Genomic DNA, 285,434 nt, shown 5'->3' on the forward strand with positions numbered 1-285,434 from the left:
AGCATTTCTCTCACAAGTCAAGTGTTGATTGATGATGCAAATCATGATTCAATATGAGGAAAAGTTACAGTATTTGGAACTTTTGGGTTTAGGGGAAAAAAGACGACTAAGGGCACAGTCCTATGCATGTTTAGACAGAAATCCTACAACTCCTAGCATGCCCCAGCCAGCACTCAGAGAAAATATTCCAGTATGTTCCTGGACTCTTCTTGCATTTCTGATATGCCTTGGTGCTCCGCTTCTTGTCTTCTCTGTTTCTGAAGTGAAGTCAGGTGCAGAATGTCCGGCTCGTTCATAACTAAACTTTTTGCTGCAGAGGGTCCAACTTAGTCACAGGGAAACTCTGGTGAATCTGTATGGTGTTCGGGTTTTTTGTATGTGTGGGCTGAAGAGGAGTGAAAATGGAATTTGATCTATATCTGGGTTTTATTGCTGGCTTGGATTTAGGGATGCAATCGGCAAATGTTCTTGAGGTATGGTGGAGTATTAGAAGCATATTACTGTTGCCTACTTGAGAGCTGTCCTTGAGCTGTGATAATACCTCTTGCTGGAGAGTAATATCAGCTGGCTCTTAGAACACTCAGAATGGCTGCCTCAAAAAAAAAAAAAGGTTGATGCTGAGGGTCGTACTTTTAACGAGCAACAGACAACTGATGTATTTATTTTTTGGTGGATGTAAAAACCAAACCAATTTGCCTCATCTGTGGAGAATCAGTTGCTGTCATGGAGAAAGCTAACGTGGAAGTCACTACAATATAAAACACAAGAAATAAGAAGAAATTGAAAATCAGGTGCATGCACAGATGGGAGAATCAGCATGGCTTGAGCTTATAAAAGTTCTTCATCTTGAAGTTCCGTCCACCTTGTTCCCATTCCTGATCGTGAGCTTTCTGTTCGAATAGGAAAGTGTGCATTTGGCTGCACATTTTTTTAAAGTGCTCACTCAAATGTGACCTTTCATCCCATTGACCAAAATGTGAAAATGCATATTTCTTTTCACATGCAATTTTTTAAAGTGCATCTTTCTACATTTTGCAATGCAAAATGTGAATGCAATCACAAGTGTGGGAATATGCGTGGTTTGCCCAAAAAATGTAATTGCATTCAGGGCTGTGAACAGGGCAAGTTCTAATCTTTAACAAACAACCGAAATATCAGTACATCCCTAGGTGCATGCTGAAAAAATGGCAACACTGAAAAAGAATGTGGATGACCAGGAACACATTTTCATAAAGAAAGAAGATGTCCAGAATGGTGCAAGCCAGTTACGTGGTTGATTAGTGATCTTTTTGGAGGGAGACTGTGGCCTCATTCAGAAGGTGAGCTTGTGAAGGAGGGCCTGGTTCCAACTGCCTCTAAATTGCCACCAGGGAAAAATATATTTGAAAATGTCAGCTTATCTGGGAGGACAATGTGTGAGAGACTTCAAGAGACAGTAGAGGATATTAAACTCTCTGAGAGTCTCTGCTGCTGAATTTGTCTTCATTTTTTGGCTATTGATGAGACAACCAACATAATTAAAACTGCCTAGCTGGCTATTTTCTAGTGTGGAATTTCACCACATTTTCAGATTAGGTGCTTTCTTCAGCAGCAATGCATGACGCTACCAAAAGAGATTTTTCTTTTAGAAGATATTGCTGGCAGTACTTGATATGCAGTAACTTTTGAAAAAACTGGACTTCTTACTACTGATGGTGCGCTAGCCATACTTGGTGTGCAGAAGGGACTTGTTGCCCTAGTTAGGAAAAAAAATGTGGCCCCAGGGTCACATCACAGTCTGGGAAATGTCATCGCCTGAGAGCACTGCAGAAAAGTCACAGGGAAAGCTGGAGTGCACCACAGTTTTTCACACTGCAGGATCATAGTAGTAATATTGTGATTATCATGATTATTATTATTGTAGTACTGTTTCTATTGTGCGCCAGTGGGAATGAAGAAGAAAATAGTTTTTATTCCTCACATGCTGCTTAAAAGTAACAGAGGGGAGAGGGGCAGAGGGTGTTGTAAATTTGGTCTTGTTTAACCTCAGAACCGGCACCAAATGAGTCCGAAGCTCCCCAGTGGGTAACCAAGCTAATCCCAATAGACAAACATCACTACGGACAAAATTGTAAACTGAAATCTATTTAAGGCTTTATTTCAGAAAAATACAAAATATAAAGAAAGTAGCATGGTGGTTTTATGAGCGTAAGAAACTTTATAATTACAGGGAAAGAGAATGCAACAAAAATAGAAGATTAATGAAAAGAATTGCAATTGCCAAAGTTGGTATTATGAACTTGGCTAATAAGATAACGGCTTGAGCTTCTACCATTGTTATGACTCCTCCTTCCAGCTTTCTCCTTGCAGTTCAAAGCTAAACGAAAACAGCCTAAACTAAGTGTTAACCCTCCCGTTACTTCCTCCTGCTTCTTACTTGAATATAAAAGCTACACTAAAGCATTACTAAGTTCCTCTAGGCATGTGAAGAATAGGGGTAGGAGCTAGAGTGAAAAGAAAACCCAAGACCTGGGAATAATTTCATTTGCCACCTCTGAAGATGGGTTTCCAAATCCCCTCCTCAGAAATAACCTCCAAGTCTCAAGCGTAGAAATCACTCTAAGTCCCAAACTCAGAAATAATTCTAAGTTCTACTTTCAGGAAAATAGTCTTAAGTTCCAAAGTCTAAGAGGCTAAAGAGGTCCATAGTTACCCAAATCCTTGGGTCTGGTGGCGAAGCAGCAGCAGCAGGAACAAGAGCGGCCAGGAGCTCCCATTCCCTGGGCTTTTATACCCCTGCCCTGGTCAAAGGTGGGGCCCAAGGAGCAATGAGACGATCATCTTCCAGTCAAAATGGGGTGCATGTGGGGTGCATTTATCTTGTGGGAGATAAATGAGACACCTTGTTATAGTCTACAATACATCCCCACACTCTCCCTTACCAGTGTGCCATGTTCAGTTTGCAATTGTTCGGTAAATATTTAAGGCACCATACAGCTTTTTGCAGGTCCCTGGCACTCCATCCTCCCCATTTGGATTTGGGCCTGAAAGACCAAGGAAAAGTATGGGTGCATTGAGAGTAAGTTTTAAGCAAGTGCAATTTGGGATATTGCACAGTTCTGTCCTGAAAGCAAGCAAGTGGTCAATATTACCTTGCCTTCTATACAATTTAAATTCTGGTAATTATTTCTAATATGTAAATTAGCATATGCAAATTTGTTCCTTTTTTTTTGAGCAATGGGCCTGAACCCCTGGTTCAGGCCCATCAATTGCATCTTTTGGAATGCAGTCCTATGGGGATAGTCGGCTGCCTCTGAACTCGGAGGCGGCTGACTATCCAATGCAGGGCAGGCAGAGCACGGAGGGGATCATCTCCTCTGTGCTATGGCCGACCTGCATTTGCAGTTAGACAGCTAATTTGTCTAACCAGGGAGGTTCGGAGCTGGGGGGGAGAGGCCAGATGACGCATAGGAAGTGTCGTAATGGTGCTTCCATGGCCCCCTCCCCTCCCCTCCCCTCCCCTGGGAATGCCCCCTTTTTGGCCGCCCTATGCTGCTGTTCTGAGCATAGAGCTGGGGACAAACCACACTCCATACAAGGTGGCGGGGGCGGGGAGCTGGATTTCTGGGAACTGAGCTCGGGGCGCTGGCTGTGAGCTTGGTTCCCAGAAACCTATGGCTGTCTAGCCGCTGTCTCGCAGCCATAGGATTGCACCCACTCGTGAAAAGATATCAAAAGGCACTTAACATAGAAACAGGAGCTCTCTTATGAATAAGGTGTGTCCCCCCCCCCCCCGGCACTTTTAATTATCAGTATGAGAAAACTGGTAAGCTGCCTAGATTGTTTTTGTTCTGCCTTAACATGGGCTTTGCCTTAACATAGAATGTGTTTGAATCTACTCATGTATAAACTTTGTACTGTGTATTATGCTGATATTTTAATGGTAAAAGAAAGAAAGAAAAGCCTGGCCTAAGTGTGTTATCTAGTAAATATAAAAGTCTGTATGTCTGTATCTAGAATTTGAATTTGTTTCTATTCTGTGATGGCATTTTGTTCTCAAGGAATTTGAATATGTTCAGTTAAACAAGTGATCTAGGATTAGAAGAGGACACCCTCTTCTGTTGGGAATGGCTATTCGAAACTTTGTTCTCTCTTCTTTCTTGGTAAGGGTTTCTCCCTTCTCCTTAGTTTGTATGTAGGTTTTCATCAAAAATTAGTAAATCCATTCCTGATTTGGGGTGATTTATCACCACACAGGCTCTCAGTTTGGTATCCAAATGCACCATCTTATAGACATGTGCTTGTCTCACAGGATATGCTTCCTGCGTTATATTTTCTTCAAGATTCATTGCTCTTACTTGAAGCCAGCAAGCAAGAGTTTTTGAGCATTTGGGTATACTTAGTCCTCAGAGTTTGTTCCCAGGTTTCATTCTTATCAGCATATTCTATATCACTTTCAGATATCTCATGAGGGTCATATGCTGGGTATGTTTCATTGTATGACTGTAATGTCTCACACATGCCAATTGGGACATCAGGCATTTCCCCCCTAAAATTTGCCTTTGTTCAGTCTAGAAGAAAATATTTGCAGACAGTCATATGTCTGTGTTCATTTATAATATTTCTTTGCAAGTTAACTTTTTTCTTTTAAAATCATACATTTTACTTTATATAGCATTATTCACAAGTGCATCAATATGTATGTTTCATATTTTTTTTACTTATTTCTTTTACTGTGCACCAGGGTCCTTTGATTCTTTTTATATAAACATGTTCTGAGTGTTTCAGTCTTAGATTTCAAACTTTATTCTTTTAAGAGGTTGCTTTTGTCTTTTCCGTCTGTATTATAATTAATAATAATAATAATAATTGTTATAATAAATAACAATAAATATTTATTATAACAATAAATAATATTGTTATGTATTCTAGGGGGTACTGTGGGTTAGTTATTGTTAAGCCTGTTCCCTGCATACTATCACCCTGCATGGAGCATTAGAGTATTCTGCTCCATGCTTATGATTATGCACTTGTCTACAAACTAGGGAAGGCAATAGCTAATGCTGACCGATTGAGTCGGGTACCACTTTAAATTCCAGGTTTTGTTGTACCTCCTCCACTGGAAGCCTTGATGCTAGAAGCCCTTCCTGACCCACTTCTTCAGGCTGATCAAATCGCTAGGCTGACTGCTTGAGATCCTGTATTGGCTCATGTTTTAAACTGGGTATGGAGAGGATGGCCAGGTAAGGAACTGCCAGAGGAATTTAAGCCATTCAAATGCTGTCAGCATGAGATGTCTGCCCATAAGGGACATCTGCTATGGGGAAACCATGTTGTTATTCCAGATAAGGGTCATTAAACCATCTTGAACACGCTGCGTGCAGCTCATCCAGGGATCATTTGCATGAAAGCCTTGGCCAGGAGCTATGTCGGGTGGCCTGGTATTGACTCAGATATTGACAAAACTGTAAATGAGTGCAGCACTTGTCAAGCCGCTAGGCACAATCCATGAAGGGCACCTATCTTTCCATGGGAAGTGACCAAGAAGCCTTGGTCAAGAATTCACATGGATTTTGTAGGGCCATTTCAAGGAAAAAAAATATTGGTTGTGGTAAGATTCTTACTTGAAGCGGCTTGAAGTAGCTTTAGTACCATCACAAACGGCCGCTGCAACAATCACAACATGGTGCTGCTTAATTGCAACCCATGGGTTGCCTGATGCTTTAAAAAAAAAGGTGTCCCCAACCAGTCGTGTCCGACTCTAGGGTGTGGTGCTCATCTCCATTTCTAAGCCGAAGAGCCAGCGCTGTCCGAAGACGCTTCCGTGGTCATGTGGCCAGCATGACTGAACACCGAGGTGCACGGAACGCTGCTACCTTTCCCACTGAGGCGGTACCTATTTATCTACTTGCAATTTCTTGCTTTCGAACTGCTAGGTTGGCAGAAGCTGGGACTGAAGACGGGGGCTCACTCCGTCACGCAGCACTCAGGTCTCGAACTGCTGTCCTGCCGACCTTCCGGTCTGATTCAGCGTCTTAACCACTAAGCCACCGCGGCCCCTAGTACCTGATGCTATAGTCTCAGACAATGGGACTGCTTTTACATCTGCTGAATTTAAAACATTTGCAGACAAGAACCGTATCCGGCCTATCACCATTGTACCTCATCATCCCCGATCAAATGGCCAAGCTGAACGGATGGTGCAGACAACAAAAGATGCCCTGAAGCGCATTGCGGGAGGAGACTGGCCAACGTGCCTTGCCAGGTTTCTCATTGCCCAACATGTTTCTCCTTGTGCAACAACAGAAGTCAGCCCTGCAGAGTTACTTACTTACTTATTGCATTTATATCCTGCCTTTTTTCCTCTTGCAAAGAACCCAACGTGGCTTTCATTATCCTCACAACAACAACCCTGTGAGGTGGGTTGGGCTGAGAGTCTGTGACTGGCCCAAAATCATCCAGTGAGGTTCTGTGGCCAAGTGGGGACTAGAACCTGGATCTCCCAGCTCCCAGTCCAGCACTCTAGCCACTACACCACACTGGCTCTCCACACTTATGGGGCAGCGTCTAGAAACTTGCCTTGACCGTCTCCACCCAGATTTAGCTGAAGACTTACAAAGTAAATGAGAGCAAGCTCTGGATGCTGCCTTCTCAGCTCCTACTCTCTGTTCATTTGCCTCCCAAGATCTGGTGTTTGCTAGGAACTATGGTGCTGGACCGAGGTGGGTTCCTTCCTCTCATTGATGTCACTGGACCTGTGTCATACAAGGTCCAGTGTGTAGATTGGTCAGTGTGGCATTCAAACCAGTTTTTGCACTCACCCTCAACAAGAGGCTCTTTATGGAAGAAAGCGAAGAGGATATAAGGTGGTATCGTCTGCGTATCTGAGGTTGTTGATAATTCCCCTGGCAATCTTAATTCCGACCTGTGATTCATCCAACCCGGGTTTCTCATGATGTACTCTGCATATAAGTTAAATAAGCAGGGCGACAATATACAGCCTTGTCGTACTCCTTTTCCAATTTTGAACCACTCGGTTGTTCCATGTCTGGTTCTTACCGTTGCTTCTTGACCACTGTACAGGTTTCTCAGGAGACAGGTAAGGTGGTCTGGTACTCCCATCTCTTTAAGAATTTGCCACAGTTTGTTGTGATCCACACAAAGGCTTTAGCATAGTCAATGAAGCAGAAATAGACGTTTTTCTGGAATTCTCTTGCTTTCTCCATGATCCAGCGAATGTTGGTGATTTGATCTCTAGTTCCTCTGCCTCTTCGAAACCCAGCTTGTACTTCCGGTAGTTCTCGGTTCACATACTGCTGAAGCCTAGCTTGTAGGATTTTGAGCAAAACCTTGCTGGCATGTGAAATGAGCGCAATTGTACGATAGTTTGAACACTCTTTGGCATTGCCCTTCTTTGGAACTGGAATGTAAACTGACCTTTTCCAGTCTTGTGGCCACTGTTGTGTGTTCCAAATGCGTTGGCATATTGAGTGCAGCACTTTAACTGCATCATCTTTTAGGATTTTAAATAGCTCAGCTGGAATACTGTCATCTCCGTTAGCTTTGTTGTTACTAATGCTTCCTAAGGCCCACTTGACTTCACTTTCTAGGATGTCCAGCTCAAGTTCAGTGACCTTTTTTGGTCCTTCAAGTTCAGTGACCTCAAGGTCCCTGCCTTCTTTGTCCTTTATCATGCCTGTCTTTGCACAAAACTTTCCCTTGATGTCTCCAATTTTCTTGAAAAGATCTCTACTCTTTCCCATTCTATCGTTTTCCTTGATTTCTTTGCATTGTTCATTTAAGAAGGCCTTCTTGTCTCTCCTTGCTATTCTCTGGAACTCTGCATTCAGTTGGATATATCCTCCCCTTTCTCCCTTGCTTTTTGCTTCCCTTCTTTCCTCAGCTACTTGTAAAGCCTCATCAGACAGCCACTTGGCTTTCTTGCATTTCTTTTTCTTTGGGATGGATTGAGTTGCTGCCTCCTGAACAATGTTACGGACCTCCGTCCATAGTTCCTCAGGCACTCTGTCTATCAGGTCTAATCCCTGAAATCTATTCCTCACCTCCACTGTATATTGATAAGGGATATGATTTAGCTCATACCTGAATGGTTTAGTGGTTTCCCTATGTTCTTCAATTTAAGCTGAAATTTTGCAATAAGAAGCTCATGATCTGAGCCACAGTCAGCTCCAGGTCTTGTTTTTACTGACTGTACAGAGCTTCTCCATCTTTGGCTGCAAAGTACATAATCAATCTGATTTCGATATTGACCATCAGATGATGTCCATATGTAAAGTCGCCTCTTGTGCTGTTGGAAAAGAGTGTTTGCTATGATCAGCGTGTTCTCTTGGCAAAACTCTATTAGCCTTTGTCCTGCTTCATTTTGTACACCAAGGCCATGCTTGCCTGTTATTCTGGTTATTTCTTGACTTCCTACTTTAGCATTCCAATCCCCTATAATGAAAAGGACATCTTTTTTTGGTGTTAGTTCTAGAAGGTGTTGTAGGTCTTCACAGAACCAATCAACCTCAGCTTCTTCGGCCTCAGTGGTTGGGGCGTAGACTTGAATTACTGTGATGTTGAATGGTTTGCCTTGGATTCGTACTGAGATCATTCTATCGTTTTTGAGATTGTACCCCAGTACTGCTTTTCCCACCCTTTTATTGACTATGAGTTCTACTCCATTTCTTCTAAGGGATTCTTGCCTACAGTAGTAGATATGATGGTCACCTGAAGTAAATTCACCCATGCTTGTCCATTTTAGTTCGCTGATTCCCAAGATGTCGATGTTCAATCTTGCCATCTCATGTTTGACCACCTCCAGCTTACCTTGATTCATTGATCTTACATTCCAGGTTCCTCAACAATATTGTTCTTTACAGCATCGGATTTTCTTTTAATCACCAGACACATCCACAGCTGAGTGTCCTTTCGGCTTTGGCCCAGCCGCTTCACTCTTTCTGGCACTACTTGGAAATACCCTCTGCTCTTCCCCAGTAGTATATTGGACACCTTCCGACTTGAGGGGCTCATCTTCCGGCGTCATCTCTTTTAGCCTTGTGATATGTTCCATGGGGTTTTCTTGGCAAGAATACTGGAGTGGGTTGCCATTTCCTTCTCCAGTGGACCACATTTTGTCAGAACTCTCTGCCGTGTCCTGTCCGTCTTGGGTGGCCCTGCACGGCATAGCTTATGGCTTCACTGAATTATGCAAGCCCCTTCGCCACAACAAGGCGGTGATCCATGAAGGGGTCTCCATCTACATCTATATATTTCCTGTGACTGGTGAGAACTCTGACAGAAACCGTCTGTTTTGGCAGACTGGGCCAGCGTATCAGGAGTGCATTGCTTTAAATGTAAACATTAAAATGTTTCTTAAGTGCTGGCCAAAGGACAACCTCAATACCAGGATACTGGACTTTTATGTCTCCAATTTTTGTCCATTTTTTAAATATGCACAATAGGCTTTTTTCTATTGTTCAAAATTCTGAGACATCAGTCTAACACATTTTGTAAGTTACAGTCACAACAGATTGTTTTTGCTTCTTAGCATTTTTGTGTGTGCAAAATACCATTAAAAAGCACAAACCTTTAATATCTGGGCTGTGTAACTCTTTAGCAGCAATTGGTATTGTCTGCTTGTTTGAAGGACAACGCCATAGCTAAGAGCACTCACTACTTATTGCTTGATTAGTGCAATAAAAATTAGTGTAAAAGAAAACATTAAAATATTTTCAAAGCAGCAATATGTTTAATAAAATTGAAATATGTGTAGGCTCAGTTGGTGTGAATCCTAAAACTGACCGAATATCAGCTATATTGAGAACCATGGTAGCTAGTGCTCAGCAGAACTGGAGCAACTAGTTAAATCAACATGAGCTTAAATTGTAGACTCTTCATATTAAATCCATTCTGTTCTCCTTTTTAACAAGTTGGCTGCATTACTTACAGTTGCAGCATCAGTTGCTAAGATTTATAGCTACCCACTGCATTCCTCTCTGTTTTTATGCTAGAATGTTTGCAGGCAGAGTAGTCTTTTTGACATATGCTGCATGCTATTGTAGAATTGGTGGGTGCAAAATCAAAAGAAAGTACATCCTTCTACAAATATGACTAGGAAAATCAATCTCTATAGATTAATAATCCAGGTATTTATTATATTACAAAACACGAGGTTATCCTTTTCCCTTTTAATATTAGATAAGTGTTTATCAGCTCAAGTTTTTCTTGAGAGGGTTAAGATTCGAGAGGGTGCTCTCTTAGTTCTCACAATGGATCAAAGATTCCCCCATTATCCATGTTGGGTGTCACTTGCTATGGTCTGGAGTTTGTTTGAGCTATCTGTCTATAGTTCAGTACATTGGGAGCATTTAGCTGCCTGTATACTCCCTATAGCAGATGAAAACACTTCTAAACAAAGTGTACACCTAAGATTGTTTCATGGGTTGCAATCTAAGTTTTGTACTAACAAGGATTAGTAAAGGAAAATCTATTTGATCCATTTATTATTATTATTAGAAATATACTTGTAACATCACATTAAAATCTAACTGGCATATAATATCAAAACATTTCTGCTGTAAAACAGCATTGCTAAAGATGCTTAGATCTTAATATCTTTAAAAGGAGATAAATTTTCTTAAAAGTTTCTTAAATATTTTCTAAAATTCAGAACAAAGCGCCATGCAGTCTCTCCAGAGAGGAAGCAAGTATCCATATCTCATGCCTTTGCTCACTTACACTCACAGACCCAGCTTTAGGGGGTGCTTGTAGTTAAACAGTGTTAAATAGTCTTCTCTGATGATATGTATAAAAGCACTAATAAAATAAGTTGATTTGATCTTCTTTTAAACTGGTTCTAGACTGTTTTTATTGCCTCTGATACTAAATGCTGTGTTGCCACATCATAGGGAGCTTTAAAGGTATATGAATGTTCTCCACTCCGAATCTGGAAACTCAACTTCTAGGTCCTCAAAGATTTCTTGTGTATAAGAATTCATTGGTTAGAGCTGCCTCCTGCAAGCTGGGCCTTTCAGATGTTTGGGACTTCAACTCCCATCAGCCCTAGCTAGCATGGCCAATGGTCAGGAATTCTGAGAGTTGTGATCCCAAACATCTGGAGGGCACGAGAAGACTTTTAAAAATGGAAGTATATAGTGACTTTAAATCCTGCTCCAGAATGACCTGGGAGATTAGTGCTGGTCAAACCATGATCCAGCATATATGGTGGGAGACCGCAGGCTCCTTCCCCCGTGGTAGGCATGTTCAAACACACACCTGCAATCTGCTTATGTGCATACAAGCATGCATGCACAGGCACATTGCAGATATGTGTTTGAATATGCATGCAGCAGGGGCGGGCAACCAAAATTGGGTGGGGGCCGGATGACCCCCCCCTCCAGCCCTCTGCAGGCCAAATGATGTTGAAGGGGTAAGGTGCCCAGATATCATTTGGTTCTTGGTGGGCATACCGAGTGGATGTTCTACCTGATGCATCCAACTGGAACTGGCTTTGTTGCATATGGGTCTTCTCCCATTGGAGGAGCCCCATGCACAGCGAAGCTGCTCAGACTGGCTTCCCTCATCCTTCACCTTCCCTGTGCAGGGAAGTAGACTGAGGAAGAAGGGCCATTTTCTGGCTGAGCCTTGCTTTTCATTGCATATACACTTTTTTTTAATGGTTCTTTTATGATTTTGAGGTGCTGAATCTGAAGAGCGCCACTCTGTAAACCTTGGGGAAGTTTTGCAATTTCAATTCTAAATTTCTCAATGAACCTTGCTGTTTTTTTCTTTTATACTTCATTTTATTCAACTGCACGAGACTCCTGTAATTTGGATTATAACCATCTCAAAATTATTTAAGAATTTTGAGGACATTGATCAGTAGTGGATCCAAAGAAACTGTTGTGGGGGGCACTTTTCCAGGAGTGTTAAGCACGTTGCCTGCCTTCAAATAAAAATGCAGAATTCCAGTAAAATACAGCATTTATTAATGCATTTACACTTTCAGATGGTGTTTTTAAGCATTAGAAGGTATTTTTATTACTAAATTTAAGAATTAAATTACTATAGTTATTTCCGTTATTAATTTTAAGTATCAGCACAAATCATCGCTGTCGTCCAGATCATCATGGATAATTCCATTGCTGCATTCACCTTGGCAAGTGCAGAATGTTGTTAATTGGACTTTACTGCACCCATATGCACGGCTACAACCTTTGGTGCATGAACATCAGATAAGATTCAGCACCATGTCAGGTGCTACAGGGGTACCTCATGGCAGCTTGCAAGGTGTGTACTCCTTTGTTGTGGCTGACAAAATCTCCCATCCAAAATCCAGAGGGTCCATGGGAGGTGAGCCAATTAAATGGGCAGACTGCGACAGTGCTGTTTGGAGGTGCGCTTGCTCATAGAGTTGCTGCAGTGCATTGGGTGATGGAGGCAACTTAGAAAGTGTTGGCATGTTTGTTACTGTTTTGCTGGCCATATGCTTCTTCCACAAATGAGCATACAAGCCTTCTGTCGAGGTCTTCCCTCGGCTGTAAAGCGCAACAACGAAAGCGTCACACTATTCCATTACAACTGTTTCTTCTGAAGTGAGGTCACCAACAGCTTTAAGCCTCCCTTTAAACTTTTGGAGAACGTTCAGCATGTGGCCTTTACCAATTCCAGCTAGAGATGAGGTTGTGTCATAACCAGTGAGAGTGTGGGCAGCTAGCATATATATATATATATATATATATATATATATATATATATATATATATATATATATATGTGTGTGTGTGTGTGTGTGTGTGTGTGTGTGTGTGTGTGTATGTATGTTTGTTTCATTTATATCCTGCCTTTTTTCCTCCATAAGGAACCCAAGGCGGCATACATAATCCTCCTCCATTTTATCCTCACAACAACAACCCTGTGAGGTGGGTTGGGCTGAGAGTCTGTGACTGGCCCAAAGTCACCCAGTGAGCTTCCATGGCCAAGTGGGGACTAGAACCCGGATCTCCCGGCTCCCAGTCCAACACTCTCGCCACTACACCACACTGGTATATGTGGTATGCCAGCAGCAGCAAGACATCAGTGTCCTCACACACCTTACTTGTATTGGACAATCTGGGACATTTGCTGCCTCCCGCATGGCTACGTACGCAATATTTAGGTCAGCTTCCTCATGTGCTGTTGATGGGCCCCATAACCCAACATTAACTTCCACTGAGAATGGCTCTGGACCAGTTAAAAGCAGTCTGTGGGTTTTGATGACATCAACATTAATTAGCCCATCAACAATCAATGTCATCAATTGTGTTCTTGTCTTTGTAGAGTTCAGTACCACTTCTCTTGGTCTTGCCTGGAATTTGCTCCCTGTTGTTTCTTTTGTGTAGGAGTTTTGATGCTTTTCTCATAGTAACTGTCAAACACCACATGCATGATGGGAGTTTGTTTCGGTTCTCGTTCTGCCATCGCTTTGTATGCACTCACGTACATTTGCACAGTCGCTGGCTGCGCTGGCCGTGACACACACCAGAGCATGGCACAGCCCTCAAGAATAATTGCGTGGGGTAGAGGATGGATTGTCTGAGCACTTCTCGTGATGGCAACTTTTGAGTAGACCCTTAGGTGTCTGGCACATATCACCATCTTCCCTGAAGAGAGCAATAGGCACTGGGGCAAGTTCATGACTAAGTGCATCATCCAGGTTGATGTCTCAAGATCAAAGTGAGCAGTCCCACTGAGCGAACACAAATCAGAGTATGGTCCACAGCTACTTCATGACTACCTGCTGCACCTGGCTTCACAGATTTGGTGACTGTCATCATTGTCTTTATTTATTTATTTTATTTATTATTAAATTTATTAATCGCCCATCTGACTGGTCACCCAGCCACTCTGGGCGATGTACAACCCACCATAAACAATTTAAAACAATAAAATTTTACCATAATTTTTTTTTAAAAAAACACCCTAACCCACCCCAAATGCCTGCCTGAACAACCACGTTTTTAATGCACGACGGAAGCTCATTAAAGAGGGGGCATGACGGAGTTCCCTAGGGAGGGAGTTCCACAGAGTGGGGGCCACCACAGAGAAGGCCCTCTCCGTCGTCCCCACCTGTCTAGCTGTCTTAATGTTTTGGCAATAGTTCCATGAAAACCAGAGGGAGAATTGCTCACAAATTCACTGTACTCATTACTCGCAACAGCTACTGCATCATGCACATTTAATGAGCAATCTTTCTGAATTTGGCCACTGACTATGTTTATTAAACCGCTCACTGGGTGACTGCTGTCATCAAGTGGATCAATACATGTTGTTAAGTAATCCCGGGTCTTTATGCGATCTGCACAGTCAGCCTTGATACATGGATCAGCCTCTTCCTTGCGATCAGTCACAACATTCTCAATGTTCCCTTCCTTATCTTCCAGATCTTTTAAAATCTGACCAAAAATGTGTTGTGACCAAGCCCAAACAGCCGAAGGCTTTGGTTTCAGAGTGAATCCAATTATGGTGCCAGGGCCAGATTGCATGTACATTGTCTCGATTGGTCCACAGCCCATTCCAAATACCTTTCTTGTGCCTCACTATGTGTTCATCCACCATGAACTTTATAAATAGCTCTTGATCATGTTTTTGTATGGTTTTCAAGTAGTAGGACCCATACCGTGCATAGATGGCATGCCCTGCAGCGAAGAAATATGGGAGTATTGACTCTACTGCATATAAATGCAGTAACCAATCACTTTCTCTCTCAGTGTGGATGAAATTCATCATCAAAAAAACAGGCTTCAGCAAACAGTCAACCCATAGCATAGAAGTCTGACTACTTTCAGACTTCTTATTAATTGGTTCCACCATATTCATGGATTCATCATCTGGGATGTCACTAATAACTCCCCGCAATATTTCTTTTGCTACCATCCTAAGGGTTCTCACAAGGAAACTTATGTCCTGAAAGCATCTTTGGTACCCCAGCAAATGCACTTTAGAATGTCTTCTAAACTATCACTCATTAATGTACCAACACAACAGACAAAGGACATAAGCACATGCACACCTCTACCCAAGTTAAATTGACAGCAACTTTATAAAATTGTTGATCAGTTGTGAAGATGGTCCTGTTCTGATCTGCTGTTTTAGTTATTCACATTGCCTCAGTTATAGCTGCCTTCATACTGTCTGGCTCAGATGTTATCATACTGAGTAATGGTACAAATGCAGTTTGTGTTTTTCTTCTGGACACGCTCCTCTCTCACGACAACTGTTCATGATCCAGCCACCAAATTCTAGATCTCCATCAAGAACTTGTTTGAGGAAATTATAATCAAGAGCTTCTGCTCTCTTATATTTTGATTCGGTAACCACTTTGGCAGCCAGGTCCTTAAACTGAGGAAAGTCTTCTCCCTTCAGCATGTCTGCTACTTCCCCTGGCATAGCAATAGTCTTTGGTCCTTTAAAACAATGCAGTGCAATATCTGCTGGCTCAACAGTTGGCATACCTTCCTTCTTGAGACACTGTATTTTCACATGCAGTACTGTCCTTTTACAACTCATGAGGGTGGCATCCTTTTGTGTCACTGTCATGGCAAGCCCATGCATTGACATGAGGCCATTCTGGTTGGAAATGTTGGTGTCAAAGTTGTCAGCTGTAACTTGAATGAGGCTGTTGTCTGCTGGTCCAACCATTCCATTTTCCCAATGAATACTTGCAGTAGTGACAGCTGTAGAAGTTCAGAAGTGTCGTAGCCCAGAGCATGTACACATTACCCCAAAATTGTGAAAAATGTTAATGTTTTATGTGGGTTCAGCACAACGGAAAGTGCAACTTGCAATGTCATTGCTTTGTTTTTCACCATGCTGGTTACTATTGAACCTAGCATTGCTGCAAGCATTGTTGAATCACGCTTCGGAGATATTTTCTGGAGTAGATTGTTAGTCCTACTCTGTACATTTTATAAGAACAATCATCAAAATTATTTAAGGATAGTGTAAAAAACCTCAGATGATGTGAAATGTAATATTGTGAAATTTCCCTAAGGTTTAGAGAGTGGCACTGTTGGCACTTCAAAGTCATATAAGAGCAGTAAAAAAAACCCTTGTATACGATGAAAAGCAAGTTTCAGCCTGCTCTCCCCTGGACCAAAGGTGAAAGATTAAAAAATACCCCACTTGTCCAGCACTTGAAGGAGCTCCTGCAAGCCCCAGATGAGGGTGCAGCTGCCGCTCCCTCAATCCCCTTTTTTATCTCTGATCTGTGTTGGGCAGGGCTGGCATATGCTATCAATGGCTACATTCACACACAAACTGTTTGAAAGCCACCCTTCCTTGTATTCTCCCTGGGTATATAACCTAGTTCTCCATTTCCTATTATCTGCCTTGTTCTAATTCTCATTAGCTGGAGGACATACCATTGATCATGACTGAATTTGACTAGGTAATTGTCCTTCCGAGCCAAGAATGCTGGCGACATCCAGATTTAATTTTTGTTGCTGCCTGATTCAGGTGAGGCTATGCATGATCTAAACCAGTTCCTGGATTCAGTCATGGGCTCAATAAAGTCCAATAAGCTGAAACTGAATCCTGACAAGATGCAGGCACTGGGGATAGATGGGGTCCTCTTTGCTATCCCCCATTGTTCTAGAGCAGTGTTTCTCAACTCATTTCAGTCCACGGGCCACGAGGCCAATCAAAAATTTTTAATGGACCAACTCCTTTTATCTATTTATTTTGGTTGAGGCATGATTAAAAAGAGCGGACACATTTTGGTTTGAAATTTATGTATTTCTTAGATGTTTGGATTCTCTTCTCACTCACAAGCTTTTCAATGTTTGGAGTGGTACTTGACAATGCACAACAAATATCTCTTTCCACTGCGAACGAATTCCTCTCTTTGGACTTAACGTGCAACAAACACGAAAATCCCATCTCATACATATAAGTTGATGCAAATGGCAAAAGAAATCTGACTGCATGTGCTGACAGGTTTGGGTAACTCCCAGTCATGCTGGCCCCAAATTTCTCTGTGGTAGACTGCTTGTACATGTCTTGGGTCACAAAAACATTTTTCAGATCCAAGAATTCCTCCTGCAGATCCTCTGAAGCACTATTAACATCTGAATTGAATGGATTCCTGATGAAAGATAATCCATCCTTTGTCCTGTCCACCTCCAGAAAGTATTGCTGGAATTCATTTCGTAGCTTCCATAAATGATCGAGAATTTGTGTCTGAATAGCTTCCTTTTTCTGGAGCATGGCATCCACAGATGGAAATTGAACCAAATTATTGTCTTCTACTCTTACCATCCAGAGTTCCAACTTGTCAAGAAAAGCCTTGATGATGCTTTGGTAAGAGAACAGAATTGCACCTTTCCCTTGCAGCTGAAGATTCAGTTTGTTCAAGATTCCAAAAATATCAACAAGATATACAAATTCTAAATCTGACTGTGTCAGCACATTTCCAAATTCCTCTTTCCCTTGTTTCTGGAGAAACAAATCCAACTCCTCTCTCGACTGAAAAACTCTACTGACTAAATTCCCTCCTGACAACTGCTGTACAGAAGTCTAGAATGGCAACACATTGAAGTCAGAACCCATGTCCTGGCAAAATCTTTTGAACAGAGCTGATGATTTGATGTAACTCACCACTTTTGCCAACCCTTTGAAAACAGCATCAAGTTGATCAGGCAATGTTTTTGATGCTAAAGCTTCCCTATGAATGAAGCAATGAACTCCGCTTACCATTGGAGCGTGCTGTTTCACCAATGCTTGGAAGCATGCTCTTGAGCCCAGCATGGCAGGTGCACCATCAGTGATTTGCCCAATCCGGACCATGCATTTCAAAGGAATGGTTAAATTGCTAACATTTTCCATCACATCCTGAGCCTTTGTGGTGGTATCAAGAGTCTTATAAAAAAGAAACTCATCTTTGAAGTCTCCCTCAACCAGTCTGTTGATTCATCCAACTGTACTTACATTTTACAACATAAATTATAAAGAAACTAAAACACATTTAGCACAGAACGAATGACACGATAACCACTCAGCATGACAGCGGGAGCTACCCTCAAAAAGCACACATATCTAGACAGATCATTCCCACCTTCCCACCAAAAACAAGTTTTTAGTTGCTGCCCAGCCATTAAGTGGCACTTCTGTTGTGCAAAAGTGTATGAATGTAAATAATGGGAGAAGAGCACATTGTTTTATTGTGCTGTTTTCCTCCTGTAAAGATGGTTAAGGGCACAATCCTATGTATGTTTAGACAGAGAAAAGGCCTACAACTTCCAGCATTCCCCGGCCAGCAGAGCTGGGGGGAATGCTGGGAGTTGTAGGCCTTTTCTCTGTCTAAACATGCATAGGATTGCGCCCTAAGTTATGTAAACACACCGACTCTAAAACATTTTTATTTGAACTGTATAGCTGTAGATACCCACAAACTTTCTCTGACAATGGTGTATTGCCAAAGTGATTTGGTTCTTGATTTTACCCAACATAAGGCAGATCAAGGTAGGCAGCTGTCCTTAGGCTTTATTGGCCAACATAAATATCACAAAATAGACCCACTGGGTTTCATCCACTGCATATATGAACACCAGCAATTTATTTTATTTATATTTATTTGTGTATTGCATTTATATCCTGCCTTTTTTCCTCCAAGGAACTCAAGGCAGCGTACATGATCCTCCTCCTTCCTCCATTTTATCCTCACAACAACAACCCTGTGAGGTAGGTTGGGCTGAGAGTCTGTGACTGGCCCAAGGTCACCCAGTGAGCTTCCATGGCCAAGTGGGGACTAGAACCCAGATCTCCCAACTCCCAGTCCAGCACTCTAGCCACTACACCACACTGGAATTGGTCCCAAATTATGGTGTGTGTCCCCGGGCAAAGGCATGATACCTTCTTTCTCTTGGTGGACTGGGTCTCTTTCCAGCTTGTAGTCACAGCACCTTCAGTGGTCTGGAATCCCAGAGACAAGAAGGAGGGAGGCAGCAGTGAAGTCCACAGCTTTTGGTAGTGGACTCTCACACCAAGCATCCACTGGCACCCTCCCTCCCTGTTTCTCCAGCTGTCTTTTGTAGTCCAGCAGCAGGGCCTTGCAGAAGTCTGTCCTGTAGGCTTAATCCATCCCACCTGTGCTGATTGCCTACACTTGTGGGAAATGCAGCATCACCACCCAGTCCTAGCAGTCTCTGCTTAAAGGGATATTCGCATGGCTGTTCATAGCAAGCAGGCCTATAGCTTGGCAGCTTCTAGGAGCTGCTGTGTCCAAGCTTTTTCTTTGGGAGTAAAGGCATGAAGGGAAGCTGTGACAGGTCACACCTAATTCCTCAAGGCACAATTCATATTCTGGTAGGTTCCCAATACAAATGGTATCTATATTTATACAGTTATATATTCGTGTGTACCACCAAAAAAGTCACCATGGACAACCAGTGGTCCCTGGACCACCAGTTGAGAACCACTGTTCTAGAGTAATGGCATACTTGGCCATTCCATAAACAAAACTCCTTTAATATTGCGATTTCATCTTGGTTCCAGAGCATGATCAAACTGTTCTGAACGGTGTTGCATTCCAACATAAAGAACAGTTTTGTGGCTTAGGGGATACTCCTTAATCTAGCTTCATCACTAGAGGCCCAGGTGGCTTCAGTGGCATGGACTACCTTTTTCCTGCTTCAGCTAGTTGATGAGTTGCAGTAATTCCTGAATGGAGGTAGTCTGGCCACGGTGATCCAGGCTCTGGTAACCTCCTAGTTGTAACGCATGATGTGCAGGGCTGTCCTTGGAGATGGCACAAAGCTTCAATTAGTGCAGAATTCAGCTGCTAGAGTTCTAACTGGTACATCCAGGTTTGTTTACATCATGCCATGTTAAAAAGAATTCAGGGCTGGCCCTATCATGAGCCACGATGAGCCATGTGGCTCAGGCGGTGGATCAGGAGGGGGGGAGGTGGACTGCACCCCTCATCCGCTACCTCTTGCTCCTCTGTTGCCATCACTGTTGCCATGGCATCCTCCTCCAAGATACTGCTGCTGCTGCCACTTTTGCGTCTGTGGCAGAACAACTGTCAGTGCTCCTTTGGGGTCTCTGGAGCACTCATGCCTCACTCTGAGAAATGGGGTCCTTCCTCAAAGTGAGGCATTGTGGGTGAGGTGGCCCCAGAGAGCACCTGCTTTGCCACAGCAACAGCAAATCACATTTAAAGATTGAACCATTAAAGCTTCAACTTTGAAGTTCAAAGTTTAAATGTTAATGATTTTATACCAGGGTTGGGGAATCATTTTCAGCCCAAGGGCCCAATTGTCCCTGAGCTGGGACTTCGGGGGCCACACGCCATAAGTGGGCAGGGCCACTGTTAGCATCTGCCCAGATGTGTTGCCAGACACAGACACGTTAACACAGGCAGACACACAGGTAGACACACACCCGTCACACAGACGCCCCATACAAACATACAACTTCCTCAGCTGATCCCTGCGATGGCAAAGGGCACCATCATCCCCATTATGGTTCATGCACTGGGTGGGAAGGTTTAAAAATGAACAGGATGAAAATTGGGGCCCCTTCCAATCCTCATGCTGCTCAGCTAAGGGACTGGAGAGGGCCCAATTCGGCTCGCAACTGAGCTGTCTGCTCAAGGAGCGCTCCTTGAGCTGATGGCAGAGTCAGGAACTGGCGTTGCTGCCCCCTCATCTTTCCCGACTGGGAAAGGCAAGGGCGGGAATGAAGCCCTGCAGTTTCCCACCCTGCAATAAAGGGAAAGATGTACCAGGCCTGTCTGACTTGCCCAAGCGCAATTCTGGATGGGGTCACAAAGAAGAAAACATTTGGGAGACAATATTAGTGCATGGGATGACTACTGGGAAAGGCTGTGCTCAGGCCTCCCTTGCACAATGAGATACGTCCTCAATGTGTTGATTGGTGGAGCAATTGTGGCAAACTCTTAATCTCACAGACTGAACTTGCAAGGTCCCCAAGGGGCACCCGGGGAAAGAGAACTATGACTCCTGGCAGAAGTGGGAGGGGATTGTGTAAGGGCTCCACGCCTTGTGTCCTCGTGAGGAGGATAAAAGCAGGAGGCAGGCATGAAGTGCTCACATCTGACAAGCTTTGTCGAGATGAAGACGCTTCTGTTCTTGGGGCTCTCCTGCCTGGTAGTACTGATAGTGCCCAGCATCTAGGGCAAGAGGTTTGAGAGATGCGAGCTGGCCAAGGTCCTGAAGAGGCATGGCTTTGAAGGGTTTGTGAGACGCAAAGGAGCTGACTGTGAGTATCTACCTGGTCTTTATCGACAGCAAGATTGATCCAACACCCTTAACTTGTCACTCCCATGGCTTCCTGCCACTCTTGCTGGGGGACTGAGACTTCTATACTCTGTGATGGATCTGGTGGCAAGGGGGAGGGAGACTTTCCCTACCAGCAGACCCTCTTTTTATTAGGTTCCCTGAGCCGCGATGGGGTGGGTGGGACAAAGACACAGAATTAAGATAGGCTGCCACCACAGGCTGATCCTAGTCTGAACACTCTAGGGCAGGGAAAGGCAATGTGGTTGGTGCCCCTGGACACCTTTCCTGGTGCCCACCAAAGTGCCCAACACTTCCCACTTTAAGAACAAAAAACAGGATTTGCAATGGAATAGGTTTCTGGTGGTGCTCAAAACTGTGGGTCCAAAGGAGTTCTTAATGTGCTGGAGCCCCAACTCTGCCCTGTACTCAGTATTGGGGCAGGTTGCTTACACGTAGTCATACTTCCTATGGCAGCCATTTTGTGGTGGTGCCCAGGAAAGTTTCTCAAATTGTCAAATGTGTTCATGACCCAAAAGGTTGCCTACTCCTGCCTAGGGTCTCTTTCTGCCCCCTTCCCTCCAATTCTCATCTCAGCCATGCCAAAGCCCCTTTGTCACCCACGTCTGCTGCCCCTTTGTCACCCAATCTGATGATTTTCTGCTTTTTTGTTAGGGCTTTGGTGAAATCCTGGGCAAGGAGAGAAGCCAAAGGGAAAGAGCGAGAATCCAGAGAGAGGGAGGGGCAAGAAAAATCAGAATCCAGGGAGGAGGGAATGGCCAGTCACAAACCCCCAACATTTTGTAATTGGCCATCTGCTCTCCATGGGCCCCAAAGTTTGCTTACCCCTGTTCTAGACTGTACAACTGTTGGGGGAGGGAGTTGAAAGCCCTATCGACAAGGATTCCTCCATTAAGACCAGCTCTAGAAGTAAATAAAAAGAGGGGCTCTTTGGTTTTAACTCTGCCAAATCCCAGTGGATTCAAACTTTAACCAAATGGTGTGAAATATCCAAAGAACCCAAGGGGTGGTGGGGGTAGTAGCTTAACAACCATTCCATCTTAGCATATGGGGAAGAAGTTAGTGAGAAATTCTAGAGAAATGTTGTTTTATACTGATAAAGGCAAATGTCAATGTGGAAGAAAAAGAGAAGACAACAATTACACAGACTTGTAAATAAAAATCAGTAAAGTCAACCTAACAACCTAAATAGAACTATTTTACATGCTTGAGTAGAATCTTGGGTTTCAGGGCATCTGCAGAGTTTACTGCAGGAAAGAAGATCTGAATGAGTGTGAGCACATCTGATGTCTCCTGATTGGATGCTTCCAGGAAGTCCGAAGTAGTGGAGTGATGCTTCAACTACTTATGGGAATCTGAAGTCCATAAAGTGTGGCTTCTTAGAGGAGACAGATTGTGGTTTGGCCCAATGGTGAAAAAAGTGGTCTAGGTAGCCAGTCAGAAATTTATGTAGAGGCTGCTTCCACCTCCTTATTTTGAACTTACAGTATAAAAGAAGTAGCTAGTTCCAATCAGCTGAATTATTGTAAGTTAGTAATGTGTATTAGTTGGTGGAGGGCGAGGCAGTCCGATCAGATAACGCCTATACTGTGCCAGCTGCACTGGTTGCTGCTGTGTTCCCGAGCCCAATTTAAAGTGCTGGTTTTGACCTTAGAAGCCTTAAAGTGTTTGGGATCAAATTACTTGAAGGACCTCCTTCACCCATATCATGCTGCCACAACTTTTAAGATCAGCAAGCGAGGCCCTTCTTGTTTGCCCGCCTGTGAGAGCAATTAGGTGGGTGACAAGAGAGAGGACCTTTTCTGCAGTGGCTCCACACCTCTGGAATAAGTTGCCATCTGAGGTCCACCAAGCCCCATCATTGCAGGGTTTTAGGAAGGCCGTGAATCCCTACTACGGCCTTCCCCTGATTTTGTTTATTGGACTGGGTTGTTTCTACAGTTGTAAAGTGGTAGGTTTTGTTTTTATGCTGGTGTTTTGTTTGCTGTTGTTACTATTATTACCATAATGGTTTTATTGTTGTACCCTGCCTTGGGAGGGCTCCCACCCCAAAAGGCAGCCAAGAAATCATAAACAAACAAATAAATAAATATTGTGGGTTTTATTTTTGTGAACTGCCCAGAGAGCTTCAGCTATTGGGTGGTATAAAATGAGATAAATGAATAGATAAATAAGACATATTTTAAATAAATAAATAAAGTTGGAAATAAAATTTAAAATATTGTCTGTCTATTGACGTCTTTTCCACAGGAGGGGGCATCCTTAGTTTGTTCAGAATATAGGGGTTTGTCACACTGTCCTTGGTAAGATATCCTAGCCGCAATAACTTTCTGCAGGGGTCTGCCTGGCAAAACATGAGAGTAATTACAACACCAAGGCTATAAATGACAATGGAAGTAGCTGCGACTACAGGATCTTCCAGATCAGCAGCAAAAACTGGTGTAGCAATGGCAAGACCCCTGGTTCCAAAAATGCATGCAAGATTTTCTGCAGCAGTAACTGTGCGTGTGTGTGTGTGCAGTGAGGATATGTATTGGCAGCAGTTATAATAGCCAATGACACACAAAGGTTCAGAGGAACCCCTTCCCCTGCACCTCTGGCTTCCATTTTGGCCCATGCCATCTTCCCAATGTGCACCTATGTCTTTTCTTCATGGCTCATCCCATTCCTTTTCTTCTTTCTTGAGAATTCCTGGACGATAACATTGAAGATGACATGCCCGGTGCCAGAAAGACTGCAGAGGGAGCAAAGGGCCTGACACCCTGGTAAGTGGAATCATTGATGTGCAGTGGGATGGAGAGTGGAATAGGAGGGAGGGGGTAGGTAATTGGGGGGGGGGACTAGGGAGGGGGGCCAGGGAGAGAACCTAAACATGATTCAGGGTGAGGATGCAGCTGGAGTTTCATAGAAAGTTCCAGAACAGTCTATTATGTCTTTGGAAATAGGACAAGGGGTGATGGGTGGATGTAAGTTGCAGACTTCTAGATTTCCGCATGAAAGCTGAGGCATGTACATGGATAATGGGTTTGATCCAGAGGCAAACAAGCAGAGCTCTGCTTGGGCAAAGGGGCTTTTCTGCCCCCCCCACACAGTTCCCTGCACTTCCCCAGAAGCTGCTCCAGAGAGTCAGGGGACTCTCTGGAGTGGTGCGTGATGGGGCTTGGAGGGCTGCAGCACAGTGGGGAAATCAGAAAAAATTGACGGGGCAAGTGCCTTTCTGTTCATGCAAAATATCTCTGAATCCAAGCCATTGTTTTGCATGGGCCAAAAAACACAGGTGGCCATTAGGAAAAGCATCCAAGCAGGGACAGGAAAGTGATACCTTTATTCGAACCAGCCAAAATATATTAGGCTGGATCCATGATACAGCTTTTGAATTACACAGACATTTGTCTCAAAAATAATCTTTTTTAAACAGGGGAAAGATGTTTGTGGCAGAGGGTATGATGGAGTCTTGCAGTGGTTCCAGATGAGGCTTTTACTGCACCATCACCCTGCCTCATTCATAGAATGTTATGGGGGCGGCAGATGTCATTGTCTTCCACTTGTACCACTCCCGTGTTTCCTTACCGCTTCTTCCGTCTTTTTTCTTACCATGGAAAATCCATAAAGGAAGACAGAACAGCTGCACAATGCTTTCTGATGATTGGCACTTAGGACCCCTTCATCAGGAAATGCTCCCAGTTGTACAGCCTTAAGGGGGTAGTGTTGGAAGCAAGCTGTTAGCAGACCTATCAGACTCGAAGACAACTTTGAATGTAATTTCAAAAGGACAGCAGCCCTAGCTTTGTTGTTCCCGTGTGCCCTGATGCAACTGGAAACCCTTTTGCATACCTGGACACAGCCTAATGTAATTAGTCTGCTGTCTGTTGCCTCCACCATGGAAAGGCTGTACCAACTGCAGCTTGGGCACCCTTCATGCTTTCTCCTAGGATTGTCTTTTTTCACCTTTTGGTGTTTTATTTTGTTTAACAACCGCCCTTTAGGGAAACTGAGAAGTTGAGTTTTGGGCAACTCAAAAAGGCACAGACCTATGATGCAAAGCCTACCTGAATTTCCCGGCAGACTGGACAACTGGTTGACAAGCTGTTTTTATATATATATATATATATATATATATACACACACACATACACACACACACACACACACACACACACACGGGGTGGGGCTGTGGTTTGGTGTTAGTGCTTTTGGCTTGTTGCAGTGGCGCTTAACAGGAGGAGCTTGTTCCAGATGTAGCAATGAAGTTGTGTTTGAAAGGCCTGCTTGATCCTTGCCACTGTTCCTTCTACCTCAGTACAAAACAAAGGGTAGGGTTGGGTAGTGAGCTGGAGGGAAGGTGATGGAATGGACAGTACTCTCCTTTGCCTCAGCCAAGATTTAAAAAGGGCTGTATCTAAGGGGAATGATATGCAAGGGCAGCTACCCCTCAAGTAATGCTTTAGTTCCTTCTGCAGCAAATAAGAATTTTAATGGTTTCCCCTGCACCCGTTTCTTTCTCTGCAGGGTTGGCTGGAAGAGACACTGCCAAGGAAATGTTGATCCATACATCAAGGGTTGTTTCTAGTCCAGCAACCCTGAACGTAACTGGGTCTGAAGATGATCTATGTGGGGAGAGATGGTGGTTGAGAAAGGATGGATAGGTTGATGATGGGTGAATGATTAGCTTAGCCTCACGTCTCCAAGGACATCCCAGAGTTTCTGAAACTACCGAGAATCGGAGATAATCTAGTCCAATATATGTCTCAAAATAGGTTTCATGGTGGAATGTTGCTAACTGTTGGGGACCAATAAAAGGAATATACAGCACACCATTTTTGTTATGTTTTCTTACACTCATTTGATCTCTTCATTTTCTGCTCCTGAGCAGAGGGATTATAGAATGGGTCTCAACAGAAGGGAAATTGTGAGTGAATGAAGGAATCAAAGGTGGGGATAATAAGAAGTCTATGTATGAACAAGGATTTTTTAAAAAATCATCGGAATTTTGCATCAAGGTAACTCAAATTCTGCACCAAGGAAAATGAGATTCTGGGAGCTTTGTAAATTACACAAATTAAGCAGAGGGTTTTTAAAAAATGTGTAATTTTATTTTTTAATTTTTACTAGCTGACAATTTATTACTAGCTATTTCATTTATTAATTTTTACTAGCTAACAATTTATTTTGCTTATCATGGGAAGGAACAGGAACAATGGAGAGTGCTGAAGCCCCCTCCCAAACTCAAAAAATCTTATTCAAAACCCCTCTGGCTTCCGAGATGTCTGTATTGCCCATATACATTTAAACATTTTTTTGTTTCCATAGGGGCAAGAAACACGTTCTTTTAAAAATAAAGGCCTAGAAAGCAGAATTCTGCACCTGATACATAGCAAGCAACACCTAGTCAGATTACTGTCTATTCTAACTGGCGGTGTCTTTCTAGGGCCTCAGGCAAGGCAGGTGCCTTTCCCATCACCTTCTTCCTAATCTTTTTTAATGGGAGACGACAGGGATTGAACCAGGGCCTTGCTACATGCAAAGCAGGTGCGCTGTCACTGAGCTATGGTCCCTGTCCACTACCAGTTTCTGTGGCTTTTCTACACTTGCACAGCCCTGCAGTATACATCCAGCCCACTCCAGTCCAGTGAGAGGGAAAGGAGTCCAGTGCCTAATAATGTATTGCTGCATTTCCATTTTGCCTAGATGAATGGAAAGGCTTATATAGTTGAACTGCATGCTATGTCTCCCCATGTTGAAGCTGACTGAGTTTGCAGAATGTGGTAACAGTCACAATGCAGGCTGCAGACCATATGGATCTGTTCTTTTCCTTCTTGCTCCTACAAAAAATCTCCCAAAAACCTTTCTAGAAAAAATGCAAACAAATATTTGTCGTAACATCTATCAGGAGCCTGAGAAAATAACTCAATCTGTGCAGGCATGTGTGGAAGTATCATCACACTGAATCCAAGGAAAGGAAGCTAAATTGAGAATTTGGTCAGAAAAAGAAATGCTAAAGCAATGAACGTATTTACATAGCTCTGCAATCTACTTTGGTTAAACCAATACATAGGAATACATTCCTGCTAGTCCTTGATGTGCAGATCCTGGATGCGGTCAAGATTTAAAAGCCTGAGGGATGGTTTGGGTGTAGGCGCATGTGAGAATGGATGTTAATGTCTGGATGATAAGGGGGGGCGAGAAAGGAAGTGGCGGTTAGAGTGGGTGGGAGGAAGCGAAGCTGGTTCAGGTGGTTCACTTGCTCTTACTGCTCCCTTAGTCCTGCAGTTTCAAAAACCAAACTACTTTGGCTACCATCCATGTCAGCGTTAAGTGCACTTAAGGCCATCCAAACCAAGAGTCATGTATAGAGATCCACCAGGGGCTTGATAAGCCTTCTGTGTCTACTCTCTACCTGCCTGGCTGAATTTGCCTTGGTGGGCTGCAGCTTGTGGAGTAGACTAGTCCACTGAGCCAGGGCGCTGGTGGCAGTGCAGTACGGGAGACCTGACCCCCTGAGCCATTGCCAAGCCCTAGGTCTATCTGCTACTAATCAAGAGTGCCACATCCTCCTCCTCCTTTTGCCAGTTGTAGCTATAGGTTGTCAACAGGGAAGGAAGAATCAGTCACTTGTGCTTTCTCCCACCTTCAAACGTTTTTCTGATCTCAAGTTCCTTCTGTCCTGTCCATGAAGAGATTTGTGATTTTTGGAAAGTTCTTATCAAAAAATGAACTGAACAAAATGCTCGCCCACCTCCACGTGGCCAAATTCAGCAGGTACAGTTATTCCCAGCATGGACAAGACCATGTTGTACCTGGCTGTCATGTAGCTGTTAACAACGAGGAGCCTGTCAGAAAGAAGAGGTGGCAACCTTAATCCAGCATCACAAACATAGTCGAGTACACAGGGATTCAAAGCCAGACTTTTAAGAGCTACACACCCTCTGCCCGGATGGATGAATCTGCTAGCTTCACGTCCTCCCACCTTCCGTTTTTTAAAGCCTCAAGTTCTTTCCGTCCAGTTTATGAAGAAATTTGTGGATTTGTGATTAAAAGAACAAACTGAATGGAATTCTCACCCATCCCTAGTTGCCAATCCATGCATTACTTCATCATCTTGTACTGTCAGAAATGCAATTGATCAGCCAGTGAATGTGCTTGTAGTGGATTGATGCCATGTGGAATGTGACTCTTTTATTGGCTCAGGTGTTGTGCACAGATGGTGGTAGATGGCCTAGTAGGTGAGGAGACCGTCCTTCTGGAGCAGGCTACACCTGCCTCCCCCGGCCACTCTCCCGGAATCCTTCACACGGGGCAGCTGGTGTCAGTTGGGGCGGGGGGAGGGGAGAGGAATAGTCCATCTGGAGTAGGCCTGATGTTGTCTTTGCCTGCCTCACTCTCTTCTTCCTTCCCGCAGGGCAGTTGGTGTCAGTTGGCCCTTTGGGGGAGGAAGGGATAGAGATACCATGAGATGTTGTAATACAGTAGGGGATGAGCAACTGGGTCACCCTGGGCCAAATGCAGCCTCAGGATGTGCTCCACCTTGTTACGAAGAGGCTTATCCTCACTGCCAGTTTGAGCATCTCCCTAGCACCTTGAACTCTAAAAACTCAAATTTTGTCGGGGATACCAAGCAGAGGTTTAGATACACAAGGCGGAAACGCAGCAAGCACATACCAGCCGTCTGCCATTCGCACAGCGTATGAGAATGGTTCCCATCCTATGGTTAGCAGGCTTGGGACCTCTGGAATGTGGTCCCTATTGCAATTAAGTTACTTGAGCACACTTCACATCCACCTACTGATTGACCTAGCTAGAGCCCTACTGAGGGAAAGCACCGTGTAAGAAGCACTGGAAAACCCATCCTAGGTACCTTGCCACCCATTAACCCACATGGCAGATATGCACACAACCCCTTCTTGCACTCTGCATCTTTTTGCAGTACATATCCATGGCAGGGGAGCTAACCCTTCCTGACATCTGCATCCCTTTGCCCCTCTCTTGATTCCTAAACCTAAGGATTTAATAACAAATTCTTTACAGAAAAAGCAGTAGTACAGCTAGGTAAAGCATCCATCGCCCTCCTGTCTCCTTATTTGGTAGCAGTTTCCCTCTTCCACCTCTGGAGCCTTCCCATATTGCCCTGCACACTGCTCCTTCTTTCTTGTCTCTCCTTCCTCCTTTGTATATTTTACCAAATAATTGCTCGTCCACTCTGAATACTGCCTTTGTACATCATTGTCTGTTTCGTAATAAACTGCTGATGCAATTATTCAATTGTTGACCCAAAGCCTGGTTTCTTGCCTTGTTACCAATTTATTTCTTTAAAGCATTTTTACCCCCACCCTTCAGCCAAAGAAACTCCCACACAAAACAAGTCCATTCCTACCTGCAGGTGTATAATCTAAAAGCTATAACCCAAAAGGGGGGGGGGGAACCACTATGGTGAGGGAACAGCAAAAAAGCAAACTCAGGCACCAATTCTTAAAATTAAAGTAGTAGTTCTCAGAATACCAGCTGGAAATACTTCAGCAAGAGGAGCCCAATGGAATTGGTCTTTCAGCAGGGCTGGTGGAATGGCCCTGCTTCCCATTTCCATCTGCTGCAGCTTGAGGGAATGGTGACTACCAGGTGACAGTATACATAGTAATTCCCCCTAGAAAATGCTTTTAAATTTCCCATGGCATATAATGCCCATTATCCTTTGTTAAAGATTCAAACACCTGTCAATCAGGTATGTGCATTTATCATGCACGTGTAGATGAAGACGCATGGTAACAATCTCCTCCCAGATGCCCATTTATAGGCAAAACATTCTAGAGATGTGTCTTTTCTAGCAACATTTTCCAGCAGGGCAAAATTAGTTTCAGCTCTGAGGCACTAGCTTAAGGGTGGGCAACTTGTGGCCCTCCTGATTTTTGGCCTACAACTCCCATCAGCCCTGGCCAGCATAGGTAATGGTGACTGATAACGGGAGTTATAGGCCAAAATATCTGCAGGGCCACAAGTTGCCCATCCCCCGTTTCTTCTATGAAGTGGCCCTCCAGGAGCTGACCAGAGCAATAGACAAAAAGACCTCTTCTCAATGGGACAACTTATTTTTAGTGCAATTGCTGTGAATGGGGTAAGACAGAAAGGTGGTGAAATGACAGGCTATTGGAATGATTTTGTGCAACTATTTCAGAGGGGTCATGCTGTGCAGAAAGCTGAGAATTGCATGTGAATCGTTTGTAGTGAGGAAAATGCCACTGTGAAGCATGATAAAACATAACATGGCAAGGTCCTCAAGCTGTATAAACCTACCTACTTTTGCAGAATTGCAGTAGCAAGTTATTGCCGTAAGGGGGAGGCAGAGTCTGTACAACCTCAGCGGACTCTCCTCTGTACAGGGGGAGTCCTGCCTGCCTGAATTGCTCTCTGCTCCTTGCATGCTATAGCCAAGGCATTGATCAGCTCCAACTGGGGGTTGACAGTAGAGATGGGCAATACCAAATGGATGTAGTGGCATAAGCTTATTATGGGCCACAGCCCAATTTGTCAGATGCATCAAGTATCCTGTATACCAGCAGTGGCACACGAGGGAAGTATGAGCAGAGTTGGGGAATCTCAAGGTTCTCAGAAGTACCTCCCCCCACAAAAAAAGTTAGAAAAAAATCCCTGAAGGGTGGGGGGACCCCCCAAAACAGCCCAAATTACAACTGAGAGTACTGGCTGGCTGTTGGGCAGGGGAGGGAAAGGAAACTGAGGGAGGGGGAATGGAGCACCCTGAAATAAGAGCATGGCTGGTTGGGACTCTTAAAAGAAGCACCCCACATTGTCGCAGGTTCCACTTGTATATTCTGAATATGGAAAAAGAGCAAGAGACAAGTTTTAATTTTTTTTTAAGAAGTGGGGCAAAGGCCAACAATGTTGTTTTGGGTGAAATTTACAATAAAAATTAATTTTAAAAAAGGCCAACAATGCACAAGACCCATTTTATTCATGTAGTCACAATGGTGCGGAGTTTAAAATGCAAAACTTCACATGTTTAAAGTATTACTTTTGAAAATCAGGGTTGGCAAAGAGTTTTGTTTCTAACATATAGGGAATTTTGAAGTAAAACATGGAATGGTTGGGGGCGTGGAGTTATGTGCTTCACAACTGAATACACATGCCTGTCTAAAGAACATTCAGCCCAGGGTCTAAAATTACCTAGCTGCACTGATACAGTCACATGTTCCTGGCCTACGTGTGTACAGTTTGTACACATGTAGAGACTGTACAGACTGAGGAGTGAACACTTGTAGGTTTGGGATGGGGCTTGATACTGTGCCCTTCCCCAACATGCAGTAATTTTATGTAAGTTCAACGTGAAAACAGTAATACCATCACAGCCCCGTTCCTGGCTCAGCTGGACTGTTCCCTCCCATCCCACAATGGCCATCTGAGACCAAGTGTGAGAGAGAATCAAGAGAAGCGGGGAAGGAGGGATGCAAGCAAATATATTATAAGCCATCTGCACCTCAGTCAAGCTCAGAATGGCACTTTCTACCGTTCCCTTCACCCATGATCAGAGAAAATGGTCAGGTTCACACAATCACAGAGGGAAAATAAGCGATGGTGGCTTATCCCCCCCCCCCCATTGCATGCCTCCTAATTATCCTTACTGGGCACAGGTTGTTGTGACATCTGAACCTCATGAGGGTGGGTGGCTGGGGTCATTTACAACCCACCCAGAAATTCTAGTCAAGAAGTACTCTCCTGACGGAGAGGTTTTTAAAAAAAACATTTTAAGGTTTTTAATGGAACAGTTGTATTTTATGAACATTGTGAAGCACTTTGAAGACTCTGGCTGAAAATTGAGATCCAAATTAATAACTATGCAGAGCACAAATGTAATTAGATCTGGAATTCTTCTGTCTTCTGCAAAGTAAACTGACACTACTATTGCTATCTCATGCACTGTTTGACCTTTTGGCCTCATCTTTATTCATTCTCTTCTCGTGTTTTGTTTGACTTTTTTTTTTTAGAAAATATTTTATTTTAAACTATTTATATCTCTCTTCTAATGTTTAAAAGCAGCACTCAGGGCGGCTTGAAATCACATTTTAAAATCACAGGAACAGTAGTCTCTAAAAACAAATTAAACAAAAGAAGAGATACTGCAGCAAATGAAAACAGGGAAATCAGCCGTTCAAAGCCTAACCAAGCAAATTAAAAGCCTGTCTAAAAAGGAAGGTCTTAGCTCAGCAGTGGGAAACAGACAAAGAGGGGGCTAAACAGACCTCCTGAGGAAGGGCAGGACCTGGTTTGGGAAATTTTGTTGCCTGAGGCAAGTTGCAAATGCCCCCTGCCCCCTGCCCCCCTTAAAAGTACATAGTTCTTGGCAAGTTATTTTGACACTTGAGGCAAAAAAAATCCCACAACTGCTTCTCCACTTCCCTAGCAGTAAAAAAATACAATAATAACTTCATTAACTAACAATTTGCTGCCACTTTGTGCCACCTCAAATCAGCTGCCTGCCTGAGGCAGCCACCTCATTGTGCCTAATGACAGGGAAAGCAGTTCCACAATTTAGGTGTGGCCACTCTTTCACACCTTCCACCCAATCTTGCCTCAGCAGCAGTTAGGATACAAAGAAGAGCCTCCCCAACAGTTCTCTTAATGTTAAGAGGTTTAGGAGGGCAGGGGAGGGAGGTAAATTTGCGAATGATATAATTTGGCCCTTAAACTCACTTGAAGTGCAATCCCATTCACATTTACCTGGGAGTAAATTCAATTGAACTCAATGGGCTTTACTTAGGAGTAGACATAGATAGGATTACAGTTAGGCTGCAACCATTGAACTTCTTGGAATTACTTCTGAGTAACATGGTTAGGATTGGGCTGCCTATTGCATTGTGTTGTTGCCTGCACACATGTACACTTACACATTACAAGCTTCTACCGATTTGAAAACTGTGTCCTTCTCCCACAAAGAAGCCAAGGAATTGTGGCTTGGTGAGGTAATCTTTTTTTTATTAAAGGTCCGAGCCGTTTCGTAGAAAGTGTTTGTGTGTTCCCAATTGTTTGAGAGCTATGGCAGTTGAACACTGGTCTGAAATTATCATAAATTTGGAGCCTGCATTCATTCTTCTGTGGTGCTAGCATCAGACTCTGTACCACTGCTACCACTTCTAGATTGGAAAGGAACGTATCTTCACAAGCACACCTAAAGTCTCCAGTGCTCTCCCCTCAGGGCTGGTCCGCACTGTATTCCCTGAGGCAAAGGACAAGATGCCACACGCCTCCCGTTCCATGCTCAGAAATTGACTGGACTGGCAGTTGAGTCCTTCTTCAGTACTGGCAATGAGATAGCATCCTCCACCACACCTAAGGGCAGCAAGCTATTTTAGGGGGCACAGAGCAGGCCACGTGGCCCAAAACTCTGTCCTCCAACCCCTTGTTGCCGCCTTCCAGCATCTGCCGCCTGAGGCGACAACCTCACTTTGCCTCATGGTAGAGCCGACACTATCTCCCCTCCGCAGGAAAGTAATCCTGGGAGATCTGCTGCCATACTGGGAGAAAAAACAGAGAGAAACCAGTTGCATTAGCAGTGACTATTATCTTCTTTGCCTGAAAGTGAGCCGACCCCCCTCCCCAACATTTCACAGGTAATAGGGACACTTATTCTCATACCATTCCCATTCTCATACCAAAGATTGTATCACTCCTCACCCCAATTCCAATCCTGAACGTTCTAGTCTGCCTGCTCTAAACAGTCTTCATTTACTCCACAATAGTGTCTCCTACACTGTTTTAAAAGCTAAGAGAGCAGGGACCCTGAAAGACAGGGGAGGGTCAAAGGGGTCTAGAGTCCTCACAGATTGGCTGAGGGGGGTTGATCCGCAAGGGATGCTCAAGCAAAAAACACCCCCCCGCCTTCTTGATGTCCAGACTAGTTGATAAAGAAGAAGGAGCAGTTGAAGGGCCAGTTCCAGGTCTGTGGGGGCCCTGGGCAAAGTGCCCTCTGATGGGCCCCCTCTTCCATCACTGGGCCCTGGCAGTTAGCCATGCTGGATGGCTGGATCATCTAGCTGCCATTTTAATATCCCACTTAGGAGGGCTATGCATCCTCTTTTGCAGAGGACAGTCGTCTACTTGAAGGTGTCCTGTTTGAAGGGCTGTTCAGTCTAGTTTTGGGTTAAAGATAATGAACCACAAGAACTGTTAAGCCATAAAGTTACCACCTGGACAGCAGGTAGAACAGACAGGTCACCCGGTCACAGTCTTCCACATTATGGTGAAATGTACTGTACTTCTATTTACAGTAATTTCTAAATTTGCATCTATACATATAATTCAGAATGTGCAAATTTTATGCAAAGTGCTGCCCACTTTTTTGGCAGCTCATAAGGGACCACCCTACCCACAATGCCCCAGAGCAACACCTTGGGGCTATTGTGAAAAATCTAAATGGTGGCTGGATCAAGCTACCCTGTGCTGCTCAAAATGGCCACAGCCTTTTTTTTTTTTAAAGGTGGGCCAGGACAGGCATCACTGGCAGGCCCTGCTGGGAGACCAACAGCTCCCCAAGGATGCTGGGTGCTGATGCCAGTTCTGGAAAGGTACAGCTCATTTTCCAGGACCTGGCAACTGATTGCTATGTCTTGCTTGTTACGCCTTGGGAGCAGAGCTTTGCTGTGGAGGGAGGAGTTGGGCACCTTAGCTAAGAACTAATGTATGGAGAAAAAGGGAGAGTGAAGAGGCTGAGCCCTGAACAGTGAGCTTCTAGTTCTTCTGCCATCCAAACAGCATCTTATCAGTGCAGTTGGGATCCCTTCTGAATTTAATTCTTAATTTAATATTGACTGCCTTGAACCTACCTTAAATACATCCGGGGTCCCTGTAAGAAGCCGATTGTTCTTTTGCCTAAAGATGTAGTAGGGAAAATCCATTGCCCCACCTACCATTTTTTAACAGTTCAAAATGAGCCTCACTACTGTGTGAAATGGCAGGTCGTGCACTACGTGGCATCTTAGTGTTCGTGCTTGTGCACTGGGAACAAGATTCATCCCACCCTCTTCTCAGAGATAAAACTTCTAGAGAGATTGGGAAGAAATTTGAAACTTTAGGAATAACAACACTAATGAGTCATGCTATCTAATTTTAAAAGGGCATTGTCAAAAGGCAAAAACAGGGGCACTTATTTACCAGAAAATAGGGGCTATATCCAGTAAACAGTAATAGTTGGAGCTTATGTCACAAAAGAGGGCCTTACTGTCCCTTATCAGTGCCAATGGAAATGTGTGGCATGACACTACACACAAACACAAATTTCAAGAAAAGCTACACACACACAGCACTTCCCTCTGCTACTCAATATTTTCTTCTCATACAAAAAACAAGACTATTGACAGTCACTTCTTATCAGGAGGTGGGGCTGGAACCTCAGACACACTCCTTGTGCCCCCCTGTGCTTTAACTGGCCTTAAGTGCAGCTTTGCATCTGATATACAAAAATAAAACACAAATTGTATCAGCTGGGAGGGGGCCGATAATGGGATCAGAGCAGGCCTGGAGAGGGAACGTAACCTTTCCCTGCTTCCATCCTGAGGAAAACCCCTTCTCCAAAGGTGCTATTTGCCTTGGAAGGAAATATCCCATTGGATTTCCAACCCAAAACAAGTACCAGTTTTAGAAGAAAGCTTTTCCCCTTTGCTAGGAAGAGGGTGGTGCTATCAAGCAATACCTGCTCACTTGGCTGCATTCCTGCTTCTGCTGCGAGTATGGTGGTAGCAAAAAAAACTGGCAAGAAATTTAGCAGCAAACCACAATGGAAGTTCAGCCTATTTTCAAGCTAAGTTTGTCCCTTTAATCCTGTTACTGGTTGCTGCTGAAATTTGGCATGTTGCTGTGCCACCAAATGTCAGTGGGGGACACAGTAGAGGTGGCGGCAGGGGGGTTGTGCTGCTGTCCACCCGTTACAGAGGGCGTTGGGGGTTGCATGTAGATGCCACAGCAAGTGCTACCTTAGATGAAAAGGGGAATGCTCTCTCTAGATATAAATACTGCAGCGGGCAGACACTAAATGATGATTTTTTAAGTGTTGTCAGATTAAACATTTTCACTAAAAAGGCATTCCTGACTAATCAATAGCTGCTATCAACATAACCAAAGACCAAGGCCACCTCATTCTGCCTAAAAAGGCTTAGCTTTCTTTTGTTAGATGGCAAGAGCTGTGTAACACATACTTGTGTTACTGAATTAGTACTCTTAACCCACCCCAACTTAAATTATATGCCTTGACCCTGCTATTTAAGCTTGAGAATGACCACATTAACATACGCACAAGACAGAAGTTCCAGAGAGGTACCCAAAGAGAAAGTCTGTTCCCAAATCCAGCCTTGAGGTAAACTCACTTCCAGGATCCAGAGGTGCCCCTTCCACCTGCCAAATAAAGCCATGTTACAATTCTGGCTCAGTATTCACGGTATGCTCATATTTCGCCAACTGAGCCTTCCAGGTGAATCCCAATGTCTCAAGAGTTAATTCATATTGAATATTATGTTACATGCATCCAGGTTCTTTTGAAGGACAGGATATTTTAATCCTCTGCCCCATAAGACAGGATCAGATATAAAGGTTGGCAGCACCTCGATCTTAGAAATAGTGGAAGCAAGAACAGGAAACCACCGCCTTGCTAAGCCTGTAACAGCCACCTAAGTAACCTGGAAACACAAAGGTTGCACACTCATTTAATGCTCATGTGCCACTCAATACAGCCATTTACAAGATGTTCTGGACTCTTGAAAATTAGCTGCTCTCACCCTGGTTAAAATGGTAAACATCTAGCATTTTCCATCTAAATCATCAGCTAAGCAAGTCGATTTTTAAATGTTTCATTTTGACACTGTAGTTACCATTCCCATCCCAAGACCTGCAAGGTATCACACATACAGTAGTCCTGATTCCCTTGACAATATTTTTGAAATGGTTTTATTGTGTTCTCATATCTACAAACAATACTTCATTAGACATATACACCACACAACACCCTACCGATTCTTTGGGCTTAATTCATGGACTTGCCATCTTGTCCCATCCAAATTCTGAGGAAAGCAGCTTGCTTTTTAAGCATCCAAAATGCTCACTCAGCTATTGCAATGAGTTCAATTGTAAACCCTCCTAACTCCTACTCTACTGCTACGTTACTTTGTTGATTTAAGTGTTTTCTTGCATATTTTTGTTTTTAGATTTTAAATTGCATTGTACACCATCCTGGGATACATGTTCACAAAGGGTGATAAATGTCTTAAAAACACCCAGGGGCTCTTTGCACATAATAACCCATTGGTTTAAAAATGGGTTACCTGGGGTGCCTGGGCATGCTGCCTGCAGTGCACCTTCCTCTTCCACTTTACTCCAGAATCCACGATTGGCTTAGCAACCCACAATCTGTTTCTGTTTTGTCCAAACGCAGACTACTGGTTTAGGGGCTAAACCCAGCAGTCAACCCACCAACAAACCATGGGTTAAACGCTGGGTTGTTTAACCCCTACAGCTCAGCAGTCTGGGTTTGCACAGCACGCTCAGCAGGAGCCCATCGTGGGTTGCTGAGTAAAAGCAGATTACAGGTAAACCAGGTCACTGTCGAACCAAGCCTCAAAGCACTACTCAATCCAGGGAACTTGGTTTATGGCAGCCACAGAAGTCGTCTAAAGCAGCAGAGGACTGACACATGCAGGAGGCACTGCCTCAGGCACCATCGGTTCAGCAAGTGCTCAGCCGGTAGCAGAGAACTCTTTTGAGTGGGTGAGAACAGGACACTTGAAGTCACAGCAAAACACCCTAAGAAAGGATTGGCTCTGCTCTGAAGCCCACTTGCCCCTTTATAAATTACACAAGAGTTCTCCAAGATCTATCACAAAACAAGTCTTACAGTAATGTGACAAGAAAAGGTTGGTCACAATCTTGAGCCTTCAGAGGGCTGTGTGCTCCCTTCCCCTCCAACTGTGTGAAAAACAGCTGAATGCTTAACGGCCAGTCTCAATCACGCCTATTGACCAAGTTTGCGTATGTTCTCTCATGTTTAATTGTGCAATGTTTACTACATTGCGCAAGTTATTCTAGCTTTGCAAAGCACTGAAATCCTACCCTAACTACTGGAACCTGGGCTGAGATTTCAGCAGGAATTATCATACATTCAAGCATATTTTGTCAACCATAAAGGTAAAAACTTGTTCCTGTCTTTTAAAAATGAAATCTGGTATTTTCAGGAAGCTATGTTGTGCATCTAATACTATTTGAGCTGTTTCTGCACTCTTGTGGCATGCAGTGCCCCACCTGTGTATGATTGTCATACCACACTTTGGGGAACTTGAGCTTGTTTGAAGCTTGTCAGGGGTTTTCTCAGTGAGAAGATAAGCAATGGCGGCATCTTCTCCTGAAGACAACTTGCCCACTGCTACTGATCTTCCTTTGCAATGTCAATGTGTATCCATAGGGAATTCTTGGCTACATTCAGGGGTGCACAGAGCTCCCACAGGGTGAAAGAGGCCCAAAAGGCCATGCTGGTGTCCTGTGTGTGCAACCTGGAATACCTCTGCAATACACAAGAGGTTTTATGATAGACAAGTCAAAATGGAAATGATTTTCTCTAGGTACAAAGCTTGAAAAGCCACTGCATTAGCCATATGAAAGCATCCAAATATGAATGCTTGTGTTTTAGCCTACCTAACCATGCGCTGCAATCCCTCCATGCCTCCTCTTCAAGGATATTTCTGTTGATCAAATACCCATGCAGCTGCTTAAAATGTGTGCCAGATATTGTGGCCTTATATTGGCAGCAGATAGTTGAAGCGTTAAAATGTCACGAACAGAATTCATTTTCAGAAGGGCATTTAATAGGCTTCGTGAAGCCAAAGAACTGAATACAGGAATTCCTTAACCACTTTTAGTACAATATCGAGTTACATGTGAGTCTTCCAGTTTAAAAAAAAATATAAACAAACGGTTTTTCAAGAACAACTTGCAAGCTCCGCAAGCTTCAGTTCTAGGTACATCATACAGTATAAATTCTGATTTCTGAAGATCAAACACACGAGTCTCCCTTTATAATCAAGGGGGTTTGCCTTCCACCATACCCCTTCCTTGCTACACCATGGGACTTTTACAAAACTACAAGGTATTAATGCATTTATAAAAACAAGGAGGATCTTCACACCTTGCTCAGACTCTGGGGAATTATAGGTGAATTATAGGTCAGAGCCCCCATCTTGGCTTGTTAAAAGAAATCCGGGGGGGGGGGGGAGCAATAAAAGTATGTATTCAAAATGCTTAGACACACCTGTAAAAAAAAAAGGCAAATTAAAATGTTTCCTCCAGAAAGCTCTAACAGGCCATTCTGTAGCAGAAGCTGTTGGGCTGCTTGTGATAAGACTACAAAAAAGGGAAGATACAGGTAGAGAACTAAACAAGATTCAGCGAAGCTCCAAAAATCTTTATAAATACGGCCATTGGAAGGACGATCTTGATTCAGGAAGGATTTATGCTCGGTGCAAGCTGAGGACAAGAAGCAGGTATAAACCGTAAAGCACACTGAAGAACACTGGTACATTCAACTAAATTAGTCTCCCTCCTCCCAGCCCAGGACAGAGAGTTTGTAGCCTTTGGAGATGATGCTGTCAACTAACCTCAGTGGGCAGGCAAAGATGGGAAAAAAAGCTGAGCTTCCTGTATTTCCATTCTTCTAAGACATTAGCTACCAGTGAGTGGATATCTGTACATACTTACTTTGTTTTAAAGGCAAGACCCTATTAGGAATGCAGCGGTTAAATTTCTACAAACTTACGGTTCGGAGAAAGTTCCCGTGCGTAAAGGCTGTGGTCATGATTTTTATAGGCTGGCCCAACAGTGACCCTTAAAAAAAAAGTTTGTGGATGGGTTTAACTGTCCCATTTTGCATTGCTCCAGCAGCAGGCCTATTCTCCACATTTATGCTAGACCGCTGATGAGGCCAGGAATTCTGCTGGCATAGTTAGGCTAGGTGGTTAGAGGACCAAGTGCTATGCTTCAATAGCTACCACATTTCAGGATCAGATGGTGCTTAAACCCAATGGGGCCTTTTAAAGGCACATACTTACCTAGTTATCGTAGTTGTCTCTGTAGGAGCTCCCAGAGTAACGGTCTCCATAGCCTCCCTGATTCCTGGAGGAAAAAGGCACAGAAGATTGATTTAGGCCACTGTTGGGCAAATCAACATTCTATGCATTATGCCAAAATGAGAAATAGAGCCTATATATGCAGGACAGAATTGCTTGTTTAGCCTCTATAATCTTTATTTGCTGCCAACTTAGACTAGCTATGCCAGTTTTGGACATGTCATTCATTCCATCACTGCATCTAATTAATATCTGAAGCTATAGGAAGGCAAAACTGCAACTACTTTACTGCTTCTGGGAGGCCTTCATTAAAGTTATGCAGGCTATACAGATCCTCACATCAGTTTATATTAGCTGGAGCAAAGCAACACAATGCACTAAGCTCAGTGGATTCTAAGGCAACTTAGTACATCTTTTTAACAGCCCCAAGTATGTAATTTTGCTCTTCTTTATACAAGTTACATGCACTTATCAGTCACTCTACTGTAATGAAGCCAACATACGTGTAACTGAAATAAACTCACAATCTTCCCATTTCCATCTTCCCATCCCCATCCTCTTGATTCCCTGTGCCTCTTTTGGATTGTAAGAACTTTGGGATAGGGACCCGTCAAACCCGTTCTTTGTAACGTTCCATGTAAACAGTGCTATATAATAATTATTCTATTGCAACAGGCAAAATAACACATTCATACCACATAGTACCGCACCCATTCCACTATGCATCATAAAATGTTGTAATCACAGTATCCACCTAAAAAGTGCCTCCTAAATTTTTGCATTCCTTAAGGGCAGAGAGAAGCCAGCTGGAAAGCAGAATTCTAAGTATCAATCCCTCCCCTTCCCACAAAAAAAGGCTACACCAAGCACGATGCACAAAGGATCCTGTAATTTGACCTTGGGATGAGCAGTAACTAGCCTAGGCAGGTCTATAGCCCTATGCTGTATTTAGCAGTCAGACTACATATGTGCGCCAAAGATTGCCTTACTATCCACAAGCGACAGTATGACGTTAACACTAGGAGAGCATTTTTTAAAAAACACTCAATATTCTCTCTACCCCACTGTAACATCCACAACTTCCATCTGCTGGGCTTACCTGCTGCCATAATAGTCTCTAGATCCACCATAGCCACCGCTTCTGTTGTCATAACGTCCACCTCCATATCCTCCACCTCCTGCGGCAAAGACATAAGGGCTTATTAAGCCTGATTGCTCCCAAGCAGCTAAGCAGTTAACCCTGAAGGGCACATGCCATGGTCAAGCTCACCCCTAGAGAATCCACGTCCACGCCCTCTGCCTCCAGAAGAGCCACGAGAAGATTTTCCAGCTTGGTCAACTCTGATCTGACGCCCATCCACAGACTTGGGGGGAAGAACAAGAGAAACTCAGAGCTTAACCAAGATGATGGTAATGATTATACCCTTCCACCTACTAGCACCGGAAAAGCAACAAGAGTCCCCCTAGCATACCTCCAAAGGTTTGATTATGTACGTGTTGAGCTCTCTGGATCCTTTGCAACTACAGAAGCAGGACAAACCCCTCCTCTGCCATATGCTACGTAATACCCAGGGAACAAATACAACCAGGAAATCTAACTTTTGGCTTTTCTGCAAGGTCCTACACTTTCTCCTTGAGCCAATCCCCCCCCCCCCCCCAAATCAAGGCTATACTAATAAATCTACTGGGTCGGGCAAACAGGTTGAGCCCTCTCTCAAAACATTTAGGCTGCAATCCTATAGTTATCTATATAGTTTTCTTTCTTGCCTTTTCAGAGTTCAGAAGCACATCAGGCAGCCACTCTACAGAGGATCACTTTAGCAATCCAAGAGCTGTAAATTAGGACAAAGGATTCAGGCAGCTTAGTGCTTACTGTGAACTACAGGAGGTACAACAGCACCCATAAAGGGTGTGGAGATACAAGATTTTGGTGTGGAAGATCAGAGCTAGCAACCTTCCAAACTCTAACAGTTGCGAAGGAGATGGATGGAACCAAGCATAAAATAAATGGTAAGCATCTCTGTGGGCATCACCTAAACTGCTTACCTCTCCATTCATGGCTCTCATGGCATCCTTGGCATCCTCAGGACGGCAATAAGTAATAAAGCCAAACCCCCTGGACCGCTGAGTCTCCCTGTCTTTCACCACAACCACTGGAGATAAAAAGGGTGCCAACCTTAGATCACAAATGTTCATGTCTCCATTTGTTACATACAAGTGATAAGTCACTGGTCCCTTTCTCTAGCCCCCAACTTAAGATTGTCAGCCAGACAGCTCGGAGGGCTACTACAACCACTCAGTCTTGGAAACAAGATGCAGGAATGAGTGTTCCATTTAAGGAATACAGAGGCTCCATTCAGAAATCATGCCAAACTATAGTTAAGAAAGCTTGCATCAACGGGGGGGGGGGGGGGGGGGCACCGACGACCCAATGATGACTGATTTCTAGATGCTCTCAGAAGGAAGAGAAGTGGGCTAAGAGGAAGAAACTGTGATAGAGAGCAAGCAGAATAGGACTGGGCAACTATCCTGAGCCTTTAGACTACTGTTTGGGGGAGGATTAGGACAATGGTTGGATGTATTTGGTGGGGTTAGGTAGGGAACAGATGGACTACTTTTAGAATGAGCTATGGGACTGATTGGTATGCTTTGCATTTTCAGCTAATTGGATGCATATTTAAACAAACTAAGATGGTATGTCACTTAACTGTATTACCAACTATAGTTGCTAATACACCAAGATAAAATGCATATTTCTCACACCTCGGAGAAAGCAACATGATGACAAAGGCCTTCTTTGTGGTGGCCCCCACTCTGTGGAACTCCCTCCCTAGGGAACTCCGCCATGCCCCCTCTTTAATGAGCTTCCACCACGAATTAAAAACATAGTTTTTCAGGCAGATATTTGGGGTGGGTTAGGGTATTTGTAGAAATATGTTGTTTTAATGTGAAAAGGTATTGTTTTAAACTGTTGTATTATAGTACATCGCCCAGAGTGGCCAGGTGATCAGCCAGATGGGCAATTAAGAAATTTAATAAATAAATAAACACATTGTACATAGCAAAATATACTATGTTGCCAGGCAGTACTTCAGAAGGGGGGGTGTAGGGTGGAATGTACATCAAATACTCCCTCACGTTAACAAAAAAAACCCCTGTGTATTCCAAACTAGCATGTCTCAGAGAAAGCTAAACTAGAATGTTCTCCCTCATGTGCTCATTTTGCATGTGCAGGAAGATTTTTCAAACATGAATGAGTATGCAAACCTCAGCTGCAAGCAACTACGGTCCCCCATTGCACAATAATGCAAGAAAGGTTTCTAAGATCTTATTCCAGACTCCTTTCTGCCTCAAACAGGGAGCGGATGCAAGACTGATGCCTTGGCCTAGGACTGAGAAGACTTGTGGCATATCTGGTTATAGCACGGTTCTGTCTATCTTAAAACATGTGATTGTGTGCAGTCACAAATCCATAAACCCAACCAGAAGTTGTAATATTAGCAAGCCTGACATCTTTCCTCACCTTCTGCAATGTCTCCATAGGGGGAGAACAACTGCTCCAGATTCTGCTCATTGGTGTCAAAACTGAGTCCTCCAATGAAGAGCTTTCCCTCATCCGATGCCATTATTCAAGTGATCTGTAGATAAATGGCCATTCGTTAGGTTTGGCAAGTACAGGGTTGGGAATAAAGAAGGACCACAGGCTACATTAGAGATTTACAAGTAGGAAAACATTAACAACCCTAATAGCCCATTCTCATTTCCTAGCAAAGTAAGGGGTTAAGAGATCACCATTATTCCTTGCCTTTCACTAGAACATGCAACAGCTCTTTTATGCCTGTTTCTTTCCTTCTGCCCTACTGGGTTAAACCACTGAATAATCTGGTGCAAAACCAGGTTTGATTTGGGGCTAAATCTTTCCCTTCCAGTTCTTCTTCAGCAGTGCCTGGCCCTTTAAGAAGAAAGGATTACCCACATGTTCTGTTGGCTTCCAGTACCCAGGCAGAGGTCCACTTTTGTGCCTGGAGCTTCCTCTTTTGTTTTACTATCAGTGTATTTCACACCTAATTGAGACCCATAATTATTTGCGCTAGTTTATGTTCCCCTGCCTGCCCTAAGGCTGACAAATGTGGAATTTGGAAGATTAGCTGTTTGGTTTTTGTATTTGCAGCTATGTATTACTTCAGAAGCAACAGACTGAAAAATACTTTTATGATGTAGTTTATTGCCAAGTTCCTTGTTTCTATTCATGTTTACTTGGAAGAAAATCTCAAGAGTTCAATGGTGCATATTCCAACAGAGCATGAGAGGAATGTAGCCATCTATGCATGTATACACAGAGGTATTGTTTTCAGTGGGTTAAACATGGACAGAACTGTAGCCTAACTGTAATACTATGCGCACTTATCCAAGAGTAAGGACCACTGAATACAATACATTACAAAGTAGGAATGCTACCTCCCCCCCCTTTCCTTAATACTTTAAATCTAGAGAAGCTGCTTTTATACTATTACTTTTCAAGGCATAAGATTACTTTAACAATATTTTTAAAATCTGCATGTGCAAAGTGTTGCAAGCTCGTAACTTCAGTGGATTTTCAAGGCTGTGTACATTGTTCAGCCTTCAGGGACAGAAAATCCTCAACATATCTAGCCAAACTTCTAAGTTGTGGTCAGTGCCTTTTATGGTATGGAGCGGTCTCCTTATGATGTAGTTACCTTTTACTGGAGATTCAAAACACACAAGTATGAGCCTGGGTGATACTTTTCTTCACCGGTCTAGAAATAACTAAGTAATATTGACCGAGAGGGTCACCATATATGCATGAGCCAGTAGCTATAATCAAGCAGGAGTGAATTAACCACAACTGTGTAGTTAACTTCATTGGTCAAGGATACTAAATCACAGTGCAAAGATAGAGAATTCCTGCCTCCCAGATCAAGAGTGACTACTTGAAGGTCTTCCTCACTTGCATCTGATCAAGTACTGGACAGACCTTGGGATGTGGTTCTGTGGCAGGAAGATCCTGAGAAGCATTGCCTCCCCCATTTTGTCAAAAGCCTGTTTCAGAAAACTGGGGTGGGGGTTCTATCCAAGGAACCACATCCACGTATGTCATACTTCTCTGATCTGAAAAGTGGATGGGTGAAGCTGCCTTTCACACCACCTGCAACCATGGTGCAATAATCTGAACCGGAGTTTAAGATGCCATTGTTATACATCACATTTTGTGTATGAGCTCCAATTATCTCTTCAGGTTTATAGCCTGTTTTACTCAGATGGATTCATTTCAAGTAAGGTATCTATAATCCCACAATTGCAAAGTACACATTATTCCATTTTACAGGGGGAACTAAAACTGAAATCCCACATGTATTTACTTAAACTAGGTATCACTTATATTAGCGAGACATACTTTCAAATAAAACATATATATAAGACTGGGCTGCATGTCCAATGAATTCAATCTAAGACACAACCTTTAGATCACGCTTCCCCAACCTGGTACCCTCCAGACATATTGAGACTACATGGCTAGAAAATACTAGAATTTGTAGTTCAACACATATAGAGATTACCAGGCTGGGGAAGGCTGCTTTCGACTATAAAGTTTGGAGGGTATAAGATACTTTGGTCAGTAGTTTTGGTAACATGGACAAGAACCTCGGCTTTTATCTGTCAGATGAACAAGGCGCGATATTACAATCTGGGCCGTGTATGAACATTTAAAATACCTGGGCCCTTAATTCATCATCATAATGAAATAAACTGTATCCTATGTTACCAAAGTAAGGACCGAGCGGGAGAAAGTATTGCTACAGCCTCTGACAGGCTAATGAAAACAGACAGGAATAGGGAGCTCCCCCCCCCCCGAATTCTCCCCCCCCACGTAAAATGGCCGCGAGCACGTGGTCTGAACAGAATGCGGGAAGGCGAGCGCAGCGCGCCTCACGTTCTTCGGAGGGGAACACAAACGGACATGCGCAAAAACAGCCCCGCTGCCGTCCCGCGCTCCGCCAACAGTCCTTGCGCACGCGCACTAAGTAGAGGGTTCCTCCTCTCCCGCCCCCGCATTATTCCGCTATTACAGCGTACTACGGCTAGAGCGCTCTTCTAACTTTCCTCCTCCTTTAGGGCAGTGTCCCCCTCCCCGGCCCGGTTCTATCCAGCGAGCACGCACCACCCGTTACGGAGGAGACAGCGAGAACGGGGTTTTAAAACTAGCGCATGCGCGCAGGGGCCGGCTCGTTCTTTATGGGCCACCGCAAACGCCATTTTGTGTAGCGTCTCTCCCTTCCTTCTCTCCCTTCCTCCTCCAGCATTCCCGGGTAAAAAGAACGCTTCCCCCCCGATTCTTCTCCCCTACAGTCGACCCAGGATTCCTCCCCGACACTACTACAACGGCCTGGGCGCCCTGGGAGCAAAAGCACTCACCAAAACCGGTCTTGGAGCGAGAGATGCGCGGAGAGCCGTTAGCCACTGAGGCAGGAGGGTATCGCGATGGCGGCAAGAGAGAGACAAGCGAGGAGAATGAAAGCGAGGCTGCGCTTAAGCCACGCCCACCACGCGGCTCCGGAGCGGGGATTGGCTGGAGGGGCAAAGGGCGGGGCGAGCCACAATAGCGGCCACGCCCATCCCTCGTCAGAGGCGAGCTGGGCCGGGAGCCGGGCGCGCCTCGCCTCAGTCCCCATTCATCTTCCCCGTCCCCGTTTCTCCCTCCCCTGCCGCGCAGCGCGCGCCCCTCCTCGGTTCCGTTCAAAGATAACCGACAAAAGCTGCAGCCCTGTCGACGCCGACTTGCGAGTATTTCCTGCTGATCCCAGTGGGACTTCCTTCCGCGCAAGCATGCATGGAAGCAGGCCTGCGCCGACGCAGATGGGAAGCCGGGGAGCGGTAGAATGGGAGGCCGGCCGTGGAATCCGGGCCATCTCCTATGCGGCCTGGCCATTCTCCCTCTCCCCGGCTTGCATAGAAGAGGCCCCGGGGTCCGCGGCTGGCTCCAGGATCCCTTCGACCCGTGCACTGTGAGGGAAAGGCCTTCAGAGCGCTTCTTTTTTTTAAAGGCACACCCCTCTGCCATCCTATATTCGAGAAGCTAACTGTCCCAAGAGAATCGAGGAAAACAGCTGAGCCGAGTCAGAATCCTGCTCAGTAGTTCTGAAGACCAGGAGCGGCCTTAACTTTTAAGACAACTTGCAGCCTCCGTCTTATGAATTGAGACTACTTTTCACAGGTGTTATGAAGCTAAATGATAATTTGCTAATCATGCTTAACTTCAGAAAGGTTGGCCTTTGCACTGCTTGCACGTGTAGGAGTCCCTATTAAAGTAGTTGGTACACTTAAGTTCTAACAGGCTCATCTGTGAGGAATCCATAGGTGGGTGCGCACACACACTGGGCAGCTGATGTAAACAATGAGCAAGTTTTCAAGTTACTCAAAACTCATTAGGGGAGACCCCCCCTCAGAAGCTTGCATACTTCTTGAAAGGCTCAACACGCATCCAGGAAGTAGCAGTGAAAACGATCGCTTAACACAAGGTTCTTGAAAAAAACATGCATGACTTTTATGCGTATTTAAACTAACCCATACTATTTTATCAGTACCTGCACTGCATGGATTAGTGTGTTAGCAGGTATGAAATCAGAAGTAATGGCAGGACCTTCTTCCACCATGGTTTGGATACACCCTTGCAAACAACTATAACAGAACACTCCATGTGCAAATAAGATCTACTGCATAGAGATCTTTCATATACTAGATCTTCTGCATATGCATTTACTATATTATCCTTTGCCCTGTGTGGCAATAAAACATTGCATTCCATCAGTCAGAGGAAGTTGACACAGTACACCTATAGCAATTTAAGGCATTTTGAGTGTTTTTCCATCAAATTCAGTCACCTTGCCAAGTTCCCACAAGGCAGGTAACAGAATGCTGGAGATCAAAGCCACACTTAAAGGTGAAATACAGGAAGTGTGATGTACTAAAATGTGTCAAGTAGAAGTGTGAGTTGAAACCTGAACTCTCACCAGTTTTAAGTATTACACAGCAAAACTTTTTCCACAAAAGCTCCTTCTAATAAATGTTAACAGGTGAAATCTTTTGGGGAGCCTCTGTTCAAGAGACAATAGTGCCTCTCACATGTAGGATATGAAACATTACATGCTGGATTCAGATATTCAACCTTCCTCCCCACAAGACATGGATCAGAAGCTATCTGTACCCCTCTAGCAGGCCCAAGGTTTAGCTACTTCCAAAGCAAAGTTATGGAAAGGGGGTAGGTAAAGATCACAGAACAATGCTGGGGGTTTACTAATAATGCAAGGCAGTTCTTTGTACACAAGCCTCTGGCTTTCAGATAACTCTTCCCTCCCATTTGATTCACATCTTCACTGCAGGGACACAGGTGAAGTCTGCAAACAAGCTCAGAGGATGGCAGGCTGGAGATCCCCAATTTCAGGTTCTAGGTGTGACAGCAACAGGGACTATTGCAGTGCTTAATGCAAAAGGGTAGCTTACTTCAGTTGATGTCCCCCTTCATTGTTGCTTACAGCAATAGGAAGATCTTTTTCAGGAGTGATTAGATTTTAATGTGACCCTCCAAATTCACAAGTAGAAAATCAGACATGTAACCACTTATAAAACGTAACTCATGCAAGGGATGCTTAAAGCCCCCAAAGCATTTAGATTTTACCATTAAATATTCTGTACCTCTTGTACTGAAGATGTAGAATGGCAGGAAATACAACACTAAGCCAGCGACTGTTCCATCACAGTTTTATTAGAAGCTATACTATGTTGACAGCTTAAGTCCAAAATGGCATGGGGCATGCAGAATATCTTCTTTCAATACCTGCATTACTCTTAGAGCTTTAGAGCATTGTTATGACTTTATACACATTCGCCTATTGCAGGATTCTTCCCATTACAAACTTAACATGTTTTAACCCCAGCATGGTACATACATATCCCAGCTATGACCCACCATTCTCATACAATTTCAAAAGGTGCTGGTCCACATGAATGGATATCTGCAATTATCAACATTCAGCAAGCTGCTGGGACACTCTTCCCAATTTTCACTTGGATCATTGGTCCAAACTATGATCACTGTGTTAGCTAAATGCCCTTCTGATAAGTAGTTATATTCCAACAGCACTGCATGCAGAACCCAATGGCAGTCCGTAATTGTTCTGTTACATTGCCACGGTGTTACATCAGTCCTGACAGAAGTCAATTCCAGTAGCGCCACCAACCTGATATGGAATGTAAGAAATTGAGTTAGCATACTGAACTAAGACACTGGTTAAGTGCAAAGCAAGTTAACTATTAACACAGCTTGTGCTGAAGGCTTTTGTGCAGAAGTCTTGCCCAAAATGCAAAGCCCCCCTTCAGGTACATCTACACAATTTTCTTTAAACAAACCTGTCAGGCTGAGCTGGTGTCTCCACAAGAGGCATCTTCCTCTTGCCCACTTGTCACGTATTTCAGCAGTTATAGGAAGACCTGAAAAAAGGAACTGCTGGTCAGTTGTTATACAGGCTGCCCCCAGATACCTTAAGACAGGATTTGAGCACAGCAGTGCTAGTTTCTAGTTGCAGGAATCTTAGCTTATTTTTCTACAGCATTTCCCATTGAGCGATTTTTAAAAAAACATTTGCTTCTGTGACATGCCCCAAAATTATTACATCTGTTAGTGCACCAGAAGCATCATATGGAAGATGGGCCACCACTTACCCTACACCACTTGAAAGTGGTGTAGGGTTTCTCCAACCAAGAAACTGTAGGGAAGGAGTTACACTCTGCACATGACCACTGAAATTGAATACCAATTTACTAGCATCAGGCTCTTGTCCTGTCCCTCACAATGGAGGTTTATCTTCCATCTAGTCTTGCATGAGGACCATCTGCTTAAACTGTAGTGGGTATGATACTAAGGGTGACTGAAGACTTGATATTATGCTGAGGGAGAAACCCTGCTTACTTCATAGCATGGATTCAGGATCCCAACTGAAGCAGTCACGGCCTATTCTAGTACTTCATTGCAGGATCAACTGGCCAGTGCTTACTCTTTCAGGACAGAGTAGCCATCATCATCTCTCACCTGCCAAAAAGAAGTCAGTGTCACTTAACACAAGTTCATTCAAATTCTCATTATATTCAGATTATACTGGCCTAACAGGATACTCCAAGCCTAGGTGATGTTGTTCACCTAGCCCTCAGGAGACTCCCCAAGTTAATGATCAGATTTTTTCTCCCATAATTAGATCCTTGTCCAAAACCACATACTAAGAAATGGAAAAGTTGCTTTATGAAGTGGGAACAAAAGCCTCCCACACACCCAAACCATGCTGCACTGGGAAAGACCTTTCCAAGTAACAGTGCGAGGTCCACACAAGGTACGATTACAAGATATTGGACAAAACTGACAGCAGAGACAGCTGGATGAATCTGAGTATTGTTTAGCTGACTGCCTTCCCCTTTTGAAAGTAGGATCTCAAGTCGCAGGAGCCAGGCAGGCCCTCCCCCCAGGATAAAAACATAGTAGCAGATTCAGTCCAAGTTCTCCTGGGGTCCAAGGAGACCCCAGACTTGTCCAGTAAGTTTGTCAAAAGCAAGAACCAGTGGTTTGCTGTAGCCACAAGAATGGAGCTCTGTGGGAGAGAAGATGCAGACATGAGCAAAAGAGTTACCTCGAAATACAGGACTATTTCCACAAATGAACTAGCCAAGAGCAGCTTTCGTCTCACATGGATCGCACTGAAGGAGGCACAACACACTTCGGGGTCTCCAAGGACACTGGCTTCCACACGCTAGCAGAGAATTCTCACAGTGTAAGAACAGGACAGAGCTAACTACAGGTAGGCCCATCTAGGCACCATCATCACTTCAGCCCTAACCCTGAACAAAGCCTCAGGCCCCCCAATTTGAAGAGCTTCCTTCTCCACCAACTCATCTAGCAAAATCAATTTTTTCCAAACCAAGTAGGACACATCCTACTTTTAAGAGTATTTGTACAAGTGAGGCAGGTTCCTTCCCATGTCTTCCTCCCTAGCAACAGCAATACTAAAGTGTGTTACAATTGTAGCAAGAGGTACCAGGCCTTTATTCATTACTTATTTGAACGTTTAGGAGTTGAGACATTACAAAGTCTAGTGTTAGCATACAGCACAAGGTGCATTCCTACCACACAAATTTGTGCTTAGCATCCTGTATCTTGTTCCATCTATGGCAGTATCAACTCCCAAACAGAAATGATTTGCCTTTAAGAATCAAGGCTCAGTTACAGAACTACTTCCCTGGCAAGCTACAAAACCCAAGGTTTTTAGGTACCACTGCGTTAAGGAACTCACTTACATTTGTAATGACTCCAGAGCTATTTCACCACCACCAGTCCCTGGGCTGTGAAACTGTTTCAGCCCCTACCCACTTATGAGTAAACATTTGTTTCCTCAGGATAGCACTGCAATGTTGATACTGACACCTCCAAACATTCTAGGGAATGAGAAGCATTGGCTGATGCAAATTTGAGTTATATTTAGAATCCAAGAGTTGTTTGATACAAAGTTACATAGATACTTGCAAGATGCTTCTACAGATTATGGCATCAGGTCATGCTAGAATATCCCTTAACCAACCAGTTTGAACAGGAGCAGACCAGGTTTTCAATTGATCTGCCCTGTGTTGCCCAGTTTTCCTGTTTTCATCTCACATCAACTTTTTGAAGTACTGGTGTATATCAAACTCATTACCTGGGCAATTTACCCCAAGGTGAGGCCCCAAATGCTTTTTGCTTACTTGCCACTAAGCTATCCAAGTTGTGCGGTGCAATGTGATGTCAAACGTCAAGAGCAGAGAATTGTTTCAGATGGGATTTTAATGGGCTTCGTAAAGCCAAAAACTCAGTACAGGAACTTCCTTATCCACTTCAAATACAATGTCAATTGAATTATGCATGTTTCTTCCAGTAAAAAAAGGACAATATAAACAAACATTTTCAAGAACCTCTCAAAGCATTTAATTCGAGTTCTGGGTTTACTTTACAGTAAAATAGCTTTTACTAATGACCAACGTGAATCATTTAACTCTTTAGTAATACCAAGGTGGTTTGCCTTTGTCACCCTCCCTTGCTATGCTAAGAGTTGAACTTTTAAGTGCATTGCACTTTTCCGAAAAAGTTTGCTCAGCTTCCAGCAGTTTTAAATTGTAGGGCCCTACGTATCAAGTTAAAAGAAACCTTGGATTGAGAAAGCAAGACAAATAAAACTGGATTTCAAAAATGCTTAAAAACCACTCTTGAAAAAAACCAACTCTTGAGCAAAGTCTAAACAGGCCATCTTGCAGAGGAAGCTTTCAGGCTGCATGTGACAAAAGCTATATAGGGGAAGATACAAGTAGGTAACTAAACAAGATTCAGCGAAGCTCCAAAAATCTTTATAAATACGGCCATTGGAAGGACGATCTTGATTCAGGAAGGATTTTTACTCGGTGTGAGCTGAGGACAAGAAGCAGGTACAATCATAAAGGCACAAGCACATGGACATGTTGCAGCATTTCACCACTCCTAGACTTTTTAGATTAGTGTTGCTAGGAATCTCAGGCCCTCCCCCAGTTAGCACTCTTGACAACTTTGCAATTTGAAGTTAAAAAGAGCTCTTTAAGGTCCAACATGCATTTAAGTTACTTATCAGTAATGTGAATGGAGGCCTGCAATGTTTTGATTTGAGTCAGTGGCAGATATGCGGAAAGAACATCTTTGATACTAACAACTCAGTAGGGAGCTGTAGTTTCTGCCGCTACCCAGTGTAAGTCGGAACACTGAAAGTGTAAGGGCATATTGACAAGGCAGCATTTTTAATCCCTTCCCAAGACCCACTTACCTCAGTTGTCATAGTTGTCTCTGTAAGAGCCTCCTGAGGAGTAGCGGTCATTATAGCCTCCCTGACTTCTGAAAACAAAGCACTTGTGTTTTACATCTGCTCAATGAAACTGAACTGTAAAGCAGAGCACTCCACCACAATTACCTGCTGTAGTCCCGAGAACCACTGTAGCCCCCACTTCGGTTGTCGTAGCGTCCACCGTAGCTTCTGTCTCCGCCACCTGTAGTGGAAAAAGTTGTTTCAGTGACAGCTAAACCACCAGCAACCCAACCTTCCCTCCAATGCATGAAAATATTGTCACCATCTCCTTATACTCACCTCGGGAATAGCCACGGCCTCGCCCCCTGCCTCCAAAGTAGCCTCCTCTGGATCCACGGGAAGATTTCCCTGCATGGTCAACTCTGATCTGGCGCCCGTCTACAGACTGATGATGAATAAGTGCTTTAATTATGATGGTCACCTGATTAAACCTTCACAATCTAATTTTTTGGCCTTTACAATTACACAAATTCTGTGCAATCTTCAATATAGAATAGAAAATCAAGACAACTAGTTTCAACTGCTTGAAATTTGAACTTCTGCTACAGAGCCCCTCTGAATTCCTTAATTTTAGGCTATTTCTTCTGTTCCCCAACCCTACATGGACAAGGATGGTGAACTGTCTTCAATCTGAAATCCCCTATCCTGAACTCCTTTTGAAATGTACATGCAATGAGAAGCTAGTCTTATTAGAGCTTGTACATTCCGTATCACACTGAGACACTTTGAAAGTCCCCTTCCTGGTGAAGAGATCAATATTCTTTAAAAACTGGGAATTCTTTTGAGAAACTCAATTAGAGAAAGGAGCCAGGTATTTACAGGTGGGTGGGTGGGTGGGGGAGAGAGAGGGTGAGTAATCCTGAAAAAGCAAGTGGTAGACAACCTGCAAGAGCAACTTGTCTAAAATGTGAAGGGGTTGGTGGAAATGCAGCCTAATTAAAACTGCCTTCCCAACATGGTGTGGTTTTGGACTACAACTTCCAGCATTCCTGACCATTGGCCATGCCAGCAGAAACTAATGGGAGTTGAAGTCCAAAAGATCTGAAGGGCACCAAGGTTGGAGAAGGCTGCAATAACAGCTCCTTGAGAGTACACAGCTAAGGGCTCAGGTCAGCAAGAAGCCTCTGAAAGGAAAAGGGGGAAAAATTATTTATTATGCTTTATGTTTTTATTGTGATGCGATGTAAACGTGCCATACGATATATAAAAAAGGGGCAGAAGTGCCACAGGGATGCAGGTAACCACTCTAACAAGTTAGGACACAGCCGTGAGACTAATATGAACCATGAGCAACTCCAGGAGAGGCAGTTCAGATGGGACCATGGAATGAAGCCCCATACCAGTTTTGTCTTTTACAAACATGGCTGTCTCTCTTCAGCAATACATTGGGTAGGTTGATGGCACTTTATCACTCAACTCTTAAAGAGGCCAAGGACAAGCCTAGTGAGCACATGTTCATTTAGATGACACATGTACACTCTGCAATACCCCTCTCCCATTGTCTATTGGGTTACACATTGCAAGTAAGAAAAAATAGCTTGCTTATGTAATTCTTGTTTAGAGAAAATTTTAAGATCAAAAATCGATACTGCAGTAATTATTTTCATGCCCAGGACCATGTTATCCCTTTGTCTCATGTGTTTAAAGCAGCCACAACACAGCAGGCACGGAGCAATTTCTAAATTTCTCACCTCTCCATTCATGGCTCTCATGGCATCTGACGCATGTTCTGGATTGGCAAAGGTGATAAAGCCAAAGCCTCTTGATCTCTGGGTCTCTTTGTCTTTGATCACAACAACTAGGAACACAAGAGAAAGCAGGAAACGTTATCCAGCTCCTTACACTGAGCTGAAAATCAACTCCCTCCCCTCATCTAACCAAAGATACTTGCCTTCAGAAATGGGACCAAAAGAGCTGAAATGCTGCTCCAGGCCTTGTTCATCAGTATCAAAATTTAGTCCCCCAACAAACAGCTTTCCTTCTTCAGAAGACATGATGGTGTTAGGAGTCTGAAGCACAGAAATACAGAAATAGTACAGATCAGTAACAGGAGATATAGTGTTGAATTATTCCCTTATGAGAGCATGAGGAAAAGCCCCCGTTGTTGTGCTAAAGGAGAATTAGCAAGTGCAGTTGAAGACAACCTAGCACATCAAATTCTTGATACATTTTAAAGGCTATATATCCTTATATATCCTTCCCCACTACTTTCAGTACTGTTGGTCAGACCGTTTCTACGGGGAGTAATCATCTTTCATGGGACGCCACAACGCCTACTTTAACACAACCTGGATGGAGGTTTATGCCGCCTCTTCGAAACTCACAGCGGCAGCCCCCTCAGAATTCGAGTCCGCTCCGAACGAGGGATGTTAGCTTATTCCTCCAAGACGCCACGGAAGACTGTCCCAGACCCCCATTCTTCCGCCCCAAAAGGCGCTGCTCAAGCTATCGCCTCGCTTCCTGCAGCTACCTACAAGCTTTGGTTCACGTCGCCTTAGAGGAGGCGGCCTTAGGACACGCCCCCGCCCCGCTTCCTACCTTACTAGCCAGAAAGCCGAAACTACCAGCTCCCCGGGGCAAGGCAGCGCAAGGCCGCGGCGTGGGGAGAGAGGAAGGAAAGAGCGCTTCTTCCTCCCCGCCTCAAGGCCGGCCTCCATTTCCCCGCCTCAAGCGCCATCTTGTTAACCCCCAGCTCAGACAAGAGGGGCATCAGGAGAGCCAAAGATGGCGGCGGCTGCATGGCCTCGCGCCCTGCGCGCGGAATTCTTCGCGCGCACCCGATGGAGCCGCTTCACCCCTTCTTCTTCCTCCTCCTCCTCCTCCCGCTCCCACTCCACACACTACAGAACCCCTCCACACATGCGCGCACTTCCTTTCGCAGCTCGAGGAACAGCGCGGATCCTCGCCGCATGCGCACACCACTCGCACCCTGAAGGCCGCCCCAAGAACGCGCGTGCGCTTTCAAGCCGCGTTGGAGCGCTCGCGCCCCCTTCCCTCTTTCCTTACGCCGTCACTATCAAAGAACGGCTGCCGCCATCACTTTCGCACGAGACTTAGCAGCAAGATTCAAAGAACCCTTCACCGCCGCAACAACAAAAGCCAAAGCCCGCTATTTCTAGCTTACCAAGAGATGTTTTCCGGGCTGGAGCAGCTGAAAATGCGGCCGAGGCACCGCCCGCTCGACGCTTATATGGAGGCCCGCCCACCACATGTGATCACGTGACGTCCGCCGTGCCTTTCTATGGGCATAGGTGACTACGCATGCGCCCCTGAATAGACGCGGCTCTGAGACGCTAGAGCGTTCACTGGGACATCCGGGTATTTAGTCAGCTTTCTCCCTCCAAAAAGATGTGTAGCATCCGGGTCCTTCCTGCGCTCATACAGGCTTCCGCCTTATCATCACCAATTTCTCACAAAGAGAAATATATATTTTAATTATGTTCCGCACAGCCCTCACTTCCGGTTCCGATTGGATTTCTCTGTATGCGGTCCAGGAGAGGTGGAAATGCATATGGAGGAGGAAAAACGAGAATGTAAATAAAACAGAGTCTCCCTCCCTTTGAAATAATCACAATTTAGCTCTCTGGGGGGGGGGGGCATCTTCCTTGGCAGTTGGAAGAAGGGGGGAAGAAGGTGGGGGATGGCGCTCAGGGGAAAAAGGATACTTGGGCTGATCTGGGTATGGGAAGGAAGACAAAACAGGGAACTTAAAAGCAGGCATTTGGCAGACGTTCTTAATTTGTTTTGTTTTAATTGAGAGTTACAAAGAAGTTTGGAAATTCAATGATCCTCTCCCTTTCCCCTTCCAAGCAATGCATTTGGCCCGCTAGTCAAACCGCCCGTTCTGCCAGAAAGACGCGAAAGGAGAGCTTGTAATTAATTGTTGGGCAATCAGAAGGAAACAAAAAGAGAAGTGCGTATCCGGCCAGAAAAGGGAAAGGATCCTGTTGAACAGATAAAAGATCTGCCTTTCCAGAAAAGAAAGGTGTCCGCCCTATTTAACTTTTTAATTATTTATTTATTGGCACGATTGTTTCAAAGCACTGCAACGCAAGGGAGCCTCTGCCAGCAGCGTGATCCTATCTATACGTGTCAACTCAAATGGAAACCCCATCGAGATCACACACAATAGGGAGTAAGCCTCATTGGACACAGGGGGAATTCCTTCCGAGTAAATGTGCATAGGCTTGAGCTATTACTTGACTTCTTCTGTCAATTTCCTATGTATTTGTCTCCTCCGTGAAAGATTCTACCAGCCGCAAAGGGAAACAGAACCGCCGCTATGCAACCATTAAAACGGGTCTTTTTGTATTCCGAATTTAAAACGACAACCGGGACCTATTCAATTCCTACCCGCGTTACGTGACCATCTTGAGATTTACAGCAGAGAGCCGCTTTTAGGAGGGTGCTGCTGCGCAGGAGTTTCGCCACACGCACCCACCTCCCCTTGCGATGCCATACTGCCTGATTCCACGCACGTTTGCTTGGGGCCAGATCGGACATTACTTTAAATCTGTGTCTAGCAGCCCGCCTTTTTTCTTTACTCTAGAGTAGCTATAGAGGTGCCGATCCGGGTTAGGATCTTAGCGTGGCAGGTGGGTGAGGGGTTATGATCCCTATCGGGCCCCCAGCACTTACTGTAGAGTAAAAAAGGCGTGCTTGCTGGACACGGATTTAAAGTAATCTTTCTTTTGGCCCTTAGAAGCAAGTCCTACTGGAAAAAACGGGGTTTGCTCAGTCAGTTCAGGACTGCAACCCTGTGAGCTGTTCCACTGAGGTTTTCTCTTACCCCCGAGTAAATGTACATAAAGGAATAAACCCCATTGAACACAGCGGAAATCCCTTCCGAGTGAACATGCATGAGATTGCAGGGTAAAACTGTTTTAAGTTTTTAAGATGCCACAATACTTTTTGTGTGTTTGCTGTAGTGGACTTAAATGGGTAGCCCTCCCATCAGCCATAGCCAGAGATGAGGGATGATGGGAGTTGTAGGCCAAAACATCTGGAGGGCCTCAAGTTGCCTACCCCTGGCAGCCTTGGAAAGGGCTTTATCTTCCCACAGAGTGGGGATGGCAGAGGTGCACAGCTCATAAAAATATAACACAGATGTGACAATAGGGGTGCTTTTGTGTAGTCAACATCCCGTAATCTCGCACCAAGGACCACTGTTTGAGCCCCCACCCCTTCTGCATACTGTTACCCATCACTGAAGGTTCTTCTCCATCTGTTATATGCTGTATTTACACTGGAAAAAAATGGCACCAGTTTAAAAAATGTTTGCTGTTTTGGGGTACAGCAGAAACAGAATTGCCTTACTACATGTTATCAACAGTCCACAATTATTTTCAGGCCACTAAGTATATGAAATGGCAGGCTGTGCACCACACAATTTGTTCATGTGCAGATTTTTAGAAGCAGGCCCACTTGAGATCAGGAGCATGCGTTTCAACAGTTTCTATTTACAAGGGGCAGTCCTTATTTTTCTCATACCTGTTCCTGGAAAATACACTGTCCATATTTTGCCTTTGGGGGATGGCTTTGCAAAATTGTATTAATATGCACGCACACATGCACACACTTCAAATTTTATCTCCCCCCAACTCCAAAATATCTAGAAGTTAATAGTGCAAATCTGACGTATGTCTAGTCAGAAGTAAACCCCACTGAGTTCAATGGGACTTAATCCCAGGTAACTGTGCATAGGATTGCAGTCGAATAGTACTTTCCTATATATGTCTACCCAGATGTAAGTCCCCTTAAGTTAAATGGAGCTTACTCCCAGTTACGTGGGTGTGGGATTGCAGTCTAAATCTCTAAGTAGGTAGGTGGATGTATCTGGACATGCATTCATTTAAGGTGCATGCATGCAAATGCATATATATATATAGACATAAAATCCCAGTGCACTGCTTTCCTTCCATCTTTTCCCTCCTCAGATAATTGATGTTGATGCTGAATGTGTTTCAGTTGCAGTAGAGCTGTAATATGAACCAGATCTATTGTGACATTAAGCATTCCTCAAAACACTACTGTTGTTCGTTTTTTTAAAAATGAAACCCCCCAAACTGACATAGCCTGCTTTGTTGTTTCAGAAGTCTGGTTAATGGGCAGGATCACCCTGAGGCAGTGACTAAGTTTGGACAACATGCCATGGTTGTAGGTTATTTAACCCATGACAAGCCATAGCACCTGCAGGCGTCAGGTTGCATATACAGCCCCCACTCGGGGGTTGTCATATTGTGCGAACACGGCGAGCATGGGTTATGCCTTGTGTAACCCTAAAACTATGGGGGGGTTACATATTCAAAGTGGTGGCCACACGTGCCCCACATGCACCGCAGCCACACTGTGGGTGGGCTGTCGTGTTGTGCAAACAACCACAGTGATTCACGGTGTTACACTTGAGGTGTGCCGCTAATACATAAGAGTGTCCCTAGTTTCATTTGTGAAATGTTGGAGGGTATACAAACCCACCCACCCTACTCAGATCTTTAACTTCAATACTTGCAGGGGTGAAGTGGAAGAGAAGCTGAAGCTGAAAAATGATCCAGCCTTCCCCAACCTTGTGCCTTCCAGATGTGCTAGATTACATCTCTCATCTTCCCCAGCCAGTATGGCACATGGTTTTTGGACTGCATCCTGGGAAATACAGGTATGCAAGATTTCCCCTTGTTTCTTTTTAAAATTAAAGATTGCATTCATTTCATTATTCATTTGTACAAATCACATTTGTTACATTTATGTTTGTTTCGCTATTCACACTTGTCTTTGTATCTTTTGTGTTTGGGGGGGGGGTGTTCTCCACCCTCCCATTTTTGTTGCTATTGCCTGTGCAGTGGTGGCAGCAGAGCTGATTTTGGCATTTCTTCCTGGCAGTCACCATCCCCACTCCAATATCCCAGCCATTGCAAAAGAAAACAGGTATCTGCCACCCACAAAATGGTGACCCCTGCAGGCAGCTGACACTCTTTTTTTGTTTTGTCAGAATGCCCTGGAAAGATGCAACATCTGGGGTATTCTAGGAAAAGAAATGGCAGCTACCAAGAACGCCTGTTGAATTCAGCACCTGCCACCATCAGTGCTGCTAGAGATACGTAATCCCCAGCCCTGAAAGATACGAATGGGAGTTTAAAAACACACACACATCCATTTGTACCTCTGTGCATTCATCTCAGAACAACCGAAAACTGAAGTGATTGGATGCTATTTGGTTCAGTTTGTCATTCTGCCTGAAACAAATGCACAGCCCTACCAGGAGTCCTTGAGGTTCATTAGTCAGGGGTTCCTCAACACGACCAGCAATGGTGGGCAAGCTTTCCTGAAAGACAGCTTGCCCACCATTCCTGATATGTGGGCAAGCTGTCTTTCAGGAAAGTTTGGCCATCATTGTCAGTTGCTGTGCAGACACTGAGGAGTTTGGGGGTTGTTCTAGGTTGCATTCTAGGTTATTCATGTGGGGGGAATAAGGCTTAACAGGCCTGACCAGCATTTTGTGTGAGCTGAATGCACAGTCTAGAATCCTCTGAGAGAAGCAGAGGAGTTCTGTGGCAAATGTGCAGGCATTCCTCAGCAGATAAGTTGACATGGAGTTGCCAGAGGTAGCTATGTGTTGCCTTGTGAGTGGTAGTGGTTTCATCTGCCCTATATGCCAGTGGTCCTCAACCTTTTTGGGCCAGTGAGCACATCTGGAATTTTGAGAGAGTCACATGAGCACTCTCACAAAATGGCTGCCATGGGGAGGGCACCATTCATAAAATGGCTGCTGTGGTTGGTGCAGCCAGTCACGCGCATTTCCCAGAAAGCAAAGTGGCAAGACTAAAAGAAAAGTAACTTTCCCAAGTTCCTAAGTACAAGGCAGAGGTGGGGTCTGAGCTCCAAAACACAAATACACTCTTTTCAAGCCAAATAAAGATGTCAGAGGAGGGTATCGTTTCATTTTGCAGCCTGCCAGCCTCCCAGTTAATTTTTTAATTTAAAAAAATTATAAGAAAAAATAAAAGTCAGGAGGGGCAGGGAGCCTGGTAGATGCCCAGAGAGATCTCTGTGGGGACATCGGTGGCCAGGGGCACTACGTTGGAGATCCTAGCTGTACACCCTTACTCCAAAGTTCATCACTGGTAGAGTCAAGCCCATGAAGCATAACTGTTCATTGAAAACCCGGCTGATAGAATAAACAAGACAATGAGATACATCTTTGGGTAGCTTTATGACCATCTCCCCTGTGCTGTGTTGCTGGATCCTACTCATTCCCTGCAGGCAAAGAGCTGTTAGTTCCAGTGAGTGCTAGGGTCGAGATTCAGAGAGATCATGGCAGGTGGTGGAGCAGCTGTGGGGGAACCAATGGTACGCAATGGGCTGTACCAGTCTTCATGCGTACGGGAGGTTTGAGGGTGGTGGGAAACGGGGCAAGGGAACTGGGCAGAGGTCCCAGAGGGAGGCGGGGGTGGCAGAGTGTAGGTGGAAGGGAAGCGGGGCAGGTGATGTGACCCAAGGGTGGGGGGATATTGGTATTGTCGGGGTGGAGTTGCAGGCATGGGACAGGCAGAGAAGACGCTGGGGCTGCCTGGTTTCAGCAGGGTCCGTTCCTGCTTTCGTTGCTTTGCCCGCCTGTTCTGGAACCAAACCTGTCAAGGATAGAGAAAATGCATATTGTGAATGATATGCCTAGGGCAAGGTATTTTAACAGGTTTGGTTACATAACAGAACAGAATTGTCCCTGACAAAAATATAAGTTGGCCATCCCAGCCTTACGGGATTACCAAGAATATGCCCATGAGCAGGAAGGAGCTGAGATGGACATCAGCAGAAGGCCAGAAATTCGGTGATAAGTTTGTAGGGAGTATTGGGTTGGACAAATTATACTTTGTTTAGAAAAATATACAACAGGAATCATGGACACAACCAACAAAAGGCAGTGTTGGTATTGCTCATTTATGAATATGGACTTGAGCACGCTCCGGGAGAGAGCGCAGGACAGGAAGGCCTGGCATGCTGTGGTCCATGGGGTCACGAAGAGTCGGACACGACTGAACGACTGAACAACAATGTTGCAGGTAGATAGAACTGAATTGTGGGAAATGTGAGGGGCCAAGCAGGGTTTCTTAGAAACTGCCCGCATTTTGCACACTCAGCTGGTTCTTTGGCAAATAGTTTTGTAAAAATCAGGGGGGGAAATGTCATTGGCTGCCAACACTCCAAATAGGCTTTTCATTTTATCCTCTTTGGAGGTGTCTCAGTTTCTCATAGAGGACCAAGATATCGCTTTACCAGTAACTCATGAGCATTTAAGTGTAAATAGATGCCAGCCGTCAAATCCGTAGGCCCATTAATGCGGTTAATAAGATACTGGTTTATTGCTAGGAAATTAATTCAGTTGGAATTCAGAACATCAGAGGAAAGAATGTGGTTCCCAACTTGGCTAAAAAGAAAACTTTTTTTGTCCTATGATGATATAAAGCAGAGTGTTGAATCGCGGGCCTTTGGGCCAATCCAGCCTGCCTGGAGGGCCAATCCCAATCCAGATGGCCTCAGCCCCTTCCCCTGGCCCCACCCCTTTTCCCTCAATGACCAATCGTTTGGTGATTTCCTGACTTTTGTGCAGTTTTCCCCCATTAGAAAAGGTTGAAATGAGGCTCTCCTAAGTCTTAGTTACTAGCAGGAAGAGCTCTAAGCTACAATAGGCTGGTATTCTTGGCCCCGCCCCTTTTGCCTTTGGCCCTGCCCACCACTGGAATGGGGCCCCTTGGAGCTTCTCCAAAATGGCCTTGTGCAGGCCATTTTTAATTAGTCCCATGTTCTCTGGGCTCTATGGATCAGGTACCTGAATGCGAGCCTCATTGAGTTTGGTAGCCCTGGCCAGCTCCTCCCGGCAGTAAATGTCAGGGTAGTGATTTTTTGCAAATGCTTCCTCCAGCTGGTCCAGCTGGTCCTGGCTGAAGGTAGTCCGGTGCCGTCGACGGGTGGGGGTGGCAGCTGTGTGCAGGCTGGAAGGGGCAGAGGGAGAGAGCAATGAGCCCCCTGCCAGTCCCGGTAGATTGGGAAACTTCTTGTAGAGGGGAACTTCAATATCTGAAAGGAAACAAGGGGATCCACTGATACCTCTGTGTTCTGACACCAAAGTTACCTATATCCACATTTTGAGATTTCCGTAATCTCGGACCTAACCATTCCATCCCACCCTAGCTTTACTCATCCTTTTTCTCCCTGGTTGTATCTTGAAGGGTCTCTGGTAATGTCGGAACACCGTTATGTGATGTCAAGAATGTGCTCTGTGCATGTACTCTGTGCTTTAAAAAAAAAAAAATCTGTATCAAGAAAAGTTAAATCCTGCAACCTATATAAATTATATAAACTAAGGTAGCTTGCATATATTTGCTAATTTCTTACATTTTATGCTGGTTTTTTTCTGGTCAGGCATGCACGATACTGGATTCTTGCTCTTTGACTACTGGAAAGCCTGTTTAGCCCCTTCTGCCTGCCTTCTGAGTTTTTACCAGCTATGGCCTACATACTTTCCATACTATCTGCACAGCCTTAAGGACCAGAAACTTGATTTAAAAAGCAAAAAATGGGGGCGGGGGGGGAGAAAGCTGTTTCTTAGGATGCTGAATGCTGTGCCTGATATACGATTTTATGATTCTGTGCTGGTACAATGTAACTGCAGAATGTGCATAGTCTTGGAAACACAACCTTTTTGGCCCCAAAGGCTGCATGTGATGTTGGCTCAGGGGTCAGGCCTGCATCCCCATTTGCGTACACACTTCAGTGGTCCTGATGCAGACTGCTCCTTCCTCACTGCTAGCAGCAGTAGCAGGGAAAGAGTGATCTGTATGAGGTTCTGTGGGGAAGGGAGTGGAGACCCTCCCCAGCATTGTTCTTTCCTCACTGCTGCTACTGGTGAGGAAAGAATTATCTGCAATTTGTTTTCCTTTGAGGCCACAAAAGGACTAGCATACAGTAGCTGTGTGTGGGCAAGCTGGCTGGCAAAACATTATTTGGGGCTATTAACTTTAGTGGGCCTGTTTGCAAAGTTGGGTGAAATGCCACGTGGAGTGGCCATTTGCATTTGTTTGTTTCTTTATTCCTTATAAAATCTGACAGCCTGCAAACTAATCCAACGGGTCTGCTGCTTCCCACACTGTTTTCACAGCACTGGAAGCCTCTCATGGACCACTTCCATCAGGTCCGTCTCCAGATTTAAGGATGGGGGATGTCCCTGGGCAAGGTGCTCACAATGGTCTCCCCAGCAGAATCCCACCTACTTACCGGTTAACAGGGAGGGGCTTCGGTGGGCTCGCTCAGCTCACATGTACTGGCCAGCACTGCCCTGGTAATGACACCAGCCTATCCTCCAGACTCCAGTGTGTGTATGTTGGGGGGCAGTATCCTTAACAGAGTGACACCAGCCGGGAGTTCCACTTGGTGCTACTGCCTGGCCACCCTGGCTGCCCAGCAGGGATCTGAAAGGTGGCCCAGCTGCAACTGCACCGAGGGGAGCTCTAGGACTGCTCGGTGTGCGTGTGGTAGCTGGCGCCATGCTGTTTATGACACTAGCCCCTCCCCAACGTGCATATGGGGGCCACTACACGTATGCTGAGCTCTGGTCAGAACAGCCACCACCCAGCCAAACGACGTCAGCTGCGATGGCGGCCTCAGCAGCCCGGCAGAAGTGGTGAGCCCTTCCAGGCTCCTGGCATTTATCCCACCATGCTGGGTGCTGCTGTCAGGCCTGACTCCCATTTTTGGGCCACAGGAAGGGCTAAAACACAGCAACCTGAGGAGCCAAGAGCAGAGCTGTTCTCTTGGCTCCTCAGCAGGCCCCACATCAACACGTGGCATTCCAGGGCAGTTGCTGGGGTCCCAATGTCCCAGCAGGGCCCACCAGCACTGACACCTGCCCTGGGCCTTCAGCAGAGGGCAGTGAGCCTCCATTTTGATTCCCCCAATGCTCTGGAGTGGCAGTGTGTTTGGCAGTCTGAGGTATTGTGGGAAATTAAAATGACAGCTCCCAGCCACCCTCGGAGTGCCATTGCTGCCACTGCCAGGTAAACTTGGGAGAGGCCATTGACGTAAGAAGGGGCCTACCCAGAAGGCACTTTTCTCAGAGCCCTCTCAAACCTGGAGCCAGCTGTGGTCCTCAGTATATTCCGGGACATCCCTGTGCAGAATTGCAGCCCCAGCCCGTGGGACAAGAGGGTCCGTGTGGTAGACTATATCCCACCCTCCCATGATCTAGGCATAGCCTCTTCTCCTTGTTTTGTTAGGGTGCAATCCTATGCATGTTTTGACAGAAAAAAGCCCTACAACTCCCAGCATTCCCCCTGTCTGGGGAATGCTGGGAGTTGTAGGAATTTTTTCTGTCAAAACATGCATAGGATTGCACCCTTAAGGTCTTGCTACATATGGCACACAAATACATGTAACATTACCCTAATGGCTGTTTTTAAAAACAAAAAAGAAAAGAAAAGCAGCCATGGGAGAAGGCAACTGTGAGCAGAGGCGTGGTATGGGTGGGCAGGGAGGAATGGGACACTTAATCCTTTCCCCATTGCCTGTTTTTCTGCTTCGAATTGGTGTGGTGTAGTGGTTAGAGTGTTGGACACGGGAGACCTGGGTTCTAGTCCCCACTTGAACGTGAAGTTCACTGAGTGACTTTGGGCCAGTCAGTCACTGATTCTCAGCCTAACCTACCTCAGGGGTTGTTGTGAGGATAAAATGGAGAGGAGGAGAACAGTGTAAGCCATCTTGGGTTCCTTACAAAAGGAAAAAAGGTGGGATATAAATGTAATAATAATAAATAAAATAAAGGGAAGATAAATAAATTGCGCCAAAGTCATTGCCCCCTCTACACTCAAGGGTTCCAAATGCTTCTTTGGGAGCTAAATGTGGACTAGGGAACCCTGCAAAGGGGAGGGGGAAGTAGCAGTGCATGTATATGGAGCAGAGATGCAGCAGGTGGAGGAAAGAGAATAGCAGCACCCTTGCCCCCTACCGCTACTCGCTGTCAAATCATCCCTCCTAAAGCTACTTTTCCTTTAGAAAAAGAAGAAAAAAAGATGAAGGCCAGAAGGAGTTCCATTACATGTGTTTGCATGCCACCTGTAGTTTGGACCTTAGAGAGCAGGTGAAAGGAGTTGTAATTTGGAAAACCATTGAAAGAAGGAACACATTTGATGGGTCCTCTTCCCTGCCTTCACATACACTGTCTGGGCCTCCGGCAGAATGAATTTGTGCCCAAGAGAAGCAAAATAGCTTGAGCCAACCCTAGTTTTCTGATCCTAGCGGTTGCCTGCCAACATACTTCTTGGAACCTTCGCGGGCAGCCTTCCCCAACCTGGCACCCTCCAGATGTTTTGGACAACAGCTGCCATCATCCCTGACCATTGGCCATGGTGGCTGGGGTTGGTGGGAGTTGTAGTCCAAAACATCTGAAGAGCAGCAGCCTGCCTACCTCACTGGTTTGCAAAATCTGTGCCGTCACTGTCCCTTCGTCGGAAAGGTGCTGCCTCTTCTGTGAAGATTTTCAATATTTTTGCTTTTGAAAAAGCAGCTGTTGGTAGCATCAGGTATTGTGAACCTTTTCTGCCCTACCGATAGTGAAGCATCATGATGGTAACAGTATTCCCCACCACAACTGCCAATTCCCTCCGACAATCCCTAGGATTAACCATGGGGAACATGATGCGCCGGCCCCCGCTGTCTGGGAGAACCTGAGATCGTGAGAGCGAGGGGAGCACAATGGACTCACCTGAAACACTAATTAATTTGGGACCCCACTGTGGAGGAACTCGAGCCCCCAGGACTGGAGCCAAACAGCTTTCTCATTAATGTGTGTGCATCCTGTGTTTGGGGAGAACCTGCCCCAGGCGATTACGGGTCCCCCTGGCCTGTTTCAATCTCTCACTTCTCAGCAGTGTCCTTTGGCTCCTTAGGCGCCCTCAGGTGGAAAATGATTTCCCCCTTCCCTGCTTTTGTCAAGACTGTGGCAAAGTTTCCCTTCTTAAAGGAGCTCCCGACCAAAATCACACTGAACAAGGTCAGAGCTAAGCACGGAGCCCAGGCGTCCTGACTCCTGGATTCGGCAGCCCTGCTGCTCTCTCAGAGCTGGGGGAAGCAAGGCCCTTACAGCAAACCAAGGAGATGCAGACCTGGCCCCGGAGAGGTTGCCACTTGCTCCCCCCCCACTCACAGGGCTGTCTGAGTCCGACCTCTTGACAAACCTAAGTGGCACCATCTGCTGCTGGTTTCTTGGAATTGCAGCTGCAGGACTGCCAGAGAGTCAGCACTGGGCTTGCTGGGCATCCGCATCTCACAGAGAGATAAACAGCCCTGGAATCTATCTATCTATTTATCTGTCTGTCTGTCTGTCTATTAGCTATGCCCCCCAAACTTACTTTTTGCGCCTAGGGGAAAAATGTGCAAAATGGTGTTCCCAACCATAACAGGCCACCCACTGCCTGCCTGCCTGCCTGCCTGCCTGCCTGCCTGCCTGTCTGTCTATCTGGCTTCTCCCCAAAGCTCAAGGTGGTTAAACAACAATTGGAAGAAGAAGATGACGACAACAGTGTGTCCAATTTAATAGAGCAACAAAATATAGAAACCAAAAACACTTGCATACCTGTTTTAACCTTGGTTGTTAAAAACCAGCTCTCAAAAGAAAATCTTCCAAGTGCTTCCTGAAAGCTTTAAAACAGCCCCAACCTGGTGCCGTCCAGATGTGTTGGACTACAACCCTCATCACTCCCAACCCAACACCCTCCAGATACATTGTACTACAACTCCCACCATTTCCAATATGGCACCCTCCAAATGTGTTGGACAACAACTCCCATCATTCCACCCTGGCCCCCTCAGATGTATTGGACAATAACTCCCATCATCCCCAAGTTGTAGTCCAACATGTCTGCAGGGTGCCAGTCTGGGGAAGGCTGACTTAACAGACTGCTAACTGCTAGCCTCCATGTCCCTCTCAGAGCTGGGCGAATGGATCACGGATGGGTCGGCTCCAGCATTCTCAGCCCAGGAAGCCCTGGTGTGCTGGCATGTTCTTTCCTGGTCTAGATGCCCGCCCAGTGACTCTGGTGTCTGTAGATAAAAGCTCTCCAACTTACCAGCTGTGGAGCTGACTGTCTCTGGATAGGTGTCAGTGAACCCCGATTCCTTCCTCTTGCCTGCTCGTCCGCTCTCCATCTCTCTGGATCCCTGCTGCGCTGCCCCCCAAACTTTTAAGCCAGTTCTGACGTCAACGAGTTTTCTCTTGGGTGTGTATGTGTGTGTGTGTGCGCGCGCGTGCGTGTGGGCGCGGCTTTACCAGTCACCTCCCACCTCCTGGCCTAGAGCACAGAGCTCCCATGTTGGAGATCTCCGGCAGGAGGGAGAGAGGGAGGTGGAGAGGTTCAAGTCAGGGGAAGGGGGCTAGGCAAGACCAAGGACTATGTTCAGCCTGGCACGTGAATGAGTGTGGCAAAACTACGTCGAAATATTTCTGTCCTTTACACAGGTTATCGACATGTGCAGATGCTCCATGTATACGTGGTGAAGTTGCTGCATCACATACATGCATGCGAAGGTGGCTCTGGTGTGCAGGTGTTTTAGTTTGCCACCATCCCCTCTTGGGTGTGTGTTCCTGCGAGTGTGTGCTTCTTACGGTTTTGTCCTTTTCTGGGATCGGTATGTGAGCATTGAGTTCCTGAGGCATGCCAATTGCTTTGAGAGTTTGCCTGATAGTGCTCCGGAGGCCCTCTGTGGGTGGCAGCCCTGGGCCTTGTCTCCCAGGATAAGGTTCCAGCAATCATGGCTCTCTATTGTCAAGGCAAATCCCTCAAAGAGCAGGAACCAACCGGCCTAGAGAGAGGCCCTTGTCAAACTCTTGACCTGTTGCCACTTCCCCTTGGGGTTGACTCGCAACCTCTGCAGCTCGCCCGAAGTGTCTCAACACTCGGATCCACAGCAGATGTGTCCCCACCCCCTCCCGCCCCTGTGCTGACCTAACAGGGGCCCACTGCTTGTCATCCTGCAGAGTTTTCCCTCTTGACTTTGTCCTACAAATGATGACGATTAAGAGCAAATCCAGAAGTAGAAAGAGGCAAGCAGGCAGCAAACAGGTCTGGCAAGTGGTGGTGGGATTTTGCAGCTAGCCCGTTATTCCAGCTCGCCACTACCTTGCTGGTGGTGGAAAGAACGTAAGCATTTTGTCACCTGGTATGGTCTTAGGCTAGGTCTGTGCTGTGCAATGCCATGTTGGCTGTCCATCGATGCCCTTTTTAAAAACAGGAAATGATGCAACGGAGAACAAAAGTGCTGGCGTTCTGGTGGCTGCTCCGTGCCATGCTAGCGTCATGCATGGCCTGGAGGAATGAAGGAGAAATTTGTTTTGGTCCCAATTTTATAGAAATGTACCCAGTTTGAACCTTCCAACCCTCTACCCGAACTGGAGCATGCTTGCACACTGAAATCTGCACTTTTTGGAATTTTGTGATGCAGTTTGCAACTCAAAAACTGTGTACGAATATACGTATGTATATTAAGGGAAAGTGCATATATTAGGGTAATGCGCACATAAAAGCCCATTGCATAGGGGGAAGGTTGCATGCACGAAGTGCACCGACTAGGTGCACTAGGAAAAGTACGTACAAAAGTATGTATATAGGGGATCATGCACACGAAAATGCACACACATTTTTGTGCTGGCTTTTGGGGGGCCAATAGAGAAACTGCTGAAACAAGAAACTGACCAAACCTGAAATGGACAGATTCATCCATTGTTACTAGCCCGACCATGGCATAGGTGGCTGCAGGAGAGGTGTGCAGTGCATGTAGCCCAGACAATAAAAGAGTTCTAACCTTCACTGGCTCTCGCTCAGGGGTGCGGGATCTCTTTCAGCCTCAAGGCTGAACTTAGGTTTGGAGAAGCTCTCATGGGTCACATTCCAGTGGTGGGTGGGGTCAAAGGCAAAACAGGCAAGGCCAAAAGTACCCCCAAAGAGCATACCTTAGCTTAAAGCTCTTACTGCCAGTAGCTAAGCTTTAGGAGGGGCCTTTCAACCCTTTAGAATGGGGAAAGAAATTGGTCAGGGGAAGGGGAAGGGGAAGGTCAGGGGAAGGGGCGGGACCACCCATGAAACTTCAGAGAGCTGGAAGGGGACCCTAGGAAGGCCAGATTTGGCCCCTGGGCTGGAGGTTCTGCATGTCTGCTTTAACCCTTCTAGATATGATTTCTCCCTTGTAGCGATCCAGGAATCCTGTTGCAAAGGAAAGAATGGAGACAGGGACATTTTCCTCCTGCTTTTATAATATTTATTTATTTATTACATTTCTATACTGTGCAGTAGTTAAATACTAGAACTCAGGGCTTCATCCAGTGAAACTGATGGGCAGTTGGCTTGGGATCGACAAGAGGGAAGAACATCCTCACACAATGCATAATTACCTTACAGAACAGAGTTCACTGCCACTTCCCCGAGATGTGGTTGCTTAGATGCCCTTAAAAAGGATAACAAAATCCATGGAGGATAGAATGGGTGTTAGCTATGATAGTTCAATGGAACCTCCATGCTCAACAGCAAACTACCTCGCAGATGGTGGGAACAAGCAGCAGGGGCAGGCCATTGCCTTCTTGCCCTGCTAGGGAGCTTCCCAGAGGCATCTGGATGGCCATTGTGGAAACATCATGCTGGACTAGATGATGAGATGGTCTGAACCAGCAGGGTGCTGCTTATATCCTGGTGTGATGCTTCTTTTTGCAGCCTGTGTGGCTTCCTTCTGGGAAACGATTCGAAGATGACCAGAGGGTCCTGAAACTGTGCACTGACTGGGCTGCTGCCCTGACTGCTCTTCGATTGTGGCTAATGCGATTAGGCCCCTGTGATTGCTAAGAACTCCTTTGGGTCCCGGTGGGCAGTCTTCCTCTTTATTATTAATTGGGAAGGGTATGTGTAGAAGGGAGGTTGTGCCCTCAGGACATGGAATGAGGTATATTCGGGGGTGGGAGATGGCGGATGGCAGCCAAGAATCATCTCTACCCCGCCCCCCATTGCACGATATGTCAATAAGCTCTTACAGATCATAGTTAAGTGTTGACCACAGTGTTGATTCAATGAGTCAGTCTAATGGAAAGGCTCCTCTGGTCCAGTCTTGCAGCCAGGAGAAGAACCCAAGAGTCTTGATTGCTAACCTCATATGAATATAAGAGCCCTGCTGGATCAGACCAAGGGCCCATCTAGTCCAGCATCCTGTTCACACAGTGGCCAACCAGCTGCCTGTGGGAAGCCCACAAGTAGAACATGAGTACAATAGCTCCCTCCCGCTTGTGTTCCCCAGCAACTGGCATACAGAGACATACTGCCTCCGATCCTGGGAGTAGATGCCCTTTACTCTAGCTACTAAGGGTGCAGCTGTGGTGTCAATTTAGCTTTCAGAAGAAGGGGAGAAGATTTTAGTGTGTGTGGTGCTTTTCAGGTGTTCATTAGGGTACAAGGGATCCATGGGGCTTGGAACTAGAGTATCTAACGGCACATCTCCTCCTGCGTGTACCCACTCAGACCCTTAGATCATCTTCAGAGGCCCTCCTCCAAGTCTCCCCCCCCCCATGGAAGCTAGGCAGGTGGCTTCAAGAGAGAGGGCCTTATCAGTGGTCGCACCCCACTTATAGAATAAACTCCCCAAAGAGGTTTTCCTGGCACCTATGGTGTTATCTTTTCGGCGCCAGGCAAAGTCCTTTCTTTTCTCCCAGGCGTTTTAGAGGACTCATTCTAGGTTATTATGGCTGTTTTGACGACTCCTATGCCATTTATTGTTTTGTGTAATATTGTAATGTATTCTTTTAAATATTTGTATTGCATTTTATATTTTTAACTGCATTTTAAAATGGCATTTTAGTTTTTTGACTGGCTGTAATCTGCCCAGAGAACATCAGTTATTGGGCAGATTAGAAATGTAATGCACTGCATATGTTATTGTGCAAACTAACTACCTAAATACATTCTAAATAGATAAATAATGGGGTGAGTGGCAGTGGCATTGCCGTGCCAGGTTTGTCCCCTGACTGAGGCGGGTTCATTAGAATGCCTGTAGGGAACGCCCATGGGGTGCTCCCTTGCCCCCAAGTGTGTTATTTGCACCCCATTGAATGTCTGAATAAAGCTACAATGTGTGGGAAGACGGCCAATAGGGGCATCTTAAACACCCACTCTTGGACATACTCAAGATTACAGGCAGTTGTATTTTAAGAACATTAGCTGTGGTTATATTTGTATAATGCAATGAATATGAACTTGAGCACGCTCCGGGAGAGAGCGCAGGACAGGAAGGCCTGGCGTGCTATGGTCCATGGGGTCACGAAGAGTCAGACACGACTGAACGACTGAACAACAACAACATATTTGTATAACTGATAATAACTAGCAATGTTATGAATGCTGGTCATACACTCTGCAATCCTGTGCACACTAACCTGGGAGTAAGCCCTGCAAACACAGAGTTGTATCCCATGGTGTCATTCCACTAGCGCACAGCGTCTTTCGCTTGCAGAAACCCTGTTTTTATCCTGCACGAGTGTCAAATCCAAGGCTTTCGTTCTGTTTGAGCAAGCTGCTGTACAAGCTTTGTGCAAGGCGCTGAGCAATGCATTGCACAAGTTGCTGTGCACACTGCTGCATGAGGCATTTCACGTGGTGTTGCAGAATCCATCATAACTCCATTAGGCTGGGTGTTGTTCGTGCTAGTTGTGCTAGTTCTGATAGTGGTTGTGCAACCGCTCACAGGCAGAACAACTCCAACTCTTGCCATGTTTGTGCTGGCTGAACATTGGCTGTAACCCCAAACCAGCACGACCAGTGGAAGCAACACCTAGTCTGATGCAGTCGTAAAGAGCTGTGCAACGGTTTGCAGAACAGCCCACGCAATGCCTTGTGCAACAGCTTGCTTTAAACAGGAGCATCCAGCGGAGGCTGGTGGCTCCGATTTTGGTAGGGCCTTGCGTCCCTTCTGGATTTCAGTCAGACCCAGCCAGAACCCTAAAGGAGCAATCTAAGGTGCTGAACCCTATCACCAAAATAGGTTCAGCACGTTGCTCGGCTCCTTTGAGTTCTGGCTGAAACCCAGAATGGATTCACAGCTCCACTGGATTCAGAGACGCCAGCCTTCACTGGGGACGTTGGAAGCTGCCTTATCCTGAGTCAGGCCCTGGGTCCATCTAGCTCCGGACTGCATGCGCCCTGACTGGCAGCATCTGTCCAGGGTTCCAGGCAAAATCTTTCCTCGCCTTACCTGCTCGCACAAGCAGAATCAAAGTATTGGATCTGACACTTTCACAGGATAAAAACAGGGTTTCCACAAGCAGGAGAAGCTTTGCGCTAGCAGAATGACACCATTGGGTTCAAGAGCCCGGGGAGGGGGGCTTACCTCTGAGCAAATGTGCATAGGATGGCACCATATGCTACCCTTCTTAAAGCAAAGGGGCTCGTGCCTTTGGCATGCATAGCTAGTACAGAAGCCAGGGTTGTTGAACCTCTTTCAGCCAAATTCCATGTTGGAGAAGCTCTCATGGCCCACATTCCAGTGGTGGGTGGGGCCGATGGCAAAACGGGCAGGACCTAAAATGCCTAAAATACCAGCATAGTTCAGCTTTAAGCTCTTACTGCCTTAGGGGAGGCAATTCAACCTTTTAGAATAGGGGAAAAAACTGCACAAAATCTGGGAAACCAGGAAGTGATTGGTGGCCAGGGGAAAGGGAGTTTGGCCATTTGGGTAACCCCAGAGGGCCAGATTGCGCCCTCAGGTGGCCCAGATTTGAACCCCTGGCATGAAATTCTGCACCCCTGACATAAGCCACTCTGCATAGACTACCAGTGAGTTCGCCAGAAATACAGGTATTCCAAAGGAATAATCAGATGTAGCTGGAAACGCATGGGGGTGGTGTCGTTTCTCTTACTACCCTAAATGACGTCCATGTTTGCTGCATCTAAATTGAGATAGTAGCGTGTTATTGCTTTGTCCATCTGCTCCCTTTGAGCATGACTTCTACTAAAACTTGCATTCCTTATCCATTTTTATTCCTTCCCTAATCCAATCTTCTGTTGCTGCTACTGTCTCCTTAGCAATTCATCTCAATCACAGTTCTGCCACATATGTGGGATTTCATTCATGTTGACAACTCTCAGATAACCCATGGCTTGTTTTAGGGCTGAGGGCTGTCTAAGCCTCCAACAACCCCTGCCCACTGGTTCACACAACACGACAAGCTGCTGCAAGCCGGATGCCCGTGGGGGCCTGGCACAACATGAACAACCCTGTGGGTAAATTAACCTATGGTGGGCTGTTGTGATGTGTGAACAGGCCCAGTATATCATTGTCAGGAGCGCCCTAGTGGCCTCTTTCAGTAGACTCCAATAGCCAACTCAAGACACAGACGAAAGGATTCTTTTCAAGGCTTTAATCCTTTTACAGCTTAATGAATCTTTCTGATGCTAATCACCAGCGACTAAGCAAGGAACAGCAGAGTGTCCTATGCTCTGAGTAGGCAGTTGATCCCCGTTTGAAAGAGAATCACTTGAAGACCCTGAACTTATGGGCTAGGGAGAGATCCTCCCTCTTTCCCTTGGGTCCACGGGACACGGCCATTGCTTGTGCGCCAAATGGGCGCTACGCCTCCTTTCCGCGCCCTCCATCGCTCGTCACTCCCTGCGTCTGTGTTGAGCGTCTAGCAAGCCCCCCTCCCGCACTCTCTCACTGCCAGGGTCACTATCTATCTCAGGAATGCCGGCAGCAGGACTCTCTGCCAGCTGCTGTGCCTGTGAGGGATGAGCTGGCTACTCTCCCACGGATTGCTGATCCTCCTCAGAATCAGAACTGCTCTGGGGTTCTATCAGCTCAGTTTCCACCCTGACATTCATATGGTTTGAGCCCCCAAATTATTTGAATGTCTTCAATGGACCCAGCCATCACAGGCTGAAATGCAAACCATCAGCCCCTGTTACTTGGCCTTATTGTTTCAAATTATTGTTCACCGCCTTGATGGCTTTTAAACAAATAAGGTGGCATATAAATGTTAATAATAATAATAATAATAATAATTCAAAGTGACTGTATAATTTTCTGGGTGGGTTTGAAAAGTTCAGGCAGGGGGGAGCGGGAGCCAACCAGACCTGGGGTCCACATTTTACCAATATTTAGTGCATGGGGGCTTTCCAGCAGGCTTGTGCACAGTCTCTGTGCAATAAGTGGAACACATCATGCGTATTCTCACTTTCATTTTTATGCATAGACTGAAAACATGTGAGGAGTGAGATTGTGTTCCCTGGCTCCACTCCTGAGTGGAGGTGTAAAGGCTTGGAAAACAAACAGGAAAAAATGTGGTGAAATCAGTCACCACCACCCCCATTAAAAAAAAAAAAGATCCCTGGGGAAAAAACAGGGCTATCCCCCACCCCCATTTTTCCATTTCCCCCATGTTTTCTGGTTTTTTACCCCAGGCCTTCACATCTCTACTTCTGACCCCTGCATGATCTCTGCCCTGCTCCTGACTCATTACATTCAGTGGAAAATGAAAACATCCTCTACACATGTTTGTTTGTTTGTTTATTTCATTTCTATACCACCCAATAGCCGAAGCTCTCTGGGCGGTTCACAAAAATTAAAACCAAACAGCACACAATAAAACAATTTAAAATATATAGAACATTAAAACCACAATATAACAATACAACCGCAATAAAACCTAGCAGCAGTGCAGGAGTTTAAAATACAGATTTAAAACAGCAAAGCTAAAAGTTTAGCAAGCTAAAATGCTAAAATGCCTGGGAAAATAAAAAGATCTTTACCTGGCGCCAAAAGGAATACAATGTAGGTGCCAGGCGAACCTCACTAGGGAGCTCATTCCAGAGCCGGGGTGCCACAGCAGAAAAAGCCCTCCTCCTAGTAGCCACCCGCCTCACTTCCTTTGGCAGGGGCTCACGGAGGAGGGCTGCTGACGATGATCTTAAGGTCCGGGCAGGTACATATGGGAGGAGGCGATCCTTCAGGTACCCTGGCCCCAAGCCGTTAAGGGCTTTAAATGTTAACACCAGCACTTTGAATCGGGCCCGGAAATGGACTGGCAGCCAGTGCAGCTGAAAAAGTACTGGTGTAATATGAGGTCGCTGGCCAGTCCCTGTTAACAATCTTGCTGCCCTATTTTGGACCAGCTGAAGTTTCCGGACTGTTTTCAAAGGCAGCCCTAGGTGTAATGCATTGCAGTAATCCAGACGAGAAGTTATCAGAGCATGGATAACTGTAGCTAGGCTATCTCTGTCCAGATAAGGGCGTAGTTGGTATACCAGCCTAAGCTGATAAAAAGTGCTCCATGCCACTGAGTTCACCTGTGCCTCAAGTGACAGTTCTGGATCCAAGAGCACCCCCAAACTACGAACCTGATCCTTTAGGGGGAGTGCAACCCCCTCCAGAACAGGTTGAATATCACCTAGCCGGGCAGACGAACCACCCAGTAACAGTACCTCCGTCTTGTCTGGATTGAGTTTCAGTTTATTGGCCCTCATCCAGTCCATTACCGTGCCCAGGCCCGGATTCAGAACAGCCACTGCCTCACCTGGGTTTGATGAGAAAGAGAAGTAGAGCTGGGTGTCATCCGCATATTGATGGCACCTCAGCCCACACCTCCGGATAACCTCCCCCAGCGGCTTCATGTAGATGTTAAACAGCATAGGAGATAAAATAGAGCCCTGTGGACCCCCATGGCACAGAGCAATAATCTCCCAGCACCACCTTCTGGAGTCGGCCATCCAAGTAGGAGCGGAACCACTGCAGTGCAGTTCAACCAAATGCCCCTCCTCCTTCTACTGAACATGTGGAGGCTGAGGGTGGGGGCCAACAGATGCGCAGAGCTCAGGGCAGAAGGCAGGAGTCACAATCCAGCTCCCCCATCCATGCTTTCACTCTGCAAGAGAGTATGAAGGTGAGAACGGGATTGCAGGCTTCAAGGCTGGCCCTGCTATGCAGCAAGGTGAAGCAGCCTGCTTCAGGTGGTAGAATTTAGGGGGACAGATGAAAGCAGTAACTGATGTCTCAATACGGCCCTGGCATGGGTGTGGTGGTGGTGGTAGTGGGGGCGGGTATTTGGTGCTCAGCTTCAGACAGCAAAATGTCTTGGCCCAGCCCTGAGAGACAGGTCCTGAGTCTCCAATGGTGGCCACAGGCTATGACATCACAGGGCGACCTCAGAGCTGAGGTTCTAGAAGCCAGCTGAACTGCCACCTCTGGGCTGGGATGTGTTGGCTGGTGCATCTTGCTGAGCTGAGTAAGAACTTTGGTGTGGCCCTGGAGAGGTTCAGGTGGACGCAAGGGGAAAGGTAGGCACCTCACTCTCTCAGTCACCACCATATGGTTTCTGGTGCTCTGGCCTCTGCATCCCTGAAGAAAAAACTGAGGTCTGAGTCTTGCCTACTGGCAGTTGAAATTTATTTTGACTTCATCCACCTGAGGCAAAGTGTGTTAGGGTTAGTGTCAAGGTTCCCCTTATGACCTGGATCCCCTGAGCAACTGTGTAAGGATCTCTTGCCGCCTTAATAGTCCCACCTTCCTTCTTTTAAACTTCCCCTTCCCAGTAAAATGGGGTTTAAACTGTAGACACGGAGTGACTGACACTCTAGACACAGGGTTTAACCACAACAGGTTACTGGTAATTTTAAAGCTAGTAAATCACAACTAAAGGTATTTACATAATAGAGCTGAGTGATACAAAAGGCATTAAAAGAAAATAAAAGTTGCACAATGCAAGTTCCTCTACCCTAGCTGTCCTTAGACTTTTCTAGGTGGCTTCTTCTTGCTCACCCTTCAGACTCTGCTCTCACTTCAGGCTCTGGCTGACTCTGCTCTTACTGGCTCCCTCACTCTCTTTATATACCCTCCTCCCTCAAAACCGAAAGTACTACTTCAAACCTGAAGAAATGAAACTTAAGTGGAGAACTGAAACCTCAGACCTGCATAGTTGGTCATTCCCAATCTTTGTGCTGTGGTACACCAGTGTGCAAACTGCCCTTTCCCCTGCTGAGTCACTCACTGATCAGTGGTGGCAGCATAGTGATACACTTTGTTCTCCCGCCAGATGCACCACGGGGCTGCCACAAGTCGTTTTGCTGCCTGAGGCAAAGTACAAGTTGGCACCACCCCCTCACTGCCCCGGATTCCATACACACAAGCCAACTGGGCTGGCTGTTGAAACTTACTTCAATACTGGTGACAGGAGGTCCTCCACTGCACCCAATGCCAGAAGGTTTAGCTTAGGGGGTGCAGGGCAAACCACATGGAATACACAGCTCTATCTGCCAACATCTTACCGCCTCTCCCTGTCCTGCCATGCCAGCATCTGCTGCCTGAGGCAACTGCCTCACTCTGCCTCATGGTAGGGCCGGCCCTGATGCTTCACCACCCTGCATGTCAGGGTGCCTCATGGTATGGCCGGCCCTGATGCAGCAGCGCCTGGCACGTCAGGGTGCCTCATGGTAGGCTGGCCCTGATGCAGCACTACCCCGCACATCAGGTCTCCCTTCTGCACTTAATAACTCTCTAGAACAAAATGTAGTCTCCTCCTCCACTGGCCAGCCTCTCAGTGTTTCTTTTCTCTTTGCAGACCTTGTTGGCTTGAAAGGGCCCCCTCTCCCTCCTGCTTAGCACCAGGAATAGCAGGACCAAGCCACCGTGGAGAGATGAAGGCCCTTCCACTGTTGATACCTGTGGTGGCCTGCCTTGTGGTGAAAGTCCGTGGCAAGACCTTCAGTCGGTGTGAGCTGGCATCACTACTGAAACGATGGGGGATGGATGGGCATGAGGGCTACAGCTTGGCTAACTGTGAGTAGGCCACACAGGGATGTCTAACTGACTTATTGCATTTGGCAGGAAGGAACAAAGCCATTGTGCTTCACTGGAACTAGCAGGACCGGCCTCATATGAGGGGCAGGAAAGACTTGTAGAAGACTTGGGGTGCGTGGGCAGAAATTAAAGTGGACCCCAAGCAGCCAGTCTTCCAGCTACTGTCATGTGCTGTGCCTGGCTGCAGAAAAGGCTTTTCATGCATTTTTTAAAATTTATTTTTATTTATTTAAAATTCTTTTAAGGCTGCCTTGAAGAGTGGAACCCCCTCAGGTTGTACATGCAGGTTGCATGCAGGTTATAGATGAGGCAGCTGGTGCAGCAGCATACTGGCTGAGAGTGAGCAGTGAATCAGAGAGTCTCCAGTTCGAATCCTGCCTCTCCCATGAACTCATTGAGTGGCCTTAGAGAAGCTGCACGCTCTCTCTCTCAGCCCTCCAGCTCCCTCTCTCATCACTAGAACCTGGGGTCATCCAATGAAGTGGATTGGTGGGAGATTCAGGACAGACAAAAAGAAGTTCTTCACGCAGCACCTAGTTAAGCTATGGCAGCGAATTCTATAGGTTGACTATGCACTTCCTTTTGTCGCTGCCACAAGATGTGGGGACAGCTATTAAGTTAGATGACTTTACAAGGGAATCAGATAAATCCATGAGAGATAAGTCTGTCAATGGCTCCTAGTCCTTATTTGGCTGTATGCTACCTCCAGCATCAGAGGCAGTACACCTCTGGATACCAGTTGCATCAGATGCATCAGATGAAGTGGACAGTGTCCATGGAAGCTTATGCCAAAATAAATGCATTCGTCTTTAAGGTGCCACAAGACTTGCTCTTGTTTTGTTGTGAATGTGTACAAGACATCCCACTAATCCCCAGGCCCTTCTCCAAACCCTTCTTAATCTATCATGATTCCGCCCTTGTACTACTCAATAGACACAGATGCACACACACAAACACACACAACGCACGCACACAGAGCCAACTGTCCAGATTGCCAACTGCAAAAGCCCAACACCACTTTAGGAACTGGCCTTGGGCAAACTGGATTCAAAACGTATCACTAATATTTTTGCCTGCGGAGCAGCAGATACAAGAAAGGAGAGGCGAGTACACGAATGATTTCTGCAAGACAAATCTGATCTCTGACTGAGTGATCTTTCCCACCAGCTTCTTTCTGAATTCGACTTCAGCACATGCGGTTAATCTGTGGATCACTCTCTCCCCTTAGGGATCTGCTTGACGTATTTTGCGAGTAACTTCAACACGGCCACTGTGACGCTGGACTCAGATGGCAGCTCCGAATATGGCATCTTCCAGCTCAACAGCCGCTCCTGGTGTGCTGACCATCAGAGCCAGTCAAAGAACCTGTGCAGCATATCTTGCCGTGGTAAGGGTTCCTGGCAGAAGGCAGGGGCAAGGACCTGGGCTATGAGGTCTGGGAAATCCAGCAATGTACAATTGATGTACAATTCTGTCATGGTCTTCCATTCCTTAGAACAGGGATGGGCAACTTTTATCCCTCCAGATGTTTTGGCCTACAACTCCCATCAGCCCTAGCCAGCATAGCCGGCTATGAAGGATGATGGGAGTTGTAGGCGAAGCCATCAGGAGCTGTGCTAGCTCCAGGCTTTTGAGGCTGTGAAAGGAAAGGATCCGGCTGGGACTGGCCCCAACCTCCCTGTGAGGGAGGACCGCCCAGGACCTGATCCTGGGATTCCCTTCCCAAAAATAGGACTGGCCAAACCTGGCCTTTCAGTTCCGCAAAATACCCAATAGCTGCCCTTGAAAGCCCAGAGGCACTGAAATTAGCACTGAGGTTATGCAGAGAGAGATCACACCAGCTAAAGATTGGATAAAGGTTTATTAAGATCAAAATAAAGGGGTAGAGGGAAAGGGAAGAATGGAAGTAGCAAGTTACACAAGAGGGTACAAAGCCAAATCACTCGTCTATAAACAGAGAGCTTCATGAATGCACACCCAAGCCAAAATAATAAATCTACCTGGCCTGTCCTTACATACCTAAACATGGATCTCCCCAGATAGCGCCCAGCCATCTGCAGGTACAGGACCACCAAGATGAAGGGAGATGCCATGGCTCGACCTCAGCCCACTTTTAAAGCCCAGGCCTGGCAACCCAGGGCAGACTTTGCTTCAGCCAATCACTGGCTCAGTCTCTGGGTGGACCGCCCTGGCCTCCGAGAGGCTGGAACTCCCCCCGCCCGACTCCAGCTGTTGGCGCTTTCTAGTTAGCAGGGGCAGCGTCTGGCCTTGGGCAAAGGGCCGAGGAGCCTCTAGATTACACAGAGTTCCAGGTGGTTACATCCAACGTGACAGCCTGACCCCATCTTACAGCGGAAAGCAGGCCGTTATCCTTGACAAGGGCCCTTGGGCCTCACACCTTCAGTGCTCCCACCCCCAGTGAGTCCACCTTCTCACCACCATGGTCCCCATCTGCTATTCCTCCTCATCGTCTTTCTCATCATTGTTCCGCTTGCTTGCTTGGCAGGCAGAGAGCCAGGGAGTAAGCAGGCTGGGGCAACTACTGCTCCTCCTTGTCACCACCACCGTGGTCTAGGCCAGAGCGAGAGGCAGGTGAACAAGCTGGTATCAATGGTGAAGAGGAGGCACAACTTCAGGGGGCCCATCGGTGGGCCCTTGCTGGGGTGTGGGTCCTCAGCAGGTGCTCAGCCATGCCTACCTTGGATGCCGGGTTTGATCTGGAAGGCCACAAGTTGCCCACCCGGCCCTATAAGGTGGCTGTGGATCTTCCGGTATTTGGCTGGGATCAGCACAGCAAGAGAGTCAGCCTAGTGCAGCGGCTGTCATCCAGTTAAAGAATGTATGGATTTCAAGGGAGGGACCGTGGGCCGCTTAGTGGCAGAGCACACGCTTTGCATGCAGACCGCCACAGGTTCGATCACCAGCATCTCTGGTTTAAAAAGTCCAGGTGGTGTGAAAGAATCGAGGCCCTGGATAACTACTGCTGGTCAGATTAGACAATGCTCGGCTAGCTGGTCAAACAATCTGACTTGATAAGGCCGCTCCCTATGTTCCTTAATGGAGCAATCCATTCAATCTGCCTTACCCAGTTGTTCTGAGATTGCCGAGATGATGTGTGGTGTAAAGTACTTTGAGGGCTTTGGAAACCCTGCCACAGAAACACTAGAATACTATCACTTGTGGCCTGTAGCCAAAAAACTGGCTTTTAATTTCAAGTCCACACGAGAACAGCCTTCTTCATTCATCTCTGCTGCTCCTGGTCATGGCCAGAGACTCTCCTGTTTGGCCCATCGCTCTCCAAGTTTGCCTTCCCTTCTCAGCCTCCTCCTTCTGACTGCCTCCTCTTCTTCCCCTCATTCCCCTCAATCGCTCCCTGGTGCAACTCTCCTGTGATAGGCTGAATGTGCCTCTGCTGTGCAGGCTTCCTTTCACTGCAGGCTCTTTCACGAGGCTCTTCCGCCTTCCTGGCCCACCCCTCTCTAGGATCTGAGTAGTTCAGCCAATTGCAGATGGTAACTTTTCGGATTGGAGCAGCTTGGCCAATGACAGCCAGGCGCACCCCCCCCCCCACGCGCCCCGTGACATTCAGGCACTGTGCAAGAGGCTTCATCATTACCACAACACTACACATCTCCAGGGTATTTGATGCTTTATTAAGTCCGGCCCTGCTTGCTGCTCTAGTAAGTTAGGGCAGTCACCCCCCAACCCAACACCCTCCAGATGTGTTGGAGTACATGCCGAGCAGCCCCTGGTAGCATGATGGGAGTTGCAGTCAAAACACATCTTGATGGTGCCAGGCTAGGAAAGGCTGAGTCAGGCGTTCGTTCACACGAGGGTCACACTGAAGAAGAAATAGAATGTTTTATTGCCCAAGATATATGAACTGCCAACAGTTTTTGTTGGAGCTCTTTTCTTGGTCTCCTTCTGGCTCTGCCCCTCTCATCCAGGGAGGGTCTCTAAGCTCCCATCCCTATATTCCTTGTAAGGAAATGTCTTTAAATGTCAAAAGCTTCTGTATCTCCCCACCTCCCACCCTTTTCTTCCTTTCTGCCCAGGATCATGCCTCCTTCAGTGATAAAATACATTGGGGGCCAGTGTGGTGTAGTGGCTAGAGTGTTGAGCTGGGAGCCAGAAGATCCGGGTTCTAGTCCCCACTCGGCCATGGAAGCTCACTGGGTGACTTTGGGCCAGTCACAGACTCTCAGCCCAACCTACCTCACAGGGTTGTTGTTGTGAGGCTAAAATGGAGAGGAGGAGGATTATATATGCTGCCTTGGGCTCTTCAAAGAGGAAAAAAGGCGGGATATAAATGTAATAAATAAATAATAAAATAATAAAATAGAAGCTGAATCCGTCTACATCTCTCTCTCGTCCTATCCCTCGTCCCCAAACCTTTCCTCCACCTCCTTCTACCATTTACTCCTTCCCCCCATAAACCTTGGTGAGAGAGCCATCCTCACTGGGCCCTCCACGTGCCCCCTTATTTTATTTTATTTTATTTTATTTTATTTCATTTCATTTAAGGGTAGAAGCCTCGACCTTCCTGACTACCATCTTCCCCACAGTTATTTCCTCCCTTCGTCATATGATCAACGTTCTGCTCTGTTCATGCACCTTCCCCACTTCATTCACACATAAGAACATAAGGAGAGCCCTGCTGGATCAGACCACGGGTCTATCTAGTCCAGCATTCTGTTCACACAGTGGCCAGCCAGCTGCCAACTAGGGATGTAAGAGAATTCTGCCTGAATTTTGAATGGGATTGAATTCTGACAAATCCGGTCTGCGGAATCCTCCTCAGAACAGAGCGGCCTGGTCGACCCGGACCGGAGCTCACGCAGACCCTTTTTTTGTGTGTCCACCAAACGGCAGATTTTATGAAAATAATTATGAAAATAAATCCATATATTGGAAATGGAGGAAGAACGTGGACGGCTTTACCCTTTTTATGAGGCATTTTCCATAGGCTTTTTTTCGCTGGGGCTGAGTCGCGAAGTTCACGGAAATCCTCTATCTTTTCTATTTACTGTCTGTGGAGGTGAGGTGAGGTCAGGTCAGGTCTGGTCCGGTGAGGTCAGGTCAGGACAGGACAGGTCTGCTGAGGTCAGGTCAGGTCAGGTCAGGTGACCAGAAGTTACGTGGGGAATCCCTTTGAAGGGTTTTTCCCTTTTTACGAAAATAAATAGGCTTATGGAGACTGACGGTGGGCACACAGAAAGGATTTTTTGGCGGTACTTACGGAATTATTTACATAAGTTCGGGGAGCCGGAAAAAAACCAGGGGAATCCGGGGCATGCGGATGGTGGAATGGGGCAGCCCTTGGCTCTGTGGAATTCTCACAGAGTAGACCCGCTCTGCGAGGATTCTGGGGGGGAGGAATGGATCGCCTCCCCCCCCATGGATTCCCCACTGGAACGGACGGTGGGGAATCCTTACACCCCTTCTGTCTACTGGGAAACCCCCAAGCAGGACATGAGTGCAACAGCACCCTCCCGCCCCTGTTCCCAACATCTGGTGTTCACAGGCATACTGCTTTCTGATACTGGAGGCAGCACATAGCCTTCAGGACTAGTAGCCATTGATAGCTGTATCCACCACAAATTTGTCCAGTCCCCTTTTAAAGCCATCCAAATTAGTAGCCATCACTACATCTTGTGGAAGTGAATTCCATAGCTATGCACTGTGAAGAAGTCCTTTCTTTTGTCTGCCCTGAATCTCCCACCAGTCAGCTTCATGGGATGATCCCATTGAGTTCTAGTATTATGAGACAGGAAGAAAAACTTCTCTGTATCCACTTTCTCTACACCATGCATCATTTTGTACATCTCTATCATGTCTCCCCTACTCACCTTTTCTCTAAGTGAAAACACACACACCACCATCTCTGGCATGCTCCCAAACAACTTTCCCTTGACCCTTGCCCACCCTCTAACTGCTGGCTTCCACCCTCCTGGAGCGCAGTGTTTATTCTTGGATTTCTTTCTTTCAAAATACTGCTCTTGACCCCCTGCAATCTAGCCTTTTGCACTCTGCTGAAATAGCTGCCTACTATTGTACTGATCAGTACAAACAGATAATAATAACAAAACAAAATAAAATAGAATAAAAATAATGAATTAATGACAATAAATAACATTGCTGTTTCTTCTGTACCAACTAGATCTGTTGACTGATGACATTATTGATGACATTATCTGTCTCAAGAGAGCTGCAGCAGATTCAGAAGGCTTGGATGCCTGGTAAGGAGTTGAGCTTGTCTTTCAGTAGCCTTGTCGATCTGCTATATCCACCTACCCCATCCTGTGTAATTCATCCTTCCCGATAGATATCTGTCCATCTAGTCACCTTCTCATCTTCATCTCATCTGCAGTAGGCATATGAACAATTCCATTTTTCAACGTTGTTTTTGATGGTGTGGAAAGGAATGAATGAGTGTTCTGGATTCCTTGGTGGGCCTCTTGAATTCATAATAAACCCTTGCCATCCAGATCAGTGTCTGAGTGGAAGCAATATTTCAAATAACACAGTTGGAGATCTCTAATCCATCATGGCCTCCAGTCCCTTTGCCTAGAACCAGGAATCTCACTCCATCAGAAATCACCCTCTGCAATTCAGATCAGCCATAAAGAGAGGGCCCTGCTGTAAGGTATCTGCAGAGGCTGGTGGAGCAAAAGAGATCCAGATTTCTAAGGGAATCGAGACAAGACACGGATACTGACAAAGGATCACTATGCTGTAGGGAGACGGGAATCTGAGGCCTCCGTCTTACTGAAGTAGTGAATCAAGCTCTGCACTGTACTATGTGGATTGCTCAGAGGTTTGACTGCTCCTCCATACAAAAAAAAGTATCGCTGCATATAAAACAAACATCCCTGACATCTAGTTTTCTATGTGCAGAAATGTGTTTGTGTGGCAGACAGTGAAGGCTGGTGGCTCCAATGCTAATGGAGCATTGAATCCGTTCCAGGTTTCAGTCAGAACTCTAAAGGAGCTATCCAAGGTGTGGAAGCTCCTTTAGAGTTCTGACTGAAACCCAGAGTGGATTCACCACCCCTCTGACATTGGAGCCAGCAGCCTCCACGGATGGCAGAGCATGCAGTCGGGTGAGTCTGCGATCTGAAGCGGTCCAGCCCAGACACGGGTGTGGCACCTCAGTTTATTTATTTCTTCAATGCTTTTTATGAATCGCTTACATTAAAGGAATTTCTTAGTGATGTACAAAAACAAGTCTTTATACAGAGGACAGGATTACCTACTTGGGAAGGTCTTTTGGACAAGGTATGTTTATGTAGGTGCTGAAAACCCAGAAGGATTGGCGCCTGCCTAATTTATAGCGATAGCTCAATGATAACAAGACCAAAGAGAGCTCTCTGTAGCAACAAAGAGATGAGACAAGTCACAGACACACAAGAAGGATAATTAAATTGCAGAGAAAGGGAGAGAGAGAGAGAGAGAGAGAGTGGGAGTGTGTAAGACAGAGCAGAAACTGAAGAGAGAGCAGAACCAGGAAGATATTATGATAAACTACAATGTTCTGTGTCCTGGGTAAGTCTAAGTGGTGTCTAAATAACAGTGTGTCCAGGTAGTGCTTTTGAACAGGGATGTGTGTGCCTTCATAGTGTGTCCTTGCACTCAATACAACCAGGATCTGCAGCCTTTGTTGGGCCTCCATTTAAGAAGAGCCCTGGAAGATCAGACCCAGGGACCATGCAGTCCATTCTGTTTCCAGCAGTGGCCAACCAGTGGCCCAGAACTGACAGCTGGTATGCTTAGGCAGCTGCCAGGGCCTGACCGCTGACACCGACACCGGTCCTGTGGCCCCCTCCCCCCACTGGACTGCTGGGCCTGGGAGCCACTATTTAAATCTCCTACAATCCTCTAACACTGAATCCCTGCAGGGCACTGTGGGAAATTAAAATGGCAGCTCCCTCATCGTGCTGATTAGGGCGCTGCCACTGGCAGGCAAGCCTGCCTAATGCATAAAAGAGGATAGGGCTCTGGCCTACTTAATTGGTGTATCGCAGAAGGTATTTTGCTAGGCGCAGCTTGTCAGGCTGCACATGCTGAAATTCCCTAGTCTGTACAACCATTCAAATACAGGTGTCCTATGCATGAGATCACATGGTCCCCAGCTTAGCACACAAGCACTGAAGCTAGAGTGATGGAGGCTGCCTCCTAGACACACCTAAAACACCAGCTCTCAGGTGTCTCTTTCTCTGCCCAGGACTAGCCATTCCCATCCTCACTGCAGGCCCAGTTCCCTGGTTGCCCGTTCCCCAAAGCTGTGGTGCCTAGGAGCAGAACTAGACATTACGAGCTTTTCTACATGAGGTTATTAATCAGCCGTTAATCTGCTGTATCTACTTTTGGTTTTGACATAGAATTGAGATCGCTACATGAGGAGTGTTTCCTTTCCTGCTTTTCCACTACAGAACCTCTAGGTGGCACTGTGGTATAGCAGAATAGCACAAATACACAAGAGGAAATTGCACTTTCTTTCGCTTTCACAGGTAAATGCTGCATTTTCCCTGCTCTAAAAAAAAATGCTGGAAGTACTCTTTAGACACAGGAGTGAAATGAGCGGGTCACAACATCATCTGAACAACCTGTAAACAAGTGTGAGTGGGGAATAACAAGCACATGATAAACATCTCGTGTAGAAAAGCCGTAAAAGAGACACAGGGATCTTGTGTGTTTCCTCCTCCTGGTAACGCAGAGTCAACTGCAAGGTGTTACGCGACGTCATCTCACTATGCATTTCTCCACCACCATCAGTCAAGGACATGAGGCGTCCCACACTGCATTATATGACAATTTAGCCATATACGAAGCTGCCTTTTACTGAGTTAGACCATTGATCCACTTAGGTCGGTATTGTTTGCACTGACTTGCAGTGGCTCTCCAGGTTTGCAGAGAGGGCTTTTTTCCTGGGCCTACCTGGAAATGCTGGGAATTGAACCTGGGCCTTTCTGCAGGCAAAGCGTGTGTTCTGTCACTGTGCTACAATATCAGGAAGAGGGAAGAAAAGAAACCTGGACCAAAGACACTGTTTGTCTTCTAGTTCCTACTTTTGCCCTTAGCTAGCATTTTTAGAAAGCTCCTCATGGATGCGCTCTGTGTATTTCTTTCTCTTTCCCCTTAGGAATGGTTGGAGAGACCATTGCCGTGGCAGAGATCTGAGTTACTGGGTTGTGGCTTGCAATCTGTGAGTCAATAGCCCCAGCAATGGAATTTACCTCCTGCTGGCCAGTTTCTGTACCTGCCTGCTGTCTTCAGATGTGATGCCAAAGCGCAATCTGATTGAAGCCATAACGTTAATGAAAGAAATAAACCCCTTTTCTAGAGAAGTCCTTTTTTGTGCTTTGTTAGGCCTCTGATGGGGATAGGAGAGGCATCAAGGCAGGGGCAGGGGTGGGGAAAACGGAAAGAGGAGCTGACTGTCTATGACGGCCTTCCTCAACTTGGCCCCATCTAGATATGCTGAACTGCAACTCCTGTCATCCCTATCCACAACAGCCAATGACCACAGATCTGGAGATGATGGGATTTGTAGACCATCACACCTGGAGAGCACCAAGCTAGGGAAGGCTGACCTAGGAAGAAGGCACTGGAGTCAGCCGGGTGATGTGCTGAGCTCTGGGATGTGTCGGACGTGTTCACACACACATGTACGTATGTACTTGGCTTGATTTTTCCATCCTTCATTAGCCTATGTTTTATGACAAAGCAGACCGAGTGAATGGCAGGGGTGAGGGGCAAGCTAGACATTGAGCTTTTCTATACAAGGCTGTTAATTGTATCCACTTTTGGTTTTGTCGCAGAATTGAGATCCGAGCTCTACACAAAAAGCGTTTCCTTTCCTGCTTTTCCACTAAATAACCTCTAGGTGGTGCTGTGCTATAGCAAGATGGCTCAAATACACAAGGAGAAACAGCGCTTTGAGAAGTATTTGTTTGTTTGTTTGTTTATTTATTTATTTTATACAGTTCTATGCTGCCTTTCTGCCAATGCACCCAGGGCGGTTAAAATTTTTAAATACTGAAACAAGCAAAGAAATGTTACTCCCCAAACCCCAAACAAATACCAGAATATAGTTCTCTCAGGCCGACTGAAGATCTCTGATTGATTGATTGATTATATTTCTGTACGGCCCAATAACCGAAGATCTCTGGGCGGTTCACAACAATCAAAACCACAAAATATATCATAAAATGGAATAATTTTTTAAAAGTTTAAAACTACAGTATAAAAGTACAAACGAAAATAAAACCTAGCAGCAATGCAGGGATTTAAAATACAGTAAGAGATTTAAAACAACAGTTAAAAGACTAAAATGCTTGGGAAAATAAAAAGGTCTTTACCTAGCACTGGAAAGAGCACAACGTGGGCACCAGGTGAGCCTCTCTAGGAAGCTCATTCCACAACCGGGGTGCCACTGCAGAAAAGGCCCCCTTCTTTGTAGCCGCCTGCCTCTTCAGGAGCTGATGGCATGAACTTCCTGGACCTGGCTTCACAGGAGTTTTAAATAGCCTTTAGTTTGATACTTCCTGGACCTGGCTGCACAGGAGTTTTAAATAGCCTTTAGTTTGATACTTGCTGGACCTGGCTTCACAGGAGTTTTAAATAGCCTTTAGTTTGATACAGCAAAGCTTTCAAGCAAATATACGCTGCTGTCAGAGCTGGACACATTGTGCCTGCCCCGTGTGAGTGAAGCCATGCTCACTGGCACCCCTAAGCACGGCCCCTGCCATGGTACACCGGGCAAGCATATAACTCTGTCCCTCAGCCTACTACTCTCTCATGGTTTCAAAATATTAACTGCAAAGCTATGTGCTGATTTGGGAGGTCTGCCCCTAGTTGCTGAACATGGTTCTTCAACCACATGGACACATTAACATTAATTAAAATTAATGCATTTTAAAAACCAAATAACCCCGAGGTGCACACCCCTAAGGTTCCCTTAGTATGCATGCCAAGTTTCAGATGCCTAGGCTTCGTGGTCTTGGTGCTATGGCACAGATGAATAGATGGATGGACAGACAGACATCCTCTTTTATTATGATAGATAGGGGTGCTTTTAAAAACATAAAACGCAACTTTAATCGTGGACTTTAACTTTGGAAATGTAAGCACACAATTTAAGCCCAGCGACTGGAATTTTAACATTCATTTGCTGCCTTCATTACAAAAACAGTGAGAAATTATTATTACTGAAATGGTGGCCAAAGCGTTGTCTGAAGTTTAGAAAACGTACAGCAGCAGCGGCCTTGGCATTTCACGGCGGTGCTGGTGTTGGCAGGTGACGATACCGAGTTTTTGCTGCGGAACCCAGCTGCGGGGGGAAGGGAGACCTCTGACTTCTTTACAGAGAGACTTGTGAGGAGGCAGCCAAGTCATCGACGTGTCAAACCCATTTAACGCATTGACAGAATACCCAGTGCTGCTTTGACTTCGCATTTTGCAATGAGGAGTAAAGGCAGTCCAGAAACATCTCAGAAGTGAACAGCATACAGGGAATTCAAGGATACTGAAGGCCAATGCTGCTTCAACCCCCTCCTCTTTTTTTTTTGCCAAGTGTGCACTGGGGAGGTGAGCAGCACATACCAAGGTGAAATGAGGAAAGCGTGGTCGAAAATGTTCTCAGTGCCAGCCAAGAAGCAACTGCTTGAAGTTAGGAAAACAGGGCCTGATTATCAGAAATGGCTACGGTTATGGAACCAAAGGACCAAACTAGATGTGACATCAGAGATGCATGAAAGAATCTTCCAATCTTTTTCCTTGGCTAAAAGTACCCACAGATTTGAACTGAGGCTTGGTGGGAGTAGAGGAATTTTAATGCATTTACCCTTTAATGTAACACAGCTGTTAGCCATGGATAAAGATAAATGAGCGTTTCTACCTGAGGCTTTTATTGCATGCTCGTGATTGGTCACTCATGGAAGTTTGCGGGCCCTTTACATGACGTCATCAACCTCCAGGGCATCTCCTGCGTTTTCTGACCTTTATCTCAGTTTTAAAAAGATCGGGGATAACGCAATAATAAATATCATTCCACTTTAATGGCCGTGTTAAATTGCACAGTTCTGCTATAACACAGCACCATCTAGTGGCTGTATAATGAAACATGTAGAACTTGCAGACAAAGGAAGTCCCAGAAAAAATGCCTGTGTCAGCCCGTGTAAAGAGCTGAACTTAATCCTGCAAGGAATCCAGAATCAGAAGCCCCAGTAAGTTGTGGGATAAAAAGTCTGGTGTGGAGAAGCACAATATATGGGCACAAGATAGGTGCCTGTCTATTTTCCCCTTTGTGGCTAACAGCAGCTCGTGCGTGTGTGTGTGTGTGTGTGTGTGTGTGAGTGATTTCCATTAGGGAACTGGCATAGGGAAATGGTTAAAACTCCCCTCTCTCTCACATTATGGTCCTGATCCAAATAATCCAACAGCTGCATTTCATAACAACAAGAGGCAGCAGAATAAGTATTCACACATCTCTGATGTCACGTCTACTTTGACCCTTACAATCTACTCAAGCTTCCAAAAGCCGGTCAAGCCCATAAGTAACATCTGCGGTAAAATAATTTTTTCAATCATGGCCAGTGAACAGGCAGAAGGACCTGCAAGTTACTTCCTTTTGTCAAAGCAGAGCTTTGTGTTGGAAGGAACTTGGAAACGAGCCCCTTGGATTTCTTTGAACGTGCTAAGCTGCACAACCAGGGTCTAAGTGCATGTACTGCAAACACAAACTTCAATTCTTGACAACTGCCCAGATTTGAAGAAGATCCTGCATTTCCATCTGTGACTGACCCTGGACAGGGCACAAAGAGGTAGGCATGTCACCCTGGTTCCAACTGGCGTGAGGGGAATATTGATCCTCACCCACTCATAGACCCAGGGTACAGGAAGGTGGATGTAGTCTATAGGTACCCAACAAGAAGGGTTTAAGTGCCTTCAGACTAGTCATCAACAGGAAATCAAAGTAAGAGAGAAACCTGCTTGGAGCTCTTCCACAGCGTTCTTGGCCTTTCTCTGGGGCTTTTCCGTGATGATCTTGTCTCTGGGGCATTTCCACGGGGTTCTTGGCCTCTCTCTGGGGCTTTTCCACCATGATGTTAGTCCCTCTCTGGGCCATGTCCACAGTTCTCTGGGGCTGTCTCTGGTGCTTCTCTGCAGCACTCTGGGCTTGTCTGCTGTGCTCCGGGGCTTGGCCCACGGCTTGTCTGCCACACTGTGGTCCTCAGCCTGGGCTTTGTCTGCTGTGCTCTGCATGATAAAGAGCTTTTCTTCACAAGGCTGTTAAACTCTGTATCTACTTTCGGTTTTGTCACAGCACTGAAAGCTGAGCACTGCATGAAAAGCTTTTCCTTCCTTTCCTGCTTTTCTTCTATATAACCTCTAGGTGGCGGTGTACTATAGTGGAATATCGCAATTGCACAAGTAGGAAAATACCTTTGCTTTCACTTTCAAAAATATTACCTCATCTTCTCTGCTCTAAAAAAAACTGGGAAGGTACTCTTAAAAAACAGAAGCAAAAATGGAGATCCCAACGTCATCTAAAGAACCTGTAAACAACCGTGAGTAAGGAATCACGAGCGCACAATAAATGCCTTGTATAGAAAAGCTCAACCTTCTGGATGATACAACTTTGCACTGCCAGTAAGGAATACTGCTTATTTTGGATTGCCCCCTGGTCTAAAAATTGCCCTCATTGTGTGTGCGTGTTTTTTTTTTTTTTAAACCACATCAACAAACAGGATATGCTAAAGTTTTCTCCTTGCTTTGCTACTTTGGGATCTGTAGGGCACTTTCCATATAGGACAATAGGGTTCCTAGTTCTCAAGGTTTGGCTTGTCATCTCCAGAAACACCGGGGAGCATTGCACAAAGAGCATTCCTCACTGGCAGTGCAAAGCTGTTCCATCCAGAATGTTATCGCCTCCATCTAACACTTCATTTTGCTGCTGGCCTCAGCTGCATCTGTTGGTGAAATGATCTCACAGAGAGTTGGCTGCAGGTTCTAGAATTTCACGGACGCTCCACAGAAGAGCGGGGCCTGGAACCCCCCGGCAGCAGGCTCTGTGCAGGATTACCCAAGGCCCGGCGCTCTCCAGCGCTGCTTTCCCTTGTGACCTGCTGCTCTGACCAGCCTGGCAGGATCTCGTCCTCATCTTACAGACGGTGAGCTCAGTGGGGTGATCGGGACTCCTGAGGCGCAACAGTAAGCGCCCCGTGGCTCCTGTGCTGCCTTCTTTAAGGGAAAGAGTCCGTTGTGATTCTACCAGTCTGAAGAAAACAGTATCAACAAATGCTCTTGAAATTCACTGGGTTGGATCCAGGATCTGCCTTCCGGAAGAGGAAGGGGCCTGCTTACAGAAGGCCGCTCTGTCCAATTTGGGGGTATCCCCCTCCCACCCACACCATGGTTCACCCCATTCAGCAGGGTCTCTTGACTACCTGTGTAGCATTTTCGGGTGGCTGGAGGGGCTGCCGTGGGAAGGAGGGGGCAGGAAGTCCTCTTCCGCACAGCAGCGGCTGGTGCCCACTGAGGCTGGTAGGGCGGAAGACAGGGCAAGATGTAGCCAGAGGAGGACAGATGGAGATCATGTGTGGCACTTGGCAGCTGCAGGTGTACCTGGTTGTGCGGGGATCTCTCCGCCACAAGTGGGTTGGGGACAGGTGGCGGGGTCATTGCCCCACTTGCCCCCAATATGGAGCCGCCTCTGCTTCTGTAAGTGCTGTTGATCCAGTGTAAATGGGGCACATGGGCAGGAGGGTGCTCTTGCACTCATGTCCTGCTGGTTGGCCAGTCGACAGCTGGTTGGCTGCTGTGTGAACAGAATGCTGGACTAGATGGACCCATGGTCTGATCCAGCAGGGCTCTCCTAATGTTCTTACATTCTTAAATCTGGACCCAACCTACTGTCGGGGGGGGGGGCAATTTAATCTTGAAAATAACCAAGACTGGGAGTTCAAGCCTCGTTGCATATTTTGCCCCCTGTGACGTCCCTTCCTCTTCCACTTCGTAGCGCGAGTTCCAGGATGTGGTGGGGTGGGGGGAGCCTCTGGCAAGGCATCTTCAGTGGTGGTGCCACTGGGGCAATGGGCCCTTTGCTGGTATTGGAGCGCCAGCAGATGCCCAGCCTAACCATCCTCTGGAGCCGGCCATGCAGCTCCTGTACTGAAATATGAAACAATCGTGAAAAAGTTCTGGGCAAAAGAACTGGGAACTGGTCAAAAGAGAAGAGACCAGGCTGGCTTAGAAGCACAGACCTCATTCCACACTTGATTTATGTATTATTAATATTATTGGTCCTGTTAATGTCTTTATTAGTAATATTATTAGTCCTATTATTATTAATGCATCTATTACAAATATTTATATCCATTAAAATGAATGCTCAAGGCAACTGACTGTCTGAACAACATGTTCAAACCAAAATTAAATAGAATAGAAGCACAGTGAGCTCTGGCACTGTAGTTTGCGGCTGGAATATCCCAGGCACTTTCTCTGAGTTAGTTGCTTTCATGTTACAAAAGAAAAGAAAAGAAAAAAGAACTTTGCTAGCTCTTTTTTCATGTGGGGATGTAAAGAGAGAAAAATACAGGCATTATTCCACCTAATTGTCATGGCCAAATGACATGTCTGGCGGTAGGGACTGGGTGTGGGAACCCAGCTTGCCATCTGAGAGCTGCAAAGCAGCAGAGGGAGGCTGTGATTCGCCATAGACAGGTGGTGGTCAGGGGGGTGCTTAGCCCTTTCCCTACGTTCTGGTTTCCTCCTGCACCCTTGTCTCACAAATGCAACCCTGGAAAAGAGAAAAGTGGAGAAACTCAGCCGGTGGGGAGAGAGGGTCACAGGGGGAAGACAGTGGGAGGCAGAAGGGTTAAGCATCTCCTTCCCACCTGCCACTTCTCTGCTGTAAATCACACTGAGAGTCTAGGACCCAGACCAAAGAGTACATTTGCACCGGAATGAGCAGCAAACATGTGGACACTTGGCATGTTTTTCCTTGTAGCATTCTTAAAATTATTCAGCAAATTAAATAATTTCATACACGTTAAGACTGCTTGTCTTTTCAGTGTTTGCTGCTTTGCATGGACTTATGACAGACACTTTTCACCCAGGTTCTGGCCTGGGGCCTGGCCAGCTGCCTTTTCTGTACCAAGTTCCAGTCCCGGTGTTTGATGCAATAACGAGTGCCTGAAGAGAGAGGGGGGCAGCATTCATTCTCACAGTACTCACAGCAGGTCCTACATCCATAGCCTCAGGCCTTACACACATATATACCAGCATGCCAGTTGTCGAATTAGCCCTCTGTCTTACCTTTCTCTGCCGCCCTAATGGAGTCCGCCTACTTAGGGGAGGATGCTCTGCTACTGCAGCACCACCACTGAGAAGGCTCTGCCCCAAACACCACATGGTCTCATTCTAGAAACACTTGTTACATTGGCAAGGAAAGGCTCCCAATCTGCACAAGAAGTTTCTGAAAGGTGAGAAGCTGCAGGTGGGAGTGGGGGCATTTCACCCTCCTCAAACCTGCTACCTTTCCCCTCCAGCTCTACCCCTTTTTTCCCCAGCTGCACTTCTTTCTGGCTCAAGAACCAGGCTGAGAGAAAAGCGGCAGGGGAAAAGCTATGCCCAGGGGAGGGGATAAGCTCTATTCCTCCCACCGGTTGCTTCTTGTCTGCAAATACCACCCCTGCCCACGTTCATATTATCCTGCTAGCCTTTGGGAGCTTGTGCTCCCAAAGTTATAACCCGGGCAATTGTGAGTGTAGCTCCTCAAGGGAGAACGTTCTTTGTGTCCAGAGTCGTGACGTTGGAGAGCAGCTTGCACTTTGGTATCCCCAGATCAGAACCACGCTATTGCCACAACAAGGTGACAGCTTAGAGTGGGGGTGGGCAACTTGTGGTCCTCCAGATGTTTTGGCCTACAACTCTCATCAGCCCTAGGTAGTATAGCCATTAGCGAGGGATTATGGGAGCTGTAGGCTGGAGGTGCAGCTGGAAAGTGGAAGGTGATGAAAACATCAGGGCAGCAGAAACAAATTTGATTTTATTCTTGTAGGCATGGCGGTGCTATGATTTAAGTGTGTAAAGTGCAAAACTGCACATGCTTGGTATTTTTTTTTAAAACATCAGGGTTGGTCAACAGTTTTCATTGTTGTTCTTCTCATATAGCCAGAATATAGAAGCAGTTGTGAAGCATGGAATGGTGGTTGGGAGAGCGAAGAGAAATGTTCGTTGTGTGCCTCACAACTGAAGGAACACACAGGGGTGCCTAAAGGTCCCCCCGGTAAGACCATTAGGTCCACAGTCTAAATTTACCTACCTGCACCACTGAGGTTAGGAGTGGAGAGAGCAGTGTATCAGTGACGTTCTAGCCAAGAATGACTCTACAGCCAAGAATGACTCTATTGAACCAAATTGAAAAGCTTTTCCAGAGCCTAAATGGACTGCTTTGGGAGAGCAGAGAAGGTGCTTCCAACCACCTCCATCGCACTTAAAATGTTGTGTCTCTCTTGGCCCTTGGTTGAGCCAGCCAACCTGTCTCTCCGCTTCTTTCCTGCAGGAGGTAGCCACAGCAGTCACACAACTTGCTTTGATTTAGGTGTCATCTCCTTCTTCCATCACATGTCAAGTGGCCGAGATGATGAGTCTCTTCCCGCAGACCTTCCTCCTTGCCTGCCTTGTGGCCACCATCCAAGCCAAGATCTACGGTCGCTGCGAGTTGGCCCATGTGCTGAAGGATAATGGGATGGATAGATACGAGGGCTACAGCCTGGCCAACTGTGAGTGGAGAACCTGGTTTGAATCCAAATGTTGAGAGTGGAAGTTGGACAACAGCCTCTGCTTGGATATCCCTGGCTCAGCCCTGCTCTTCCCTAAGCATCATTTCCTTGTCTCTACACCCACAAGAAGGTGCCGGTTTATTTGCCCTAGAACTTGCTCCAGCTTCCCTCTTATGGATGCTCCCCCAGCACATCCCATTATCCTAAGATTCCCCGGAACTGATGCCGCTGCTTCCCTTCCTGGTTCTGAGCCAGCACTACCATGAAGCGATGGGAGGTGGCTGTTTCTGGAGACAGATTTCAAATGTCCTGATGGGAGACAGACAGATCGTGGGTTCAGGGCCAGCGTCAAGGGTTAGTGTGGTCGAGCACCTGCTGAGGACCCGCAATCCAGCAGGGGCCCGCTGACAAGAGCCCCCAGATGTGCTCCTTGTCTCCACCATTGCAACCTGCTTGTTTGCCTTGCTCTCACTCTGGCCTACACAATGGTGAAGGTGCAGATGCCACTGCCTTCTTGCCAATTGGCTCTTTTCCTATCAGTGAGGAGGACAAGGAGGGGGAGGAGGAGCAATGGCAGCAGTGAGAACATACTCACTGAGGGAGGGAACCCATCGAGGGTGCCTTGCCCAAGGGCCCTCCAAAACCTGGAGCTGGCACTGCATGGGTTAGTGTCTGCCAGGGATATCCCCTATGCAAGATGCATTCAAATGAACGGGTGGAGTGCCAGAGCAGCCTTTCAATGAGCTTTGTGCAGGAGAACTCCCTGGGGGAGTGTGCCCCCAGTTACTTACTGGGATGGGGATACCATTTGGATATTTCGCCTAAGTCACCAATACTGTCTTGGGATGAGCCAGTCAGTTGGGTCTGCAGCCCGCCCCAAGTCTCTCATTCTCTCTCTCTCTCTCTCGCTCTCTCTCTCACACACACACACACACACACACACACAGACACACACACGGCTCTGCACACGCACACCAGTGCCACCCAGCGGTGGGGAAGTAGTCTGCGATGCTCTGGCCACTGGGGTCCTTAGCTGTCGTGGCAACCATTCTAAGGAGAGCTTAGAGCAAGGGTGGGCAACTTGTAGCCCTCCAGACATTGTTGGACTGCAACTCCCATCATCCTTCACCATTGGCCATGTTGGCTGGGGCTGATGGGAGTTGCCCACCCCAGTTTCACTCACACGTTCAGCATTTTCTGTTTGTTTGTATCTCACAAGCTCCCTTGAGTATTAAGACAGAGCACTGTGATTTCACCGCCATCCGTAGCCCAGGGCAGACACTCAAACGGTTCAAGGGTGCATGATAAAAGGAAAATGCTGGAGCCCCTTTTTCCAGAGCAAAGCCATAGGCATTAAAACTCAGCTCCTTCTGCACTCCAAGGCAGTTTTACTGCGGGACATCGAACTGCCCATCATGCAACGCATCCCCACGATTCTGTTTTCATTATTTTAAACCAGCCAGGCAGTGTTCTAGTTCTGATTGGAGCAATGGTGACAGAGGAGGAAAACAAAGGCTGAGAGTAGCAACGGCTGCAGGGAACTGTTTCCTAAAGGCTTTTCCTAGTACTTGACCCCTCGCCAACCTACAAGGGCACCTCCTGGCAGCTTCAGGTCTATCTAAGGCAGCCTTTCCCACCCTTGATGCTCTCCAGATACGCTGGACTGCAGCCCCTATTATGGCCATCAATAGGGGGACTGGGCTGCACCAAACTGCAGGCTGCTGCTTGTTTGCTGTTACTGCTTCAAACCTGGCTCATGGGGTTCTAGAGCAGGGGCCCTCAATGCAGCGCCTGTGGGAACCTCTAATGACACCCCCAAAGTGCTCTACCCCATGCCCCCTTCAAAAAAAAGTTGAATAAAAATGGAAAAAAATAGGACACAGGTTCTCCTTTCTGTTCCTGAACCTGCCGCTGATCAGCTTTTCAGTGGGAAGGAAGGGAAAGCAAAGCAAAAGGGGAGAGGGGAGAGACAGAGCGAGTCTAGAGGCTAGGAGGGGGGAGAAACAGCAAGGGAAAGGGGTGAGTGGGAGAGAAAGAACAAGGCCGAGGCTAGGAAGGGAGAGAAAGAAGGCTAGGGATGGGGAAGGACAGAAACAGCAAGATAAAGAGGGGGGTAAGTGGGAGAGAAAGAGCAAGGCTAGGGACAGGGGAGGGAGAGATATAGAGAGGAAAGGGGTTGAGGGGAGAGAAATAGTGAGGCGAGAGGCTCAGAGGGGAGAGGAAGAGAGACAGCAAAGGGGAAAGGGCTGTGTGGGAGGAAGAGGATTGGGCGGAGCAGGAAGCAACTCTTTCCATTTCCCCCTCCCTCCCAGCCTCTAGCCTCATTATTTCTCTCCCCCACCCCACCCTTGACTAGCCAGGCCCCCACAGCAGCCATTATGTGACTAGCCACATCCTCCATGGGAGCCATTTTGTGGTGGTACCCACAGGTCCAAAAAGGTTTGGGACCCCTGTTCTAGAGAGGGGACATAGCATCTGTGAGATTCCTGGACACTGGGTATGTCTTCTATTCCATGGCAGGGGTGTTCAACCTCTTTCATCCCGAGGACTGCATTCCATTTCGGAGGAGCTCTGGGGGACCACTTTCCAGTGGTGGGTGGTGCGGAAGGCTAAGTGGGGTGGGGCCAAAATATCAAACATACCAGCGTATTGTAGCTTAAAGATCTTACTAGCAGTAAGAGAGGCATTAGGAGAGGAATTTCAACTTTTAAGAAAAATGCACAGAAACTAGGAAACCCCCAAATGGTCAGAAGAAAGAGGATTGGGCCAGGGTAAGTGGCATAGCCATATGGAGAGCCGGATTTGGCCCCCTGGCCTGAGGTTCTGCACCCTTCTTCTATGGACTCACTTGTTTTCAGTTGTGCAACATTATATGGCATTTGGGAGGTTTCTATTTCTATCTGCTCTATTAGCCCCTGGAAGTCCGGCCTGTGGTTCTGAGGATTGCTTGCTCTATGGTAGCCTTCCCCAATTTGGCATACTTCAGATGTGCTGGGACCATAACTCCCATAATCCCCAGGCACCATGCTGGCTGGTGATGATGGGATCTGTAGTCCAGCACATCTGGAGGAGGGCACTCAGTTGTCGGGAAATGCTGGGGGGGGGTCTCCACGGGTAATTTCTTGTGAGTTGGGTGCATTTGGAAGTAATTTGGGGCACATGACATCGTGGCCATCCCTCAGCCACCCCGGAGCTTTTTGCAGAAAAAACAGATTTCCTGAGACTTTTGAATAGCTGCCTCAAAGAAGACTGATTCTTTCTTTCCCTTAAGTCAGGTTCTCCTCACTATGGCTGTTGTGTGCCCCAACCCCCACATTTACATTGGGTATGCTAGTCCTGCCCAGGGCTGTGCCTTTCACAGTGACCCTGGTCAAGGGTTGTTTCCCATCCCTGTTTCTTTAATGACTGTTGCTGTAAGGAAGTAATTAATGTGCGGCGGTGGGAGGGGGGGAGAAACCTCCCAGGATTTTATTGAAGGAGAAAGGATCTACAGCTGCGTTTCTTTAATGTTTGGTGCTGTAAGGAAGTTGTTATTGCGAAGCTACAATCTTTTCCTTCTGGGAAGTGCTATGTCGACACTGTGTTCCTTTAATGATTGTTGCTTTAAGGAAGTAATTAATGCTGGGGGCGGGGAGAGAAAGAGAGTGATTTTTGTTGAGACACAGGAGGAAACCTCCCAAGATTTTATTGAAGGAGAAAGCGGGGGGGGGGGAGCCTCTCTTATTGGTTGAGCAGCCCCTGCCAGTCAGATGACATTCACTCCCCCCCCCCAAAGTATGTTCTGTGAAATGACTTATACTGGTAAGGTGCACCCATTCATGGAGTCCTGCGTGGAGCAAAGCCGACTCCTAGAAAAATCCAGTAAGCCACCATTCGCTTCTCCTTCTATGGTCATGGAGACCCCCCCCCCCCAAATTCTAGGGCTAAAGGCAGAATGTCTTAATAAGGCCTCACAGTTGGAAAGGCCACAACGATATTCAAGGTCTCTCAAAACATACAATTTATCCATAATAATGTGGGCCGCAGCTCTCCTCCTTCCTTCCGGAACAACGAACTGGCAGCTGCTCTAGACCGAGCACTGGGGACACTGAGGCACGTCTATTTCTTCCATCCCCCTCTCTACAGGGATCTGCATGGCCTTTTTTGAGACCGGCTTCGACACAGAGGCTGTGGATCGGCATAAGGATGGCACCAAAGACTACGGCATCTTCCATATCAACAACGGCTGGTGGTGCAAAGACGAAGGCACCATGTCAGAGAACTTTTGCGCTGTGTTGTGTTCAGGTCCGTCCCTTTCCCCAGATCACCACTAGAGGGTGTTGCGCCACAAGGGACAGGAGTGATCCAGAAGATGGATCACCCTGCTAAGGTGGGATCTACTAGCCTTTTCTGAGACTGGTGATGATTAAAATTGGCAACTTTGATTTTTTTTAAAATTAAAATAGAACAAAACTAAACTTAATACCTACCTTAATTTAATAACATTACACATCCTAGGTTAAGAAACGTATTTTATTATTAATGATGGATTGTTTAATTAGCGGACGATGTGCCACTCCCCATCATAGACTCTGTGCAACGAAACAAATTGCTGGGAGGCGAAACATCAGTCGGCCTCTCCTTATATTCCAGATACAGAAGCAAGCTCAAGCAAAACTGGCTCTTAAAAAAGCAGTACACCCAAAGATAATAATCCAGCTCAAGAATATAGACAAGACATTGCTTTGTTTCTGTTAGGAGTGTCTTACCGGTGTTCAGTGCTCCAATAATTAATAAACAAGACTGTAATTAATTAATAAGGCTGTAGCCTTCCTTCCACTGGCTGCTGGTTTGGACATAACGGCAGAGCAAGAATGGAGCTTTTGCGCTCACGGTCCCTCTCCTCCAACACCCCGACTTCCTGGTTTGTGACATTTTTTAAAACCGTTACATCATTATTGGACAAACTGTATTTTGCTTGTTTTCCTTAAATGTTTGCATACACAGGCTAAGGTTTGCAGTTCTGTGATCCCCCCCCCCCCGCCCCGCAGTTTTGCCATTCCGAGAAAGACGCTATGGTGCAACAGCGCCACTTGCTGGCTACTAAAATCTTGGCTGTTGCCCAACACCCAATATTGGTATAGCACAGGAGTAGGCAGCCTGGTGCCCTCCATATGTTTTCGACTACAACTCCCATCATCCCTCAGTATTGGCTGTGCTGGCTAGGGCTGATGGAAGTTGCAGGGCAACAAAATCCGGAAGGAGTTGCTCCTATGTGTGAGAGAAGGCAGCCAGGGCTCTGCTTTGCCTGTTTCATTCCCTGCTGCTATTGCCTTTCCCCCCATCCCGCCCCTCCTGGAACAAGCGTGTCTCCAGGTGTGCTGCTAGAGAAGTGGCAGCCCAAGACATTTTCCTGCCTGGGAGCAGAATCCAAATGGAGGCAGAGCATGCACACCGCCCCCCAGGCCCACGGTTTAATGCTGAATGCTGCACCACTCAGACACCATCAGTTCATGATTTTGACTGCCGCCTTCTCCCCGGTGCCACCTGAAGCAAACTGCTTCGCCCTGCTGCAAGGCAGGGCCGGCCCTGAGGAAGAGCATGGGCAAAGACTGGGGAGTGAACAGGTGGGAGGAGTAGCGACGTGCGGATTTTGTTGAATCCACTACGCCCATGTTTTGCGGATTATCACGCATCTTTCATTCCGTTGTCTGCACATCGATGGAATCTAATTTGTTTTAGGGATGTACGAAAATTCTGTTCCACTTGCGCTAATGCCTCACACTCACACGAATGTGCATTAGCACAAGTGTGGATTTGTGCAAATCCTGCCTCCCAAAGTGAAAAACTGGTCTGCAAGTCCACAGAATCCACATGACTCAGACAAAGCCTGCCTGCTGCCGAATCCACGGGTCAGGTACAGAGAAATCTGAACTCATTTGAATCCGTTGTGGATTTCTCCAACAGCCCTGTGGAGGAGCCATGTCTCCTTTCTTTCTCCCACTCCTTTGGGAGATTTAAAGGAAGGTATCCGGTGCTCAGAGGTGGGAACCCTTCTGGGGTTTGGTCTGTTGCTTAGTCCTAAAACTAAGTGTTGTGTTCAGTGTGGGCTGGTGGCTCCGATTTGGGTAGGGCTGTGATTCCATTCTGGGTTTCAGTCAGAACCAGTCAGAACTCTAAAGGAGCTATCAAAAGTGCTGCACCTATTTTAGGGAACCTACTTGGGGTTCAGCACATTGGAGAGCTCCTTTAGAGCTCTGACTGGTTCTAGCTGAAACCCAGAGTAGATTTAAAGAGAGCTTCGGCTATTGGGCGGTATAGAAATGAAATAAATAAATAAATAAATAAATAAAGCAAGCCCCACTGAAAGCACAGCCTCCAGTGCTTGTGATATTACGCTGGGCAGGAGGGGGAGACGTTTTGGCCTACAACTCCCATCAGCCCTAGCCAGCATAGCCAGTGGTGCAGGATGATGGGAATTGTAGACCAAAAGATCTGGAGGGCGACAAGTTGCCCAGCCCTGGATTAAGCAATGGCCACCCCCACTGTTAACACCTTCTCCTTCTCTTTTCTAGATTTACTGAATTCCAACATTGAAGATGATATTAGTTGTGCCAAGAGAATTGTGAAAGATCCCCAAGGCATGGGGACCTGGTATGAGAACATCTTACATTAGCCCCTCCAGATGAGTGACCTCTTGGGATCTCTGGAGGGTTGGGGAACCCTCCAGAGCGGATTGGAGCCATGGGTGGGTGAGGGCGCTGCAGTGGGGAGGAGAGGACGTGGAAGTCCTGTTGCACCAGCAGAGGTCTGCTTGTGTGACTTTAGGGTGTTGTTGCTGTTGTTTAGAGCAAAACATAAGGTAAAAGAAAACAGAACTCTCCTCTTGGGAACTAAAATCTAACATGTAGATTGTGCATGCACTAATGCATAAATATATCTATGCACCTGAATAATCCTGGCCAGCTTTACTGGGTGTCTCCCTATGCATTAAATCAGGGGAAGGAAACTGCTGTCCTCCAGATGTTTTGGACTACAACTCCCAGAATCCATTGCCATTGTCCATGCTGGCTGGAACCTATGGAAGTTGTACTCCAAAATATCTGGAGGCTACCAGCTTGCCTAGGCCTGCATTAAATTATGCATTCTTTTAAATATATGTGTGTTTAGAGAAATTAAATGATGATACATAAAAAGGACGGTAGCTTATCAGGAATTAAGCAGAAAAATGTATAAAATAGTAAATAGCCAGGGCCCAAAGGAACTCCAAGGGTATTTTCAAGACAGTTGCCTCTGGCTGTGCTCACGTTTGGCTCTGGGCCCAGGCTGATCTTTGCCATTGGTCTCTTAGTGGCACCTCATAAGAAAAAGGTTCCCCGCTCTTGATCTAAATGCTGTGGACAGCTATGTGCAGCCCGAAATGGTAGTCAATGGAAAGGGCTGCCTGTTTGGATGCAAAGGGGAACAGGGCTCAGGGGCCATTCTGAATAGTTGCCTCAAAGAAGTTTGGCAGGAGTTGATTGTTATGCAGAGACAAGAGAGAAGCAGCACCTGCCAAACCTCTCACCTCTTAAGAACTCTTAAAGATCCAAGACCCTTCCTTTAATTTGCACTTGACCATCCCATGCCTTCTGGGAACATTGAGCCTTTCTACACAAAGCTTTTAATGTGCACTCGTGATTCGTCATTCACAGTAGTTTGCGGGTCCAATACACAATGTTGTCATCCTCCAGGGCCTCTCCTGTGCTTTGCAGCCATTATCATGGGTTTTCTCCTAATGAGAAAATTCTGGTATTATTTAGAAATGGTGGAATGAGAGTCTCATGTAAATCTGCAATTCTGCTATACTACAGCACCATCTAGTGGTTGTATAATGAAACATAGAGAAAAGCAGAGAAAGAAACCCTCCAGAAAAAAGCATGTGTAAAGGAGATGTTCTTAATCCTGTAAAGAATCTGGAAGCAGAAACCTCAGTAAAGGTGCGGGATAAAAGCCTCATGTAGAAATGCCCTTTGTTCATGCACAGAGCAATAGACTGAAGCCACGGGTTTAGAAGGGCAAAACTCAATTGAACCAGGGGATATAGATACAAGTTATGAATGAATGGTGCAGTTCAGATCCAGGTTACAGAAAGCCCCTAAAGGCCATGCTCAGCAGGTGTACATGCAACCTGGTCCTATGCATGTTTACTCAGAAGTAAGTCCCATTCCAGTGATACTTACTCCCTAGGAACTATGCCTGTGTAGATTTGCATCTTTAGCCCCATTTATTTGAGTGGGTTGTTGGAGCATGCCTAATTCCATGCTGAGTTATGGCTAATGCCTTTGTCGTGGAAGTGATCTACACTGTAGGAAAATGATACAGTCGCTGTGTGTGCACAATTGTTGTGAAGGATATTAATTCTAGTGACTCTTTTCCTCTTTCTCTCCCCAATCTTCTTTCTGCAGGGACGAGTGGAAAAAGCACTGTGAAAACCAAGACTTGGGGGAGTGGGTGAGGGGGTGTAAGGTTTGAAAAGGTAACTGGTGATAGTCTGTCTGCCCACTCTCATATCAGCAATACCAAAGATATTTCCTGGATTTTTTTTTAAAAAAGCCTTCTTGTATTGATTCCTTCCGTCAGTTCATTCAGTTCCACAGAGTGAAAGAAGATGCTTCGTTATTCTACCTCCCCTGTGGTCCGCGCTGGTCCTCTATCTAGATTGCCGACTGGGATGGTGGGAGGTGGTGGGACGCTCCACAGATGAATAGGAAACCCATGGGTGCAGGATTCCCAACTGAATAGGAAAAAACAAACTTCAAAACAACATGGCTTGCTCCTGTGCCCTTAACGGTAGCTTGGTATGAATAAATAAATACATTTATATCCTGCCTCTTTAGCTCTTTCAAGGAACCCAAGATGGCTCACATGACCCCCCTCCTCTCCATTTTATACTCACAACAACCCTGCGAGGTAGGTTAGGCTAAGAGGCAATGACTGGTCCAAGTCACCCACTGAGCTTCCGGGCCAAGTGAGGACTAGAAACTGGATCTCCCAAGTCCCGGTCCAGCGCTCCCATCACTACACTGGCTCTCTAATGCAGGTGTTAGAGCAGGTGAAGCTGTTCCCACCACATGGAAATCCTCAGGGTCATCTCTTAATTGATGTGGCTCTACCCACAGCTACAAGGGGCAGTTCAAAAGTTAACAAACCCCAGTGCTTCCCATGTCCTTTCTTATCATTCCTCCTTGACAGCATCTGTCTGGTACTAGGGGAGTGTTGTTGTCCTTCTTGCAGCATCCGATCCAAGCAGACTGTAAGGGTACAGATGTCCTGAAGCAGAGGAGATAGGCAGGGGTAGAAGTTGCAGCCCATGCCGGGGGTAAAACCGACCAAAGCCAAAATCGTACAGTTGAGGGCAACCTGGATAGGTCCTAGAACAGAAGTCCACAAGCAGCGTTCAAAGGCAATAGCCCTCTCCTGCTATTGCCCCTGGTGGTATAGCTGAGCCAGGGCTCACAGGGACGAACCAGCAGCACTTTTTGATTAGTGGGGGCACTGACCTCATCTGACTTTCCCCCCCCCAGCTCCCCCAAGCTTCCCTGTTCCCTCAACCGAGCTGCAATCCTTAGAGTAGCTGGGGGGAATGGGTTTTCCCGGCAACAATATATTGTTCCCTGTTGTGGTGCAAAGTATTCTGGGGCGGCCTGGTCTTGAATGGGCAATTAAGACCCACTAGCTTTACCACAGACAGGCTCCTGGAGCAGATGCAAATGGTGTCGATGTGGATCAGCCCAGCTGCCTTCACGGGTTTCCCGGGGGCAGCTGTTTGGCCACTGCGTGAACAGAATGCTGACCAGATGGGTCCTTGGTGTGATCCAGCAGGGCTTTTCTTATGTCCTTTGGAGGCCATGTGCCCTTGTTGGCTGCTGGGGCTATCAGTGCTGGACCAGAGCGGTGGCGATGGGCCAGGAACCTATAAAGACGAGTTGGGGCGGAAGCAAACGTTGGGACAGTGGTGAGGAGAAATTTGGGAGTGTGAATGGGCAAAGAAGGTGCAGAAAGGAGGGAGTCGTCCCCCCACTTGTCAAATGGGACAGGCCTTGAGCTAGCTTTTAATAAGTGGTGCATGCTTGCCTGGAGACCACTGAAGAACAGCCCACCCAACACGTCATGGAAGTCAGACACACACAGCAAGGGCAGGGAGGCCACTTCATCAAGCATTTCCGGAGAGTCGGAGAGAGTTGTGCTCTGCACAGAGCCACAAGGGACTGAGGGGCAAGAAGGAGGTGCTGCTCTCGAACCCTTTACTCCCCCTGGCATTGATTCAGGCTCCACTCCACCATGGACCCTGAGGATTCATGGTGCATGGAGCGCTTGACAGAACCATTGGAGCGAAGGAGGCTGCGAGAGACGCTCAGGATGCTGCTGGTGCTGCAGGAGCTGTCCACGTTCAAGACCACCTGTCTGGGTGTCACCCCCGTGATTATGTCATCCCCAGCCGCGCTCCACTTGACCTCCAGAATCCCTGGGTAGAATCGCTCAGCTGTGCACAGGGCGTGGGGCTGTCTGGTGCTTGGGGGACGTCAGACGGGGGTGGCCGATGATGGCGCCTTGACTGATTGTCCTGGGAAAGAGAAACCGGGGCTGGGAAGCAGAATCCATGCGCCTTGCCATCCCTGAAGAGAACCAGCCCCTCCCCTACACATGCCTAGCGCCAACAGCCTGTTCTACAGGCAAGCACGGAGAGATCCTTGCAGGCAGTTGTGTACATGCAGCCTGTTGCGTACTGTGCGCAGACATAGAACTGTGGAGTGGAGTGCTGCACTAACCCAACACGGGTGTTAGAACAGGAGAAAAATAGGGAATTGGCTTAAAGCCACACACACTGAGATACCACTGAAACAAGGAAGCGTCTCTTCCCAAATCAGGTTGGGATGATACCACAGGGCAAGTGGAGGAGGGATCACTCCCACAAATCCAGTGTAGATCAATGAGCTTCCTCTGCTAGGGGGCATTCAACCCCTCCATGGCTTTACTGGTGGGAGAAAAACTCCACACCTGTCTTAAAATCCGATCCCCCTCTGGAATTTTGCACCTGCCAAATGAACCCTGCCCTCTCCATTTGCAAAACACCAACTTGCAGCACAGTGGAAATGGTGAGCATATTGTGCTCTTTTGCCTAGGACTAGAGCAGGCATGGGCCATGAATCTGGTTGCCTGGCCTTCTTTGTGGCCCCCGATACTGCTGAAATTCCCACCGCGGTGCGGCCAACAGAGCAGCAAGTTTGCTTGGAGCAGAATCGTGCTCCTAGAAATCTCCTGGGTGTGCGATTCTGCTTCTCAGGAAGATGGACGCTCCCTGCACATGTTGCTTTCAACCAAAATTGGGGTCTGTGTGTGCTACCACAGCAATTTCAGTGGCAAATTCAGCGGCGGGGGCAGGAGTGCAGCTCTCAGTGGATTCCTGGGGGGCGAGGGGGATGACGATGCTAGTCTGAAATCAGGCCGGTTTATTTACATCCATTACGAAAAATTCTCACTCACCTCCTCTGACACTGAGCTGCGTTCCACTCCCTGAGACAGCAGTGTGGAAGTAATCTGCCCCTGCCATGCAAAAGTAGGCGGCGCTGCCCTCGGTGCGCAGCCCCTGGATCTGCAAGATGTAGGCGTTGGCACTGGATGGGCACTGGCATCCTGGATGGGCACAAAACGCGCGTCGACTCGAGAGCCGTGGTCTACCTGGCCGTTGATGTGATGCTTCAGGACTGACAATCAAAAGACATTGTGCAGATGCTCCATCTTTTCCTCCTTAACGGATTTCCTGTGGAAGGAAAAAAGGACGGAAGAAGTGGTGGGAAAACATGGGAGAGTTACAAGGGGAGGGCAACATTGTCTAGAACCCCATACAATTCCGTGAATTAGGCAGGGCGATGGCAGGATTGCTTGGAAGCACTGTGAGTGGCCTGAAGTAATCAAAGTGCCCCTGTAATTTATTCATTTGGCAGATTTTGATACCACCTTTGAACAATAGTTTTTAGGGTGGTTTACAAAGATACGTCAAGATCATAAATTGTAACAAACATAAGCCATATGTTGGGCTGGATTTAGGGTCAGTTGTGCTGGGTTCCGGGGCTATTTACTCAACTCAAACAGTACAAACAGTACAATAGGACAAACAGCTCAAATAGTATCAACACTTCATCTTCACTTGCAGATCAGTGCATGCAAATGAACCATCTTTTATGAGAGGGATAACTCATGCCTGCAAATCAGGCATCAAAGTCATGAAAATGGACCACAAACATAATAAAAACAAGGTATTTGCGAGATGGATGAATGGAGGAGCTGGGAGAGACTGTGTCAGGCAGCCTGAAAAACAACAGACCGGGGTAGGCAACTTGGCGCTCGCCAAATGTGTTGGACTACAACTCCCAGAATGCCTGACCACTGGTCATGCTGGTTAGGGCTTATGGGACTTGTAGACCAAAATATCTGGAGGTTACTTAGTTGCCTACCCTGCAAGTTGCCTACCTGGCTGTTGGAGGTGTAACGCTTCACTTTCCAACTCCATGGGCCTATGAAGTAAAGGGGTTCTAAGGAATCCCAGTGCTGTGTCCCTAAAGTTCTGGGAAAGTGGTGCTGGACTTTCGGGGGCCTCATGTCTTCTGGGTGAGGAACCTGTAGGGGAAGAAGAGAGGGGGAGGAAAAAATCTCCCTCTTCGCTCTGCCCAACCTCACACCTGTTCCTCATGGGCTCTAGGTTAATTATTATTAACCAGTTTTCACCTCCATATTAAGCCAAGCGATGTACTGCAAACTTATAGCAGAACTCAGAGGCATGTGAGGTTTAATTCAATGCAGTAGTTTTATTTAACGGTCCAAGAGTGCATAGAATGTGAATTAAGTGTTTGGCACAAGCCCATTACCTAAAAGTCCAGTGACGGCATGTTTGGAATCAAAACAGTCTCTATGCAACCCCAAGGAAACCGGCATCCCTACCAAGTCCTGGTGGAATGGAAGCAAGGCAGCAGATGGAGACTTCAAGTGGTAGGTTGGCTGTAGGGAGAGGTTCTGCACTGAGGAAACCTAAATGTGACTAGAACAGTATTATCTTATTTATAGAATTTCTAATTAATTTTAAACAGTGACGAAACTGATCAGGTACAGTCTGATATGTTGTAGTACAAAATACATTCAATTTAGTACTCCTGTAGTAAATAACGTTTAGAATAAAATGACTATTTCTGCTTCATTGACTACGCTAAAGCCTTTGATTGTGTGGATCACAACAAACTCTGGCAAATTCTGAAAGAGATGGGAGTACGAGACCACCTTACCTGTCTCCTGAGAAACCTGTACGAGGGTCAAGAAGCAACAGTAAGAACCGGACATGGAACAACCAATTGGTTCAAAATTAGGAAAGGAGTACGACAAGGCTGCCTATTGTCGCCCTGCTTATTTAACTTATATGCAGAATACATCATGAGAAACGCTGGGTTGGATGAATCACAGGTCGGAATTAAGATTGCTGGGAGAATTATCAACAACCTCAGATACGCAGACGATACCACCCTAATGGCAGAAAGCGAAGAAGATCTAAAGAGCCTCTTGCTGAGGGTGAAAGTGGAAAGTACAAAAGCTGGTTTGAAACTCAACATTAAAAAAATGAAGATCATGGCATCTGGCCCCATCACTTCCTGGCATATAGAAGGGGAAGAAATGGAAGCAGTGACAGATTTTATTTTCTTGGGCTCCAAGATCACCACAGATGGTGACTGCAGCCATGAAATTAAAAGATGCTTGCTCCTGGGGAGGAAAGCTATGGCAAACCTAGACAGCATAGTAAGAAGCAGAGACATCACCTTGCCGACAAAGGTCCATCTAATCAAAGCTATGGTTTTCCCAGTAGTAACGTATGGCTGTGAGAGCTGGACTATAAGGAAGGCTGAGCGCCGAAGAATCGATGCTTTTGAACTGTGGTGCTGGAGAAGACTCTTACGAGTCCCCTGGACTGCAAGGAGGTCAAATCAGTCCATCCTAAAGGAAATCAACCCTGAGTGCTCATTGGAAGGACAGATACTGAAGTTGAAGCTCCAATATTTTGGCCACCTAATGCGAAGAGAAAAGTCACTGGAAAAGACCCTGATGCTGGGAAAGCCTGAAGGCAAAAGGAGAAGGGAATGGCAGAGGATGAGATGGCTAGACAGCATCACCGAAGCAATGAATATGAACTTGAGCACACTCCGGGAGAGAGCGCAGGACAGGAAGGCCTGGTGTGCTATGGTCCATGGGGTCACGAAGAGTCGGACAAGACTTAACGACTGAACAACAACAGCACTATAAACTGTAAGATTTTAAATTTTCAACAGTCCCCTGCCCTTAGGCCTAAGGTCTATGAATAATTTTATTTATTAATTCATTACATTTATATCCCACTTTTCTTCTACTGTGGAACTCAAGGTGGCTACATGTGGTTCCCAGGTGGTCTGCCCTCCAAGCACTGACCAGAGCCAGGCCTGCTTAGCTTCAGCATGGTGGCTGCCTCATGTGCCTTCAGGCTATGACCTGGTAGTAAGTTCTGCCCAGGGAAATAGAGAGTCGTGCTTTGTGTTGCATGGGAGCTCTGTCATCTGCCCTGGAGCACAGCCCTGCTCCTGAACTCTAAGTGTGAGGGGAAGGCTTCAGTGGCTCAATGACAATGTAAAGGCACTCTCTACATTCCCAAAGGAGCAATGTAGAAAACTGCTTCATATCTGAAGAGGCAAGGCTAACTATTGCAGGCGTCCTCTTTTACAGAGGACATTCCTCAAGTTGAAGGGCTGCCAGAGGACTCTGCTCTATTTCTAAGGCATCCCCCATTTCAAGGGTTGGCCAGTCCATGTTTGGTATAAAGATAAAGGACCCCCAGAAGGAAGAGCCGGAACTTGAAGCTGCCCATCACCAGCACCTGGACAGCAGGCTGAGCAAGGCACACTGGTCACCTGGCCACAGTCTTCTACACTATGCTGAGATTACTGTATTTATATTTAAATTATATTAATGATTTCTAAATTGGCATCTGTACAAATAAAGTAACATATACACATTTTATGCAGATTGCTGCCCTCTTTCCCGGTGATGCATGTCCTCTGTTTTTTGGCAATGCACAAGTGGCCACCCTAGCACGGGTTGTGCTAAATGGGTATGGTGAAAGAGGCAGTGGTTGGACTTCAAGGCCAAAGAGTTCCTGCAAGAAATGTTTTTTTTACTACTCTGCCTTTTAAAAAAGCATTTAGTAGGTCAAATCCTACCATTATACATGCTACTTGCCAGCCATAGGATAAGCTCATACATCATTACCTCAACCAAGGCCTCATGTTCATTTCTTGGTCCCGTAGTTTTCCCTATGATATTGCTACTTCTAAAGGTAATGCAGTGAATCTCAAAACCTGTCACAACCAGTTGGCATGTAAGTAAGAAATGGTCCAGTACCCTAATGGGTAAGGTGTCAGCCTTTAAAACTGAATGATGTGGGTTTGTGTTTCATCTGGGTTTTGTTGCTCTTTTATTTAATGTGTTAGGTAAATGTAACATTGGAATAATAACTCTCATAATTAATTCAATTGTTTCCTAAGAAGGGGTTACATGGTACTGTCAAGAAGATAACCTATACAATTGGGGCTACTAATGAAACATGTCCTAAGAGTTGTACATAATGTGATTGGTCACACCCCCCATGGCAGCCATTTTGTGACTGGCCTTGCCTCCCATGGCAGCCATTTTGTAATGGTGCCCCGCCCTGTGTTCTGTCACTCACTCCTAAATAGCCTAGGTGTGAGTGAGTGACAAAAATATCTTACAGCGCACCATCTAGAGAAGTACTAACGATTGAACTGAGTTAAGGCTAAAACATCATCTACTGTGACACACATGTTCATTGAAACACTGCTATTGGACATATAAATCTACTGATTTAAATCACGTCAGGTACCACTTTTTTAGTCTCAGGTATCACAAAGAAGGCAGCATTTAGCAAAATTCCATAGAGAATTGGAACTGGATAGTTGTATTATTCTTTCACTGTTAAAATTGCACAATAGGTGTGAAGGAGGCAACCCAGGTGGGACAAACACACAATCCCTAGCTCCAGAAGCGACTGTCTTATCCAGGCAACTGGATTGTATATGAGGTATCACTTGGCTGTGGAAAGTTCTGGGATTCACTAATCTACCTTTAAAAGTGAGCAGATCATTCAAAACTACCAAGACATGGCCTTCTATGAGATTGTGATGGGTGAGCCAACTCCAGAGCTAGCGATGATCACATGGGGTCTGAGCAACGTGTCATTAAATGAGGAACTTGTTTCACTGATGTCGCAATGGACCTCTGAGGACCTAAGTATCAACTGACACATCATCTCCTCTCTTCAGTCTCCCACCCCCTGCAACAAGCAAGGCAACAAGCAACCTGAGAAGATGGATAGACGGACAAGAGCCCTTGTCTTGGAACCTCAGCTGCTTTTCGCTTCCTCTAACCAAATGAATCAAGATCAATCTGGAACACACCTGAGCTAATTATAGGCCAGGGATGGGTGATTCTTATGCACCTGGTCACTGTTTTTTTCAATTTGTTTAGTTAAAAGGCTTAAAAATACTTAATCGCAAAGCACTGATGTGCTCATGGGCCTGCCCATGTGGCTTCCGGGCACAGTGGAGCTGCCAATGGTAACTGACTAAATGGTTTCCAAAACTCAAATATGGGGTTGGGTCTTCAACAGGTATCAATGGCTTCTATTCCATTGGAGCCTATGAGGTTGTACTCCCAGCTAGGGTTGCAGGTTACAACCCAAAGGACCCCCCCACACACTTTTCATAGGTACCTACCAAGAAATCTGGTGGCCTAATGGATAAGGCTTTAGCCTCTGGAATTGGGGCTTGTGCGTTCAAATGTTATGTGAGCCGTGTCTTCTTGGGCTGTGCAGTTTTACCATTGGAAGATTAATGTGAGCGTCTGTTTCCCACATGGGTTACATGTTATGTGTGGGATTTTGCTGAATGTCATCTTTTGTGTGAAACAGGGGCCTGTGTTTTTTAAAAATAATACCTGATGTGGTTTTAAATCAGTAGAGAATTTATATGTTAGGTGTATTTCAATGAGCTGATGTGCACCAATAAATAATGTGTTGGTCTTTACCTGGTCAGATCTGGGCTCAAATATTAGAAATTCTCTAGCTGCTGTGTGTGTGGTTTGGACATATACCTCCTAGACCGATTTCACTTTCTATGAGTTAATTCCCTCTCTCGCACCTAACATAGCCCCAAACCTATGGTTTATCTTAGTAAAGGAGTCCTATCCAGCCTCCACTCTGCATGTCTAGTAAGAAGCAATGGAATTGATTGAGTTCTATTCTTTCAATTTAAGTTTACCCATCTGACATTAAATAAGGAAACAGCCCAACCCAAATGGGCCTTAAGCCTATATTCCTTGGTTTCCAAGGCTGATACCTCATCTACTAGGCCTCTGGGTCACTTGTTAGCTGTCAGATTGCTGTGACAGATTTCGGTATTCACTGCACTTAGAAGTGGCCAGAAAAAAACGCACAGAAAACGCATAGAAAAACGCACGAAATGAACATGAGGTCATTTGTGATGGGTGAGCTAAATCCAGGAGAGGTGCTAGCTTGCAGGTAGGATGGCTACTTGCAAATCACCCCAAAGAGAAAAGGTATCACCCCAAAAGAGAGGACACATATTTGCATAACATTTACAAATGTTGCTTAATATGTACAGGTGCAAATTTAGACGTAACTATCATACTCTAAATAGAAACAAAATACATCTCACAAGCTGTGACTATCTGACCTGTGTGTCTGCATAGTCTGCTGTTCAGGTCAGGGCCAGCCTTAGATGTTTTGCTAAGGACAAGATGGCATCCTCCTCCATTCCACATAGGGGAGCCAACTGGACTGGCAGTTTAATCTGTCTTCAGCACTGGGAATGGGATACTTCACCACACTGGAGGCAGCAGACTAGCTTAGAGGCTGCAGGACTGGTCCTGTGGCACACACAGCTCTGTCGTTCAAGAGTGGAAAATGGTTTGGGAGTTGCGACTAGTGCCCCCCAGCTTCTACTGCCTGAGGCATCTGCCTCAGTCTGTCTAATGGTAGGGCCGGCCCTGGTTTAGGTGTTAACTGCTGATGGGCAACTCCAGGGCTTCTCCCTGCTCTCCCTTCTTATTGACCTTTATCTTTGCACTGAACTTGGACTGGACGGCCCTTCAAATGCAGGATTGTCCTCTGTAAAGTAGGATCCACGGCCACCCTAGCTGATAATAATACTGCAGAGAGGCTGTCCTGCTAATTGCCTGGTATTATTTCAAGTCAGTAGAATTACAAGTTTGGTGTGTTTGAAGGAGTGCATGCTTCCCAGTAGATAACGTTTTAGCCTTTGCCTTGCCAGCTCAGTTCAAATGTTAGTTCCTCTATTGTTGTACGGTGTGTGCCCTCTGCCTCATAGGCTTATTTTCATATCTATGTAATGTTTCCTTGTCTCATACCTCATACCTACATGGGCATTTTTGTACTTGTAGCACCAAGCCCAATGGTTCCCTTACTTAGGGAGGCACATCAAGCTGCAAGTCATTTTTTTGCGGGGGGATGCCTAAGTGGGAAAGGATGTTTCCCTCAGTGGTGAAGAAAATGCACTCTGCACCTTCTCAGGGGCACTTTAATCTATTCTTACTTCATACGTCCCAGAATTCTGCATTGAAAATAAGTCTCCGACCAAAGAATGCTTAATCGCATAGCTGAACAGCCCATAGTTAACATATGAGTTCGTTATCACAAGACATAGAGACGGCCACCAGCTTGGATGGCTTTAAAAGGGGGTAAGACAAATTCCTGGAGGTGAAGATTATCAATGGTACTAGTCACGATGGCTATATATTGCCTCCAGCTGGGGAACATGAGTGGGAAGGTGCTGTTGAGCTCACGTCCTGCTTCTAAGCGTAGAATAGTCAAAAAGAGGAAATACATTACCAAAAAAGAGGACAAAAGAGGACACAAATCTGCATAAAATTTTGCATACGCTAATTTACACGTGTCAATGCAATTCTATAAATCATTATTATACTTTACATACAAATACATTTTTAATGGGAAAGACTGTGACCTGGGCCCAATCTACATGGCCGATTTAGTGCAGAGCGAGAGCACATCAGGGTCGTTTGTGACAGGTGATGCTGCTGCCAATCCTCAGCGACCCCGCAATTTCCCTCTGGAAAAGGCGCATTTTCGGAAAGCCTTTTTAGTGCGTCTTTTTTCCTTAAACACGGTTCCTGCGTGGTTCCGCTGCAGTGTGCCCCATCCCCCTGCAATACATCCTGGGCGTGCCTCTGTGACCTGACTGTGATGTGGTCAAGGGGTAGGGCTGCCCCACCCCCCATTCCCTCTTTTCCTCCATTGGCATTAGGGGCTTTTGGATACAGGCTTTCTTTCCCACTTAGCACTACTTTGCTCTGTTTCATCCTTTTACTATATCGCAGTAGTGCTGTCTTCCCATTCACAATATGTAGCCTAGCACAGTAGCTGCTTTTACTCATTCACAGTATGCAGCCCGTTTTTCCATTCAGAATAGCGCAGTAGCGCTGTTTCAGGCATTCACAATAGTGAAGTAGCTGTTTATCCATTCACAGCTTGTAGCCTGTTTTTTCCCCATTCAGAATAGTGCAGTAGCGCTGTTTCAGGCATTCACAATAGCAAAGAGGCTGCTTTCCCCATTCACAGCTTGTAGCCTGTTTTTTCCCCATTCAGAATAGTGCAGTAGCGCTGTTTCAGGCATTCACAATAGCAAAGAGGCTGCTTTCCCCATTCACAGCTTGTAGCCTGTTTTTTCCCCATTCAGAATAGTGCAGTAGCGCTGTTTCAGGCATTCACAATAGCAAAGAGGCTGCTTTCCCCATTCACAGCTTGTAGCCTGTTTTTTCCCCATTCAGAATAGCGCAGTAGCGCTGTTTCAGGCATTCACAATAGCAAAGAGGCTGCTTTCCCCATTCACAGCTTGTAGCCTGTTTTTTCCCCATTCAGAATAGCGCAGTAGCGCTGTTTCAGGCATTCACAATAGCAAAGAGGCTGCTTTCCCCATTCACAGCTTGTAGCCTGTTTTTTCCATTCAGAATAGTGCAGTATCTTTTAATCTTTCACAGAATCCCAATGGTGGATGAGAGGGGATAGGTGTGGGGTAAACTACATGGGCTTGATTCAGCACTTCCGATAAACTTCCCTAAGCAGGGGAGCGTGGACAGAGGTGGGGAACAGGCGTCTCTCATTCGCTGAGCAGCACCTCTGGGGTTGAGGACGTTCAGTTCTACTCCGCCCACCCATCCCCAAGGTATGGGTGTTTCAAGTGCTGTGTAACCCATGAAAGCGGGTTTTTAGGTAGCGTATACTCTGCTTTTCTTGGTTCGTGTGCCCCTGACAGACCAGAGCGATCTCATGAGAATCCAGATATAACCAGAAAGTGCTTCTCATTCCGTTTCCATGTAGATGGAGCCCAGGTGACCTGTGTGCTCGCTTCTTCAGTCTGCTATCGAGCTCAAACTGTTGATGGGCAACTTCAAGGCCTTTCCCTGCTCTCCCTTCTTGTGGTTCTTTATTTTGAAACCATACTTGGACAGGACAGCCCTTAAAATAGAGGACAACTTCAAATAGAGAATGGTCCTCTGGCAGCCCTTCAAACAGAGGACAAAACTCTGTAAAAGACCACCCTAGGCTGCTGGCTGACCAGGGTATGACCAGGGTGTGAACAGAATGCTGAACGAGATAGGCTTTTGGCCTGATTCAGCACAGCTCCTCTTATGCTGTATTATAGAATGCCAGCAGCAAACATGTTCAGCAAGATTTTTTTGTATGGATCAGTGCCGGCTCCCAAGACATCTTGCTGCCTGAAGTGGAGCTCAAGTGGCCCCACACACCCTCAGGGCCAATACTTTAAAAAGTCTTGCTGCACCATTCAGACACCAGTTCCTGCCAGTCCTGTAGCCAGCCTAAAAATTCGGGGGGGGGGGGTTAAGGGGGAGAAGTAGGGGAGTTTTCATCTGGTTTGCAGAAGGCAACGTTGTAACGTGTTTTTAATTATTTATTTGGAAAAATGTTTAGGGGGACAGAGAAAATTTACGGGGGCAGCCCCCTACCCCCCCCCCCCTGCTACAGGCCTGATTCTTGCTTTCATCTCTCCCTGCCCCCGCCAGCATAGTGCCTGGAGAAGCAGGTTCCCAGCACCTTGCACAAAGACAAAATAGGAACAGTGTTTTACCAGGGACAGAAAAGAGAGTCTGTCCCTTGCAAAGAGAACCATAAAGTAGAATTAGCAGAGCAAAGAGAATGTACTGCAATTGTTGGCATAGCTTTTCAGAAACAATAAAACCAAAACTAATATATTAGTCTTTTTTTCCCATGCCAAATTGACTACCTCAGTTTCAAATTTAAATGTCAACTGAAGGCACCATGGTTCATTAGTCAGGGACACGACTTCCCTGAAACATAATGTACCTCAACCACTGGCGAGTAGAGATAAACAAAACTCTTACACAGCACCCTCTATTGCCTTCTTGGCCTCCCCAAGGGTGCTCATGTAAACATTTTATTAAAATACCTTGAATTCTCCAAAGGGCAAATTGTTATGGTCAGTTTATTAACACACCATAATGCCTTGTTGCTTCCCAGGCCTTCAGACAAGGGGAGAGGGCTAATATATTGTGACCAACAGCAGCTATTTCCTTGCATGTTTTTTTTTTTTTTTTTGTAAAATTGGTGTTTTAGTAGCCAGTCTCCTAAGCTCCCCCTTTGCCCCTCTTCCACCTTAAATCTCATCAGAAGCACAAAAATGTAGGCTAATATGCTGAAGAAATTAAAACAATTTCTTTAGTACCCAATGGAAACACATTGGGTACAATTGGGTACAGATTGAAACGCATAATTTGGGGCCAACGACGACAAGGTCAGGGGAATACATTCTCTTTAGTAGTCACTTTGCCCAAACTAGAGATGTAAACGGTGTTGTCAGAGGGAATTGAAATGCAAAAAGTACAGACAGTGATAATTACCTTAAGAAATGCCATTAACTAAACCGTATTGGATGGTAACACAGACATCATTGCAATAGTGAGCCAATTAACATATATAGTGTGTCCTTATTCAAACCACCTCGAGATAAAGTTAAAACTCTTGATGAATTGTGCTTCAGCAATTTTGCATTGATACCTGCCATTGAAATTCCTTTGTTCAAGAATGGCCACCTTAAGGTCATTGACAGAGTGACCTAGGAGCTTGAAATGGTTCTTTAGTCAGGACTGCCACTTTCCTGGATTGTGTTTTTTACCTCAGACATTATGATTCAGAGATTGTTACCTCAGAGGGTTTTTTTTAAACACAGAATTATCAAACTCCGCCACCTCTAACAAGGGTTTCTAGACTCTTGCTGATTGTTTTAGGTCATTCTCAGGCCAGTGTGGGCTTATACTGATCACATATAATAAATTAGTTACCTCTCAAACCATTTAATTCCCCCTTAATATTGATAATCAGAGTGGCAAAAGTGTGGTTGTTACCACATCATTTGTTTGCATGCTTATGGGTGATGTGTGAAACCTAATCTGGGTTTCTCATCAGCTTTGTTCAGGAAATTACCTGACTGCATGGTGGCTAAGACTGGGGATTGGGTGTGGGGGTATGCATGCTGGCCCCACCCCAGTGTCCCCATCGCCACCTGTTTCACCCGACCTCCACATTTTAGTGAATATAAGTATAAGGAATATATAAGGGGTGAAACCATTAGGCAGAGAAGCATTTTTAACTATTTGAAGTTGAATTCCCGTGCATTTTAAACCAAAGATTCTTTCTCAGGGGAATTTGCTCAACAGGTGGACAGGTAAAAATGCTACGTTCCCAAAGAGGATGGTGCCTCCAGGATTTTGCAATGTGTTTGGGATTCAGTTTGGCATACAGTAGTTCATTAAAATGTACCTATTATTGTCACCCTCTGATCTGGAATTCTACAGCCTCATTTTGATATGGACAATGGCCACTGTGCGTGTATATCTTTAAGAGAGGCCTGCTTTTGAAGGTATACTTATTAGTTATAGTTTCTTTTTCTTTTCTGGAGGCTTGGGCAGAGGCCTCTCTTTTCCCCTATTAGTGCAGGCCTTGGAGCTGAGGCAGTCTGGTGTGTGGTTCCTCAGGAGTTAGCCTTCACTTATGCATATAACAATAAAGAACACCGTTGTGAGACTGCCTGAGTCTGCCCGGAGAGCAGGGCCTAGGGCTGGACTTCAAGTTGACCGGATAAGCTCACCTCTCACATTAACCACGCTCAAGGGCCATTACAGCCGTTAAGCCAAGAACGAACTGAAAAGCAGTGGTGAAGTCACAGCTGAGAACCAGACTAGGCCTGACCTTATTCACATCACCCTGGTCCTTGCATGATTGCTTGCTTTTAAATGAATAGCAGGTGCAGGGAAACCTGAGCTAGATAGGGATCATGGTGCGAAGGGAGGGACTAATTAACCCGTTGCTGCTGGCATGGCCCATATTAGAATTGCCTCCCTACCCACTCCCCCATTTGGGAGCTTTCCTTCCATTCCAAATAGAAGGTGTAGTGGGGTTGCAACTGGGACCTTGGCAGGGGCAAAGGGTTAAAGCCCCCCTCCCACATCATGGTCCTGATCAAGCTTGCCCCCTTCCCCATGCTTGTGATGTTGTTTGTTTGTTTATATTATATCATATTATATTAATGGCTGAAATGACATTCCAGAACAGGACACCACTGTGTTTACTGCATTTTATTTCTGGGTTTGGGCAGAGCTGTTCCTTGCCAGATAATAACTGAGAGGGAGCCATGTTTCTACGATCTCCAGGTTATGGTGTTTCTCTACAGGCCGCATCGCTCAACGTACGGAGACAGGTTCTGGCCTCGGCAATAGCTTCTCCATGCCACCCTGGGGAGAAGAGATCCGATAAGAACACTCTGTCCGGCACACATCATTTTACCGCATGTTTTGTTCCACTACCTACCTATGTGAAACTTCATGACCTAAAATAGATGTATTAAAGAACATTCATGAATCTCATCTTAGGGGTTATGGACATTCTTATGGGATGCATTTGCAAAACGAAAGGCAGAACAAGTTCACAGGCATGGTAACCCGGAGGAAGAAAACCCTTATTTGCCGCACACATTGAAATTAGTCCTCCCGAGGTGCTGGTCATTAAGTGACTACCAAATTCTGGCCACTATTCATTTTCTTTCATTTGAAGCTTTCAGTCAAAGTAACAGTGCCGGTTTTTCCAGGTATGTAGCAAGGCTGAAAATAATATCTCATTAGATAAGGTGCCATGGGCCAAACTAGATGTGTGAAGCCATTCATGCAATTTGCAATTGTGCGTTTAAAAGTAAATTGCAGGTGCAAGTGGCCTGATCTGGACTGGGACCCTGGGAGGGGGGGTGTATGGCAGGATTTAACCCTCCCCCACCCCCTCGCTGTGGTGCTGATCCAGATCAGGCCCCTATGCGTTGGGAAAAGAGCTCCCATTGAAGTGAAAAACAAACAGACGTTTTCAGACCAACCCACAACCCACTTCTCTTTTGTCATTTAGATATAGATACAGTTTGCTTTTAATCCACAGCCAGGGCTGCTTTGCATGTTGCTGCTATACATCACATATCACAGCTGCTTTGAATTGTTATTGGGAATTTTTACACGATGGAATGATTCTAAAGGGCGATATGGGGTTGAACAGACTTCTGTTTTATCTGTTGTAACCTGTCCATAATTTTTGTGTTTTCAACGCTTATGATTTTAAAATTGTTTTTAATGTAAGCCATCCTGAACACTGTTGTTACTAACAAACAAATGGAAGCCTCCACTGACGGAGAATAATTATGCTGTCTCTGAACTGCAAATGACTCAGTGAACTAATCCTAGCAGGTGCAGGGAGAGGAAACACGGCCATTGACCTGGTTTGCGTGATCAAAATCAGCCCACTGTGGGTTGTTTAAGCCATGGGTTGTTGTAGGGTTATGCGAGGGCTGTTTAACCCTCACATAACCCCTGGTAGCTGGGGTCGGGCACAACAACAACCCCCAGTCAGGAGTTGGATATGCAAAATACTGGCCTGCATGTGCCACAGTTCACTGTGGCTTAAACAACCCGTGGTGGGTTGTTTTGATCGTGCGACCTAATCAAATGAGTCATATAGAGGTACAGCAGATCAGCTTCCTCTGTGAACAGATACTTGGGATTTACAGAAGCTTGTAATCATTAGCATTTGATGCTTGAATTAACTTATTTCTTGTGGCACACCAGCAGTTCTCTCATCTGACACTCCAGTGTTCCCCAGTATATACAGTCAGGGCCAGAAATACTGGAACAAGGATAACTGTTTTGGCAGTTGGCCTCTGTACACCACCACATTGAAGGTGAAAGGAAACACACCCAGATGGGAGCGAAGTCAGGACTTTCAGCTGTAATTCAAGGGGTTTGACAAAAGTGGGGCACTAACCATTCAGGAAGGACAGCCAGTGGCATACACCCCCCCCATCATTGGGGGCTCATAAGTAATGGAACAAACCAACATCATTTCAAACTGAAGGATCGCCTTTAATACCTGGATGAAAATCCTTTGCAGTCAATGACTGCCTGAAGTCTGGAACCCACGGACATGACCAAATGCTGAGTTTCCTCCCTTGAGATGCTTTGCCAGGCCTTTACCACAGCTGCCTTCAGCTGCTGCTTGTTTGTGTGTCTTTCTGCCTTCAGTCTTGTCTTCAGTAAGTGAAAAGCATGCTCTATTGGGTGGAGATCAGGTGACTGACTTGGCCATTGAAGAACATCCCACTTCTTTGCCTTGAGAAACTCTTAGGTAGCTTTTGCTGTATGTTTGGGTCATTATCCATCTGCAATATGAAGCAGTGTCCTCTCAGTTTGGCAGCATTTGGCTGAATCTGAGAAGAAAGTATAGCCCTATACACTTCAGAATTCATCCTGCTGCTTTTATCAGCAGTCAGGTCATCAATAAACACCAGTGACTCAGTTCCATTGGCAGCCATACATGCCCATGCCATAACACTGCCTCCACCATGTTTGACAGATGATGTGGTACGCTTTGGATCATGAGCTGTTCCTTTCCTTCTCCATACTTTTCTTTTCCCATCATTCTGGTACAAGTTAATCTTGGTTTCATCAGTCCAAAGAATCTTATTCCAGAACTGGGCAGGCTTTTTTAGGTGTTTGCTGGCAAAGGCTAATCTGGCCTTTCGGTTCTTGAGCGATACCAGTGGTTTGCACCTTGTCGTGAAGCCTCTGTATTTACATTCATAAAGCCGTCTCTTGACTGTAGATGTTGACAATGACATGCCTACCTCCTCAAGAGCGTTCTTGACCTGGCTAGATGTTGTGAAAGGGTTCCTCTTCACCATGAGCAGAAGTCTGTGGTCATCCACTTTAGTTGTCTTCTGTGGTCTTCCAGGCCTTTTGCTATTGCTGAGCTTGCCAGTTAACTCCTTCTTTTTCCAAACTGTTGTGCTGGCCACTCCCACTGTTTTTGCTATCTCTCTGATGGGTTTATTTTGTTTCCTCAGCCTAATGATGGCCTCCTTCACTCGCATGGACACCTCTTTGGGCCGCATGTTGGGAGTTCCAGTGAACAGCTACCAAATGCAAATGTAACACTCAGAACCTCCTCCAGGCCTTTCATCTGCTTGCTTGGTCATGGGGTACCCAGGAAACAGGCCACACCTGGCCATGCAGCTGCTTGTCAGCCATACGTTCCATTACTTATGGGCCACCAATGATGGGTGTATGTGTATGCCACTGGCTGTACTTCCTGAATGGTTAGTGCCCCACTTTTGTCAAGTCCCTTGCACTCCCATCTGGGTGTGTTTCCTTTCAACTTCAATGTGGTGGTGTACAGAGGCCAACTGCCAAAACAGTTATCCTTGTTCCAATATTTCTGGCCCTGACTGTAGCTTGGGATTTGCTCTTGTGACTTGTTCTTTTATATGTTCAGCATGTGGACTTGCCTTGTGTCGCTACAGTGACCATGGGTGGTCTTCTCTGCAATCCTTTACCTGTTGCAAAGGAATGCCAGTAAGAGCCCCCATCCCTCTTCCCCTTTCCCCAGCACCCGATGCCTCCTTACCAGGCACCCATTCCATCCGCCGAGTCTTTGACCACCATCTTAGCACAAGCCACATCTGCAGAGATGTCATTTGTTAGCAGTTCTGCAAGGGAAGAAGGTGGGAGATAAGCATGAAGGTTCCATATGGGAATGCTATATGACAGGAGCAGTTTCAGGGTGTTAAAGGGGCCTCAAAGAGGGTCAAACAGTATCACCTGGCCCACCGATGCTTCTCCCCTTTTCCCCCTGGCATGGCTCTTATGACTGTAAAAGCTGCATGGCAGGTAGAAATACAACAAGTTCAGCTTCTTCCAGCATGTCAATGGGAAACTCTATGTTGAATTCCTGCCTATTATGCGTGGTGGCTTAGTGGTTAAGACGCTGAACTGCAGACTGGAAGGTCGGCAGGTCAGCAGTTCGAGACCTGAGTGCTGCGTGACGGAGTGAGTTCCCATCTTCAGTCCCAGCTTCTGCCAACCCAGCAGTTCGAAAGCAAGAAATTGCAAGTAGATAAATAGGTACTGCCTCGGCGGGAAAGGTAACAGCGTTCCGTGCACCTCGGTGTTTAGTCATGCCGGCCACATGACCACGGAAGCGTCTTCGGACAGCACTGGCTCTTCCGCTTAGAAACGGGGATGAGCACCGCACCCTAGAGTCGGACACGACTGGTTGGGGACACCTTTACCTTTTTTTTTTATGCAAATGTGGAAGACATTTCTTGCCCTGCCAAGAAAAAAAATGGCAACGCTTCTCAGTTGTGGCACCCCACTTATGGAATGAACTCCCCATAGAGGTTTGCCTGGTGCCTATGCTGCTATTTTTTTGGCACCAGCCAAAGATCTTTCTTTTCTCCCAGGCATTTTAGAGACTAGTTCTAGATGTTGATGGCTGTTTTATCGATTCCCGTGCTGTTTGTTGTTTTGCATTGTACTGTATTTTATTCTTTTAAATATTCATTTTATATTTTATATTTTTAACTGTTCGATGGCATTTTAGTCTTCTAACCGTAATCCGCCCACTAAACATTAGTTATTGGGTGGATTAGAAATGTAATAAATAAATAATAAATAAATCCTATCTCCATCCCCATTAGTGTGCGGCTTGAAATGTCTTTCTGTATCCAAAGGTCTGGCTGCCGCTCAAGTTCCTATCATGGAAGTAAGTTGCTAGTCATGAAATTAAGCCTCGAAACAGACAGTAGTGTTTTTTGTTTTTGTTTTAAAGAGAATTGAAGGTGAGTTCAAAGAGGAGATGCTGCTTGTGGTGTGTGTACTGGTGTGTACATCCCACTGGTTCTTCTGGTAAATGGGGCTTGCAGGTTTTTAAATTGTTTCAAAACCTTGCAATACCTGTTTGACCACTGTGGACAGTAAAGCAAAATAAATATGTATATATCTACCATGGGAGGTGATGCCTCTCTCAAGCCACTTACAGCTCTCTTAAGAAAACTGTATATGGCCAAAAGAAAACAGAGGAGGACTGCCTGCCCTGCCCCCTGAATGGTAATATTTGAGTGGGAAAGAACCACGTAATTGCCCCGCCAACATGTATGGTTCCATGCCCCTTTCCAGCCACTCTGCACTCCTCTTGCGAGCACGGAGGACGGGGTGTTCCGCACTGCCTCTGAGGCAGCGTGGAAGTGGGGGGAGGTCGGTTCCTGGAAAACAGCATATGCTATGGCTGTCTAGCCGCTGTCTAGCAGCCATAGGAGCGCTCCCTAAATGTGGTTTAAATGTTATACTAGGTAGAAATTGTTATTGGAATACTTGTAAAAATTTAAAGACTATAGCATGTACTTCCCTTCCATTATTTACATTTAAGAAAAAAATAAAGGTACTGAAAACTGTTGACATTCTAATTAATTTTAGCAATCCAAAGAACTGTGCATGACATGCTGACAACCACTCATCCGTTTCATCAAAGTCCCATTCTCCTCCACTAAGGTTGTTGGGGCACCGTCAGTTTTGCTGTCACTGCTTATTAGTTTCATTTCAACTAAAACATAATATGTATTTCAGTGACATATGTATGTATTCTCTCACATACTTGCTAGGGACAATTACTTGAAAAATATTAATTACAACTTTGAAACAGTCAGGCTTGCCTAATATTATATCTGCAATCAGCATATATTCATTTTTACTAACAAACTTATGAAATGGAAATTTCTCCACGAAAAAATGAAGCACTGGAAAATGTTGGGAATGTTTCTGCCCTGCATTGCTGCTAGCACATCAATGATTCCTGTAACTAGAGACTGAGGGCTTCTCTACATTAATGGAGAATCCTGCTGCCTTACTGGGGCTTTCTGCTTCTGGAATCTTTGCGGGATTACAGTTGGTTCCAGTGGGCATGGGTGACCCAGTCGTCTGAATTGAAACCTTCTGTTTTGGCACTTTTCCTATGTTTTCCTTTAGACAGCGCCATCTAGTGGCTGAAATATAGTGCTACCATGGCATTACATGCTACAGATTCTGCTCATTTTTAAAAAAACACCTGATTTAGTCCAGTGTTTTTTTCAGCGGGATAAACCTGAAAAAGTGTGGGAGGGACCCTGGATGTCAATGACATTGTGTAATGGACCCGCAAATGTCTGTGAGCGGCCAATCACGAGCGTGCAATAAATTGTTGGTGTAGAGAAGCTCTGGGTTGAGTGGCGTTCCTTGCACCCAACAATTTTTCCTGGCTGGATGGGTTTGGGCGATGTTCAAGGGCTCCCTGATCACCACATTTCAGGATGGGAAGAATATCGTGGGGAAAGTGGCAGGAAGGAATAGATGAGTGCCACTGAGGATGTATACACATCACCTCGTTGCCTAGGGTGGATATCCTGGAAATAGCCGGTATTGTTTGCACCCAATCTAGAATGAAGTTGCCCTCTAATACTCTATTTCTGACCTGGTCTAGGGGAAAGATACGTTTCTCTTTAAAGAGGAGCTCACTTTCCCCGTGATGACATCATCATCACTTTCTCTGTGATGTCTGAACAGACCTCATGTGGAACCTCAGATCCACTGGCTGGGCTACCTCCAGTGCCTCCCGCTTGCGGTGAAGCTGTCCTCATTTGCAGTGGTGCAGTGAAGCTAGGGCTCAGAGGAATACAGCGCCAGGACCTTTTGAGGAGCTGGAATGATGGCACCATCTACTATGCCCCCGCAGAACTCCCCGTCCCCTCTGAGCTTAACTGCAATCTTCACATTAGGTGCTGGGGGGCAGAGAGGGGGATGGATTTTCTGATCAACAATATACCGTTCCCTGTTGTAATGCAAAGTATTTTGGGGTGGCCTGGTCTTGAACGGGCAGTTAAGACCCACTAGCTTTACAAAAGACCTGCTCCTGGTAGAGATGACAGTTGCTAGAAATGATTTTTTAAAAATATAGATCAACAGATTTAAATGGATCAGTACAACCCGAGATATGTCGGTATACCATCGGAAGATGGAACTCCCAGGTCGGAAGATGGTCAGAATGCTACTGGGGAGGAACAGAGGATAAGTTCAACTAGCCCCAGATGTGATGACGCAGCTAGCTCAAAGCTGAAAGGATGGCTAGCAGCCGATGGTGCTGGTGGTGAACGACGAATCCGATGTTCTAAAGATCAACACACCATAGGAACCTGTAATGTAAGATCTATGAGCCAGGGCAAATTGGATGTGGTTATTGGGGAGATGTCAAGATTAAATATAGACATTTTGGGTGTCAGTGAACTGAAATGGACTGGAATGGGCCAGTTCACATCAGATGACCACCAGATCTACTACTGCGGACAAGAGGACCACAGAAGAAATGGAGGAGCCTTCATAATTAATAATAAAGTGGCTAAAGCAGTGCTTGGATACAATCCAAAAAATGACAGAATGATCTCAACTCGAATTCAGGGTAAGCCATTTAACATCACAGTGATCCAAATATACGCCCCAACCACAGATGCTGAAGAAGCAGAAGTAGATCAGCTCTATGAGGATCTGCAGCACCTACTGGATAGTACGCCAAAAAAAGATGTTATTTTCATTACAGGAGACTGGAATGCTAAGGTGGGTAGTCAAACGACACCTGGAATTACAGGCAAGCATGGTCTGGGAGGACAAAATGAAGCAGGACATAGGCTGATAGAATTTTGCCAAGACAGCTCACTGTGCATAACAAACACTCTCTTCCAACAACCTAAGAGACGACTTTATACATGGACTTCACCAGACGGTCGACACCGAAATCAGATTGACTACATCCTTTGTAGCCAAAGGTGGTGGACATCTATGCAGTTGGTAAAAACAAGACCTGGAGCTGATTGTAGTTCAGATCACGAACTTCTTATTGCACAATTTAGAATCAGACTAAAGCGAATAGGGAAGACCAGTCAGATATGAGCTCACTAATATTCCTCATGAATATGCAGTGGAGGTGAAGAATAGATTTAAGGGACTAGATTTAGTAGATAGGGTCCCGGAAGAACTATGGACAGAAGTTTGCAACATTGTTCAGGAGGCGGCAACAAAAAACGTCCCAAAGAAAAAGAAAACCAAGAAGGCAAGATGGCTGTCTGCTGAGACACTGGAAGCAGCCCAAGAAAGAAGGAAAGCAAAAGGCAACAGTGATAGGGGGAGATATGCCCAATTAAATGCTAAATTCCAGAGGTTAGCCAGAAGAGATAAGGAATTGTTTTTAAACAAGCAATGCGCGGAAGCGGAAGAAGATAATAGAATAGGAAGGACAAGAGACCTCTTCCAGAAAATTAGAAACATGGGAGGTAAATTCCAGGCAAAAATGGGTATGATCAAAAACAAAGATGGCAAGGACCTAACAGAAGCAGAAGAGATCAAGAAAAGGTGGCAAGAATATACGGAAGATCTGTATAGGAAGGATAATAATATTGGGGATAGATTTAATGGTGTGGTCAGTGAGTTAGAGCCAGACATCCTGAAGAGTGATGTTGAATGGGCCTTAAGAAGCATTGCTAATAACAAGGCAGCAGGAGATGACAGTATCCCAGCTGAACTGTTTAAAATCTTGCAAGATGATGCTGCCAAGGTGATGCATGCCATATGCCAGCAAATTTGGAAAACACAAGAATGGCCATCAGATTGGAAAAAAATCAACTTATATCCCCATACCAAAAAAGGGAAGCACCAAAGAATGTTCAAACTATTGAACAGTGGCACTTATTTCACATGCCAATAAGGTAATGCTCAAGAACTTGCAAGGTAGACTCCAGCAATTCATGGAACGAGAATTGCCAGATGTACAAGCTGGGTTTAGAAAAGGCAGAGGAACTAGAGACCAAATTGCCAATATCCGCTGGATAATGGAGAAAGCCAGGGAGTTTCAGAAAAACATCTATTTCTATTTTATTGACTATTCTAAAGCCTTTGACTATGTGGATCATAACAAATTGTGGCAAGTTCTTGGTGGTATGGGGATACCAAGTCATCTTGTCTGCCTCCTGAGGAATCTGTATAACGACCAAGTAGCAACGGTAAGAACAGACAACGGAACAACGGACTGGTTTAAGATTGGGAAAGGAGTACGGCAGGGCTGTATACTCTCATCCTACCTATTCAACCTGTAAGCAGAACACATCATGCGACGTGCTGGGCTTGATGAGTCCAAGGCTGGAGTTAAAATCACTGGAAGAAACATTAACAATCTCAGATATGCAGATGATACCACTTTGATGGCTGAAAGCGAGGAGGAGCTGAGGAACCTCCTGACGAAGGTCAAAGAAGAAAGTGCAAAAGCTGGGTTGCAGTTAGACCTCAAAAAAACCAAGATTATGGCAACCAGCTTGATTGATAACTGGCAAATAGAGGGAGAAACCGTGGAGGCAGTGACAGACTTTGTTTTCTAGGTGCAAAGATTACTGCAGATGCTGACTGCAGCCAGGAAATCAGAAGACGTTTACTTATTGGGAGGAGAGCAATGACAAATCTTGATAAAATAGTGAAGAGCAGAGACGTCACACTGACAACAAAGGTCCGCATAGTTAAAGCAATGGTATTCCCCGTAGTAGCCTATGGCTGCGAGAGCTGGACCATAAGGAAGGCTGAGTGAAGGAAGATAGATACTTTTGAATTGTGGTGCTGGAGGAAAATTCTGAGAGTGCCTTGGACTGCAAGAAGATCAAACCAGTCCATACTCCAGGAAATAAAGCCAGACTGCTCACTTGAGGGAAGGATATTAAAGGCAAAACTGAAGTACTTTGGCCACATAATGAGAAGACAGGACACCCTGGAGAAGATGCTGATGCTAGGGAAAGTGGAAGGCAAAAGGAAGAGGGGCCGACCAAGGGCAATAAGGATGGATGATATTCTGGAGGTGACGGACTCGACCTTGGGGGAGCTGGGGGTGGCGACGGCTGACAGGAAGCTCTGGCGTGGGCTGGTCCATGAAGTCATGAAGAGTCGGAAGCAACTGACCGAATAAACAATAAAGATCAACAGAGCTACCTGCATTGTTAAGCTGTCCCTGGGGATGTGGCTGTGGAGACTGTCATGATGAGCAGTTGCACTTCAAATTTTACCACTACCCCACTACCCAGATAGCAGACTTGGCAATGGCTGCAGATCTGACCCCATTTCAAGCAAGGGGCTGGAGCCCTCCCAGCCAGCAGTCAGATCTCCTTAAGAGCAAGCCACTCAGGCCACCCCCTTAGCAATGAGTTTCCTGCTTCTTAGAGCATCTCTACACCAGCCTAAAATCCTGCATTTAAAACGGGGCTTTCTGCTTCCGTTTTAAATGCAGGATCACAACTGACTCCCTTTACACACATTCCCTTTCCCCCCTCCCCTTCCCCCTCCTTCTCCCCATATCTGAGTCCTCCATTATCTTCCATGGATCTCACTCCTCTTCTTGCCGCTTTAACTTTTTTCACGGAGGAAACTGAAGCGGACCACAACTGGGTAATTTGATAGCGATCTGCGATCTATTTAAAATTGGAACAAAGGGCATTTAGTGCAGGAGATGCCCTGGAGGGTCACGGCATGGTCATGGCGTCATGTAAAGAGCCTGCAAACTTCCTGGAAGGAGCAATCTCAATCGCAGGATAAAAGCTCCGTGTGAAGGAGCCCTTAATCTTTGAGAGTACAAATGCCACACCTGCCAAGGCAACAGCAGAATGTTCCAGGATGGGGAGGGGCAGCTTGCCCCTCTTCCTCCCCAAAGGGGTGTGTGTGTGTGTCTGCGTGTGTAGGGTGCACATTTAGACAAAGGGCTCTCCACGGGAAGCCAGTTCTCACTGGAGCACTGAATTCCACAGATGTTGGAGCTTTGCTGATCACCATACTGGCACCAGTAACGGCTGTTGATCTGGAAGATACCGAAGTCAGTGCTGCCATCATAGTTGTTGTAGTGCGTGGCAGCAGTGTTGTAGCGGCTCTCATGATACGCCATGCAGACCCCTAAGACAGAGAATATTGGGACTGAGTGCAGCCATACTGGGGAGGGTTCCCTGCTACCCCTGTCATACCGCATGGCTCAAAATCTGCCCCACCAGGAGCTGCTTGGTGAGTGAGAGATCGGGATGTTTAGAAGAGCAGGGAACCCATCTAGCAAGGAGTCACAGCAAGACTGGGTGTTGCTTCAGCACTGTCTGGGCCCCAGCTGAACAGCTTTATAGCTGGCACTGCTGCCGTATCTCTTTCTGGCCTGTCATCAGGACCCAGATCTAGACCATGTGGGGAGTCTGGCTTCCTCCCCACCAGAATTGTATCTTTTAGGGTGGTTGTCTCAGGGGAGTTATTGGTATCCACTGACACCCTCTGAACCCTGTAAGTAAGGTGTGTAGAACCTGAGGCCTAGGGGCCAAATCTGGGGACTCCAGGTGGGCTGGTAGTTGTAGTCCAACACATCTGGAGGGCACCAAGTTGGGTAAGGCTGGCATATGCCATCACAGTGCAACCTTGTACATGTATATTCTACCCAGAAATAACCCCACCTTCTCCATAATTATGACTAGATTCATGGGCAGGTGGACACAGAAGATCAAGGACTTTTCTGCACACTTTTGTTTCTGGATTCTTTGCGGGATTAAGATAGGCTCCTTTAAAAGTGTTTTTCCAGGGGTTTTCTTTCTCTGTCTTTCTATACGTTCTGTTACACAACCACTAGGTGGTGCTGTGGTATAGTGGAATTGTGCAAATACACGAGGCTTCTATAATGCCATTGAGAAAAATACCAGACTTTCCTCGTTAGGAAAAAAACACACCATGATAATGGTTGCAAAGCATGGGAGAGGCTCTGGAGGATGACAATGTCATGTAAAGGACCCTCAAACTACCAGTAGTGAGGAATCACAAGTGCACAATAAAAGCCCCACGTAGAAAGGCTCCAGAGCCCCCAAATACAGTGCACAATCTTTCCCACTCCCAAAGAGTGCCCGCCATTTTCACAGCACACAATCTTTCCCACTCCCAAAGAGTGCCCGCCATTTTCACAGCACATGCCTAGCCAATAACATTTCACCCAGTGCACTCACAGTTAGCCAGGCCATAGCCAGCGTAACCATCTAACCCCATTTGCTGGAGCTTCCGAGCCAGATCACAGCGCTCAAAGATCTTGCCTTGTCCCATGGTAAAGACACAGGCGAGGAGAGGCAGTAGCCAAAGAACCTTCATCTCTATAGTGCGAAGAGGCCAAGGCGGAAGATAAGGCTATCATGCCTGCTTTTATACAGGCTGTCTGGCATAGCTCTGGAAAGTGGCCAAGCTCAGTGTGACTTTGTGAGGTCCTTCGGAAGGTAAAGCCCTTGCTTAGCTATCAGAATGTGTGTCAACAGAGAGAACAGGCCGGGACTCGAAGATTCCATTCCCTAGCTCCAAGGTCTAAATAATAATACTAGAATCTATACAACACTATTAACTGACAGTATTGCAGGGGTACCTGCCCCAGCTATTGCAATATCTTGGATGAAGAGAGAGCCACTGTCTACACTTTAGGGCAGGGGTCCCAATCCAGCCCACCTGGGGTCCCAATCCAGATGGCCACAACCCTGCCCTGCCCCAGCCCCCAAACCACAGATTGTTAGGTGGTTTCCCAGCCTATGTGCAGTTTTTTCCCCATTCTGCAAGGTTGAAATGCCTCTCCTAAGGCTTAGTTCCTGCCAGTACGAGCTTTAAGTTACAATATGCTGGTCCTTTTTGTCTTTTTGGCCCCGCCCCTTTTGCCTTCAGCTTTGCCCCCTACTGGAATGTGGCCCTCGAAAGCTTCTCCAAAATGGAATTTGGCTTGCGGGATTCCGCACCCCTGCTTTAGGAAGAGGCATGCAGGCATCTTAGCAGCTCCTCATCTGGGCTATATCCCTTGTATTCTAGGGAACAGGATTAAAATCCTTTGGATTTCCCCCACCAGCTGCTGCCCAAGACATAAAAGTTGCAAGGCAGGCAGAGAGTAAAGAAGTGAAAGGAATTAAAAATGAAAATAAGACTATCCTATCCTAGTCAAATATTGATTATTTTGTTTGCTATTGTTATGCTTATTTGCATATGATAAGACACAAGATCGAGAGGGAAGAGCAAAATATTCTTTTGCTTAGGGCAGAAAAATCCCTGTGGGTGTCTGGCATACATGTGCTTTACTCTAGAGGTGGCCAATGCAGTAGCTTTTCCTCTTCTTCCTCCTCCTCTGCCCTGTCAGAGATAACTGCACAGATCTTTTCCTATGAGATGGAGGGATTTAATTAATTAATCAGTCAATTAATTAATAAGAGCATGTTATAGATCGGCAGGGGAATCAACTTTCCTTACTGACAGACCCCTCCTTTACAAGGGTTCTCCCCAAAATGAATCCGTGATAGGGCGCCACCAGTCAGGTTGACACCCTCGTCTGTCCAGCTGCTTGGGGAGTTCCAAGTCCTTCTGCCAAGGATGCCTCCCTTCAGCCCAGTTCAAGGAAAAAATAAAAAGAAGGGCACTTTGGATTTTCTTGCCCCAAGCCCCAAAACACAGCACTTAACAAGAACCTTGAGAAAATCCTAAGAACACAAATGGTAGTTTTGCAGCCGTGCAGTCCTTGACCTGGGGAAGGTTTTTAGTTGGAAATTCCCTTTCAAAACAATGCAGCCAATACAAATCAATCTACCTTAGCTAGTTGCGTGTTACCTACTTGAGTATTAGACTTCAAAGCATATGCAGAGGTCCTTGCAGAGAGGATGGTCTTATCTTGGCCTCCTGATTAGATGTTATTAGGAAGATGGCAGGGAGCGAGCAAACTCTCACTTTTACTGGTATCTGAGTTCAGTTAAACCTGGCCCCTTAGTGGAGACTGACTGTTGTTTTGTCCAGTGGTGAGATACCCTCCATTTCTAATGTCAGTGATCTAGCCAACAAATCACAAAATCAGTTACTGACTGAATCCACCTTCAAAATGACCCTACACTTGAATTATAAAAGAAGTGGCCAGTTCTAACTGGACACAAGAGCTTAGGTTTTAGATGTGTGTTGAGAAACAAAAAGTTAGTTAATCAGGCATCCTGCCAACCTACCAGATGCTCTAAGGAATGTTGAGCTACATCAGAACTAGGGGTGTGTCACACAAAGGGGAATTCTCAACTGCTTTTCAGCCCTAAACAGCCCCCCCCCCCATGGCTTACAATATACTAAAACAATAAAATCATTAAACAATTTAAAACATTATAAATAACATTTAAGCAAACATTAAAAACAAATAGGGTCGAGAAATTAAAACTTCAATATTCTAATTACACACTGTGCCATGGACAAGGACCCCAAACTTCATCCTCGGACAAAGAAGCTCCTGCGTTAACGGTTCAGGGAGAGGTCACAAAAAGGCATCATGAGGCTTCCATCTCCTCAGGATCTGGTTCCTCAGGAAGACCCCAGCATCCTACCCCCTACATCCAGAGGAGGTTGCACTGCCATCGTCAGATTCTGAGGACTCCGGTCATGAAGACACCAGCATGCCACAGCCACCCCCACATCATCGCAGCCTAAGGCTGCTAAAACAGACCAGGCCACTTTAAGAGAAGAGGCCTTAGTCAGCGTGGAGGCGGGGCTAACCATCCTAAAGGAAGCCAGACCCCTACTTAAGGTTCAGTCATGATTTGCTGCTTGTTGGAGCAACATGCAGAGAAACTTGTCTGGCTTCCAGCCCCTGCCCCACTTGGAGCTCTCTGTGGTGCTGTCCTATTCCTGCTTTCCTGGGAAACCTGCTCTGTGTAACTCAGACCTCTCTAGTGGCAGCGATGCTTGTTGCAACAGAGGCAGAACAGAACACACTTTTGAAAGCCAGACAAAATAAAAATGTTTTACTGCCCTCCTACTAACCATCAGGGATGGTTCTTTCAGGAGGGAATTCCACAATTAGGATACTGCTGCAGAGAAGGCCCTGTCTTGAGTTCCCACCAACTGAACCTCTTTAGGTGGTGGGACAAAAAACAGGGCTTCTGATGATGATTGAGCATTGTAAGGTCTGTGGGTTATATGCAATAAAATCAAATGATTGGGGAAAAAAACCCTATCAGCAGGTTTATATAGGAAGAGGCGGTCTTTCCCATATCCTGGTCCTAAACCGTTTAGGGCTTTATAGATAAGAACAAGCACCTTGAACTAAGCACAGATACGGAATAGAAGCCAAATTGGCATAATGTGGTATGAAAAGCACACATCAGAAACCATCCTGGCCACTGGGCCAAATTTGTACCAGCTGCAGTTCCTGAACACTCTTCAGGGGCACTCCCAAGTAGAACATGTTGCAGTAATCTAACCTGGAAGTGACCAAGGCATATGTCACAGTGGCCAGATCCATCTTTTCCAGGAAGGAGCCACAGTTGAGCAAAGGTATTCCTGGCCACAGTGGGCACCTGGGCATCCAGAAGCAATCCTGGACCCAGGAGCACCCCCCAAAATGCAAGCCTGAACGTTTAGACGGAGTGCCACCCTATCTAGAACAGGTCATATTCCCAATCCTGGATCAGCTTGTCTACTAACCATAAGTATCTCTGTCTTCAGCTTGCTAGCCCAGACCCATCCACTACTGCATCGGGGCAATGACTCAGACCACTACAGCTCCCTTGGCATTAGCTGAAAAGGAGTGATGGAGTTGCAGCAGAGTGGATAGATGGGTTTGTAGCTAGTGACTGTGAACATGTGCATGAATAGAAGACCTGTGAGATTTATTTTGTCTAATGACCAAATTAGCTATGGCTGGCCAGTTGCTGCTGCTGGTAAGAAGCACAGTGTCTATGGATATCTGTTGTTGTTTTGAAATAGAGATTGACTGAATAAGAGCACGCAGACCTCTGGAATATCGTGTTTCATAACCTTCACTGCTTAAAGAAATCTAATATGACCGTCTCCTGACTTTCACCATCTTATCTACTCTCCCAGCTTCTGAACCCAGAGTAAACAGTAAGATGTTGTGCCCACTCATTCTTCCCTGTTATTCCAAGTCCAGTGGAAAATCTAGCACATGGCTATTTGCGAAGGCATTCACCTGGGGTCTGCAGCACAGGTTAATGTGTAATAACAAGGCCCTTCACAGCTGCGAAGGATGCCAGTTTGTACATCCTTGCAAATGGGTTTTCTCAAATACAGGTCTCAGCTGCCCAATATTAGTTGGCACAATCCAGCCAAGTCAAGCACTTGAAGTCTTGTTGATTTCACTCTCCCACTGAAATCCATTGTGCTAAGCAGTGGTGTAGTGGTAAATTTGGAAATGCAGGAGCTCATTCTGACAGTCTCCAAGGGCGGTCCAAAAATTTCAGGCAGCTGTGTCGATCCATGTCAACAAACCAGTTCTAGGAGTTTTCATCTCCACCAGGAGCACGTCTTTGGTAAAGCGAATAGGTCTTAATTGCCCATCCCAGACCAAGGCATCCCAAATACTTTGCATTCCAACATGGAACAATATACTGTTGCTTGGAAAATTCATTCCCCCCACAGCTACAATAAGGATCGCAGCTAAGCTCAGAGGGAGCAGGGAATCCTGAGGGGGGGGGGGGCGGCAGATGACATCAGAGTCCCTGCTAATGAAAAAGTGCCTGGGCTGTGTCCCTGTGAGCCCTGCCTCCACTACACCACTGGTGCTGAGCATTGGTTGGTTAATTCCCATTGTTCCTGGGCCCATCCAAACCAAAACAAGGTAAAATATTTCATGTACAGGTGGGTATACCTATAAAGCAATCTGTCCCTTCTTCCCTGCTTGTCTCATATTAGCCCAGTTCTTATGTTTCTTTTTGCTGTGTTGCAGCCTAATCCCCTGCATGTTTTTTTTTATTTCTTTATTATTAACATTTATATACTGCCTTATTTGCTACAAAGCCATCTAGGCAGTGTACAAAAATTTTAAACAATGAAACCTTAACATGATTTTTAAAACCCCAAGAACATTAAAAACATTAAAAGAGCAACCCAATTTACTCACAGGAGAATAAGGCCCAGTGAGCTGAGTAGGGCTTTCTCATAAGTAAGTGTCCTTTAGTCTTAGATTTCACCACTTAGTTCTGGGATATGTAGGGGAATGTTTAGTTTGAGTGCTCCCTCATGTGGTGAGAGTAAGAATTTACTACATGAAAGGAACCCACTGAGAAAACTGGGCTGACTCTTGACCCTGGTGGAGCCATGGCTGGCTGAATCCGTTTCTTATGGAGAAACACACAACATGCGAGGAAGAAATTCCCAGATGCTGATGTAAGAACCGAGTCAGGGCCAAAGCCAAGGTTTTAGCCATAGTGCGGGGGTGAGCAACTTGAAGGCCCTCCAAATGTTGTTGGACTGCAACTCCCATCAGCCCTAGCCAGCATAGCTAATGGTGAGGGATGATGGGAGTTGTAGGCCAACAACATTTGGAGGGCCACAAGTTGTCCACGCCTGCCATATTGGATAGGCTCGGGGAACAGGAATGGAGTCTTAGAAGGCAGGAATGGTGGTGTGTGTGTTCTGGAAGGCCAGGCCCTGATAGGGTGGTCATGTGCCCTACTTTACAGAGGACAGCCCTCTGTTTGAAGGCATCCTCTGTTTGGAGGCCTCTCTAGTAGAGCAAGTCTGGTTTAAAGATAAAGAACTGTAAGAAGGGAGACCAGGGAGGGGCCTTGAAATTACCCACCAACGCTTAGCACCTAGGCAGCAGACTGAATAGAGGCACTAGTCATAATCTTCCCCAGTCCCTACTATGGGAAAATGTATTGTATTAATGCAATTCTTACTAATTTTGCATTATACATTAGCATATGCACATTTCATGCAAATCCCTATCCCCGTTTGCCCTCTTTTTTGGCGATGCACAAGCCGCCACCAAGGGCCCAGCATCAGCCCCTGGCCCCGCAGTCTGACACGGTAGACCAGCATGAATCTGGGTGGCTGGGTCTACAACCCTTGTGGGAAATTGCATGGGGGCACTGTGGGGAATTTAAAATGCTGGTTTGTAGCCATCTGACACTGCTGCCACTTTGACAAGGGCCTGGAGACACCCCTGTAGAAGGAAGCAGGGGCTGGGCAGGCCAGGGCAGCCAAGAGCACATAGGCTTATGCTCATGTAGAGAACTGCTACTAATGCTGTCAGGCTTGCGCCAGAGGGATATAGTATGGAGAACCAACCAGTCTATAAGTGAAGCTCCCGGGGAATAAGGTTCCCCCCTGCTGAGGTAACAAGCAGGCAAAACTGGACCTACCCATTCCTTTTTTATAGCCTCCCGCAAGCTGGCACCGTCCAGGTTTGTTGGACTACATCTCCCATCATCTCTGGCTGGGGATAATGGGCACCATAGTCCAACACACCTGGACGGCGTGAGCTTGAGGAGGAGACTTTATTATTAAATTTTTATTGTGATGGGAGGGTGCCGTTCCCTTTGAATTTTCTCCCAACAAGCTAACTCCTGGAATTAATGTATTCAGCAGCCTGGCTCACCCCACTGCAAGCTGGTTTTTGAGCAGCCAGACATAGCGCACAAATCCAATAACAATTCTCGCCACCTGGGGGCAACATTAGAAATGCAACATTCATGGCACGAAATTGACATGTTAACATCCCCAGGATACGTGCATGGTAGACTGTTTTAATAAAGGTATCTGACTGCTTTAATTCTCTGTACCGTGGATGTTTGTATACAGGTTCGTCATTACCTTATACTCTGTATATTTGTTTTGTTTATCGGTATATTTTATATATATACAGTTAAGAGACTAAATGGAAATCGTAACATCATTACATCAAAAAGCCAGGCAGCGACAGTCTGACTAACAAGCTGCGGGGAAGGGGTAATTTTTGGCCTCCGTTCAGCAGTGGGATTTCAAAAGGTTTCTATTTCTATGATAGAAATCCAACTTTGAGGTACCCCAGATGGGTACCCCCAAATGTCCTCTCATCTTACATCAGTGTGGCAGATTTCAAGTCCTTTTTACACATCGTTTTTCTCTAACAACCACAGAATCAAAGCAACACCCATAAATGAGAATGTTTATGAAAACAATTCAGGTACAAATGTAAATAGTCGTTTTGCTGGCTAATACAAGTCAGGAATTGGAAAGCTGTGAAATGTGCATCATATCAAAGGTTTCCAAAACAATTTGGCTGGGATGGATTATCAGATTGCGTTTATCTTTCTCCTCACTGTGGCTGATGGCCCTGAATGAAGTTGGTCAGCTGTATCCAACTCTGGACTCCAGATGGGGCCGCTCCCCCAGTCCGGGGTCCCTGCTGTCTGTTGCTGGAATAACAAACAGCAGGAGACATCTATTGCTCCCGCGTTCTGCTTGTGAGTTTCCCAGGGCCATCTGGCTCAGTGCTGGCTCCAGGACTTTGGGGATCTTTGAACACAGCACCCTCAGTGAGGGGCTCTAACCTGGAAGAACCGAGCTATGCAAACTCAGTTCTCTTAGGCTGCTTCTAATATTCTTGGATACTCTGCAAGGTGGAAATGGTAACACAGGACAATGGGCCCTTTGGTGGCCTTGTGGCAAATGCCCAACGCTGCCACCCCCTGGAGCTGGCCCTGATCTGGTTGCCCGCTGTGGGAAACAGACTGATGGATAGGCCTTTGGTCTGATCCAGCAGGGCTCTTGCAGTGTTGTTAAGCGGAGCAGGGACCTGGGCCCAGATTTGTAATACAGCAGGCAGAAGGGGTACTTCTGTCAATTGGGCAAGGCCAGGAGGCCTTGGTCCTAATATTCATGTACCAGGCTTGGCCAGTCCAGTGGCTTCTTATTGCCTGCCATTCAGGGGCTCTGATGTTGCACAACTCTGTTCCCTTCTGTGCCTGAAGAGGGCTCTGAGGCCTGTGTGGATACACAGTCCCAAGTACCTAAATCGGCTAAGTTGCACCTGCAGCTTAATGTGGTTCTTAGCTGAAACGCACAGAATCCCACACACACCCTTGTTTCAAATTCATGCTGACTGGGGATGATGGAGACTGTCGTCCCCACATATCTGGACGGCACCGGGTTGGGGAAGGCTGCTTTGCTCCATTAGAGAGAAGCAAAAGATCCACCAAAGAAGAATTAAGGATGGATACTTTTTGGAAGAAGGATCTATTCTTTGTCATTCATTCACACAATATCCAAACCAAGAGTGGAGGCCTGTCGAAATTAATATACGGAATGGAATCGCTTATTAGACATCGCTTATTTTTTCCTCCTGACTCAGCTTTGGAGCCCGCTGGACTATGTGCCCAGTAGATCACATGACCAGTCCTTCCCCCCTGCTCAGTGGAGGCACCATACTGGAGAGGGCAGAGCTGTGTGCGCACAGCACTCAGCAGCACAGTTCTGCTCTTCGAGGACCTGCAGCGGCACTGCTTGGGGCAGGATGAATGAGATCGGTAGAGGGTGCTACGCTGTGCTCACCTGGAGGGCATGGGGCACAGCAAGGGGCTGGGGCGGGAACAGGGAACGTTCTAGAAGTCCAGTCGCTGTGATGTCACAGGAACCCGGCTGGATTCCAGAAGCGCCTGTGTCTCGGAGCCTCTGCCTCCAACCCCAGAGGGACCCGAGTGCACCTCTTTCAGTGCTTGTTCAGTAAGTGGATCTCCAGGAGGGTGGTAGAGGAGCCAGGCTGGGTGTGGATTCCTGAGGTGTAGGCCTCACCCGCTGCTTTGGGATGGACATGTGGTCTTCCAGGATAAACAGAGCAGAACAGGTGCATGAGGCTAGAGTCCTGAGGGAAGTGGGGCCTAGCTTTTTTACATGGATATGAGGGCTGGAATGGTGAGAAAAAGTTCTTTCCCAAACCCTACAAGTGAAGTTCAGTCTAGTACACTGTTTCCCGAACTTCTCAGGTGTCAAGGCATGCTTAATTCATATGTGAATTAAAACTGGAGGCATGCACTCTGGAGTGACAGCTATTGGGACACAGTTGGAGTGGGGAATTTTGAACTGCGGTGCCCTATATTTGCCTTTCTTGAATATAGGTGGTGGTGGGGGGGGGACACCTGCCACCTTTTCAGATTAAGTTGGCAGTATAGCTAAGACCGGGGCCGCGGTGGCTTAGTGGTTAAGACGCTGAACTGCAGACTGGAAGGTCGGCAGGTCAGCAGTTCGAGACCCGAGTGCTGCGTGACGGAGTGAGCTCCCGTCTTCAGTCCCAGCTTCTGCCAACCTAGCAGTTCGAAAGCAAGAAATTGCAAGTAGATAAATAGGTACCGCCTCAGCGGGAAAGGTAACAGCGTTCCGTGCACCTCGGTGTTCAGTTATGCCGGCCACGTGACCACGGAAGCGTCTTCGGACAGCGCTGGCTCTTCGGCTTAGAAACGGGGATGAGCACCGCACCCTAGAGTCAGACACGACTGGTTGGGGACACCTTTACCTTTACCTTATAGCTAAGACCAGGCCTACGAGATCTCTTGTAGCATGGGAGCACCTATAATCCTATATCAGAGATGAAGATATGGGGTACATGGGTTGGATCACTGGCTGGCTGGAAGACAGCTAGGAGGCCCACGTTAGATGCTCTGAGCTTTCTTTTAAAATAAAGAAAGGGAATGGGACATCAAGTCCAAAGAAAGAAAATCATCAACAGTGTCCAAAGTTCACTACTACGTAAATCTACTTGGCAGCCCCTGGAAGGGTGTCTCTTGCTGCTCACCAGAGATGAAGAAGGAGGGGCTGATATACCTGACCAGTGGCCTTCAGTGACCAGCTTGGCTTGGTGATGTCATCATTCATGGCCACTGCACAAACTGGCATTGCTTGAACCTTCTCCTTGGTTGCCAGTAAGGACTGAGAACCCTCCCTTAGCTTTTTGCTGCTGTGTTAGCCAAGGCAGGTGGGGCAGTTCCTCTTACCAGCAGGCAAGGACCCAGAAGAAGGCACTGTGTTCCACTGCCAGGCCTGTGCAGTGGCTTCTGTTGACCAGCATGGGTGCAAACCAATGACATCGTCGTCTATGGTGATCCCTGGAGGCCACTGCACAGGTGCAGCTGAATGACCTGGTCCTTCTCCAAGGGTTTCAGTCATCAGTAAAAGTCTTTGCCACCTCTGATATCTGCCCTTCACATTCTGTATTTGGGCAAGTATAGGAAGAACGATAGCCTGAGTCTTTGAATTCAGGCTAAGACTGGGGACTGCATGATCTCTGACTAACTTATAGCACAGGGATGGGGAACATGTGGCCCTCCAGATGTTGTTGGACTGCCAACAACGCAATTCGTCACCACTGGCTGTTGGGAGTTGCAGTTGGTTTGGGACTTTTTAATCCTGTAGCGATGGTGAAGCTAATGAGCTCTGGACATGAACGGTGGTGACTTGAGAGGCGATGGCTCAGAGCCCCATATAAACCTCTAGACTGTCTGAAAAAATAAAATGCAATAAACAAGAGGGAAGAGTAGGATATAAGCATAATGTTGTTCTTTGTTGTTCACCGCTCCAAAACTTTTTGATGTGGAGCGGTATATGTATATATATTGTAAATTAATAAATAATAAGTTAATGTATTCCTTTGCACTCAACAAAATTTTGAATATTAATTTCCAGGGCTGATTTTCAGTTGAGGACATGTATTGAAAAGTCAGAGTGTGGTGTGGTTAAGTGGGGGGAAATGCTCACCTTGAGGAAAAAGCCACATCTGTCAGGCAAAATTAACCCCCCGCCCTGGTTCCTCAAGCAGTGGGGACAGGATGAAATGAAATGACCTGGTTGTTGGATAACACCCTGACTCTCACTATGAAAGGTCTCATGATGCTTCGCTCTTTCCCCTTAGGCCATCTTGGAACCTTCCACCTCCACCCTGCCTGCTGCCATTCCCCTGCCATTGTGTCCCTCCTGGTGCTTTTCTAGGGATGAAGTGTCTTTTGCTGCTGTCTCTCCTCATCTGCCTTCTCTCCAGAGTTGCAGGGAAGATCTTTGGACGTTGTGAGCTGGCCCAGGTGTTGAAGAGGGCTGGCTTGGATGGGTACCGGGGATACACCCTGGGTGACTGTGAGTGCCTTACTCCTATATTGGGATGATGCAGGGGTAGAGGCAGGACTGTGCTTTCCACACCCATGTGTGAGCACAGAAATATCACATGGAGTTTAGAGGTCCAAACCTATGAACTTTAACCTTGAAAAGGAAAGGGCGCATTTCTTATGACTGTGAAGATGGATCTGGAAATGTCTAGGCCAGGGACGGGGGATCCTGTGGCCTGCCAGATGTTGCTGACTCAAAACCCCATCAGCCTCAGCCAGCATGCCCAATGGTCAAGCATGATGGAAGTTGTAGTCCAATATCTGGAGGGCCACCGTTCTCCATCCTTAGTCTAGGGGTGGAGTTTTTGAAGTTTTCTACAGGAGGCATTTGTTGTGCTCTCATTACCTAAGTGCAGTTGTTTACAGGTTCTTTAGATGACGTCATGACCCTCCAGTTTTGCTTCTGTTTGTAAACAGCACTTTCAGCACATTTTTTTAGGGCAGGGAAAATGCAGCTGTGAAAGCGAAAGAAAATGCTATTTTCATTTGGGTATTTGCCCTATTCCGCTATGCCATAGTGCCACCTACAGGTTATATAGTGGAAAAGCAGGAAAGGAAACACTCCTGGGGTAGTAGCTGGTTCTCAGTTTTGTAATCAAATTGAAAGTAGATGCGTCAGATTAACAGCCTCATGTAGAAAAGCTCCTTGCCCCCCCCGCCCCATGACTAGCTGAAGTAAAACAAATTATGAAAAACAAGAACCAAATCAAATATGCTTAATTTTCTTAATTTATACAAGTGGCAAAATGCTCCAGCTTTTCCAGGAGCAGAATTTGGGTTAACCTTGGTGGAGAATTCCTGGATCCTTCTCCCTCTCCACATTACAGGGGTCTGCCTGGCCTTCTATGAGAGCCACTTTGACACGGCAGTTGTGGACCATGAAGCTGACGGCAGCACCAGCAACGGCATCTTCCAGATCAACAGCCGCCTTTGGTGTGAAGATTACAAGCACATTACACCGAACATCTGCAGAATCCATTGCAGCGGTGAGCTCTGAAGTGGGTTGGCTTCAGTTCTACGTCATGACACTGCAGCTGTATGAAAAATAGCTCTGCCCTTACTTTCAGTGTGCAACTGTAAGAATTACCCACCCTGTGGAGTCTGCCCCCCGTGCTTCTGTATGAATCACTGATCTGAGCATAGCTTCTGAATGGAAGAAGGCTAGTGACCTAAGCGGAGACACGCTGGCAGCCTGCCACGAGGGCGGATGCTGCTGTATTTGAATAATTTAAGAACGCTGAATGCAGAGACCCAGCAGAATTATCTCTCCCCCACCCCATCAGGAGATGACTGGAAGGAGGCAAGGCTAGAACAGTAAATCATGCAGAGAAGCAGTGGGCAACCTCCTATGTAAGTGGGCATTTTGGACTCAAAGAAGACTTTGATTCATTAGTTCTCATGTCATATTCTAGCATACCGTGGCACACACTTTGGGAATGCCTGTAGTTAGAAGATGTGCTGATCCACAGAGACTAGGTCAAGGGTTTCGTAAGCAAGTTCCCTTTTGGACAGGAAGGGATGAGGCAGAGGCTCAGGTTGAACTTGTGGGTCACCTTTGCAGGAACAGGAGTCTATTTATTTATTTATTTATTGTGCATTGGCACAGCCCCTCATGCCCTGTTTTTCTCTGTCCTCACAGATTTCCTGACCAGTGACATCAACGATGATATCATCTGTGCCATGAGGATTGTGCAAGGATACAGAGGCCTGGGGGCCTGGTAAAGGGATCTGTAGGGGGTATGGGACATGGGAACAGCGATGCAATTTGGTGATTATTAAGCCCCTGCACTCAAAGGACTGTGATTGCATGCTGGGCAAAGCTCAGATGCCACAGGGAAATTTTCTAGCAGAGCATGGTGGGGGTATCCAGCCTCTGTTGTTAGTAACCCCCCCCCCCCCGCCGTTTTGGACATGTGGCAGTCAGAAGTAGATAGACACAAGATGGATAGTAACTGAGAAGGTAAAAATCACCAGAGACATCAATCAATGGAAATAATTATTAAAGTAAGGTACAGAATTGGAATGAACCATTTTTATAATGCACTTAACATTAAAAAAAAAACCCAACTCACCATACAAGGAACTGATGCCACAGGATATTTCTAAAAAGAAGAAATAATGCTTTACAAAGCCACAAAATCTCCAAATGAAAATCCCTCGTTAATTTGGTACTTCCAAATAACGGATAGATCTGGAAGTCCACGCAAGTCAATGAAGACACAGAACTCAATAATGGCTGATGAGTACTGAGCCACTGGACTTTTCCCACAAAACCTTATTAAAGCTCACTTCAGCACCCTACACAAGCCATCCATATATTGATATTTGATCAAAGCAAATGCAATAACAATCCCATAGTTTCTCAGTGCTGGTAATGGTATCAAACTCTTCAGGTAGCCAATATCTAGATCTGTAATAGCAAAAATACAAATTACCTGTAGTTTAAAAATCCATATTAGTGTAATACTTTTATTAGGTCAACCAAAAGATCACAAAAAAAAAAAACATGCAAGCTTTTGAGTTCTCCAGATATCTTCATCAAGCAAGATGTTACAAAAACAGGTGTGTGTGTGTGTGTGTGTGTTGGGGGGGCAGGGGTGGTAATAGGGGAGGACAATAATCTGACTTGATGGTAAAGTCACAGTGTCTTCGTGTTTAGAGTCCCAAGATGAAGGGGTGGGGGGTGGGGGAGGAGAGCTCCCTTACTCCCACACAACCTGCTTTTTGTAACATCTTGCCCAATGAAGAGATCTGGAGATCTCAAATGCTTGCACAATTTTTGTGATTTTTTTTGGTTGACCTAATAAAGGTATTTCTTATGGTCAAAACAGCTACCGGTGTGGTATTTTGTTTTGTTTTTTGCAATCTGCAATGTAAAAACCAATCTAATTTGGCAAAATAACTTTACAACTCAATTGCAAAAATGTTACAGCAGCTGATTCAGAACCCAGACTGTGATGGGTGTGAACTTGTAATCATGCCCCATCAGGAAAGTCTCTTTCCTTGCTGTTTTTTCAATTTATTGAATTATTACTTACAATTCATGTGGTTAAATTCCAACACCAAACAGTAATTAGGAGCAATGAGGACATCTGTTCATGCACAACTGCTACCTCTCAAATGCTAGTGACTATTCTGGACAGTGACTGTACATCAGGAGTGGACGAAAGGTAGATTGAGATCTACTGGAAGATCTCTTGAATGATTTGCAATATATCACAGGCAGGGTTTTCTGACTCCCAATCGTTCAACAATAGCAACAACACAAAGGCTTTTGGTGATGGGGTTCTTAAATTACACTGCTGAAATGGGGGCACAGGAATAGATTTTTGTGCGAAAGGACTGGAAACTCAGTCCTGGTTCTAAACACCATTCCCTAAGTTGAGCATGTGCTCAAGGGAATCCTGTTCCTTAATTCTAAATGTATGTCTGCTTCCCCCCACCCCCATTTTGTATGCCAAAAGCCTAAAGTCTGCCCACCCCTGCTGTACACATCTATAGAATTAGCACAATGCAAGTGAGAGGTTGAAGTTCAGCATTTGAAACTAATGGCCAAAGCTTTTTATGACAGCATATTAACATTATCTATCGATGTATCTATCGATGTATCTATCTATGTATCTATCTATCTATCTATCTATCTATCTATCTATCTATCTATCATCTATCATTATTTAGACACTTTTCTCAGAAAAAGACTCAAGGCGTCTTACAACAGCGATTAAAAACATACCATTTTAAAAAATACAATTTCAAACACCTAAAAACAATTAGTAATAAAATACTAAGACCTGATAAAACAGCTGAATTAAGAAGTCTATCATATGCTGTCAAATGCCTGGGAATAGAGGAAATTCTTAATCTGGTGCTGGAAATATGACAATGTTGGTGCCAGGCAGGCCTCACTGGGAAGTATGTTGCAAATAGAGGGGCCACCACCGAGAAGGCCCTCTCCCTTGTTGCTGCCTTCCAAACCTCCCTTGGAGGAGGCATCAGGTATGGTATACCTGAGCCTTGTAAGACTTTATAGATTAAGTGTGCAATCCTATGCATGTTTAGACAGAGACAAGTCCTACAACTCCCAGCATGCCCCAGCAAGGGCCTAAACCTGTCTAAACATGCATAGAATTGTGCCCTAAAAGGTTAAAACCAGCACTATTGCACTTTTATCCTGCCTTCCCTCTAAAGAGCTCAAGTCAGCATGAATGGGGTTTTCCCATGTTATCCTCACAATAGCCTTGTGAGGCAGGATCGGCTGAAAGAGAACAACTGACCGAGGTTCACCCAGCAAAGCACATAGTTCTGTGGGGATTCAAAGGCAGGGCTTTGCGTAGCCTCCTCCCTATATGTGGAACCCTGCATGATCAGAGTTCCACATCATGGGGGATCCACATATGTAGAGCACGATCCTTTTACGGACGTGGCAGCTCCCCAATCTGTGGATAGTGGCGGGTGGGGCTAATGGAGATGTGATGGTGGAGTTGGAGCCAGCATGTTCTCCCACTCCCTGTGTTTGTAATCATACAGTTTGCCTGAATAGGGCTTCTCTTTAGTCCAAGTCCAACATCCCATTCTCTACTCCACATAGACCCTGACCATTCCCAAAAGCTCATATACATCTACCAAAGAAAGCATGTATACAGCATTCAAAGGATGGACTTTTGAAATTACAGTGTCGACATGTGTACATTTGGAGCACAATCCAATGAGAATTTCCTAGTGGACTGTGCCCCAAGTGAAGTCTGGATGGCTGCCATTTGGATTTCTCACCTCAGGCACCAACATTTCTTGGGCTGGTCTTGGTCATAATTCCCTTCGTGTCCTCTGCTTTCATCTATCCCAGTCTTGGGGATTTATTCCTGGCTCAGAGGATCTCTAGATTTCCCGTGAAATTCACCAGATCCCACCTTCAGTGTAGTCATCTCTGAGGCTGTGCAGCTTCTCTGGAAGCCATCTCTTCCCGCAGAAGCCAGTTGTTTAGTTGGGCTCTTGCCAGGCTCTTATCTGTTTCTATGGGGATTGCCCAGCAGAAGGTACAGGTGGGCTGGGCCCTTTAAATTTATGTCCTATATTTATTTGGGCTGAGTTTATTAATATGTTTCTCTCTCTCTCTCTCTCTCTCTCACTGTCTTCCTCCCCTCCCTCTGTCTCATTTTCCTTCCTTCCTTCCTTCCTTCCTTCCTTCCTTCCTTCCTCTCTCTTCCTTCTCAGGATGAGTTGGAAGGAAAATTGTGAAGGCCTTCAAATGTCTGTCTGGTTGAAAGGATGTGACCTGTGAGAGAAAGAGGAAAAAGTAAAATAAAATAAGGGAAAAGCAGGTTGTGGAAATGCGTGGCAGCAGTAATGCCTCTGGACCATTGCCTTCCTGGAGCTAAACAGCGCTACAAGAATACATTTGTTTGAAGATGGCCCTTCCAGGAAGAAGAGAGATTGTAACTCGGACACTGAGAACTAAATCTTGTGGTATAAAAATATTTATTCAGACTATGTGATTGAGATGCCGTGTATTACAGCTCATGTGACTGTGTGTGTGGTGGGATCTGTGAGGCCTGCAATTTTCAAACTGTGTATTCCAAGAAGCCCTTCAGAAGCTGATCAGGGCTTCCTTAGCTTGAAGGTCAGTTTGGCAGACAAGCTTCCTTGAAAGACAACTTGTTCAATGTTACCAACCTCCCCCTGCAATGTACAGCTTTGGGGGAGTGTGTTCTAGTATGTTCCCAATTTGAACAAGGGCAACAGTGAGGCCTAACAGACCTGGCCAGTGCCCTGTGTGAACTGAGTGTGCATCCTATAAAATAATCCCAGCATGCTGGGATTCTATGGTTCCTCATCAGACAAGTCAGCATGGAAAGTGTTCCCTGAAGACAGGAAATTTGAAAACCGCTACTTTAATGGAAGCTGATGAGCTGGATTTATGGGGTGCATGTTGAATAGGAACTCTGAAGGAAGGTTCCAGTGTTTACCTGGATTGATTGATTGATTCCATTTATACCCCGCCTTCTTTCCTCTTGCAAGGAACCCAAGGCGGCTTACATTATCCTCCTCCTCTTCATTTTATCCTCACAACAACAACCCTGTGAGGTGGGTTGGGCTGAGAGTCTGTGACTGGCCCAAAGTCACCCAGTGAGCTTCCATGGCCGAGTGGGGACTAGAACCCGGATCTCCCGGCTCCTAGTCCAACACCCTCGCCACTACGCCACGCTGGCTGGATCAGACTGAGAGCCAAACTACACCTTACACTAATCATGTAGTGTGTAACTGGGGATTAGGTTTTTCTTTACTTTAGTCCAGCAAAAGGTAAATCTCCAGATGCTTTGGACTTCAACTCCCAGAAGCCCCTGCCAGCATGGCCAACGGTCAAGAATGCTGGGAATTGAAGCCCAAAACATCTGGACATCTACTTTCTGCCCATGCAGCCGCAATTCAGATTGGGACCACTGCACACTGGGAGGGGAGGATTAAACTTTCCCTTTCCCACACACTATCCCCCCCATGGGGGGTGTTAAAAAAAGGAAAAGTCTCCATTGGTGTCAAAGGAGACTGGAGGAAATGATACGTATTTGGGGAGGGGAGGTTTAATCCTCCATTCTCAGTGCACAGTGATCCCAAACATCTGTAGGGCACCAGGGTGGAGAATGCTGGCTGGGCTAGATTGTGGCTTTCAAATTTTCTGCCTCAAGTGAATCCTTTCACCATTGAATCCTGTTGAGGGGAACCTCTGCACATCTATGACAGCACCCCAGTATGGTCAGACCTATTGGGACTCACGGTTCCCTGGTTCCCTCCCTTGAACCGAGAATGCGATGGAGCCTTCCAACTTTCTCCAACCTGGTGCCCTCCAGATATGTTGGACTACAAGTCCCATTATCTTCAGCCTGCATGGGGCACCGTGCTGTATGCAGCTGCACATTGCAGGGGAAGATTGGTGAATGATGGAGCAAGTTGTTCTTTGGTCATGGTGGATGGGTTTTCCCCAATATACTCACTGAAGAATTCCCATTAAGCTTCCAAGGATGCTAGCTGGATCAGTGGTCTTGACTTGGTACAAGGCAGATTCAGCCACCGTTTCTCAGGGGCGATTCCCACCCAGAACAGCAGTGGCTCAGTAATGCATCATGGATCATAGCAGGTATAGCTGCCAAGAAGCAGCAACTGCATCAGCCAAGATGTGAGATTTGGGGTTCTGAGCCTTACATGCACAGTATTGCCTATGGAACCAACCCAATGTCTATTGGCCCGATATTATTTAGCCCAAATAGCATCCGACTGGGACACATCACACCATTGAAAGCTTCATTTAAATGAACTCTGGTATGAAAGAGACTGGATTGTTTACACCTCACATTTAGTAGTATGTTAGGGAACAGGAGCGGTACCATTTGATTATTTTTTTTTTTTGCCCTAGGCTAGGGAATTCATTTGGATGCTGCTAGTAGTTCTAACCTGAATATTGCCTTTCCCTTGACCACTCAATTCCAATTTTCAGCAGATCGATAAACCTCCAATGCTGTGCAATTAAGCCTTTTTACCCTCAGAAGCAATATTTTAGTTAGTGTTATCCTGGAGAAATTGCCACTCCTTCCAATATGCAAAACAAATCCATTTGGTTTGTACAAAGGTTCAAGATGTGTGCAGTTTTATTTCCTCTCAGCTCTTCACCCATTCTGATACAAGATGAACACTCATTGCCCAGGCACAATAGAGCCCTACTTCATCTAGTCCCATTGATTTTTAATGGAAGTGCCCTTCATAGCTATGGTCTTGCCCTGGCTAGTGGTATATGCTTAACAGCTGCACCAGAAACTTAGCACGGCCTGTTTTTTGAGCCAGGTGGTCCGAGCACAAAGTGGCTGTACTCCCCAATTTGAAGTGTAGGAAGCGCATGCGGACAAAAGCATGTAGGTTGTACAATAAAAAAATTGTGGAACAGCATGATCAAGTTATGGGTCCAAAACATCTGGAGGGTACCAGGTTGCCTAGTCCCATTACAGCCAAGAAGTCATTATCTTCACAATATAGAAGTCACAGAAAAACAAAGTCTTGCTGGCTCCTGCAAAAGGCATGAGAGCCAGCAATTTTTTATTTGGGTAGAACTCTCCACCTCAAGAAATCCCTGAAGCATTAAAGGCCCAGCTGCATATGCCACTTGACAGGGTGGAGGTGGAAATAAGACCAGATGACACAAAACAGGATTCCATGCAGACTTCGGACCCTACAGAACAGCCTCCTGCAACTTGCCTTCTGGATTAGTTTCCAGATGTGCCCATCCCATTCCCAACTGCTAATAAATTGGTAGAGCAGGATAGACATGGCAAGACTAGTCCTGTGGCATCCTAAAAGGCCAAATTCTTTTAAAGTTTCACTTCCAGGTCCCCCAAAAGTAAAGTCTAGCAAATTCACTGCATATAGAGAATTAGGTGCCAAAAGAGGCTAGAGCCTTTTCCCTGCTGTCTAGTTCCTCTATGTGCAGGGGATTTTTATAGGATATTCAGTGCAAGTCTCTACAGTCTGAAGTGGTATAGCCTATACGTACATGAGGCTCCAAGTGTTGGGGAAACCATATGATGCAATTCCCTTTCCCCTTGCAAATGGGCAACCTGGCTTCATGCAGAGGAGTCACTTAAAAGACATTTCCAGTAATTTCAATGTAGCATAACTTTATTTACTACATTTTGCAACAATACTGACAGATTAAAAGTGGACTATAGAACACAGTTCCATGTGATACCTTAAAATGAAAGTTCAAGGCAATACATTTATTCTGTTTAGTTTATACATTTGTCTGTTGGAGCAGCACTGTTATTTTATGTAAGCATTTTTTTTCAAAAAGCACTGGAGTAGTTAAGTGGGGAAAGGTGGTAATGAAGAGATCAGGAGTGGTTGAATTAAGATTTGGCATAGCTAGCATGGGAGGTTGGTTCACGCATGGGGCAGCAAGGCAAGGGAGTGGCAAATGAACTGATCAGATCACAGGGAGTTGGGTGATGAACCCAGGCATTCAGCAAGTTTCTGATGAAACAAGTTGCTGAAGGTTTGCAAACACTTTTCATCAGGTCATACTCGGGAGACCCACTGAAATCCCATTGAGATCAATGGGACTTCTGAGTAGACCTGGATAGGATTGTGACATCAGGTTAGCTTTGTGGGGAACCAGTGTCCCTCCAGGTGTTGGGACTACAAACCCCATAATCCCTGGACATTGGCCATGTTGATGGGAGGTGGGGGATGGAACATTGAGGGCCAGTTCCCCCACCCCTTTTCTAATTCATCAGAAGCACAGCAGGACACTTGGAATTTACATACATCCTTCCTGTCTATGCATTTGATGAACTAGTTTTGGCTATATGGTTTATTCCAAAATACACAATATGCCAATACCTTCATTACTGTGACATTTTGGTCAATTACAATGTTTCACCAGAGTTTAGATTTTGGATTTTATTTTATGGAGTAGATCTTATGGATTTTATAGTGAAGTTCATGCCACCATACATTTTGCAGCTCTTGAATTAAGCTCAGACCATAAATAAATGCAATTGTAACCCATTTAAACAAAAAAACATGACAGGCTTCAGGTCTTGGAAAACACCCTTGTTGAGAATCCTAGCTGGAAGCTACCCAAACAATGTAGCACTTTCCAAGGTGCTGTAACAGGAGAGTGCTAATGTTTGAGCAGAGTCTGGCCAGAAAGTCTCCACACTTGAGGAGTGAGCAGGAGTGTGGGCCGCCCTAGAAGCTACTTCATCACGGAGCACTTAGGACAGCAAACAACACAGAAGCACTCTTGTGGTGAAGTCACCTCCAGGAGGAAGAGGCATCCCCTGCGGCATTAAAAATGAGTGAACCTGAGCCAGAACCTCACCCAAACAATGAAGCACTTTCCTGGTTAGAGACAAAGTAGAAAGTGCCAATGTCTGGGCAAAGTTAAGTCAGGGTGGGGGTTGAAGATCCATACTGCAGAAGTTAAAAGACAGTAAGCACCTTGGAGCAACAGCTTGGGTTTCAGTTACCATTTACTTTGCAAAGCACCACACATTGCTACATGCACATGATAAAATATTCAGGTCTGGTCCAGGCAGGTTTTCAGAGTGGTTGACTGGCTTCCATTTCCAGATGGAACAGGACATGCCTTATTATCCTGGGAAAGACATAAAAACGAAAAGAGAAACAGTATATTAAGAGAGAAAATTTAGCAGCAGGCAAAAGTCGAACACGGCTTTTCTGTGTCACTGGCCCCTGCCATAGACCCACCAAGGCTAGTTCCTGCCATTTTAAAAGTGGGGAGACTCTCGTAGCTCAGCCAGGCCAGAACCCCACACAAACAATATAGCACTTAATTGAATCCATTATAACAAGAAAGTACCACTGTCTGTGTGGGGTTCAGGAAGCTCTTTTCTAGGCCTGTGAATGGAAAGTTTGTATTTACATCCTAAAAAGAAAAAGGTAAAAAACATTTTGCAGATGTCTCAAAATTGGGAAGGGACAGAGCGTTGTGGTTAAAGGAACTTGGATCTAGTGTACTGAACGGTGCATAAAAGTAAATGGAGAGCTAGACAGAAAAAAAAGCCCCACAGCTGTCTGCATTCCCCAGCCAGCAATAGGATGGCGCTACACAGGAGCCTCGGATTCCTGTGCGTGTTTACTTGGGGAGCTCAAGCCCCGCTGCATTCAATGGGGCTCATTCCCAAGCAACTGCGCACAGATCGAGCCCTGAAAACCGGGAAGCAAGGCTGACCCATTTCAATGCTATTTACAAGGCAATGTTAAGACGCGACATTGGGCAACGGGAGAGCCCGACACGAAGCTCGACACGAAGCTCTCCCGGGACGGCCAGCCGTTGGACTTCTCCTCGGATCAGCCATTTGCAACCCGCGATCGCGGGCAAGGGGCCGATCCGAGGCTGGCTCAGCGCTCACCCGGTAAGGCAGCCTTGGTGAGCATATGGCAGCGCGGGAAAAAAGGCAGTCCCGGTTGACCTTTAAAAACGAAACAAAAAAGCCCGCCCTCAAAACAAGACCCGTAACTACCCCTGGATCGAAAAGATCGTCTGAATGATGCTTGGTTCAAAGAACCACACGCGCGTTCTATGCGAAATGGACACTTAATAAATGCACGGAGACAAGTTGCGCAAGGCCGCCGCCAGTACCATTTCCACCACTAGAGGCGCTATAGGAGTTTGAATCGGTTCACGCAGCGCCCCCTAGTGGTTGTACCGTTAGTGGATGGCGGACCGCCCCGCGTACCTGGCTAGGCGTTGGAGAGCTTTACGGGATTTAGATCGAAAGCCTTTTTCCCCAGCAAAAGTTGGAAGGGGCTGGGGGGGGAAGGAGGAGATCCGATCAGGGTCTCCTCCTTCGGCTCAGGGCCCCTCCCTTCCCACTTCCCGCCCTGGAGACGGAACCTGACCAAGACGTTGCCAATACAAGGAAGCACTTTCTCAAGGTTTGAAAATCACAAGGGAGTGCCATCGTATTGGTGGCGTCGAGGCAGCGGACGGACCCCACCCTCGTAGCCGCGAGATCCCCCCTCCCGCAGCTGCCACATCATCCTCGAGTTCCTCACCTGCAGACTCACTTGGATGCCAGGCCACCCCCAAAAAGAGACCCCACCCCACGATCTTCTAAGAGTGGGAGGTACCCTTTCTCCACCCGTCCAAAAGACCCCCAGACCTCCCCACACACAACCCGCCCCCTCAAGGCAGATCTTTGACCATCTCAGCCACGTGGTCCCGCGACCCCGGTGGAGACGGCCCCTTCATAGCTGCATCCACGACCTACACGTCTCCCAGACGATCCCCCAAACCAACCAATTTTCCTGCGCCCTCCATCCTTCTTTCGGACACCCATCCCCTTTGATTCCACAAGCCATCCCGGGGAAGGTTGGGTGTAGCGGGGGCTTTTGCCGCTGGGTGTCTTCAAAATCCCAACCACACGCGGCAAAATTTCCCCGAGCACACCCCATCAGCTCAAGTCGATTGAAGAAGGTCTTGAGGAAGGGTCGTTGGAATGAAAGAGACACTCGATTAAGGAAACGACAAAAACCCAACAACCTCTACAGGGTACCAATTTCCGCTTGCTCCCGCCAGGTGCCATAAATACTTTTGGAAGGTCAAGAGATGAGGCAACCTGGGAGGTCTCACGTGCCTTGAGATCGGAGATAAAACCCCCCATCTCCGCTCGACCGCTCTTACACAACCCCCCAAGGCAACGCTTGGACCCTCCAAGAATGCCAAGAATTTAAACCTCCCGGGCCGATCAAGGGATCTCCACGTGGTCCTCCCAGGATCCAATCCACCCTCTCCCATTGGAAGAGCCTTGCCAAGCCATCGCCCACCCAGCGCCTACAACCGCCCCTTCTCTCCCAAGCGAACCCGCCATGCTTACCAGATCGTGGTGGCCTCTCTCCCTCTCTCTTCCTGGGATCCAGAGGTGCGCTATCCCACCGGGGCCGTGCTTTATAAAGCCTGGGGCTTCTGAGGTGCCATTGGCTCACCACTTCCCTCCATTGGCTTTCTTCCTCCAATCAAGTTCAAGAGCTGGGGCCCCTTCCCCTCCCACATTTCGCCCCCTCCCCTCCCCCGACCAAGCCCTTGCCTGAGGAGTGGATCAAGAGGTGGGTGGGGCCAGGAGGTGAAACAATCAAGGGGTTGATGAGGGAAGATGGCTCAATCCATCGCTGGAGACAATGGGCCAAACCATCCCCCCACCGCATCCAGGAAGGTGGGTGAAGGAGGACAGCCTGAGGTATGCAGATGCCTTCCCATCCCGTTCCAATGGGCCAGGCTTTCCTTAGCCCTGGAGGGTGAGGAATCTCTTTGTTTTGCTGAAGTTTAGGTGATCAGGCCAAATCCAATTATTTTGTATCAGCTGATAATGCCAGACAAAGTATGGGCAGGAGGCTGTTGGTGTTACTGAAAGAAGACTCCTGTGAGACATTCAAACTGGAGGGCTCATCCATGTTACTTTTTTGGACCAACCAATCTTAATTTATTTTCACTTTCAATGTGTAAAACAGTTCTCCCCTCCCCCCATTCCTATGGGTTCCCATCACACTCTTCACAAAACAATTTTTTTTGCCCCTTCACAGGGCAACTTTACAAATACGTAAGAACAAAAATATAATCCATTCCAGAAAGCCAACAATATGCATACTTTATCACGCAATCAATAAAATGTATCTGGATGCGTATGAATGTGTATATCTTCGCTATCAACTACATCATCCATCTGACTAAGTACGTTGTTAGTTGTGAGGGCTAATGCCAACACAGCATTTTTAGTCTTTAAGGTACCTCAGCAGAGTGACACAGATGCTTTCCTAGAAGTCAATGCTAGTACAGTATCCATGAATTTTACACACACACACACACACACACTTTCTCTAAATATACTCACCCCCACACACTTAACAAGATCCTGAGCAGTTCCAGTTGTGTTGACTAAGATAGTAGGCTTTTAGAATGCACAAAACACTTCTTCAGAAAGGGCACTCTTCTCATGGTGAGACCTTTTTGCCTCATGAATTCATCAAAATTTGGCCAACAAAGACATCTGAACTACAAATACCCAGGCAATTTCTCTCAGGGTTGACCCTAAGGAGTAGCAAGGACTGGCAGGCACTCTTTCCCCATATTTCCGCTACTCTATTTTCTCCTGTCTTTGTATTTAATATGTATAACAAAACTCCTTGCTCCCTCAGACTAGTTTTTCTGGAGTCACCCCTGACTGTTCTTATGAGGAAGGCCTTGAGGCAATGCCCAGTTATGTCGAAGTAAGCCCCGCTGAATGAGGAGGAACAAAGCTCTGAGTAAACGTCCACAGGCTTGGGCCTCCACAAACCGGAGGCTGCTGCATTGCTTGTTACTAGTACTACTTAAAATCTTGCTCATGGGTTTCTTGAGAACGGATGTAGCATCGGGGAGATGCCTGGGGACTGGGCATGCTTTATATTCTATGAACTCACTTTTTCTCTGTTGTGCAAAATTATATGGCATTTGGGAAGTTCACATTTCTATCTGCTCTCTTGGCTTCTGGAGGTCTGGCCTATGGAACTGGGGATGATGGGGCTTGCAGTCCAGCTCATCTGGAGGTTGTTGGGGAAGGCTGTTTTATAGGGTCCAAAGTCACCATGGAATCCTATTAGATCTTTGGTGCTATGTAGTGCGGTGACTAGGCTGTTGACAAGGAAGGCCTGGGTTTTATGATTCCACCCCCTAGAAATCCACCAAGGCAACCTGGCCTTTAATGGTTCAGAGGTCACTACTTGACCTGGAAGTTCTTCTTTGCAGCTCCACAGAGAGAGATGACCTTTGTGACATCAGTAGGGCATTGGCGATACCAAGAACTGGATGAAAGAAAATTGGCATCTATTTTCTCCGTAATCAGAGCACAGAATTATTCACCCTGAAAAGTTATAGAAAACACTCAGTGCCTGGATTTTGTTTTCTAACATTGAAAGGTACTAAGAATGTCCTGGATTCCTTCTAGTACTTTGGGAACAGGGTGATATGGAAGATGGGATGAGGCCAAGTTCTGGAAGAGTAGCCATTTGGTCTGAGCAAAGACAAACAAACAAACAAACCCGAAACAAAACAGAGGGGTGTTGCATCTTAAGAATCATGCAGAGTGCTATTCCATCTGAAAAAACTCATCTAGTTTATTGTAGGATGGGGAACAATCAGCAAAAGCTGCAATAAATTCCTTACAGCTCAGTCCTATGCATGTCTGCTCAGAAATAAGTCCCATTGAGTTCAAAGGGACTTACTCCCAAGTAGCGTGTATGGGATTGCAGCCTTAATCCTTCATGTGCCGCAGGACTTGCTTTGCTGTCTTAAATTCTAGTGGGTTTTTTTTCTTCCCCTGCTGGTTTTATTTGCTCTTATTTTTGAGCAGTGCTTTGTTTTACCAAGTTTAAAAAATGGGGAAAAAACAAATGATCCGTGAAATATGCATACATTAAATGAAACACTTGTAAATGCCACCTCTTTGGATCCTGTCCAATTTCCCTTATATTCTTATTCCAAACTTCCTTCAAGGAGCTCAGGGCAGCATATAGTGTTCTCTCTCCTCCTCCCCCTAATTTTATCCTCACACAACAACCCTGCAAGGTATGTTGGGGTAAAAATGTAAGGCAAATTTGAACAAGACCCAGGTAGGGTGCTTTTACAAGTATTTGATTCGGTTAGGCTGAGAGATGAGGACTGGTCCAAGGTCACCCAAGGTCCTTCATGGCAGAGCGGGGATTCGAACCTGGGTCAGCCCCGTCTTAGCCCCAAGACTCTCACCACTATGTCTGTGGGCCAGGCTGACAACACTGCTGAAGCTACCACTAATTGACAATAGATCCAGGACATCAGTGATCCAGACTATTGATGGCTGCTAGTCCTGATGGCTATGTTCTACCTCCAGTATCAGAGGCAGTATGCCTATGCAGACCAGTTGCTGGGGAACATGGGCAAGAGGGTGCTGTTGCACTCTGTCCTGCTTGTGGGTTCCCTGTGGGCAGCTGGTTGGCCACGGTGTGAACAGAATGCTGGACTAGATGGACCCTTGGCTTGATCCAGCAGGGCTCTTCTGATGTCCTTATGACAGACACCCTCCCCGCCTACCACAAGGGACTTCTTCACACAATGCATCACTAGCTTCTGGGATTTGCTGCTGCAGGATATGGCCCACAGCCTTTTCCAACCTGGTGCCCTCCTGATGTTTCAGACTACAACTCCCATCAGCCCCAGCCAGCATGGCCAATGGTCGGGGTGATGGGAGTTGTAGCCCAAGGCTCCTGGAGGGCACCAAATTGGGGAAAGCTGCTTGGTAATGGCTTGACAAGGGGAGTGGAACACTGCATGGAGGATGAGTCTATAGTCAAGATGCCACTCCCAAGTCTGAAGGCAGGATGCTATGAATCTGGGAGGGTTCACCATTTCCTTCAGTGGGTTTCCTAGAAGTATCTGGTTGGCCACTGTGGGAAAGAGGATGCTGGGGCTGATGGGCCTTTGGTCTGATCCAGCAGGGCTTGCCTTATTTTCACTACTCTTACAGGCTCGCTGGAGAGAAGAGCGCCTCTGAGTTTGTGCGGAGTGCCTTTCCCTCCTCCAAACGACAGACTCCACATATCTAGAGCGAGACTACTGGACTCCTCCCATGTTTCGAATTAAGCACTGAAGGGATGGGAAGCATGGCTCTGCTGGGAAGGAGAGAGCTGGGGGGAGACTCGGGAAACCTGAGTCCCCCATCCCCGTTCTTCTGATAGAACCAAACCCCTGACTGGAGGACCATGGGAGGGGACAAGCAGAGAAGCCAGCATGAGATTCCAAATGAGCTGAATCCACCCTAAGTGAGTCTCACCTCAGTGAAATCAATGAGATGTAAGTTAGTCACGACTCACTTTTCATTGCCTTCAATGGGAGCCAAGTGCCAATCACATAGGTTAAGAACATAAGAGTGCTGGATCAGACCAAAGGTCCATCTAGCCCAGTATTCTGTTCACACACTGGCCAACCAGCTGCCCACGGGAAACCCAAAAGCAGGACATGAGTGCATCAGCACCTGCCCACCCATGTTCCCCAGCAACCGGTGTACATAGACGTGCTGCCTCTGATTCTGGAGGTAGCACAGCGCCATCAGGACTCATAGGTTTTGGTAGCCTTCTCCTCTATGAATTTGTCTAACCCCCTTTTAAAGCCATCAAAATTGGTGGCCATCACTCCAACTGATTTTTTGTTGCTGCACATTTGGGAATTGAATAACACACTTGGCATTTATAATATGCTCTTCAGGTGTACAAAACACTTTATGTGCATCACGCCCGTAGTCCTTACAGCTGCCTTGTGAGGTAGGCCAGTGCTGCTCACCGCCAAATCATCTGAGAGTGAGGTTGGCTCGGATGGGGGCCCTTGTGGATGAGAGATCTGAGCTGGGGATTTGATGGTTCAGACTCTTAGTAGCTCCCCCATGCGAGATCTCCCCTTCTCCCAGTATCATTCAGCAGTAACTACCATATTGGAGCAGCTAACAAAATTGCGCAACATGTAAATTCACTTTCAGGCACCATCCACCAGGATGTCCCCTTGCGCAAGCGCCTGTGAAATGAGTCGCGGGCTGCACAAGCGCACGTTGCGCAGCGCCCATTGGTTCTGCTGGGTCTCATGCAGGAGGACTTCCTGGTGGGTGGTGCCCTGTTTTGGTTCCCCATCTGGTAGAAGACTATTTACAGCCTGCGCGTGTGTATTGCTTTTTTGCGTCTTCTGCCTCTGTCAGTTGAATGCAAACCTGACATTTTAAAACACGTTGGCATGCAGCATTTTGGAGCAGGTGATGTAGCATACATTACCATCTAGAGAGATGGGGGCATAAGACCAGAGCCTAAAATTACACTGGGTCCATTGATCATAGAATGAAACCTCATAGAATGAAACCCCAACCCCTGTCCAGACAAAAATCTTGGGTTTCTGCCTGCTAATAATTTAAGGCACAATCTTATGCCATTGTGAAAAAAAGTCCTACAAGTCCCAGCATGCCCCAGCCAGCATGGTTGGCTGGGGCATGCTGGGAGTTGTAGGACTTTTTTCTGTCTAAACATGCATAGGATTGCACCCTTACTTATGTATTTATTTTAAAAGTGACATGGTTGCGAAGGATGTCCTCCGCATTGGGTCTAGTTTGGTCCCCACATCCCATTGAAAGCAATGGGACTGAAGCGCATCACAGTCATTTGTTCCGTTGTTTCAATGGGAGCCACATCACAACAACGCTTAGCTGGATGGAGGCCAATGGGGTTTGCTTCTGAGTAAACGTGCAGGGGATTGGATTGTATATTGCCCCTAAAACCAGCCCTGCTGTAACAGAAAAAACTCGCCTGAAACTCCTACATCCAATTTGGGATGAAAAGGATCCAGACATTTTGAAACTCAGGGAGAACTGATCGCTCCATTTGTAATTAATGGAAATGTTTTTCGGTATTACTTGAAGGAAGAACACCACACCACATTATTATAAAGTCATTATTTATTATTATAATAGAATTAATAAGTAGCCTGATCCTAGGCCAGTTTACTTAGAAGTCCTTCTGAATCCAATGGGACTTACTCCCAAGTAGATCTACATAGGATTGCAGTGTTTGAGGTCAGAAATAAGGGCGATCTCACACAGGGGGAGATTCAGATGAAATGTTATGTTTACAGAAAAGCTGCTGGAAAATACATTAAATTTCTCTTTGGTTTTTCCCTAGATTTCCAGTAGTTCCATATCATATCAGGGGGGAAATACCATCAGGGCATGATCCAGCCACAGCTGTGCATAGTCGATCCATCTCAAAACCATCTCCACGTTTTGTGGGCCTCTGGGCAACGGGGTTTCAGTGGGCCCTGTGGCTCCTCCCTTTCAGTACCATGGGTGGGTGACATGATCATAGGGCATAGCTTTTGTCTAGTTTCACTTTTCTTTCATACAGTTGGCAGTTTTAGGCTGCAGTCCTACACACACTTCCATGGAAGTAACTCCCATTGAACTTGATGGGGCTTACTCCTGAGTAGACATAGATAGGCTTGCACTGTTTGTTCTGTCCAGGAAAGACCCAGGAGTCACGAGTTACATTTTTGCGGCCCTTTGCTGACTTTGCAATAGTCAATACTGCCATATAGGAAAGGGTGTTTTTTTTGGGGGGGGAAACATTTGATGGCAAACAGTGACACTGGGCAAAGGGATGGAAAATGCTATCATTAAAAAAATGCAGCACCTGATTCGGTGACTGTCCTGCTGTTGGTGGCACCTCCTCCCTCTTGCCTGCTCTTGTGGGCAGCCCTGCTCTTCAGTGGAGGTTGGGTCAGGCCCAGCGTCAACGGTGGGCATAGCTGGGCACCTGCCAAGGGCCCACAACCCAGCTGGGGCCTACGGGCAAGAGCCACCTGGAGTTGCTCCTCCTCTTATGTATTAGTTGTTACATTTCTTTCCCATCTTTTTTCCTCTTGCAAGGAACCCAGGGGGGCTGACACGGTCCCCCTCCTCTCCATTTTATCCTCACAACAACCCTGTGAGGTAGGTTAGGGTGAAAGTCAGTGACTGGCCCAAAGTCACCCAGTGAGCTTCATGGCCAAGTGGGGACAAGAACCTGGGTCTCCCGAGCCCCAGTCCAACACTCTAACCACTACACACACTGGCTCTCTTTACCATTGCGACCTGCTTGTTCGCCTGTCTCATGCTCTGAGCCAGACAATGGTGGTGGTGAGAAGGAGGAGCAGGCGATGCCCCGGCCTGCTTGCTCCCTGGCTCTCTGCCTGCCAAACAAGCGAGGGGTAGCAATGATGGGAAAGAGGATGGGGAACAAAAGCAGCTGGTGACAATGGTGGTGAGAAAGTGGAGTCGCGGGGGGGGGGGGGTTCGTTGAGGGTGACTTGCCCAAGGGCCCTCCAAAACCTGAAACCGGCGCTGTGTTGGGTGCAACGAGACTCAAGGGGTGGAGTGACACACCGTCTCTGTGGCCTTCTCCTCACTTCTCTCTCTCTCTGTGAAACAAGGGAGGAGGGGAGTGGCTGGTGTGCAGCAACAGCTCTCACCCCACTCGCGCCGAGTGTGCAGATGGGTGGGTAGCACATCAGCCAGCAGCTTGCTTCCTTTTGTGCGCGACGCAGCCCGAAGGAGGGATGCAGGGGGACAGTGCAGCAGCGGCCATAGGTGCCTCGGACGACAGTGCTGGGGCAGAGCTGTGGCACTGCAGCTACCTGGGTGGCTGGAGCTGAACCCACATCCTCCCCCTCGACTTTCACTGCCTTGGTGGGCGGGGAGCAGGCTCCTGCTTTAGCTGCGGCTGCTGTTACCACCTTCTTGCTGAGGACAGCAGGCCCAGCCTTGTCTTTACTGACAGAAGCACCTGCCCCGCCTGGCCGACCTCTGTCACTGAGCGCATGCTAAATGTTCTCTCTGAAATGGGGGGGGGGGGCTTAACCATGCTAAACTTGAATTGTTACAAAAACGACAGTGCCTTGTGGCACCTTAAAGACAAGGAGATTTATTCTGGTGTGAGCTTCCATGGATGCCGTCCACATCATCAGCTGCATCCGGCACCAAATCATCTGGAAAACATTCACACACACACAAGCATGCGCGCGCACGCAAACACACACAGCGCACGCACACATCATTGCTAAGTCTGTTCTTCACCCCAGGAAGCATCAGCCATGAGAGTCCATAGTGAGCGAGACCAAAAAAATAAAAACACCACCACCACAAAAATAATGAGAATGGTGGCATCTCAAAGACTAACTTTAAAAAAAATAAAAATAACAGAAACTTTTGTGGACAGCTTTTGCCATAAGATTTGTTTGTCTTTAAGGTGCCACAAGACTCTTTGTTATTTTGGCTGCAAAAGACCAGCAGAACTACCTCTCTGGAATTTATTTATTACATGTTTATCCTTGAAGGAATTCAGTGCACCATACGTGCTTTGTCCCTCCACCATCTCCACATTTTTATCATCACAACATCCCTGTGAGGAAGGTTAGGCTGAGAGAGAGGGAGTGACTGTCCCAAGGTGACCCAATAAGTTTCACGGCTGAGTGGGGATGTGAACCCAGACTTTTTTCTGTCTAAACATGCATAGGATTGCACCCTAAAATGCTAAGTGGCATTACTGTTGATCTCCCTAGTAGATTACTGTTGGGTTACTGCTGATGCTGTGCCTGGAAATGAGCGTGCCATCACTTAATGCTTCAGCAGCTTTAGTTGCTGCTCAGGGATCCAGTAGTCTCTGCATATCCATTGGCAGCCATCATTAGAATGGCAATAGATTTAGAATGAACTCCTTCTGTTCCTCAAGCCAGGAATATTTGGGCAGAGTGTCTTCTTTATATTCTCTTATACATTGTACAGGTATAAAATAACTTCCCTTTTTTCTCATCATCTTGTTCATTCAAATTTAATTTGGCTTCCTTCTTTCCCCAGTTCCTCCCCAAAGCTCAAGGGAGCTTGCAAAACAATTAGGCTGCGATCCTGTACTCATTTACCTGGGAGTAAGTCCCACTGAATTCAACGGGACTCGATTCTGGGTAGATGTGTCTTGGATATATATTATATAATAATCCTTTTAGGTTGTGTGAAAATTCGACAGAGCGGAAAACAAATAGGAATTAGTAGAGAATCAGCTTCTATTAGCAAAAATGTTAGTTGTTGCTACATGGAAATCTGTGGGATTGTGTCCTCACTCCAATCCTGGGTGAATAAATGGTTAAATAAATTATAGGGTACAGCCAAATTGGTGAGGCATACACATTTCATATCTACTAAACAAAATAATTAAAAAACAAAAACAAGCCTATTCAATTCAGTGCTTATTTCAGTGTTTTTTGCTGGTGGAATCACAGACATAATTTAAGCAATTTTTAGTCATATTTGTGTTGCATTATATTCATTATGAAGTTTTAACTGGAAATGTGGGGCACAACCCAACCACAATTAAGTACTTTTAGGCTGCAATCCTTTACTGACTTACCTGTAAGCCCCATTGAAATCCATGGGACTTAATTCTGAGTATAGGATTGCGCTGCATAGCATTTACCACAAACCTCTCCCAAATGAACCCCATGGGACTTAAAAATGCTGTACTTTGGCTGGATCTTGTAAGTCCCTTGTTGGTCTTGTAAGTCCCCCTTATTACTAAAAATATTAACAATTATTTCATTAAATGCACACAGAGATGTACACATATCCTCTCTCCACCCCCAGTTCCATGAAATCTATGAAATCCGGTGCCATAAATAGCAATGAAACATGATGTGTTTAGTGGCGACAAACCAGAGTGAAAGAAGGGATAATACTGAAATATTCACTTGCTCTAGAAGTGAAGCAGGTAACAGTGATCAGGGAACTAATTTTTTAGGGGGAAACCGACCAGTTCTTTCTTTCCTTTGGGGGGGGGGGGGACTGACCAGGATCCAGTTTCACATTTTGATGGTTGGTGGTGATGGCTAGAAACAAGGGATGGGATGGAGGGGGGGGGCAGTGGGATTGAGGAGGCCAGATTTGACCCTTCCTGCATATCAATAGTTCTTGGGAAGAATCCTGGGAGGAGGGAAGAGGCAGGAAATCAGTGGTCCCGAGGGGGTGGGGTGGGGTGGGGGAACTCTCTGCATTTGAATGGAAGTTGAATAGACAGAGGGGCTTTGTGATGGGAAGATTAAGTGCCTTGCCACCAACTATCTCAGCATCCCCCATCCCTCTTCTCTGCTCCCATCATAAGCATCTTCCTGGCCTTGTTTCAGAAGCCTGGAGCCAAGGTTGACTCGCACTTTATAAACCTTCACTTAGCAGGGGAATGAAGCTAAGGCAAAAGGAGAAAGGAAAAGAAGAATGTCACGGGGGTCCTACTGCAATGTTCTCTGGAAGGGACCCCCAAATGTCCTGCACACACTCCTCTTGTACAACAGCCCAACGCAACCTGTGACTTACCAAACCGGCCCATCCCCAACCTGGCGCCTGCCAGATGTTTTGGACTACAGGTCCCATCAGCCCCACTCAGCATGGCCGATGGTCAGGGAGGATGGGAACTGAAGTCCAAAACATTTGGAAGGCACAAGGCTGAGGGAGGCTGCACCAAGCCATACTTGGGAGCCTACCAGGGCCTGTCTACGCCTCTCGTTTTTGATCCCTGCCTTGGACCTAGGTTTGTGGGCTGCCATTGGAGCTGACCTATTTGTAGGCGTCTGCCCCACCCTAAACAACGGGTATTAGGGGAGCTGTTTCAGCACATCCACACCCCCCCATATCAATACAGGCGGTGGGTGGCTCTGCTTTATGCGAGGCTGTGCCAAGCCAGCTGTCAGGGTGTTCTCCATCATATTTAAACAGGGAACTATGACTCGGTCGGCCACTGGGGGAACAGAAGGCTGGACTAGTGAAGCCTTTGGCTGGATCCAGCAGAACGGCTCTTCTTTTGTTCCAGCGCTCTTATGATCTCTGAGATTTGGAAGCAACTCTGTTTTGGGCAGCTCCCCATATTTGGGGTGTCGCTGTGGAGAGTGTATCTTTCATTTCAACATTGCCCACAAAAACACCCACTCCCTCTTCCCTCAATGGTGGGACGTGTCTTCATGTTGTCCTCTCACACTCAGTGATCGGAGAAGTTGCTGGACTTCTGCTGAACTGATGAAGCCCACTGATGGTTTGATTATGAACAGAAACCCTGTTAGGGTTTTGTGTTGGACTGGGACTCGGGAGATCCGGGTTCTAGTCCCCCCTCGGCCATGAAGCTCACTGGGTGACTTTGGGCCAGTCACTGATTCTCAGCCGAACTTACCTCTCAGGGTTGTTGTGAAGATAAAGTGGGGAGGAGGAGGAGAATGTAAGCCTCCCTGGGTTCCTTGCAAGCGGGGAAAAGGTGGGATATAAATGTAGTAATTAAAAATAATAGAAATAAATTCTCAGGTAAGTCCCCCTTCACTCTAAGTTTCAGTTCATCCTCACTTCCACCATATTTCACCTGGGAGGATGTAAATCCACCATTCCTCCGTGCAATGGCTCATTACACAGCCAGGATCAACTCATTCCTCCCACTTCTATGGTCTCACTGGCTCATTTCATCATATATACTTCAAGACAGTCAGTGTGGTGTAGTGATCTGCAGTGGATGGCAACTTGTGCTCCCCCAGATGTTTTGTCCTACAACTCCCCTCACCTCGGCTATGTTGGCTGGGGCTAATGGGATTTGTAGTCCAAAACATCTGGAAGGCCACAAGTTGCCCACCCCTGGATTAGAGTGTCAGGCTGGAGGGCTGTATGTATCCAATATTAGTCCTGCTTAGAGTAGACCCTTTGAAATGAATGGGCTTGAAGTTAAATTAACATTTGATACAACCCTAGGACTGGCGATTCCCAGGTTCTAGTCCCCACTCAGCCATGAAGCTGACTGGGTGACCAGCCAGTCACTACCTCTCAGCCTAACCTACCTTACAGGGTTGTTGTGAAGATAAAATGGGGGTGGGGAGAACCTTGCATGTTGCCTTGAGCTCCTTGGAGGAAAGACAGGATATAAATGTAATAAGCAATATATAAAAGAATTACACTTCCAGCCTCGATGTTGAGGATCAGCAACACAGGGACGCTTTCCCAGGTCTGGTGCCCCCCCCCACTTTTGGACTTCACCTCCCAGCATTCCTGGCCATTGGCCATTGGCCATCACTGGAGCTGATGGGAACAGAAGTCCAAAACATCTGGAAGACCCAGGTTGGGGGAGTATGGAGTACTCAGTGGCTGTAGCAATAGGATTTGCTCTTGGCGCAGGGAATCGATGTGAGGTGGGGTGCTCTGGTCCACCCAACCCTGCTCTCTAAGGGTGCAATCCTACGCACCTTTAGACAGACAAAGAAAGACCTCTGACTCCCAGCTTGCCCATGCTGGGAATTGTAGGACTTTTTTTCTGGCTAGGCATGCATAGGATTGTGCCCTAAGTCGCCTTCCCTCAAAGCCTGCTGCTGTGTTCTGAAAGTGTGGGTCTACGCTGAGCCATCCCTCTCTCTTTGTGTGGGTGTGGGGTGGAAGTACTGGGATTCTGGGAGTAATCTACTGCTGCCCACACTGCCTGAGGACTCTGAGTGCGACAAGGGAAGGGGGTGATGGGAGTGGTAGCTGAATGCATGTGGAGGGCGCCAGGTGGGACAACGCTAGTCCTCGGTGCAGCTATTGGGTCTGAAACCTGGTGGGCTCACAGTCCAGGATTTTCTTTGTTCTCAGTTGTGCATCTTGTAGGCTGCTGGATTCAGTGTGGTTTTTCTAACCCAGGAATTCCATAGAGATTGGCCTTGCACCAAATTCAAAAAGACCAAAAGGAAAAAAAGAAAAGAAGAAGACACACTATACTCAATGTACTGCCATTGATTTCCACAACACTTAGGTAGATTTTTCCTAGTCTAGACCCCCGTCCCCTCAACCTTTGGGAGAATGTATTATTCTGGAGGCTTGAATGGGCTGGACAGGCTCCCTGGGGATTTCCTGATCAGTATGTTGATAGAACATTACTTAATCTATTGGCCAAGGGTGGCACCTACAGCCATCCAGGGGAGTGACTCAATCTTTTATCAGCCCCCCTTTGTGTCAATGCTATCACAATCTAGGCAAAGGTGACTCACACCCCGCTCAAATCCAATCATTCATGGAGGGTGTGTGTCTGTGTGTATGACCCAGATTCAGCCATGCTTTCTCTAACCATGATGCTTTGCCCACCAGCGGCCTCCGGAGATTTGCTTGTTGTTGCTCAAACTAGATTTCTGTTTTGCAGATTTTCGTTTGCAGGGGGCTCCAATCCACAAAAAAGCTTAGGCCATAATCAAAAGATTTCCTGTGTTAGTCTGTTGCGGCAAAAACAACAAAGAGTCTCGTGGCACCTTAAAGATGAAGACATCTATTCTGGCAGAAGCTTTCGTGGACAGTGTACACAAAAGCTTCTGCCAGAATAGATTTGCTTATCTTTAAGGTGCCACAAGGCCCTTTGTTGTTGCGGTGGAGGTGTTTGTGTTTCCTTGGTCTCACTTCTTATTGACCCTCATTGCTGATTCTTTTGGGGTAAAGAATGTATTTATTTATTTATGTATTTCTTTTCTTTTCAGAAGGTACTCACCAATGATGTGTGTGCATGGGCATGTTCTCCGAATTATTTGGAGTCTGGGATCTTCAACATTTTAGAAATCTACATGTGGAAAAACATTGTCCCCATCTCTCTCTCCCAGGAGATTAAAACCTGTCAGTCTAGCCAGGATCAGCTCAGGTTGATCCTGATGCCTCCGTTCCTCAGGAAAGTTTTGTGTACATGTGTGTGCTCTATTATTTTTTAAATGTTGAATCAGTGGGTGGAAATACTCAAATCTGGAACATGCAGAGCTGGTTCACATGATCAAACAAGCCACCGTGGCTTGTTTTAATCTCTGGCATGTGCCAGGCACCATTTCCCTAATTACCCATCTGGGCAAGGCTTGTCTGACCCTGTATGGCATGGCTTGTATGAGGGGGAGACAACGCTCCAATAACCCATGGGATGGGTTTGATCATGCAAACTGGCCCATTGATACAGAAATCCAAGCGATCATAAGAATTGTCTACTACTCCTGATAGCTATATGCTTCCTCCAGTATCAGGGGCAGTATGCCCTACATACACCAGTTGCTGGGGATCATGGGTGGGAATAACAGAATCATAGTATTATAGAATAGTTGGACTGGAAGCGGCATATAAGACCATCGAGTCCAACCCCCTGCTCAAGGCAGAAATCCAAGTCAAAGCATCCCTGAGAGGTGGCTGTCCAGCCTCATCTTGACTGCCTGCAGTGTGGGAGAGACCACCACCTCCTTAGGTAATTGGTTCCATTGTCATATTGCTCTAACAGTCAGGAAGTTTTTCCTGATGTTCAGCCGGAATCTGGCCTCCTGTAACTTGAGCCCATTATTCCGCATCCTGCACTCTGGGATGATTGAGAAGAGATCCTAGCCTTCCTCTCTTTTACAACCTTTCAGGTACTTGAAGAGTGCGATCATATCTCCCCTCATTCTTCTCTTCTCAAAACTAAACATGCCCAGGTCTTTCAGTTTCTCTTCATAGGGCTTTGTTTCCAGTCCCCTGATCATCTTTGTTGCCCTCCTCTGAACCCTCTCCAGTTTGTCTGCATCCTTCTTCAAGTGTGGCGCCCAGAACTGGACACAGTACTCCAGATGAGGCCTAACCAATGCTGAGTAGAGGGGAACCAGTACTTCATGGGATCTGGAAGCTATGCTTCTATTAATGCAGCCCAAAATAGCATTTGCCTTTTTTGCAGCCACATCACATTGTTGGCTCATATTAAGCTTGGAATTGTCACAATTCTAAGATCCTTCTTGCTTGTAGTATTGTTGAGCCAAGTATCACTCATCTTGTAACTGAGCATTTGGTTTCTTTTCCCTAGGTGCAGAACTTGGCATTTATCCCTATTAAATGTCATTCTGTTGTCTTCTGCCCAGCGCTCCAGTCTATCAAGATCACTTTGTTTCTCTTTTCCAGGGTATTAGCTATCCTGCCCAATTTTGTGTCACCTGCAAATTTGATCATAATTCCCTGCACCTCCTCCTCCAAGTCATTAATAAAAATGTGGAAGAGCGCTGGGCCCAGGACTGAGCCCTGCGGTACCCCACTCATTACCTCTCCCCAGTTTGAGAAGATCCCACTGATAAGCTCTCTTTGAGTCTGATTCTGTAGCCAACTGTGGATCCACCGGATCATTGTTTCATCTAGCCCACTTTGAGCTAGTTTGCTCATCAGGATATCATGGGAAGGACGGTGCTGTTGCGGTCGTGCCCTGCTTGTGGGTTCCTGGTTGACAGACGGTTGTCCACTGTGTGAACAGAATGCTGGACTAGATGGACCCTTGGTCTGATCCAGCAGGGCTCTTCTTCTGCTCTTAACAATTGCTTGGTTCCATTGTAGAAGCAGATGACCTGTTGAGTTGATTCTGAAGTTCCTAAAAATGTGGGACAATTGTGGAAGATTCTCCTTCAAACCGAGAGTGGCCGTGGGTATTCCACACAAGCACTTCATGGCTCTGCCAGCTTCGGAATCTTCCAGAAACCAACTTCTAAGCCTTACAGGATGGGCAACTTGTGGCCCTCCAGATGTTTTGATCTACAGCGCCCATCATCTCTCACCATTGGCAATGCTGGCTAGGGCTGATGGGAGTTGGAGGCAAAAACATCGGGTGGGCCACCGCTGTTCTAAGCAAATGTACTTCATACATTTTTATCCATAGAGCTCTGGCCAGCATACATGGTTTATCCCTCCCCTTCCCTATTTTATCCTCACAACAACCCTGTGAGGTAGGATAGATTGAGAGGAAGTGACTGGCCCAAAGTCACCCAGTGAGCGGCATGGCTGAGTGAGCAGGGATGAACCTGGGTCTTAGTCCACACCATGCCTGCCAGCCTCAGGATTCCTTGGTCACTCTGTAACTCTTATGAAGATGACTGTCACGTTAGTCACATAGACATACAGGACCCCAAATAGTTCAAATTAGTGAGAGGCAGAGTAGAGCACTAAATAGAATGGCAAGTCTGGATTTGAGAGATCGGAATTCCAGTCCTTGCTCAGCCATGGAATCTCTAATTAGCCTCTGGCAATTCACTGTCTCTTAGCCTCAGGACCTTCCTGCAAACTGCATTCCACAAGACATAGAGATGGCCACCAATCTGGATGGCTTTAAGAGGGTGTTAGACAAATGCATGGAGGAGAAGGCTATCAAAGGTTATTAGTCCTGATGTCTCTATGCTATCTCCAGTGGTGCTGGAGAAGACTCTTACGAGTCCCCTGGACTGCAAGGAGGTCAAATCAGTCCATCCTAAAGGAAATCAACCCTGACTGCTCCTTGGAAGGACAGATACTGAAGCTGAAGCTCAAATATTTTGGCCACCTAACGTGAAGAGAAAACTCTCTGGAAAAGACCCTGATGCTGGGAAAGACTGAGGGCAAAAGGAGAAGGGGATGGCAGAGGATGAGATGGCTAGATAGCATCACTGATGCAATGATTATGGACTTGAGCACGCTCCGGGAGAGAGTGCAGGACAGGAAGGCCTGGCGTGCTATGGTCCATGGGGTCACGAAGAGTCGGACACGACTGAACGACTGAACAACAACAATGCCTATGTACACCAGTTGCTGGGGAACATGGGCAGGAGGGTGCTATTGCACTCTGCTATAGGACAGCTGGTTGGGAACTGTGTGAACAGAATGGTAGACTACATAGACCCTTGGTCAGATCCAGCAAGGCTCTTCCTATGTTCTTACCCCCGCCCCCGTGTAATCCTCCTGCATTTCCCAAAACAGAAAAGAAAATATTCCCAGGTGCCTGAAAAACATTTTATTATGCCCAAGGTGTTTTGGAGCACCTTCCTCAAAAGTGTTACAAAAAATCCTTCCAGCGCTTCTTTTTTTAAATGGAGCATTGTCTTAATAGAAGCAGCATTGGAAAGACTTTTTGCAACACATTTGGAGAAAGATAAGTGGCCCCTGAAAGAGGAAAGTCCTTTCTGAAATGTGTTGGGCATAATAAAAAGCTTTTCAGGCCCCTGAGAATATTTTCTCTTTTGTTTTGGGGCACATTAAGTGCCTTCCCCTCTTGCTGTTTTCTTCTTTCTTCCTCCTTTCGTCATGCAGGTCACTTGTAGTGCTATATACAGTCCTCATGGGATGGGATATAAATGGTGTGTGTGTGTGTGTGTGTGTGTGTGTGTGTCTGTGTCTAATGTAAAGCACTGCATACCTAGGGGCAGAAAAAAGAAGGCAATAACTGTGCTGCTTCTTAACCCTATTTCACAACACAAAGAGAACTTTTTCATGCGCGTTGGTCCTATCAAGAATGAAACTGACATGGTTCTGCTTTGAGTGGCAGAAACGATGACATTTACCATCTATGAATTAACAATTAAGGTCAGAAATGGTATAGCTTCACTGGCAGCCTTATTAATTAATTTAGCAGGATGATTTAAAAAACACACCAATAATTTCCAGTTAAATTTAGTTTTTATGATGGACCTGATGCTCAAGATAATCTAATTGGAGGGACCCTGGCCCAAAGTCAAGACCCTCCCCCCCCCCCGACCAAATGGCAGGTGATGTGGGCATCAGGGTAGCAGAAGCAAACTTTATTTTATTTTTGTAGTCATGACGGTGCTATGATTTAAGTGAGTTTAAAATGCAAAACTGCACATGCTGAGAGGTTTTTTTTGTTTTTTGTTTAAATCATGGTTAGCAAACAATTTTTGCTCTTCTAACACATCAAGAATGCAGAAAAAGTTGTAAAGTATGGAGTGGAGCTTGAGGTGAAGAGAAATGTCACAGGTTTGCTTCACAATGGAAGTAATACACATGGTCTTCTAAAAGAGGCCCCTCCTAAGGCCATTAATGGTGCAAGCCTATGAATATTTAGACAGAAATGAGTCCTACAATTCCCAGTATCCCCGAGCCAGAAATGCTGGGAGTTGTAGGACTTTTCTCTCTCTAAATATGCATAGGATTGTGTCCTAGGTCCAGGACCTAAAACTACCGAGCTGCACCATGACTACAACTCCCATCAGCTCCAGCCTGCACAACCAGGCCAACTAGGGATGCTGAGATTTGTAGTCCAACACATCTGAAGGACACCAAGTTGGGGAAGGCTGATGATCTAGCCACTTTAAACAAACAAAATAGGAATTAAAAGCGCTGAACAGACTAAAGACAGGGCCAACTTCAGGGGTTTAGGTGGGTGGCCAGGTGGGCAAGGCTTCACACAGCAAACAGCTTCAGTGTGTGTGTGTGTGTGTGTGTGTGTGTGATGTGTTATTTTTAAGTGTTAACAGTGCATTCTTATACATGTCTACTGAGACATAAGTCCCATTGAGTTTATTAGTGGTCATTCCCAGGTAAGTGGGGACAGGATTGCAGCTGTAAGTGTGCAATCCTGAACAGGTATTGTTCAGCTACTGATAATAGGGGACTTACTTCTGAGTAACCATGCATAAGATTGTCCTGTTAGTATGGTAACAGATGCTACCGCAAGTACAAGGGGTAGGCAGAAGTGAGATCTATGGGTAGAGGACCTCAGCAAAGGTTTCTGTCTCCTAGTTGTTTGATAATCACAAGCAAAATTGCCAGAAAAAAACCAAATTCTCTGCCATGGTTGGTTTTGTGCTTTTTGCTTAGCTTCACCTGTAAAATATGAGCGTTAATGGGTCTGTAGAAGCCAGTAGCTGATGGCCATGCTGGCTGGGGGTTGATAGGAGTTGTAGTCTGACACATGTGGAGGGCCGCAGGTTGGGGAAAGGTCAAGGGCGACTGTAGGATTCTAGTAAAAAAGGAAGCAGATCCTGCAAGTCTGAAGTCTGTCCACCCCCGGTTTGGAATATTGCTCATCCGAAGGCCAAACCCTGCTCTGCAGGGTAATAGGACAGAGCCAGCACACAGCCGCTGTCAAAGAGCCGTCAGTCCTTTTTAAGAGTGGAGAAAACGGGTGAGGCTCTGTGAAATATCTCAGGGGGAGATCGTAAGAGGGGCCGTGCTGGATCAGATCAGCCAAGCAGATGCTCGTGGGAAGCCCGGAAGCGGGATACAAGCACAACGGCGCCCTCCCACTCATGTACTCCAGCCACCGGCACAAAATGGCACACTGCCCGACGATGTCCCAGCAGACACTTGTGCCTACAGCCATTGGGTTTCTCCAAAGGAACCACTTCCTCGGCTGTTTGGAAGTGGAATGGGATGTAGTTTTGGTACAGCCTAATCCCAGGCATGCTTACTCAGAAGGAAGACCCTCTGGGGTCAGTGGGGCTCACTCCCAAGGTCGCGTGGCTGGGATCGCAGCCGGAGAGTGGGGTCTGCCCGGAAACATGGCCCTCGCCCTCTTCCATGCCCAGAGAGAAGAACTGGAGCAACCAGTTGCAGCAGGGATGGCGGGGTGGGGGTGGGCAGATGATGCTGTCTGTAGGCAAGGAGATACTTGCTTTCTCACATCCCTCAGCCTCCTCTATCTGATATGCAGGAATTTGGCCTTCAAGGCTGAAATTCATTTGCAAATTGAGGAAGGGTGGGAAGCGGGAAGCAAACAGAGACAAAGGAATGAGTTGGGGGAGCAATAAAGCGGGCTGAGATCCAGCTCTGTACTGTACCCAGAAGCTGAGCCTCCCAGGCCAGGTCTGCTGTGGGCTGCCTGACGCTGCTCGCTCACCCTGCTTTTGAAAGGGGGTGATGGTTCCCATAGGGCACCTTCCGATGAAGTACCAGGAGGGGAAGCAAAGTCACAGCAGCCCTAGCATGGAAGAGGGCAGCGGCGCATGGGGGTGGTGTGAGCAAAAGACTTGGTAGCGAATGATTTACAGCTGCAGCCTCCCTGTGTTTACTCTGAAGTAAACTCCCAAGAAAGTGTGTGGGGGCTTGTAGCCTTAGGGTAAGCCTGACCAGCTAAACTCCCGTTCTGGACCTGGGAAATGAAGCCAGAAATGGCAAGTTTTATCATCGTAAGTCAGCCCCAGCAGACCTGATTTCAAATAGCTTTATCTGCGAAATGAATATGCCTTCTTTCAGGGATAGCTGGCCCAGCTGTTTTGGACTGCAAGTCCCATCAGCCCCAACCAGCACTGCAGAGGTTGTGGGAGCTGTAGTCCAAAACGTCTGGAAGGCAACAGAAACGCAGGGAAATGAAACAGACAAAATCTGTTAAATAGCAGGAAATGAGCCATGTCCCACCACCCTGTAAGTACATCTGGAGAATCCAATATATCCCATGATTTACATTGGTAGTACATCCATGATCTCACTATACCTAACGATATGGCATGCCAGTGTGATGTATTGGCCAACATGTTGGACAGGAGAGGCCTGGGTTTAAATTCCTGCTCACCCATGAAACTTCCTGGGTGAACCTGAGCTAATAGCTATCTTTCCCCCTTACCTATCTCACAGGTTTGTGGTGAGGGGAAAAGAGGGCGAACCCCCCAAATGATGCCCTCAGCACCTTAAAGGAAGAGTAGAATACATGTACTGAATACCATGTTGAACTGTGCTGTTTCTAGCATTGCCTAGATTAGTTTTCCCCAAAACCTGTACCTCCCAGATGGACCACAGCTCTTCCCAGCCAGCTGAGGGATGATGGAAGTTGTAGTCCAATACATCTGGAGGCACCAGGCTGGGGAAGGCTAACCCTCGATAGCACTGGTCTGAAGGCTATTGTTTTACATGTTTGTATGTTTTATTTTTGTTGGCTCTTCTTATGTTCTAATAGTAATACACACAACACGGGAGACTGTCCGGGAAACAGGAGTAACCTGCTCTGAACTCTTTGAAGGAAGAACCGAGTATAAAATAAAAGAAGCTCTCCAGATATTAACTGTCACATTCTGGGCTATATTCAACCTGGTCATATAAGGCCAGTTCAGCCAAACATGTTGTCCCCCAAGACCAAAATTCAGCTGAAACCTACATCCCTTGCCCTGTTGCTTCTCATGACCTGGATTCCCTTATGGGCAAGTCCCAATATATTAAATGGGATTTACTCCCAGGGACATGTGCAGAGAATTGCAGCCTTAAAGGTTGATTGTGACCTTTTGTTGATGGTTTTGTATCTTTTGTGTGTGTGATGAATTGTACCTTTTAAATGTTGTGAGTGGTGCTCTTGTACCAGGAGAGTGGGATATAAATGTTTTAATAAATAATTAGCATCAATAACTTTGGCTGGATTGTGCCCTTTCCCAAGGGAACTCCCCCCACCCACTTGCAATCCTGAAATGACAGCACACAGTATTAAATACTATTAAATAGTATTAAATACTATTTAAAGTATGCAAAAATGAATAAGAATATAAGAGACCTGATGGATTAGAACAGGGCAGGCAACCTGGTGCCCTCCAGATGTTTTGTACCACTACTTCCATAAGCCCCAGCCAGCATGGCCAATGGTCAAGGATTATGGGAACTGTAGTCAAAAACATCTGCAGGGCACCGGGGATTCAGAAATGCACTGCCTTTGAACATGGAGGTTCTATTTTGTTATCATGGCTGATCCTTGCTTTGCTGAATCAATTTGTATAATCCTTTTAAAAAGCCTTCTAGGGTAGCGGCCATCACTCCATCTTGTATTAGTCATGTCCATATTTCTGCCAGCATGATTCCAGAGGATGTGGTTCACTTCTGCAGCATTCAGATATTCTTGATACACCTTCTCTCTGCTTTCCCCCGGGTTTGCTCCCCTTCTGACGAAAGCCAAGAAATCAGACGGCATTGCTCTTTCCTCTGTTCCACATCCCTCAAGGATGAGATGGGAGCTCTTGTCCCTACGGGCACAATCCTATGCATATTTAGACAGAAAAACATCCTACAGCTCCCAGCATTCCCCAGCTAGCATGGCTGGCTGGGGAATGCTGGGAGTTGTAGAACTTTTTTCCCCTGTCTCAACTTGTATAGGATTGTGCCCTGAGTTTCTTTTGAGGACAGTTTCTCAAACATTCCAAGCTTAGCACCCCGCCTCCAAACTTAGTCCATCTTCTGTGCCCCCCTCCCCCTGCACCCAGTGCCAACCATCTGCTCCACAGATCATGAGGCAATTGGGAGAGCAGGCACCCCCAGAAATACAATCTGAATGGATTTCCATAGGGTAGCTATGATAATCTGTTGCAGCAAAACCAACAAAGGGTTTTGTGTGGCACCGTAAAGATGGACACATTTATTAGGGCATACATTTTTGTGAACCAGAGTTAGCAGGTGTATATGTACTTGGATATAGAGAAAGAGAGTTAAACAGTGGAGCCAAATGGCCATGAAATTCAAAAAGTACAATCTGCAACCAGTCTATGTAAAGTATAAGCATATATACAAGAAAAGCACTGCTTGAATGGTCACTGTACTTGCCCTGTATACATTTAAGGTTTAGGTGTCGCAGACTGTAGTTTTTTGCATTTCATGGCTATCTGCCCCCACTGTTTACTTCTTTTTGTCTCTACAACCATGGGTTGCATCCAATATTAATTTCACTTAAGTCCCATTCATTTCAATGGGTCAGCTGAAAGTAGGACTAGCTTTGATCCAAGGTATGTCAGTCTAATGATGCTCTTATTTTATTGTATGGGTCGTTTGGGGGTTGTTGTTGTTGTGCTCTTGTGCTTCATGGTTTTATGTGATTTTTTAAAAGATTGTACATTGTCCCAAGTGCCTGATAAGTGGTGGAAGGCATGATTTATCAATCTAAAAATAAAATAAAAAATACATACCTGTGCCAGGTGGGGATAACACTTCATGCATCTATTACTCCACAAAAGTTTGTGCCATCATAAAGCTGTTACGGCTTTTTAGGCTGTTACAAGACTTTAATTTGAAGTTTGGGAGGTGGTGGGCTCTCCCACACTGGAGGTATTCAAGACGAGGCTGGACAGCCCCCTGTCAGGGATGCTCAGACTTGGATTCCTGCTTTGAGCAGGGGGCTGGCCTCGATGGCCTTGCAGGCCCCTTCCAACCCGACTATTCTATGATTCTAAATTCTTCTGCTAGGGGGACATTAATCTCACCAGTATTTTTGGCTGGTGAAAGAGGAAGGTTCTAATAGTTCCAGGATCCCGTCCCTCTATTGTTGTTGTTGTTATTATTATTAATAATAATAATGATAATAATTCAATTTACCGGATTCCCTATAGGGAAAGCTGTCAGTGCCACCAATGATAAAACATAGTAAAAGAATTTTTCAACAGTTTTTAAAGCCCCTGGAACTTTGCACATGCACAGGCAACACCCCCTCCCCCCTCCACGGGAGTTCTGTCTGTGCCACTTAAGGGGGAGGGGGCAACTCCACACTTTTGAGGTGCGAGCGTCTGGTTTGGCGGTGTTGCTGCGGGGGGGGGGGGCAGGTTGGAGAGGGTGCCATTTCTGGTTCTGGCTGGACGGGGTGGGGTTGGGGGGGTCACAGAATTTGCTCGGCAGGGCCCCGAGCAAGCTCGCCTTCATTGTCTCGCGCCGCCTGCAGCTCCCAGCGGGGGTTGGGCTCCTACCGCCATGAATATTAAAGGGCGAGGGGAGGAGGAGGAGATGGGCCATTGTGCGGGGAGGGGGGAGCGGGGAGCTCTCGGACCCCTGCGCGCTTCTCATTAACATCCAGACTAGATTAGATCAGAAGAGCCAATTAGTGCTGATGAAAGGGCGAGGGCGGGGGGCGTTGAGAGCGAGAGGAGGCGACAAGAGAGTAGCATTCCAGCCACATCTCGCCTTCCAACCCACCCATCATTTTAAGGAGAATCTACTGACTATTTTAAACATGGTTTTGGTTGATGCTCCGGATCCAGGATTTGCCTTGCATCAGGCTCCACGCGCAGAAAGCCCCTCCACCTGAGTTTTGGGGATCCCCGCCTCTTGCGCCACAACTCCCCCCATCTCCTGACTCTCTGTGTAGCGCTTTCCGGGGGCTGGAGGGCCTGCCGTGGAAAGGAGGGGGCGGGGAAGTCCACTTCGGCCAGCACAGTCTATCTGGCCTAGATCTGGATCCAACCTGATGTTTCTATTTTGTATTGATGATATTATTCATTCGGTTATTTGTTACATGTATATGTCGCTTCTTTTTTCCTCCAAGGAGTCCACGGTGGCATATTTGGCTCTCTTCCTCTCCATTTTATCCTCACAACAACTCTGTGAGGTAGGTTAGGCCGAGTCAGTGACTGGCTCCAAGTCACCCAGTGAACGTCAAAGCCAAGGGGGGACTAGAACCTGGGTCTCCCCAGGCCTGCTCCTCTAGCCACTACACCACTCTGACCATCATATCCCCCCCCCCCCCCGGTTGTTAGCATTACCAGGTCTAAACCTTCAAGAGGGCTCCTGTTCCTGAGGAGGGAGCTGCAACTGGTGAAATCCTCCTCTTCCAGTTTTTTTACAGTGCAATCCCATACAGGTCTACCCAAACATACGTCACTTTGAATTCAATGGGCCTTACACCCAGGTAAAGTGTTAACAGGATTGCAACCCTAAAAGTTACAAGGGGATCTTTGCAGGGTCTGGCCCTGGTGACGAACTTAATGCTGCCCAGCTGACTTCTCCCTTGGTTTCCCCCCTAAACAGGAGCTAAACACCTAGACTTGATGGTCTTGTAGTCCCCTTTCAACCCTACTAGTCTATGATTCTATTCTATGAACCCTGCTTGCTCAGCCTTCTGTTTGAAGCTTGTTCCTGTCCACACTCAGGTTCAAAACAGGTTCCCTAAAATTCTGCAGCCCCATTCATGCACCCACCACACCGTGGCACGGTGACATCTCACGCCAATGCCTTATGTGTGTGAATACCGACCCCCCCCCCTTTTTTTTTTGGCTGGGATCAATCATTTCCTACACGGAAGGAAGGGCAGGTGACAATTAGGTGGAAAAACTGAGCATGATTGGTCCCATCCTGGTATTCATCCACAGTGTAGTGGGATGGGGTTGCTCCAAGGTGGTAGGGTGCATGTGAATATAGCTGACTCCATACCTGGAAAACAAATTCTGAGGCTCTCTCTCCCCCAGCCCCCTTCTCTCTCTCTCTCTTCTGCTACAGAAAGCGTGAAGCCCATCCTCTCAAACAATTGGCACAGATTTATAAAAAACAAACGGCAGCCATGCTGGCCATAAGAAAAATTCCAGAATCCCTATAGTGTAATACCTTTATTAGGCCAACTCAAAAATCACAACAAATGTTCAAGCTTTGGAGATCTCCAGATCTCTTAATCAGGCAAGATGTTATAAAAAGCAGGTTGGTGGCGGCGGCGGCGGGATGGGAGTGGAGGGATAGGATGGGGTGTGTGGAAAGGCGGGTGGGATGTTGTAGTCAGGATCTCTGTGTAGTCAGAGTTTTGCCTATTGACACAACCACAAGTTTGTCTTGGTCTACTACCCCCCTTATCTTTCAGTGCAGTTTTATATTTGAATCCTGCCTTTCCTCCAAGGAACTCAAGGTGCCGTGCATTGTTCTCTCCCCCCCACTCCCATTTTAAATTCACAACAACCCTGTGAGGTAGGTTAGGCTGAGCGAGAGCTACTGGCCCAAAGTCATCCAGTCAGTTTTGTGGCCAAGGGGGGGATTTGAACCTGGGTCTCTCCAGCCCTGGTCTGACCCTAACCACGACACACCACTGTGGTTCTCACAGCGATGCTCTCTGTTAACGATTGAATGCATGGAAACAAAAGGGATAATTAAATATAGAGTCAATGGTGGTAGCTATTCTGGATTAACAAATTCAGAGTAGAAGGGTATAACAGGTGACTGTGTGATGGGAATTTTAGTTCAACATACTTAGTGGGTGCCCAATAGGGGAAGGCTGGTGTAAACTGAGGTAAAGGTTTGCCCAGTCACTTGTTTTGGTGACTGTGACTGGGCAAACTTTTACCTCAATTTACACCAGCCTTCCCCTATTGGGCACCCACTAAGTATGTTGGACTACAATTCCCATCATCCCCTGCCAGCATGGCAGGGTGCCAGACTGGGGAAGATTGAGGAAGGCTGCTTATGCTAAAGCACATATGACATTTCCCTCCCTTCCCTATACATCCCAAATTCAGCCCTTCATCCACAAACTTGCTGTCTTTGTATTAGAAAATGACATGAGCCTAATTAAATCTAAGCCTCCTGCCCCCTGCCCCACATACTACCTGCCGTTTCCACAGCATAAGAGCTCTTTATGCGGCCACCTTGATGAAGTGAAGCAGGTCTGGGACTTGTCCATGCCCGGATGGGAGACCTCCTGTATGTCGCCTTGAGTTCCATGATGGAAGAAAGGCAGGATATAGAGCTTTTCTACATGAGGCATTTCTTGTGTGCTTGTCATTCCCTACTCGTGATGGTTTTTGAGTTGTTCAGATGACGTCTCCATTTTAAATGATGTTTCCATTTGTGTAATTGCACTATTCTGCTATAGCACTGTGCTACCTAGAGGTTATGTAGCAGGAAATCAGGAAAGGAAATGCTGTTTGTAGAGTGTTCCGGTTTCAGTTCGGTGATGAAACCAAACATAGATACGGTGGATTAACAGCCTTATGTAGAAAAGCCCTATAAAGCACAGTGTATTTGAAGAGTACGCACAGTGGTTCCTTTTAAACTATCATTATAATAGCTATATAGCAGTGTTATTAAGGTAGGACAATATCACTTAAAAAAAAAAGGTACATGGATTTGTGCCTTTGGAATGCATAGCTAGTGCATAGACCCATCTAATGCTTTACTTTAAAACAATAGGCATTCATACAGAGAACCAGAACACTGGTCAGAAATACAAGTGCTCTTAAGGAGTAAGCAGCCTGAAATGTAAGACATCCCCTCCCTAAATGTTGCCCACCCAGAGTGGATTTTTCAGGGTGCTGGATGTTAAGACAATCCTGATGGCAGACTCCCCTGCCTGGTTCTGACACCCCCCTCTGCACGAAAACATAAGAAGAGCCCTGCTGGATCAGACCAAGGGCCCATCTAGTCCAGCATTCTGTTCACACAGTGGCCAACAAGATGCCTGTGGGAAGACCACAAGAAGGACATGAGTGCAACAGCACCCTCCTGCCCCAGCAACTGGTGTACAGAGGCATACTACCTTTGATACTGGAGTTAATATACAGCCATCATGACCAGTAGCCCTTGACAGCCTTATTTTCCATGCGTTTGTCTAATCCCCTTTTAAACCCATCCAAATTGGTGGCCTTCACGACACCTTGGGGCAGTGAGTTCCACAGCTTAACTATGCACTGTGTGAAGAAGTCCTTCCTTTTATTAGTCCTGATCATCGTGGGCTCCTTCCTGTCAGTGTTTGACCTCCTCTGGCTTTCCTAAAGCATCCCTGAGTTTTTCCAGTGCTCTGCGGAGAGCAGTTTTCATGTCTGCATTCCTCAGGCTGTAAATGAAGGGGTTGAACATAGGGGTCACCACTGTGTACATGACAGTGGCCACCTTGTCCTTGTCCCCGGAGTAGGTGGAGAGGGGCCGGAAGTAGACCCCGATCGCTGTCCCGTAGAAGAGGGTTACCACGATCAGGTGAGAAGCACAGGTTTGGAAGGCCTTGCTCAGGCCTTGGGCAGAGGGCACCCGCAACACGGCTTGGACGATACGAGCGTAGGAGACAAGGATGAGGAGGAAGTTTCCTATGATGATGGTGCCGCCTTCGAAGAAATTCAGCATCTCATTGAGGTGCTTCTCAGAGCAAGCCATTGCCAGCAACGGCTGGGAGTCGCAGAAGAAATGGTGGATGTTGCGCTGGCCACAGTAGGAGAGCCGGGACATCAGGACCGTGTGCATGAAGGAGTGAAGGTGGGCCAGCAGCCACGCGGTGGACACCATGAGGTGGCACCGCATTGGGCTCATCACCACGGGGTAGTGCAAGGGCTGGCAGATGGCCGCGAAGCGATCCAAAGCCATGGCGCCCAGGAGGAAGTTCTCGGTGAGGGCGAAGGCCATGAAGAAGTACAGCTGGACCAGGCAGGCGGCATGAGCGATGTTCTTGCGGCCCGTGTGGAGGCTGTGCAGCATGTTGGGGATGGTGGTCGAGGTGAAGCAAAGGTCCACGAAGGAGAGGTGGCTGAGGAAGAAGTACATGGGGGTGCGGAGGAGCTGGGCATCGAAGCGGATCAGGAGCAGAATCAGCAGGTTACCCAGCACATTCAGCAAGTACAGGGTGAGGAACAGGGCAAAGAGCAGGAGCTCCTGCTCTGGCCGGCTGGCCAAGCCCAGCAGGAGGAAATCAGAGTCCCTGGTGTGGTTCTCACTTTCCATGGGTCTGGGCAGGGGAGAGAAACACACACACACACAATGATCTCCAGCTTTGTAAATGTGAAGACTGCCTCGCCGACCTCTGTTTCTGTTTTCCACCAGCCAAGGAACCTGCCTAGTTTGCCCCGGATGGAGATATTTTGGAGTTAATAGCTGGATTTTATATTTTCAAAAATGGAGGATCAACTTTCTGCTACTTTCTTGTTCCCGGTGGTCTTCAGGGCACTGACACCTGAAAGCATCACATCACTTGGTGGAGCCCAATGTGAACATCTGTATCCCCTCCTCTCCCATACCATCTTGAGACTCTGATCCTGCAGACATCCTGACTACAACATCCAGTCAGAATACAGCATCCTCTGCCCCCACCTACTAACCTGCTTTTTGCAACATCTTCCCTAATGAAGGGATCTGGAGATATCAAAAGCTTGCACATTTTTTTTTTGGACAATCTTTGAGTTGGCAGTTTTGGAATTTTTCTCATTGCCAACACTGCTGCCTTTGTTTTTTGTACAACGCCCCCACCCCCAGGCTGGGAGAGGCTCAAGAATCAGCAAATGTGTCACTCTCCCACTCTGTCTCTGGCCACCATATCGTGCCAGCAAAGTTTCCACTCATTTTCCATCCAAAGAAGGGGTGCACAAAACATACCCCAATAAGCATCAGCCCTACAGCTCATTGGCAGAGCCCAGGGTTTGCATCCATTTACTCACCCATCTGTCTTACAACACGTCTACCCAATCATTTATCTCTCTGTCTATCCATTTTGCAATTCCATCCATCTCTCTGCACATCCAGACAGCTGATAATGCATCTGGCTATCCAGCCTTTTTACAGTTCCATCCATCTATCGCACAGCTGGAAAAGGTTCTGAAAAGGGTAACTAAGGCTGCAATCCTCTACCCATTTATCTGGGAGTAAGCCCCATTGAACTTAATGAGACTTACTTCTGAGTAGACAAGTGTAAGCTGGCTCTGTAAAATGATCAAGGGGTCAGAGCACCTTATGAGACAAGGCTGCCATATTTGCTCTCCCCCCCCTTTTTTTAGTTTAAAAAAGATAACAAAGAGAAGATGGGACAGAAGGACTATCTATGCCCTTATCTTTAACATGTGGGTGGAAAAGCAGCTGGGAGGGAGGATAATTCTGTGTGGAAAATGGCTGGAGGGGAAAAGGGTTAAGCAACCTCTTTTCCTCTGGCATTGCTCAAACCTGCAGGTTCATCAAAGCGAAAACAAAAGCTGAGTGACTGTTGAGTGACACATCTGAGGTGTAATACATAGCCTCACCCTTTGATGGCTTTCAAAATGATTAGACAAATTCATGGAATGTATGTCTATCAATTGTTATTAACCATGATGATTATAAATAAATAGAACTGGCAGGTGTGGAGAAATATAGCTTGGAATATTAGATGCTGGGGACAAAAAACAAGGTCTTGAGTGACCAGGTGTCCTCTTTACAGAGGACAATCCTCTATTTGAAGTCATCCTGCATTTGGAGGGCTGTCCAGTCCAAGTCCATTCTAAAGATAAAGAACCATCAGAACTGTTGCCCATCAGCAGTTAGGACCTGGACAGCAGACTGAATAGGAAGGCACATAGGTTTTCTACAATATGGTGAGATGCACTGTATTTCTATTTACATTATTATAATTATCTCTAAATTTGCATCTATATGTTAACATATGCAAATGTTATGCAAATTACTGTCCCCTCTGTTCTCTTTTTTTGGTGATGCATTTCCTCTTTTTGGATGATACCTAAGTGGCCACCCAAGTCCTGCTTATGAGGGCTCAGGCATCTGGCTGGCTGGAGCACTGGACTAGAGGGACCCCTGCTGTGATACAGTGCAGCGGTTCTTATTATTTTCTTCTTAATTTATATATAATGTTATTGTCCATTTAAAATATGAAAACAGTGAAAATATTTTATAATGCCATTATAAATGGAAATATTACAGTTATCATAATAAATTATCATAGGTCATTATCCATCAGTCACCACCAAATCTCAATAGATTAGTTCTTATATGCATGCATCTATTCATTTTTTTTAACTCCACCCATCCATCCATCTTGCAAATCTATCCTCCATCTGTATATCTGTCCATGCAAGAACAATCCATCCATCTGAAGTCTATCTCCAAGCAATCATCCATTAACAATGCAGTCATATACATATCTACTCAGAAGTAAGTTCCACTGAACGTACATTCAATCAGACTTACTGCCCGATAAGTGTGTTTAAGATTGTGTCCTAAACCAACTTCCTTCCTTTTTCCTTTGCTTGTTGGCTTGCTTCCAGCATCCCATTTTTCCTCCATTCTGGACTTGTCTGTCTACTGCACCTGTCTCCTATCTCCTGCCCTGACCGAGGACATCAAATAGCTCAAGCAACCCTGACAGATGTACCTCCAACTTTTTCTTGACCACCAAGAAAAGAGATTCAACCATTTCCTCAGGCAGTCTGATTGAAATGAAGATTCATTCATTTTTGTCGTGTTACTTTGTCTTTTGTTTATACCTTGAGGTCTCCCTTGAATGAATTACACAAATGAAACTTGGTATGTACATTCATCACATAGTTGTATATTTCAAATCTTGTCAAATTCCTTACGATGCTTCAACAGGTGCAGAAAGAAGACTGGAAGAGGGAATATACGTCAGGCCTGATGAACATGTAGCAGGATGAAATGGTAGAGTCCTGACTTGGTAGGAAGGACTATACCACTCCCAACTGCAGGTGGGGATCACATTTTTGAATGCTCCCCTACATAAAAAATAAAATAATAAAATAATAAAATTCCTGCAAGAAAACCAGTGCAGCATGTAGTGAGCTGGGCCAGAACCTTTCTCCCTGATGTGCTAGTTTTTATCCTCTTAAATGTAATGCTTTTCAATGGACACAAGTGGACACATTCAGGTGGAAGTCATTTAGTGCTGAGTAAACAAGTGATCTAGATACACATGAGAACCAACACATAGGCTTGTCATGGAGCATACACATTTACAGACATAATGAAGTAACTGAGTTTATCATATGCCTATTGGTGGCTGTATACACTTAATTGCTCCATTTATATCCTCGTTTTCCTTCAAGCAGCTGAGTGGCATTTTAATTAGATAACAATCCTGTGACGTTGAATAGACTAAGAGATAGCCACTTGCCCATAGCCATGTGGTTGAACATGGCTCTTTATTTGGGTCTTAATTGCTGTGCTTAATTAATGGCTTTTCAAATATCTATATTGTATTGCACGTATGGTAATGAGACCTCTGACACTGGTTGGCTGAAGTGATGTGATATCACAAAATGTTCATGAATATTCCACTTACTCAGAGAATGAACTGCAACAGAATATTCGCAGTTCAACTTGTTTGAGAGAAGGGAAAACTGCTTGTTGGGCTGGGATTAATACCAACCCAGATTTAGGAGTAGGAGAATCAATGTGGGGTAGGCTGGAAAATTGAGTAAGAAGGAGTTATGGGGCAGGGAGACCAGACAAATGCAGGAAGGCTAATGGAAGGGTGCAGAAGGAAATCTAACCTGAGTGAATGGTTGATGGAGGAAGCAAAAGTCTGGGGAAAAGCAGGCATTAGGGGAGACAGGGACTGAAGATAGGAAGCAATAAGGAAAGAGGGCAGTGTGAGAAAAAATCAAATGGCTCGGTGGTGGTTTGGTTGGGTTAAGGCTGAATTGATTTGGCTTGCAGACTTTTAGGATGCAATCCTATGCATGTTTAGACAGAAATATGCTTGCTGAGGCATGCTGGGAATTTAAAGACCTTTGTTCAGTCTAAACATGCATAAGATTGCACCCTTAGCTGACTTTTTTTAATTGTTTTCATGATGTTATTGTTTTTAAGTTAATGTTATTGTTAATTGTTTCTGGGGCTTTTTGCTGAGAGGTAGTCTAGTCTTGAAAAAGAACCTCAAGAAAGAAAAAAAGAAAGATGTGACTATCCTTTCACCTCAATCCAAATACCCTTGCACAAAATTGCACCCACGTGTGCGCACAGAACTATGAACATGTACACGTGTTCACCCAGTGATCAGGTTGCTGAAACTTGGTTGATGATAATGGGGACTAAGAAAATAGGATAAATTTAGAAAACAAAACCCATTAGAATAGTTTGGAAAGGTTTGAAGGAAGAATTCTGATCCAGCTTCCCTCATCCTAATTTCCTCTCCTTCTCCCCACTACTCTTCGCTTACCTGCATACACCAGGCCACTACCACCAAACTGTCCTGTTCTCTCAGGTTGTTAGCCTTCTAGTCCCTGTGATCATCGGGATGCTAAGAAAACCATGGATGCAGTGCTGCTGTCTGTAAACTGGGGAGGAGAAGTTGTGGAGTAGGGGTACCTTCTTCTCCTAAATTGCGCGAGCTAGCAGAAAACTGCCTGGTCAGGATAAGGAGGGGTATATATGCATGAGCTCATTACTGATGTAGAAGTTAATGTAGAAGCCCGAGGCATGTAGCACACACGGGAACTTTAGAAGGTACACCAGCGAGGGACGTGTTAACAGAACGGATTGGCCTCTGTAGAATGTTGTTGTTGTTGTTCAGTCGTTAAGTCATGTCCGACTCTTCGTGACCCCATGGACCATAGCACGCCAGGCCTTTCTGTCCTGCGCTCTCTCCTGGAGTGTGCTCAAGTTCATATTCATTGCATCGGTGATGCTGTCTAGCCATCTCATCCTCTGCCGTCCCCTTCTCCTTTTGCCTTCAGTCTTTCCCAGCATCAGGGTCTTTTCCAGTGAGTTTTCTCTTCGCATTAGGTGGCCAAAATATTTGAGCTTCAGCTTCAGTATCTGTCCTTCCAATGAGCAGTCCGGGTTGATTTCCTTTAGGATGGGCTGATTTGACCTCGTTGCAGTCCAGGGGACTCGTAAGAGTCTTCTCCAGCACCACAGTTCGAAAGCATCAATTCTTCGGCGCTCAGCCTTCCTTATAGTCCAGCTCTTACAGCCATACGTTGCTAGTGGGAAAACCATAGCTTTGATTAGACGGACCTTTGTCGGCAAGGTGATGTCTCTGCTTCTTACTATGCTGTCTAGGTTTGCCATAGCTTTCCTCCCAAGGAGCAAGCGTCTTTTAATTTCATGGCTACATTCACTGTCTGCGGTGATCTTGGAGCCCAAGAAAATAAAATCTGTCACTGCTTCCATTTCTTCCCCTTCTATATGCCAGGAAGTGATGGGGCCAGATGCCATGATCTTCGTTTTTTTAATGTTGAGTTTCAAACCAGCTTTTGCACTCTCCACTTTCACCCTCAACAAGAGGCTCTTTAGATCCTCTTCGCTTTCTGTCATTAGGGTGGTATCGTCTGCTTATCTGAGGTGGTTCATAATTATCCCGGCAATCTTAATTCCGACCTGTGATTCATTCAACCTGGCGTTTCTCATGATGTACTCTGCATATAAATTAAATAAGCAGGGCGACAATATGCAGCCTTGTCGTACTCCTTTCCCAATTTTGAACCAATCGGTTGTTCCATGTCTGGTTCTTACTGTTGCTTCTTGACCCCCATACAGGTTTCTCAGGAGACAGGTAAGGTGGTCTGGTACTCCCATCTCTTTAAGAATTTGCCATAGTTTGTTGTGATCCACACAATCAAAGGCTTTAGCGTAGTCAATGAAGCAGAAATAGACGTTTTTCTGGAATTCTCTTGCTTTTTCCATAATCTAGCGAATGTTGGCGATTCGATCTCTAGTTCCTCAGCCTCTTCGAAACCCAGCTTGTACTTCCGGTAGTTCTCGGTTCACATACTGCTGAAGCCTAGCTTGTAGGATTTTGAGCATAACCTTGCTGGCATGTGAAATGAGCACAATTGTATGGTAGTTTGAACACTCTTTGGCATTGCCCTTCTTTGGAACTGGAATGTAAACTGAATCTTCCACTCCGTGGAATCCTGCTCCCTAAATTACACAGTCACTGGACGCCAGACTGAATAGGCAGGTGCATAGGCCACCATCTTCCGCACTATGGCGAGATGTACTGTATTTCTATTTAAATTATCATAGTTATTTCTAAATGTACATCAATACATATAAATTAATGTCAGTAAATCTTATGCAACTAGATACCGTCTTTTTCAGTGATTTATAAGTTGCCACCCTACTTGCTTACACTTTTTGGTAAAAAAAAAAAATACTACCCACCCCTATATTTCTGTGGTTTCCTTGCCAGAGCAGGATGTTCCTGGAATGGAAACTCTCCATGTGACCCACAGCATTCACATGATGAGTGAGGCAAGATGTTACAGCAGAAGAGGTGGGGCAGAATGGGAATTTGTCTCTTGGATAAGATAATGGAACCCACGTGTTAATTGGCTTAAGGTTAGGCCAGGTGCTAATCTAGAAGGAGCCAGTGATGACCTCTAATCTAGAGATGGATAGAACCTGCTCCCGCTCCTAGGCATGCGAAGAGAGGCCTATCACTCTCCGGACATATTTGTACGCCAGTCTAGGCCTCGGTTCATTTGCTTTCTCTGGTGCAACAGGTGCCTGGTTCTGCCCGAAAATCTGTCTGCCCCACCTAGAACCTCAGATGTCAGCTCAGATTCTGGTTGGGAGAGATATTGGTCCCATCCCATATATGCTGAGCCAACTGTCACCCGATGGCTTCTGTTTGAAGCAATGGGACGCCTAAAGAGAGATTGGAGAGGGGGAAGTGTAGACAGCAATCTGGTGAGCCCTTCCTTGCCTTGATAGCTGCTGACAACGGATACAGAAGGCTGGGCACATTCAAATGCTCACTGACACAAGATGCCACCACAAGGTTCTTTGACATTTTCAAACATTTGCAAAGTGCTGTGCAGCTCAATGTCATGTTGCCCTTTGCACCCCCCTGCTGGGTAGGTCACTGTCTCTCCCATTTGGAGAAGGAGAACCGGAGCTAAAAACTTCCCAGGTGAGTTTATTGCTGAACTGCAATTTGAAGGCAGGTTTCCTGGCTCTCCCAGTCCACTCTCTCTATCCATAGGACCGCTATCCTTCCTAACCGGGTTTCTTCCCTTTCTGGGGCTTTCTCTTCCTGGAGCCCTCTTAATGAAATCAGGAGTAGCATGGGGCAAATGAAGAAGAGAGGGCTTGACGCTGGTTAGAGGGAGGCAGAGGAGACAGATGATAAGGCAATGCTACTGTCGTGGGATTGGGAAGCAAGAGGAGGAGGGGTCTAGGGAAGGAGACATGATGGCTCTCAGAGCCCATAGCTCAGCCTCCCCCAACCTGGCACCTTCCAGAACCCTTGGGCTACAGCTTTCATCAGCCCTAGCCAGCATGGCCAATGGTCAGGAATGGTGGGAGTTGTAGTCCAAACCATCTGGAGGGCACCAGCTTGGAGAAGGATGCCATAGCTCATCAGTACTTGGCTGTTAATACTATTTACTTACCTAGGGTGCAATCCTATGCAAGTTTAGACAGAAAGAAGTCCTAGAATCCTATGCAAGTTTAGACGGAAAGAAGTCCTAGAATCCTATGCAAGTTTAGACGGAAAGAAGTCCTAGAATCCTATGCAAGTTTAGACGGAAAGAAGTCCTAGAATCCTATGCAAGTTTAGACGGAAAGAAGTCCTAGAATCCTATGCAAGTTTAGACGGAAAGAAGTCCTAGAATCCTATGCAAGTTTAGACGGAAAGAAGTCCTACAGCCCCCAGCATTCCCCAGCCAACCATGCTGGCTGGGGATTGCTGGCAGTTGTAGGTTTTTTCCCCCCCTATCTAAGCATGCATAGGATTGCATCCTTACTTATGTACTTCATCTTACAATACTAGGGCAGTATACAAAAGGAAATGAAAAATCCTAATAAATATTCAAGAAAAGCAAGAAAATAATGTCAACTACATCAATAAAAAGCATAACATTGACAGCTCACACCAGCTAGCTTAAGATAAGTTGACTCAAAATGCCTGGGCAAACAAATATTTTACTAACTATAGCCCTAAATGAAGGGACCCATCATGACGAATGTTGGGATGTTCCCTTGATTTCAGTTGACATGAAATATGATTTGAGTAAGGGTATCTCTGCGAGTTCCTTTATTTCAGCCTACCCCAGCCTGGGGAAGTGAAATGTGATGAAGATGCAGACTTCCAGATGTTTTGGACTCCCATCAGCTACCACCTGTGAGGCCAATGGTCAGGAATGCTGGGAGTTGTAATCTAAAACATCTGGAGGACACCAGGTTCGGGAAGGCTGCTATATTTGATTGGAGCCCCCAACACATACCAGGATGCCAAGATCAGCAGCTGAGACCTTGCACCAGAATCCTTTACCTAGGTTGGCAAGTAGAAGGTAAAAAAACCCTTTTCTGTGGTTGCACCCTTCCTCTGGAATTGCCTTCCTAGAAAAGATGGCGAGCCTGGTTCTGTAGATGCCCTCTAAGGCAGGGCTCCTTTTCAGCCCAAGGGCCAAATTCCATTTCAGAGAAGTTTTGGGGAGCTGTATTAAGTGGTGGGCGGAGCAAGAGACAAAAGGGGTGGAGCCAGAAATACCAAAAACACCAGCCCATTGTAGGGTAAAGCTCTCCTGCCAGTAACTTAAGCCTTAGGCAAGGCATTTCAACCTTTTAGACTGGGGAAAAACTTCACAGGAGCCAGGAAACCACCAATTGTTGAAGAATTACAAGTAGAATTGCCTGTGGAAAAAATAAAGATAAATCTTTGCCATGGCTGGTCTCATGCTATTTGCTTAGAATCGGTGATTGTCACCTGTCAATGATGAATATTAAGAGGTCTGCAGAAATGGTATGTTTGTATTTGTATTTCTTTACACAGGCTCTCCCAGTGTGGCTTGGATTTGGCTCTGGCCAGCGTATTGCTCCTGGTTTTGCTTGGTGGACTTGGGATTCTAGTAAAAAAGTCAACAAAGGGTCTTGCAGCACCTTAAAGTCTAACAAATTTAGGTTGCAATCCTATGCGTGTTTGGACAGAGAAAAGGCCTACAACTCCCAGCCATGCTGGCTGGGGAATGCTGGGAGTTGTAGGCCTTTTCTCTGTCTAAACATGCATGGGATTGTGCCCTTGTTTTGGCAGAAGCTTTCGAGGACACAGTCTACTTCTTCAGATGTGTGAGGTGTTAACCGCTTTGTGCTTCAGATGAATATTTCATGCGTCTGATGAGGTGGGCAGTGTCCACGAAAGCTTCTGCCAGAATAAATGTGTTTGTCTTTAAGGTGCCACAAGACTCTTTGTGGTTTTTGCTGCGACAGACTAACAGGGTGACACCTCTGGAAACAGTAAAAAAAGAAAATAGATCCTGCAAGTCTGAAGTCTGCCCAGCCCTCATATAGGTTTCCTCTCAATTAACTTAATGAGGGGCATTTTGTGAACAAAGGAACAGATAAGGTGTGTGTATGTGGGATGGGTCTCAGAAGGGGGAAGATGGCGTAGGTCTGAGAAAGCGATGTGTGTGTGTTGAAGAAGGCTCTGGCAGGGACTGCAGAAGTCACAAGAGCAGTTGGAATAGGCAGGAAGAGCTCCTAGACCCCAGAGCATCAAAGCTGAGGGAAAGAGGTGGGGAAAGATAACTTTCAAACTTTTTGCCAAAAAGGCCCCAAGCTGGCCTTTTCCTTGAAAAACCTGCTGTGAATCTTCTTAGGCATCATATATGCAGAAAGCCTTTGCGTTCCTGACGGTGGGTGATCTCATGGAGCGTTTGGTGCCTGTGTGGTCTGCTAAGGGGGGAAGGAGGGAGGGGCTGAGCAAGGCCTGGGGCTCTCCAGAGTGGAAGGAACCCAAACTCCACAAGGTAAGCCTCTGTTGGGAGCTCAAGGTGTCCCCCTAATGGCTTGTTCTGAAAGAACACATCCCTCATGTAACAAGGTCCAGTAACCCTCAAATTGAAAGTAGACCCCGAGTTAGCAAACATAGGTTCACTGTTCCCTGGAGCCCCTTTTCTCTGCAGCATTTCCAGATGGGCACTGTGTCTTGGTAGACCGTCTTTCCCCGACCTGGTGCTCTCCAGATGTGTCGCGCCACAACTCCCAGAATCCCTCAGTTGGCTCTGCTGGCTGAATTATTTTGGCAGTTGTAGTCCAACACTTCTGGAGGGTCACAGGTTAGAGAAGGCTTCTGCAAATTTCTGTAGCTCCTGGGCTAAGGGAAGGACCCAGATCTCTTGAGTCCCAACTCGTTCCGCTCTGGTAAGATAATTCCATCTTTGCAAAAGATAACAAGGAGAAACATTGTGGACTCCTGGAGGAAAAAGGATGACAATCAGCAAGACAAAGCCACTAGGTTAAGAACAGATGCTCCCCCCATACAGCCTTCTCCAACCGTCCAGATATTTTAGATTTCCATCAGCTCCAGCCAACATGATCAATGATCAGGAACAGTGGGAGTTGTAGTCTGAAATATCTGGAGGGCACCAAGATGGGGAAGGCTGCACCACAGGGTTATGAGACAAGAGTAGCTCAAGATAATACACTGCGCTACTGAAACTGAGTCGAGTTCAGGATGATGGGGCTTGGTAAGGGACTGTCAGTGGACCCCCTGAACTGGCAAACAGTGGAGAAGGAGGGGCAGAAAAGCTGAGAGTAGCCCAGAGTCATGCAAGGAAGAAAGCCAAACCATATGCCAAACCCCATCCAACTCTGGATGGCCCCCAGGCCTATGTCTGGAAGGCATGTGAAGCAACCACCTTGCTGAAGTTAAGCAGGTCTGTGTCTGCTCAGTACTGCTTGGGGCCTGAATATCTGCTCTCTTGACTCCCATCATTGAAGAATGAAGGCAGGGGGATGTCGAAGAGAAAGTGGAGTGCAGGAGCAGGCAACCTGATGCCCTCCCGAGATTTTGGACTACAACTCCCAGAATCCCTGACCATTAGCTACGCTGGCTGGAGTTTAGGATCGTTGTAGCCCAAAATGCCTTGAAACTGAGGATGGTCCTTTGAGAGCTCTTCGAATAGAGGACTCGCCCCTATAAAGTGGGACACATGGCTTCCCTAAAGCTGGGCCAGTTCTGATCATACTCAGGGTCACTCCTTGAACTGTAGCCTGGCCCTCAAATCCCTTGGTTTGCTCCAGGGCGAAGGCCAACGTGTCTGTCTGACGTGTGGAGACTGCATGCAGTTGGGGTTGGAAGGGCTTAGTCGATAGGCCCGAATGCATCCTTCCCCCGCCGGTGCCTTCCCGATGTGTAGGACTACAACTCCCACGATCTTCAGCAAGAAGCCCGTTGGGGAAGGTGGCCCTAATGCCTTGCCTACTTCCTCCTTCCCCTTTTTTTGCAGGAGTGGAGAGAATCCCCAAACCAGTACATCTTCAGTACACCTGAGATGTTATAACTCCCCGCATTTAAAAAGCATGGCCTGCAGCCCGCTTCTCAGGCACACCCTCAATAGCGTGGGAGCTGTTTCCATGTGGCACAATCCCACACTGCAGGAGTGCCCGTGGCAATCACATGGCCAAACGGGCAAAGCCAATCACATGGGTGTTTCCCACCCAGTCAGGCTCCTCCCACTCAACAATGTGCTGATTTGGCAGGAAACACTCATCCAACAGGGCCTCCCCCTAGCAGTCACGTTATTAATGCCTGACCCCCACCCCCACACAGACTGTGCGATCATAAGGTGGCCATGTGTCCAACTTTACACCAGGCTGCCCTCAATTTTGAAGGTGTCCTCTATTTGACGAGGTGTCCAGTCCAACTCCAGTTTAAAGATAAAGAACCATGAGAAGGGAGAGCAGGGGTCTTATTGGATGTGTCGTGCAGACAGTTCCTCCGTCCCCACCCCGGAATGCCCCCAGACGTGCCCCTTTCCGGCCGCTCCGCGCTCCTCTTGCGATGGGGCTGTTCCGTGCTGCCTCGGAAGCAGTGCAGAAGTGGGAGGAGGTCGGTTCTCCAGGAATTTAATTTATTTAATCTATTAAATAAATAATGTAATTTATTATTTAATTTATTAATTCCTAGCTCTCCAGGAATTTAATTTATGTAATTTATGTAATTTAATTTATTACGTTTCTGTACTGCCCATTATCTGAAGCATCACAAACACCCATCCTGGAGTTGCCCATCAACACTTAGCACCCAGACAGCAGACTGAGTAGGCACACAGGTCACACAGGCATACATTATAGTCATTTTTTAAAAATGTACATCTATACATATAAGTTAGCATATGCAAATGTGATGCAAATCGGTGTCCCGGTTGGTCCTCTTTTTTTTCGTGATGCATAAGTGGCCGCACTCTTAGGTGCACATGTGAAAGGTGCCAGGGTCTGCTTTTCTAAATGTGTCAAACTGAACACATGGATTATTCTAGGGGTTTAGGCTATTACCCCTCCTTCCCTAGAATTGCTGTGTTCTCCTTTTGCTCTGCTCATCACTTGGGCCTGCATCCCACAAGGCTAGTTAAGTTCATCACTCTCCATGATTGCAGAGACGTCAACTTATTTTTAAAAAGTTTCCTCATTAACTTCTTCTTGTTTGTTTATCTGCTATAACTGGCTGGCAGTAGAGGGAAGCATCCCCTTAGGAAAGCTAGTAGAAAATTATGTTGATCAGTGAACAACTCCGTATGGGGCTCATTAATAGGGATTCTGTTGTGGTCCCAGCACCTCTAGAAGCATGACGCCTTAGGAGTTGTGGCAATTCTGCGTGAGGCAAAAGTCTGCTTTTAAGTGAATAAGGGAGCAATCCTATGGCCGCTAGACAGTGGCTAGACGGCCATTGGATATGCTGTTTTCCGGGAATCGGCCTTGGAGACCTCCTCCCACTTCTGCACTGCTTCCGAGGCAGCATGGAACAGCCCCATTGCAAGAGGAGCACGGAGCAGCTGGAAAAGGGCGTGTCTGGGGGTGTTCCGGGGCAGGGACGGAGGAACAGCAGCCTCCTCCCCCACTCGCCCCCCCCCGGCTAGAAAATGCAGGGCAGGAGGAGTGTGGAGGGAACGATCCCCTTCGCGCTTCTCCTGCCCTGCACTGGATAGACGGTCGCCTCCGAGTTCGGAGGCGGCCGCCTATCTGCATCGGATTGCGCCGTAAGTGCATGACATGTTAAGAATAGCAGTCACTGGCAAAAAAAAGCCGCTTGTAAGACTAGTTTAGACAAAGCTCATTGAAGGCTGTCTTCGTCGTGGCATGTGATTTCATCGCAAAAGACCAGTACTGGCTCCAGGTTCTTGAGGGCCCTTGGACAAGGCACCCTCCATGGGCCCCCTCCCCCAGCGAGTCGGCCTGCTCCCCGCCATCGTCGCCTGCTGCTCTGGCTCCTCCTCCTCTTCCTCATCACTGCTGCCGCTTGCTTGCTGGACAGGCAGGGAGCAAGCAGGCAGGGACATCTCCTGCTCCTGCTGCTCACCACCACCACCGTTGCCTGGGCAAGAGCAAGTGGCAGGTGGAGGAGGTTGCAGGGGTGAGGTGGAGGGGCAACTCCAGGGGGCCCTTATCAGTGGGCCCCTGCTGGGGTGTGGGCCCTCGGCAGGTGCCTGACCAAGCCTGCCCTTGATGCTGGCCCTGGCAAAAGCCCACTTCATTCGTATGGATGGGATCCTAGTGGATCGTGGGATAGTAGTGTTGGCCCCAGCCAACACACACATGCACACACAGTGACGGCTGGTATTTCCTAGCAACAGACATGCTGGCAAGTGACCTCACCTATAAGCAACCGAGTACGCAAAGAATGGAGGGCATGCGTCCCGGTAGGGCTGGGACCGGAGTTGGGAGGGGTGCAGCACGGGATGACGTAGCCAGGATGGAGGGCGCGGGTCTGTGCCCATGTAGTACAGGAGACCAACACAGAGGTGGACTTGACTGCAGGCAAGGGTGGGCAGCCCCGTGGCCCTCCAGATGTTGTTGGACTCTAACTCCCATCAGCCCCAGCCAGCATGGTCAAGGATGGTGGGAGTTGTAGTCCAACAACACCTGGAGGGCTACACGTTCCCCATCCCTGGCTAAGCTGAAGAAACTGACTAAAGGGTCCTGGAGCAAGAATTAAGCCTTAGGGTCTAGGCATCTCCAGATGTCTGTCCTGCTCTCCTGCTTCCCTTAATGATTTTGGGTGGAATCCTATGCACGTTTAGAAAAAAAAGTCCTACAACTCCCAGCATGCCTCAGCCATGGCTGTGGCATGCTGGGGGTTGCAGGACCTTTTTCTGTCTAAACATGCCTAGAATTGCACCGTAAGGGAAGCCGGAGGGTAGGGCGCATATCTGGAGATACCTAGACAGCAATGAAGGAGCTATAAAGACAGTAGTGCAATTCGGTAATATTACACTCTGGACTTGTCTTATTCCCCTGCCCCCGCTCCCACTTTTTAAATGGTGCCTTGTATTGCTTCACTTAAAGTTGCAATAAGTGAGCCCTGCTGTGTTTGGGCCCCCACTGTTCACTCTGCTGACTGAGGCCCCGGACCCGTGCCCTGAAGTCCAACCCTGATGGCACCACTGTATATGGACAAGTCTGGCTGTTACTTAGGCAAAATCTTGGCCTTACTTTGAATCTTTTATAGACAGGCCTGGTCAAGAGAGAAACCTACCAAGTTTATTTTATTATACTTATTAAATTTCTATACTGCCCAATAGCTGAAGCTCTCTGGCCAGTTCACAAAAATTAAAACCAAAACGCAGCATAAAATACTATATGAAATATACTGTATAAAGTTGTTACAATCAACCAGGAAGAGGGGGAAGAATCCAACAACAGCCTGGCCTTCTTTGTTCTGCCAGAAAAGCAAAGAGCCAGGGTGCTTCCCTCCCACCCCAACTCTCATCAGGTAAAGCCAGCGTGGCCAATGGTTAGAGGTGATGGGAGTTGTAGTCCAGAAAATCTGAAAGGACCCAGGTTGGGGAAGGCTAGTCTACTCTGACCAGCAGCAGTTCTCCAGGAGTTAACCCTGGCACCTGTTCCCCTAACCCTTTTTAACTGGGGATGATGGGGATTGAACCCGGCACCTGCAGCATGCAAATGTGCTCTATCATAAGGACATAAGAAGAGCCCTGCTGGATGAGACCAAGGGCCCATCTCATCCAGCACTCTGTTCACACAGTGGTCAACCAGCTGGCCACAGGGAACTCATAAGCAGGACATGAGTGCAACAGCACCCTCCCACCCATGTTCCCCAGCAAATGGTGTACATAGGGCATACTGCCTCCAATACTGGAGGTAGCATAGAGCCATCAGGGCTAGTAGCCATTGTTAGCCTTCTCCTCCATGAATTTGTCTAACCCCCCTTTAAAACCATCCAAACTGGTGGCCATCTCTACATCTGATGGAAGTGAATTCCATAGTTTTAACTATGAGATGTGTGAAGAAGTCCTTCCTTTTAACTCTCATTAAGCTTTGGTCTCCCCACTGACCCTGGAGGAGCGTGAAGACTGGAGGAGTGGGCAGAATGGGCTTGGTCCTATAGGAGATGAAAGTGAACCTCAGAGGATCTGGGAGGATTTCCCCCCCTAGTTCATACTCATAAACTCCTCCATCCCTTGCCAGTAAAGTGCCTACTAATGGTCTCTTGTCTCAGGTCTTCCCAAATCCTCAGGTGGGGAGAGATAGGGGAACAGGCTTACGAGGAAAAGGCGCTCTGAACATGCTCAGAGGTATCCTTGTCTCTATTGTTGTTAATTCACATTTTCCAGGGCTGAGCCATAGCACTCAGAGCAGATTCTGGGGTGAAGACTTAATGAGCCTGGCACAAATTAAGCCCCAGCTTCTTTACCCTGCATATTGTCTAAGAACTGAAATGGAATCATGTAGCTACTTGATTATGCCCCAATTTTATTTATGTACACCACCCAATAGCCAAAGCTCTCTGGGTGGTTTACGAGAGATGAACACTTTAAAAATATACAGTATAAAACATAATATAAAAAAGTATTTACATACAAAAACAATTTAAAACAGTAACGATCCCAGAACCAGTTAGAGCCTTCTCATATGCTGTCAAATGCCTGGGAGTAGAAGAAGTCTTAACCTGGCGCTGAAAGGACAAGGCTGGCCCCAGGCAGACCTTACTTGGCGAGCGTTCCATAATTGGGGACCACTAACTGTAGTTACTCTTGTAATGGCATGTTCATGACCCCTTGCTGGGTGGTATGTAAGAACATAAGAGAACATAAGAACAGCCCCTGTTGGATTCAAAGGCCCATCTATTCCATTCCCACAGCGAGACAGGAAAGGTGGGGTTGTTGTTGTTCAGTCGTTCAGTCGTGTCCGACTCTTTGTGACCCCATGGACCATAGCACGCCAGGCCTTCCTGTCCTGCGCACTCTCCCGGAGCGTGCTCAAGTTCATATTCATTGCATCGGTGATGCTATCTAGCCATCTCATCCTCTGCCGTCCCCTTCTCCTTTTGCCTTCAGGCTTTCCCAGCATCAGGGTCTTTTCCAGAGAGTTTTCTCTTCGCATTAGGTGGCCAAAATATTTGAGCTTCAGCTTCAGTATCTGTCCTTCCAATGAGCACTCAGGGTTGATTTCCTTTAGGATTGACTGATTGGACCTCCTTGCAGCCCAGGGGACTCGTAAGAGTCTTCTCCAGCACCACTGTTCGAAAGCATCAATTCTTCGGCGCTCAGCCTTCCTTATAGTCCAGCTCTCACAGCCATACATTACTAATGGGAAAACCATAGCTTTGATTAGACGGACCTTTGTCGGCAAGGTGATGTCTCTGCTTCTTACTATGCTGTCTAGGTTTGCCATAGCTTTCCTCCCCAGGAGCAAGCGTCTTTTAATTTCATGGCTACAGTCACCGTCTGCGGTGATCTTGGAGCCCAAGAAAGTAATATCTGTCACTGCTTCCATTTCTTCCCCTTCTATATGCCAGGAAGTGATGGGGCCAGATGCCATGATCTTAGTTTTTTTAAAGGTGGGGTACAATCTAATAAATAAATACATACATACATACATACATACTAAAAACTGATGTCTCATTTTCTATCCAGAGGCTCTCAGGTTTCAGTTCCCGAAAACAGTCCAGCAAGGAGTGGAGGCGAAATCATCTGCTCCAGGAATCCTAAAATTAGTGACTTATAAATCCTTTGCTATTCAAATCTCAAGCCAAAATGGCTTCCTTGGAATTGTAAGCATTGATTATTAACTCGGATCTGTCTATTTCCCAACTGACAATGGGCTCTTCAATCCCTTAAGTGACCTCTGGATAGGAAGTGGGGAAGGGACACAATAGAGTGATTCTTCCTTATTAGACGTCCCGATTGTTGGAGATGAGCTTTTCCAGCCGTGCGTTTGCATTTGGAGAACGGGGCTCCGGCTCCAGACAGGAAAAAAATTACATGTCAGAAGCTGTTTAAAATGGGTGCAGATCATGGGGGGAATTTGCCCTGGTGGTTTACTTCTGGATTATGGTTGGAACGGCTGCTGGTTGTGGCCCCAGAGAACCAGCGGCAGTTTGGTGATAAACTGCTGCTTGAAGAATTGGCAGTAGTTTGCTTGACTTGCCTCTGCGATGTTTGGGAGAAAGTGCAGAGGATCTGCATTTTCTGGAGTGCCCTCAAGATGTGTTGGAACACAGCGCCCATCGGTACCAGTCAACATGGCCAATAGTCAGGAATTATGCAAGTTGTAGTCTAAAACATTTGGAGGGCATCAGGTTACCTACCCCTGCTGTAGAGCGGACTTACTTAAGTTCTCAGTCCTCTGCCTAAATACATATCCCATTCTGTCTGGGCTCCAGCTCTGGAATTCCTGTAGTGAGTGGGGGATTGGACTAGAGAGGCTACAAGTCCCCCTCGAACTCTATGATCTTATGGGTGCTTTCAGAGGCTCCTAGCGCTACCAATCAAAAGGCATCGTGTAGCTATTCTGTCTTTCCCTCCTTAATGGATTTGCGGGGGGGGGGGGAGGGGAGAAAAAAGAATTAATAAGCAGTAGGAAAACATGGAAGGGTTACAAATGGAAGACGTCAGCACATTTGGTGCATGGTGACCAGGTGTCCTACTTTACAGAGGGCAGTCCTATCTGTGGGTCTGTCAGAGGGTAGTCCTCTATTTTTTTGATTGATTGATTGATTACATTTCTGTACAGGCCAATAGCCAAAGCTATCTGGGTGGTTTACAAAAATGAAAACCACAAGTACAACATAAAAACAATATACAATATAAAAGCATTAAAACTACAGTGTAAAAGTACAACCACCATAAAACCTAGCAGCAACGCAGAGATTTAAAATGCAGTAACAAATTTAAAACAGCAAAGCTAAAAGACTAGAATGTTAAAATGCTAAAATCCCTGGGAAAATAAAAAGGGTGTTACCTGGCACCGGAAAGAGTACAATGTAGGTGCCCGGTGAACCTCTCTAGGGAGCTCATTCCACAACTGGGGTGCCACAGCAGAAAAGGCCCTCTTCCTGGTAGTCACCTGTCTCACTTCCTTTGGCAGGGGCTCCCAGAGAAGGACCCCTGAAGATGATCTTAGGGTCCAGGTAGGTACATATTTTGAAGGCAAGGGCTGTCCAGTCTCTGGTTGAAAGAAAAATAACCACAAGAAAGGAGAGCAGGGAGGGCTTTGAAGTTGCCCACTGGCAGACTGACCAGGCAGGCCCACAGCTCACCTGGTCACAGTGTTCCCCACTATGATGAGACGTACTGTATTTCTGTTTAAATTATCGTCATCATCATAATTATTTATTACATTTCTATACCGCCCCATAGCCAAAGCTCTCTGGGCGGTTTACAAAAGTTAAAACATTAAGATACAATATACAAAGTTTAAAAATGTTTACATAAAAACAAATAGACAATATATACAAATATATAACTAAAAGCAACTTTGAACTAAACAGGTCTAAAAAATCCAACAATAAAACAGAGCTTAAAACAACATTGCTTAAAAACAGTATGCAACAGTCAGCAAAAGAAACCAGAGTTCTAAAAAGGGAAGGCCTGCCGGAATAACAGATTATTTAATGCCTGCTAAAAGACCTTCCACGGGGTCAGCAGGTGCATTTCAGCCGGCAGGTCGTTCCACAGCTGAGGGGCAGCAAAGGAGAAGGTCCTCTTGCGTGTGGCTGCCAGTCTCACATTAGGCAGCCGCAGCAGAGAGCCCTCAGAGGGCCTTAGGGGGCGGACTGGGATGTAGGGGAGAAGGCGCTCCCTGAGGTATCCTGGACCTGGAGCACGTAAGGCGTTAAAGGTAAGAACCAGCACTTTATATTTTGCTTGGAAACAAATTGGCAGCCAGCGTAAAGATTTTAAAACCGGTGTAATATGGCCTCCACGGGGTGTCCCAGAGACCAACCTGGCTGCCATATTTTGTACCAGTTCATGCTTCCGAACTAAATATAAAGGCAGCCCCAAGTACACCGGATTGCAGAAATCAAGCCTAGAGGTTACCAGTGCGTGCACCACCGTTACCAGGCCCACAGTAATGATTCTGTTCATCTTTAGTATATGCAAATGTTATGCATAGTGGTGTCCTCTATTGTCCTCTTTTTCCGTGATGCATTTCCTTTTGGGGGGGGTGCAATTCAAAAGTGGCCACCCTAACCCTTGAGGACAGAGGTAGGGAAGGCCCAGGACATGGGTGCATGGTGACTTCACTGGCCTACACAGTTCCCCAGCAGCGGAGTCTCTGCCCTCACTGGGGTTCTTAACTTGGTGGGAAGGGCGAGTAAGGGTGGTGCAATGCATCTTGAGAGAAGCATCAGCCAGTGACTTTACTGGGCAGCCCACTGTGGCCTGTGACGACTGCTGTCAGGAATGCCCTCCAGTAACAGACCTTTTCTATATGAGGCATTTATTGTGTGCTCATCATTCCCTACTCACGGTTGTTTATGGGTTCTTTGGATGATGTCATGACCCTCCAGTTTCACTTATTGTTTTAAAAGAGCATTTTTGGTGAGCTTTTTTTTTTTTTTTTTAGAGCAGGGAAAAAGCAGCATTTAATTGTGAAAGAAAGTGTGAATTCCTCTTGTGCATTAGTGCTATCCTGCTATATTTATTTTATTATACTTTATTTGTTTACAACATTTGTATGCCACTCCCTATCTAAAACAGATGGTGAACATAAGAGGTATTAGAGTCAGAAAGATAGATGAAAACACACCGTATTAAAATTATTATAACACAGCACCGCCTAGAGGTTATGCAGCAGAAAAGCAAGAAAGGGAACACTCTTTGTAGCGCTCTGAGCTCAATTCTGCGATGAAACCGAAAGCAGATACAGCAGATGAACAGCCTCATGTAGAAAAGTCCGGAGTGAGCGTCTTCCTCACTGCTTGATCACTGTATAGGCATTGTATTCAGCAACACGCAGACACACACTGCTAAATTAAACAATTTGATGCTGGTTTATTTACTTAACGTGAGGCTCTCCAGTTGTTGCTGGGTTATAGTTCCCATCAGTCTTGACCACTGGTCATACTGGCTGAGAGTGACGGGAGTCGGGAGTTCAATTATATCTGGAGGGCCGCAGGTTCCCCACCTCTGATTTACAACATTTACGCAGGCTGCCCAGTAGCAGTGGTCTCTAGGCAGCTCACAAACATGAAAGAGTAAAGTACAACATTTCAAAACACAATTTCACGAAACCATCACACTGCAGCACTGAAAAATAAGAGATAAGACAAGTTTCACAGCTTGCTTAAAAATACATGACATGTAAAAAACGGGGTTAGAATTCAAAATGTTTAAATCACATTTTTGAGAAGGAAAATCTTAATTTTTTTTTTAATTTTTAAAAAATTAAAGATTCTGGAAGAATCTTAAAAAAAAAAGCCTCTCTGGGGAGGGTGTTCCAAAATGGAAGTGCCGCCACCGAGAAGGCTTCGCTTCACTTTGCTTGGTGGGGACACCTAGAGCAGGGCTGATGAAATGGATCTCAAGGCTTGGATAGGTATATGCGGGAAAAGGCGATATTTCCAGTATCCTGTGCCCAAGCTGCCAAGTCAGCCTTCCACAACCTGGTGTTCTCCAGATGTCTTGGACAACAACTCCCATGGCTGGGGATGATGGGAGTTGTAGTCAAAAAATCTGGAGGGCATCAGGGGAAGGCTGCGCTAAGGGCTTTAAGGCCGATGTATACCTTGTGCCATATCATTACGATCCCATCATGGTAACTCTATATCCCTCTTGCACATTTATGCCTCGTAAGACACACAATGACATTTGTTGCGGTATTTTGGATAATGTGGAACAAAAAGCAGGAAATAACACTACAAAAGCAGTATATTGAATGTGTAATGTGCCCCAACACTTATCAGTGCATGTCAATACCAATACCACTGTAAAGCAGTAGTATAGATCTAGCCTAAATGTCAAAGTCAGCACTTTGAGTTGGCCCCGAAAAGGACTTGGGTGCAATTTTAGCCAGCGCCACCACTACTTCTGTCCTGCTGGGCAGGAACAATTTGGCAGAGGGGGGCCATCTTTGAAAATGCCTTTGTCCTTACTCTCACGCTCAACCCCAGGGAATATGGAGAAGGCAAAGATTTCTTCTTGGCATGGGGGACAAAGCAAAGAGGAGCTGCCATGGTTTACTTCTTCTTGTGGCTGTGGGAGCAACGCAGAAGCTCTTAACTGCCGAAATAAGCGTGAGGGACACACTCGTTCGCCCATTTCCCAGTGGCTCCAGAAACTTGTTTTTTTTTATTTATGACAAAAGGCATCCCAAGTCTCCTGTGTTCTCCTCTTGCAAGGAAACTGGCCCAGGAAAGCTGCCCCTGGGACTATGGACTCCTTATCAGTATTTCGCGTTGTATCAACACTCCTGGCTAAAATGGATTTAACAGTCATTTCCTCTTTGCAGGGAACTCTGGGACCGGTAGTTAGGGGCGTGGGGGTAGGAATCCCTTGACAGAATTCTTTGCTCCAGTCTACAATTCCCAGGATTCTTTGAGGGGGAAGCCATGACTGTTACATATGAAACCAATATAAATTTGTAATGCAAATATGTCCTTAGATTTACTTTTTCATTCAGCCGGGTTTGTGGACAACATAGGTACACCTTGTGAGAGCAGAACAGTCTACATTACTCCCTTCTGCTGTACACTACATAGCACCCTGGGTAGTGCCAGCTCCAGGTTTTTTGGGGGACCCTTGGGCAAGGCCTCTTCAGTGGGCTCCCTCTCTCAGTGACTCTACTTTCTTACCACCAATGTCACCAGCTGCTCTTCCTCCTCCTCCTCTTCCTCATCATTGCTACTCCTTGCATGCTTGACAGGCAGAGAGCCAGGGAGCAAGCAGGCTGGGGCATCTCCTGCTCCTTCTCACCACCACCGTTGTCCAGCCCAGAGTGAGAGGCAGGTGAACAAGCAGATTGCAGTGGTGAAGAGGAGTAAGTCTAGGGGTTCTTGACTGCGGGCCCTTGCTGGGATATGGGCCCTTGGCAGGTGCCCAACCATGCCTACCCTTGCTGGCCCTGACCCTGAAAGACTGTACTTAGTTTTGGGAGTCTACGAGGGGTTTTAACCCAAAGGAACATTTGACCTAATGCACTTCTCAGAAGGTTGTTCTTTCTGCTAATGATTCTTCTCGCAGCTCCTTTAATCTCATTATTCCTGAGGGTGTAGATGAAGGGGTTCAACATGGGGATGACTACAGTGTACATGATGGCAGCTACGGTGTCCTTCCCACCGGCATTCCTGGAGGGAGGCTGGAAGTAGACCCAGATGAGGGTGCTGTAGAACAAGACCACCACAGTCAGGTGGGAGCCACACGTGGAGAAGGCCTTTACCTTCCTGGCAGCAGAGGGCACCTTCAACACCACATAGAAAATGCGAGTATAGGAGCCCACAATGAGCAGAAATGGGGCCGAGACGTCTATCAAACCTTCAGTCATCACTAAGGTCTGAAGGGGCTTTGTGTCGGAGCAGGAGATTCTCATCAGGGGCTGGATGTCACAGAAGAAATGGGGGACTTCCCTGGTGACACAGTAGGAGAGGCGGGATGCCAACACTGTGTACATCAAGGACAGGAGGTTAGACACAGCCCATGAAATGGCTGCCATCAGGAGGCATCGTTTGGGGCTCACCAGGGTGGCGTAATGCAAAGGGTGGCAAATGGCAACGTATCGGTCGTAAGCCATTGAAGCCAGCAGGAGACTGTCAGTGTTGGCAAAAGCCAAAAAGAAGTACATCTGAGCAAAGCATCCAACATAGGAGATCGCCGTAGACTGGGACAGCAAAGTCTGCGGCATCTTGGGAATGGTGGCAGACGTGAAGCCAACGTCAGCGAGTGAAAGGTTGCTGAGGAAGAAGTACATAGGGGCATGGAGGAGACTGGGGTCTGAGCAGATTAGCAGGACAATGAGTAAGTTCCCCACCAGGGTCAGCAGATATGTTGAGAAGAAGAGCATGGAGAGGAGGCCCTGGAGCTCTGGGCGGCTGGTGATGCCTAGAAGGGTGAACCCGGAGATGGTGGTTTCATTGCACTGCTCCATGGCTCAACTGGGGAAGGGAACAAAAGATATGGAGAATCATCCATGTTGGTCTCTCAGCTCTCTCATGTTTCCAGGTTGTATCCCCAGTATCTGCAGGTAGGGCTGGAAAAACTCCTGCCTGAAACCCTGGAGAGCCCATTGCTGCCAGTCAGTGTCGAAAGTCCTGGGCTAGATGGACCCAGGGTCTGACTCAGTATAAGGCACCTTCCCGTGTTCCTATATGTATTCCAGAGACTTGGGGGCGCGGGAAACAGCATTGAAGGAATTGGGCGGAGTGGATGAGTTTGGGGAGAGGAGATGGCCTCTTCTAGAATTCTCTTGGTCACTTTCCCAAGGGTAGGGCAGAATGCTGGGATACTCCAGTATGTTAAGAGACAATACAATACACACACCTGCTGTGATGGACGTGATTCACTGGGACTAAACCCATGTGTGACAGAGACTCTTTTGACCCTGAGGCCTGTGTGATATAGTGGCTACAGTCCTTGCTGGGTTTGGAAGACCCAGATTCAAATCCCTGCTCAGCTCATGGGATGGCCTTGGGCAAGTCACTTCCTCTCAGCCTAACCTGCCTCACAGGGTTGCTGGGAGGATGAAATGAACCCCACATGTGCTGTCTTGAGCTTTAAAATGGTGGTGGACTTAGTAACCACTAGCTGAAGGGTAATGATCTAGATCTGGGTTGGTGACCTGGAGCTGTCCAGATGACTACAACTCCCATAATCCCTGACCTCTGGCCATGCTGGCTGGGGCTAATCGAAGGGCACCGGGTTGCCTGCCCCTCATCTGGAGCAGTAGTTTTCACACTGCCTACTGTGAAGTTACCATCTGCTAAAGACCCTGTACACCTCTGCATTGCAGAGGGTGTTGGGGCACTTTTCAGGGCACACTTTCAGTCACCTTAAGCACTATCTTTAGTGGAAAGGTGGAATTTAAATAAAAGAAATAAATATATTTATATGAGGGCATGGGCCAGACCCACTAGGCTTCACCATTACATGAATTAAGAGTGCAACTTAAAATGTGTCCAACTCTCTCATAAGAGCATAAGAAGAGCCCTGCTGGATCAGAGCAAGGGTCCATCTAGTCCAGCATTCTGTTTACCAGCTTTTCTGTGGACCAAACAGCTGCCCACAGGAAACCCACAAGCAGGACATGAGTGCAACAGCACCCTCCTGCCCATGTTCCTCAGCAACTGGTCTACATAGGCATAATGCCTCTGATACCAGAGGAATCATATAGCCATCAGGACTAGTAGGCATTGATAGCCTTCTCCTCCAGAATTTGTCTAACCCCCATTTAAAGCTATCCAAATTGGTGGCCATCACTATGTTTTGTGGTACCCATCCCCTGTGATGGCACCTTGCACAGAAAGTTTGAGAGTGAGGACATTGATCAAGCTGTATTTCAGGGAAGGTCACCATTACTGATCTCCTCCTTGAGGAATCCCTGAGAAACTCCAAAGAATCAAGTTTAAGATTCCTAACTGTCTAGTTGTGGGATGTACGTTATGTGGCCCATTGGCTCTTGCTAGGACTCATAGAATCCCAGTTTTATATTTAAACCCCCATGACAAAGCTGTTTCTAGTCCTCAGGCTTCTGGAGGTGTTTGAAAATGTTAGGATGACATACCAGGAACTGGAATGAAATTATGCTCAAATACACTACATTTTTTCATTTCTCATGATTTCTAACTCCATGTACCAAGATTTCTCAAGATCTCACAATGTAAAAAACGAAAACCACACTGACCAATCTCTGAATAAGAATATCATAGATGACACCCTTAAATATGGTGTCTACAAAATTTTGTTTACAAAATTCATTTTCACAATCATCTTGATCTTGGGATACATTTCAGGAATAGGGGCATTTTCGAAGAACGTAAACTTTTGGTTGCAAGGGGAGTACTTGTAGCAAAATTCATAACTTTGCAACACTGGAAGGCAAATTATACACCACGGGTCTGTAGACACCAGCGATGCTCTTAGCAGGAGGAGGAGCAAGAGGGATTTTTCTTTAGGGGCGCCATTTCAGTTTAGGGTGGGATTTCAAAACAAGAAGGCAACAATGGTAATGACTTGGGTGAAAAACACACACAAGAGTTTTTAAGGGAGTTGGAAGTGGTTTGAGGAAGCATGGATTTCCCGTGCTATAGAGATTCCTCTTTTATACTGTCATCCCTGGTCAAACAGGTTTTGCAGGTTTTTGAAGCATTATAAAACCTGTTTGAGAGAACACCATAGAGAATACTGGGATGAATATGTGCACTATGGACAATGAGGGCCTCTAACGCAGCACCTTCAATACCTTCTGGGAATCCCCCCTCTCCCCAAAAGCCACGACACTTTTTGTCTCCAGCCTTAATAATCAGAGACTTTGATCAAGAAGGCAATGGGACGTACCTGGAGTTTGAGACTCAAGTTCTACTGTATGTCAGTGAGGAATTCTGAATCTGGCACCAGAAGTGTTGGCTGGAATTTTCTGCCAGAAGGGGTCAGATAAGAAGTTGATGACCGCTTTCTGTGTTCTAGCATTTTTCCTAGTTGGGAGCAAAAGCACTTGGGTAGCTCTTCAGAAGATCAGCCCTGCAAGCAAGCTGGGGGTGAGCTATTTCGGTGGATAGGGGCATGGTCTCCATAGAGAGTGAAAGCCGCAGATTGTACCTTCGGGAGCTTATAAATCTTAACTCTTTGCTTGACTGAGATACATCGGCCATCCTGTATGGTTGGTTGGAACATTTCTATCCCAACATAAGTACTTGTTAAGAGTTATCTTGCCTTCCTGCGCCACCTAGGGGCCAGTTCACACAAGTTAACCCCCTTAACAAGGATCAACAGCCAATTAGAGCTCCCAGACATCTTTGTTGTATTCAGACTTACGTTTTTAGGTATGCACTTAAAACACCGTAGGAGAGATCTAAAAAACAAAACACCCCCCCCCCCCCCGCCAGCATAGGAAGTGGCGCAATGTTTGGCTTACTGCTTTGGCCACTTCAAAGGTTACTGCGATTTCCTTTTGATTTTTGTCAGTGGCATTATGGAGTCGGAGGGGGCTTTGTAGGTCATGCAGTCCTTGCCTTGTATGAGTTATTTTTTTAGTTTGTCGGCCTGAGGGTGGGCCCTGTCTCTCGCTTTTTTATAGATCAGTAGTGAGTGGACCCAGTTTCGCATGGGCTGGAATAGCCCCTAGTTTGATACAGCGAAGTCTACAAGTAAACTTCCGCAGCTATCAGAACTGGACACATGGTGCCTGCCCTGCCTGAGTGAAGACATATCTGCTGGCACCCCTATGCACGGCCCCTGCCATAGGGCTCCCCTATAGCCCCCTGAGGGTGGGGTGTGGGCACTCCATTTCCCTGAGGGGGATGTAGAACTCTGTCTCTCGGCCTATTTATCTCCCCTGGCTTCCAACTCTATGGGCTGCAAAGCTATGTGCTAGTTAGGGAAGTCAGCCTGTAGTGGCGGAAGACGTTACTGTGGGCTTCAACCATGTGGGCCCATTTAAACACGTAATCCTGTGGAGTTAGTCATCAGTCTCTGAACTTGGAGCCGATGACTATCCAATGCAGGGTGGACAGGGCATGGAGGCGATCTTTTCCTCCATGCTCCGGCCGCCCTGCATTTTTGGCTAGACAGGCGATTTCGCCCGTCTAGCCAGGGAGCTTCAGAGTGGCAGAGCGGGAGGCCTCATGGCACATAGGAGGCTGTGTAACACTGCTTCTGCAATCTTCTCTCCTCCCTGCCCCTGGGACTGTCCCCTTTTCCCTGTCTCTGTGTTGCATTTCCGAGCACGGAGACATAGCTGGAGTGGGCAGAACCGCATTGGCTACAAAGGGGCAGGGGAGGGGCCAGGGAGCACGGTTTCTGGGTTATGAGGTCAGAGCCCTGGTTCTAACCTCAGAGCCCAGAAACTGAAAAATCCTATATCCCCCAGGTGCTGTCTAGGGGACGTAGGATTACTCTCTAAATTAATTTAAAGTAATTAATGCATTTTAAAAGCAACATTATCCCAAGGTGCAAACCCCTAGTATGTATGGTTGTAGGGGGAATTGTAAATGCCGAAGTCAGAGGCAAATGAAATGCAGAAACTACAGACAGTGATAATTACTTTAATAGTGGCCATTCACAAATCAGCTGGGTAAAAACATAGTAGGGTGGCCCTTGCTAAAAAAGAGGAACTATATCGCCCAAACGTTCTGCATATTCAATGGGAGTAAAGTTGCTTAGAACTGCACTGTAAGGTATATAACAATTTGTTTTAGGCTTTTGGTGGTTGTTGTTATTTAAAAAAAAACAGAGCACTGAGAAATTAGGGAAAAAGGTGAGAGCAGGGACAGAACAGTTGGGAATGGTCACAATGTTCTTATGCTGCATTGAGATTTGCTGCCTTGTTAATTTTTATATTTCATTGATAATTGTAATTTTTACTTTTCATGTAAGACCATGCTGCAGATTTAATTGAAGTGAGAAATAAAAATGTCTGTAACAGATAATAAATAGGGAAGAAAGGGCAAATGGTTCCCATTTCTTCATAAAGATCATTGACGGTACACAGCCTTAAAACTAATAAAACCTTGATGTAGAACAATTTATTTTATTTTTTATTATTAAATTTATTAATCAACCATCTGGCTGGTCACCCAGCCACTCTGGGCGATGTACAGCATACAATAAAACAGTTTAAAACAATAAAATTCTACAGTAAAAACATTTTCTAAAATACCCTAACCCACCCCAAATGCCTGCCTGAACAACCACATTTTTAATGCACAACGGAAGCTCATTAAAGAGGGGGCATGGCAGAGTTCCCTAGGGAGGGAGTTCCACAGAGTGGGGGCCACCACAGAAAAGGCCCTCTCCCTCGTCCCCACCAGTCTAACTGTCCTGGCTGATGGGACAGAGAGAAGGCCATCCGTCTTGTTAAGCGGCCTGTCTGGTGTTGCTGGAGGCGCTCCTTAAGATAGGCTGGGCCGGAACCATATAGGGTTTTAAAGGTCAAAACCAACACCTTGAATTTGGCCCGGAAAACAACTGGTAACCAGTTCAACTCCTTCAGCACTGGAGTGATATGATCTCGCCGGCGGCTGCCTTTAATCAGGCGAGCCGCCGCGTTCTGTACCAGCTGCAGCTTCCGAACTGTCTTCAAGGGTAACCCCACGTAGAGCGCATTACAGTAGTCTAAACGAGAGGAGACCGGGGCATGTACTACCGATGGGAGCAGATGGTCGGGAAGGAAGGGGCGCAGCCGCCGTATCAGATGGAGCTGATACAGCGCTGTCCAGCTCACAGCTGACACCTGAGCCTCCATGGACAGCTGGGAGTCCAAAATGACCCCCAGTCTGCGGACCTGGTCTTTCAAGGGTAGCTGTACCCCATTCAACACCAGGTCAACACCTCATTCAGGTCAATTCACCTCATTTCCCCATCTGTGTCCTGCACAAATATTATCTGGGAGTTGATTCACACATGCATCTACATCCCTTGATAATTCACAGTTGATTGTGGATTGAAGCCAAAACTGCATGTTTTTTCATGCTTCCACACACAAGAAACTTACCACAAGCCCATCACGATGAAAGGTGCTATCTGTGTTTGCTCTTTGATGCACTGATTTTCTATTTACTGGGATTTATTTCAAGCAGTGGAACATCAAAAAATGTGAACTCCCCCCCCCATTTGCAATCTAAAATGGTGTACTTCATTCTATTTTTCATCTGCTTCAGGTGAGGCTGTGGATGTGCTAAAACGGTGCCTGGCTGCGACAATGGACTGGATGAGGGCTAATAAACCGAAACTCGATCCAGATAAGACTGAGATGCTGTTGGTGAGTGGTTCTGCTGACTGGATGGAGGGTGCTCAACCTGTTCTGGATGGGGCTGCTCTGCCCCTGAAGGAGTAGGTTCGTAGCTTGGGGGTTCTCCTTGAGCCATCTTTGTCACCTGAGGCTGAGGTGGCCTCAGTGGCACGGAGTGCCTTCTACCAACTTTGGTTGGTGGCCCAGCTATGCCCCTATCTGGACAGGGATAACCTGGCTTCAGTTGAAGACAGTTCAGAAACTGCAGCTCGTGCAAAATGTGGCAGCCAGATTGATCAAAGGGACCAGAAGGTCTGAACAGGGTTCAGAGGAGGGCAACAAAGATGATCAGGGGACTGGAAACAAAGCCCTATGAGGAGAGACTGAAAGAACTGGGCATGTTTAGCCTTGAGAAGAGAAGACTGAGGGGAGATATGATAGCGCTCTTCAAGTACTTGAAAGGTTGTCACAGAGAGGAAGGCCAGCATCTCTTCTCGATCATCCCAGAGTGCAGGACACGGAATCATGGGCTCAAGTTACAGGAAGCCAGATTCTGGCTGAACATCAGGAAAAACTTCCTGACTGTTGGGGCAATATGACAATGGAGCCCATTACCTAGGAAGGTAACTGGGCCATTACTGGAGGCATTCAAGAGGAGGCTGGACAGCCATCTGTCAGGGATGCTCTGACTTGGATTCCTGCCTTGAGCAGGGGGTTGGACTCAATGGCCTTGTAGGCCCCTTCCAACCCTACTATTCTATGATTCTATTATATAAGATCAACTCTGGTCCGCTTGCACTGGCTGCCTGTATGTTTCTGAGCCCAATTCAAGGTGCTGGTTTTAACCTATAAAGCCTTACACAGCTTGTGACACAATATCTGACACAGCGCCTCTACTGACATGAACCTACCTGTATACTACGCTCAACATCTAAGGCCCTCCTTCAGCTGCCTACACCGAGGGAAGCTCGGAAGACAGCAACAAGGGAGAGGGCCTTTTCAGTGGTGGCCCCCAAATTATGGAATGATCTTCCCGATGAGGCCCTCCTGGTGCCAACATTGTTATCTTTTTGGCGCCAGGTTAAGACTTTCTCTTCTCCCAGGCATTTGGCAGTATATGATAAGTGTTTAATCGATCCTGGAATGTCTTATGGTTATGGTTGTTTGTTTTTGAGATTGTTTGTTTGAAGTTGTTTTAGATATATGTTTCTTTTGTGTATATTGTCCGTTCATGTGTTTTTTATGTAAATCGTTTTTAATCTCTGTATATTGTATTTTTAATGTTTTTAATCTTTGTAAACCATCCAGAGAGCTTCGGCTATTGGGCGGTATAGAAATGTAAATACTACTACTACTACTACTACTACTAATATTTGCGGTTGAAGACCAGTCCTGAATGTGTGAGCGGTTTCCACTGAAAATCTTTGTGAATTAGGTGATGTTGGGTGAAAAGAAAGCTCTGTAATACATGCAAATTGTCATTTGCAATTGACAAGTGATGAACATGCACATGTCAATTCACTAGGGTTGAGCTACCATAGGGAACACTTTCAGCGAGGAAAAGGGGGTTCTGAAGACCCTCCAAAGCTTACCTTGTTTATGTTTGTAGGATTGTGTTCTCAGCCTTGTTCAGCTGTTACTCCAGAACCATTTCCCCCTCTACTAGTAAGAGTGATGTTATCATTTAGCCAATCAGTTTTGGCCAGATGATGTTGTCACTGAGGGCAAATGAAGCTAATTCAGAGTGAAGGCAATGCCTATTCATGAATAACTACCCTCATTCTGTGTTAGCTTCATCTGTCCCCAGTGACATTACCACATAGCCAGATCTGTTCAGCTACACAATGCTGAGGTTGCTGTTGTTAGAGTGAAAAAAGCCAACATGAAGGAAAAAATGGCTCCAAAATCACAGTCAATTGTGGCTGAAAAGAAGCTCATAATGGAGTCCTGCTGCCAGCACCTCAATGCCAGTTACAGGGAGAATTCCCTGGATGTGTGCCACTTCTTTGCAGCACCCTTGTGAAAATAATTGCTGAAACAATGATGACATTAGGATGACGATGAACGGAGACGTAATTGCTGCAAAGGGGTACTTTTCACCGGAGGACATCAGTTTCACAAAAAGCACCCCCCTTTTAAGCTCATCCCTTGAACTCACCCTATGTCCTCTCTGTTGCAATACCCAGGTTCAGAAGTATCTGACTGCTACATGTTCCATTTCCTTTATTTTTCTCCCCAGGGGTACCATGGAGCAAGGGAACCAAACCTTTATTTCTGGAGCCATTCTGCCATAGCTCTTCAAGTAGACAGAGCATGAAGGCATAGCCTTCATGATGCTCCTCTCCATGTCTTTGCTCATTCTCCTGCGCAACTTGCTCATTGTCCTTCTGGTCTCCTGTGGCATCCACCTTCTCTGCACGCCCATGTATTCCTCCCTCAACTACCTCTCCCTTGCCCACCTGGGCTTTGCCTCCTCCCTGTCCCTGCGATGCAGCACAACCTGGTTTCCTGGAGCAAGATCGCATCCTATGGCAGTGGCTTGTCTCAGATGCACGTTTTATTGGCTTTTGGAAACAATGACAACGTGCTGCTATGGCCTGTGATTGCTACCTGGCCCCTGCTGACCCCTGTACTGCGCTGCCAGGATGAGCCACGAGTGCTGCCTCCTGAGGCTCTATGGATGCTGGGTCCTGGCCTTTCTCCAGTCCAGGCCATACACATTCATGCTCCCCCATCGCTCCTTTTGCACTCCGTTCAGAGGTCACCTGGTCGCAGTCTTCCCCACGATGGCTTATATTTCTATTAACATTATAAACATTCGTTATAAGCTTGCAGCTATACATATGAATTACTGTATGTTACATTTTTGCATACATTTGTGTCCTCTCTTTGTGAAGTATTTGCTCTTTTTGACGATGTGTAACTGGGCACCCGAAGCGAGGAGGGAAGTGCAGGGCTGTAGCATAAGCAGTCCGTGCCACACTGCTTCAGGAGTTGGCCACCATGACCACTGCTGGCTGCTCACCTGAAACTAAGGACCTCCTGTTTTTCACTTTTAGAATACCCAGCAGCCCATGTTTCCTCTGGTTCATGGGCTCCTTTCAGGAGAAGCAAGAACAGAGTCATACACAGGCGCCTCAGGCAAGAGCGGCCTGCCAGCGTCATGGCTGAGCTGTAGGCAGCTATTAGAGGGAAGCCAGGTTCTGTGCCAGGGAGACAGGGCCGAGGGACGCACCGGAGCCAGGGAAACGATGCTTGCTCAAAGTCCCAGTCCAATCAGGAAGCTTTTTATAGCCCTTCTGGTCCAGGTGGCCCAATGGCCAGCTTGGGTGGGCGGAGCCAGCCCAGAGCCTGAGAATACTTCAGTGCCCAGGAAGAGGCTCCAATCTGTCGTTCTGGTAATGCATCACACAGGATAACTGCACAAACAGCTGAATGTTTCTAGTTCTAGCCCAGGCAGTTCCTGAAAACCAAGTACTCTAACACATGGGCCCCAACCTTTTTGGACCTGTGGTCACATTTGGAAATTTGAGAAACTGCTGTGGGCGCCACCACAAAACGGCTCCCATGGAGGATGCGCTAGTCACATAATGGCTGCTATGAGGGCCTGGCCAGCCAAAAAGTGGGGAAGGGGGAGAGAAATGGCGAGGCTAGAGGCTGGGAGTGGGGAGAAACCGCAAGATAAAGGGGTGAGTGGGAGAGAAAGAGCAAGGCCGGGGCTAGGAAGGTAGAGAAAGAAGATGACTAGGGCCCCATCTACATGGCACCACTTTGACCCCCCACCCCGTTGCAACTGCGCAGCAGTGCGGCTTCGAGTCAGCATGCCCTGCTAGAGGCTGGGAGTGGAGAGAAAGAGAGAGCTGTGTGGGCAGGTCTGTGTGGACAGAAGAAGACTGGATGGGGCCAGGAAGCCACTGTTTGCGTCTCTTTCTGCCCGTTGAGCAGCGGATCAGCAGCAGGTTCAGGAACAGGAAGGAGAACCTGGTGCCCTAAGTTGTCCAAGTTTTTAAAATTAAAAGTAATTTTTGAAGGGGGCAGGGAGTGGAGAGCTTTGCAGGCACCCGCAGGCACCGCACTGGGGACCCCCTGGCTTTAAAGCAAGGCATGGGATGTCATCTTCATGTGAACGGCCTTCAGCAATAGTGGCTCTTGGCACAGAGGCAGCATAGCAAAGGAGGGTTATACTACAGCCTCATGCAAAGCTGCTGTGTGTCCTGCGTCAGCATCCTGCAGGATCGCATCTCTGGTGGTTAAAACTCTTCTGAGCGCCCAACTGGCAAATAAACAGCATGTATTCGAGAAGAATTATACCATTTTCCTTGCCAAGGCCTTGCTAAGTCCCGAGGTTCATCTAGGAAAGTATAAACCACAACAGGGGGAAATGCTTTGGTTAACAAGCCTCCCATGCACCCAACTTCGTCAGCTGCTGCCTCTGGGGACACAGTCTCAACCTTATGAAATAGCTGCAGGTTTATGCAGCCTGTACCGTGTTCAGTGTAGGTACGCATGTGTCTGTTTTCCTACCCGCCTCAACAGAGCAAAACAGTGTCTGCTGCCTAAAAAGTCAAAGTCGAATGAGGCTGTTGATCCATTAGAGGAGGGGAAATGAATTGTTTTATTTATTTCAAAAGATTCTATAGCATCCCTTCATCACCAAGGGCGATCCCAAGGTGGTGTATGTAAGATGATAAAAACAGTATAATATAACAACAGTAAAATTAAATAGATACATTAAAAACATACATCCAGCAGAGAAAAAACAACAACAATAAATCAGCTGAGATGGAATTAAATTTACAATTTTAAAATGTCAAGATTTCAACATTCTCTTCAGCATGCCTGGGTGAACAGGAACTTTATAATTTGGCACCAAAAAGAATACAGATATGGTAATTTTGGTACAAAATGATGACTGCTTGTGATGGCTATGGAATGTATTAGCTTTGTTATATGTCCTGTCTCAACCAGGCTGTACATACTGACTGGCAAAGCCTCTCTGAACACAATGAGATTTACTTTGGAGTAAACATACTTGAGGATAACAGTTATAGGATTACCCTACTCCTTACTTTGGAAGCCTCTAAAACAGGTAGTTTAAGAAAATTGCCGCATTGCCCTCTGAAATTCTAGCATTAATATTCTTGGCTAGTGATGCAATCCAGAGTTCTTTTTCTTGCCTCTGCTAAAGAATTGCCTCCACTCAGTGGTTAATCTCCTTTCTTTGAGCGGATTGTAACCTCAGGACATGTGAAACCTCTGGTTCAGCATTACTGGTGTCTTCTAATCAGGTGAGCCCCAGTATCTTCATGTATTTTAATTGTTTTTATTTCAAGCCTCCATTAAGTTCTTTAGCCTCAACTAAAGGAGTGTTATTTATTATACTTCTGTATCCCACTCTTCCACTGGAAAGCTCAGAGCCACTTACTCGGGGCTCTGCGGGCCAAACTAAACATCATGGGGGCAGCCATGTTTGTTGTCCATGTGTCTGCCCCATTTACATTTAGAACAGGAAGTGGGTCTGCTTTTTTTGTTGTTTACATCAAAAGCGTTGCACAGGGAGGGGACCTGAATCCTCCCTGTAAAATATTGCTAGCGTGGCCAGGTGTCTTACTTTACACAGGACAGTCCTCTATTTGAAGAGCTGTCAGAGGACAATATTTAAAGGTGTCCTTGATTTGATGGGCTGCACAGCCCAAGTCTGGTTTAAAGTCAAAGAACCCTAAGAAGGGAGAGCAGGGCGGGTCCTTGGAGTTGCCCATCGACAGTCAGCACCCTGAGAGCAGACAGAGTGGCACGCAAGTCACCTTGATCACAGTCTATGGTAAGATGTCTTATATTTCTATTTAAATTATAGTTACTATTTCTAAATAGTAGCACCCTACCCACCACTTTAGATGTGAATAGGGCGGGCAGATGAACTACAAATGTGGCAACAGCCTTCCCAAGACATGAAGCTATGGAACAAAGCCATTTTGCAAATCCATAAGTTAAGTCAATGTTTTGCAGCTTTGTTCTAGCATATTGATGTGCCCCTGTCTGGGTCACCATATTATTTTGTTCATGCCCCCACCCACAGATCCACACAGCTTTTTTCTCCCTGCTTCCATCTATTTTTCTCAATTCAGCCTTGGAAATGGCCAGCACCAGCAGTGGGCAGGGTTGGGCATTTGCTGGAGCCCAGAGATCCTTGTTTACCTTGGGAAAAGGTGAATAAGGAGAGACACGATAGAGATGTACAAAATCATGCATGGTGTGGAGAAAGTGGATTCTCCCTCCTTCACAATACTAGAACCCAGTGGGGTCATCCCATGAAGCTGATAGGTAGGAGACACAGGAAAGATAAAAGGAAGTTCTTCACACAGCACATAGTTAAACTATAGAATTCACAACTGCAAGATGTAGTGATGGCCACCAATTTGGATGGCTTTAAAAGGGGGTTAGACAAATGCATGGAGGAGAAGGCTCTCAAAGGCTACTAGTCTTGACGGCTATGTGCTACCTCCAGTATCAGAGGCAGTGTGCCTATGTACACCAGTTGCTGGGGAACATGGGCACGAAGGTGCTGTTGCACTCATGTCCTGCTTGTGGGTTTCCCGTGGGCAGCTGGTTGGCCACCGTGTGAACAGAATGCTGGACTCGATGGACCCTTGGTCTGATCCAGCAGGGCTCTTTTTATGTCTAAGGGTCAAGTGGAAGCAGGAGGACCCACTGATAATCTCTTGTTCACAGGCCCCAAAATACTAGCTCTGGCTTTGGATATTCCCCAGAATGATTGAGAGAGGAGACCATGAGTGTTTTATGATTCTTTTCCCCATGCTTTTGCATATTGTCTAAAGTGGGGAGCTGCACTCATGTAACCAAATCAGGATAATTTGCGCCTCTTTACAGGTGATATTCATGCCAAAACACAATTTTGGAAGCCTAAGGAGAGGGAGTGGGAGCATCTTTGCTTTCTCTGTGGAGTGTTCCCTCTCATTCTCCTTAGTATCATGTGTACAATCAGAACATGCAACCAGCTCCATTTCCTCCCCCTCCTTCCCAGCCATGGCTCTTCAGGGCAACGCAACGTACTCCGATGGATTCATCCTACAGGGTCTTGTCTCCAACCAGCCAGGACATGAGCATCTCCTTTCCCCCATCTTCCTCTTCATGTACCTGCTGACCCTTCTGGGCAACCTACTGATTGTCCTGCTCATCCACTGTGACGCCCGCCTCTACTGTTCCCCCATGTATTTCTTCCTCAGCCACCTCTCCTTGGCCGATATGGGCTTCTCCTCCTCCACTGTCCCCAAGATGCTGCAGAACCTACTAACTCATACCAAGCACATATCCTACGGTGGCTGCTTGGCACAGATGTTTTTCTTCCTGGGCTTTGGAAACACAGAAAGTTTTATCCTGGCCTCTATGGCATTTGATCGATACATGGCCATCTGTCACCCACTTCGTTACGCTCTTCTGATGAATCAAAAATGCTGTCTCCTGTTGGCTGTGGGTTGTTGGCTCCTGGGCTTTCTCCATTCCCTACTCTACACCCTGATGATGGCTTGCCTTTCGTTCTGTGCCCACCGGGAGATCCCCCATTTCTTCTGTGACCTTCACCCCTTAATCAAGCTCTCCTGTTCGGACACCTCAGCCATTCAGATGACGACCCTCACTGAGGGGACTGTGACCATGGTGGGGCCCTTCACAGTCACCCTTCTCTCCTATATCCTCATTTTCTCCAAGGTTCTCAAGGTCCCATCAGCCGCTGGGAAGCGCAAGGCCTTTTCCACCTGTGGCGCCCACCTCACCACTGTAGTTTTGTTCTTTGGAACAGTGATAGCTGTGTACGTCCGCCCCTCCTCCACCTACTCTGGTACCAAGGTCCGGGTGATGTCTGTGGCTTACACAGCTGTTACTCCCATGCTCAACCCTTTTATCTACAGCCTGAGGAACAGTGAGATCCAGCAGTCTCTGAGGAAATGTCTTCGGATGAAATCTGGAAGATGACAACCCTTGACATTCTCAGAATTCCTTACTTTCAGACGAATGATGTTAATGGCCAATTGTTTTAGGCTAGCAGGTTCTGGAAAACTCTATTTCAGTAGCCCTGAGACTTTTCGGCCTGACCTTTAAAGCTATTATGGAATTTCGGAATGTTTAAAAATGCATCAGAATATCAACACTGAGCATTCAGAGTTGGACCATGAAAAGTGTTTTAGAAATTTGAAATGCTATCATGGCACAAGGCTGATATGGTTCATTTTGGGGTGGGGTGGGGCAGACAATGGGGCAAATTTTATATTGCAGATGTAATGATACAACAAAAACATTATCTAAAAATTGTCCCAGTGAATTTTGTGTTCTTTGGAGGGATTTAATAAGTTCTCATCCTTCATCATCATTATTGTGGATTGTATCCAATACTAATCTTACTTAGAGTAGACCCACTGAAATGAATGGGACTTAAGTTAGTCATGATCATCCCGTCATGATCATCACTATCTTAGGCACCATATAACAAAATAGATGTGAAGTTTTCCTAGATGAGTCCGTTTAATCCACTGTTTCTACTTTGGGTTTCATTACAGAATTAAGATCAGAGCTCTACATGGATTATTTTCCTTTCCATACTTCCTGCTATATAACTTCTAGGTGGCACTGAGGTATAGTGGAATAACGCAACTACTCTAGTGGGGACTAACACGTTTCATTTTCTCAAATAATAGTAGATTTTCCCCACTCTACCCCCCCCCCCATTGTTTTAAAAACCAGAAGTGAAACTGGATGTTTGCAACGTCATCTAAAGCCCCCATAAAGAACTGTGAGCGAGGAACAATGAATGCACAATAAAAACCTCGTCAAGAAGAACCCGTGTCCTAACTGTTGGCTTACAGTCTAACCAATGTCTGGAAACTATCGCCGGCGGCTGCCTGATTAAAGGCAGCCGCCGGTGAGATCACATCACTCCAGTGCTGAAGGAGTTGCACTGGTTACCAGTTGTTTTCCGGGCCAAATTCAAGGTGTTGGTTTTGACCTTTAAAACCCTATATGGTTCCGGCCCAGCCTATCTTAAGGAGCGCCTCCAGCAGCACCAGACAGGCCGCTTAACAAGATCAGCCTCAGATGGCCTTCTCTCTGTCCCATCAGCCAGGACAGCTAGACTGGTGGGGACGCGGGAGAGGGCCTTTTCTGTGGTGGCCCCCACTCTGTGGAACTCCCTCCCTAGGGAACTTCGTCATGCCCCCTCTTTAATGAGCTTCCATCGTGCATTAAAAACGTGATTGTTCAGGCAGGCATTTGGGGTGGGTTAGGGTATTTTAGAAAATGTTTTTATTGTAGAATTTTATTGTTTTAAACTGTTTTATTGTATGCTGTACATCGCCCAGAGTGGCTGGGTGACCAGCCAGATTGGCGATTAATAAATTTAATGATAAATAAATAAATAAAAACTAGAACAAAGCTGATCTAACTAAATCCAGGCAAGCGCCCCTGAGTGTTTGAAGTCCTGTTTGAGCCCTCCTGCTACTGGGAGACCTGGGTGTTTAAGTCTGTTTAGAAGCCGTGGTTCCAACACATCTAATGTTAGTTGTGGTTAAGTCCCATTTCAACCCATGGAACAGGCCAAGGACAATTGACTTAAGTCTCACTGCCTTCAGTGGGACATAGCCATGATTATGTGGATTGGGGCCCATATCTTCTGACTACCCTAATTTCAGGTACGTTGTGAGTTTGGGGCTAAGAGTCAATGGCATAGAAAAGGCACTCTGCACATGCTCTAAAGGGCATGGGGCCAGGAGGCTGGCTGACTGATTGAGGGTATGAAGAAATTGCTTCCTCATCCTTTAATTTTTTGGAATTTGGCACTCCTGTGCTATTGCACAACTATTAAAAATACTGTGTAAAGTACCGCACCTAAAAAAGGATATTGTACAGTTGGGAAAGGGCAGAGAAGGGCAACTAAAATGATCAAGAGGCTGGAGCAACTTCCCTCTGAGGAACATCTGGGCCTGTTCAGCTCAGAAAAAAGGGCGAGTAAGGAGAAATACGATAGAGACGTACAAGGTCATGCATGGTGTGGAGGAAGTGGGTAGGGAGACATTTTTCTCCCTCCCTCAAAATACTAGAACCTGAGGTCATCCCATGGAGCTGATTGGTGGGAGATTCAGGACAGAGAAAAGGAAGGGCTTCTTCACCCAGTGTGTAGTCAAACGATGGTATTCACTGCCACGGGAGGTAGTGATGGCCACCAGTGTGGATGGCTTTAAAGGGGGTTGGACAAATCCCTGGAGGAAAAGGCTGTCAGTGGCTACCACTCTTGATGGTGATGTGCTACCTCCAGTGCCAGAGGCAGGGAGCTGGGGAACATGGGTGCGAGGGTGCTGTTGCGCCCATGCCCTGCTTGTGGGTTCCTGGTTGACAGCTGGTTGGCCACTGCGAGAACAGAAGGCTGGACTGGCTGGACCCTTGGCTCTTCTGATGTTCTTACGTGTTCCACACCTCTTTCCCTGGCTCCCTCCAAGTGTGGGTGTCCGGGGACCCCCATGTCCCAGGGACTATTTTAATTCTTCCGCTTAAGTCTGCAACCAGCTGGAGAACCCCGCATGGGGAGTGGCAGCTCGTCCAGGGTGGATTGTACCTGCTGATCCTGCACGCGTCTTTGTCCGGCCTCTTCTCCCTCCGTCCCCCCCTGTGATTATTCACGCGGCTATCCCCTGCTCTGCCCTCTGGACGGGCCGTTTCCCCGCAAGGAGTGCCCCTGCGCTACCAGCCTGAAGAGTGACAACGACCTGAGTGGCTGCAGTGTGCTGCTGCTTTCCAAAAGCAAACTCAGTGCGTGGGGATGAGGCACAGGCCAAGCGCCTGCGCTCTCCCCCTTCCCCTTGGGCCGAGAAACGAGGGGGCTACCGTTATTATTGCTGGGAGACAGCGGGGAGGGAGTGGAGATGCGCCTGGGGATTTTACTGCAGCCACTGACCCCCGAGGGAAGGAGAGAAGCTGGTGAGCTGGGCTTTCTCCTGCATTGCCCCCCAGCTAGGGAAGACGCTCCCTCAAGAGCTGCCATTGGCCCCCACTCTCTTGCCCTTCAAAAAGGGTATGGAGACCCATCTTTTCAATTTCGCCTTGTAAAAATGGGTAGTTTTAACATTGTAACAAGTTTTTTTAAAAGATTCTTGTTTTCCTCGTGTTCAGGTTTTATTGTTTCAAATGGTTGTGCACCACCTTGATGGCTTTTTGGCAGCGTAGGAAGTATCTAAATGTTTAAATAGATAGATGATGCTCCTTGATGTGGGACTCTTCCAAGCTCTATTTATTTAATTTAGGCTGCAATCATATATGCACTTACCCAGAAGTAAACCCCACTGAATTCAGTGGAACGTACTTCTGATTAAACATGGTTAGGATTGCACCGTTCGCCTTTTAAGATATGTAGTTGTTTAATGCAGTATTATTCTGTCAACGTTGTCTTGCATTCCATCATACACTGCTCTGATGGCCTTTTAGCAAGCAAGGCAGTAGCCTTGTTCTCATGCAACGACAACCCATAGTATGCGTTGTCACTGAACTGTGGGTTCTCCAGCAAGTCCAGATCTGGGCTCCCCCCTTTCCACAGCTTCCATTTGCAGCAGTTACTCCTTTAGTTGCTGTGGGAGGGAGCCATGGAAAGGCGCGGGGGGAGCCCAGATCTCCCCTATCTGGACGTGAATGGAAGCAGGACACCGCCAAGGGACAGATCAACTCTCAAAAGCGAGGGGGTAGCCTTGCGAAGCGGGCAACATCGTCCCACTTCGGAGCACCTTTCCCCCCTTTTCTCGGAGCTGTCACTGGCAAGTGTGTGCACATGAGCTGACACGCAGTCTCGCCTTGCAGTTTCCTTGTATGTTCCCTGCCGCGCTCTGCTCCCGTTGACAGCTGAGCCTTGCAAGGACATTGACAAGGCAAGGGTACGCATACTGGACAGCCGTAAGTGTGGACTTGCACGCTTGCAAAAAAGGGACGACCCCCCCCCCGGAAAACAAGAAGAAAATCACATTCACATTTGCACAACGTTCCGGAGCTGGAAAAAAATTACGACCCCGTTTGCACAAATTTTGGGGGCCGGAAAAAAGCACCCCCCCAGGGAATGAAAAGGGGTTGCGACTGGAGGAGGGAGGGGGATGAGACGGGCAGACGAGATGGGTTCTGCTGCAAAGGATGCTGGGATGCCGGCTGGGGGACTGAGGGTGGACGCGGAGGAGAACAACCCACGATGAGCCCCATCGTCTGCCAGGTGCGCCGTGGGTTGTTCCACGAGCAACCCGTACCGCGTGGCTTCTTTTCAGGGTGGCTTAGCATGACACGCAAATGTTGCCATACTCTGGGCAGTCATTACGTGTGAACCAGGTCAATATATAAATCTCGCACATCTTTCTTTCTTTCTTTCTTTCTTTCTTTCTTTCTTTCTTTCTTACATTTATATCCCGCCGTTTTTTCCTCCTTAAGGAACCCAAGGCGGCGTACACAATCCTGCTCCGCTCCACTTCATCCTCACAACAACAACCCTGTGAGGCGGGTTGGGCTGAGAGTCTGTGACTGGCCCAGAGCCACCCAGTGAGCTTGCATGGCCGAGCGGGGACTAGAACCCGGGTCTCCCGACTCCCAGGCCAACACCCTCGCCACTGCACCTCACTGGCTCTCGGGCGTCACGATCTTCTCCACAGAGCTGGAAGGCTTCCTTTGGCGTTTGAGCAAAGATTTGTTTTGTCAAGACGAGAGCGGGTGAACCGGTGCTGATGAGGTTTCTCGGCTCCCCTGGCACATGCCGCTTCTGCGCTTCCAGTGCCCCGCCCTCAGGAGCAGTCGCCCAGCCTCCCCACTGCCTCCCAATCCTGCAGTTGTGCCCTGACAATCCTCTGTCAGGGTGCCCCTGTTGCCCACTGACTTCTCCAATAGCCAGAATCAACACTCAGACAAAAGGGCTGCTTTCCAAGGCTTTAATTCCATTTATCCTATTGAGGCATGCAGATGCTAATTGTTTGAGACTCAGAGGAACTACAGAGGAACAGCCATCTAGGGGTTTCTGAGGGTTAGGATGTCAGTTGATCTCTGTTTGGGAAAAACGTGGCAACTCTCTGAACCTAAGGGGTGGGAGGGGAAGATCTCCCCCTCTCCCGTGATGCCTCTGGGTGTAGCTGTTGACGTCGAGCCAATTGGGCTGAGCGCCTAAGCTCGGCCCCTGCAATCTCTTGCTTGTGCCTGCATCTGCGTCTCGTGTCTAAAAGCTCAGGTTGTCCCTCCCTTTCCATGCCTGGTTCACTGTCGCTCCCAGGGATGTGAGCGGGGGGGGGGGCTCCCCATCCTGCTGCGCCTCTGAAGTCTGAGAGAGTTCCTCCCCCATGAATTGTATCTCCTCCTCAGAATCAGAGCTGCCTTGGGACTCTGTGGGCTCAGCTACAACCCTGACATCCTCTTCCCTCCCCGGTGCTGGCTCGAGGGGTGCTGCCTTGTCTGCCTGAGGAGGCAGAGGGCCAGCGAGGGCAGGCAGGAGGCAGGCAGGAGGGAGGTGGATGGCTCCGGCTGCAGCTTTGGTGGCGGCCAGAGGCGCCTGCTGATGGAGGAGGGAGGGGAGACTGGGCAGCCGCCACCTCCCTGTCCCGTCTTCTGCGCAGAATTGGCACCAGCTTGGAGGATCTTCCTTGCCTTTTATAAAACCCTTCATTCTACCCAAGCAAGCAGGGAGAAAATGGCAGATCAGTGCATCCAAGATCAGGGAGATAAGGCAGCAGGGAGGCAGCGGCTTTTGTATGTATTAGCAATACTTGTATATAATAAAATATTGAAGCGGTGTACACACAAAAATATTGAACTTCCCAGTTAAAAATGCATATATCATACAATGTAACTCTAAAATTTTCATTTTACAACAACAAAGGGAAGATCATGGGGGAAAAGCACTCAGAGCATCCCTACACCAGCCTAAAATCGCGCATTTAAAATGGGGCTTTCTGCTTCCGTTTTAAATGCAGAATCATGACGGACTCCCTTGACATGTGCTTCCTTTTCCCCCTCCCCTCTCCCCTTCCTTCTCCCCCTTATCTGAGTATTCCATATGTTTCATTGATCTCACTCGTCTTTGTATGGCTTTTCCTTTTTCACGGAGGGAACTCAAGCGAAAGACGGGCGGGATAATTTGATACCTCATGATCTCTGATCTATTTAAAAATAGAATGAAGGTCATTTAGTGTGGGAGACACCCTGGAGGCTGACGGCATCATCTAAAGGGCCCGCAAACGTCTGTGAGGGAGCAATCTCAATAGCAGGATAAACATTCCGTGTGAAGGAGCCCTCAGTAAAAAGAGACAGTAGAATGGAGCAGCGTAATGGTGATCAATTATAAGCCAGGGAAAGCTTGCCTGAACTGTAGTAAAGTGCATGAAATCAGGCTGAGGTGAATGAGGAGCTAGTAGCTGTAGGCAGGGCGTTATCTTCCCAGAGGAGGTATCTATTAGAAGAATCACTCTATTACAACATGCATGAGTGTGTTTCCAGGAGGCATTTAAAAGTAAACACCCCACCGCAGCTCTGCATGGCTGCACCTAACGTCCAGCATCAAGCCCAATAAACAAGAGGAAGCACTTTAAAAGTTGAGCCTTTTCTTCTCCAGGTTTTGCGGAGTGGGTGGGAGGCAGCGGAAAAGAGAACTGAGCTCCCGTAAATCGCTCCGATCCATGGGAAAGCTAGGGAGAATTATACTAACAGAAGACTGAAAGAAAAACACCTCTTGCAATGGTAGGAATGGAAACGAACGAGCCAAGGTGGGCTCAAGGACAGGAGTGGAGGGGTGCGGCTGTGGAGCTTGCTCCCCCCAAATACATCACTGCACCAGTCAGGATCCCACCTCGAAACAGAGATGGAAGAGTGACTGACACTAGGAGCATCTACACCTGGGGAGATTGCACTGCTCTTCCATTCATTTCCAGAAAAGTGAGAAAAACCAGAAGAGCCATGGGGGAGACAGGATGACATTGATACCATGACAGTGTTGTGTGGATGCCCCATAAAAAGAGAGTGAGCGAAGTGTGGCAATCCCACACCTAGCGCAGAAGCACCTATAAAAGTCTGGATCTCCTGTGAGACGAACCGGAGAGCAGCACAGTCTCTCCAGGGGCAGAGGCCTTTAGTGCTACTCTTCCATCTTTTTTAGCAGGCATAGATTTGACGTGGGCAGTGACATATCAGGCCGCTGAACCTATCACAGCTCAGCACACATTTGGTATAACTTTCACAGAGGGTGCCATTTTATAATGCCGCTGTTAGGATGCGCTTTAGCAGCCTCTTTCAGTAGACTCCAATAGCCAACTCAAGACACAGACGAAAGGATTCTTTTCAAGGCTTTAATCCTTTTACAACTTAATGACTCTTTCAGATGCTAATCACCAGCGACTAAGCAAGGAACAGCAGAGTAGCCTATGCTCCGAGTAGGCAGTTGATCCCCGTTTGAAGGAGAGTCACTTGAAGACCCTGAACTTATGGGCTAGGGAGAGATCCTCCCTCTTTCCCTTGGGTCCACGGGAGGCAGCCGTTGCTTGCACGCCAAACGGGCGCTACGCCTCCTTTCTGTGCCCTCCATCGTTCATCGCTCCCTGCGTCTGCGTCAAGTGTCTAGCAAGCCCCCCTCCTGCACTCTCTCACCGCCAGGGTCACTATCTATCTCAGGAATGCTGGCAGGAGGAATCTCTGCCAGCTGCTGTGCCTGTGAGGGATGAGCTGGCTCCTCTCCCACCGATTGCTGATCCTCCTCAGAATCAGAACTGCTCTGGGGTTGAACTATCGGCTCAGTTTCCACCCTGACAGCCATTTCTCTTTTTTTAATTGATCTAAATTACTACAAAAACACTTTTTGAGTTTTTTTTAAATTAAAATATTTTTATTTTATTTTATTTAAAGTATTTTTTTATCCTGCTCCTCAGACAAAAAGTGTCTCAGAGCAGCTTACATGCAGTCAGTAAAAGAAGAAAGTCCTGCCTGCAGGCTTACAATCGAAAAATATATGACCCACAAGGAAGAAGGGATGGGGAGGGAAGAGGAAAAAAAATTAATAGTCTTTCATCAGGGCCTGTGGAATGGAATGGCCCTTACTTCCCCTCTCATCTCCCTGAGTACAGACTGCTGGAACGGTTGCTGGTGGTGACGGCTAAGGGAGAAGGAGCCCTCATCGGGGAGGACATTCAGCAGGGCTGCTGAAAATTTGGGGGATGCAAAATTCTGCTTAAATGAAAGAGTGTTATAGCGCAATTACACTGTTATGCTAATTTCAAAAAGAAAAGAAACTGCATTTTAGCATCCCCCCCAATTAAATACTTCCAATCTACACTTCTGAGTGGAAAGAAATGTCAAATACTTTGCATTTTGACATTTCATGGGTAGCAATGGGCAATCATGCTTTAATGAACGTGCTTAGAGCTAAATATTGATTTTTTAAACAAGTGCTTAGAGCTAAATATTTACTTTTTTTAAGGATTGCTTGGGATTTTTTTTAAATGGCCACTCAAGTGAATTGGATCTTCCTCTTCCCATTCCACAGCCACTATGCCCGCTCACTGGTGTGGATAGAAGATAGCGGGAAGGGCACACAGGAACATGCAATATCCCCAATAGTGTGGAAAGTCAATTCCAGTTGTGCTTGTAGCTCACAGAAGACATCAGAGCAATGATTTATTAGTGCGAGGCCTCCCCCACTTGGACGCACACTTGGGCCTTCACTGCCATATGCTCTGAGACTTAAAAACTAATGAAAATGCTGTGTAAGGATCCTCTTCATGGCTGCTTTCATCTCACTGTTCCTCAGGCTGTAGATGAAGGGATTCAACATGGGAGTAACCATGGTATATATCACCGTTGCCACAGTGTCTGAACGGTCCTGGTTCTTTGAATGTGGCTTGAAATAGACCCAGCTTACGGTGCCATAGAACAAAGTCACCACAACTATGTGGGAGCCACATGTGGAGAAAGCCTTGCGCTTCCCGGTGGCGGATGGGATCTTCATGATGGTGTAGAAGATGCGCACATAGGAGGCGACAGTCAGCACAAATGGGCCCAGGACCTCCACCACCCCTTCGGTCACCAGCACCATTTGCATGACGCTGGTATCAGAGCAAGAAATGTCCAGAACTGGGTAAATGTCACAGAAGAAATGTGGGATCTCGCTATGCTCACAGATGGAAATGCGGGACATCAGGAAGGTATAAAGCGACGAGTGGGTGAGGGGAACGAGCCAGGACACGGCTGCCAGAAGGAGGCAACGCTTGCGGCTCATCAGGGCGGAATAGTGCAGCGGATGGCAGATGGCCACGTAGCGGTCATAGGCCATGGAAGACAGCAGGAAGCTGTCCGTGTTGCCAAAAGACATGTAGAAGAACATCTGGGTCAGGCAGCCCCGGTAGGAGATGGTCTTTTCCCGAGACAACAAGTTCTCCAGCGCTTTGGGGACGGTGGTGGAGGTGAAGCCCAAATCGGCTAAGGCAAGGTGGCTGAGGAAGAAATACATGGGAGCCTGGAGGAGCTGGCCATTGGAGCGGATCAACGAGATGATGGTGATGTTCCCCAGGAGGGTCAGCAGATAGAAGGAGAGGAAGAGGGGGAAGAGGAGTCCTTGGAGCGCGGGCTGGATGGCGAAGCCGCGGAGGAATAACGCAGAGACGTCGCTTGTGTTCCCATGACTCATTTGGCTGGAGGGACGAGAAGAAGGGGAAAGCTGAAGGCCTGCAGGCAACCTTTTGGCTGGTAAATTCTAGCACACACAACCGCTCTCCTGGCTCCTCGCTACCCAGTCAGCTGCCCCTCCATGCCTGTAGGTCTCTTGTCTGTCTCTCACTCTGCCCACACCCCGTCTCATGCCTGCATCTCTCTTGCCCATCTCACTCTCCCACCCAGTGGTCTCTTGCGCTCCCATGGCATCTCTGAATCACTCCCAATCATGCCCATCTATACAAGACACTTACAGCAAGCTCATTCTCCGAGTGTGAATCCTTTTTTGCCAAAAAAAAAACACTATCCACACACAAAAGGAGGGCATCAGCAGGCTCAGGAGAAGCCCTGGGTTTACAGAAGTAAAAAAATATATATTAGGGTAATAATCCTACAAACAGCTGAATGAGGACTGCGCATGCCTAGTGAGCGTGGAAAACTAGGGGTGGGGGATGGAATGGAGTATCCTGGCAGGCTGGAATCCTGAACAGGAGCACTCCAAACCACAACAGTTGGTTGCAGTGCCCTCTCGTCTATCTCTCATGCTTGTGGTTGCCTGTATCTGCGGCGGTCTCCCCCTCTTTCTTGCATACGTTGCTGCTTCTTGTCTCCCCCCCCCCCCGCTCCTTGATGCATGCACTGTTCCTGCACCACTGGCAATGTGTGATTTTTGAGTGGCAAGGCAAGAAGGGAGCACTTGCAGCTGCCATGTTTCTGCCCCAAACTGCCTTCCCAGCTGCTTTCTCCCCACCAGAATTCCAGCTGCCACTCCTCCATTCCAACTTCCCCCCCACATCCTGACTGGCTTTTCATTAAAACAACAACAACAAAAGCTATCAGGGCTTCTTTACACAAGTTTCTGTGTTGCGTGTAGTTTACAGGGCTGGCGAAGGAGAGGGTAAGTTTACATGACAAATTTAAAGCACTTTCAAATCTACTTAACTCTCGTGGCTTGCAACTAAGAAACCCTGGAACCTAAGGAATCAATTGCCAGGAACTGGGGAGAGAGGAAAGGCTTAGTTAAAGAGGTGTAGAACACTTCCTTGCCTGAAGTGTAGATGAGCCCAGAGATTCCTGCCCACGCAGGGATGGCGATTGTACATTGCACCTGGGATGGGTATCTGTTGGATAGTGCCAGTAGGGATGCAGGAGAAATCCGCGATGGATTCAAAGGAGTTCGGATTTCTGAAAATCCGACCTGCGGATCCTGCAGTGGACCGGCTTTTAGCCACACAGACCTGCAGACTGGTTTTTCACTTGGGGGGGAGGGATTAATGTGCTAATTAGCGTTAATGTGCTAAAGCACAGCGCTAATGCGAATTGCCGCAAACAGAACAAAATTCTTGTACAAAAAATCTGATACCGTCAATGAGTGTATGATGGAACAAAAGATGCCTGAAAATCCACAAAACACAGATTTTAACAAAATCCGTACATCCCTAAGTTCCAGTGACATCACTGCGAGGCCCAGCACAGAACCCTCCCTCTCCTACCCCTGCTGTTTTGAATGCCACAGCATTTAATGCCACTCTCCTCACACACACATGCACACACCTTACATACTTCTAGAAGTATGAAAAACCCTCACTGTCAGTGATAGCCAGTGACACCTAGGAATTGGCAGCCACCCCTGAGCATAGAAACCAGGCTGTTTGTCATATGTAGAATGTAGTGAGGCTTTGCTGGCGAATGATGGCATATATCTCACCAAGGAAGAGAAGAAGGTGTATGAACCCCTGCCATTGTGGGTGACGTTTTAGGCCCTGTCATAGCATTGCCAGAGTGGACATGGGGACACTGTGCCCCTGAACGTAAAGTGTCCATTCTCGAACAAACGAACTTCAAAGGTAGACTGCTACCTGGAACAGCTAAACTGCAGTTCATCAAAAGGTTCAGCTCTACCTCCTGTGGCCTGAACAGAGGCAAAGGCTTATTTTTATCACGCTACATGTGTAAATCTGCTTCCCAACGCAAGGAAGTCTGTGCGATCGCCCAACAACTGTTTTGTGGATTGCCACTGTTCGTAAGGAAATGATCACAGGGCTTCTTCACACGCAGCTTTTGTCCTGCTACTGAGATTGCTAGATGGCGCAGTCGCACTGAGCTCTCTGGAACCTTCAAAATTAAAGACCTCCCATCGCAGCAGTCACGTGGCCGCGTCTGGAAACGCGGAAAGGCTTCACAATGGGAGGGCTGCGGGGTTTTTCTGTAATGTAACGGCAGCCACAGCCTATACTTGCTGCAATTCATTTCTCTTGACCTCACTTACCATTTCCACACACCCTGAACATGTGTATATACGCATGTAACTCAACAGAACACTTTATGTATCTGAAGAAGTGGTCTGTAGTTCATTAAAGCTTATGCCATAACCAATTTGTTAGTCTTTGAGGTGCCATAAGACTCTTGATTTTGCAGAACCAGACTAACACAGCTACCCATCTGAAAATTACTTACATATGTGATGTATGCAACCCCGAGGCTCTTTCTGCCTGCAGCAGTAGCAATGTTTATGTGTGTTGTTGCTGTTCTCAGTGTGAAGAATTAAGAGAGGTTGTCCCTCCTAGAAAAGCAGGCCTCCTTCCTCAGCTGAGCAGATTTGGTCTCTCTTTCTGTAGCAAGAAAAACACCAGCAGCCTCTCTTCATGTCTCCCCCTTTTCCTTGAGGGCTGTGAGCCCAAGGAAAGCTCACCCAGGAGATCTTGTGCTGCAGCATAAACTCTGGGGAAATTATCATTCTGAGTCGCAAACTGGAGTGCCTAGCAAATTAGCCTCCCCTCAAAAGCAAGACTTAGAAAAACATTGTCCATGGAAGTCCATGGAAGGGGCCTGTTGCAGTCAGAAACAGGAAGCTGAGTGGGGGAGAACTTGCACAGTTTTCTTTTGGAAGACTTGCTTTGCCCATGTTCGGAGTCTTATGGCCATATTAGGGGTTGGAAAGGATTTACACTCATAGCCTAAGCCAATTTGAAAACATAAGAACATAAGAAGAGCCCTGCTGGATCAGACCAAGGGTCAAAGGATCATAGACTAGAAGGGGTGGAAGGGGCCTATAAGACCATCGCGTCCAACACCCTGCTCAATGCAGGAGTCTAAGTCAAAGTATCCCTGACAAGTGGCTGTCCAGCTTCATCTTGATGGAGAAGAAATCCTGGCCTTCCTCTCTGTGACAACCTTCAAGTACTTGAAGAGCGCTATCCTATCGCCTCTTCTCAAGGCTAAACATGCCCAGTTCTTTCAGTCTCTCTGCATAGGGCTTTGTTTCCAGTCCCCTGATCATCTTCGTTGCTCTCCTCTGAAACCTCTCCAGCTTGCCTGCATCCTTCTTAAAGTGCGGTGCCCAGAACTGGACACAGTGCTCAAGATGAGGCCTAACCAGTGCTGAGTATAGGGGAACCAGTACTTCACGGGATTTGGAAACTATGCTTCTATTAATGCAGCCCAAAATAGCATTTGCCTTTTTTGCAGCCACATCACATTGTTGGCTCATAATTGTCAGATAAAAAGTTCTTGCTTTCGGTTTAGAAGAAAAGGATGCCAGGCAGGCAGCAGTGGATCCAACACTATTTTATTGAATGTTTTGCAAAATGGGTGCAGAGCAGTCTGGACCCCGAGACACGTGTGCAAAAGCCTTTTATACCTTATCACTTCTATTGTTCTTGCCAATAGCCAATAAACAGTCAGTATCAGCTTACCAAGCCGTTAGTCATGAGCGCGTCATTATGGTTCTCCTTTTTGCTCCACCCACATTTTTTCTGCCACTCGGGCTCCTACGTAACTGAGGCGCCAACGGTTATGGAGTCTCTTTTTCTAACAATTCCCTCCTTTAAGTCTTTACTCACATCTTAAAGTGTTTAAAACGGAGCCTCTTTATTGGTACAATAAAGCAAGAGCATCTGTTTTGACAGAGCCAGTTTCTATCAGTCGCTGGGATAAGCCTCTGACACAGGGGATAATGCAGCCAAATAATACCAGAACTCCTACCACCACTACAAGCGAGATAAGGATTGAGGCTGCTAGGTGTTTCCATTTTCCAAACCACCTTTCTAGCCAGGCAGTCAGGGGGTTGTTAATCCCTGAATTCTCGGCTAACTCCTCAGATAAGGTGGTGAGTCCTTGTAATGCTTTTGTCACTGTGCCGTCTGGGGCAGTGTTGTTAGGGATAAAGGCGCAGCACCGCCCACCTACCATAACGCATACCCCTCCTTTTTCTGCTAACATCATATCAAGAACACGCCGATTTTCCCAGGCCATTTGGCTAGTGGCATCTAGCTGCTCAGCCAATCCTTTTACAGCATCACGGGTATAATTTATAAATCTTTGTTGATTATAATAAATGTAATTGATCCAATCTACATTTTTGTTAATGGTTGCCCACCAAAACAGGGTAGACTCAAATCCTGCAGCGATTTGATTTCTCCCTTTGAACTCATCTGGCACTCCCCTTGGCACCCCTATAGAGTCAATGTATATTCGATTATCAAAAGGGGTTACCGACCGTTTCTGTCGGGGTTGGCTAGTCTCCCTTGTTGGATGAAATGCGATTGAAAAGGGGACTGCCAACTGGACCAGTCCACAAACTCCTGACCAATTGAAGGGCAATACTTCATACAACTCTAGACCCCCGCAATACTACCAGAGATCAGCCCGTGGGATTGGGAGGGAATCATTTTTAAAGCTAGTGGAATTAACACATCTCCATTTGTTTGTCAGGTTCCCTACAGGCTCCCCTCCCCCTATAAGATTTCGGTATATACATCCAGTATGGTTTCTTTGTTGCACAAAAGCTACAGGAGGTATAAAACCATTTTCTAATTTGAGGGGAGGGTACAACTTATTGAGAGTCTGGCACTCCTCCTCTCCCCATGCATTAGGGTGCTGGAACAAACGGATCACACAGGTGAGGAGGGAGGGAGTGTCCCATCCCAGAGGAAAAGGCAGTACCCTTGCTACTGATCTTCCTGCAGCACAAATAAAACAGTCAGACTTATTTAAGGACTTGGCGGTGTACTTTACCCATTCTAGCCACACATTATCAGTTTCTTCTGTTATTGGGACCCCTAATCTGGCTTTCCAGGGGCGCTTCTCTATCTCTGGGATCTTTATTAAGGGGGGCGGACGTGGGGCTGCAGGGGTTAGCCTGGCGTGCTGCACAACTTGCTTAATGGTCTGATGGACCCGCGGCGGGCTCCATCGATCTAATCCCCACTGCCCTCCCTTAGTGAGGCAAACTTTGGCCCCTAGTGGTAATTGGTTTTTCCGAGTACCAGTATAATAGGTGTAGGGTTTGGTTAATTGTATCTCGAAAACCTTCTTTCCTAAGCAAGTGATAGACTTCATGGATTTGTAGTATTCTGTCCCTAGAGAAGTTCTGAAGACTATGTTTCCCCCTTCTTGGCAACAAGATTGTTTTGATCCCATTACTCCATAGGTAAGCAATGTTAGGATCCACAGCCACTTCATTTTAGCAAGAGTAGCTATTCTATCAAGCCCGATTAAGTTGGATCTTGGCCTTTCCTAGGTGCTGGGATTTATAGACAAGAGGTGATTGTGGCTCCTGGATGGCTTCTTCGCCTGTGTCCCTGGCAGCTTCCTGGGGGGTGCCAGGGAGCAGAGGACCGTTGCCCGTGTCCTCCTGTTCTCTCCGGGTGACAGGAGGAGGCAGGGGTCATCTAAATGGCTTCAACCGGCTGCAGTGTGTCCATTTGCTAGAACCTACAAGTTTTACACATGAATGGCTGGTTGGTCCCACAAGGTAGGGTCCTTCCCACCCTTCCTTTAAAGCTTCTTTATTCCACTTTTTCAGCAGTACTTCATCTCCCGATTGGAAGAGATGGATGGGAGCATCTAATGGCAATCTCTGGAATGGGACAGAGTAGTCTCGTAGCTGTGAAAGAACAGACTGTAGAGAAATCACCTGGCCCCTTAACATCTGATCTTCCATTTCCCATTTGACCTCCTCCCTCCTTCCGCAGTGTACCCGAGGCGGGAATCCAAATGTTAGTTCAAAGGGGGACAGCTTTATGTCTTTTCTTGGCATTTTTCAAAGCTTTGTCAAAGCTATTGGCAGAGCCTCAACCCAAGTGAGTCTTACCCCTTGCTGGAGCTTGGTTAGAGTCTCCTTGAGACTCCGATTGGTTCTTTCAACTTGCCCACTCGCCTGGGGTCTCCAGGGGCAGTGTAAGTGCCACTCTACCCCAGAGCTCGTGCCAACCCTTGTGTAACAGCTGAAGTGAAATGTGAGCCCTGGTCGGATTCTATAACTTCAGGCAAGGAGAACCTGGGCACCACCTCCGGTAACAATTTAGCAACTACAGTTTTTGCTTGACAGTTCCTGCATGGGAACGCTTCTACCCACCCCCTCATTTGACACACTATTACAAGCAAATACCTGTAACCCCTACACGGTGGCATTTCAGCAAAATCGATCTGTACCCTCTGGAAGGGATAGTATGCCCATGGCCGCCCTCCTTTTGGTGGAGGGGGGGCTCTGGGGGAATTAGTTTTCTGACAGACCTCGCAGGTTGCGGCTAGTCGATGGGCACGTACAGTTAGGCCAGGGGAGACAAATAGCCTCTTGCAATAGTCAATCATGGCTGATGCCCCAGGGTGTCCAAGAGAGTGATGCACTTGTTCCAGGATAGCTCCCTGCAGGGTCTGTGGAAGAAGCAGTCTTCCATCTGTCATCTGGATCCATCCATCGTCGCGAGGACTCACTTTGTGTTCTTGTGCCATTTGCAACTCAGAGGGGGAGTATGTGGGGCGCTCCCCCCTTCTGAGTAAGACAAGGAATGTTCCTTGGATTCCTTCCCTGGATGCTCTCTTTGCGGCCTCATCAGCTCTTTGATTTCCTTGCCTCCACTTTTCCTCTTTTTCCCTTCCATGGGCTTGGACGTGGATAACTGCCACTTGTAAGGGTAACTGGAGGGCATCCAAGAGGTCTACGATTAAGCTGCCATTGGCAACTGGGGATCCATTTGCTGTAAGGAATCCCCTCTCTTTCCATAACTGTCCGTGAGCGTGCACAACGGCAAAAGCATTCTTACTGTCAGTGTAAATATTTACCCGCCTTCCTTTGCCTGCCTGCAAAGCTCTTGTCAGGGCCACCAGTTCAGCGGATTGGGCGGAGAAATGAGGAGGCAGTCGTTCTTCATGGACACTCTCGCTATGGGTGACGACAGCCGCCCCTGTGTAACGCTTCCCGTCTAGCATATAACTGGACCCGTCCACAAACAAATCTTCGGCCCCCTCCAACGGTTCATCTTCAAGATCTGGCCGACCCTTGGTGTCCAAGTCTAGTACTTCAAGACAATCATGATCTGGGAGCCCCGGCCCACGTGTGGCCTGTATTGCCGGTAACAGGGTGGCGATGTTGAAGCTAGAGCAGGCTTTGAAAGTGAGGCTTTCGTTCGTTAACAAGCCTATTTCATATCGGGAGTGCCGAGCTGGGTTGAGGAATTTGCTTCCTCCCCCTGACCCTAGGATTTGTGGCACCCCGTGTGGCACCCAGACCTCGATGGTCCCTCCCATTGTCATTTTCTCAGCTTCAGTGCAGATCAAGGCTGTCGCTGCTACCGCTCTCAAGCAGCTCAGCCATCCTTGTGGTACAACATCAAGGACTTTGGAGTAGTAACCCACTGGCCTCCAGGAAGGGTCCGTCTGTTGGCAGAGTACCCCCGAGGCTACGCCCTTATTCTCATGCACATAGAGTCTAAACGGTCGACTGGGATTTGGCATGGCGAGGGCCGGTGGTGACACAAGGGCAGCTTTAAGGCTGAGGAAAGACTTATTCATTTCTTTAGCCCATTTCCATTTGTCTAATTTATCCTTTTGCAGTGCCTCATATAGTGGTCGTGCTATTTCCCCATAGTCGGCTATCCACAGCCGACAGAATCCAGTCAATCCCAGGTAGGCCCTTAGCTCACGGGGGGACGTAGGGACAGGAGTGTCACGAATGACTTCGACTCTTTCTGATCTCAAGCTTCGGGTCCCCTTGGCTAAGTGGTAACCTAAGAATTTTACAGTTGGTCGGACTAGCTGCACCTTCTCCCTTGACACTTTATAGCCTCTCTCTGCTAGATGATTAAGGAGGGAAATTGTTCCATTTAGGCACATATCCTTAGCCTTGGCTGAGATCAGGAGGTCGTCACAATATTGGAGGAGATGCACCTCAAGGTGCTGATGGACCCAAGGCTCGAGGTCCTTTTGAAGTTGCTGACCTAAAACGACCGGTGAAAGATTGAGCCCCTGAGGGATCACTGTCCATGTTAATTGAACCTTTGACTCACCCTCTGGGCTTTCCCACTCAAAGGCGAACAAAGGCCTCGAGTCAGGGTGGAGTGGGATGCTAAAGAAAGCGTCTTTTAGGTCTATGACAGTAAACCATGCATGATCTTCTGGAATTCTTACGAGAAGGGTGTGTGGGTTAGGGACCACAGGGTGGGGGGGCCTCGATTTGCTGGTTAATGAGGCGGAGGTCTTGCACAAGGCGAAACCCTTTGCCCCCCCTTTTGACACAGCGATAATGGGCGTGTTGTAGGGGGACATTATCTCAGTGAGTCGGCCTTCCTCTCGGAGCTTCGTTATTACTGGTTGTAGACCCAGCTTCCCTTGGTGGGAAAGGGGGTATTGTTTCATATGAACTGGTTTCGCCCCTTCCTTGAGAGGAATTTTGTATGGTGCTGCCGATTTGGCATGAGAGGCCCCTCCAACCCCGGCCCAAACCAGTGGGTTGACTCTGTTTTCTATTAAGCACCAGTCTTCATTTGCCTCTGAGGTGGGTTCCTCCATGGCTTTAAAAAGGGCCATTTGATGGTTGCTGCTCTGTTGCTTGGGAAGTCGTACTTCCATTCTTCCATCAGGGGTGAAAGTGATCTCAATTTGGAGCTTAGTCAATAAGTCCCTCCCTAACAATGCCACCGGACAGGAGGGGGTACAGACAAACGCGTGTTCTAGGTGTGTTTCTCCAATTTTAGTAAACAAAGGATGAGAAAGGGGCACTCGCGTTGCCCTTCCCTCGACCCCCATTATGGTGGTAGTTCCCCCACTTCCCGTTGGTGGCTTGTTAAGGGGGAGTATGGAAAAGGCAGCCCCTGTATCCACAAGGGCATCATAGGAGCGACCCCCAACTTTAATTTTGACCATGGGGTCCCGTCTTGCCTCGGAAATGGCCAAGAGGGGTCCGGGCCCCGGTCTGTCCTAATCTCTTTCTTGTTCATACAGCACTCTTTGTTCTTCCCCCTGCTTCTTTCTCTTTCTGTTTCAGGGCTTCACAGTCTTGTTTCCAATGCCCAATCTTTCTACAGAAAGCACACTGATCCTTTCCTAAGGGAGGCCCTTTTCTGTTCCCCTTTCCACCCTTCTTAGTCCCTCCTTTCTCTGGCTTGAGAACGGCAGCAAGTAGTTTTGCCTGCCTTTTATCTTTTTCTTTTTCTTCTTCTTCCTCTCGTCTTTCATAGGCCTTCTGGGCTACCTCAACCAGGACTCCCAAATCAGCCGCCAGTCCTCCTTCGACTTTTTGTAACTTCTTTCTAATATCTTGGCAGCTATTTCCTACAAACTGCGTTGTGAGAATTTGTAGGTTATTTGGGTCATTCAGGTCGATGTCAGTATATTTAGCAAAGGCTTCTCTCAGCCTTTGGAGGAAGACGGCGGGGGGCTCGCTTTTGTCCTGTTTCAACGTCAAGACCTTTTGCAGATTGGGGGCCCTTCGAGCGGCCTGTTTCATGCTCGCTAAAACAAGCCGAAAGTGTTCGGCATGTAATTGCCTTTGCGCTGCCGTGACCACTCCCCAGTCAGGCCTCCCAATAGGCAAAACCTCTGCCATTTGCTCCTCAGTCGCCTGGGGGTTCTCTTCTCTAAATCTAGTTCGCGCCCCCGCAAGGATAGTTGGTTTTTGACTAAGGAAGCAAGTGTTTAACAACATCCGTGTGTCATCCCAGGTAGGATTGTGTGTAAGCCTCACATTTTCCATTAAGGACAACAGTGGACCAGGGTCCTCTTCAAAGGGAGGATTGAACTGTTTCCAATTGTACAAATCAGATGTTGTAAAGGGAACGTAAACAAACATTGTCCCCTGTGGATGTTGGGCGGTAGGATCGGGGACCTCTCTAATAGGGAAGGTCAATTTTACTAGTGGTTGAGGGTCCTTTCGTAAATTGTAATTAGGCCCTCCTTTGGTTTCCTCCTCTTTATCAGGCACCTTTTCCTGGGTTCGAGGCCCCCAAGCACCCTTCATCTCTTTGAAATTTTTCTCGAGGCCATCCAAACGATCTTGGAGAGTGTCCTTGAACTCAGTCATAGACCCAGTCTCAGGAATTTTTAACGGTTGCAACTCTTGGGCAGGCTCCCTTGGGGGGGCTGGGGGCTGGGGCGGGCGTAGTCTCCCAGCGACAGCAGTCCCGTAGGGAGGAGGAAGCAACGGATCCTCAGGGGCCGTCACTGCCACCCTAGGTGTTCCCTTCCTCATCAATTTTTTTCCAGTTATCACAGGGAGGGCCAAGGACATACATTTAACTACCCATGGGGCAGGCCTGCCGCCAAGAGGTACGCAAGTTGCCCATGAATCAATATAGGGGAACTGATCCCAACTTCCCCTCTGCGTTACTATTATGCACACAGCAGATACCAGGGTTGGGTCAAGAGACCCCTCAGGTGGCCATTTGGGTTCTAATACCAGCCATTCCTGGGCACAAAGAAGGACAAGTCGATCCTTCGTCATCTTAGTTCCATAATCCTGCTTAAAATGTGACCAGTTGCGCAAACAACACTCCAAGGGCGTATGGACCTGGATTGGGACCCGCCCATGACGGTGGGATTTCACTCAACAAATCTCGTGCTTTGCCCTCCTCTGACCCAGCCCGTCGCCGAGACAGGGAAATGCAGATCGGGGCTCCTCACTCGCTTCGCCCGTAGGCGTCTCACACAATCACAAACACACCACCGTCCCGTGTGTATCCCCTAAAGTAAGCTGTTTCACTTACCCCGAGGCCTCCTCTGTTCCGCCTGCAGCCGCGTCCAGCTGCCTATTGATCCACTGCCGGTGCCAAAAAGGAGTGATCACATCTCCCTCTCCCTCTGGCGTTGGTCCCCAAGCGCCTCTGCCGCCGCCGACGTGAGGAGAAGGCAGTGTAAAACAACCGCCTGTGGCCACTTCTCCTCCGCGGCCCCTCGGCTCAGCGCGAAGGGGACGCGCCCTGAAGCAGGATCCGAGTCACGGCACCAAATTGTCAGATAAAAAGTTCTTGCTTTCGGTTTAGAAGAAAAGGATGCCAGGCAGGCAGCAGTGGATCCAACACTATTTTATTGAACGTTTTGCAAAATGGGTGCAGAGCAGTCTGGACCCCGAGACACGTGTGCAAAAGCCTTTTATACCTTATCACTTCTATTGTTCTTGCCAATAGCTAATAAACAGTCGGTATCAGCTTACCAAGCCGTTAGTCATGAGCGCGTCATTATGGTTCTCCTTTTTGCTCCGCCCACATTTTTCCCGCCACTCGGGCTCCTATGTAACTGAGGCGCCAACGGTTATGGAGTCTCTTTTTCTAACATATTCAGTTTGTGATCTACAACAATTCCAAGATCCTGCTTGCTTGTAATATTGTTGAGCCAAGTATCCCCCATCTTGTAACTGTGCATTTGGTTTCTTTTTCCTAGGTGCAGAAGTTGGCATTTATCCCTATTAAATTTCATTCTGTTGTTTTCTGCCCAGTGCTCCAGCCTATCAAGATCACTTTGAATTTTGTTTCTGTCTTCCAGGGAATTAGCTATCCCACCCAATTTTGTGTCATCTGCAAATCTGATCAGCGTTCCCTGCACCTCCTCCTCCAAGTCATTAATGGAAATGTTGAAGAGCACTGGGCCCAGTCCAGCATTCTGTTCACACCGTGGCCAACCAGCTGTTGACCGGAAACCCACAAGCAGGGCATGAACGCAACTGCACCCTCCCGCCCGTGTTCCCCAGCAACTGGTGTACATAGGCATACCGCCAATTGGACCAATGGTCCAGCAGCGGGACCTGGTACAGACATTACAGAGGCTTCCAAATGAGGCTTTCAGGGCACCATCGCCCTGACTCATTCACACAATTTTCGGGGTGGGTGGGGTGGACAGCCGTCATTGTCTTCCACTCCTCATCCTCCCGTTTTTCCCACCACTTCTTCCATCTTACTGCAGAAAATCTGTTTAGGAAAAAATGAATTACTGCACAAGGCCTTCCAATTGGTAGTGCCAGGAGCCCTCCATCTGGAAGCAGCCTATGTCTAGGAGTACTGCTGTAAACTACGAGCTTTAAACATCGAACAAATGTTGCTTGGTGTTGCAGTTGCTACGTTCTTCAGTTTTGCTGGTGCAATAGCTAGGGGCTAGGCCCCCTGCCCCCCTGCATGGGAGTGCGTAGTCCGTCCGATATGATTATGACTATTATTTACCGCTGCCAAACTGTCTTCTAAATTATATAATAGGCAACCCTAGATCCACAGTCTCAATAAAATTTATTTTATTTGTTACATTTACAGTATATCCTGCCTTTCCTCCAAGGAGCCCACGGCAGTGTCCACGACCCTCCTCTTCTCCGTGTTATCCTCAGAACAACCCTGTGAGGTAGGTTAGGCTGAGAGTCAGTGACTGGCCCAAAGTAACCCAGTGAGCTTCATGGCTGAGCAAGGACTAGAATCTGAGTCTCCCCACTCCTAATCCAACACTATTTTTTTCTATGAATCTATTATCCTGCTGCCTCTTCTCCCTAACCCTTACCGTTTCTGTCAATTTCACGATATAAGCCATGTTCCATATCCTATTAATCTATTCTCCAGCCAGTGGTGGATCAGCTTTTTTCCAGTTATGAGAAATAGCTATGCAGGGTGCTATGAATAATTACACCAACTCATGGTTACTGAAAGCGTAGTTCACCAGAGCCATTTCTGTACTTCCAGTGGCATTCCCCGGGGCAAATCCCAATCCCATTTCCTCTGATGGGTAATACTCATTGGCTCTAACTTCACTATCATTTTATGCATCTCAATGCCCCTTTTGTTCTCTCAGAAACCACCAAACTCTTAAAAGCTGAGCAATGCCTCAGAGGCCAGTTGATAACCAGCAGCATCTGGTTAACTTAACAACATGTTTTACTTGTTGGTATTGAAACAAAGATAATTACACCACCAGCACTTCCCATTTGATCTGAGTATGACATTTCATTAAACCTTCCCTCAGTACCTGCCTAAATTTCTTTAGCCCACTGTGAAGGATTGTTGGGCTCACCTCAACGACCCTGCAAGGTAGGACAGGCCCAACCCGGCCACAAGTTCCCCCAAATTGACCCAGTAGTTTCCCTCCCAGGCCAGTAGGCACTGTATTTAGCACTGAAGTTATGCAGGACACACCACACCAACTGGAAGTTGGATAAAAATTTATTGGGGAAAGGAACAAAGAGGAAAGGGAAGGGGAGAAGTGGTAGGTTGTACAGGAAATTACAAGCAGGATTACAATACCCCAAAGCCAGAAATGCCAAACCCCTTGACACACACTCCCAACAGCAAAACAATAACACTAGCTAGTCTACCCTATACATGCTAAAGTATGGGCCTCCCAGGATAGCCACCAACCTGCAACACACCCTCGTTCCGTCAGGGCAAAAGAAGAGACACCCGCCCCCTCTTCGCCCCCTTTTATTGCCCAGCTCTAGCAACTCAAGGCAGATCTGAAGCACCCAGTCATAGCCCAGTCATAGCCCAGTCCCAGGACACCCCACTCCACCCTCCAAGGAGGCTGGATCTTCCCACCAGACACGGCCGTTATCACTTTCCCAATTAACAGGAACAGACGGTGGCCTTGAGCTGCCAGGCGGAGAAACAGCCAAATCACCATTAGCTTCCAGGTGGCTACTTTGAACTTGACAACCCAATCAGACGTCATGGCCATTCCTAACCCTCATTCTTGGCACCCACCCTCTCTTCCCATCTTCCTCAACTAACCTTTATCCACTTCATTGTAATTGAAAGCTGTAAGCGGGGAAACCTCTGGACTCGTTTTGCTTTCAAGTTTTTGCCACGTCAAGAATTAGTTAATACACAGATTGTCCCTGATAGAGGCTAGTTTTTTCTTCTTGCGATACCATAAAGGTTTTTTTTAAATCTTGTTGAGAACATTCCTTCCTTCAAATGTGCCAAATATCCAATTTGGCCCATGCTTTTTGATGGCATAGCATTAGGGATGGATGAAAGTCCCTTACCTGGTCCCGCAGCTTGCTTCGCGGTGGGGGGGAGGCGCTTCGGTTCTCCTCCCGAAGTTCAGGCTGGGGGGGGAGGCACCCCGCCTCGCCCGGCCAAAATTCAGGCCAGAGGGGGAGGAGCCCCGCCTCGCCCGGCCGAAATTCAGGCCGGGGAGAAGCGCCCCGTCTCCCCGGCTGCGAAATAAAAAAGTAAATGTAAAAAAACTGAAACACACACACGTGATAGGCTACGTAACGATTTACGTAGCCTATCACGGCTAGATTTCCAAAGACAGCCGTGATAGGCTACGTAAATCGTTACGTAGCCTATCACGGGTGACTTTGGGGGAAAAAAAAAAGCGTATACGCAAATGGCGGCGCCCATGGGCGCCGCCATTTGCGTACGTGTTTTTTTTTTCTTCAAAGTCACCCGTGATAGGCTACGTAACGATTTACGTAGCCTATGACGGCTGACTTTGGAAATCTAGCCGTGATAGGCTACGTAAATCGTTACGTAGCCTATCACGTGTGTGTGTGTTTTTTTACATTTACTTTGTAATGGTGGTGGCGGCGGCTGGTCAGAAGACTGGCCGCCACCCCTGCCCTCGCTGAAACACCGCCGAAACGCCGTCGGGACCCGCCGCCAAGAGGGACATTTGAGGGAGGTAAGTCCCATCCCGGGGGGGTGTTGGGGGGGGTGGCGGAGAATTTCACCACCAATTTCGGGGGGCCGAATGCATTGGCATTCAGCCTCCCCGAGATTCGTGGAGAAATTCTCCGCCATCCCTATAGCATGGTCACCAGATACTACCGGTTTAGACACAAAAATACCAATCCTCCAGTCTCTGAATGTATATTGTTTTTCCTCTGATTCTTGGTTGTTCTTCCATCCCACTAGAAATCCAAGAGAAGCTTTTTCCATCTTGTTATTATTAATGTATTCACTTGCATAGGGATATTGAAAAATTAAAATAACATCCAAGAGAAACTGTTCATTTTAATAATTGAAAATCTTCCCATCTAAGACATTCTTGAGTCCAATTTAATACATCCCTCTTAATTTCCTGATACAGTTTATTGTGGTTAAATCAGTTTAGACCCTCTAATGTATGAGTAATCCAAACTCTTAAGATATCTTCATGGAGTGTCCCTCCATAGAACTGAATACCTTCTAGCAATTTCATCCTTAGTTCTATTATCTAAGTTAAAATTCATCTATTCAGATTACATTAAGTTAATGTTATATCCAGAAACCCTACCAAAGTTTCCCAACAAACATTCTCAGAAATGAATGTTTGGGACCTTCTATAATTAGGACACTATCATTAGCGAACAGGTTTATTTTCACCTGGTTTATCTTCAGGTTTCGGCCCAAATATTGTGACCAGAACAAATAGCTTCTGCAACAAGTTCTATTCCTGTGGCCAATAGTAACTATGACAATGGGCAATTCTAACAAGTGCCCCTTCTCAGTTGGAAACTCAGGGCACAATGCTATTGGATCTGCCCTGGGTACTCGTCAGCATCTGAACTTGGAGGCTTCCATGTAGCCAATGCTGAGCAGGAGGCGTGTTGCGCCTCCCACTCTGCATTTTAGCTAGACAGGCATTTTCGCCTGTCTAGTGGAGGCTTTGGAGAGGGAACAGTAGGAGGGTAGGGACAGCTGGGAATGGCTCGGATGCCCACATCCCCAGTCTCCTCCCCTCCCGCTCCCCCCAACACGCCCCCTTTAGCCCCCCCATGAGCATGCGTTTGTGAGGTCATAGGAGCAATGAAGCCATCAGTGCGAGCTACGAGGTGGTGGGGGAAGGGACCTTGGCTTCCTGGCTCCGAGGTTTGAGTGCTGCCCCTGTCCCTGGATCCAGGAATTCAAAATCTCCCATGTCCCCAGACACTGCCCAGGGGACATAGGATTGCTCCCTCCCCAACGTTTCACCGCTAAGACAAACAGAAGCAGCAGGATTACATATATCATTCTGATCCATCCAATAAATTCCTGCCCCAATCCAAATTTTGATAACACTTTCAAAGTACTGAGAGCTGAAATAAGGTGTTATTCCAGCAGCACCCTTGCCACACTACCCATCCTGCAGGTGGGTAGCGCAGCCAAAAGAAAAGAGAAAGGACAAGGAGGAAAGCAACTCCCTCCATGTTCTTACTGCTCTTACTGTCTAGCCCATATTTTACCAGCTTGCCAACTAGAATATTGTGCAGGACCTTATTGAAAGACATGCTTGCTAAAGTTAGGATATACCCATCCACAGTATCTCCATGATCTACCAAGCTAGTAACTCTATTTTTTTAAGGTTAGGACTGGCATGATCTGTTCTTAAGAAACGCATGCTGGTTCTTTGTAATCATGGTGTTCACATCTTCACAGACTGACTGCTTAATGATCTGTTTGAGATCCTTTCCAGATGAAAAGTGACAATAAAGACATAGCATTCCAGTTATGCTTATTTAATGTGCTATTGTTATGCTGCTGAGCATAGGATATGACATAAGGTGTCATGGCCCCAAGTTATAGGGATGATTTAGTGATGAGCACAGGACAGGAAGGCCTGGCGTGCTATGGTCCATGGGGTCACGAAGAGTCGGACACGACTGAACGACTGAACAAAGAGCACATCAGGGTCGTTCATGACACATGATGTTGTCGCCACTCCGCAACCCCACAGCTTTCCCCTGAAAATGGCACATTTTCGGATATCCGGTTGGAGCCATGGCGTCCTGCAGTGACTTGCGAAGCTCCACAGGTTGCTTATCTCAAACAGCTGGGAAAAGGTTGAGAAACCTTTTTATCTTCCCCTGGAATTAAAAGGGGAAGCATACAGTACCATCTGGATGAAATCTTGGAAGAACAGCTGCTTCTGCGGAGTAACAGAGGGGCTGAAATCTAAGAATAGACACCGGAGTGACATCTACTGAACGCTGTTTGAAACTCCTAAGCAATTAGGAGACACAAGGACAAACGGCTCCAAATAGTATTTCTGAATTTGAACTACCAGCAATATCTGAGGACTTGTAATTAAATCTGCGTAAGTGTTTGTTTGTTTTGTTTCTGCAATTTTACTTGCTTGTGCTTTTGAAAGTGGAGGATGGCAGTACCAAAGGAAAAAAAAGAAAGGCTTGAGAACGCCACCTACCCCCGCCCCTCAATTGCTCCCTCGGCAAAGGTTTCTAGAAAAGCCAGAGATGAAGAGCAGTTGCTTGCTTTGATAAAAACTATGTCTTCTCAGCTACCAGAGCAGTCAAAGAAACTTGAAACAATTCAGGACTTAATTATTGCCCTCCAGGGGGCTGTGGATTTCATTAATATCTCTTTTCAAAAGATGGAATTGAAGGTCAATGCCCTTGAAGATCGGGTTACTGCTCATGAAACGGCTATGGAAGTGTCTCACAATATTTTGTCTGCTCGATTTTCTCAAGTGGAGGCCTTCACATGTAGAGCAAATCTACGTATCCTTGGTATTAAAGACATGGCTACTGATATAGGTTTGGCTGAATTTATGGATAAACTTTTGCATGAGCTATTTGTTTTATCATCTGATTTTTTATTTGCTATTGAGCATGCATATCATTTTCTTGGTTTAATACATGGCACTAAAGGGACTTTTGGGACTGTTATTGTTCAATTTTCACAGTTTGTAGAGAGTCTCTATAAAAAATTACCTTATGCATCTGGCGAGAGAACGAGGTGAGCTTCGGTGGGGACCAGCAAATGACAAGATTAAGTTCTTTCCTGATTATACTAAAGAAATCGCTGACAGAAGAAGGCAATTCACTAAGGCGAGAAGTTTGGCAAAGCAAATTAACCTGCAATAGCATAGTAAATTTCTGGCTACATTTTGCATTCTTTTCGAAGGCCTGATGAAAAGATTTTTGGATCCTGATGCTGCAGAATCATTTTTAATTGGTATTAAAATTAAAACAAGGGAACCAACTCTCTCAGCCCCGTAATTGGAACTTAGCCATTTTTCCGGTTCTTTTGAAGTGCTGTCTGGGCTATAGCAGATAAGATGTCTAGGCAGTATGCCAGAGTAAATGTTTTTTATCTTTTTCTTAAACTTTTTTCCTCTTATTATTATCATTATGGGATTATTATTATTACTATTTCTTGTTGGCTAAACCTTGAATGTTTATTAATATGCGTTAACTGAATGGTAACATATGGCCAATAGAAATGGATTGTTTGCTCCCATTCCTTTGCTATAAGACTGAGGTTATGATATTGAAAGATAAGGTTTACCGTTTGTGGTGTAGTGGATTGAAGATTTAATAATACTTGCAATGTTTGGGATATAATCTGCAATTGGATTTATATTTGGATATTTCATTTGTTCTTACTGAAGTTTAATATAATCCCTTCTCTCTCTCTCTCTCTCTCTCTCCCTTCTTTTGCTATCCTCCCTTTTTTCTTCTCCTCAGAATACTGTAATGTTGGAAACGGAAGATTCTGATTATGTTGTTGGTAGTGTTTATTTCATTTATAAAAATAAAATAAAAATAGATTAAAAAGAAGAAGAAAGAAAATGGCACATTTTCACGAAGTCATTTTACTGCATCCTGTTTCCTTAAATGTGACTCCCGCATGGTTCAGCTGCAGTGTGCCCCATTCCCCTGAATTAAATCCTGAATGCTGAGTGTGCCTAGGGGTGTGTCTGAGACCTGACTGTGACCTAGTCAAGGAGTGGGGCCATCCCTCCCCCCCATTCCTTTTCCCCCACCATTGGGAGTAGCATGCTTTTGGACTCAGGCTTCTTTTCTCACCAGTTAGCACTATTTCACAGTAGAGCTATTTTGCACTAGCGCTGTTTCACTCTTTCCCCACTTTGCAGTTGCATGCTTTGGATATAGGGCACTTTGTGCTATCTCCTGCTGCTCTCCTTTCCTTCTCTGCAGTTTATTTTTACTTTGCACTCTTTTACAGTAGCACTGTTTCACAGTAGTACTATTTCACAGTGGTGCAGTTTCACCCTCTGACTACTTCGCAGTTGTATGCTTTGGATATAGGGCACTTCTCTGCTGTTTATTTTTACTGTGCACTATTCTGTAGCAGTGCTGTTTCAGTGTTTCAGGGGTGCTTTAGAGCTCACTATCTTTAGCTGGCTGCAGCTTTGCAGTTGCTTACTTTAGTAGTTTATGGACTTAAGACGTTTTCCTGCCACGCTTTTGCTGCTACTTTACTGCTACTTACAATGGCATTAACGCAATACTCATAACTGACTTTCAGTGGGTTGTAACTCATTCTCCACCATTACAGAGATCAAGGGTGCAAGGAGCAGGGCTCCAATAATGCAATAAGGCATCTGTGGTATGGCAGCACCCAGCTTCCTATCAATGTAACCATTCTAGAAGCAGAGCACACTTCTAAAGACAAATGGTGGATGCGAGGGGAGAGGTCTGGGGTAAACCACAGGGACATAATTCATCTCTTCCATTACACTCCCCTGAGCAGGGGAGCATGGACAGGGGCAGGAAACAAGCCTCTCTCATTCGCTGAGCAGCATCAACACAGTTAATGATGTCCAGTTGCACTCGCGGGACTCCGCCCACCCAACCCCAAAGTAAGGCCATTTCAAGTGCCATGAAAACAGGGTTTAGGTAGTGCACACTCCGCTTTTCTTGCTTCGTCCGATGCTGACAGACCAAGCAATTTCATGAAAATCCGGATATAACCAGAAAGCGCTTCTCATACCATTTCCACGTAGATTGGGCCTCGGTGGGGACCAAAATCTTCATTCCCTAGGGCAGCAAAATACCTTGGGCTGTCTTGCCTTGTATGAAGGAGTCTAGGAGCTGTATTCATTAAAGACTGTGCTTGGAATTTCTACCCAACCCAAGAGGTGGTGAAAGGAACTTACTGAAGTAACCCTTTACTTCGCTACATTTTATGCCACAGGTTTCTACTTCTTCTCCATTACAAAATATTGCACTTAATAAGAGATTTGCCTAAAGGGACTGCACTCATGCTTTGTGTAAGAGACAGGCTTGCCACCAGGAACATCTCCTCATTTAGTATTAACATCTACTGTTCCTTTTTCAAGGAACCATAAATTTGTCTTTAAACTGCCACGAGACTTCTTATTGTTTTTGCAGGAATAGACGAACACAGCTTTCCTCTGGATCTTGAATTCTGTTTCTATCTTCTAAGGTATTTGTTGTTTCCCACTTTTGCAAGGAACTGCTGCGTGAAATAAGGAACATGTGGCAAGCAAGCCTAGGAAAAACTGCCTAGATTGCTTGGCTGAATACTTGAAAAGGGCCTTCTGCCCAAATTGGCCCAAGGAAAACCAGATATCACCCACCTCTCCATGGGGCATGATTGGTTCCTGCTGTCAGAGCAGCGTACATTCAGGCTGTGGACCCAGGGTTGTCTATCTCCCCAATACTGGTGACAGCAATTAAGAAATAGTCTTCATTACAGTGGGTAGGATATTCAGGAGGCCTAGTCCCTTAGCTATTGTAGCAGCAAGCTAGGAGAACGTGGCCAGTGCAACACCAAGCAACATTTGTTCAACGTTTAAAGCTTATAGCTTACGGCAGTACTCCCATACCACCTTAGATGCAAGACCTTCACCAGGTACCACGGCTGGGGCATTGGTCAATCTGGCTTGGTGGGGAGGGGTGTAAACCCTTCCCAACCCCAAATATGGCCACAAGACTCTGAACATGGGCAAACCAAGCCTTCCAAAAGAAAATGGAGGAAGGGCACAAAGCCCCCCCCCCCCGCCCACATCCTGTCTCTGGTTGCAACAGGCCACTTTCATGGGCCTCAATGGAGAATGCTTTTCTGAAAGCAAATACATCACAGGGCCCAGATGGTATCCATCCCAGAGTTCTCAAATATAACACTGCTGCTCTTCTAACCAAAATATGCAACGTGTCCTAAGATCAGCCTTAATATGGAATAATTTCACTTATGTGTCATATTTGCACAATAAACAAAGCTCTAAAATGGTCTGACACTCACAGCCAATGTATCCTCAAAGGGAGGATAAGGAGGCTGCAGAGGAGCTGAATGAATTCTTCTCATCGGTCTTCACTGCAGATAGGGATGTTAGAGAATTCTGCCACGGATCCCAGGGGGGGCGAATTCCAGTGAATTCGGCCCCCCAGAATCCATGGCGGAACGGAGCCCCCCGCCCCACCACCCCACGAAAGTCTTGCGAAACGGAGCCTACCTGGCTGTGGCTCCGGCTCCAGCTGTGGTAGCGGTGGCGGTGGCTCTGGCCGCTGCCAGGCTGCTGTGGCCGCAAATGGCAGCCGTCATGGTGGCCACCATTTGCGCCCCTATGCGAGCCCGTGATAGGCTACGTATATATTTACTTAGCCTATCACGGCTAAACCAGGGACGCAAATGGCATCCCCTACGCCATTTGCGTTCCCGCTTTAGCCGTGATAGGCTACGTAAATATTTACATAGCCTATCACGGGCTTGCGTAGGGACGCAAATGGCTGGAGGCTGGAGGCCCCGCTGCGGGTTGGCCCGGCCGGTTGCTCCGCAGCCTGGCCGCAGAGCGGAGCCAGCTGGGCAGGATTCCGGCGGGGAGGAACGGATTGCCTCCCCCCCGTCGAGGATTCCAGAGGGAGGAACAGATAGCCTCCCCCCACCTGCAGAACCCGGAGGAGCCAGTTAAGTGCGGTTTTATACACCCCTAACTGCAGAAGATATTGGAGAGATACCTGTGCCTGAACTGATGTTTTCAGGGAGGGAGTCTGAGGAACTGAGGCAAAAAGTGGTAACAAAAGATGAAGTTTTGAGGAACCTTATCGACAGATTGAAAGTAAATAAATCACCATGCCCAGATGGTATCCATCCTAGCGTTCTCAAAGAACTCAAATATGAAACTGCTGATCTTCAAACCAAAATATGCAACATGTCTTTAACCAGAGGACTGGAAGATGGCCACCAGTGTAACACTAATTTTTAAAAAGAGATCCAGAGGACTGGAAGATGGCCGCCAGTGTAACACTAATTTTTAAAAAGAGATCCAGGGGACATCCGAGAAATTACAGGCCAGTTAGCTTAACATCTGTTCCAGGTAAATTGGTTGAAAGCATTATTAAAAATAAAATTAGTAAGCACATAGATCAATAACTGCTTAAAGAATAGAAAGCAGAAAGCAGGAATAAATGGTAAATTCTCCCAATGGAGGGAAGGAAATAGTGAGGTCCTCCAGGGATCGGTATTGGGACCAATGCTTTTCCACCTGTTCATAAATGGTCTGGAAGTAGGAGTGAGCAGTGAAGTGGCCAGGTTTGCTGATGACACCAAATTATCTAGGGTGGTTAAAACAAAATGGGATTGTGATGAGCTCCAAAAGGATCTCTCCACAATGGGAGAATGGGTATCTAAATGGCAAATGCGGTTCAATGTAAGCAAGTGTAAAGTGATGCATGTTGGGGCAAAAAATCCCAACTTCATGTACAGCCTGATGGGATCTGAGCTAGCGGTGACCTACCAAGAAAGAGATCTTGGGGTTGTGGTAGACAGCTCAATGAAAATGTCAGCCCAGTGTGCAGCTGCTGTAAAAAAGTCGAACTCCATGTTAAGCATAATTAGAGAAGAAATGTAGACTAAAACTGTCAATATCATACTGGCCTTTTACAACTCTATGGTGCAACCACACTTGGAATGCTGTGTACAGTTCTGGTCATCACACCTAAAAAGGATGTTGTAGAGCTGGAAAAAGGGCAACTAAAACAATCAAGGGGCTGGAGCATCTCCCCTATGAGGGAAGGTTACAACAGCTGGGATTGTTTAGCTCGGAAAAAAGGAGGGTAAGGGAGACATGAGAGAGGTCTACAAAATTATGCATGGTGTGGAGAGTGTGGAGAGGGAGACTTTTTTCTCCCTCCCTCAAAATACTAGAACCCAAAGGGGTCATCCCATGAAGCTGATTGGTGGGAGATTCAGGACAGATAAAAGGAAGGACTTCCTCACCCAGTGTGTAGTTAATGGAACTCGCTACCACAAGATGTAGTGATGGCCACCAACTTGGATGGCTTTAAAGGGGGGTTGGACAAATTCCTGGAGGAAAAGGCTACCAGTGGCTACTAGTCTTGATGGCTATGTGCTCCCTTCAGTCCCAGAGGCGGTATGCCTACGTACACCAGTTGGTGGGGACATGGGCGGGAGGGTGTGTTGCACTCATGTCCTGTTAGTGGGTTCCTGGTCGACAGCCGGTTGGCCGCTGTGTGAACAGAATGCTGGACTAGAGCGACCCTTGGACGGATCCAGCAGGGCTCTTCTCGTGTTCTTAAGTCTTGCTAATGAGAGACAGCTAATTTGCTAAGCCCTCCAATCTGGAATGCTGCTTCCCCAGAGTTTATGCTGCAGCACAGAGATCTCCAGGGTGAGCCTTCCTTGGGCCCCAGAGCTCATAGCCTTCAAGGACCAAGGGGAGACATGAACAGAGGCTGGTGGTGCGTCTCCTGCAACAGAAAATTCAGACCAGATTTGCACGGCTGAGGAAGGAGGCCTGCGCAAGGCTTTCTCCACATGTGGCTCCCACATAGTTGTGGTGACTTTGTTCTATGGCACCGTAAGCTGGGTCTATTTCAAGCCACATTCAAAGAACCAGGACCGTTCAGACACTGTGGCAACGGTGATATATACCATGGTTACTCCCATGTTGAATCCCTTCATCTACAGCCTCAGGAACAGTGAGATGAAAGCAGCCATGAGGAGGATCCTTACACAGCGTTTTCATTAAGGTCTTTAAAAATTTAGTTTTTATTTGATAGACAAAGAAAACAGGTAGATATTATGAGGCTAGCAAGCTTACAATGCATCATTCCAGAATTTGAATTCTGCAGGTAGAGGATCAAGGGTTGCTTAATGTGGATTAGCATATGCAATAAATGGATACCACACCTGTATGGATAAGTCTTGGTTTCCAATCCTTTTATAAGTCTCAGTCTGGGTATCAGCTTTTCAGAAAGAGCAAATTTTCCATATTCTGTTCATCCATTTTTGTATCGACAGTCTCGTAGATGATTTCCAGTGTAATGCAGTCTCAAGCCAGGCAGCTGCAAGCTTGACGGCAATCAAGTCTTTATGTAAAAGATGTTCATTCTCAGCTTTGAAAACTGAGAGCAGGATAGGGGCTCCACAATGTTTAATTTGCCATTCAGTAATTTCACATATTGTAGAAAGAACTTGGTTCCAAAAGTCTACAACTAAATGGACATAATTCTCTGCATGGATTATTTTCCTTTCCATACTTCCTGCTACATAACTTCTAGGTGGCACTGAGGTATAGTGGAATAACGCAACTACTCTAGTGGGGACTAGCATGTTGTTTCATTTTCTCAAATAATAGTAGATTTTCCCCACTCTACCCCCCCCCCATTGCTTTAAAAACCAGAAGTGAAACTGGATGGTTGCAACGTCATCTAAAGCCCCGTAAAGAACTGTGAGCGAGGAACAATGACTGCACAATAAAAGCCTCATCAAGAAGAGCTCGTGGTCCTAACTGTTGGCTTACAGTCTAACCAATGTCTGGAAACTAGAACAAAGCTGATCAGACTAAATCCAGGCAAGCGCCCCTGAGTGTTTGAAGTCCTGTTTGAGCCCTCCTGCTACTGGGAGACCTGGGTGTTTAAGTCTATGTAGAAGCCGTGGTTCCAACACATCTAATGTTAGTTGTGGTTAAGTCCCATTTCAACCCATGGAACAGGCCAAGGACAATTGACCTAAGTCTCACGGCCTTCAGTGGGACATAGCCATGATTATGTTCAGTAGATTGGGGCCCATATCTTCTAACTACCCTAATTTCAGGTACGTTGTGAATTTGGGGCTAAGAGTCAATGGCATAGAAAAGGCACTCTGCACATGCTCTAAAGGGCATGGGGCCAGGAGGCTGGCTGACTGATTGAGGGTATGAGGAAATTGCTTCCTCATCCTTTAATTTTTTGGAATTTGGCACTCCTGCACTATTGCACAATTATTAAAAATATTGTGTAAAGTACCGCACCTAAAAAAGGATATTGTACAGTTGGGAAAGGGCAGAGAAGGGCAACTAAAATGATCAAGAGGCTGGAGCAACTTCCCTCTGAGGAACATCTGGGCCTGTTCAGCTCAGAAAAAAGGGCGAGTAAGGAGAAATACGATAGAGACGTACAAGGTCATGCATGGTGTGGAGGAAGTGGGTAGGGAGACATTTTTCTCCCTCCCTCAAAATACTAGAACCTGAGGTCATCCCATGGAGCTGATTGGTGGGAGATTCAGGACAGAGAAAAGGAAGGGCTTCTTCACCCAGTGTGTAGTCAAATGACGGTATTCGCTGCCACGGGAGGTAGTGATGGCCACCAGTGTGGATGGCTTTAAAGGGGGTTGGACAAATCCCTGGAGGAAAAGGCTGTCAGTGGCTACCACTCTTGATGGCGATGTGCTACCTCCAGTGCCAGAGGCAGGGAGCTGGGGAACATGGGTGCGAGGGTGCTGTTGCGCCCATGCCCTGCTTGTGGGTTCCTGGTTGACAGCTGGTTGGCCACTGCGAGAACAGAAGGCTGGACTGGCTGGACCCTTGGCTCTTCTGATGTTCTTACGTGTTCCACACCTCTTTCCCTGGCTCCCTCCAAGTGTGGGTGTCCGGGGACCTCCATGTCCCAGGGACTATTTTAATTCTTCCACTTAAGTCTGCAACCAGCTGGAGAACCCCGCATGGGGAGTGGCAGCTCGTCCGGGGTGGATTGTACCTGCTGATCCTGCACGCGTCTTTGTCCGGCCTCTTCTCCCTCCGTCCCCCCCTGTGATTATTCACGCGGCTATCCCCTGCTCTGCTGTCTGGACGGGCCGTTTCCCCGCAAGGAGTGCCCCTGCGCTACCAGCCTGAAGAGTGACAAGGACCTGAGTGGCTGCAGTGTGCTGCTGCTTTCCAAAAGCAAACTCAGTGGGTGGGGATGAGGCACAGGCCAAGCGCCTGCGCTCTCCCCCTTCCCCTTGGGCCGAGAAACGAGGGGGCTACCGTTATTATTGCTGGGAGACAGCGGGGAGGGAGTGGAGATGCGCCTGGGGATTTTACTGCAGCCACTGACCCCCGAGGGAAGGAGAGAAGCTGATGAGCTGGGCTTTCTCCTGCATTGCCCCCCAGCTAGGGAAGACGCTCCCTCAAGAGCTGCCATTGGCCCCCACTCTCTTGCCCTTCAGAAAGGGTATGGAGACCCATCTTTTCAATTTCGCCTTGTAAAAATGGGTAGTTTTAACATTGTAACAAGTTTTTTTTTAAGATTCTTGTTTTCCTCGTGTTCAGGTTTTATTGTTTCAAATGGTTGTGCACCACCTTGATGGCTTTTTGGCAGCGTAGGAAGTATCTAAATGTTTAAATAGATAGATGATGCTCCTTGATGTGGGACTCTTCCAAGCTCTATTTATTTAATTTAGGCTGCAATCATATATGCACTTACCCAGAAGTAAACCCCACTGAATTCAGTGGAACGTACTTCTGATTAAACATGGTTAGGATTGCACCGTTCGCCTTTTAAGATATGTAGTTGTTTAATGCAGTATTATTCTGTCAACGTTGTCTTGCATTCCATCATACACCGCTCTGATGGCCTTTTAGCAAGCAAGGCAGTAGCCTTGTTCTCATGCAACGACAACCCATAGTATGCGTTGTCACTGAACTGTGGGTTCTCCAGCAAGTCCAGAAAGGGAAGATCTGGGCTCCCCCATTTCCACAGCTTCCATTTGCAGCAGTTACTGCTTTAGTTGCTGTGGGAGGGAGCCATGGAAAGCCGTGGGGGGAGCCCAGATCTCCCCTATCTGGACGTGAATGGAAGCAGGACACCGCCAAGGGACAGATCAACTCTCAAAAGCGAGGGGGTAGCCTTGCGAAGCGGGCAACATCGTCCCACTTCGGAGCACCTTTCCCCCCTTTTCTCGGAGCTGTCACTGGCAAGTGTGTGCACATGAGCTGACACGCAGTCTCGCCTTGCAGTTTCCTTGTATGTTCCCTGCCGCGCTCTGCTCCCGTTGACAGCTGAGCCTTGCAAGGACATTGACAAGGCAAGGGTACGCATACTGGACAGCCGTAAGTGTGGACTTGCACGCTTGCAAAAAAGGGACGACCCCCCCCCCCCCGGAAAACAAGAAGAAAATCACATTCACATTTGCACAACGTTCCGGAGCTGGAAAAAAATTACGACCCCGTTTGCACAAATTTTGGGGGCCGGAAAAAAGCACCCCCCCAGGGAATGAAAAGGGGTTGCGACTGGAGGAGGGAGGGGGATGAGACGGGCAGACGAGATGGGTTCTGCTGCAAAGGATGCTGGGATGCCGGCTGGGGGACTGAGGGTGGACGCGGAGGAGAACAACCCACGATGAGCCCCATCGTCTGCCAGGTGCGCCGTGGGTTGTTCCACGAGCAACCCGTACCGCGTGGCTTCTTTTCAGGGTGGCTTAGCATGACACGCAAATGTTGCCATACTCTGGGCAGTCATTACGTGTGAACCAGGTCAATATATAAATCTCGCACATCATTCTTTCTTTCTTTCTTTCTTTATTACATTTATATCCCGCCGTTTTTTCCTCCTTAAGGAACCCAAGGCGGCGTACACAATCCTGCTCCGCTCCACTTCATCCTCACAACAACAACCCTGTGAGGCGGGTTGGGCTGAGAGTCTGTGACTGGCCCAGAGCCACCCAGTGAGCTTGCATGGCCGAGCGGGGACTGGAACCCGGGTCTCCCGACTCCCAGGCCAACACCCTCGCCACTGCACCTCACTGGCTCTCGGGCGTCGCGATCTTCTCCACAGAGCTGGAAGGCTTCCTCTGGCGTGTGAGCTAAGATCTGTTTTGCCAAGACGAGGGCGGGCGAACCGGTGCTGGTGAGCTTCCTCGGCTCCCGGCACATGCCGCTTCTGCGCTTCCGGTCCCCCGCCCTCAGGAGAGTCGCCCAGCCTCCCCGACCGCAGCGCGATCCTGCACTTGCGCCCCAAGCCTCTGACGCCTGAGAGAGGGCCGCCCCACGAACTGTCTCTCCTCCTCAGAATCAGAGCTGCCTTGGGACTCTGTGGGCTCGGCGGCCGCCCTGACAGCCCCTGCCCTCCCCGGCGCTGGCTCGAGGGGCGCTGCCCCGTCTGCCCGGAGGCAGCGGGCCAGCGAGGGCAGGCAGGAGGCAGGCAGGCGGGGGGTGGATGGCTCCGGCTGCAGTTTTGGTGGCGGCCAGAGGCGCCTGTTGATGGGGGAGGGAGGGGAGACCGGGCAGCCGCCGCCTCCCCGCCCCGTCCTCTGCGCAGAATTGGCACCAGCTTGGAGGATCTCCCTTGCCTTTTATGAAAGCCTCGTTCCACCCAAGCGAGCAGGGAGAAAATGGCAGATCAGCGCATCCAAGCGCGGGGGGATAAGGCAGCGGGGCGGCGGCGGCTTTTGTATGTATTGGCAATACTTGTATACCGCTTCATATAATAAAATATCGAAGCGGTGTACACACAAAAATATTGAACATCCCAGTTAAAAATGCATATATCATACAATATAGCCCTAAAATTTTCATTTTACAACAACAAAGGGAAGATCATGAGGGAAAAGCGCTCAGAGCTTCCCTACACCAGCCTAAAATCGCGCATTTAAAATGGGGCTTTCTGCCTCCGTTTTAAATGCAGAATCATGACGGACTCCCTTGACATGTGCTTCCTTTCCCCCTCCCCTCTTCCCCTCCTTCTCCCCCTTATCTGAGTCTTCCTCTCTCTTTTTTTATCTCTTTTTTATTTTATTTTTATAAATGAAATAAACACTACCAACAATATAATCAGAATCTTCAGTTTCCAACATTACAGTATTCTAAGAAAAAGAAAAAAGGGAGGCTAGCAAAAGAAGGAAGAGAAAGAAAGAAAAAAGAAAAGACGGACTTGTATTAAACTTCAATAAGAACAAACCAAATATCCAAATAGCCTTATAGCACAGAAATAGAAGCAAACAATCCATTTCCATTGGCCATAAATTACCATTCAGTTAACGCGTATTAATAAACATTAAAGGTTTAGCCAACAAGGAATAGTAATAATAATAATCCGATGATGATGATGATAATAATAATAATAAAAAGGGGTGGGAAAAGAAGTTTAAGAAAAGGATAAGAACAGGAACAAATCATTTGTATGTATATTTTAAGTAATATCATATCTAAAGATATATTTATATGTGTATACACACATACACACACAAATATGCACTTTATTACAATATAACATAAAAAAGAGGAGAAAGAAAAAAATGCAAACATTTATTTTGGCATATTGCCCAGGAATCTTATCAGCTAAAGCCCAAACAACACTTCAAAAGAACAGTAAAAATGGCTATGTTCCAACTGTGGAGGCTGAGAGAGTTGGTTCCCTTAATTAAGTTTTAATACCAATTAAAAATGCTTCGGCAGCATCAGGATCCAAAAATCTTTTCATCTGGCCTTCAGAAAGAGTACAAAATGTAGCCAGATATTTAATATGATATTGCAGATTAATTTGCTTTGCCAAACTTCTCGCCTTGGTGAATTGCCTTCTTCTGTCAGCGATTTCTTTAGTATATCAAAGCGAGTAACTCCTCTTCACCTCCGGCATTTCTAGAAACCTTTGCCGAGGGAGCAATTGGGGGGGCAGGTGGCGTTCCCACGTCCTTCCTTTTTTCCTTTGGTACTGCCATCCTCCACTTTCCAAAGTACAACAAGCAAGTAAAATTGCAGAAACAAAAAAGCAAACACTTAAGCAGATTTAATTAATTACACTTACAAGATTTAATTACAAGATTTGACATGGGCAGTGACATATCAGGCCGCTAAACCTATCACAGCTCAGCACACATTCACTATAACTTTTGCAGGGGGTGCCATTTTTTAATGCCATTTCTCTTTTTTTAATTGATCTAAATTACTACAGAAACACTTTTCAAGTTTTTTAAAAAAATATTAAAATATTTTTATTTTATTTTATTTAAAGTATTTTTTATCCTGCTCCTCAGACAAAAAGTGTCTCAGAGCAGCTTACATGCGATCAGTAAAAGAAGAAAGTCCTGCCTGCAGGCTTACAATCTAAAAAGACATGACCCACAAGGAAGAAGGGATGGGGAGGGAAGAGGAAAAAAATTAATAGTCTTTCATCAGGACTTGTGGAATGGAATGGCCCCTACCTCCCCTCTCATGTCCCTGAGTACAGACTGCTGGAACAGTTGCTGATGGTGACGGCTAAGGGAGAAGGAGCCCTCATCGGGGAGGACATTCAGCAGGGCTGCTGAAAATTTGGGGGATGCAAAATTCTGCTTAAATTAAAGAGTGTTATAGCGCAATTACACTGTTATGCTAATTTTAAAAAGAAAAGAAAAGCACCTTCTAGAAACCGCATTTTAGCACGCACACACACCCCAATTAAGTACTTCCAATCTACACTTCTGACTGGAAACAAGGATTGCTTGGGATTTTTTTTAAATGGCCACTCAACTGAATTGGATCTTCCCCTTCCACAGCCACCATGCCCACTCACTGGTGTGGATAGAAGATAGCGGGAAGGGCACACAGGCACATCCCCAATAGCATGGAAAGTCAGTTCCAGTTCTGCTTGTAGCTCACAGCAGACATCAGAGCAATGATTTATTAGTGCGAGGCCTCCCCCACTTGGAAGCACACTTGGGCCTTCACTGCCATATGCTCTGAGACTTACAAAACTAACGGAAACACTGCTTAATGAGCCTCCTCATGGCTGCTTTCGTCTCACTGTTCCTGAGGCTGTAGATGAAGGGATTCAACATGGGGGTTACCATGGTATACATCACCGCCGCCACAGTGTCCGAACGGTCCTGGTTCTTTGAATGTGGCTTGAAATAGACCCAGCTTACGGTGCCATAGAACAAAGTCACCACAACTATGTGGGAGCCACATGTGGAGAAAGCCTTGCGCTTCCCGGTGGCGGACGGGATCTTCATGATGGTGTAGAAGATGCGCGCGTAGGAGGCGACCGTCAGAACAAATGGGCCAAGGATCTCCACCGCCCCTTCGGTCACCAGCACCATTTGCATGACGCTGGTATCAGAGCAAGAGATGTCCAGAACAGGGTAAATGTCACAGAAGAAATGTGGGATCTCGCTATGCTCACAGATGGAAATGTGGGACATCAGGAAGGTATAAAGCGATGAGTGGGTGAGGGGAACGAGCCAGGACACGGCTGCCAGAAGGAGGCAATGCTTGCGGCTCATCAGGGCGGAATAGTGCAGAGGATGGCAGATGGCCACGTAGCGGTCATAGGCCATGGAAGACAGCAGGAAGCTGTCCGCGTTGCCAAAAGACATGTAGCAGAACATCTGGGTCAGGCAGCCCTGGTAGGAGATGGTCTTTTCCCGAGACAACAAGTTCTCCAGCGCTTTGGGGACGGTGGTGGAGGTGAAGCCCAAATCGGCTAAGGCAAGGTGGCTGAGGAAGAAATACATGGGAGCCTGGAGGAGCTGGCCATTGGAGCGGATCAACGAGATGATGGTGATGTTCCCCAGGAGGGTCAGCAGATAGAAGGAGAGGAAGAGGGGGAAGAGGAGTCCTTGGAGCGCGGGCTGGATGGCGAAGCCGCGGAGGAATAACGCAGAGACGTCGCTTGTGTTCCCATGACTCATTTGGCTGGAGGGACGAGAAGAAGGGGAAAGCTGAAGGCCTGCAGGCAACCTTTTGGCTGGTAAATTCTAGCACACACAACCGCTCTCCTGGCTCCTCGCTACCCAGTCAGCTGCCCCTCCATGCCTGTAGGTCTCTTGTCTGTCTCTCACTCTGCCCACACCCCATCTCATGCCTGTATCTCTCTTGCCCATCTCTGTCTCTCCCACCCAGTGGTTCCTTGCGCATCCATGGCATCCATAAACTCATATGGAGTGGCCATTGCCTGGCCAGGAACACCATAAACAGCACCTGACCAAGCAGCAGCTGCCCACAGACTGAGGCCAAGGAACATAGGGAGAGGACAAGAGCTTCTCTACACAAGGATGGTAATCGACTATTAATTGGCTGTACCTACTTTCCATTTCATAGCAGAATTGCGATCCAAGCACTACATGAGGAGCGTTTCCTTCCTCCTTTTCTGCTGCATGGCCTCTAGGTGGCACTGTGCTACAGCGCAATAGCACAAATACACTGAGGAGAGGAAATCGGATGTTCTTTCGTTTTCACAATGAAGTGCCGCATATTCCCTACTCTAAAAGAAAAATCACTGAAAATGCTGGTTAGACACAGAAGTGAAACTGGAGGGTCACAATGTCATCTAAAGAACCTGTAAACAACTGTGAGTAGGGAATGGCGAGTGCACGATAAATGCCTCGTGTAGAAAAGCCCCATATGTAAGGCAGGGTGATATTTGTAGGGCGGTTAACCCTCCTTTCCCTGTGTGTGTCCCCCTCGCCCCTTCCCTGCATGGCAATCAAACTTAGGGGGAAAGTTTCCATTGGTGCCAATGGAACCCATTTTTCTAATAGCTAATTGTATGGGGTGAGGGCATTTTTTTCTCCAGTAGGAAAGAGACAGGTGGAGGAGAAAGAAAGAGGGTTGGGGGAGTGACACAGTAGGGGTGGAGAGAGAGAAAAATGCAGGGGGAAGATGAAAGAGAAAATGTGTTTATTGCCCTTACAAAGGTTAAATAATCTGAGCAGCAGGTCCTTCTCCAGGTACCTCACAAGAGTGTGTGAGCGCCTAGTTGTGTCACTGTGTGAATATGTGTATGTGTTTGATTGGCGCCTCTCAATCTTCCTGTGCCTGCCTGCCTTGCATTGCCCCCCTGGTGCCATTTGCATGCTCCAAATTAGCTTCCCAGCCACTTTCTCCCTGAAAGAGTTCCAGATGCTCCTCCTCCATTCAAATTTGCTCCCATCCCAATTGGCTTTTAATAATAATTTTTAAAAATGCCGTCAGGGCTTCTTCACCCACATTTGCAGGTCACATGTCATTTGCGGTGCCTGGGAACCAGAGGGTATGTCAACACTACCAATGTAAAGCATCTGTTTCAAATCTATGTAACTACTGTGGCTTGCAGCCACGGAACCGTGAAAGCCGTGCAAGCAATTTCCAGGGATCTGGGGGGCAGCCATGACAGTTAAAGTGGTTTCCGGACAGTTTCTAGTGCATGAATTGCTCTTACTTACCTATGTGATGTATGCAGCTCCAAAGGAGCTTTCTGGTTGCAGCAGTTTCAGAATGTCTGTGAGCCTTATCACCGTCCTTGCCGTTCTTAGTGTGAAGGACCGAGAGAGCTCGTCCCTCCTAGAAAAGCAGGCCTCCTTCCTCAGCCGTGCAAATCTGGTCTGAATTTTCTGTTGCAGGAGACGCACCACCAGCCTCTGTTCATGTCTCCCCTTGGTCCTTGAAGGCTATGAGCTCTGGGGCCCAAGGAAGGCTCACCCTGGAGATCTCTGTGCTGCAGCATAAACTCTGGGGAAGCAGCATTCCAGATTGGAGGGCTTAGCAAATTAGCTGTCTCTCATTAGCAAGACTTAAGAACACGAGAAGAGCCCTGCTGGATCCGTCCAAGGGTCGCTCTAGTCCAGCATTCTGTTCACACAGCGGCCAACCGGCTGTCGACCAGGAACCCACTAACAGGACATGAGTGCAACACACCCTCCCGCCCATGTCCCCACCAACTGGTGTACGTAGGCATACCGCCTCTGGGACTGAAGGGAGCACATAGCCATCAAGACTAGTAGCCACTGGTAGCCTTTTCCTCCAGGAATTTGTCCAACCCCCCTTTAAAGCCATCCAAGTTGGTGGCCATCACTACATCTTGTGGTAGTGATTTCCATAGTTTATGCACTGTGTGAAGAAGTCCTTCCTTTTATCTGTCCTGAATCTCCCACCAATCAGCTTCATGGGATGACCCCTTTGGGTTCTAGTATTTTGAGGGAGGGAGAAAAAAGTCTCCCTCTCCACACTCTCCACACCATGCATAATTCTGTAGACCTCTCTCATGTCTCCCTTACCCTCCTTTTTTCCAAGCTAAACAATCCCAGCTGTTGTAACCTTCCCTCATAGGGGAGATGCTCCAGCCCCTTGATTGTTTTAGTTGCCTTTTTTCCAGCTCTACAACATCCTTTTTAGGTGTGATGACCAGAACTGTACACAGCATTCCAAGTGTGGTTGCACCATAGAGTTGTAAAAGGCCAGTATGATATTGACAGTTTTAGTCTACATTTCTTCTCTAATTATGCTTAACATGGAGTTCGCCTTTTTTACAGCAGCTGCACACTGGGCTGACATTTTCATTAAGCTGTCTACCACAACCCCAAGATCCCTTTCTTGGTAGGTCACTGCTAGCTCAGATCCCATCAGGCTGTACTTGAAGTTGGGATGTTTTGCCCCAACATGCATCACTTTACACTTGCTTACATTGAACCGCATTTGCCACTTAGATGCCCATTCCCCCATTGTGGAGAGATCCTTTTGGAGCTCATCACAATCCCATTTTGTTTTAACCACCCTAGATAATTTGGTGTCATCAGCAAACCTGGCCACTTCAGTGCTCACTCCTACTTCCAGATCATTTATGAACAGGTGGAAAAGCATTGGTCCCAATACCGATCCCTGCAAGACCTCACTATTTCCTTCCCTCCATTGGGAGAATTTACCATTTATTCCTGCTTTCTGCTTTCTATTCTTTAAGCAGTTATTGATCCATAAGCGGCCATCTGCTCTTACTCCATGACTGCTGAGTTTGCTCAGGAGTTGTTGGTGAGGGACTTTGTCAAAAACCTTTTGGAAGTCCAAGTAAACAGTGTCTACCAGATCACCCCTGTCTACACATCGACTGACACTCTCAAAACTCTAAAAGGTTAGTGAGACAGGACTTACCTTTGCAGAAGCCATGTTCATTCTTTTTCAGCAGGGCTTGTCCTTCTATTTGCTTACTAATTTTATTTTTAATAATGCTTTCAACCAATTTACCTGGAACAGATGTTAAGCTAACTGGCCTGTAATTTCTCAGATCTCCCCTGGATCTCTTTTTAAAAATTAGTGTTACACTGGTGGCCATCTTCCAGTCCTCTGGATCTCTTTTTAAAAATTAGTGTTACACTGGCGGCCATCTTCCAGTCCTCTGGATCTCTTTTTAAAAATTAGTGTTACACTGGTGGCCATCTTCCAGTCCTCTGGTTAAAGACATGTTGCATATTTTGGTTTGAAGATCAGCAGTTTCATATTTGAGTTCTTTGAGAACTCTAGGATGGATACCATCTGGGCATGGTGATTTATTTACTTTCAATCTGTCGATAAGGTTCCTCAAAACTTCATCTTTTGTTACCACTTTTTGCCTCAGTTCCTCAGACTCCCTCCCTGAAAACATCAGTTCAGGCACAGGTATCTGTCCAATATCTTCTGCAGTTAGGGGTGTATAAAACCCCACTTACCTGGCTCCTCTGGGTTCTGCAGGTGGGGGGAGGCGATCTGTTCCTCCCCCCAGAATCCTGCCCAGCTGGCTCCGCCCTGCGGTCAAGCCGCGGAGCCACCGGCTGGACCAACCCGCAGCAGGGCCTCCAGCCGCTGCCGGGCTGCTGCGAACGCAAATGGTGTCCTGCTTAGGGGACGCCATTTGCGTCCCTACGCAAGCCTGTGATAGGCTATATAAATATTTACGTAGCCTATCACGGCTAAAGCGGGAACGCAAATGGCGTAGGGGACGATAGGCTAAGTAAATATATACGTAGCCTATCATGGGCTCGCATAGGGACACAAATGGCGGCCACTACGACGGCCGCCATTTGCGGCCACAGCAGCCTGGCAGCGGCCAGAGCCACCGCTACCGCTACCACAGCTGGAGCCAGAGCCACAGCCAGGTAGGCTCCGTTTCGCGAGGCTTTCACGGGGTGGTGGGGTGGGGGGCTCCGTTCCGCCACGGATTCTGGGGGGCCGAATTCACTGGAATTAGCCCCCCCCGGGATCCGTGGCAGAATTCTCTAACATCCCTATCTGCAGTGAAGACCGATGAGAAGAATTCATTCAGCTCCTCTGCAGCCTCCTTGTCCTCCCTTAGAGGATACGTTGGCTGTGAGTGTCAGACCATTTTAGAGCTTCGTTTATTGTGCAAATATGACGCATAAGTGAAATTATTCCAAATTAAGGCTGATCTTAGGACACGTTGCATATTTTGGTTAGAGGATCAGCAGTGTTATATCTGAGAACTCTGGGATGGATACCATCTGGGCCCTGTGATGTATTTGCTTTCAGAAAAGCATTCTCCATTGAGGCCCATGAAAGTGGCCTGTTGCAACCAGAGACAGGATGCAGGCGGGGGGGGGGGACTTTGTGCCCTTCCTCCGTTTTCTTTTGGAAGGCTTGGTTTGCCCATGTTCAGAGTCTTGTGGCCATATTTGGGGTTGGGAAGGATTTACACCCCTCCCCACCAAGACAGATTGACCAATGCCCCAGCAGTGGTACCTGGTGAAGACCTTGCATCTAAGGTGGTATGGGAGTACTGCTGTAAGCTATAAGCTTTAAATGTTGAACAAATGTTGCTTGGTGTTGCAGTGGCCACGTTCTCCTAGCTTGCTGCTACAATAGCGAAGGGACTAGGCCCCCTGAATATCCTACCCACTGTAATGAAGACTATTTCTTAATTGCTGTCACCAGTATTGGGGAGATAGACAACCCTGGGTCCACAGCCTGAATGTACGCTGCTCTGACAGCAGGAACCAATCATGCCCCATGGAGAGGTGGGTGATATCTGGTTTTCCTTGGGCCAATTTGGGCAGAAGGTCCTTTTCAAGTATTCAGCCAAGCAATCTAGGCAGTTTTTCCTAGGCTTGCTTGCCACATGTTCCTTATTTCACGCAGCGGTTCCTTGCAAAAGTGGGAAACAACAAATACCTTAGAAGATAGAAACAGAATTCAAGATCCAGAGGAAAGCTGTGTTCGTCTATTCCTGCAAAAACAGTAAGAAGTCTCATGGCAGTTTAAAGACAAATTTATGGTTCCTTGAAAAAGGAACAGTAGATATTAATACTAAATGAGGAGATGTTCCTGGTGGCAAGCCTGTCTCTTACACAAAGCATGAGTGCAGTCCCTTTAGGCAAATCTCTTATTAAGTGCAATATTTTGTAATGGAGAAGAAGTAGAAACCTGTGGCATAAAATGTAGCGAAGTAAAGGGTTACTTCAGTAAGTTCCTTTCACCACCTCTTGGGTTGGGTAGAAATTCCAAGCACAGTCTTTAATGAATACAGCTCCTAGACTCCTTCATACAAGGCAAGACAGCCCAAGGTATTTTGCTGCCCTAGGGAATGAAGATTTTGGTCCCCACCGAGCCCCAATCTACGTGGAAATGGTATGAGAAGCGCTTTCTGGTTATATCCGGATTTTCATGAAATTGCTTGGTCTGTCAGCATCGGACGAAGCAAGAAAAGCGGAGTGTGCACTACCTAAACCCCATTTTCATGGCACTTGAAATGGCCTTACTTTGGGGTTGGGTGGGCGGAGTCCCGCGAGTGCAACTGAACATCATTAACTGTGTAGATGCTGCTCAGCGAATGAGAGAGGCTTGTTCCCTGCCCCTGTCCATGCTCCCCTGCTCAGGGGAGTGTAATGGAAGAGATGAATTATGTCCCTGTGGTTTACCCCAGACCTCTCCCCTCGCATCCACCATTTGTCTTTAGAAGTGTGCTCTGCTTCTAGAATGGTTACATTGATAGGAAGCTGGGTGCTGCCATACCACAGATGCCTTATTGCATTATTGGAGCCCTGCTCCTTGCACCCTTGATCTCTGTAATGGTGGAGAATGAGTTACAACCCACTGAAAGTCAGTTATGAGTATTGCGCTAATGCCATTGTAAGTAGCAGTAAAGTAGCAGCAAAAGCGTGGCAGGAAAACGTCTTAAGTCCATAAACTACTAAAGTAAGCAACTGCAAAGCTGCAGCCAGCTAAAGATAGTGAGCTCTAAAGCACCCCTGAAACACTGAAACAGCACTGCTACAGAATAGTGCACAGTAAAAATAAACAGCAGAGAAGTGCCCTATATCCAAAGCATACAACTGCGAAGTAGTCAGAGGGTGAAACCGCACCACTGTGAAATAGTACTACTGTGAAACAGTGCTACTGTAAAAGAGTGCAAAGTAAAAATAAACTGCAGAGAAGGAAAGGAGAGCAGCAGGAGATAGCACAAAGTGCCCTATATCCAAAGCATGCAACTGCAAAGTGGGGAAAGAGTGAAACAGCGCTAGTGCAAAATAGCTCTACTGTGAAATAGTGCTAACTGGTGAGAAAAGAACCCTGTGTCCAAAAAGCATGCTTCTCCCAATGGGGAAAAAAGGAATGGGGGGAGGGGAGGGATGGCCCCACTCCTTGACTAGGTCACAGTCAGGTCTCAGACACACCCCTAGGCACACTCAGCATTCAGGATTTAATTCAGGGGAATGGGGCACACTGCAGCTGAACCATGCGGGAGTCACATTTAAGGAAACAGGATGCAGTAAAATGACTTGGTGAAAATGTGCCATTTTCTTTCTTCTTCTTTTTAATCTATTTTTATTTTATTTTTATAAATGAAATAAACACTACCAACAACATAATCAGAATCTTCCGTTTCCAACATTACAGTATTCTGAGGAGAAGAAAAAAGGGAGGATAGCAAAAGAAGGGAGAGAGAGAGAGAGAGAGAGAGAGAGAAGGGATTATATTAAACTTCAGTAAGAACAAACCAAATATCCAAATATAAATCCAATTGCAGATTATACCCCAAACATTGCAAGTATTATTAAATCTTCAATCCGCTACACCACAAACGGTAAACCTTATCTTTCAATATCATAACCTCAGTCTTATAGCAAAGGAATGGGAGCAAACAATCCACGTCCATTGGCCATATGTTACCATTCAGTTAACGCATATTAATAAAAATTCAAGGTTTAGCCAACAAGAAATAGTAATAATAATAATCCCATAATGATAATAATAAGAGGAAAAAAGTTTAAGAAAAAGATAAAAAATAAAAAAACTAAAGCAAATCATTTGTATATTTTAAGTAATATCATATCTAAAAATATATTTATACGTGTACACGCACATACACACACAAATAGGCATTTTATTACAATATAACACACAAAAAGGAGAAAGAAAGCAAAAATATGCAAACATTTACTCTGGCATACTGTCTAGACATCTTATCAGCTATAGCCCAGATAGCACTTCAAAAGAACAGTAAAGATGGCTAAGTTCCATCTCTGGAGGCTGAGAGAGTTGGTGCCCTTGTTTTAATTTTAATACCAATTAAAAATGATTCTGCAGCATCAGGATCCAAAAATCTTTTCATCAGGCCTTCAAAAAGAATGCAAAATGTAGCTGGATATTTAATATGATATTGCAGGTTAATTTGCTTTGCCAAACTTCTTGCCTTGGTGAATTGCCTTCTTCTGTCAGCGATTTCTTTAGTATAATCAGGAAAGAGCATAATCTTGTCATTTGCTGGTCCCCACCGAAGCTCACCTCGTTCTCTCGCCAGATGCATAAGGTAATTTTTTGTAGAGACTCTCTACAAACTGTGAAAATTGAACAATAACAGTCCCAAAAGTCCCTTTAGTGCCACATATTAAACCAGGAACATGATATGCATGCTCAATATCAAGTAAAAAATCAGATGATAAAGCAAATAGCTCATGCAAAAGTTTATCCATAAATACAGCCAAACCTATATCAGTAGCCATGTCTTTAATACCAAGGATACGTAGATTTGCTCTACATGTGAAGGCCTCCACTTGAGAAAATCGAGCAGACAAAATATTGTGAGACACTTCCATAGCCGTTTCATGAGCAGTAACCCGATCTTCAAGAGCACTGACCTTCGATTCCATCTTTAGAAAAGAGATATTAATGAAATCCACAGCCCCCTGAAGGGCAATAATTAAGTCCTGAATTGTTTCAAGCTTCTTTGACTGCTCTGGTAGCTGAGAAGACATAGTTGTTATCAAAGCGAGCAACTCCTCTTCATCTCCGGCATTTCTAGAAACCTTTGCCGAGGGAGCAATTGGGGGACAGGGGTAGGTAGCGTTCTCAAGCCTTTCTTTTTTTCCTTTGGTACTGCCATCCTCCACTTTCAAAAGCACAACAAGCAGGTATAATTGCAGAAACAAAACAAACAAACACTTACGCAGATTTAATTACAAGTCCTCAGATATTGCTGGTAGTTCAAATTCAGAAATACTATTTGGAGCCGTTTGTCCTTGTGTCTCCTAATTGCTTAGGAGTTTCAAACAGCATTCGGCAGATGTCACTCCGGCATCTAATTTTAGATTTCAGCCCCTCTGTTTCTCCGCAGAAGCAGCTGTTCTTCCAAGATTTCATCCAGATGGTACTGTACGCTTCCCCTTTTAATTCCTGGGGAAGATAAAAAGGTTTCTCAACCTTTTCCCAGCTGTTTGAGATAAGCAACCTGCGGAGCTTCGCAAGTCACTGCAGGATGCCATGGCTCCAACCGGATATCCGAAAATGTACCATTTTCAGGGGAAAGCTGTGGGGTTGCGGAGTGGTGATAATGTTTTTATTGAAGAAAAACCAAGAATCAGAGGAAAAACAATATACATTCAGAGACTGGAGGACTGGTATTTTTGTGACTAAAACGTTAGTATCTGGTGACCATGCTATGCCATCTAAAAGCATGGGCTAAATTGGATATTTGGCACAGTTGGAGGAAGGAATGTTCTCAACAAGATTAAAAAAAAAAACCTTTATGGTATCGCAAGAAGAAAAATCTAGCCTCTATCAGGGATAATCTGTGTATTAACTAATTCTTGACGTGGCAAAAACTTGAAAGCAAAATGAGTCCAGAGGTTTCCCCGCTTACAGCTTTCAATTACAATGAAGTGGATAAAGGTTAGTTGAGGAAGATGGGAAGAGAGGGTGGGTGTCAAGAATGAGGGTTAGGAATGGCCATGACGGCCGATTGGGTTGTCACGTTCAGAATAGCCACCTGGAAGCTAATGGTGATTTGGCTGTTTCTCCGCCTGGCAGCTCAAGGCCACCGTCTGTTCCTGTTAATTGGGAAAGTGATAACGGCCATGTCTGGTGGGAAGATCCAGCCTCCTTGGAGGGTGGAGTGGGGTGTCCTGGGACTGGGCTATGACTGGGTGCTTCAGATCTGCCTTGAGTTGCTAGAGCTGGGCAATAAAAGGGGGCGGGTGTCTCTTCTTTTGCCCTGACGGAACAAGGGTGTGTTGCAGGTTGGTGGCTATCCTGGGAGGCCCATACTTTAGCATGTATAGACTAGCTAGTGTTACTGTTTTGCTCTTGGGAGTGTGTGTCAAGGGGTTTGGCGTTTCTGGCTTTGGGGTATTGTAATCCTGCTCGTAATTTCCTGTACAACCTCCCACCTCTCCCCTTCCCTCTTTGTTCCTTTCCCCAATAAATTTTTATCCAACTTCCAGTTGGTGTGGTGTGTCCTGCATAACTTCAGTGCTAAATACAGTGCCTACTGGCCTGGGAGGGAAACTACTGGGTCAATTTGGGGAAACTTGTGGCCGGGTTGGGCCTGTCCTACATTGCAGGGTTGTTGGGGTGAGCCCAACAATCCTTCACAGAGGGCTAAAGAAATTTAGGCAGGTACTGAGGGAAGGTTTAATGAAATCTTATACTCAGATCAAATGGGAAGTGCTGGTGGTGTAATTATCTTTGTTTCAATACCAACAAGTAAAACATGTTAGATTCATAGAAAAAAATAGTGTTGGACTAGGAGTGGGGAGACCCGGATTCTAGTCCTTGCTCAGCCATGAAGCTCACTGGGTTACTTTGGGCCAGTCACTGACTCTCAGCCTAACCTACCTCACAGGGTTGTTCTGAGGATAACACGGAGAAGAGGAGGGTCGTGGACACTGCCGTGGGCTCCTTGGAGGAAAGGCAGGATATACTGTAAATGTAACAAATAAAATAAATTTTATTGAGACTGTGGATCTAGGGTTGCCTATTATATAATTTAGAAGACAGTTTGGCAGCGGTAAATAATAGTCATAATCATATCGGACGGACTACGCACTCCCATGCAGGGGGGCAGGGGGCCTAGCCCCTAGCTATTGCACCAGCAAAACTGAAGAACGTAGCAACTGCAACACCAAGCAACATTTGTTCGACGTTTAAAGCTCGTAGTTTACAGCAGTACTCCTAGACATGGGCTGCTTCCAGATGGAGGGCTCCTGGCACTACCAATCGGAAGGCCTTGTGCAGTAATTCATTTTTTCTAGGGGTGGACGAAAGTCACTTACCTTTTCTCGCAGCTTGTTCGCGGTGGGGGGGAGTGCTTCGCTGCTCCCCCCGCGAAGTTCAGGCCGGGGGGGGGGGAGGCTTCCCGCCTCGCCCGGACGAAATTCAGGCCAGGGGGGAGGCTTCCCGCCTCGCCCGGCTGAAATTCAGGCCGGGGAGGAGGCTTGCCGCCTTGCCCGGCCGCGAACGCGAAAGTTAAAAAAACAAAACAAAAACGCCCCCTGATAGGCTACGTGACGATTCACGTAGCCTATCACGGCTAGATCTGCAAAGTCAGCTGTGATAGGCTACGTGAATCGTCACGTAGCCTATCACGGGTGACTTAAAAAAAAAAAAAAAGCGCGTACGCGAATGGCAGCCCCCATAGGGAGCCGCCATTCGCGTTCCTTATTTAGTTGCTGTAGTCTACGTAAATGTTTACGTAGACTACGGCGAAAATAAGGGCAACGCAAATAGCGTTGCCCTTATTTTCGCCGTAGTCTACGTAAAGATTTACGTAGACTACAGCGACCAAATAAGGAACGGGAATGGAGGCTCCCTATGGGGGCCGCCATTATTTGTACACTCTTTTTTTTTTTTTTAAGTCACCCGTGATAGGCTACGTGACGATTCACGTAGCCTATCACGGCTGACTTTGCAAATCTAGCCGTGATAGGCTACGTGAATCATCACGTAGCCTATCAGGGGACTTTTTTTTTTTTTTCTTTGATTGCAATGGCGGCAGCGGCAGCCGGTCAAAAGACCGGCTGCCGCTCCCGCCCCGCTCGAACACCCGACGAACTGCCAGCCGGAACCGCTGCCGGGAGGGACATTCAGGGAAGGTAAGTCCTGTCCCGGGGTGGTGGTGGGGGGCGGGCGGGGGGTGGGCGGAGGATTTCTCCCCGAAACTTGTTCGGGGGGCCGAACACGTTGGCGCTCGGCCCCCCGAAGTTTCGGGGAGAAATTCTCCGCCATCCCTAATTTTTTCCTAAATGGATTTTCTGCAGTAAGATGGAAGAAGTGGTGGGAAAAAGGGGAGGATGAGGAGTGGAAGACAATGACAGCTGTCCACCCCACCCACCCCGAAAATTGTGTGAATGAGGCAGGGCAATGGTGCCATGAAAGCCTCATTTGGAAGCCTCTGTAATGTCTGTACCAGGTCCCACTGCTGGACCATTGGTCCAATTGGTGGTATGCCTATGTACACCAGTTGCTGGGGAACATGGGTGGGAGGGTGCTGTTGCGCTCGGGTCCCGCTTGTGGGTTTCTGGTCAACAGCTGGTTGGCCACGGTGTGAACAGAATGCTGGACTGGGCCCAGTGCTCTTCAACATTTCCATTAATGACTTGGAGGAGGAGGTGCAGGGAATGCTGATCAGATTTGCAGATGACACAAAATTGGGCGGGATAGCTAATACCTTGGAAGACAGAAAAAAAATTCAAAGTGATCTTCATAGGCTGGAACTCTGGGCAGAAAACTACAGAATGAAATTTAATAGGGATAAATGCCAGCTTCTGCACCCAGGAAAAAGAAACCAAATGCACAATTACAAGATGGGGGATATTTGGCTCAACAATACTACAAGCAAGAAGGATTTTGGAATTGTTGTAGATCACAAGCTGAATATGAGCCAACAATGTGATGTGGCTGCAAAAAAGGCAAATGCTATTTTGGGCTGCATTAATAGAAGCATAGTTTCCAAATCCCGTGAAGTACTGGTTCCCCTCTACTCAGCACTAGTTAGGCCTCATCTTGAGCACTGTGTCCAGTTCTGGGCACCGCACTTTAAGAAGGATGCAGGCAAGCTGGAGAGGCTTCAGAGGAGTGTTAGATAAAAAGTCCTTGCTTTCGGTTTAGAAGAAAAGAATGCCAGGCAGGCAGCAGTGGATCCAACACTATTTTATTGAACGTTTTGCAAAACGGGTGCAGAGCAGTCTGGACCCCGAGACACGTGTGCAAAAGCCTTTTATATCATATCGCTTCTATTGTTCTCACCAGTAACCAATGAAACAGTTAGTACATCGGCTCACTAAGTTAATATCCAATAAACAGTCACTATCAGCTTACCAAGCCGTTAGTCATGAGTGCGTCAGTATGATTCCCTTTTTGCTCCGCCTATATTTTCCCGCCACTCGGGCTCTTACGTAACTTGAGACGCCAATGGTTATGGAGTCTCCTTTTTCTAACAATTCCCTCCTTTAAGTCTTTATTCACGTCTTAAAGCATTTAAAACGGAGTTTCTTTATCAGCACAATAAAGCAAGAGCATCTGTTTTGACAGAGCGGTTTCAATTAACCGCTGGGATAAGCCTCTAGCGCAGGGGATAATGCAACAACCAAATAACACTAAAACTCCTATCATCACTACAAGCGAAATAAGGATTGAGGCTGCTAGGTGTTTCCATTTTCCAAACCATCTCTCCAACCAGTCAGTCACGGGGTTGTTAATCCCTGAATTCTCGGCTAATTCTTCAGACAAGGCGGTGAGACCCTGCAAAGCCCTTGTTACCGTGCCATCTGGGGCAGTGTTGTTAGGGATGAAGGTGCAACACCGTCCACCTAGCATGACACAAACCCCTCCTTTTTCTGCTAACATCATATCAAGAACACGCCGATTTTCCCAAGCCATTTGGCTGGTGGCATCTAGCTGCTCAGCCAATCCTTTTACAGCATCTCGAGTATAGTTTATAAACCTCTGCTGATTATAATAAACGTAATTGATCCAATCTACATTTTTGTTAATGGTCACCCACCAAAACAGGGTAGATTCAAATCCTGCAGAAATTTGATTTCTTCCTTTGAACTCATCTGGCACTCCCCTTGGTACTCCTATGGAGTCAATATATATTTGATCATCAAAAGGGGTTACTGATCGTTTCTGCCGGGGTTGGCCAGTCTTCTCTGCTGGATGGTATGCAATTGAAAAGGGGACTGCCAACTGAACTAACCCACAAGCTCCGGACCAATTGGAGGGCAATACCTCATACAACTCTAGGCCACCACAATACCACCAGAGATCAGCTCGTGGGATTGAAAGGGAATTATTCCTAAAGCGAGTAGAATTAACACATCTTACTTTACTCGTCAGGTTCCCTATACGCCCCTCTGTGTCTGCAAGGTTTCGGTGTATGCATCCGGTATGGTTTCTTCTTTGCAGGAAGACTGTGGAAGGTCTGACACGATCCTTTGATTTGAGTGGGGGGTATAATTTATTGAGGGTTTGGCATTCCTCCTCTCCCCATGCATCAGGGTGTTGGAACAAACGGATCACGCAGGTGAGGAGGGAAGGAGTGTCCCATCCCAGTGGAAAGGGCAGCACCTTTGCCACAGATCTCCCTGTGGCACAAACAAAACAGTCAGACTTATTTAAAGACTTGGCTGTATACTTTATCCACTCTAACCACACATTATCAGTTTCCTCTGTTATTGGGATCCCTAACCTGGTTCTCCAGGGACGCCTCTCTTTCTCAGGGATCTGTACCAGAAGTGGTCTGAGGGGTGTTGGTGTGACATTTCGGGGTTTTATCTTAAAGCTGTCAAGCCCAAGTCCTTGAGGTATCACCATCCACGTTAATATTTCTTTAACCAACATTACCAACACCACCCACAATACTTGCTTCATATTACAAGTTTTTTGTAATTCGAACCCGAGCTTTTCCCAGATGTTGTGACTTGTATATTACAGGCGATTGTGGCTCCTGGATGGCTTCTTCGCCTGTGTCCTTGGCAGCTTCCAGAGGGGTGCCAGGGAGCAATGGACCGTTGCCTGTGTCCTCCTGTTCTTTCCAAGTGACAGAAGGAAGCGAGGGTCGCTTAAATGGCTTTATCCGGCTGCAATGTGTCCATTTACTAGAACCCACAAGCTTTACACACGAGTGGCTGGTTGGTCCCACCAAATAAGGCCCCTCCCACCCTTCCTTTAAAGCTTCTTTATTCCACTTTTTCAGCAACACCTCGTCTCCCGTCTGGAAGAGATGGATAGGTGCATCTAACGGCAGTCTCTGAAACGGAACGGAATAAGCTCGTAGCTGTGAAAGAACAGACTGTAGAGAAGTCAACTGATCCCTTAGCATCTGATCACCCACCTCCCACTTGACTTCCTCCCTCCTTCCGCAGTGTACCCGAGGCGGGAACCCAAACATCAGTTCAAAGGGGGACAATTTTATGTCCTTTCTTGGCATCCTTCGAAGCTTCGTTAAAGCTATTGGCAGAGCCTCAACCCAAGTGAGCTTCACCCCTCGTTGGAGTTTGGTTAAAGTCTCCTTGAGGCTCCGATTGATTCTTTCAACCTGTCCACTTGCCTGGGGCCTCCAGGGGCAATGTAAATGCCACTCTATTCCCAGAGCTTGTGCCAGCCCCCGTGTAATAACTGAGGTGAAATGTGAGCCCTGATCGGACTCTATAACTTCGGGCAGGGAGAACCGGGGCACCACCTCCTGTAACAATTTAGCAACAACAGTTTTAGCTTGGCAGTTCCTACATGGAAACGCCTCTACCCACCCTGTCATTTGACATACTATTACAAGCAAATACCTGTAACCCCTACATGGTGGCATCTCAGCAAAATCAATCTGCACCCTCTGGAAAGGATAGTAGGCCCATGGTCGCCCTCCTTTTGGAGGAGGGGGTGCCCTGGGAGGGTTGGTTTTCTGGCAAACTTCACAGGTTGCGGCTAGTCGGTGGGCGCATACAGTTAAGCCAGGGGAGACAAACAGCCTCTTGCAATAGTCGATCATGGCTGATGCTCCAGGGTGTCCAAGAGAATGGTGAACTTGCTCTAGAACAACCCTCTGCAGGGTCTGTGGAAGAAGCAGTCTTCCATCTGTCATCTGGATCCATCCGTCATCACAGGGACTTATTCCGTGTTCTTGTGCCATTCGTAACTCAGCAGGGGAGTATGTGGGGCGCTCTTTTCTTTTGGGTAGAATGAGGAATGTTCCTTGGATTCCCTCTCTGGCTGCTCTTTTTGCGGCCTCATCTGCCTTCTGATTTCCCTGTCTCCATTTTTCCTCTTTTTCTTTCCCATGGGCTCGGACGTGGACAACAGCTACTTGTGAGGGTAGCTGGAGGGCATCCAGAAGATCCACTATTAGGCCGCCATTAGCCACTGGAGATCCGTTTGCTGTAAGGAATCCCCTCTCTTTCCACAGTTGCCCATGAGCATGCACAACGGCAAAGGCATTTTTGCTATCGGTATAAATATTTACTCGCTTTCCCTTGCTGGCTTGCAGGGCTCTTGTCAGGGCTACCAGTTCAGCGGATTGGGCGGAGAAATGAGGAGGCAGCCTTTCCTCACGCACACTCTCCTCTAGAGTAACGACAGCCGCGCCTGTGTAGCGCCTTCCATCCAGCATATAGCTAGATCCATCTACAAACAGATCTCTGGCTCCCTCTATTGGTTCATCCTCAAGGTCCGGTCGGCCTTTGGTGTCCAGGTCTAATACTTCAAGGCAGTCATGATCTGGGAGTCCTGATCCGTTTGTGCCCAGTAATGTTGGCAGCAGTGTGGCGATATTAAAGCTGGAGCAAGCCTTAAAAGTGAGGTTTTCATTTGTTAGTAAACCTATTTCATATCGGGAATGCCGGGCTGGGTTGAGAAATTTGCTTCCTCCTCCTGATCCCAAAATTTGTGGCACTCCATGCGGCACCCAAATTTCAATGGGTCCTCCCATTGTCAATTTCTCCGCTTCAGCGCAAACCAGAGCCGTTGCCGCTACTGCCCTCAGGCAACTTGGCCATCCTCGCGCTACGACATCTAGGACCTTGGAGTAATATCCCACTGGTCTCCAAGAGGGCCCTTTTCGCTGGCAAAGCACTCCCGAAGCTATGCCCTTATTTTCATGCACATAAAGTCTAAATGGCTGGCTGGAATTTGGTATGGCCAGTGCGGGTGGTGACACAAGAGCAGCTTTAAGACTGAGGAAAGACTTATTCATTTCCTTAGTCCATTTCCATTTATCCAGTCTATCTTTCTGCAGCGCCTCATACAGCGGCCGCGCTGTCTCCCCATAGTTTGCTATCCATAGTCGGCAGAATCCGGTCAGCCCCAGGTAGGCCCTCAATTCGCGGGGGGACTTAGGGGCAGGAGTGTCACGGATGACTTCAACTCTTTCTTGCCCTAGGCTCCGAGTCCCCTTAGTTATGTGGTAGCCTAGGAATTTTACAGTTGGTTGGGCCAACTGTACTTTTTCTTTTGACACTTTATACCCCCCCCCCTGCTAGATAGTTGAGGAGGGAAACCGTCCCACTCAGGCACGCATTCTTGGCCTTGGCTGAAATCAAGAGGTCGTCACAGTACTGGAGGAGATGCACCTCTGAGTGCTGCTGGACCCAGGGTTCGAGATCCTTTTGGAGCTGCTGGCCAAAGACCACCGGTGAGAGATTCAGCCCCTGAGGGATGACTGTCCATGCTAATTGAACTTTTGACCCCCCCCCCCTGGGCTTTCCCATTCAAAGGCGAACAAAGGCCTTGAATCAGGGTGGAGGGGGATGCTGAAAAAGGCGTCTTTTAGGTCTATGACAGTGAACCAGGCGTGCTCTTCCGGAATTCCTACAAGGAGGGTGTGTGGGTTGGGGACCACAGGATGGGGGGCCTCGATCTGCTGATTAATGAGCCGGAGGTCTTGCACTAAGCGGTAGCCCTGGCCCCCCCCTCCCCTTTTTGGCACAGCGATGATGGGCGTGTTATAGGGAGACATTATCTCAATGAGCCGGCCTTCTTCTCGGAGCTTTGTTATTACTGGTTGTAGGCCCTCCTTTCCTTGGCGGGAAAGGGGATACTGTTTCACATGAACAGGCCTTGCTCCCTCCTTGAGGGGAATTTTGTATGGTGCTGCCGACTTGGCACGAGAGGCCCCTCCAATCCCGGCCCAAGCTAGAGGGTTGACTCTGTTTTCTATTAAGCTCCAGTCCTCGGTGGCCTCTGGGATGGATTCTTCTGCAACCTTCAAAAGGGCCATTTGGTAGTTACTACTCTGCTGTTTAGGGAGCCGTATCTCCATCCTTCCGTCAGGAGTAAAAGCAATCTCAATTTGGAGTTTAGTCAATAAGTCCCTCCCTAGCAATGCCACCGGACAGGAGGGGGTACAGACAAATGCATGTTCTAGGTGTGTTTTCCCAACCTTGGTGAACAGGGGACGAGAGAGGGGCACTTGAGTTGCCCTTCCCTCGACCCCCATTATGGTGGTGAACCCCCCACCTCCCGTTGGGGGCTCACTGAGGGGGAGGACGGACAGGGCGGCCCCTGTGTCCACAAGGGCTTTGTAGGAGTGGCCCCCAACCTTTATTTTGACCATGGGGTCCCATCTTGCCTCAGAGACGGCTAAGAGGGGGCCGGGCCCCGGTCTGTCCTAATCTCTTTCCTGTTCATACAGAACTCTCTGCGCTTCTCCCGTATTTTCCCCTCTCTCTTTCTGCTTCAAAGCCTCACAGTCACGCTTCCAGTGCCCCATTTTCTTACAAAAGGCACATTGATCTTTCCCCAGGGGAGATCCTTTCCTTCCCCCTTTCCTCCCCTTCCTAGCTCCCTCCTTGTCAGGTTTAAGAACCGCAGCAAGGAGCTTAGCCTGCCTCTTGTCTTTTTCTTTTCCTTCTTCTTCTTCTCGCCTCTCATAAACCTTTTGAGCTACTTCAACTAAAACTCCTAAGTCAGCTGCCAACCCTCCTTCAACTTTTTGCAACTTCTTTCTGATGTCCTGGCAGCTATTTCCCACGAACTGAGTCGTGAGGATCCTTAAATTATTTGGATCATTCAAGTCAATGTCAGTATATTTAGCGAAGGCTTCCCTCAGCCTTTGGAGGAACACAGCAGGAGGTTCGTTTTTGTCTTGCTTTAGAGTCAGGACTTTTTGCAAATTGGGGGCCCTTCTCGCGGCTTGCTTCATGCCTGCTAAAATGAGTCGAAAATAGTCAGCATGTAAGCGTCTATGTGCCGCTGTGGCCACCCCCCAATTGGGTCGCCCTGTGGGCAGAACCTCCACCGTCTCCTCCTCAGTTGCTTGGGGATTTTCCTCCCTATACTTGGCTCGTGCCCCTGCAAGGATGGTTGGCTTTTGGCTGAGAAAACAGGTGTTCAATAGCATTTGTGTATCGTCCCATGTGGGGTTGTGAGTAAGCCTCACATTCTCCATCAGAGACAGGAGTGGCCCGGGATCCTCTTCAAAGGAGGGGTTAAATTGTTTCCAATTATACAAATCAGATGTTGTGAATGGGACATAAACAAACATCGTCCCTTGAGGATGTTGGGCGGTAGGGTCGGGGACTTCTCTGATGGGGAAGGTGAACTTCACCGGTGGTTGGGGGTCCTTTCGCAGGTTGTAGTTAGGTCCCCCTTTTGCCTCTCTCTGTAGGACCTCCAATTTTTCCTCTAGGGAATATAGACGATCTTGGAGAGTGTCCTGGCGTTCAACTAGAGGGGTGGGGTCCTCCGGTACTATTTCATGAGAGGGGTCCTTCTCGGGGGCATCTAACCGCTGGGCGGGCCCCTCAGGAGAGGGTGGTGGTTGCAACGAGCGCCCTGCGACGGCTGTCCCGTAGGGAGGAGGAAGCAGTAGGTCCTCCGGTGCCGTGGCCACGACCCTGGGTGGTCCTTCTTTTGGTGGTTTCCTTTTGACCACCATGGGAAGGGCAAGGGACATGCATTTAACAACCCACGGAGCAGGCCTGCCGCCAAGGGGCACACAAGTTGCCCACGAATCAATATAAGGGAACTGGTCCCAACTTCCCCTCTGTGCTACTATTGTTCGCACATCAGATACCAAGGTTGGGTCAAAAGACCCCTCGGGTGGCCATTTGGGTTCTAATATTGGCCATTCCCGGGTGCAAAAAAAGACAAGACGATCCTTTGTCATCTTAGTTCCATAATCCTGCTTAAAATGTGACCAGTTGCGCAAACAACACTCCAAGGGCGTATGGGACTTCTTCGCAGACTTAGATTGGGACCCGCCCATGACGGTGGGAATTTCAGTCAGCAATTCTTGCGCTTCGCCCTCCTCTGACCTAGCCCGTCTCCGGGGTAAGGAAATGCAGATCGGGGCTCCTCACTCGCTTCGCCCATAGGCGTCTCACACAATCACAAACACACCACCGTCCCGCGTTTATCCCCTGATGTAAGCTGTTTCACTTACCCCAAAAGCCTCTTCTGTCCCGCCCGCAGCTGCGTCCAGCAGCTTTATTGATCCACTGCCGGTGCCTAAAAGGAGTGATCACGTCTCCCTCTTCCTCTGGCGTTGGTCCCCAGGCACTTCTGCCGCCACCGTCGTGAGGAGAAGGCAGTATAAAACAACCGCCTGTGGCCACTTCTCCTCCGCGGCCCCTCGGCTCAGCGCGAAGGGGACGCGCCCCGAAGCAGGATCCGAGTCACGGCACCAAATTGTTAGATAAAAAGTCCTTGCTTTCGGTTTAGAAGAAAAGAATGCCAGGCAGGCAGCAGTGGATCCAACACTATTTTATTGAACGTTTTGCAAAACGGGTGCAGAGCAGTCTGGACCCCGAGACACGTGTGCAAAAGCCTTTTATATCATATCGCTTCTATTGTTCTCACCAGTAACCAATGAAACAGTTAGTACATCGGCTCACTAAGTTAATATCCAATAAACAGTCACTAGCAGCTTACCAAGCCGTTAGTCATGAGTGCGTCAGTATGATTCCCTTTTTGCTCCGCCTATATTTTCCCGCCACTCGGGCTCTTACGTAACTTGAGACGCCAATGGTTATGGAGTCTCCTTTTTCTAACAGGAGGGCAACGAAGATGATCAGGGGACTGGAAACAAAGCCCTATGCAGAGAGACTGAAAGAACTGGGTATGTTTAGCCTTGAGAAGAGGAGATAGGATAGCGCTCTTCAAGTACTTGAAGGTTGTCACAGAGAGGAAGGCCAGGATTTCTTCTCGGTCATCCCAGAGTGCAGGACACGGAATAATGGGCTCAAGTTACAGGAAGCCAGATTCCGGCTGAACATCAGGAAAAACTTCCTGATGGTTAGAGCAATACAATCATGGAGCCAATTACCTAAGGAGGTGGTGGGCTCTCCCACATTGGAGGCATTCAAGATGAAGCTGGACAGCCATCTTGTAATAAAAATGTAACCTAAAAGCCATTGTATGTGCAACAATCTGTAAGGGATTTTGTGCAACAATCTGTCAGGGATACTTTGACTTAGACTTGAGCAGGGTGTTGACCAGCATTGAGCAGGGTGTTGGACGCGATGGTCTTATAGGCCCCTTCCACCCCTTCTAGTCTATGATTCTGTGACCCTTGGTCTGATCCAGCAGGGCTCTTCTTATGTTCTTATGTTTTCAAATTGGCTTAGGCTATGAGTGTAAATCCTTTCCAACCCCTAATATGGCCATAAGACTCCGAACATGGGCAAAGCAAGTCTTCCAAAAGAAAACTGTGCAAGTTCTCCCCCACTCAGCATCCTGTTTCTGACTGCAACAGGCCCCTTCCATGGACTTCCATGGACAATGTTTTTCTAAGTCTTGCTTTTGAGGGGAGGCTAATTTGCTAGGCCCTCCAGTTTGTGATCCAGAATGTTAATTTCCCCAGAGTTTATGCTGCAGCACAAGATCTCCTGGGTGAGCTTTCCTTGGGCTCACAGCCCTCAAGGAAAAGGGGGAGACATGAAGAGAGGCTGCTGGTGTTTTTCTTGCTACAGAAAGAGAGACCAAATCTGCTCAGCTGAGGAAGGAGGCCTGCTTTTCTAGGAGGGACAACCTCTCTTAATTCTTCACACTGAGAACAGCAACAACACACATAAACATTGCTACTGCTGCAGGCAGAAAGAGCCTCGGGGTTGCATACATCACATATGCAAGTAATTTTCAGATGGGTAGCTGTGTAAGTCTGGTTCTGCAAAATCAAGAGTCTTATGGCACCGTAAAGACTAACAAGTTGGTTATGGCATAAGCTTTAATGAACTACAGACCGCTTCTTCAGATGCATAAAGTGTTCTGTTGAGTTACATGTGTATATACACATGTTCGGGGTGTGTGGAAATGGTAAGTGAGGTCAAGAGAAATGAATTGCAGCAAGTATAGGCTGTGGCTGCCGTTACATTACAGAAAAACCCCGCAGCCCTCCCATTGTGAAGCCTTTCCGCATTTCCAGACGCGGCCACGTGACTGCTGCGAGGGGAGATCTTTAATTTTGAAGGTTCCAGAGAGCTCAGTGCGACTGCGCCATCTAGCAATCTCAGTAGCAGGACAAAAGCTGCGTGTGAAGCCCTGTGATCATTTCCTTACGAACAGCGGCAATCCGCAAAACAGTTGTTGGGCGATCGCACAGACTTCCTTGCGTTGGGAAGCAGATTTACACATGTAGCGTGATAAAAATAAGCCTTTGCCTCTGTTCAGGCCACAGGAGGTAGAGCTGAACCGTTTGATGAACTGCAGTTTAGCTGTTCCAGGTAGCAGTCTACCTTTGAAGTTCGTTTGTTCGAGAATGGACACTTTACGTTCAGGGGCACAGTGTCCCCATGTCCACTCTGGCAACGCTATGACAGGGCCTAAAACGTCACCCACAATGGCAGGGGTTCATACACCTTCTTCTCTTCCATGGTGAGATATATGCCATCATTCTCCAGCAAAGCCTCACTACATTCTACATATGACAAACAGCCTGGTTTCTATGCTCAGGGGTGGCTGCCAATTCCTAGGTGTCACTGGCTATCACTGACAGTGAGGGTTTTTCATACTTCTAGAAGTATGTTAGGTGTGTGCATGTGTGTGTGAGGAGAGTGGCATTAAATGCTGTGGCATTCAAAACAGCAGGGGTAGGAGAGGGAGGGTTCTGTGCTGGGCCTCGCAGTGATGTCACTGGAACTTAGGGATGTACGGATTTTGTTAAAATCTGTGTTTTGTGGATTTTCAGGCATCTTTTGTTCCGTCATGCGCTCATTGACGGTATCAGATTTTTTGTACAAGAATTTTGTTATGTTTGCGGCAATTCGCATTAGCGCTGTGCTTTAGCACATTAACGCTAATTAGCACATTAATCCCTCCCCCCCAAGTGAAAAACCAGTCTGCAAGTCTGTGTGGCTAAAAGCCGGTCCACTGCAGGATCCGCAGGTCGGATTTTCAGAAATCCGAACTCCTTTGAATCCATCGCGGATTTCTCCTGCATCCCTACTGGCACTATCCAACAGATACCCATCCCAGGTGCAATGTACAATCGCCATCCCTGCGTGGGCAGGAATCTCTGGGCTCATCTACACTTCAGGCAAGGAAGTGTTCTACACCTCTTTAACTAAGCCTTTCCTCTCTCCCCAGTTCCTGGCAATTGATTCCTTAGGTTCCAGGGTTTCTTAGTTGCAAGCCACGAGAGTTAAGTAGATTTGAAAGTGCTTTAAATTTGTCATGTAAACTTACCCTCTCCTTCGCCAGCCCTGTAAACTACACGCAACACAGAAACTTGTGTAAAGAAGCCCTGATAGCTTTTGTTGTTGTTGTTTTAATGAAAAGCCAGTCAGGATGTGGGGGGGAAGTTGGAATGGAGGAGTGGCAGCTGGAATTCTGGTGGGGAGAAAGCAGCTGGGAAGGCAGTTTGGGGCAGAAAC

At 46.8% G+C, this 285,434-nt stretch overlaps 12 protein-coding genes and 1 pseudogene across 34 annotated transcripts; 5 read left to right on the plus strand and 8 right to left on the minus strand.

The window, feature by feature from the left end:
- Nucleotides 1-21,092: 21,092 nt before the first annotated feature.
- Nucleotides 21,093-26,092, plus strand: LOC146353330 (lysozyme C-like). Its single transcript, XM_084836255.1, is given in 4 exon segments — nucleotides 21,093-21,240; nucleotides 23,615-23,773; nucleotides 23,965-24,043; nucleotides 25,788-26,092. Coding segments are annotated over 4 exon segments (447 nt in total). The 3' UTR covers nucleotides 25,849-26,092.
- Nucleotides 26,093-28,439: 2,347 nt separating this feature from the next.
- Nucleotides 28,440-46,897, minus strand: LOC146353331 (cold-inducible RNA-binding protein-like). 7 transcript variants are annotated; one of them, XR_014788039.1, is made up of 8 exons: nucleotides 46,817-46,897; nucleotides 43,905-44,019; nucleotides 42,428-42,534; nucleotides 41,652-41,745; nucleotides 41,481-41,559; nucleotides 40,364-40,427; nucleotides 36,571-36,668; nucleotides 28,440-28,698 (listed from the first exon to the last, which is right to left on the minus strand). XR_014788039.1 is itself a non-coding variant. In XM_084836253.1 (8 exons), the coding sequence occupies exons 2-6, from the start codon at nucleotides 44,005-44,007 to the stop codon at nucleotides 40,364-40,366; spliced, it is 447 nt and encodes a 148-aa protein (XP_084692379.1). In that variant the 5' UTR covers nucleotides 44,008-44,019; nucleotides 46,817-46,897; the 3' UTR covers nucleotides 28,440-28,698; nucleotides 36,641-36,668. The 7 variants fall into 7 exon arrangements, 4 of the variants coding, with proteins under 4 accessions (XP_084692379.1, XP_084692378.1, XP_084692380.1 ...); XM_084836253.1 differs by having other exon boundaries at nucleotides 36,641-36,668; XR_014788041.1 differs by lacking the exon at nucleotides 28,440-28,698 and adding an exon at nucleotides 35,189-35,320.
- Nucleotides 46,898-49,145: 2,248 nt separating this feature from the next.
- On the minus strand, nucleotides 49,146-56,463 carry LOC146353332 (RNA-binding protein 3-like). 10 transcript variants are annotated; one of them, XR_014788044.1, is made up of 9 exons: nucleotides 56,426-56,463; nucleotides 55,193-55,310; nucleotides 54,993-55,099; nucleotides 53,581-53,686; nucleotides 53,407-53,482; nucleotides 53,263-53,327; nucleotides 50,367-50,486; nucleotides 49,808-49,888; nucleotides 49,146-49,638 (listed from the first exon to the last, which is right to left on the minus strand). XR_014788044.1 is itself a non-coding variant. In XM_084836261.1 (7 exons), exons 2-6 carry the CDS (start codon nucleotides 55,293-55,295, stop codon nucleotides 53,264-53,266), a joined length of 456 nt encoding a protein of 151 aa, XP_084692387.1. In that variant the 5' UTR covers nucleotides 55,296-55,310; nucleotides 56,426-56,463; the 3' UTR covers nucleotides 52,242-52,877; nucleotide 53,263. The 10 variants fall into 10 exon arrangements, 4 of the variants coding, with proteins under 4 accessions (XP_084692387.1, XP_084692385.1, XP_084692389.1 ...); XR_014788045.1 differs by having other exon boundaries at nucleotides 49,808-49,901; XR_014788042.1 differs by having other exon boundaries at nucleotides 53,263-53,330.
- A 296-nt stretch (nucleotides 56,464-56,759) lies between these two features.
- LOC146353333 (lysozyme C, milk isozyme-like) lies at nucleotides 56,760-88,511 on the plus strand. Of its 3 annotated transcripts, none has more exons than XM_084836257.1 (6): nucleotides 56,760-56,834; nucleotides 59,812-59,953; nucleotides 78,923-79,140; nucleotides 80,390-80,548; nucleotides 85,322-85,400; nucleotides 88,304-88,511. In XM_084836257.1, exons 2-6 carry the CDS (start codon nucleotides 59,844-59,846, stop codon nucleotides 88,368-88,370), a joined length of 633 nt encoding a protein of 210 aa, XP_084692383.1. In that variant the 5' UTR covers nucleotides 56,760-56,834; nucleotides 59,812-59,843; the 3' UTR covers nucleotides 88,371-88,511. The 3 variants fall into 3 exon arrangements, with proteins under 3 accessions (XP_084692383.1, XP_084692382.1, XP_084692384.1); XM_084836256.1 differs by having other exon boundaries at nucleotides 78,923-79,074; nucleotides 88,304-88,506; XM_084836258.1 differs by lacking the exon at nucleotides 56,760-56,834 and adding an exon at nucleotides 56,890-57,286 and having other exon boundaries at nucleotides 88,304-88,506.
- Nucleotides 88,512-96,568: 8,057 nt separating this feature from the next.
- On the plus strand, nucleotides 96,569-105,791 carry LOC146353334 (lysozyme C, milk isozyme-like). The gene is made up of 4 exons (XM_084836264.1): nucleotides 96,569-96,950; nucleotides 101,076-101,234; nucleotides 103,505-103,583; nucleotides 105,377-105,791. Exons 1-4 carry the CDS (start codon nucleotides 96,809-96,811, stop codon nucleotides 105,441-105,443), a joined length of 447 nt encoding a protein of 148 aa, XP_084692390.1. The 5' UTR covers nucleotides 96,569-96,808; the 3' UTR covers nucleotides 105,444-105,791.
- A 1,424-nt stretch (nucleotides 105,792-107,215) lies between these two features.
- Nucleotides 107,216-112,760, minus strand: LOC146353335 (uncharacterized; annotated as a pseudogene).
- An 11,319-nt stretch (nucleotides 112,761-124,079) lies between these two features.
- Nucleotides 124,080-132,671, minus strand: LOC146353336 (lysozyme C-1-like). Its single transcript, XM_084832214.1, has 3 exons — nucleotides 132,533-132,671; nucleotides 131,295-131,456; nucleotides 124,080-124,165 (listed from the first exon to the last, which is right to left on the minus strand). The coding sequence occupies exons 1-3, from the start codon at nucleotides 132,669-132,671 to the stop codon at nucleotides 124,080-124,082; spliced, it is 387 nt and encodes a 128-aa protein (XP_084688340.1).
- A 4,905-nt stretch (nucleotides 132,672-137,576) lies between these two features.
- Nucleotides 137,577-148,935, plus strand: LOC146353337 (sperm acrosome membrane-associated protein 3-like). Of its 5 annotated transcripts, none has more exons than XM_084832218.1 (5): nucleotides 137,577-137,702; nucleotides 143,203-143,420; nucleotides 144,277-144,435; nucleotides 145,089-145,167; nucleotides 148,661-148,930. In XM_084832218.1, the coding sequence occupies exons 1-5, from the start codon at nucleotides 137,674-137,676 to the stop codon at nucleotides 148,725-148,727; spliced, it is 552 nt and encodes a 183-aa protein (XP_084688344.1). In that variant the 5' UTR covers nucleotides 137,577-137,673; the 3' UTR covers nucleotides 148,728-148,930. The 5 variants fall into 5 exon arrangements, with proteins under 5 accessions (XP_084688344.1, XP_084688341.1, XP_084688342.1 ...); XM_084832215.1 differs by lacking the exon at nucleotides 137,577-137,702 and adding an exon at nucleotides 140,263-141,023 and having other exon boundaries at nucleotides 148,661-148,935; XM_084832216.1 differs by lacking the exon at nucleotides 137,577-137,702 and adding an exon at nucleotides 140,281-141,023 and having other exon boundaries at nucleotides 145,089-145,217; nucleotides 148,661-148,934.
- A 33,771-nt stretch (nucleotides 148,936-182,706) lies between these two features.
- LOC146353338 (olfactory receptor 1E5-like) lies at nucleotides 182,707-183,672 on the minus strand. The gene has a single exon (XM_084829714.1). It carries the CDS (start codon nucleotides 183,670-183,672, stop codon nucleotides 182,707-182,709), a length of 966 nt encoding a protein of 321 aa, XP_084685840.1.
- A 22,293-nt stretch (nucleotides 183,673-205,965) lies between these two features.
- LOC146353339 (olfactory receptor 1L4-like) lies at nucleotides 205,966-207,000 on the minus strand. The gene has a single exon (XM_084829715.1). The coding sequence runs from the start codon at nucleotides 206,998-207,000 to the stop codon at nucleotides 205,966-205,968; it is 1,035 nt and encodes a 344-aa protein (XP_084685841.1).
- A 12,840-nt stretch (nucleotides 207,001-219,840) lies between these two features.
- LOC146353340 (olfactory receptor 1f45-like) lies at nucleotides 219,841-254,430 on the plus strand. 2 transcript variants are annotated; one of them, XM_084836266.1, is made up of 2 exons: nucleotides 219,946-220,557; nucleotides 254,206-254,430. In XM_084836266.1, exons 1-2 carry the CDS (start codon nucleotides 219,946-219,948, stop codon nucleotides 254,428-254,430), a joined length of 837 nt encoding a protein of 278 aa, XP_084692392.1. The 2 variants fall into 2 exon arrangements, with proteins under 2 accessions (XP_084692391.1, XP_084692392.1); XM_084836265.1 differs by lacking the exon at nucleotides 254,206-254,430 and having other exon boundaries at nucleotides 219,841-220,785.
- LOC146353341 (olfactory receptor 1J1-like) lies at nucleotides 229,544-230,479 on the minus strand. The gene has a single exon (XM_084836267.1). It carries the CDS (start codon nucleotides 230,477-230,479, stop codon nucleotides 229,544-229,546), a length of 936 nt encoding a protein of 311 aa, XP_084692393.1.
- A 6,941-nt stretch (nucleotides 254,431-261,371) lies between the features above and the next one.
- LOC146353342 (olfactory receptor 1G1-like) lies at nucleotides 261,372-262,307 on the minus strand. The gene has a single exon (XM_084832220.1). The coding sequence runs from the start codon at nucleotides 262,305-262,307 to the stop codon at nucleotides 261,372-261,374; it is 936 nt and encodes a 311-aa protein (XP_084688346.1).
- Between the last annotated feature and the right edge of the window lie 23,127 nt (nucleotides 262,308-285,434).

Source organism: Heloderma suspectum, chromosome 2, assembly GCF_057233095.1.
Source record: "Heloderma suspectum isolate Gila_16-S chromosome 2, 16-S_ref, whole genome shotgun sequence".
In the NCBI taxonomy this organism is placed as follows: Eukaryota; Metazoa; Chordata; class Lepidosauria; order Squamata; family Helodermatidae; genus Heloderma; species Heloderma suspectum.

Bases quoted from the DNA above. Each gene is read 5' to 3' on its own strand.
- LOC146353331 (XM_084836252.1), bottom strand. From the start codon at position 44,007: ATGGCATCGGATGAGGGAAAGCTCTTCATTGGAGGACTCAGTTTTGAC. The intron at 42,535-43,904 runs GTGAGGAAAGAT...TTTTATCTCCAG, and splicing joins CTATGGAGACATTGCAGAAG to TGGTTGTGGTGAAAGACAGG. The intron at 40,428-41,480 runs GTAAGCCCAGCA...TTTTTCCTCCAG, and splicing joins AGAGACTATTATGGCAGCAG to GAATCAGGGAGGCTATGGAG.
- LOC146353333 (XM_084836257.1), top strand. From the start codon at position 59,844: ATGATCCAGCCTTCCCCAACCTTGTGCCTTCCAGATGTGCTAGATTAC. The intron at 79,141-80,389 runs GTGAGTAGGCCA...CTCTCCCCTTAG, and splicing joins GGGCTACAGCTTGGCTAACT to GGATCTGCTTGACGTATTTT. The intron at 85,401-88,303 runs GTAAGGAGTTGA...CTTTCCCCTTAG, and splicing joins TCAGAAGGCTTGGATGCCTG to GAATGGTTGGAGAGACCATT.
- LOC146353334 (XM_084836264.1), top strand. From the start codon at position 96,809: ATGATGAGTCTCTTCCCGCAGACCTTCCTCCTTGCCTGCCTTGTGGCC. The intron at 96,951-101,075 runs GTGAGTGGAGAA...CCCTCTCTACAG, and splicing joins GGGCTACAGCCTGGCCAACT to GGATCTGCATGGCCTTTTTT. The intron at 103,584-105,376 runs GTATGAGAACAT...TTCTTTCTGCAG, and splicing joins CCCCAAGGCATGGGGACCTG to GGACGAGTGGAAAAAGCACT.
- LOC146353340 (XM_084836265.1), top strand. From the start codon at position 219,841: ATGGCTCTTCAGGGCAACGCAACGTACTCCGATGGATTCATCCTACAG.
- LOC146353337 (XM_084832215.1), top strand. From the start codon at position 140,815: ATGAATGAGATCGGTAGAGGGTGCTACGCTGTGCTCACCTGGAGGGCA. The intron at 141,024-143,202 runs GTAAGTGGATCT...CTTTCCCCTTAG, and splicing joins CCTCTTTCAGTGCTTGTTCA to GCCATCTTGGAACCTTCCAC. The intron at 143,421-144,276 runs GTGAGTGCCTTA...TCCACATTACAG, and splicing joins GGGATACACCCTGGGTGACT to GGGTCTGCCTGGCCTTCTAT.
- LOC146353338 (XM_084829714.1), bottom strand. From the start codon at position 183,672: ATGGAAAGTGAGAACCACACCAGGGACTCTGATTTCCTCCTGCTGGGC.
- LOC146353341 (XM_084836267.1), bottom strand. From the start codon at position 230,479: ATGAGTCATGGGAACACAAGCGACGTCTCTGCGTTATTCCTCCGCGGC.
- LOC146353339 (XM_084829715.1), bottom strand. From the start codon at position 207,000: ATGGAGCAGTGCAATGAAACCACCATCTCCGGGTTCACCCTTCTAGGC.
- LOC146353342 (XM_084832220.1), bottom strand. From the start codon at position 262,307: ATGAGTCATGGGAACACAAGCGACGTCTCTGCGTTATTCCTCCGCGGC.
- LOC146353336 (XM_084832214.1), bottom strand. From the start codon at position 132,671: ATGAAGGTTCTTTGGCTACTGCCTCTCCTCGCCTGTGTCTTTACCATG. The intron at 131,457-132,532 runs GTGAGTGCACTG...TCTCTGTCTTAG, and splicing joins TGGCTATGGCCTGGCTAACT to GGGTCTGCATGGCGTATCAT. The intron at 124,166-131,294 runs GTGAGAACTGGC...CTTCCCTTGCAG, and splicing joins CTGTGGAATTCAGTGCTCCA to AACTGCTAACAAATGACATC.
- LOC146353332 (XM_084836262.1), bottom strand. From the start codon at position 56,212: ATGCGGCGAGGATCCGCGCTGTTCCTCGAGCTGCGAAAGGAA. The intron at 55,311-56,170 runs GTGCGCGCATGT...TCTGTGCTTCAG, and splicing joins TCCTCGAGCTGCGAAAGGAA to ACTCCTAACACCATCATGTC. The intron at 53,331-53,406 runs GTAATTGTGGTG...CTTTGTTTTCAG, and splicing joins GGTTCTCGGGACTACAGCAG to AAGTCAGGGAGGCTATAATG.